The following is a 288358-nucleotide window of genomic DNA, read 5'->3' on the forward strand; positions in this document are numbered from 1 at the left end:
AGACATGTAAGATCATTTTTCTTGCCTATCACGTTCAAAATAGATCATGGAGAAAAATAAATTTGGGTATTCCCTGACATTATTTATATGTTTATGATGTCATAATAGTGACGTCACCTAAGTGCACGCTATTTCAGACAAGGTTTTTCCCTAGGGAAAGACAGGATATCTATTCATGGCGTGTGCTTGGACAAATGTATACTTTCCCTGCTAGGTAGGCAAGAATGATATATCACACTTCCTTTTCGATCAATAACTGGAGAACCATTTGACCTAGAACCTTCAAACTTCATAAGGTGGTAGGGCTGCTAGAGTAGATGACCCCTATTGTTTTGGGGGTCACTCCATCAAAGGTCAAGGTCACAGGGGCCTGAACATTGAAAACCATTTCCGATCTATAACTTGAGAACCACTTGACCCAGAATGTTGAAACTTCATAGGATGATTGGTCATGCAGAGTAGATGATCCCTATTGATTTTTGGGTCACTCCATTGAAGGTCAAGGTCACAGGGGCCTGAACATTGAAAACCATTTCTGATCAATAACTTGAGAACCACTTGACCAAGAATGTTGAAACTTCATAGGATGACTGGTCATGCAAAGTAGAAGACCCCTATTGATTTTGGGTTCACTCTATTAAAGGTCAAAATCACGGGCCTGAACATTGAAAACCGTTTCCAGTCAGTAACTTGAGAACCACTTGACCCAGAATGTTGAAACTTCATAGGGTGACTGGACATGCAGAGTAGATGACTCCTATCAATTTTGGGGTCACTCTGTTAAAGTTCAAGGTCACAGGGGCCTGAATATGGAAAACCATTTCCAATCAATAACTTGAGAACCACTTGACCCAGAATGCTGAAACTTCATAGAATGATTGAACATGCAGAGTAGATGACCCAATGATGCCATTTTTACACAATGCATTTGATCATTGACATATGCATGAAATGAGCACTGTTCAAACAACTTATAACGTCACTTAAAATTTTGCAACATGATGTCAGAATTATTTACACAGAATGATGTACATATGAAGATTTCATGGAAAAGTTCCAATATGCATTGTTACCAGTTTGTTGACAGATCACAAGTTGTTTATTGTTGCGCCATGTATGTGTATCAAACCTCAATAAAAACTCAAAAACATATTTTGTAAATTTTTTTTAAAAAAAGATATTTCTTTTTTGGTGGGGGAGGGGGTGGGGGGGGACTATTGTTTTCGCAAATAATATTAGACTAATCATTATAAAGTTATGGCTGCCTCTACTAGAGGAATTATAAACAAGATATACTACACAATATTATACTCTGTTTATTAAAAACAAACATTGCATTTCATAAAACAAGTAAACTAGAGTAATGTGATCCCTGCACAATCAAAAAGCACCTATTTACCAGTGTAAATTTCCACCCAGTCAGTTTTTTCCCTGGCATATAAACCAAGCAGTCTGTTTTTCCCAGACAAAATGCAATTACATATTCTATTCACATTTAGCAAAAGCAACAGTTTATCACAGTTAAGTACTTAGAATAAAATATAAAATCTATGACTTATAAGCTATAAATACTACATACTTGTAATTTCAAGTACAAGAGCTATCACTGTAAACTGACATATATGCCCCTATATACCTATGATACTAAACAGGCATATATTATATCCTTACTTAATGCAATTGCAAACATATTGTCAGCAAAAAAAAAAGAGCACTGCAATGCAGAGCAATATACAATCGAAGGTATATCCTTTGGCCCCTAAGTGTGACCTTGACCTTGAAGTGAGCAATCCGAAATATGCGCTCTGCATGTCGTCTCAATGTGGTGAACATTTGTGTCTAGTTTCTTTGAAATCTTCCAAGGGGTTCGAGAGCTAAGAGCAGACATGAAATTGCTAAGGGACTGACAGACCGACACCGGTGTCATAACATAATACGTCCCTTTGGGCGTATATAAAAAAGTACTGTTTAGAGGGGAAAAAAAAGATAGTATTATAATTCTTGTGCTCTGCACTTCCTCTCTCTGCCATCTGTCATAGGGTCACATTTCCTTAAATTCTCTTCAGTACTTGCAAAGTTAATACCGGAAAATTATATGAACATTAAGAACAAAAAGGAAGATCACTTCAGAACTATTCAAGACAGAGCTACATTTCTTGAAGTCTTCATTTCTTTTCCTTGTCATCTATTATCATTCCACGTTTCATTTAAATCTCTTGTGCTTCAGACAAAAGTGTGACATAAAAAAAAAGAAAAAAAGGAAAATAACTCAAAAATGCGACACTAGAATTATGTTTTATGTATACTGCAATCTCCTCATTGCCACCTACCTATATTTCAAGTTTGAAGTCAATCCATAGTTTTTAATTTATGGTCCATACAATCCGAGTGGAGATGGATTGAAGGCCAGGCAGAAAGACGGATGATTGGATTACTATTTGCAATCCTGGGTAATAAAAACAAACTCTATTCAGCTGCAACACTCACTGTCAGAGAAGGTTTGAGGAATTGATTTAAGAATCACAGTTTCTATTTGGGATTGTACTGACAAAACTAAATGAACCTACATGTACATAGGATTGTATGAAATGAATCTTAAGACAAAAGTGCCAAAATTCACACCAAAGAAATGCTGCTAAATACAAGGGATGAGCTGACTAGCATTGTTAACTGGTTTCATAAGCCTCAAAACTTAACCAAGGGACAGATACAAAGACGAACAGAATAAGCTTTTCAAATACTTTATATAATAAAGTTCAAAATAGAAAGAACTAATTGGTCTGTCAATAAAAGGCAACAATAAACAATGGAAAGAGTGCTTCTCCAGCTCCCCAGTACCTAAATGCATGTTGGAAGGAGTAGGTCTGCAAATGACTGAATGTCAGAAGACTGTGTCAAATTGAACCAAAGGGTATGGCCCTAGAAAGCTACCATTTGTTATGAGAGAAAGCCTTGGTAGTACCTTTGACCAGGAAGAAGCCTTTCTATTTAGAATGGTAAGTCAAGGAAAGTGCCCACCTGGAATGGACAACTGATTTTCAGTTGGGTCCATGGCAGGTGTCATATTTAAGGATAACATGGTGTAATAGGCCTCAATTTCACCAAAAGAGTACATACAACTTGATAATTTAAGCTTTAAAAATGTCAAACGATAGAAATAAGGTGCATATTGACAAGTTATATATTGACAGAAGTTCTCAAAAATTTCCTTCAGATTACCTCCCCTGATAATATTGGTTTTTGAGTTATCTTCCCTGAAAACTAGAAAAAAAAAAATATTTTCTCCTTTTCCATATGGGGAATTTTAGATTTCTTTTTGATATTTGTATCAGAATCATATAATGCAGCTTTCTACCGCAAAATTTTCTCGAAACTAAAGTTCAGAATCTCATAATCAAAGAAACTATATTTCCCATAGGCATCAATGTTATTTTCAATACCGATTATCTCCTTAAAAAATGGCAAAATTTGAAAAATCTCTCTGTGAAAAGTTTTTAATTTTGAATGTTTTTAAAGTGACCAAATTTCATTTAAATATTACCATCCAGTTACAAGATATGAAATATGGCTATTACATCATGTTATCCTTAACTCCCCATCTTCCTATCTATGATGATACTGATGGAAACTAGGAAACTGCACCAACTAAATCAATCACCAAGCCCTAACACAGGACATTAGCTGTGACCGGGAATCAAAACCAGATCGCTAGCATTGTAGTCCAACCTGCAGAACTACTGCACCATTCACTGCCATTGGAAGAAGAACCTGCAATATTTTTGTTGCATTCAATTACTATCCACCTATGACCATTAGCATATGAAGTAGTACAGACATCAGAAACAGCAGCAACAGCACAACAGTATTCATCTAGTGTTACACATTGGCTCCATTCACTCTAATAGCTTAGACTTTTTTGTCCAGTTTAACTGGTTCACAAAATTCAAAACTTGATCATTTGAAAAAATATTCCTCTACAGTTTAGCCCTAATACTGTCAAACCAAAATAAATGCAAACTAAACCTGCCTAGTCATTACGGTCAAGTCCTCTGAACGAAACCGGTGAGGGAAGATGTCTAACCAACAAGATAGCACGTTCTCCATGGCTAACACCCAGCTAAATCGTACTAGAAGCAACCCCACTAAGGCCTTGGGGACCTGCTCCGCAGCAACTCCAACAATGAATCCCACCTCTGGGAGTAACTCCAGCATCGGCAACTGCTATGCAACCTTACACCTGCCTCTAGCTCCGCCAGCACGGTAGTTACTGCAGGCACTGACATTATAGCACCGCAGAACAGAGACAACTCCAAGATGAGGATAACCTTAGACATATCAAATATACCGATGCTCCTTTACTAAGAAGCAATATAGATCATATTAAGTAAATATGTAGAGTCTCAAGGCATTAAAGACTACACACTAAACATGCAGCAATAGTACAATATCAAAGAAAAAATCAATGAGATCATGCATTGTTACCCAGAGACAGAAAATAACAAACATTTGACATCGTACTTGCGACCACCTCTATTAAGCAATTTTTTTTATTAATCGACCGGTCAAAATCCCTCCCAACGTTTTTCAGTACATAAATTCATTCCATTAAACTGCTTTTTTATTAAACGACTAGCGAATACATCAACATTGTCCAAACAGGTAAAATATTCCACGAAAGTATTTATTAAGCAACTGGGTACCAATTCCCGCCGGGCATTTCTTCACCTGTGTAATTAGCAAGTACATTTTGCACCTGACTGAATGCAATTAACCTTTGTAACAGTCGAACTGACAAACAAACCAGCTACAATTTTTACGGTTTATGGACTTGGAAAATTGTTCACGATCTAAAAACAGATTTTGAAATCATACATGTATGTTCATAATAAAATTATATTAACAGTTAAGAAAATTTTTTCTCTTCACCTGATTGAGATTCATTAAGAGACCACTTTTTAGCAGTCCTTTAGGCAGTCTCTTAATACAATGTTGACTGTATAAGATGTAACAGGAAATACAATGTACTTTTGGATCCGCAAGCTTCGTACTCTCCACCCAGTAGGGATCAATATTTCCAGATAGAATGGGAATACTCAGTCACTTCATTTAACTTTTATGCACTATTTTGCTGGATGTTTCATATAAGTTCATAGCCCTGTTATGAGGAACAAGAGCTGTCTAATGACAGCGCCCTCGACTATTCGAAGAACTGATTGAAGAATGGGGTCAAAATATTTCCACGGATATTCAGACAAAAGAAATAAATAGATTAGACAAACAATGTTCCTGTATTACTATGATTTCGACAAGTCTTGCACTAAATGGCAATATATGAGGCAATTTCAAAGTCCAAAAAGGGTCATAATTCAGTCAAAATAGTTATGTACTCTTGCCTAATGATAAACAAGTGTTCAAAGTTTAAAAGCCATATGTCAAATAGTTTTGACGAAACATGGACTTGTATGAAAACAGAACCAATTTCGAAGTTCAAAAAGGGCCATAATTCAGCCAAAAAGGATGACAGAGTTATTTTCTCTTTCCTACAGATAGAGACTATTATACTAAACAAGTGATAAAAGTTTCAAAGCCATATGTCAAACACTTTACAAAAAATATAAACTGGTACGAAAAACTTAACCAAGATTTCTAAGTCAAAAGGGGCCATAATTCAGTCAAAATCCTTGATGGAGTTATGTACTCTTGCCTATAACTGGATATGGTGATGGTAAACAGGTGTTGAAAGTTTCAAAGCTTTATCTCAAAAGTCTTTGTCAAAATATGAACTGGTACGAAATATTAACCAAGATTTCTAAGTCGAAAGGGGCCATAATTCAGCCAAAATCCTTGATGGAGTTATGTGCTCTTGCCTATAACTGGCCATGATGATGGTAAACAAGTGTTGAAAGTTTCAAAGCTTTATCTCAAAAGACTTTGTCAAAATGTGGACTGGTACGAAAAACTTAACCAAGGTGTGATGCCGACGCCGTGGTGAGTAGGATAGCTCTACTTATTCTTCGAATAGTCGAGCTAAGAAAGGGTTTCCCAATTTTGTCCAATTAGGAAATAATTAGCACATGTTTTCAATCATATTTATTATTTATCATTGGTCTTACAGAGAGAACACATATGTCTCTATCAGGTGAATAAATCTGCTGGAAGCTGGCTCCTTGTTGGATAACTGGTCTGGGTACCAGCATGCTGAACACTTACTGATGCTATCTTTATTGCACGTCTTGCAGATTCTACAAGTCCAAGCTCTGGCCGAGTAGCCAGGTAGAAAGCTAAACTGCCTATAAAAGAGTCACCTGCTCCCTGAAATTACCGGTATACCACACTGTCAAATCTATAAGAAAATTTTAAATAATACATGTACTGTCTACATAAAAACTGCCAGGTCTTAGGATACTTAATTACACTAACAAACCAAATTTAGTAACAACTTAAACATTATTCTACACTCCCAAGTCTATCATTTTTAAATTTTTTATGTACTCAAAACTTTTGACTGCATCATTTACAAATTATGTAGTTTGACAAAAATAAATCTGCTAAACATCATCCAGAATAGTGGTTAAAAGTGATGTATTGGTAACTTTTTACAAATAATGTCAGAAATATTTAAGTCAGTGGGCTCTAAGGTTAGTAGGTTGAACCATAAAGTATGTTCGATAGAGACTTTTGTTTTTGTCTAGAAATTATTGGGGCAGGCTGACAACAGGGAGCCATTGTTCCTATTTCCCCTGTAAATGCAACATAAACTTGTGAGAGCTATAAATTTAGTGCACAACAACCAAGACATACAGATAGCTTTAGCAAAAGTTTTTTCTGTATCCAATATTTTAGTTTTGGTCAATTTCCATTAAGGTTACTTTAAAAGTTGGTCAGAGAAGTAATATTATTCATGTTAAGGAGTAAAGCATTACAGTGGATAAAAGCTGATGGTAGGAAAGAGCCTTATGTCGGTGGGTTCCAGCATATTTCAGTTATATCAAACTCAGTTCCTTAAAGGATACCTTTCTTGATTTTGTGGTAACATCAAAGAGATTAGTTATTTAAGGGTTCAGCTTTGCTTCGTTTTATAAAATGAGTCCTTGTTTCTTTTCTAGGCTCAAGTCTTTTCCATTTCAATTCAGTATAAAGTTTCTTAATGCTAATTAATTTGGTTGCACTGGTCACAATTGTGCCTGCTTCTAACTGCTGCATTGATTCTACTGTAGTTCATTTTCTTTTGAATTACATAGTTATCTCAGATGATGTTACTTTATTCCAAGATTAACCTCATGAAAAAGAAGTGCATTTCAAAAAAAAAAATTCAGCAATTTTTTAAGATATCTATACAATTCCATGCTTACGATGCTTGTCTAATTGTGTGATTGCAACTAACATATTTGAGCCGCACCATGAGAAAACCAACATAATGACTTTGCGACCAGCATGGATCCAGACCAGCCTGCGCATCCGCGCAGTCTGGTCAGGATATATGCTATTCGCTAACGGTTTCTCTAACTGCAACAGAATGGATCCTGACCAGATTGCGCGGATGCGCAGGCTGGTCTGGATCCATGCTGGTCGCAAAGCCACTATGTTGGTTTTCTCATGGCGCGGCTCATATACGCTAAATAATATCCTAATCACAGTAGTTTTCATTGCAATGTCAGGAGGTATAGGTCTGTTCTCTTTTTTCATGGTATGGTAATTGTCTATTTGGGTTAAAGTCTGCAAGAAAAAGCCAGGCCAACTGATAAGATTTTACTGATGTTGTTATTTAGTTTAACAGATGAACTTGTTTATCAGCAATGACATATAAAGTGGTATTATGCATAAAGTCTTATGTTTGATTGTCACTGACTATGTCTTAATATACAATTAGAAGGGGATCCAAGATTGAGTCTTTGGGAACACCAGCACAGACATATTTCTAACTGGAATTACAAACTGTTAAGTACGACTCCTTGGGTTCTTTTCTGAAGAAAAGATAAAATCAAAGTGGAAGATTACTACATATACAAACAGACTGTAGTTTGTGTATCAAACCTCAGTGCCAGAATCCAACAAATTAAAGGTTAAAAAGTCATTCAGGTATTTTTCCACAAATCTTTCCATAAGTTTCCAAATGTTATAAAACAGTTTGTGGACCAGTCTCAGAATGTAACTTTGCCATTGGTTAATATTAAAACTGTACTTAGAATCAACCAATCACATGCTGGTGATTGAGACTGGTCTCAACATTTCATTTCATAATTTTAAACCCTGGTTTGTTGAAAAGTTAAGAGAAAAGTTACTTAGTAATTGTATTATAATCTTTTGTTGTTGTTTTTATTTCAGAAAATATGCAATCTTATTCTGTCTAGCTTATCTATTTTCCATTCTCATACCAGTACCTGTAGAACTCCTGACCTGTCTCATTATGCAAAACTAAAGGTGTCTGAGAGAAAAATAGAGATATACATACTGTAGTATCAAGTGCTTCTACTTTCGGTGCTGGTAAATGTATCACATCAGTGGTTTTACCCTCTAATACAACACAGCCAATCTCTCCGAGGGTAACAATGACATCACAACATCCAAGGTCATGTAATTTCTTTGCAGCACCTTTGGCATCCTCCACTGTTTTCACCGGACTTCCGATTAACAACTCAGCCTGTAAAGGTATTCAAATCTAGTTCAACTTTTATCTTGACAATTGTTTATTTGTGACTGGTCAGAACAAGCAAACACTGATATCTGCTATTTATCCTGTACACACTGAGATGTGAAAAAATCTAGTATTATAGTATGATGTACATGCGTGCATGTGTAAGTTTATTTAAAGTTGCCACCAGTAACCCATACATGGGACTCCTCTAGAAGACTGTTAGTAATTTATACTGGGAGGATATGCAAGATACAGAAACGCTCCAATTCCAGACATTTCCTGGTTCTGTAGCATGCCAGGTGTAAAGCAGCCTTACAAGGGACTCTTATCTGAATGCTAGTTAGTTAAGTTTGGGGAATGGGGGCTCAAACTTGCAACCCCTGCTTTTGTAGTCAGTGTTGCCACTAGACCAATTTTTTTTTCTTTCTGATGTGGGTTCGAGCCTCACTCAGGGTACTGAATTATTCATGCAAGGAAGCCATCCAGCTAGCTTACAGAAGTTGTTACAATTAAAAACAAGTCATCAGAGTGCAATAATTCCATGAAAAAGCTGCCAACTGGCATAATTATGTCATTGACATGAATAAATAGGCTAAATACAAAGCAATCCTATGAAGATTCATTTAAATTCAAACACGGCTTTTTGACATGAAGTATAGAACAAAAAATTATGTAGTCTTTACATGAAAAAATCAAAGGGCCACAACTCAGTGAAACAACCAACCATAAATGAAACAAGGCTTGGTTCTGATCATTCAAATGAAGTTTCAGTCCAATCCAATCAATAGTGAAGGAGCAAATTTTATCAAGAAAAACTTTTAAGGGTCGATATTCCTGAATTAATAGTCACAGCAAAACGTGTCAAAAATATGCACAACCACACTTCATATCAAACAGTGCTGTCCTTGACAAGGTGTCTTGGAGGAGATGCAGATAAAAGATTAAGTGACCCCCACAGACTGAACCTTGATGTAGATTTAATATATAACAAGAGCTGTTTTATGACAGCACTCTGAATTATCTGAAACCCTTCCAAATAAAACTAGCTTTAAAATTTTTTTTATCAGATTTTCTGTATTGAAAAGGGGAATAACTTTGCAAACTGTATGTAGGAGTTATGGAACCTGGCCCTGAGTGTTCAGATTTTAGAAGGTTCCAATAATAACAATTTGCCAGAAGTCTGCTTACAAACAAACTTTACGCCAAAATTTCGAAGTTACAAAGGGGCATAATTTTGCCAAAATCTAAGCCAGTGTAATGAAACCTGTCATGTGAAATCATCACATGATTCAAATGATGTCTGTGCAGTTCAAAAACTTTTGGTGACAATGTCTGGTAGTTTTTGAGAAATCTGCTTACATGTTGAACTTTCATCAAAATTTTTAAGTTAGAAGGCACATAATTTTGGCAAAATAAAAGCTAGAGTTGTGTTACTTACCATGTGAGGCCATCTCATGATGTGAAAGATATGTGTACAGTTTGAAAGTATTTGGTATCGCAAATTTTAAGAAATGTGCTCACATGCAAATCTTTTGCAATGCAGACACCAATGTTGATTCAAACAAAACAGTGATAACAAAGATCTACTATTTGAAATAACTGAAACAAGAGCTCGTCGAACACGAAATGCCCCCCTTGATGCATTCAGTAATTGCACAAGGAACAGAAATTATATGCTCACTGTAAACAAAAGTCTGTACCATTCTGGTTTAATCTGACCTTGACCTTTAACCTAATAAGAGATTACAGAGTGATCTTGGTGCCATCCACTGAGCCATTTTTGAATGGGTCAAAATCAAGGTCAAATTTTATTTTGGAACAAAAAACTATGCATGTGGTCCAAATTTGAAGCCTGTACCTTCAAAAATGTGAAAGTAGGTCACTAGGTCAATAGCAAGGTCAAAGTTTTTTTCGGTACACAAACCTATGCATTGGTCCAAATTTGAAGGCTGTAGCTACAGAAATGTGAAAGTAGGTCATTAGGTCAAGATCAAGGTCAACTCATGTCAAGGTTCATTTTGCCACTCAAAACTTATACATGTGGTCCAAATTTGAATGATGTAAGTTATGGACATGAAGATTCTAAGTTTTTCCCTATATAAGTCTATATAAACCATATGACCCCTGGGGCGGGGCCATATTTGACCCTAGAGGGATAATTTGATCAAACTTGGTAGAGAACCACTAAAGATGCTACATTACAAAATATTAAAGCCATAGTCTTTGTGGTTTGGACAAGAAGATTTTCAAAGTTTTTCCCTATATAAGTCTATGTAAACCATGTGACCTCCAGGGCGGAGCCATATTTGACCCTAGGGGAATAATTTGAACAATCTTAGTAGAGGACCACTAGATGATGTCATATACAAAATATAAAAGCCCTAGGCCCTGTGGTTTTGGATAAAATGTTTTTCAAAGTTTTTTCCTATATAAGTCTATATAACCCATGTGACCCCCGGAGTGGGGCCATATTTGACCCCAGGGAAATAATCTGAACAATCTTGGTAGAGGACCACTAGATTTTGCTTCATACCAAATATCATAGCCCTAGGCCCTTTGGTTTTGGACAAGAAGATCAGAAACCGTTTAACTGTTCCTGGCCAATGTGACCTTGACCTTTGACCTAATGACTTCAAAATCAATAGGAGTCATCTGCCGGTCATGGCCAACCTAACTATCAATTTTCCTGACACTAGGCCCAAGCGTTCTTGAGTTATTGCCTGGAAATCATTTTACTGTTCCTGGTCACTGTGACCTTGACCTTTGACATACTGACCTCAAAATCAATAGGGGTCATCTGCTGGTCATGACCAACCTCCCTATCAACTTTCGTGACCCTTGGCCTAAGCGTTATTGAGTTATAATCCGGAAACTGTTTTACTGTTCAGGGTCACTGTGACCTTGACCTTTAACATACTGACCTCAAAATCAATAGGGGTCATCTGCTGGTCATTACCAATCTCCCTATCAATTTTCATGATCCTAGGCCCAAGTGTTCTTGAGTTATCATCCGGAAACCGTTTTACTATTCAGGGTTACTGTGACCTTGACCTTTGACAAACAGACCTCAAAATCAATAGGGGTCATCTGCTGGTGATGACCAACCTCCCTATCAATTTTCATGATCCTAGGCCCAAGCGTTCTTGAGTTATCATCCGGAAACAGATTGGTCTACATTCCGACCGACCGACAGACGGACCGACCGACCGACCTACCGACCGACATCTGCAAAACAATATACCCCTCCTTCTTGGAAGGGGGGCATAATAATGGAGCTATTATACAACAAGAGGTGTCCGTAAGACAGCATGCTTGACTTTTCTCAGTGCTTGACTCTGAATTAGAGCTTTGCCAGTAAAAGGGGCATAACTCTGTCAAAATTCAAATCAGAGTTATGGAGATTGTTTCTTCTGGTGTAACCTTTGATAATTAATAACTAAATTAAGTTTCAGGCTTTGAAAGTTACAGAGATATTTGACTTTATCAAAAACTTTAACCAAACAATTCTAAGTTAAAAAGGGGCATTTCTGTCAAAATTCAAATTTAATTTAGAGTTATGAAGATTGTTTCTCCTGGTGTAGACTTTAATAGTAAATAACTATTTTAATTTCAAATCAATAGCTTTGATAGTTAACAGAGTATCTGACTTTATCAAAAACTTTCCAACGGCGATGCCACATCAATGAGTCAACAGACTAATTTTTTTCGAAAAGTGGCTATAAATTCAAGACACCGCCGCCTGGATCGAACTCCGACCCGCGATCCGTAGACCGACGCTCTACCTACTGAGCTAAGCGGGCGGGTTAGAGTTATGAAGATTGTTTCTCCTGGTGTAGACTTTAATAGTAAATAACTATTTTAAGTTTCAAATCAATAGCTTTGATAGTAACAGAGATATCTGACTTTATCAAAAACTTTAACCAACGGCGATGCCGACATCAATATGAGTGCAACAGATCTATTTATTTTTTCTTCGAAAAGTTGAGCTATAAATTCAAACAGCCATAACTTGATGTAAATCCATTCAGCCATAAAATCCATAAAACAAGTACAACAGTTACTAAGTTAGGTACATGTACTGGTCATTCCTATGAAATTCCACTAAAATCCTACCAATAGTAGAGCAGGAGTAATTTTGACAATAATTATCAAGAAAAGACCTTAAAGGGCCATACCTCTGAAAAAGAAAAAAAAACGTGGAGAACATGCCAAAAATATCCATAAGTATAGTTCATACCATGAAGTTTAATAGAAATCTGACTTGATTTAACACAACAACCACCTGACTGGATGTCTTAAGCCATCAAGGCAACCTGGCAAGCTTCTCAATTTAATTTTTAAGCAACCAAAAAAATAATGTCAACAGTCTTTTCCATAAATTCAATAAATACAAAAGCTGGTTAATTACCTCTGATTCATTGGGACAAAGAATATCTGTATAGGTGAAAAATTCTTTGTTTAATGGAATTGCTGGTGCTGGATTAAGTACTGTTTGAACTGAAAAAAACAAGAAGAAACAAGAGCAGTCACTAATGGTGACAAATGCCCCCGCAGCGCATTGACCTTTGACCTGGTGACCTTGACCTTTGACCTGGTGACCACAAAGTCAGTAGGGGTCGTGTACTCAATAAGTACTATCAGCATGTGAAGTTTGAAGGTCCTGGGTGCAGTGGTTCACGAGTAAAGTGCCTTCATGCAAAAAGTTAATGCTGTGAAGAACGAACAAACGAATGGACGGACAGTTGAAAACTAATATGCCTCCCTTCGGGAGCATAAAAATAACAAGTGGAAAAAAAAACATCACTTCATAATCAAGCAATAATCAACATTTCTTGTTAGGATATTTACTATTACTAATGGATGTCATCAACCCAGATGTCAAACCAAATTGTTTTGTGATAAAATTTTACTTTATTTCTCATATGACCATAAATATCCATTATAGTTCCTTCTTACTTGTTTTGGAGCCTAGGGACATAAGCAAAGAACTGAACAAAAGTACCTGTTGGAGTTACTTCCAATATCTGCATTGGTAGCAATTTTACAGGAATTACACATGACTGACCTACAGCAATAGTCATGCCACTTTATACATTAACATTCAAATAAGATGCCAGGATACAGTAAAATTAATGAAGAAAGGAATTCATCCATGTTAGAAAAGAGTATTTTCATGTGAGCTTGTACAACAAGCTATTGCAAGTTTTTGCAATGTTCGACTTTTCTTTTTTTGAACTTTTTCTTTGTGGGGTATGTGAGGGGGTGTATGTGCAGTGGTGGTCACAGCATACAAAAGGGCAAGCAACTAAATGAAAAAGAAAAAGAAATAGGGTGAGGGGTGGGGAGGGACGGTTTTTGCAATGAAGATTGTTGCAGTCTGCATCAACACCTGCCTATCTTCAAAGTTTCATGTCAATTCCTTTAATAGTTTTTAAGTTATTCTCTGGACATGAAAAGTGATGGCAGATTTCACGTTGCTGTGACCTTGACTTTTGACCTACCAAATTGGTTTATGCACAGTGCACATTGTCTCATCACCACCAAGGTACAACCCAAGTTTTAAGTCAATACCTTGAATGGTTAAGTTATGCTCATGCACACAAAATAAAATGGACAAATTTGATCTTTGAGCTAAACTTGTGATCTTGACCTTTGACCTACAGACCTGGTTCATGCACTCTGCACATTGTCTCATTGCCATCTACCTATATGCCAAGTTTAAAGTCAATATCTTTAATGTTTAAAGTTATACTCTGGACACGAATTATGATGGACACACGGACCGATGGACGGGCGCATGCACCATCAAATAATATGTCCAATTTTCCAAAATGAGGAAAAGAGGATACAAAAATACTGCAAAATTCAATTAGAGTATTAACACATTTTACATACCGCCATGTCTTCTTCCAATTTTTAGCGCTTCCATTGTTATTTTTGGATTGATTTCCAGTTGACATAACATGACTTTTGACTTTGAAATGATTTTTTCAGCAGTGGCAAGGTCAGCTTCATCAAGCAACAAGTTTGCCCCTGGTATAATCACTATAGAATTCTGACCTGTGATAAAAAATAAATCATTATAGCAGGTTACAATCAGAGTGAATAGAGTGTGTTGTTTATTCTGTGTAATTTACATTACATTTTCTGTTTTCATTTCATTGTCAATTTAACCTTTTTTTTCCAAATAGTAGTATTCAAACCACTCCGGGTCTAGAAATGTTCAAAATTCTGTTTGTTTTTTTAACTAATTTGTTTCTATTAAGTGTCTCAATAAAACCACAGCAGATCCCTTCAGAACAAATTTGTTACAAGATAAGTCTATTTAAACAGGAGCTGTTTGTAAAACATGTATGCCCCCATGATGGGTTGTCCCATTTTCAGTCTTGTGATCACAATGACCTTGACCTTTTAACACCCAAAACATCTACTTCATAATCAAGTTTTAAGATACTGTGCCAAGTGGTTCTCAAGTTATCATGCAGAAATATTTTTTGATGTTCAGGTTCCTGTGACCTTGACCTTTGACCCAAATCAATACAGCTCATCTACTTCATAAGCCCAATCATGCTATCAAGTTTGAAGATACTGAGTCAAGTGGTAACCTTCCAGAGATAGTTTTCAATGTATAGGTCCATGTGACCTTAACCTTTGACCTATTGACCCAAGTCCAATCATGATATCAAGTTTGTCAAATTGAAGGTTCTGGGTCAAGTGTTCTCAAGTTACCATGCTATCAAGTTTGAAGGTTCTGGCTAAAGTTATTAATCGGAATAACTGTTTTCAAGGTTCAGGCTCCTGAGACCTTACCCTTGGAACTATTGACCAAAACAAACCCCAATCGGGGCCAATTACTTCATAAGCCCAATCAAGCTATCAAGTTTTAAGGTTCTGGACCAAGTGGTTCTCAAGTTACTGAGCGGGAACTATTTTAAAGGTTCAGGTCCCTGTGATCTTGACCTTTGCTTTACCGACAGATGAACGGACCAATGCCACTGACTGGTGCAAAGCAATATAATCCTGCTTTTTCAAAGGGGAGCATAACAACAAACAACTTAGTTAAAGTGCCTTCACCTCCGGTTAGCTTATATAAATAGTATGATACAACTTTCAAATTGCAACAGTTGTGTTTTTAAAAGATCCAGAAAATATACTATTCCAAAAGTCTTGGGGTGGCAGTAAGTTTTATTTTAATTTTTAGGGAATATTTCATAATCTTCATTAAATAGCTAAAGACTTGTTTTTCCCTGGGTAAAATTCTGGCCAATAAATTAAAAAAAAAAATTTTTTTTCTTTAAATTATACCATATTTTTGTTGAAATGTTGTTTTTATACATACTTAGCCCTTATCATGCTGGACACAATTGATTCTGCCTTTACGACCAGTGTAGACCATGATCAGCCTGCACATCTGTGCAGTCTGATCAAGATCTGCACTGTTCGCCATTCAGTCAGTGTCCTTTTGGTAAGCACCCCTTTTAATATTTAATGGTACAACTTCTCCAGAGCGGCCCTCTCTTAAGCAAAAACCTCTCTATAACAACATCATCAAAATTTCCCTAAGCTGAAATATACTATTAAATTTACCTCTCCAGAACAACAACCTCTACATAACAGTCACTGCCAAAATTGGAAGATGGACAAGTTCATTATAGAAATTTAGCAGGGTAAGGGTTTAGGTATCATGAACGTTTTATAATAATACATCAGTAAAGGAAGTCAAAACTGAAATGTTAGAGCTTCCAGGCGACCCAAAATGGCTGAGTTTCACTATCGAAAATAACCCCATCTAAACCATTTTTGACAATCTATTATAAAATAGTCAAGACATGAAAATTAAAAAGTTCCTATTATTACCTTTGATGTTATGTTTTATATGATCAGTATTGTTTTGCATTCAGAAAAATCATGCAAGGAAAAACCTTACACCAGAATTAAGATGGAATTAACATAAGAACAGCATTGCCTTTCCCTTTAATAATGTAATAAAACACCTATACCACTTTCATTTACACATATTGGTGCAGCTCCTGTTGATGCTTCCGTTGTGGTATAGACATAGTCTGAAATACAAAAAAATATATCAAATTCTGAATATACCAGTACACACTCAGAAATCTTAACAATAGTACCTAACATAATTTAAATCAGCCATTTTGTTTAACATTGCCCTAGAAACAAAATGGCTGCCATTTTTGACCAGCTACTGAAATATCCATAACTTTCCCATTTCTCAGCTGATTTTGAACATTCATCCATTGCCTTAAATTATTTAAGAATACCGAGCAGACAGATGTAACATTAAAACAACTAAACATTGCATTTCCCTTTAAATGTAAGAATAAAGTCTGATGCCTAATTGATCTCATAAAAAATAATCAGCCTGCATTACCATTACTCAGTTTTTAGGTTCATGAATGTTAAACAGGAGTTTATATAATAACATTTAAAGATACCTGTACAAATTCCAAACTCTTTGAAATTTTTAATGTGGCCATCTCCAAAAGTGTCTTTACCAACCTGAATATGTAAACAATTCATAAACAACATTACTTGTACGTAATTCCATATGACACTTTATAAAAAAGAAAGTACAAAACACAAGAACACCTGTCTGGTTTAAAAAGACATAATTATACTTATTTTAAAATTCAGCTCTTCAATTTTTGAACAATTCTTATATTTTTAAATTTTTTTATCGGCTTGATACATTATCATAATAAATAATCTGTATCGAAACAAACAATAAATTAGTACAAAATGTTATTAAATAACTCACAGTAAAATATATGGAATGAAATGGAATATCTGATTCCATACTGGTCAGAATTTCAGATCATTTTCTAATAGCTGTGCAATTAAAATAATGGTTTGGTAATACATGTATATATATTTTTGAGATTCTTTACAATTTTAATAATTAACAAACAAAAGCTGTCAGAGGACAACAACACTGGACTACTCAACAGCCTTTTCATTTGAATGAATATAAAAATCGAAAAAGGGCATGATTTTATAAACCAGATGTGTGTCCATAGGACACAGATACTCCCTGGGAAACACTCCTGTCACTGTACATGGTTTTATGACTCAAGGTTTAATATTTTTTAAGATGTTTGCAACACAAACTTAAGAACTTTATGTGTATTTTTCACTGAGTGAAGGACCAAAACTCTGGCCGAGCCGAGTAAAATCCCAAAGAGAACACCTGATGCAAAACTTCTTAGGCTATAAAACAATCCTCTAATGTTTTATGGCTCTAGGTCAAGTACATTTTTAATACATGCAGCACAAACTTTTATTTTCTGACTAAGTCAAGGGCCATAACTCTGGTCAAGCAAAGTGAACCCCTATGCAATATACTTTTTTAGATATATGCGACACAACTTTTATGCCTTTTTATGCATACTTTTTTACTGAGTCAAGGGCCATTACTCTGGTCTGACTGAGTGATATATCTAACAAAACCCTAGATGCACAACTTCACATGCTGAAAAATATCCCTGTAATGTTTCATAATACTGGGTCCAATACTTTTTGAGATACGTGCTACACAAACTTAGGCCCTTTTCATGCCTATTTTATAGGGATGGGAACGAATATTCGGATATTCGAAAATCGGCCGAATATTCGAATATGAAAATCAAATTCGAATATTCATAAATTAATGTATATTGAGTATAGTTTATTTGGGGCAATATAAGCATGCTATTTTTTTTTTTTTTCAGAATAAAACCGTTTGTTCTGTCATGTTTTTTATTGTATATCAAATTAATAAAGATGTCCAATTAACAAGAAAAATGCAATGCATAATTGGCAGGGGCTACCGTTACAGATTAACAGTTTGCAATAGGTGTAAATGTGATACATGTCAAAAATTGTCCAATTAACAAGAAAGTTGCAAAGCATAATTGACAGGGGTCATCGTTACGGATTAACAGTTTGCACTAGGCGTAAATGTGATATTTTTTTATCTTTTGTTAATTTTTACTGGCGCCTTTTTTATGTAACAAATTTTAGAATTTTTTTTTTTCGAAAACAATACCAAACTTGTAGATATTGGCGATTTTTTTGCAAAATTTTGTAAGAGATTCCATACCGTCCACAGAATCGGTTTTCATCCACAGCGCCGATACGCTGATCGAAAATTTTCAAAATGGCGGGGTAATACAACAGCGCGACACGTAAATTGGACGACCTGCTATTTTTAGGATAAATTTGCGACGGTCTAAAATATGTTTATGATTATACTGACAGAATCGTAAAATAAAACACTAGGGTCGGCGGGTCTACAAATGTAGGGTCGGCTTACCCGAAACAAACATTTTAGGCCTTATTACGTACGATGATTAACGTTTTAAACAGCAGAATATATTGTGTATATGCCAAACACTTAATAAGAATTTAAAAATTCCATTAAAACATGCCGAATATTCGAATATGGCAAACCGAATATTCGAATATTGATTTCAGTATTCGTTCTCATCCCTACTATTTTAGACTAAGTCAAGGGCCATAACTCTGGTCTGTGTGAGATCCAACTTAAAGCCCCAGGTGCACTGCTTCCCATGCTGAATAACAATCCTGTGAGGTTTGATGACTGGGTCAAATACTTTTTGATGTATAAATGATACAAACTCGGACAGACTGACAGATGGACAGACAAGGGCAACTCTTAGTGCCCCCCCCCCCAAATAACAATTTGGGGTGGGGGGGAGCAAAAAAATCAAACTAGAGTTATGGAACCTGTGCAATGTAAGTCAGTGAAGAAGTGTGTGAAGTTTCAAATGATTCCCACAAGTGATTACTGAGATACCAGCTTATATACAAAAATCAAATCAGGATGCCGATGCTGAAACTGACGCAGACATACAGGTGAGTTCAATAGCCCTACCTATTCTTTGAAAAGTCAAGCTAAAAAAAAGAACTTAGAGCTGAAACATAGCAAACATGCAATTTAGGAAATATTTACAAATTTTATTGTTACCTGATAAGAGTTTCTCACTTTGGATGCAATTGTTCAGTAGTTAACAATTTGTTTGACTATGAAACCAGGGGTCATGAGTTTGATGCCCTGCTCCTATACAACTAAATGACTAACACTGAGATAAAGATATCGAGTCTTATATATTGGTGCTTTATACGTGGCATGCTACCAAACCAAGGAAGCTTCTGGAATCTGAGGTCATCAGTCTGTATCTTGCACTATTCCCCCACTAAAATTACTAACAATCTTCTGGAGGAGTCACCTATATGGATTACTGGTGGTGACTAAAAATAGGTATAAAATTATAAATTCAAACAAACAGTTTGCCCAGTCAATACCAGGATCAGACCTTTGATATCATAGCTGTCTTTGCCCCAAGTTTAGCACTCATCACGCACTGGTTGGCTCCCTTTCCACCAAAACCCATACTGAACTTTGTACCTTGCAGAGTTTCACCAGGTGCTGGAAATCTTGGAACATAGCTGAAAAAGGTTAATCCGAGTATCACTTCTATGACTCTATCATTTTTTGGATCGATTGTGAGGCAATCAATCCAATGTTAACAATTTAGAAATTTCCTTACTGCAAACCGAACAAAAGTAGTGCTGAAGGTACAAACAAGTAGTTCCATGCCGTGCATTTATTTAACCATCAAAATATAATTATTTTGCCAGTATTTTCAGATGTCGAACATCAACATTTTAACGTATTTTCAGTCAGTGTATTATATATTTCTGCTGCTTTTTTTCTGACTGCAGTAACATATCAAAGGGTGGAAACTAGGTCACCGATATAAACAGATTTATTGGCTAATATATTTACGACTATTTTGGATTCTGACTAATACATTTACGATTATAGTGGATATGGGAAAGTTGTAAAATACATACTTTTGATTGGTATCAATATTTGTGAATGAGTAATATACGTTCGATTTTATATATATGTATGTTTTGTTTTGTTTTTTCAAGTCTTAATCATTCATTCCGTCAGTAGCATTTAAATTCAAATGTACATGTATTCCATCAAAATGTTAACGGATACAGTAATGAAATGACGATGCTAGGATTATTACATATTATTATTAAATCAAAGGTTCACTTTGAACAGCATGTTACACTTTTTACTATTCAGTTGGATAGACGGCAGTCGGAATATTGCGGGTAGGCGCTATGTCTGCCCGATATAAAAATATGTTCCACACTATTTTTTTTCCTAACAAGTAGGCCTAGTGTTATGTGTGTAAGATATGATTAAAAATCACCTCAGTAAGTACCTAACCATTCGTATGTATTAAACACATCAAAAACAACAAGTGTCTAGTAAAAGACGGAGTATCAACAGTAACGGATAGATGGTTTGATACCTGATCGATATCGGACCTAGACATGATATCAGTCCAACTCAAAACCAGTGAGCATAACTATAATGGTCTGACATCATTTTACCATATCTTTCCTATATAAAGAGATACTGGTCCAACGATGGACTGGATTAGATATCACTTTTATAAAGTGCTGAAACGTTTTCAAAACAGTACAGAAATTATTTCAGGGACAACATCTTCCGCTGGCTTTATAGACCTTCATTTTGGAAATCTGCATAGAAATGTTGTTTTATTTTTTGAAAAATTTATTACGTTCTAGTAAATTAAACAATAATTTGTTTCTAAATGCTTAAAAGCATTAAGTTCAGTAAAACGGTCAGAAATATTCATGGATGCAATTACTAATACTGATGGCGGGTTATGGTATATTATTGGCCACGTAAAATATTGCAAAGGGCTCTGTCTTAATTACCTTACTTGCAGTATTTTAGTTTATATGTACACTGAGTATAGCTTACGGATAACTGATCAGAGGCTAATAAATTATATGTTTCGAAAAATCATTGACGAGGAATATGTATTAAACAGTCATATTTTTACATGTGGAGAAAGCCATATCTATAGGGAATCTATGGAAGCCCGGTGCGCAATACTAATTGTCAAATGCCAAATGCTGAATAATCAATGTTAAATGCCAATAACTTAATGCAAAATGGCGGTTACTTATTGCTAAATGACAGTTACTTAATGCTTAAGGTACTTCCGCCATCTTGAATTTAGTGTGACCTCCATTTGCGGTGTGAAAATGTAGTGAACTAAAGCTTTCAAATGCAGCTGTTCCATAGCACAAAAACAGCTCAGTTTGCAAGACCTCAACTAAAAGTAGCTATAGCAAAAGTAAAACTGAAATTTGGAAATAAACAAAGCAGATATTTTACCTGCAATTTTCCAAATTTTCGGTTACATTTATAAATCCTTTTCAATTACTTTATTAACAAGAGGGCCAAGATGGCCCTAGGTCGCTCACCTAAACACACCATAACAGTGTTAACATGTTTGAAATAGTGATTTCATGGAAACAAATATATGACCAATTTTCATTAAGATTGAACCAAAAATGTAGTCTCTTGAAGTGTAAACAAGTATTTTCTTCAATTTAACATAATGACTTAGTTTTTAAAGGTCCATTACTAAGGGAAAGTGGGTTGCAATTTTTTTCATAGCCAGTGCATAGACTTCTGCAAGAAACTAAATAATGAAGATTGGCAGGTCAAAATTTACAGAAGGTCTTTGGAACTCAAAGAAATGTATGTGTATTATGTTGAAATTTCAATGAATCGACAGAATGACCCCCCAGGTCTTTTTAACTTTCTTCATACTTCATAGAAAAATAATTGTACATATACTGCGATTTATTTCGAATTTCTACATACCAACTTTCATTTTCCAATAAAATGAAATAGTTTCTGTGCTTTTTAAAAGAAATTAAAATGTTCACTTTCCTTAGTATTGGACCTTTAAGCCAAGGTAACCTACAATCAAACTTGGCCTAGATTTGATCAAGGCAATCATTCTGACTAAATTTCATAAACCTCAATTGAAAAATACAGCCTCTATCGCATACAAAACCTTTTTCTTTGATTTGTCCTAGCGACCTAGTTTTTGATCCCAGATGACCTGTATTCAAAATTGACCTTAATTTCATCAAGGCTATCATTCTGACCAAATTTCATGAAGATCAATTGAAAAATACAGTCTCTATCCCATACACAAGGGTTTTTTTTATTTGACCTAGTGACCTAGTTTTTAACCACAGATGACCCATATTCTAACTTGACCTAGATTTCATTAAGGCAATCATTCTGACTAAATTGTATGTATATCCAGTGTAAAATGCAGCCCCTATCGCGTTTTTCTTTGATTTGACCTAGTGACCTAGTTTTTGACCCAAGATGACCCATTTTCGAACTCAGCCTAGATTTCATCAAGGTTATCATTCTGACAAAATTTCATGAAGATCAATTGAAAAATACAGCCTCTATCGCATACACAAGGTTTTTCTTTGATTTGACCTTGTTTGACGTTGATGGACGACAGACGACAGACAGACGACGGACGCCGGACATCGAGCGATCAGCATTGCTCAGGTGAGGTGAGCTAAAAATTCATGAATGGCAAAAGTTAGTTCAAAGTTTCAATTAATGCATAGGAGAATTGTCTTACTGAATCAAACTTAACTAATTACAAAATCTGTTTTCAAATCTGACCACTGCATGTATTAAAACAACAAGAGGGCCAAGATGGCCCTAGGTAGCTCACCTGATAAACATACCATAACAGTGTAAACATGTTTGAAATAGTGATTTCATGGAAACAAATATTCTGACCAATTTTCATTAAGATTGGATCAAAAATGTGGTCTCTTAAGTGTAAACAAGCATTTTCTTCAATTTGACCTTATGACCTAGTTTTTGAGCTAAGATGACCTATATTCGAATTTGACCTAGATTTGATCAAGGCAATCATTCTGACTAAATTTCATCAACCTCGATTAAAAAATACAGCCTCTATCGCATACAAAACGTTTTTCTTTGATTTGACCTAGTGACCTAGTTTTCTACCCCAGAATTTTCAAAACTGGTCTAGATTTCATCAAGGTTATCATTCTGACAAAATTTCATGAAGATCAGTTGAAAAATACAGCCTCTATCGCATACACAAGGGTTTTCTTTGATTTGACCTAGTGACCTAGTTTTTAACCCTAGATAACCCATTTTCAAACTCGGCCTAGATTTCATCAAGGTAATCATTCTGACCAAAATTCATGAAGATAAAATGAAAAATACAGCCTCTATCGCATACACAAGGTTTTTCCTTGATTTGACCTAGTGACCTAGTTTTTGACCCCGGGTGACCCATTTTCGAGCTTGGCCTAGATTTCATCAAGGTAATCACTCTGACAAAATTTCATGAAGATCAATTGAAAAATACAGCCTCTATTGCATACACAAGGTTTTTCCTTAATTTGACCTAGTGACCTAGTTTTTGACCCCAGATGACCCATTTTCGAAGTCGGCCTAGATTTCATCAAGGTAATTATTCTGACCAAAATTCATGAAGATAAAATGAAAAATACAGCCTCTATCGCATACACAAGGTTTTTCCTTGATTTGACCTAGTGACCTAGTATTTGCCCCGAGATGACCCATTTTCGAATTCGGCCTAGACTTCATCAAGGTAATCATTCTGACCAAAATTCATGAAGATCAGTTGAAAAATACAGCCTCTATCGCATACACAAGCTAAATGTTGACGGACGACAGACGACGGACGCCGGACATCGAGCGATCAGAAAAACTCACTTGAGCATTGCTCAGGTGAGCTAAAAATACATGTTGCTATTTTCAGGTGCAATGTGTGGACAAGATTTTTTCTATGTCTGGTGTACCAAACTGCCTAAAATTGTAAGACAAGTCTCAGACTTAATATGAACAAGATTTAGCAACGATCCAAAATTCGTTTCAAGGATTGTGCAAGTTTAATAATAAAGGTTTAATTTATTATAATGGAATTGATGTACCAAGCACTGCTTATCTCACGGAAAATTCGGCGGAAATAGAATTTTCGGCACTTTCTGCGATAACTACTGAAATTACTAAATGTAACTTTTCCACACATACGTAATTGTATATTTATAAATTATATAAACAATCAAAATATTTGCTTTATCACGATATATGCAAATATTTTTTAGACAATCTTGAAACATCTGGCCACTGTATTTCCGCATACTGGTCCGGAACAAGTTAGACCTTATTGCGCCGGATGTGTATAGTGATTCCTTATCTAAGATGTTTCATGCATTGTAAACTAACCAATTTTGATTTATCCATGTTTTATACAATTTGAGAATTTATGCAGAATGTTTAAACACATTGAGAATAAATCACAGAAAAAATGTACAGCCAAATATGTTAGGAGGTAATACAGTTTGTACACAATTGTAGATAACTACGAAACATTTAGAAGTTTTGAAACAAAATGCAATCACTTGAACTTTTCGCACAAAAACCTGATGATTAAAATCAGAAATATCTCAAAAGTTTTTGTATCTTGGCTCTTCGTTAAAGAATGATATTGTTTTATTTGTTCACACTTTCATAGATTCAAAACTGATAATAAGTGTGTATTGCAATTCCGGCAAAGAAATGGACACTGACTTTACATTACTGCAATGTTAACTGCAGAAGCAGCGGTCAAGTACTTACACTGTCTACAAAGCCAAGGATCACAAGTTCTTCATCTGAAGATTATGAACATTGGGATCAGTGTCCAGTATATAGTTTTGCTATTTGCCGAGTGCACACTTGTTTTCTGTCGTCGTTTATATAGTAAAAATTTAAAATATTCGTACACATGCATAATCTCATAACCACTTCTTTAATGTATATTCTCTAAAATTGACAGATTTATAACTGGCTCAACTGAGACACAATACTTTAAAATAAATTCAGTTTATTCACCACGAGGTTCTAAATGCACGGGAGTCTCGTGATAGTACATGCCTTTAATTTCACATGGTTGAAGTGTAAACAAATAGTTAAAATTGCTTCGTTTTATTTCTCACAGAAAAGATTGGACAGTTTTTGATATTGGAATAATTATAGAACATATATGCATTTAAAGTTGCAAGTTGATTGTTTTCTACAGGATGTAAAATAAAACAAGTAAGCACTTCTACTTTTTCAGCTATTTCCCTCTGGTAAACTTTTGACATTGTTTACAAAGATAAATCAGCTTTGTGTCATCTTGAAATGTGTTGTTCAGCTGAAACATTTAGTTCCCGGAATAGTTCTAAAATGGTTTATTTTTGGGATTTTTGTTTTATTTATATATTCAACACAATGTGCAATATTTCCAGTTTTTGAAAATGATTGAAATTGAACTTTGTTTTAGAAAAAAGTTATCTATCTATAAATACTGCATGACACCCTTGCGAGTATTTTATGCAGGTGCGCGTCAGTGCATAAGAGTTTAAAGCAGGAAATGTACAGGAGAATTTAAGTAATACATAAAGTATTTGTGAGAATTTGAGAAAAAGCTGATAGTGCTAATAAAAAGGCGAAATGTGCAGTAAAAGGATTAAAAACAGCCTGGTCACTCAGAAGTCCTGGCCCAGTTTGGTTACCCCTTGCCTAAACTGGTCCAGGGTAGGTGCTTGAGCAATGTCAGCCGGCAAAGAATTCCAGAGAATGATGGTAGCCGGGTAGAAAGAGAACTTGTAATAATTACAGGGTGTTTGAATTTGCCGGAAAGATTGGGAATGCATGTGTCTAGTGAGCCGGGTAGGAGGTAAAATATAAGATGGCATTGGCACTGCAACCAGTCCATGGACAATCTTGTAAAACATCAGTAGCCTGGCATCATTTCTTCTGTTTGCAAGGGAACGCCACCCCAATTGCTTTAACATGTGTGTGACACTGCTGTAATTTGAATAGTCACTGGTGACCCATCGAGCGGCCCTGCGTTGGACCATCTCGATTTTATGTATGTTGAGCTGTGTATGTGGACTCCACACTGAGCTGCAGTACTCTAGTTGTGGTCTAACAAGGGTTTTGTAGGCAAATTCCCTAATATTTTGCTGTTTGGAGGGAATATTGCGCTTAATGAAGTTAAGTGTTTGACCAGCTGTTGAAGTGACCTGGTTTATGTGTTTGTTCCAGTTTAGATCTGAAGTGATGCTAACACCAAGGTATTTTGCATCACTCACGGTTTCTAGTGTCTGCCCATGTAGTGTGTAAGTGGATTTGTAAGGGTGTTTAGACTTGGAAATATTAATCACTGTACATTTGGATGGATTGAATTCCATGTCCCATGTGTGTTCCCATTTTTGTAACCTGGTTAAGTCTTCTTGCAGAGTATGTTGTTGTGTAACATTGTTGACTGTGATACAAACAGCAGTATCATCAGCAAATAACCGGACCTGTGAAAAAATATTTTCAGGCAGGTCGTTTATGTATAGCAGAAATAGAAGAGGGCCGAGGACAGAGCCCTGTGGGACACCAGATGTGACCGGGACCTCATCCGACTTATCACCATTGACTAAGACGGACTGACGGCGACCGATGAGAAATGATTTGACCCACTGTAGTGTACAGTCCTGGATGCCATGTTGGTGCAGCTTATATAGTAACTTTAGGTGATTAACCTTATCAAACGCCTTTGAGAAGTCGAGGAGTATTAAGTCTGCTTGGTGACCTTGAATTAAATTCCTGGATAGGTCCTCGACAAGTCCTAACAGTTGAGTTTCGCATGACTGTTTTGACCTGAAGCCATGTTGAAGGTGATAAAGTATGTTGTTGACCTGGAAATGTTTAGTGATGTTTGATGCGACAATGTGCTCCATAACTTTGCAAAGAACACATGTCAGGGAAATGGGTCTATAGTTAGCAGGGCTGCTAAGTTCTGATCTTTCATTTATATTTTGCCAGCGGATATTATACATTTCAGTAAGGAAATCTGAGGTTAAAGAACAATCATAATTATATTTAATTCCCTGTAATAAACATGGCGGCAAAATATTTTAGAAAAACTGTGCACGTGTTTTGCACATTAGAATGTTTATTGACATTTTCTTGAAAAAGTAACACTCGTATGCATTATTTTGGCATTTCTTTGATTTGAAAATACATATTTTGTTGCAGTTTGAGTTGCATTCGATAACAAAATTTTGCACCGAAAATTTTCACTCATTTTCTTTCAATGCACTGTGGAGATTGGGTTCAGCGTAGCTTTCGTGTTCGCAAATTTACCTACAGATATATCATTTTAACTTTTATCATTTATTTTTTGTGTCCTTGCATTTCCAAAGCTGTTTCGAGGATTCAGATTTTTCACATGAATTTCTAATTTCAATTTGCAGAATATCCTAAATGCTTAATTCTTACCAAATGCTTTATACCATATAATTTATGCCGAGTTCCTATTGCTAAATGTGAAATAGCTAATGTTAATCGATATATGATAAATGCTAATAGTAAAAATCTTGTACTATCTGTGTTGTTCAGAGACGATCGATCCTCCAGTACTTTCAGTCCTTTGATTTTATATATCTTTGTATGAGATAAAAAAAATCTACCATAAAAAACTGTTTAAATAATTATCTTTAGTTTAGACTTTAGATAAAATAATAAGGAACAACAAACGCTTTTCCTATCTGCATGTCACCTTATAAGATCTGTGTTGCACGAGCCAACAACTGTCACTTCAACTTCAGCTTGCTGCACCCTTTGGACCTCCATTTTAACTGGAGTAGCTTCCCTTTATGGAGGACGAAACCTCGCGAAAATGGGACCAAAACAGAAAACGAAAACGCCAACTAAGCAGACAGCTGATGATTCTTACGATGAAAGTTTTTCTCCTGTTAAATGTAACGTATCAAAGTTGATTTTTTTTTAAATAATTTCATGCATCAGTTTCAACACGATTATTGTGAAGTACATTCACAAATTGTTTCGTACTCAATTTTATTCGCCTTTTTTTTAATGTTCAGCTTGTGTATCCTATGTATTTGTAATTTAATCCGTCAAGGTTTCTAGGTGCTCAGATTCGTGAAACAAAAGTTCAGACATTTCCCAATGACACTCAAGTAAAAGAGCATATCATTATCGGTCATTGGTATACCAAAACTAGAATACAGTTCAGCTGTAAACCCTCACCAGCCTCCAGTCTCTGTTTATATATACGAACATTGCCAGATAATCCCTTTCAGCTATGGAATTACTGACAGTAAGAATACATGCTAAGTTTTAATTCTGTGGTTTATTAGTAGTGTGTGAGTAAGAATCGGAGTGCATACATGTTCGTTGTTCAGACAGTCTCTTGTTTTCATCAGAAATGTCAAGTTTTAAAATTAAAGTTTCTTGTTTAACATGGGTAGTTGACGGAAGTCCCCACTTGGAATAGATTGAACAACTTATTTCAAGCCGAGCCCACGGCAGGCGTCCAGCCCTTTTTTTGTAAATTTGGGGAAGGGTACCAGTCCCTTTTGGAGGGGAAATTTACGTCGTGAAATCATTGTTTGGAGGAATATATTTGCTGAAAGTTGTTAAAATCAGGACTGAAAATCAAAACTAATTTCATTTTTTTTTGCATGGGGAATTTTTGGCCAAGGTGGGGAAAAAAGTATACTTTTTAGATTGGGGAATGGGGCCGAATTTCGGCCCTAAAATCAGCATAAAAAAAGGCCTGGCGTCTTATTTTCCTACCCAGCATTCAGTCTAGGCCGATAGTGCTGGAAACCACCCAGCACTGAACACTAGTTGGGATATCAGCTGCGATCTTGAATCAAACCCGGACCGCAGGCATTGTAGTCCAACCTGCTAACCACTGTGCCACTGACTCTCTATAATAATTAACTTTATATGAAATCTTTATTTATTTATAAACAGTTAAAGACTCACCTATGCAGAATAGGCAGGGAAATCTAACAGGAAGTGCAAGAAAGTTGAAAGATGGTGCAGCTGATTTACACAACTTGACACAGAAATGGCAGGTGCTAAATGTGGATGGGGCAAATATTGTCAACGAGATTGCAAACATTAAACTGGAAAAGATGTGAGACTTTATAAGTACAGATAACTCGCTAATAGCGGGTCACTATCAACACTTATAGCATGTGGTGAAGAATGTTTGGACTTTCATGATATATCTAAACTTACTAACACTTAAAACTATTGTGCACATTCATTTAAATGTTTGATTTATTTGAATCTATCTTTTACGTCTGAAGTTATGATGAAATATTTAAACCTGTCCGATTCACCAATAGGGGGTCACTTTTGCCAATAGAGGGTCACCTAGTTTATTATATTTTCTATCCATTTAAAATACTCTTTTTTTCTGACAAAGCATGACTCTGGTATTGGAAATAAACATTTCAAGGCAGAATATAATGAGAATCAGAATATTTACATTTCAAACGGGAGTTACTAGGTAAAAGGAATATAGCGCTAGTTTTCACAGTTGTATTTCTAAGCATAATTAGCACCAGCTATATCTAATTCTAAAATCAAAATATTGATGCACAGAACCTTATTCATTTATCTAAATTTGCCAGTTCAAACCATTATTTCACCAAATCAACCATCGATTTATATTTTTAAGCAGAATAAACAGCCTTTGGGTAATCCCTTATATGGGTGACCCTCTATTGGCTGAATGGCCGCCTCTGCTTGATGGCACTTTTTTTCATCAAAGTCAATCTAAATTTCATAATCATATTATTCCTGTGAAAGTGCGTGTTCTACTCTTCGAAATGGTACCAAATTTGTGTGGTTTTATCTAAGAAACTGTGAGGTATGCTCAAAATTGTTCTACTTCGAAGAATTCAAGAGTGCTAAAATCCAAGTCAGGAAACATGATTGCAAGAGTTATCTACTCATGGAACTCAAACTCATTAGATTAGATCCATCTTCTTTTGTGTAATAATTGCTAAGTGATAAGTTTATATTACTGGATACTTAAACATTGTATACTCTAATATGTTTAAGAGAGTTTCATGTTTTATTTTCAAGTGACCCGCTATTGGCAGTGATTCTCTATTGGCGAGTTGACTGTAGTTTTCAGACAGATCCTTGCTCTAGACCACCAGTAAAGAGCACATCATAAATAATCAAACATGTGGATTAAAATACGTGGGGTATAGAAAGCAACTGGACAATATGTCATGCAGTTGAAAAGGGAATAGGGTTAAGATAATATTAGAGAAAATGTTTAAAATATGAGTGAGAAATGGCACTTTCTGGTGTATTTTGAACGAGGATAGTTTGCCTCTATCGCTAACACTTTTCAGCATTAATTATTTTAATTATTACCATTCATCCTCACTAGAAGTTGAAATTGTTCATGTAGCACTATAAACATGGTGACATATATTTATCAAGAGATCAAACATAAATTGGATATTTATTTGTGATCTGAAATTATATTGCATTAGAAGATTTTTTGAGTACTTTTATTAAACATATTATTTCTGCTGTAAGTCTCTGACATGATAAAATTAGATTTATTTGCCTCTAGAACTCTTGAAAAGCAAGTGGCAGGAATTCATTTTGAACATTTATAATGTGATTTTCTAGAACATTGTTCAAAATAACCCAAGAAGGGGACAACTTAGAAAAGTACTCTGGTCTAGGATTTTTTACTAATTTGTCCAAAAGTTGACCCAGTGAGGTTATGCCCAATATCTTACTTGGTTACAATGGTTCTTGAATGAACTTATTCATATTTGCAGTCACATGAATATTGATTTCCCACTACAAGCATTTTATTATTTTAAGTATGTACTTAGAATAAAACAGTACAATTAATTTTGCTCAAATAGATTTTGGTTTAATTTAATCATGGATCACTGAGATGCTTTATTAATTTACAGACTGAGTCAAAATGAAAATAGTGAAGAGGTCATAGATATGTTACCAGAGTCTCTTCTTCCTCTTTGTGAGAAAATGGAAAATCTCCTGAAAAAAATGGTAAGAATTAAACGCACAACGTGTGCCAAATATTTGCATCAGTAGACTTGTTAGAAAGTCCCCTCTTGTTAATTACATCCATTGATAAGTGTTTACCAGTGTGTATTTGTTTGTATCTTGTGAGGTACATAGTTAAAAGTTAGCTTTTTTACACTTTTAATTTGGGGCCTCCGTGGCCGAGTGGTTATGGTCGCTGACTTCAAATCACTTGCCCCTCATCGATGTGGGTTCGAGCCTCACTCGGGGCGTTGAATTCCTCATGCGAGGAAGCCATCCAGCTGGCTTACGGAAGGTCGGTGGTTCTACCCAGGTGCCCGCTCGTAATGAAATAATGCATGGAGGGGCACCTGGGGTCTTCCTCCACCATCAAAGCTGGAACGTCGCCATATATGACCTATAATTGTGTCGGTGCGACGTTAAACCCAACAAAATAAATAAATAAATACACTTTTAATTTAATTTTCTGGTTGCATTAATGATTTTATCTTCTTTCACTGTGGTGTTTTTTTTTATTGTTAATGATAATTGTTGATTGCAGCTAATGAATGTTTGAATTAAAAAAACCTCCATAAAAATCAAGGTCTTTTATGTCCATAATTTCCTGTAAAACTTCAGCAGGCAATCCTGGTAATCAGATCATCAGACCATTCACAGTGACTTTTTAATAGTGCTGAAGTAACCACAGCACAGTGTAATAATTTTGAGATGTACAGATCAGTCCAAGCAAAATTTTGTAAATAATTACGTTTACGTCGATTTCTAATCATTTTTATGCTTAAATAGATTGTGTATTGATTATTGCATGTTATATACAAATGAACTTTGTAAGCAATAAAGTAGTTCTTATCTTTGAATAAATTTTATGCTTGAAAGACGTGTACTATTTACTGTTGTAATTTGAAGAAGGCTACAACACATACGATAAATATATACCCAGAAGTCGAGTGCACAGGTACACATTTTGGTGTATTGACCCAAAACTTTGATGGCTAAAACTACCTTTAAACAAATTCGACTTTGAGCAAACATAGATCGACTGTATTCATTTTCTTAGCTTCTTACATGATTTATGCAAGAAAAACATTAATGCCTGTTTGTTTCATGTTAGAAAAGCAGCAAAATCATTGGTATCCTTACCCTACCCGGCTGGGGCACCAAACAATCCTTTAAGATTTTGCAGATGTTATAAGCAAAATCCTTACATTAGGGTTTAACCATGTTTTTGTATTACAGGAGAAAATAAGAGACCGTCTGTGTGGACTTGCTGAGATGTCCAGAGGTGTTGCACAATTGGAACATTACAATAATCCTGAAGATGCTGAATTTATCATTTTCCAAACATGGAATATTGACAGATTTGGTAAAAAATCTTGTCTTTTTTTTGCAGGAAACATTTACTGGTAGCTGTTTACTGATATTTTTAGGTTTTGACAGCTGATGGCTTAGGATGAGCTATTGTAATTGTGCTGTGTTTGTAATTGGCTGTTAGCTTTTTACTTTGAACAACTTCTTCTCATAACTTACTTCACAACACTTGCTCAGAGATATCAGTGCATGGACCTGTTTCAAGTTTGTTCAAATGCTTCAACTAGGTTCCTTTTAGGGGTAGCCAGAGGTAAAAGTACAAAACACCTTTAAACTACTTTTTATTATCAACCACTTGATGGATTTTCACAAACTTGCTTTATAGCATCCTTGTATGGACCTCTATGAATTTTGTTCAGATGGTGCCCCTTGACTTCTTTTAGGGCTCACCAAGGGTAAGAATGAAAAATGTTTACACAACTTCTCATGAACTGCTGGACCTTCATAAAAATTGGTATGGAGCATCCACAGGGTATTTTCAATGGTTCCATTTTACCCTTTTTGAGGGCTTCTAGAGTAAGAAACACCAAATTGGTCCACCTCTCTTGGGCTTTTCAAATGGTTCCAGTTGACTATTTAAGGAGCTGTCAGAGCTAAAAATAGATAAACATTTAAACAACTTCTCATGAACCACTATATGAATCATCACGAGACTTGGTATAAGTATCCTTGTGCTTGTGGACCTCTCTCAAGTTTTTCCAAATTGTTAATTTTGACCCCTAGTAGAGCTAAAAATAGAAAAAAAACTTTAAACAACTCATGCACCACCTGACTGATCTTTACCAAACTTAGTCTTTAGCATCCTTGTATGGACCTTTCTGAGATTTGCTTTTAGGAGCTGCTAAAGCTAAACATAAAAGACCTTGAAACAACTTTTTCTCACGAACCACTTCATGGATCTTCACCAAACTTTTTCTATAGCATTTCTCTTAAGCTTGTTCAAATGGTTCCACTTCACCTACTTAGGGGTCACCAGAACTAAAAGTAGAAAAACCTTGAAACAACCTTTTCTCATGAACCTCTAGATGAATCTTCACCAAACTTGATATGTAGCATCCATGGATGGACCTTTCTCAGTAGTATTTAAGCAGTTAAGGTTGATTGCATTTTATGGCCACCACAGCTGAAAATAGAAAAAACCTTTAAACAACTTCTTACGAACCACTTTATTGATTTCCACCAAACTTGGTTTGTAGCATCCTTGGATGGACCTTTCTTAAGTTTATTAGTCCCCAAATGGTGTTTCACAGGAGGGGACTTGTGGTTTGCCTCATGTCTGTCAGTCAATCAGTCCAACAAGTACAAGATATTTTTTATGAAGTTTGGTACATGGATGGGTGTCACACTTTGGTTAAAGTTTAGCATGCAGGTTCACAATAACCATTGCATATATATGGGAATTATTGAGCTTTTTGGCCTCTGTGGCTGAGTGGTTAAGGTAGCTGTCTTCAAATCACTTGGCCCTAACTGATGTGGGTTTGAACCTCACTTGGAGCATAGAATTCTTCATGTGAGAAAGCCATCCAACTGGCTTACAGAAGGTTGGTTGTTCTACCCAGGTGCCCCTCCATGATGAAGTAATGCCCTGCACCGGTGGTCTTTCTCCATCATCAGATGCTGGAAAGTCGCCATATGACCTACAATTGTGTTGGTGTGATGTTAGACCCAAACAAAAAAAAAAACAACAGAAATCTGTCAGTTCATGTCCAAATAAAGCAGAAGTTTAGGCAGAGACCATGAAATTTTGTGCCAGTGATATATTTATTTTTTATGTTCTGTGCTCACTGATGATATTTTGTGTGTCTTTTGCATTTTACACTTGACCGATATATAGAGGATATTTGTTTGTTTTAGTGTAAGATAAAAATATATTTCACCGAGTTAATACTATAATACAGTATTTTCACGAGTGGCACAGCCACCAGTAATGTAAATTATGGTGTTCACGAGTGAAATATATTTCGATCTTACACTGAAACAAACAAATTTTCTATTTATTTTATGCATTTTTCCAGTTTGTCCGCGCAATGTCACGTGCATCGCATCATGATGTCATATTGTCATGACGTCAGGATATCTTTGTAGAAAAACTGTATTTCTAAATAGTTCTATAACGTTTCCTGGTTTCGTTTACATTTCATTATGATAGAATGTAAATATTTATGATCCTATTATTATTTTTATACATCTATACCTTTACTGAAGAATATTTTTCAAGGAATTTTCTATCATTTATAATTCATATTATTTCACGTTCAAGTGTAGTTTGAAACAGTGAAAATATCAATTTTATTTCACTTCAGTCATGAGTTATATGTGAGACTTTACTTTTATCTTTCAGTGACAGTATTTAAAGAAATTTCTGAGATGTATGAGAAAGAATTGCGGTTAAAACAGTGTATCAGTGAGAATATATGTCATGGGAAAGACAGAGAGATTATCATGTTTTATACAGCTGCTTGGGTACATGAACCTTACATAGAATCTAACATGAAACTGTTGTTAGAAAGTATGTTGTTTGAAACAAGACATAAAACATGATTGTAAACAAATGGAATTTTTGTTGTTTTTTCAGGAATAACTTGTCTCAATGTAGTTATATAAGGAAGGTTTGAGCCTTGAAATGTATGAATAACCTTTTAATGAACAGTCGATACTACAGACGTTTTGGTTACATTGTTAACATGGGTGCTTATTGTTCATTATTTTGCTAACCTGACCTACTTCTGCCAAGATGGAAAATGTCAAAAACTTGCTAACTTCATTTTTACTTTTTAATGTAGGCATAGTACCTAATTTAAAGAACATTTAAAAAATGGAATAAAAATGTATATATTGTTATATATGATCTAATTGCATGATGCAACAACTTTTGTTTTCAATGTTCTGTCATCAGTAATGGAAAAATGTTCAAAAGATGATCAACAACAAATAGTCCTACTTGTGTAAAGGTAAGGTAACTGTGTACCAGAATGTTCATCTTGATGATATCAAGGTCAAATTCGAAACTGGGTCACGTGCCTTCAAAAACTAGGTCAGTAGGTCTAAAAATAAAAAAAACCTTGTGACCTCTCCGGAGGCCATATATTTCACAAGATCTTCATGAAAATTGGTCAGAATGTTCACCTTGACGATATCTAGGTCAAGTTCGAATCTGGGTCACGTGCCATCAAAAACTAGGTCAGTAGGTCTAAAAATAGAAAAACCTTGTGACCTCTCTAGAGGCCATATATTTCAAAAGATCTTCATGAAAATTGGTCAGAACGTTCACCTTGATGATATCTAGGTCAAGATCGAAACTGGGTCACGTGCCTTCAAAAACTAGGTCAGTAGGTCAAATAATAGAAAAACCTTGTGACCTCTCTAAAGGCCATATTTTTCATGGGATCTGTATGAAAGTTGGTCTAAATGTTCATCTTGATGATATCTAGGTCAAGTTTGAAACTGGGTCATGTGCGGTCAAAAACTAGGTCAGTAGGTCTAACAAGAGGACCATGATGGTCCTGAATCGCTCACCTCTTCCCACATGACCCAGTTTTGAGTATCACGTCGTTTTTTCTATTATTTGACATAGTGACCTAGTTTTTCAGCACATCTGACCCAGATTTGAAATTGACCTAGATATTATCAAGATAAACATTCTGACCAATTTTCATGAAGATCCATTGAAAAATATGGTCTCTAGAGAGGTCACAAGGTTTTTCTATTATTTGACCTTTTGACCTAGTTTTCGAAGGTACGTGACCCTGTTTTGACCTTTATCTAGATATCATCAAGGTGAACATTCTCACTTATTTTCATGAAGATCTCATGAAAAATATGGCCTCTAGAGAGGTCACAAGGTTTTTCTATTTTTATACCTACTGGCCTAGTTTTTGACCGCACGTGACCCAGTTTCAAACTTGACCTAGATATCATCAAGGTGAACATTCAGATCAATTTTCATGAAGATCCATTGAAAAATATGGCCTCTAGAGAGGTCAAAAGATTTTAATAATTTTAGACCTACTGACCTAGTTTTTGACCGCAGTTGACCCAGTTTCAAACTTAACCTAGATATCATCAAGATGAACATTCAGACCAACTTTCATACAGATCCCATAAATAGTATGGCCTCTAGAGAGGTCACAAGGTTTTTTTATTATTTGACCTACTGACCTAGTTTTTTATGACACGTGACCCAGTTTCAAACTTGACCTAGATATCATCAAGATGAACATTCTGACCAATTTTTATGTGAGATCCATTCACAAGTTATGGCCTCTAGAGGGTCACAAGGTTTTCTATTTTTAGACCTACTGACCTATTGTTTTTGACTGACATGACCCTGTTCCGAACTTGACCTAGATACCAACAGATGAACCATTCAGCAATTTCATACAGATCCATGAAAAATATGGCCTTTAGTAGGTCACAAGTTTTTCTATTATTTGACCTACTGACCTAGTTTTTGATGACATGACCCACTTTAGAACTGACTAGATATCATAAGACGAACATTCAGACAATTTCATACAGATCCCATGAAAAATATGGCCTCTGAGAAGGTCAAAGGTTCTTCAGTTATTGACCTACATGAACCTAGTTTTTGATGGCACGTGACCACTTCGAATTGACCTAGATATCATCAAGGTGAACATTTGACCAATTTTCATGAAGATCTCTTGAAATATTATGGCCTCTGGAGAGGTCACAAGTTTTTTGTTTTTTAGACCTACTGACCTAGTTTTTGACCTACGTGACCCAGTTTCGAACTTGACCTAGATATCATCATAGATGAACATTCAGACCAACTTTCAATACGATCCCATGAAAAATATGGCCTTTATAGAGGTCACAAGGTTTTTCTATTTTGCTACTGACTTTTTTTGACGGCACATACTTAGTTTCGAACTTGACTAGATATCATCAAGTGAATGTTCTGACCAATTTTCATGAAGATCTTATGAAATAATGGACCTCTAGAGAGGTCACAGGTTTTTTTATTTTGACCATAATGACCTTTTTTTTATGACACGTGACCATTTTCAAACTTGACCTAGATATCATCAAGATGAACATTCTGACCAATTTTTATGGAGATCCATTCACAAGTATGGCCTCTAGAGAGGTCACAAGGTTTTCCTATTTTTAGACCTACTGACCTAGTTTTTGACCGCACATGACCCTGTTTCGAACTTGACCTAGATACCATCAAGATGAACATTCAGACCAATTTTCATACAGATCCCATGAAAAATATGGCCTTTAGAGAGGTCACAAGGTTTTTCTATTATTTGACCTACTGACCTAGTTTTTGATGGCACATGACCCACTTTAGAACTTGACCTAGATATCATAAAGACGAACATTCAGACCAACTTTCATACAGATCCCATGAAAAATATGGCCTCTAGAGAGGTCACAAGGTTCTTCAGTTATTTGACCTACTGACCTAGTTTTTGATGGCACGTGACCCACTTCCGAACTTGACCTAGATATCATCAAGGTGAACATTCTGACCAATTTTCATGAAGATCTCATGAAATATATGGCCTCTGGAGAGGTCACAAAGTTTTTTTATTTTTAGACCTACTGACCTAGTTTTTGACCGCACGTGACCCAGTTTCGAACTTGACCTAGATATCATCAAGATGAACATTCAGACCAACTTTCATACAGATCCCATGAAAAATATGGCCTTTAGAGAGGTCACAAGGTTTTTCTATTATTTGACCTACTGACCTAGTTTTTGACGGCACATGACTTAGTTTCGAACTTGACCTAGATATCATCAAGGTGAATGTTCTGACCAATTTTCATGAAGATCTTATGAAATATATGGCCTCTAGAGAGGTCACAGGGTTTTTCTATTTTTAGACCTACTGACCTAGTTTTTGATGGCACGTGACCCAGTTTCGAACTTGACCTAGATATCATCAAGATAAATGTTCTGACCAATTTTCATGAAGATTTTTTGAAATATATGGCCTCTAGAGAGGTTACAAGGTTTTTCTATTTTTAGCTCACCTGTCACAAAGTGACAAGGTGAGCTGCGTCCGTCGTCCGTGCGTGCGTGCGTCCGTGCGTCCGTAAACTTTTGCTTGTGACCACTCTAGAGGTCACATTTTTTGTGGGATCTTTATGAAAGTTGGTCAGAATGTTCATCTTGATGATATCTAGGTCAAGTTCGAAACTGGGTCACGTGCCTTCAAAAACTAGGTCAGTATGTCTAAAAATAGAAAAACCTTGTGACCTCTCTAGAGGCCATATATTTCAAAAGATCTTCATGAAAATTGGTCAGAATGTTCATCTTGATGATATCTAGGTCAAGTTCGAAACTGGGTCACGTGCCGTCAAAAACTAGGTCAGTAGGTCTAAAAATAGAAAAACCTTGTGACCTCTCTAGAGGCCATATATTTCACGAGATCTTCATGAAATTTGGTCAGAACGTTCAACTTGATGATATCTAGGTCAGATTCGAAACTGGGTCACGTGCCTTCAAAAACTAGGTCAGTAGGTCAAATAATAGAAAAACCTTGTGACCTTTCTAAAGGCCATATTTTTCATGGGATCTGTATGAAAGTTGGTCTGAATGTTCATCTTGATGATATCTAGGTCAGGTTCGAAACTGAGTCACGTGCGGTCAAAAACTAGGTCAGTAGGTCTAAAAATAGAAAAACCTTGTGACCTCTCTAGAGGCCATCTATTTCATGAGATCTTCATGAAAATTGGTCAGAATGTTCACCTTGATGATATCTAGGTCAAGTTTGAAAGTGGGTCACGTGCCTTCAAAAACTAGGTCAGTAGGTCAAATATTAGAAAAACATTGTGACCTCTCTAGAGGCCATATTTTTCAAGGGATCTGTATGAAAGTTGGTCTGAATATTCATCTTGATTATATCTAGGTCAAGTTCGAAACTGGGTCACGTGCCATCTAAAACTAGGTCAGTAGGTCAAATAATAGAAAAACCTTGTGACCCCTCTAAAGGCCATATTTTTCATGGGATCTGTATGAAAGTTGGTCTGAATGTTCATCTTGATGATATCTAGATCAAATTCGAAACAGGGTCATGTGCGGTCAAAAACTAGGTCAGTAGGTCTAAAAATAGGAAAACCTTGTGACCTCTCTAGAGGCCATACTTGTGAATGGATCTCCATAAAAATTGGTCAGAATGTTCACCTTGATGATATCTAGGTCAAGTTCAAAAGTGGGTCACGTGCCTTCAAAAAGTCGGTCAGTAGATCAAACAATGAAAAAACGTTGTGACTGCTCTAGAGGCCATATTTTTCTTGGGATCTGTATGAAAGTTGGTCTGAATGTTTATCTTGATGATATATAGGTCAAGTTTGAAACTGGGTCAACTGGGATCAAAAACTAGGTCAGTAGGTCTTGAAATAGTAAAACCTTGTGACCTCTGTAGAGGCCATACCCTTGAATGGATCTTCATGAAAATTGGTCAGAGTGTTCACCTTGATGATATCTAGGTCAAGTTTGAAACTGGGTCACGTGCCTTAAAAAACTAGGTCAGTAGGTCAAATAATAAAAAAACCTTGTGACCTCTCTAGAGGCCATACTTTTCATGGGATCTGTATGAAAGTTGGTCTAAATGTTCATCTTGATGATATCTAGGGCAAGTTTGAAACTTGGTCAACTGCGGTCAAAAACTAGGTCAGTAGGTCTAAAATTAGAAAAATCTTTTGACCTCTCTAGATGCCATATTTTTCAGTGAATCTTCATGAAAATTGATCTGAATGTTCACCTTGATGATATCTAGGTCAGTTTCGAAACTGGGTCATGTGCGTTCAAAAACTAGGCCAGTAGGTATAAAAATAGAAATCCTTGTGACCTCTCTAGAGGCCATATTTTTCATGACATTTTCATGAAAATTAGTGAGAATGTTCACCTTGATGATATCTAGGCAAAGTATAAAACAGGGTCACGTACCTTCGAAAACTAGGTCAATAGGTCAAATAATAGAAAAACATTGTGACCTCTCTAGAGACCATATTTTTCAATGGATCTTCATGAAAATTGGTCAGAATTTTTATCTTGATAATATCTAGGTCAAGTTCAAAACTGGGTCGCATGAGCTCAAAAACTAGGTCACTATGTCAAATAATAGAAAAAACGACGTCATACTCAAAACTGGGTCATGTGGGAAGAGGTGAGCGATTCAGGACCATCATGGTCCTCTTGTTAGACCTACTGACCTAGTTTTTGAAGGCACGTGACCCAGTTTCGAACTTGACCTAGATATCATCAAGGTGAACATTTTGACCAATTTTCATGAAGATCTTGTGAAATATATGACCTCTAGAGAGGTCACAAGGTTTTTCTATTTTTAGACCTACAGACCTAGTTTTTGATGGCATTGGACCCAGTTTCGAACTTGACCTAGATATCATCAAGATGAACATTCTGACCAACTTTCATAAAGATCCCATGAAAAATGTGACGTCTAGAGTGGTCACAAGCAAAAGTTTACGCACGGACGGACGACGGACACCGCGGGATCACATAAGCTCACCTTGTCACTTTGTGACAGGTGAGCTAAAAATAGAAAAACCTTGTGACCTCTCTAGAGGCCATATTTTTCATGAGATCTTCATGAAAATTGGTCAGAATGTTCACCTTGATGATATCTAGGTCAAGTTCGAAAGTGGGTCACGTGCCTTCAAAAACTAGGTCAGTAGGTCAAATAATAGAAAAATTTGTGACCTCTCTAAAGGCCATATTTTTCATGGGATCTTTATGAAATTTGGTCTGAATGTGCATCTTGATGATATCTAGGTCAGGTTCGAAAGTGGGTCATGTGCCATCAAAAACTAGGTCAGTAGGTCAAATAATAGGAAAACCTTGTGACCTCTCTAAAGGCCATATTTTTCATGGGATCTGTATGAAAATTGGTCTGAATGTTCATCTTGATGATATCTAGGTCAAGTTCGAAACAGGGTCATTTGTGGTCAAAAACTAGGTCAGTAGGTCTAAAAATAGAAAAACCTTGTGACCTCTCTAGAGGCCATACTTGTGAATGGATCTCCATAAAAATATGTCAGAATGTTCACCTTGATGATATCTAGGTCAAGTTTGAAACTGGGTCACATGCCATAAAAATCTAGGTCAGTAGGTCAAATAATAAAAAAACCTTGTGACCTCTCTAGAGGCCATATTTTTCATGAGATCTTCATGAAAATTAGTGAGAATGTTCACCTTGATGATATCTAGATAAAGTTCAAAACATGGTCACGTACCTTCGAAAACTAGGTCAATAGGTCAAATAATAGAAAAACCTTGTGACCTCTCTAGAGACCATATTTTTCAATGGATCTTCATGAAAATTGGTCAGAATTTTTATCTTGATAATATCTAGGTCAAGTTCAAAACTGGGTCACATGAGCTCAGAAACTAGGTCACATGACTTAGTTTTTTACCCTAGATGACCCTTATTTGACCTTTACTTAGATTTCATCAAGACAAACATTCTGATCATGAGCAGTGGGGTACCGGTCCCCTCAACCCCCCCCCCCCCCCCCAGAAGCCACCCGACTGGGGTTCCCGAGGCAACAGCCTTGTGGGACGGACGACGGGACAGGCGATTCCGGTTTAAAGTGATACAGTGTTAACAATCTTTTTCTTTGATTTGAGTGGTGACCTAGTTTTTGGCCTCACATGACCCAGTTTCGAACCTGGCCTATGAATCATCAAGCTCAACCTTATTACCAAGTTTCATGGAAATAGGGTCATAAATATGGCCTCTAGAGTTTTAGCAAGCTTTTCCTTTGATTTGACAGGATGACCTAGTTTTTGACCCCATATGACCCAGTTTTAAACATGGTATAGGAATCATCAAGGTAAACCTTCTGACCAAGTTTCATGAAGATATGGTCATAAATGTGGCCTCTAGTGTGTTAACAAGCTTTTCCTTTGATTTGATCAGATAACCTAGTTTTTTACCCCACCTGACCCATTTTCGAACTTGGCCTATAGATCATCAAGGTATACATTCTTTGCAAGCTAGTGTCAAATCAAAGCATAGATGAAACCTCTATGTGGCTGAAAGGGCCAAAATAGAAAACTTTGCCCTTTCGGGGGCAGTAACTCTAGAACCCATGATGGAATCTAACCGGTTTACTTTAAAGGAACCAAGGTCTTATTGTGACTTAAGTTGTGTGTAAGTGTAGTAAAAATCGAATGTAAAATGTCACTTCTACCGTGCTCACAAGGCAAAAATTAACAAATTTTGGCTCCTTCAAGGGTCAATCGGGGGCCGTAACTCCGGAATGGAATCCAAGATCTATTGTTGTTAAAGATATTTTGCAAGTTAGTTTCAAATCAAACCATAAATGAAGTCTCTATATAGCTACAAAAGCCAAAATAACAAATTGTGGCTTTTGTTATCATAAATGAAGTCTCTATATGGATAGCAAATTGTGGCCTTTTATGGGCGTTAACTCTGGAACCCATTACGGGATCTGACCAGTTTTCAAAAGGAACTGAGGTATTATGCCAATACATGTTGTGTGCAAGTTCGAATAAAATCGATTGCAAAATGTGGTCTCTATCGTGTTCACAAGAAATTGTGGACGGGCGAAGGGCGATCACAAAAGCTCATCTTGTCACTACCAGATTTCATATCTAAAAATGACAAGCGTATTAACAACTGTTTCCTATCATTTCACCTAGTGACATAGTTTCTGATCCCAAATGATCCAGTTTCAAACCTTAAGTAGGTTTGATAAAGACAAACTCTGACATCACGGGTATGAAACGTTGCCTGCGGCACATAATGTGCCGCACTGAAATGAAGGCATCGCGCTTCCGACGGCGCAGGCATTGCGCAGGATGTTTACAAAAATAACGAGCACGGTGAGTAAAATTGAATGTTTTTGGTTATTGTCTTGTTACAGTAAACACTTCTTAGAAATCGGGGAAAGCAGCGGGATGTAGTTACGTCTTGCCGACAAATCCATGCCCAGTTTGTGAAGAAATATGTATTATTGTTATTTTGCGCGTGTTTTTCATCGGATACAGTAACGTGAAAATTACAAAAGCAGTGCATATTCCGAGCCATTTCACATCCTGCAGAAAAAGGAATGATGTATTTCTGTAGTATATTATAAAAAGACATGATATCTGATCGATTGAGATAAAATATATGTCAAGAAAAAGGCATAACCCCTCGTTCTGCCGACTTTTCAGTCCAGTGCCGCAGGCATCTCGATGGTGCCGCAGGCATCGCGAGAGGCGCAGTCATCTTGAATACTATCGTAGTCAGTAGTACGTGTAATTTCGACCAACTAACATGTATTAAAGTACAATAAAAAATCAATAACAATGTTGTTCCTCCAGTTATTGTGTAAGACAAAATTTTCTGAACCCGAACTTTGTAATATTAATAGCTATTTTGAGAAGTTTGCAATATTTTTCCTCGCTGTTTTGTGGGATGGGGTCAGATCCCTTTCAGTTGAGAAAATCACGTCATTTTATATCGAACTGGGATTATTTCTCCTAAAATAACAATATTCAATTACCAAACATTTCCATTTGTAACAATTATTGATACTTAGTTCAAAGCAAGGTATGAAAACCAACATTGGAGCACACAAACTGTCATAAATTTTGTCATTTTTCAACCAATTTTTTTGCTTTTGTTTCAGCATCGAGTGTTTTTTCTTTACAGTCCGGGCGTACTTTTTTTTATAAGCGGTGAGCTGAATCCCTCACCCCTCCCCCCCCCCCCCCCCCCCGAAAAAAAAAAGAAAACAAAAGAAATAAGTAATTGGTGAGAATCGCTGTTCCTGCGTTCCAGCGTTCAAAAAAAAAGGAACGCAAAAACAAGCAAAAAATCGTAAAAGCATGAAACTTCTTTGGCTCATCCCGCGCCATGTTTTTCTGTAACAGTACATCAGCACCAAATTCACTGTTAGGTCAAGATATTTAAATACGAACGAAGAATATTTAAAACTACTGTTCCCAAGTTTTGTGTGGAAAAGAACCAATGAAGTTGAGATCTTTCGAAAAATTTGTCCAAAAAGGGACTTAACTTGTTTTAATTATTTCTGAAATTCTACAAAAATATTAACGTACTTTACTCACTCTTTGTCGTTCAAATATGATTTAGGTCTGTGCACTGATTGTACACATAAAGTTTACGTCTGACCATAAGGAGTTCTAAATCATTTTCTTTTCCCTTTTAATATACACTGAATGCACATCCATCTGAAAATATAAAATTAACAAGATACTTAACATTCGATAACTTCATAATTTGCTTCTTTTCCACATAAAATTTGTGAACAGTGTCGTTTTAAGGGAAGTTTCATGTTTTTACGTTTTTTTTTTTTTTTTTTTTTTTTTTTTGTCTTGTTTCGTTCCTTTTCTTCGGAAAGCCAAAACAATGATTTTTATGCCATTTCTTTTTTTCGTTTTTCTTCTTTTTTGTTAGGTTTTGGGGGTGGGGAACTCAGCTCATCGCTAATCAAAATAGTACGCCAAAACTGTAAAGAAAATAAAAACAACAATACTTGATGCTGAAACAAAAACATCAAAATTGCTGAAAAATTTTAAAATTTTATGACAGTTTTTTGTGCTCAATGCTGGTTTTTCTACCCTTGCTTTGAAGTAACGCAACAATATGTACTAATGGTAATGTTGGTAATGAATATGGTTATTTTGCAGATGCAAATCAATCCAGTTCGATATAAACTGACTATTTTCTGACTGAAAGCGCCTGGCCAATTCCCTCAACAGCAGAAATACTGAACTTCTAAATAGCTATTAATTTACAACATGGTCAGAAATTGTCTAACACAATAACTTAAGGAACCAACTGTTATTGATTTATTTGTTGTTTGTACTTTAAATACATGTTAAGGTGTCGAAATGTACACATACTACTGACAACAAAAGTATTAACAACTTGCGCCCTCGCGATGCTGCGGCACACATCGGAGCCTCGCAACTGGCGAAAAATCGGCAGAACGAGGATATGCTTTTCTGACATGTATTTTCAATTCAGTCGATCAACATAATATGTCTTTTATAATACTACAAGAAATAACAATTTCCTTTATGTTCAGGATTAAATGAATCTCGGATATCACTGCATTTTGTAGTTTTTGGGTTCGTATACCGATGAAAAACGGACGAGCCATCAAAAGAATGATGTACATATTTCTTCAAACGCATGGATTGTCGTGCAAGCATAATACATCCGTGCAAATTCCCGATTTCAAAAAATTGTTGACGGCAAGGCGCATCACAAAAACATCATTTTACTCACCGATCTTCATTTTCTTAAAATCCTGCGCAATGCTGCTCGAACGCTGTGCCTATCATTTCATGCCTGGGCATTTTTGATCCGCAGGCAACGTGTTTCATACCCTGACATGGTTGCATCTAGATAAGGTATATATAGGGTGTAAGTCATAACCAAGGTTCTGACTACCTACATTTCAAAAAGGCATGTTTTAAGTAAAATCAGACTATTTCAAGGGCCTTAACTCTGATGCCGCTCGAGCCGTCTTGTCAGTTGTCCTATTTTACTATTTGCATATTCTGTGTACAGCTAATGATGATTTTTCCAGATATATGGCCTCTAAGAAAACTTGCATTAATACAGATTCTTTCTTAATTTCTATCTTGAAATATCCTGGTTTGTATATAAACTATATTTGACTAAAAACTACTTATATTTTAATAACTTGTACAAAGTTGCGCATCTTCGACGAAATTTCTCATATAATGTGGTGACTTCCCCGCTTTCACGAATGGCGGATGGAGTCCCTAGATGCCCGACTTTCCCGCTTTCACGAATGGCGGATGGGGTCCCCAGATGCCTGACTTTCCCGCTTTCACGAATGGCGGATGGAGTCCCTATATAGATGCCCGACTTTCCCGCTTTCACGAATGGCGGATGGAGTCCCTAGATGCCCGACTTTCCCGCTTTCACGAATGGCGGATGGAGTCCCTAGATGCCCGACTTTCCCGCTTTCACGAATGGCGGATGGAGTCCCCAGATGCCCGTCAGCACGAAATGCACATGCTCGTGTATAAGACCACCGATATTTCGATCTACATGCCTATATTCCAGTGGATAAAACTACCACCAAGTCTGTTTCATGGTACATGTATCAGCGCAATATGGGAGCGAAGAGCTGTCAGATTCGGTGAAAAGGCGGCACATATCGAACAAGTACGAGTGTCTGCCTATGCCACGGGCTTTATGTGACACAGAGTCTGCAGGCTGCTTGTGTCACCGCTACCAGATAAAAAATTCTAAGGCAGATTATGTATGTATTGTTTTCATGTGCATACGTCGTCAAACAGACGCAGTTTTCATTTTTCTCATATGATAACTTGACAATGCCACAATATGTCTGTATGTTTTTGTAGTTCCAAAATCTACTAAAAACGCAAGAGTTTGTGATGCAATGAATTTCTGAGTGACTGTAAGTTCAGCTATATTTCAATGATGTTATAATTCAATATGATGAAGTATTATAACCTTGCTAAAATTAAAAGATTTATGACGAAAGATATTGCGAGACATATATCATACATTAAGCGTAGAATACCAGAGGCGCAAAATGTTTTACTGGATTCCGTCTGTCTGTCAGGCTATCTAGTAAACTCAACTCCTACACTGTTTTCATCCTATACAAATGAAACATTGTATACATCAACATCAGGTGAACATGCGCAAATGATCGGGACGTTCATATCCGTTTTCCCCTTTAGTTTTGCCCCCTTTTCTACTTTGCAGTTTACGTTCTCCTCCGGCTATTCTAAAAGAAATCATCAACATTATGTATAGGTGAACAAATTATCTTCTAGGCACACATAGTCTTCCTCGTTCAAGCTTCTTAAGAGTATAGCTGCGTGAATGGAATGATACTTCCTAAAATAGACTTTAGACGGAATGATTGTTTATGCTTTTTTTTTCAGGTTTTGCTCTGTCAGTGTTAGGTCCAATAATTAGGTAATTTTACTTACCCGAGTAACGTAAGCTTTATGAGCGCTTTTAAGCGGCCCTGTTACAGCTAAAACTAATTATACCAGCAATTTGCTGCTAAGTCGATTGAGACGTGATAAAGTGGCTTGCCGAAGGACATACTAGTATCGGAATGGGAGTGGATGGATTCGAACCCGGGCCATAGATTTCAACTCCGTATGAAAGCGTCTTATCTACCTATTTACCATCCTGTCTATACATACTGCCAATCTCTCTCGCGAGTGTTACAAGGTGTTTGTATGTAAGATGGAAGGCTGACTGCTACGATTTTGTAATGGATTTTGTAAAACACAAAAGTGAATCTGGAGTCTAATCTCCAGTGTTCTATAGGCCGAAGACTAAATCTTTGGAAGAGGGGAATAATCATGCTTCGCACTACGGCACGCCTTTGGACCATTTCAGCTGTGTTAGCTAGTATTTGTCTTGGTGTAAGGGCGCCAGATGGTAACATGCTCCAGCTGCCACCGGACTGAGAACTTGCGTTTTCATGGTTGGTGGTAATGATTTATTTGGCTTAATGAATCCCGGGCACGCCTCAAATTAGCATTTTTGAGATGTGAATGTACATTATGTTCGTCCAAGATATTTGGCGTGGTCATGGAGATAATATTTATTTTAAGGACATGTTTATTTTAGTAACGTGTTAGACTTTGCATTTAAAAGGATTGAATCCATGTCCCACAGCTTCTTCCAGATCTTCATCTCATCAAGGCATTTCTGCACGTACTGATCGAGAATATGGGAGTGAGTAAGGCTAAGACTGCAACTCATCGACAAGAATTTAAGAAAAAAAATAATTCATATAAATGAGGAAGCAGATGGGTACAAGAACAGAGCCTTGGGTGACCCCAAAAGTGACATTTACTAGATGGCATATTCTAGACTCTGCATATCCAGTTTAGGCTTGAGGAGAGACATATTATTCTTGTGAAATGATAGTACTGGTAGTTTTAAATGATTTGCCTTGTCGAATGCTTTACTAAATATGAAAAATGTAACAACTATCCTCAGTCTCCCCTAAAGGAGAATGAGGTCAGTTTGGTTGCCAGAAGCGATGTTGTTAATAAGGCAGACAATCTGACTAAAGTACATCTCCTATTACGCTACGCATAGGATCTGACAACCAGCTATTGATGGCCTCGTTCTGACAAACCTTCCGCTAGCCAATCAAAAGCTACCTTACAGCATTCTGTAAGCTTTATAAAGTCTTGTGTTTTGATATCAACAATTTTTAAGGTGAAAGTTTTTAGATAGCCGGTTAGCTCAGTTGGTAGGGCACTTGCTCTGTAAACGAGAGGTCCCAGGTTCGAGCCCTGGGTTAACTACAAATTTTTCTTTCTCTTTGACATTCGAACAAGTTGTCTTATTGGTTCAAACAAAAATAGATTTGCGAAAATAAAAATAGCAATATTGGAAATCCAAAATAAGTAGAAGACGAATGTGAATGGGTCGTTTTCAGATCTTCGTTTAGAAGATCAAGTACTTTAGTCAGATTGTAAGGCAGATATCTAGCCTTTTAAAGATCAATCAGCCAGGTTTCGTAGGAACGACTCTTTCTAAAACCATGTTGAATACCATAGAGACTATGTATATGAGAGCTGAGGTTTGAGGATACTAGTAGATGGGAATCTTTCGAAGCAACAATCACGGTCAGTCACTCAGACCGAAAGAGCTATAAAAATATTTAGAAAATGGGCCATAGCCTATATGAAAATATTTATATTACTTCTTTGCTCAGACATAGTACCGCGTAAAGTAGGCCTACAATCACTTAAATTTCTTCGGCCTTGGTCGGGCACGGCTATGATATCTGCAATTTCATACCCCAGCTCTTTTAGCACTCTAGGTCTGATCTGATCCGGTCCTGCGACTTTAGGCCTAATTGTTGGTTTTAAAATTACCAAAGTTTTAGACAGAAATGTCATACATTTGAAGATACTAGCAATGTTGCAGATGATTTAGGTAACTTAGTGTTTGAATTTATGTTTGTTTCAAGATAGTGGGATTTATTTAAGAAAACTTAAATCCATCTTACGTAACAAAACTAACTCGGGACATGGAAGTAGCGGACTTTTAAATGTAGGTGCAAGTTATCGCTACACCGTCAAACCGTGCAATTTCAAGTGAAAGCCCCGAATCAAGTTTAATCACATTCAAGATGGCGACGAATACACTAAATTGAGCTCGACCTGGTTTTGGCTCATTTTCACAAATTTAAGGCCCCATTTTACCCTGCAGTAGGTAATTCAAGTGATTCCATATCAAATGTGATCTCTTTATTATTTTGACTCTCATAATCTTCTTTGATTTTCCTGCGATTTTTAATTATACCGAAAATAAATTTTGTCTTTTTCAGTGATCGACGCTTTATCGCCCGGTTTGTTTGTAGGGACGCTCCGATGTTGCGATCGAGACAGTAGTTTAATGAAAATATTATTTTATTAAACTCGATACAGCTATTTTTAAACAAAATCATGGCAGACACGAGCACTAGACGGAGAGTAAAACTGTACATGCTGAACGAGGATAGGCAATGGGATGACAGGGGAACAGGTCATGTATCTTCAGCTTATGTAGAGAGATTGAAAGGGATGTCTCTTCTGGTGCGATCAGAAACAGATGGTAAGGATTGGTATCTAGGAATAGAATAGTGATGTTTTGAATGGGCTGGGAGAATATTTCTCAATTCAGATTCATGAATGAAACTGTCCATAATTTGGGACAACTGTTGCTAAAACGTTTAATTGTACATTTCAGCTTAGACGTGTATATGCTGTCATGGATCTCTTAGCTGAAATGAATCGCGTATTTAAACCTAACCAGAAATCATGCCAGAAGCCTAACACGCTATAACTTCCTCAAATGAAATGCCATGGACTCCCCTTTTACTTTAAAAGTATTTCTTATCCATTTCATTCTGACCTAGCTGACATAAATTAAATTAAACCTTGAAACAAAACCTGAACATTATAGAATCGTTATTTATTGTTCTTTTCTGTGATTTAATACCTTTTAAGGTATGTTTGTCTCGAATTTTGTTGAAAACGTTTATAAGTCAATAAAACTAAAAAATATACGAAATGTTGATCTTGATTTAAAAAAAAAACATGTGCTATTAACTTCGCTTGACGTCATTAGTTTCTCATGAGAGTCAGTGCTAGATGTTGCGGTTCGACACTGGTTAAATGGGATTATGCCAAAACTTAATGGGCGCGACAATCAGAAAATAAAAATAGCATCAGTTTAATGTAATAGGAGCGGAAAAATGTGCAGCCCGATACAGGACTCGAACCTGTAACCTTCTGCTTGCAAGTCAGATGCTCTACCAACTGAGCTAATCGGACAATCAATATCATAGACTAATTATATACATAATATACACACTGCTACATTCCTTCCTCCTTTTTTTTCGAAGACAAACTCAGATTCTTTTGACTGACCAAGTCATTGCTTCACTCTAGCTCTAGGATTCCAAGGCTAGTCACCACACTCATGGCACCAATGTAATAGGAGCGGAAAAATGTGCAGCCCGATACAGGACTCGAACCTGCGACCTTCTGCTTGCAAGTCAGATGCTCTACCAACTGAGCTATTTGGACAATCAATTTCATAGACTAATTATATACATTATATACACACTGCTGCATTAAATAAGAAAGTTATGGTAGCCAGAACTACTGTTGTGCCAATTACTTTTCTTCTTAGCACAGAAGTTGTGTTGATTATTAAAAGGTAAAGGTAAATAAAGTTACATCAAAATGAAACAGCAGTTAAAACATTTTTCTTATGCTACTAAATAATTGTTATCTTATTGTCATACGCCATATGTTAAAGATCTGATAAAAGTACCCAGGAAGCAGTCACACTATGGGTAGTTTGAAGTTTTAAATATGATACTGTTGATTTTGAACTGTACTATGTACATTTTTATGTATTTTCAATAATAAACATGCCCTAAAATTTGATAAAGAAGTTTTTAGTTAAATTTATCTTTGTTTCTACAGAACTTTTTTTTTACCTCGTATAACAATTTAAAGGGTGATATTTAGCCTCTTGGCAGGTTGAAAAACAAGTGAAATTAAAGGATTTATGTGTCCTTCAGTTATGGAAAATATTCCTTATTTCCATGTTTATATGTTTGACATGCTTCAGCTGTGTATGTTAACAAATCACACATACATGACAGGTATGCTAGACCAAAATTTCACATGTTTAGTCAAACAGGGCTTTTTCACCTTTTGTAAAACAGACTGATATTCAGCCTCCTCCCTTTTTGAAAACCAGGTAAAATTTCCCAGTTGGAAGCACTGAATTTCCTAAAAAAAATGTTAAGTTCTTAAAGTCGCTGAAAATTTGAGCTCGGATGAATTGTGTCAACCATATAAGCACAAATCATTTCGAATAACAGTATTGGCTAAAATACGTGTCCAAGTACTGTTACGTACCAAATTCGTATTGACTCTAAATACTTGATACAAAATTCCCTGTAGTTATTCACTGTTAGGTAATTTATTCTCTCTTTAGCTTAAATTGAATTTTTTATCACAAAGTTATGCAGGCCTTTTTTATGCTGATTTTAGGGCCGAAATTCGGCCCCATTCCCCAATCTAAAAAGTATACTTTTTTCCCCACCTTGGCCAAAAATTCCCCATGCAAAAAAAAATGAAATTAGTTTTGATTTTCAGTCCTGATTTTAACAACTTTTTAGCAAATATATTCCTCCAAACAATGAATTCGCGACGTAAATTTCCCCTCCAAAAGGGACCTAGTACCCTTCCCCAAATTTACAAAAAAAGGGCTGTTATGGTTTTACGTTTGAGAAAAGACATCGCTGAAATTTCACTGTTTGGTCTGGAAAACAGGTTTTATGCGTTACCCAAGATGACCTTCACATATTTTAAATAACATTGATATTAAACAATTGAAGGGGTCCGTGCGAAAAAAGGTACCTGTCTCCATTTTTGGCCAAAACAGGGTTTTTTTAGCTCATCTGATTTTTTGAAAAAAAAATGATGAGTTATTGTCATCACTTGAGCGGTTGTCGGCGTCGGCGTCGGCGTCTGCGTCGGCGTTGCCTGGTTAAGTTTTATGTTTAGGTCAGCTTTTCTCCTAAACTATCAAAGCTATTGCTTTGAAACTTGGAATACTTGTTCACCATCATAAGCTGACCCTGTATAGCAAGAAACATAACTCCATCTTGCTTTTTGCAAGATTTATGGCCCCTTTTGTACTTAGAAAATATCAGATTTCTTGGTTAAGTTTTATGTTTAGGTCAACTTTTCTCCCAAACTGTCAAAGCTATTGCTTTGAAACTTGGAATACTTGTTCACCATCATAAGCTGACCCTGTACAGCAAGAAACATAACTCCATCTTGCTTTTTGCAAGATTTATTGCCCCTTTTGGACTTAGAAAATCAGTTTTCTTGGTTAAGTTTTATGTTTAGGTCAGCTTTTATCCTAAACTATCAAAGCTATTGCTTTAAAACTTGCAGCACTTGTTCACCATCATAAGTTGACCCTGTACAGCAAGAAACATAACTCCATCCTGCTTTTTGCAAGATTTATGGCCCCTTTTGGACTTAGAAAATATCAGATTTCTTGGTTAAGTTTTATGTTTAGGTCAACTTTTTCTCTTAAACTATCAAAGCTATTGCTTTGAAACTTGCAACACTTGTTCACCATCATAAGCTGACCCTGTACAGCAAGCAGCGTAACTCCATCCTGATTTTTGCAATAATTATTGCCCCTTTTGGACTTAGAAAATCATTTTCTTGGTTGAGTATTATGTTTAAGTCAACTTTTCTCATAAACTATCAAAGCTATTGCTTTAAAACTTTCAACAGTTTTTCACCATCATAAGTGGACACTGTACATCAAAAAACATAACTCTATCCTGCTTTTTGCAAGAATGATGGCCCTTTTTAGACTTAGAAAATCACGGGTAGGACAATATTTCTATCACACAAAAAAAATCAGATGAGCGTCAGCACCCGCAAGGCGGTGCTCTTGTTTATTCTATAGCAGAGGCCGAATATCGGCCTCGTCCCCCAGCCGAGGATTTCCCCCACAGCCAAGGATTTCCCCTACCGCAGTCGAAATTCCCCTTCGTCCGAAATTCCCCCCCTCCAAAATCGTAAACAAAGCAATGGAGATTACTCCCAGCGATTTTCCCGACCGAATATCGGACCCGTTCACAATTGCAGACGGTCTTTCAAAATTTTCAATGGGTGTGAAAACCTTTAGAAATAGTAGAAAAATGTTACAAGAGCGTTCAGTGGACCCGAGGTTCCGGTTTTGACCAGCGAAAATCGATAAAAACTCTATCTGACTCGCACATAATATGCCGTGGGCGTCTGCTTGTCTCGCGGTAATACTCTTTGATGCGTAACGAGTTCGAAAGCTCTGCCCCTTGTCAATCAAAATCCCAGTGAACTTCATACTGTTTGTCGACACCAGCGTAAGTATGACAGTAGGCGGAGCGTCGTATGTTAATTAGCTACTGACAGATGTCATTCACGCCACGCGCCGAGTGACACGTGGTTATCATCAGTATGTAATATAGATGATTGATAAACAATGCAGCGTCAGATTAGCGTGTTTGTACCTCTTGTTAATTAGCGGTAACAGCTTATGCTGTATTGTGTAATATGTGTTGTTAATTTAAAGTAATTATTTTATTTGCTTGATTCGATTAAATAAGCCGGTCGGCCGTTACGCAAATTTATTATCTTTGCCGAGGTATTTTGCTAGACCAAAATAAAATATAAATGTTTTAAGTAATCAGATATTATAAGTATGGAATAGTTCTGAAAAAAGATGAAATTTTATCAAGAATTTTTAATGTTTGCTTTCGTTTTTTTCATATTTGTCACACGTTTTCGCGATCGTGATTTTCGGACTTTCTTATCCTTTCTTAAAAGATTTTCTAGTACAATTGAAATAAAAAGCCAACAAAAGTATGCATTTAATAATAATATGATGACTCTTGCAAAAGCAACTCTTATTTTAAAGCATATTTTTGTGAATAAAAGCATGTGACCTTTAAATATTCAATGATTTGAGCATTTCAACTCTCCCCACCCACCTTGTTACAATGATAAGTGAACATTAGTGCAAGTCCATCTATTGCTAAGTGACAGTGTGTATAGTTGCTAAAAGTTGCAAGAATATGTAATAAAAACATAGTTTAAAGTGTTTATTATGCATAATTGTAAATTCCCCCCTGAGTGAAAAAATCCCCCAAAACTGCTCGTCGCGGGCTATTTTCTTCCCCCAATGACAGGCTGGGGCCTCTTCCCCCAGTCGTAAAAAAAACCCCTGCAAAATAAAGTTAGGGCATTTGTGGCATAAAAAAGAACATTCCGCACCTGGTTAACTCCCCGAGCAGCGTATTCTTCTGTTTAAAACTGAAAAAATGGTATTTCACGTATGCAACATTGGGTCTAACTCCACAATGAGTTGACATCAAAGTGTGCAGGGCTTTGATGGCTGTTTCGGATAATAAAAAGAACACAAGCCTAATGTGAATAGATTATGTCAGCAATTTTAAAAATCATCAGGTATGTGAAATTAATATATTTCATTGATATATTTAGGCAAAAATGATTCGCAAATCATGGTTTAAATGCAACAATGGTCCTAACTCCACAGACTTAGACCTTTGTTGCGTAACTCCATGGACTTAGAACAATTGTTGCTTAAACATAATCGACAAAAACAAGATTTTTTGTTATAAAAATTATATAAATAGTGCAAAACACACGAAATTTTGTAATTTGACTGTTCAAATAGTATACAATCTATAGCTGCAATTATTTTAGGAAATATCACATTTCACTGAAATTTTACAAAAATGTTTTCCCAACATTTTTACTAAATGGAGATAGGTACCTTTTTGCATGGACCCTTCAGTTCCCAAAGTATCCCCTAGTGACTGACATGAACGATGAGGGATATGAGATTGTTGGATATCCAAATGTTAAAGATGCACTAGATAGGGAAATGTCTTTGTAGAGACTTCTAAAGATGACTGGTTATGGAAGGTGTTTGATGTTTGATTTCTGTTTCATTAAGATTTGTATACCATATTTTTAACCTCATCCTTTGCCAATTTTGGGAAATAGCGCTCTGTTTCTTCCCAATTTTGAAAAAAAAAATGCACTTAATTTTCTCAAAATAGAAAGGCACAGGCACCTGCCCGAAAACATGTCCAAAAAAATCTGCCTTTCATTTAGAATGTCCACCTCATAAGCTATTATTTTCTGTTGAATGAAGTAGTTTAATTAGAGTTTTGTTGTTGACATCCATTGGATCACATTGAATGATAGAAGTTTCAGCTTATTCACTGCACTTTCTGCAATTAATGTCATGAAGTTAAATAATGATTCTTTAGGGATGAGGGTGACCAAAAAATTGCATTTTGTTATCAAGTCTTGAGATCACAGTCATGGGCAGGCACAACTAGAAAACAGTATCTGTTAGTATAAAAAATTCTTATTTTTAAGTTATCCATAGCAGTTAAGGGTACTTGCACACAAATCCACATGCACTTTGGTAGTCTCCAGTATTAGTCTATAACTGCAGTATTCCTTGTGCTGTTTAGTAATTTCTTAAGGTCATGGCTGTGGTGTGATTAACTCACAAAGGCCATGACTGCCATGTATATACCTTCTTATGAAGTTATGATCACTGACACTCAATTTCTGACAGTTTTTCCTAGTGCAGACTGGCTAAAAAATGTTGAAGACCTTTAAAGCACCCATTAAACAAAAAGGTAGCCTAGCTTCAGATTGGTAACAATACTTAAGTCAAATGATGAAAGTTTTAGCAGTTTTTAAGAAATGGTAGGAGAGGACACAATCAGATATTATATCATACCTTGTTGGCCCTGTTGTGGTGGCTTCAGCTATATCTTTAATTAGCAGTTTACATATTACTTGTAAAATCCAAGCAATATGCTACTAAAATCAGTAAATAATAGACACAAATTGAAATCACCAAGCAGTAAGTTAACAGAGTAGGATTTGTATAGGGCCATGCTATGTCAGTAAAGTAAGACGATTTACTGTTCTAGGGAAGGTATTATGAATGTGTGCACTATTTAATTTCAGGTTCAATCCTTCTGGAGTCGAAAATTCAGCCTGATACAGCTTATCAAAAACAACAGGTATGTAAGACTTTAAATTTATAAACCGTAGACAGATAAAATTCTGCAAGTTGTGCAGCTCACAGAATTGGAAAGACGTGTTGCAAGAAAAATTTGAGATGCCAACAGGGGCAAAGGGGAGAGTGTGGGGTTTCCACTCCGGCTCAAGGGGTATGGGGTCTCCCTTAGAACGTTTCTAGTTTTAATAACTCATTTGGTATTTCTGGTGTATTTCAAAATGGAAATTTATACAAAAACACAATCATTTTAAAAATTTTGTTGTCTCTCCATTTTAAGCATTTGCCACACCAGGTCCTCTCATATTCACCAGTCCTAGTTCTACATTTTATATGTAACTGCAGGTGGATAACTGCGCCTGTGCATATGTATTCTCAAAAAATAAGAGCTGTTGCAAGTTCAGACATATATTTGCATTCTGGCGCTATCATTCCAACATAAAAATATATTTGCATAGGTTAATCAGTCTATAAATGACCACAAATTTCCAAAAATCAGGCTCGTGAAAATATGTGACAAACAAAAGAATGGTAATCAAAGATAGAGCTATCTATAAAATAACAATTTCTAACTTTTTTTTTATTAAAGTTAATTTTTATGCCCCCGAAGGGAGGCATATTAGTTTTCAACTGTCCGTCCGTTCGTTCGTTCGTCACAACGTTAACTTTTTGCATGAAGGCACTTTACTGGCAAACCACTGCACTCAGGACCTTCAAACTTCACATGCTGATAGTACTTATTGAGTACACGGCCCCTACTGACTTTGGGGTCACCAGGTCATAGGTCATGGTCACCAGGTCAAAGGTCAAGGCGTTGCGGGGGCACTTGTCACCATTAGTGACAGCTCTTTTTGCCAATGATTTCTGCTTTCATATTGGCATTGTTTCAATTGAAATTTTCAAAATCAATCCACAGCCATTAGTTCAAAATTTTTGTAAATAAATCATTGTGAATGACCCATTAATCTGTCATGATCTGTCAAAAAGACTGTTATTTCCAGGCATGGGTACAATCTATTGGCACCTGTGGATTTTCAACATTGTTTTCATGATTTCGCACATAAAAACATGTATAAATCATTATACATGTTTAAAACATGCTGCGAATAAACTGATATATATCTCAAATTTTATACTTCGCATTGTCTTTTTAGATTCAGTCCATGAAAATTCTTTGACAATAACTATTGAAACTCATCTTCCAATATCTTGTGTGAATATTCCCGTGTACATACATATCATCGTATATAAAGGGGGAGCTAATTAATTGTATTGGCAAATTAAGTCACACATTCTTCATCTAAAGCTGTCATTGGAATGCTATTTTAACTGACTTCAAAGATCCAGTGGCATGTGACAGCAGTTGAATACACTGTCAGACTAATTGGCATGTTTATTTGGTTGCTTTTATGATATGTCGCTTTGGCATTTAAGAGATGTCGGGAATAGTAAGGGATGCCGAATATACAGCTCAAAACTTGAAGGCTTGATGCATCCAACATGCAATTACAGCCTGGCGAGAACCCAGACTAGGGTGATTTTTAGCTCTCATGGCGAGGTTTTAAAATCATCAGCAGTTACTTACAGACACAGTGGTTTGAAATTTAAGTAAATGGCTGAGTCATTTTAGTGTTTGTGACATCATTTTACGACTTGAAAATTCCCAATTTTCTCAGGTACAATGTACTTTTCCCCAAAGTAAGCAGAAAAAGGCACCTGCCCTCCGCTGGAAATTGTTGAAATTAAAATTATGTTTATCTGATAAAAAACACAGTCACACTGAAACATTTATGCTGTGAAATTTAGGTGAGTTAAGCAGGGCTATCATGGCCCTCTTCTTGAAACATTGAAGCCTGTGAATCACCTTTTAATGTTATTCTTGAACAGGAAACTTTGATAGTATGGTCTGAAGGAGAGAATTACGACTTGGCCCTAAGCTTCCAGGAGAAAGCTGGCTGTGACGAAATCTGGGAGAAGATCTGTAATGTAAGTTGTTAAATTAGAATTTGGTTATAATGTCATCACCACAGTATCACAGAATATCATCTATTAAGCTTAATCTTTTCATAGAATATCACCTTCTAAGCTTTTTCAACTTTATCTGTGTTGATATTTTACTCTTTATTTCGAATTTTCGGACACTTGTCCTTTTTCAAGAATATGGAAATCAGCGTTTTTCAACTTTAGACTGTTTCATAAACTATCATATGTATACCATGTGACAGTTTATAGAATAGCACCTTCTTAGCTTTGTAAACTTTGTGACTGTTTCATAAAAGAAAGTATGTCGTAAGCAATGGAAACTCGAAATGCTTCACAGAATGGCAGCTGATAAGCTGTGTCAAGTCTTTTACTGTCTCATAAAAAATCCCCTCCTTGCAGGGTTTGCATAGGCCTTGAAAAGTCCTTGAATTCGATGGTAGTCCTTGAAAATGACAGAAACCCTAAAAACCCTGGAAAAGTACTTGAATTTTGGAAAAAAATTGCTTGAATTTCACCTTAGACTCCTTGAATAGATTCTGTCAGTAACTTTGAAGAAAGAATAAGGTTTAAAATAAATCTGAGAAAATGGTAATAAATTCTTGAAATTGCTGTATTGGGTCACTTATTGATTTCCCCATTTGCTTTGATAGTGGCCTATGGCCGCATTTTATCGAGATTTACACAGTGTGCTGTCTCTACTGTATCACCGTTTGTATATTTCCGTTTGCTTTTTTAACTGAAGCACGGTGATCGTGATAGTGAACGGTAACTTGCAAATTTAAGTAAACTTGCGAGTGATTTAGGTGAATAAAATGAGTAAAGAAATAAATGTGTTTATTCTAATAAGTGGGAGACAAAGGACGAATATAAACAGTGGCTGAAGCCATTTAAAACTGACAGAACAAAATGTATTTGTATGTCTTGTGACAAAATTGTGGACATACCATCAGTGGGAGAGAGTGCACTTAAAAGCCACATGAGAAGTGTTTAACATCAGCAAAATAGTGCATCACATTAATCTTACAATCCGGTATGTCATTCTCAGTATCCAAATTTTCATCAGCAACAGCTTCAGGGTTTTTTTTTTAAATACCAGTATTTAAAAAAAACCTGAAGCTGTTGTTGATGAGAATAACAATGACTCACTTGTAATGTTAATTTACCAGCACCACCAAATATGAAACACAGCAGTGTTACCACTTATATGACCAAAAATAGTGATGAACACAATAAAACTTACTTAAAAGTTGTTCTGATGGTTGTTGTTTTGAAAAAATAGTCCTTGAAAAATTGCAAAAAGTCCTTGAAAGTACTTGAATTTTGTCTTGGATGTTCTGTATGCACCATGTCTTAGCTTTGATGTTATAGGATAGCACCTGTCTTGCAGACTCAGCACTGTACAGTAATGTTAACTTACAGATCAGTTCCTTTTAAGTTTTGTCAACAATATTGTTTCATAAGCTTTGTCAACTGTTTTATTTAATAAAATAACACCTTTTACACTTTGTCAAATTTGTTGTTTAATACTACAGTAAAGACTAAGCTAGTTTTATGTAATAGCTTGTTAGTAACTGGAAAAATGACTTCAAACCAACTTTATTTGCTTCTTATCGTACTTTAGCATTAATTTCTTGTTTTTACTTGTTATTAATGAAAGACAGTTCCTCATTAATGTTTCAGGTACAAGGGAAGGATCCATCTGTCGACATTACACAAGATATTATAGAAGAATCTGAAGATGAGAGGTTTGAAGAGATGCCAGAAGTGGCCCACCCAATAGATTTACCAGTGTGTGAACTTAGTAAGCTGGCTGAGATCTCTGAATTGTTTGGAAGTGTGCTAACATCACCAATTCGTAGAGAAAAACTAGCTCTTGTAATTGAACAGGATGGTTATATTAAAAAGTTACTGGACTTGTTTCACATGTGTGAGGACTTGGAAAATATAGAAGGCCTTCATCATTTATATGACGTCTTCAAAAGCGTGTTCTTGTTAAACAAAAATGCTTTGTTTGAAATTCTTTTTCAAGAGGACACGATATATGACGTTGTGGGGGTGTTGGAATATGACCCGTCACAACCTCAACCAGCCAAACATAGAGAATATCTACAAAAAACTGCCAAATTCAAGGAAGTTATTCCATTTACAAACAAAGAACTTGTATCTAAGATACATCAGACTTACAGAGTTCAATATATACAGGATGTGATACTTCCTACTCCATCTGTGTTTGAAGAAAACATGTTGTCAACCTTGACCTCGTTCATTTTCTTCAACAAGGTGGAAATAGTGAGCATGGTGCAGGTATGTACAATTCTAGTTTTTCCTGTTGTATTAAAAATTTTGTGTTTAATAATATTTTTGAAAGGTTCAGCTATTTGATGAACAGAGACAAATTGTAAATTGAAAACAGTTACATGAAGGGAAGTTATATAATATATATTGTGTTTCATGATATTTATAGGAGGATGAAAAGTTCTTGCTCCAGTTGTTTGCTAGTATCACAAGCGAGAAAAAGGACGATGAGTCTCGTAGAGATCTCGTCTTCTTCCTCAAAGAATTCTGCACATTCTCACAGAATCTTCAACCTCCAAACAGGGATAACTTCTTCAAGGTTTGTTATCAGTTGCTGGTTTAGAAAAAATTGAAATACTGAAGTAAAATCAAATGACAAAACCCCATAGAAATTCATCTTGTGTTTCATCAGAAGCCTGTACTTTAATGCAAATGTAATTTAGGAAAGAAGCATTCTGGATTCCTTTAGATCCTATAGTTCAGTTTCTGTCTTACTATTTTTGAAATACTGCCACTTATATTTCCAGTCTGAAGTGACACACTTTGTGAAAGTTTGTTTTTTCTTTATTTCAGACACTATCAGGGTTAGGCATTTTGCCAGCAATAGAATTCATTCTTGGTTTAGACGACATTAAGATGAAGTCCGCCGCTATTGACATTTTCTCATACATTGTAGAGTTTAGTCCGTCCATGGTCAGAGAGTTCATCCTCAAAGAGGGTCAAAATCAGGAAGATGTAAGAACTCCCATTTCATATACTTTTTGTTGGTCTTTTTGATTGGAAATTGGAATGATAGATAGGATCAGAAAATAAGACAAATAAACTGTACACTTACATGGGGAGTAATGTTTTGATTTTATTTCTAATCGAAAAGAATGGATGGTATAAGTTAGTCTTATAAAACACATACATGTCCTGGTTGTACGAAAAAATAGTGTATCAAAAATTTTGTCTTTCACCACTGATCCATGTTGAGACATTGGCAGTTAGTTGTGAAGAACAGAACAGTACTGATATAGGTTGCAGGAACACTGGTTTGATTTCTGGTAAGGTACTGCCTGTTGTTACATTACTGAATTCAGGGGTCACACTGGGAATTTTTTTCTCTGAGCCACTGCTTTTTCCGGAGATAAAGTTATGAGGCCAACAACGGCGAAGCGCATAGCATTGATGTTCTTGTAGGACTACATTATATGTACCAAAGTACTCATACTACTCAAGAAATTAATGTAGTTATTACATATTACATATTTCTTAGTAACCCTTTACAAAGCTATTTAGAAAATCAATTTGTGTTAATTTCTAAAATTATTATTTTTATAAACATCTCCATTTAATAAAAAAATTCTGAAAATCACATTTAAAAAAAATTGTTTAAAAAAACAGTCTTATTTTGCACATTGCCTATAAGTGGGTGGGGTTCGATGCCTTCGCATGTTTTATTCTCAAAAATTACTTCAAAATAAGAGCTCCTTTTGCAACAGTTGTCATATTTTTCTTAAATGTAGACCTTTTCTTGGCTTTTTATTAAGGCTGCACTAAAAAATCTCGTCAGAAATGACAGAAATATCTGAAAATCAAGGTCGCGAAAACGGGTGACAAATTCGGAAAACGTAAGTTGGAATTAAATATTTGATAAAATACCTATGTTTTATTGCTTTTCTATCATCATAGCTATTCAATACTTACAATTTCTGCTTGTCTAAAGCATTTTTATTGGTTTTTGCCCAAACTAACCCTCGGCAATCATAGAAAATTTGTCTAACGGCCGACTGCTCATAAAATCGTATCAAGTGCACAAATTGATGATTATAATTATCAAAGAAGTATAATCTAATTATCGCCAATTAACTGCCTGATCAAATAAAAATTTTGCAAATTGGCTCCCTCCCTTTCAATAACGGATGTTGTGTCTACACAGATTATCGATTTTTCACACCTTTTGGTTCGTAAAACTGGCAATATTTGTAGTTTTGCAGACAGACATAGCTTCGGGCCATTTTCGCCAATTTGAAAATTTCGGAGCCACATTTAATTTTTTGTCGCAAATGGCTCAAGTGGCGATCGACAGCGTGACCCCTGGAATTACAGTTGGAAAAACTGCTTAACCTGCTTTTCCCAGCACAGTTTTGATGATTGCGGTGTTGCGAATTCAATCAGTGGGTGAAACATAGGTGTTCCATGATGATTTGATAAATGAAAATGTGTCTTAAGTCATTCTTCCTCCACCTCTGATACATCAGGAGAAGTTGGCATTTAATTGCTGAGAACTGGTCAGTACTGCAGTACTGGTACAGAATGCAGGAATATTGGTTAGGTTAACTGCCTGCTGTTATTTATATCTGAAATACTGTTGAAAGTGGCTCTAAACCAAAGAAAACACCCCTCCTCCCTTCTCCCTCCCCACCCCCCCCCCCCCAAAAAAAAAAAAAAAAAAAAAGAAAAAAAAAGGAGTTTAAAAGTTTTGGTTCTTGGGTAGGTTGCTGTTTCAAGAGAATATGTACTTAACTTTAAAAAATTGAAAGTGCTGATTAGAAAACATAAATGTTGTTGTGTGTTTCAGGATGACCTGCTTATCAACCTAGTCATTGAACAAATGATAAATGATCCAGATACAGGTATTACTATATGTTTTCATCTAAACTTATTGCTTTAGTAAGAAAATGGATGTATAGAATATACAACTTGGGTTAGAAATTAATAAAACAATAATCTTCTGTCATCCTGAAATTTGTTCTTGTACAAATTATTTTTTTTACCTTTCATAAAAATGTCAAAAAGTTGATTGGCTGTATTAAGTAGGTATTGCACAGATATTATGTATCAGTAATGACCGTATATGAAAGAGAAATCTGTTGAAGTGTTTATGGCTGTATTATATGATTAGTGTGTTTCTTCTTTGTATGCAGAGTTAGGAGGTGCTGTACAGTTGATGGGTATAATCAGGTTGTTAATAGATCCAGAAAACATGCTGGCAACTACTATGGTAAGAATTAAATTGGACTCGCTCTGAAGGAAAAATATAGCACTTCAGTTAAAATCTGGATGGCCCAGTTAGCTCAAATGGGAAGAGCACAGCGCTTTAAACTGAGAGGTTTTTAGGTTGATGCCCAGTAGAGACTCATGTTATTGATGACTATGTGATATTAGATGATTTGTGTGAAGTCATTCATCATCCACCTTTAATTCATATAGGGTAGTATTTACGTTAGGAGGACAGATCAGTGTGGTTACAGAATCCAAACTGAACAAAGGAAAAGGGTTAAAATGTGCTAAGACAGCGGATGTAATTGAGCCGTGCCATGGGAAAACCAACATAGTGGCTTTGCGACCAGCATGGATCCAGACCAGCCTGCGCATCCGCGCAGTCTGGTCAGGATCCATGCTGTTCGCTTTTAAAGCCTATTGGAATTGGAGAAACTATTAGCGAACAGCATGGATCCTGACCAGACTGGGCGGATGCGCAGGCTGGTCTGGATCCATGCTGGTCGCATACCCACTATATTGGTTTTCTCATGGCACGGCTCAATTATGGTGTTAAAGCATAATCAATTTTAGTTAGATATTTTGCATTTCGATTGACACTTTAACTATTTTGAATTAGGCGCCATATTACCACATCGTAAAAGCCAAATTGCAATGGAAACGGATTAGAACAACTGGTAGGATATGCATACTGCTTCTTCCATTTGCAAAATTTGAAATATGTAATATTGTTTATACTTTTTATTCTGTTTGCAGAAAACTGAGAAGACTGAATTTTTAAGTTTTTTCTACAAACATAGCATGCATGTATTGACGGCTCCACTGTTTGCTGTTACAGCAGAGGAGAAACCCAGCAAAGGTATTTATTGTACAGTTTGAGACTTGTGTTTACATTAGTGTTTGTATTTCACTTTTCTGACCAGTACAAACGAATGCTGGTATATTACATTTCAAGTGAATTAATGTCATGTGAGTTGATATGTTTTTGCTGGTCTGTTTTGACGCTGGTCTGTTTTGACAAATCAGATGTATATGTTCCTGGGGTATGTAAGTTATTATACTGATTGAATTGCGGGTAGCACATCTGGGGGTTGTTTGTTTGTGCCTAGTGGCTAACCTCAACCATATGGGTCTTTATGGGAGGAAATTGGTAGTTTCTTACGGAGGGTAGGGGTCTAGTACTAGTGAGAATCATAGGAGCGATGGTTAGGTAAATTGCCTGCTTGTATATAACTGGATAGATTGTTGAAAAAAATGGGCGTTTAACTCTTAACAAAGCCAAAGTAAATTACATGCGTTGACTACATTTCAGTCGTAAACAGGGTTTGGAGGTTTGTACCCTCTTTGTAGAAGAATTTTTAGAATGATAACAAGGTAACCAGTTAAATTGAAGGTTCTGCTAAAATGATCTAAACACTCCTTGACTTTGCTGAGAGAATAAATAAATGACCCGCTATCATGTTGCTTCTATTTAAATGTGTTGAAAACTGATTTATCGTGGAATATTCAGCAAAATGAAACAGACACAATTTTGATTACCGAAGTAACCTACCTAACTAGGAAAGCTTAAAGTAATAAACACGCTATTTTTCTGAGCATGCTAATATTTTGCTTTGTACTTGGTAAATGTTTTTGTAAGAACATTTTTCATACAGTTTAGCATGATAGAGAAGATTGCTATATACTGAATTTACACAACTGTCTACAGATCCAGTACCTCTCTAATATGCCATGAAATGAATTAAGCACCCTTTAATTAGTACCAGTCTGTTTGTCAAGATTTTACACATCATTTATTTGCTTATATTTTCAGATGATTTTCAGACAGCGCAGTTGTTGAGTTTGATTCTAGAGTTGTTGTCATTCTGTGTTGAACATCACACATATCATATAAAGAACTACATTATCAGTAAAGATCTTCTACGCAGAGTTCTTGTGCTACTCAGGTCAAATCATGCATTTCTTCTGCTTTGTAAGTATATGTTGTTTATGTACTTGTTAAACCAATTTTTCACAGTTGGAATTTAAAAAACTTTTTCATATATTTTCAGTTTGAAATAAATTTATCATTATAAGTAACACTGAGAATTAACTTAGTTAAAAAATGGAGTGAATAGTGTTGTTAAATGTTAAAACACACAAAATTCTTTTCTCATCGTCTGTACATGGTAAGACATTATGTAAATGAAATTGACAAGCGGGTGTAGGGTTTTAGATTACTAGCCAGGAGTTATGTTAAATTAAATTGTTTGACATTTTGTGACTTTACTTGTATTAAAGTGAAACAGCTGCCATTTTGTTAGCTCACCTGAGCACAAAGTGCTTTGGGTGAGCTATTGTGATCGCTCACTGTCTGGTGTTTTACTAACAGTCTTCAATTCTCTCTACAGACTCACTATTTCTCCAAATTTTGCCTGAGGCAAAAATGATTCCCCAAAATGACTTCTCTTAAGTTCTAAGCTGAGCTTGAGCCCAGGAGAGGAAATTGCAAAGAGATCAAGTTTGTTTATGAATTACTGGGACCCAAAACCATTGCGTGTTTTGAAGTTTTGAAACTTGCTGTGAAAGAAAAGAACAAAATGGCAGTCTGCCGTTTCATTGAAACATCCTAATGTAGAAATGTTGTTGTGAATATTTGTACTATTTTACATGCATTGTTTTGTTTCTTCAGGTGCCTTAAGGTTCATGAGAAAGATCATTGGTATGAAAGAAGACTTTTACAACCGTTATATCATCAAAGGCAACTTGTTCAAACCTGTAGTGGAAGCATTTAAAACTAATGGCAATAAATACAATCTTCTCAACTCTGCCATGATCGAACTGTTTGAATTCATTAGATTAGTAAGTATGCTTGTGATAGTTTTCTAATAAAAGACTGCCACTGGTGGGGGGGTGGGGGTGGGTTACAGCCATGTTTCATGTACCGGTAATGACACAAGTACTGGTTTTGATGAGGCAGACTAAATGGTATTCTAGATTAGTGTTGATGCTTTTTCCACAATTGAACCTGATGTAAAATAAAATTGTAATAAAAATATGATAGAAAAATAGAGATATGTGCTTTCAACTGTCAAGATTTTATCAAGTTTCTTTATCTAGGTTAAGTTCAAAATTCATTTTCACAAAGACTGCAAATTTTGGTAAAAAATTGTCTGCGACATGTATTTACCTTGATTAAATCATACGAGAAAAAAGTGATAATTCCTTCTGATTGTGAAAAGTATAGTATTTTAGTACAAATCATTATAATATGAATGTGTACATTCTTTATAATGACTTAACTTCCTTTCTTTAGATCCTTATGAATGGTAGTACAATTTAAAAATTCCTTTCTTTATATCCTTATGAATAGCAAAATTGCTGGAAAAATACAGTTTTAAAGATAACTGAACATAGTTTTCCTTGTTTACCTCAATATACTATGCTTTGAAATGATGTCATTTATGTATTGTTTTTATGTAACAGGGAAGGAAATGTGTAACACATTGTTTATTTTTGTAGGAGGACATTAAAAACTTGTGTAGCCATATAGTAGAAAATCATATAAAAGATCTGGAACACGTTGACTATGTCAACACGTTTGAGTCTCTCAAAACCCATTACGAGCAACTTCAGGACAAATTAAAAGATAAGACGGGCTTTGAGGGGTATGTCATGTATGTAGATCGTTTCTTCATTTTCCATTTTTTTTGTTCATTTCATGAAATCATTACATTTATTACATTTTCTATTTGTATTGACTTTAAGTTTTATTTTGACATTCTGTTGGATAGTAAAATAGTCTTTGCAGTTACTGTTTCTAATGAGACTGATAATTGTGCATCATAAGTCATTGTATTTCACTGTAAGTAGCAGCCATACCTTACATCTTAAAGTTTCTTAAGTAGTAAATATCTCTTGGAAAACTTTTCAGTACTTTTTTTTTTTTTCAATATCGCCAAAAATAAAAATGACCATTGCATTTCCCCTATTTTTAGCAAATAATAAGAACTTTATAATTACCATCTTCATGCTGGGTTATTGGCACCTATATTTTAATGACTTAATAATCAGATAAAAAAAAAAAGTCTTATCTTGCCTATTTTGTAGATTTTAAAAAACATTGAAACTAAAAGTATGAAAGATCCTTAAAGTCATATAAAGTGATAAATTCATCATTAAAAACACTGTATCATTTTTATGCCCCTGAAGGAGGCATATTAGTTTTCAACTGTCTGTCGTTCGTTAGTTTGTTCGTCACAACGTTAACTTTTTGCATGAAGGCACTTTACTCGCGAACCACTGCACCCAGGACCTTCAGACTTCATATGCTGATAGTACTTATTGAGTACAAGACCCCTACTGACTTTGGGGTCACCAGGTCAAAGGTCAAGGTCACCAGGTCAAAGGTCAAGGCACTGCGGGGGCATTTGTCACCATTAGTGACAGCTCTTGTTATTTCTTGGACATTTATAGAACCAATATATATATGTGGTTTAGGAAAGAATACATCCAGATAATTAATTAGTACTGTTCCATTCTCAGTTATTCTTATGTAACATTTGAAATATTTAAGTGATGCCTTTGAAGATGTCAGTTTCGTCATAGTCTTCTTAAATTTTGGAGACATTTATTGTTAGATTAAAGTGCAAATCAAACGTGAACGTCTGTGGTCATCAGTTTCTTGAGGCAAATGGCTTTTTAGCTCACCTGTCACAAAGTGACAAGGTGAGCTTTTGTGATCGCGCAGTGTCCGTCGTCCGTCCGTGCGTGCGTCCGTAAACTTTTTGCTTGTGACCACTCTAGAGGTCACATTTTTCATGGGATCTTTATGAAAATTGGTCAGAATGTTCATCTTGATGATATCTAGGTCAAGTTCGAAACTGGGTCACGTGCGGTCAAAAACTAGGTCAGTAGGTCTAAAAATAGAAAAACCTTGTGACCACTCTAGAGGTCACATTTTTCATGGGATCTTCATGAAAGTTGGTCAGAAAGTTCATCTTGATGATATCTAGGTCAAGTTCGAAACTGGGTCACGTGCGGTCAAAAAGTAGGTCAGTAGGTCTAAAAATAGAAAAACCTTGTGGCCACTCTAGAGGTCACATTTTTCATGGGATCTTTATGAAAGTTGGTCAGAATGTTTATCTTGATGATATCTAGGTCAAGTTCGAAACTGGGTCACGTGCCTTCAAAAACTAGGTCAGTAGGTCTAAAAATAGAAAAACCTTGTGACCTCTCTAGAGGCCATATATTTCATGACATCTTCATGAAAATTGGTCAGAACGTTCACCTTGATGATATCTAGGTCAAGTTCGAAAATGGGTCACGTGCCGTCAAAAACTAGGTCAGTAGGTCAAATAATAGAAAAACCATGTGACCACTCTAGAGGCCATATTTTTCATGGGATCTGTATGAAAGTTAATCTGAATGTTCATCTTGATGATATCTAGATCAAGTTCGAAAGTGGGTCACGTGCCGTCAAAAACTAGGTCAGTAGGTCAGATAATAGAAAAACCTTGTGACCTCTCTAAAGGCCATATTTTTCATTGGATCTGTATGAAAATTGGTCTGAATGTTCATCTTGATAATATCTAGGTCAAGTTCGAAACAGGGTCATGTGCGGCCAAAAACTAGGTCAGTAGGTCTAGAAATAGAAAAACCTTGTGACCTCTCTAGAGGCCATACTTATAAATGGATCTCCATAAAAATTGGTCAGAATGTTCACCTTGATGTTATCTAGTTCAAGTTTGAAACTGGGTCACGTGCCATAAAAAACTAGGTCAGAAGGTCAAATAATAATAAAACCTTGTGACCTCTCTAGAGGCCATACTTTTCATGGGATCTGTATGAAAGTTGGTCTGAATGTTCATCTTGATGATATCTAGCAAGTCAAGTTTGAAACTGAATCAACTGCGGTCAAAATCTAGGTCAGTAGGTCTAAAATTATTAAAATCTTTTGACCTCTCTAGAGGCCATATTTTTCAATGGATCATCATGAAAATTGATCTGAATGTTCACCTTGATGATATCTAGGTCAGTTTCGAAACTGGGTCATGTGCGGTCAAAAACTAGGCCAGTAGGTATAAAAATAGAAAAACCTTGTGACCTCTCTAGAGGCCATATTTTTCATGAGATCTTCATGAAAATTAGTGAGAATGTTCACCTTGATGATATCTAGGTAAAGTTCAAAACAGGGTCACGTACCTTCGAAAACTAGGTCAATAGGTGAAATAATAGAAAAACCTAGAGACCATATTTTTCAATGGATCTTCATGAAAATTGGTCAGAATTATTATCTTGATAATATCTAGGTCAAGCTCAAAACTGGGTCACATGAGCTCAAAAACTAGGTCACTATGTCAAATAATAGAAAAAACGATGTCATACTCAAAACTGGGTCATGTGGGAAGAGGTGAGCGATTCAGGACCATCATGGTCCTCTTGTATAATTTTAATTCCAGTAAAGATTGAAACAGTTGAATAATTAAGAAATGTTAGAATTGTATGGTTTTAACCCATACACACTTTAGATAATGTCTGTTTTACTTGGATGATTACTGACTGCTAGCAAAGATGCCACAAGACTTTAACATTCTGTAAACAGTTTTTAAAGGATGATATAGATGTATAGGACAGAATAAATCCAGATATGGTTATAAGTATGATATATGTTACAGTAACACTGCACTGTCATTACGAAATAATCGTTTTCGACGAGACCAACGAGCGCTAGAGGAAGAGGAAGAAATGTGGTTTGATCAGGAAGATGATGTGGATGATGGGGAGAATATAGTGCCAATGTCAGATATGCTCAAGAGTAAACTCGACGATTTTGATCAAATTGATAAATTCATAGGGAACAGAAGAGGTAAATACAGAAAAGTTTCTTAGTTTTCTAAATAACATGATATTGGATTTTGGGAGGTTTCTTGTATTTCATTTATAAAACTTCAGTTTTAATGGATCACTGACCAGTCACAAGAGGAAGATCCCTATCTTTTGTGGGGGTCGGTGGCTAAAAGGTTGAGGTCGCATGCACCTTTCTTCAGGTAATTGTTTGGTTTCCTGGTATAACAGCCATGGCTTTCAAACTTTACAAACTGGTCAAATAACACTTGAGAAAGATCTGTATTGATTTAGAGATCAATGGTCATGGTCACAGTGGTTGGAGACTGATGATTTTATTACTCTTTATGTCATAAAGCATTACAGCTACTCCTTTGAAGCGTTACACATCAAAGGGTAGGATTTAGCATCGGGTTAAAGGTAGTGGTGTATATTTTTAAGGGCAGCATGGTTGCATTTAAAAAGGGTAATGTGAATCCCCGCATCACTATAGAAATTAATCTGGTGACTTCAGTGTAGATTGTTAAGGGAATTGATACAGTTTCCAGCCATTGCTATGGTCAGGCTTCTTCATGAAAACCTCAAAATTAAGGGTGAGTGGTATGTTGTTTGCACATTGAATGTTGGTCAGTAGATCATTGGTTTCTAGTCAGTAACTAGAAAATGTGGTCAGTAGGTGATTCATGTTGTTTTGGGTCAGTAAGTCAAAGGTTAAGGTCACAGTGACAGTGAGATTGAAAATGGAGTCCACTTAAAAACTAAATGTCTTGACCTACAGTCTTTACACTTTGTAGGATGGTTGCATATGGTCGGTAGATGTCCCCTGTTTTGTTTGCGGTCATTTTGTCAAAAGGTCAAGTTTACAGAAGAGTTGACAACTTCAATGGTAGACCAAAGGTCAAAGTGACTGAACTCATGATTGAAAACAGTTCCTAACCAATGAGATTTAAAACAGTTCCTCAACAATTTTCAGGCCCACAATAGTCAAACTTTGTAGGATGGTTCACTGTGGTCAGTAGATAAACCCTGTTATTGGAGGCTATTTGGTCAAAGGTCAAGGTTGCAGTATACAAAATTGCATATTAATTTGTGTCTGGTAGGCCATCAAAGGGAGTATATGGGTTTTACAAACAGATGTTGTTAAATATATTTTAATGTATAGAAAATGGTATAGAAAATGGATATGTTATTGTTACCTTTCACTTTCAGAAAAGGTCCAAAACGAAATGAAAGATACACCAACTAGGATAATCAACAAGTCCACTTCTCCAATCAACATTACATTAAAATCAAGCCCTCTTACCAGCCCAGTGACGTCTCCAGAGCGGCCAAACAGTCCGAACAGTCCAGGTTCACCAGGTCGTACAGTGACTGCATGTCCTACACCAGCAGGTTCACCTGCTACACCAGTACGGGAAGAAAAAGTTAATAATTCACTGCAGGGGAAACGGGTAAATTACTTTGTTGTGTACTTTATTTAAGAGAAGAATTATGTAGGGCTCGAATTAAGAACTGGCAAAATGCTAGCGGAAAATGAAAAAAGGTCACAGAGGTTAATGATTTACCTTTCTTTTCTTGTTCACTTTGTAACTTTTGTATTGTTGTTTACGTACACAAATAACTTAGCATTAATATTCACCATGATTATACATGGTTATACAATGCATCAGTTGCAAGACTAAGACCTCTAAATTAGTGGTCTGCAAGGATCAGAACTTAGATGTTTGGCTTTTAGCATTGTGTAGTGGTCATCTGCCAAATTTGTTCAAATCATGCACTTAAGGTCAAAATTGGTCCTGCCCTGGGCTTCACTTGTTTTGCATAGACTTTCATAGAAAAAACTTTAAAAGATCTCCTTTCCTAAAACTTTTATTGCTGGAGCTTAGATATTTGGCTTGAAACATTGTGTAGTGGGTCCTCTACCAAGTTTGTTCAAATCATGCCCCCTGGGGACAGGTTGGTCCCACCCATGAGGTAATTTGTATTTTCTAAAACCTTGCGGCCTTAAGCTTGGATATTTCATTATAGCATTGTGTAGAGGTCCCCATTTGAGTCAGTTGAGTGATATAGGCCATCATGGCCCTCTTTTTTTTCCTTGTCAGTTCTATAACTTGCATACATAGAATAATATTCAGAAAACTTAGTACTAGCTTTCACAATAACAATACTAGGAATTCTTGATTATATTTAGGTGAAAATATGTAAGGTCATAGTTCTTTTCCAGTCTATAACGTCAGAATACATGTGCTTTTGTCAAAATTCCATTATTTACAGGATTTGCACTTCAATGTCGTAGCATCGCATAGCTTGGGTATCCTTGTAGTATTGAAGACTTTCTTAGTCTCTTCACTTCCTAATCAGTATTTATTTATTTACAGCCTGGGTTAATAGGTCTTGTAGATTATCCGGAAGATGATTCTGATGAAGAGGAGGAAGATTCTACCGATGCGGCTCTCGGACCCTCGCCAAAACGACAGCGTTTAGCAACTTAATGATACAAAACCTATAGATAAACTAACAGCAGGGACTCCAGTAGATAGCCCACCTACAAAATTGTGCTGGCCAAGACTTTGTTGTATAATTATTTATATTTTTGTTGTGTGGTGCCAGTGAAGTGCTTGATACAGATTTCTCAGCATCAGAAAATTCTCTCTTTTGAGAAACAGACATGTTCAAGCAGGGTGGATGAGAGGGGCTGGCCCAAGTCTCCCACACCATCAGAAATGTTTGTGATAACATTGCAAAGGTGTCTCCAAGGAGACGACTCGTATATCAAAAGGCTGCCCTTGCACAAGGCCAGACATGGGACAGCCAAGAGAATCACGTTTGTGACGTTTTAATTTTAGATGAAGTGAAAAGTCGTATTATGGCAATAGATAATTCCCATTTAGGAATACTTACAGATTTTAGGGATTTATATCTCTGCGTTTGTTATGTTTTTGGAAATTGTCATGAATTGTATTATTATGTACAAAAAAGTAGTTTTTTGGAAAACTCGAAAATTTGTGTAAAAATAAGACCAATAATGTTTTTGTGACTGTGATACAACTTTTTATTTTCTGAACGATAATAACTTACCTCTGTTTATTGATTTGTAAACATTTGTAAAATAAGGATAATGCATAGTTACCCAAATATATTTCGTTTTGATAGGGGTGTTCAGGGTTTTTTCTTTAAATGCAGGATAACAAACCAGATATAAAGTATGATATTGACGTACGAATCTCTAGTTGATCAAATGACTTATCGTTACTTTTTGGGCTTATAAAGATAATTAAGCAGTTTATTGATACAAAGAAACATGGATGTTATAGTTAAAACATGATCAGGTATGGTAACTAAAGACATAAATGTGCCATTCTGTGTTATTTGAATGTGTTTGTAATAAGTACTGGTTTTACTAGGTAAATTGTTTTCTAATTTTTTGTCAGAAAAATGTTTAGTATGATTTATTTATATTGAAGTTACTGATAAGCAAGTTCAGAACAGAAGATCTCAGTGTCTCATTTTTCGTCATGCATCAGACATTTTATAATTTTCTGGTAAAAAAAATTCATTTACCATGTAGAAATATGAAGAATTCGTGAAGTGCATGTCTGTTGTTTGTTTTGTGAGCATTCTAGATTTCACCCATGAGTTAAAAATGAAGTCAGTTCATGATGTATAATCATGTAGTTGTTAACTCGTACATCTTTTAAATTGCCATTGTGTTTACCTTTGTTGAAAAGTTTTACAAGTCAGTAAAACCACATTTTCATGTTTAGTACTCCACCATTAAGTTAATTTTCTCATGAATGCACATGGATTCTATGAAAAGAATATGCACTGTTCATTGTCTTGCTTTACAAGATGAAATATTTTCCAGGCAGGGGTAATAATAACAGATACTGTACATTTAAATATTTGAATTAATATATTCATTTACAACAGAAAAGAATATAAATTTCTGTGTCTTTAAGACTGCTCAGCAGGTTGTATGTTCTTTTTTTTTTCATCTAAGTACAAAATATTGCTTTCCTTTAAGTTAATTTATTGTTAAAATAAGTCTTTTCACTATTATTACAGATGAGCATTTTCATCCTTGAGCATTTCTTAGTTAAGTAATCTTGCTATATATACTTATGTTTTAATAACAGAGTTCATTGCTATGCCGTCTGTGAGGTAGTACTTGTATAGAGTAAAACAGTTAAATAAGGACTAACATACTTTTCAAAATGTTTCAATATTTGTTTTTTTGGCAGTTTAACTTTACATTTTAGATTTGATCACTTAAGAGCACTCTAGATGAATTGAGAGCTCCATTATGCCTAGAAAATTAAACTGCTATGTAGAGTTTCACAAATTACTAATTGACAAACCAGCATATACTGATTGTCGTGCGATATTTAGTTGATGCTTGACTGCCAGGTGAGCTGAGAACAATTATAGGCTAGTATGTTATTGCCAGCATAGTATAATGCAGATCTCGAGATAATTGGTCAGTAAAAGCCATGATAATATGTATTGCCAAATGTAAAGGTACTGTGTAGATCATGTGAAGTGATTGTATAGGACACTAGGGTCATATATTCGTAAACATTCAGTCTGAAATTTTAGATGTTGACTATAAATTGCTGTACTTAACTTTCTATTTTCTCTAGTTTGTTTAAATGCCTTATACAGTCCAAATTTGTTCCCATGGAATAAACGAATACATCTGTGAGTTAACCGATGGTCTGGCCCTGTTGAAACGTAGATATTTTCATTATGTTACATAGTTGTTCTACCTCGATTAGCTTAAAAATATATGTGAAATATATACCAGTGGTTGTAAGTTTGACAGAAAATTGTAATGAGATTAGATATCCAAGATGGATCTAGTTACTGTTTGCGTTTTTTTTTACCCTTTGTGTTTGAACAAAGATGGACTGTATATTATTATTAATGAACCTTTAAATGAGTATATCCAAATATTTGGAAATATTCATTTAAATTTCAAACTTGGGCAAATAGAATACTTAGCATTTTAATGTTGAAATCTAAAATTCAGACTGGGAATATGTGCGAGGTAGGGCTCTGTTTGCCTTATTTATTACGTGGTGTTAAATTGGGTCATAATATGACAGTAGATAAATAAGGAAGTTACTTTATTCTGATCACCAAAGACATTAAGTGCTATTACAGCTTCCAATTCAGTTTTCATTCCATTATATATAATTGCATATGTGTTTTATGTGTTTCCTGTAGTGTGGGAGGGATGGGTATACAATCGTTCAGCTGGAGTTTAGTTTTCTTATTTCTTAACACTGCTTACTGTTGTTTTCTTTGTATCTCTTGAGGCTAAATGAGTTACTGTATTGATAAAAAAAATACCACCTCTAATGATAATTGCAGCCAGTATTTCAGAAGCAATCTATGTTTTGAATCTGTCTCATTAAGCAGCACTTGGAATATAGTATTTCCAGGACAGAGAATTCCTTAAGTCTGAAAATAGATTTTCAAGGATAAAGGTCTATTTTAAGGGTTGCAGGTAGTGTTAGATGGATTATTGATGGACAAGTTTTCATTGTTGAACTCCTAAGTGATTTGTATATTTTATATCCAACACTGTTGCAAACTTATGGTTAAAGTTATAGCATCCTTTTATATTCTATCGAAGTAGAAAACTTGTAATAGTGTAAATGACTCGTGCATAAAGAACGGGTGCTTATTATGTGTCTCGATGCTTAATATTATTTGGTTTTTAGTTGGTTCAACATGAAGCTTGTTTTCAGAATAAGAAAATATGCTAGGAGTTGACTATTGTTATGAATAATGACGGGAAACTGTTTAACAAAGGATGTCCTTTAAACTTGGAAATCTATCTTTAAGTTGCATATGTGTTTGTGTTATTTATTTAATCAGGATATATATTGAAATAATTTATGCCACACAATAGAGAAATAATTAGTGAATTGCACTATAGCAGTATGTTTTGTGTGTGAACTGGAAATGAGTTTTTCATGCATCATCATATCATCTTATCATTGTAAATTTTTCATTCATAAAATTATCATGTAAGAAAATTTTAACTCTTGTATATTTGATGAATTCATTATTTTTGAAAAAAAAAATAAAGATTAAGTGATATTATTTGTATATGGTTGAAACCTACATTGGACGTTACTCATTTCTCTTCCTGTAATAGCTAAGAATGGCTAGTTACTGCACGCAGAATTCCTTCTCTGTTTGTTATTAACTCACCTGAGCCAAAGGCTCATGGTGAGCTTTTGTGACCGCTCAATGTCTGTCCGTGTGTCCGTCAACATTTTCTAAAAAAATCTTCTTGAAAACCATTGGGCAGAAGGCAGAATTACACCAAACTTTAAAGGAATGATCCTTTGGTGGCCCCCTTATTGTTCAAAGAATTGAATTCCATGCAGAACTCTGGTGAAATTTTTTTTAAATCTTTTTGTCCAAAACCGCAAGGCGTAGAGCCTTCATATTTGGCATGTGACATTATCTAATGGTCCTCTATGAAGATTGTTCAAATTGTGCCCCTGGGATGAAAAGAGGCCCCACCCCGGGGGATTACGAGTTTTACATAGACTTAAATAGGAAAAAACTTTAAAAATTTTCTTGTCTAAAACCACTGGACCTAGGCCTTTGATATTTGGTATGTAGCATTGCCTTATGGCCTTCTACCAAAATTTTTGAAATTATAACCCTGGGGTGAAAAGGGGCCCTGCCCCAGGGGGCCTCAAGTTTTACATAGACTTAAATAGGAATTTTTTTTAAAAATCTTCTTGCCTGAAACTGCAAGGCTTAGGCTTTTGATATTTGGTGTGTTGCATTGCCTTGTGGTCCTTTACCAAAATTGTTCAAATTATGCCCCTGGGATGAAAAGAGGCCCTGCCCTGGAGGTCCCAAATTTAACATAGACTTATATAGGGGGGAAAAATTTCTTGTCTGAAAGTTCAAAGCCTAGGCCTTTGATTTTTGGTATGTAGCATTGCCTAGTGGATCTTTAACAAGATTGTTCAAATTATGCCCCTGGGGTGAAAAGAGGCCCTGCCCTGGGGTCACTTGTTATATGAGTTATATAGGAATAAATAGTTCAGAAATTATCAGATAATATTTCCTAGACTGTTTAATTATAATTACCTGATGAACCCAAGTGATTAGGGGTCACTTGACTGTGACCTTGACCTACTGACCTACTTTCTTGTTTTAAGATACAGCCTTGAAATTTGGATTACATGTACAGTTTTGCAAACTGATCTTAATACTGACTTTCAAAGACCATGAATATGACCTACTGACCTACTTTCTAATATTTTAGTATCAGTTTACCATTTTAAACATGTGGCTCATATTACTCAGGTGAGTTATTCAGGGTCATCATGACCCTCTTGTTTTTCAAGCTGACTTTTATCATTATTAGAATGCTGGTAGAATTATCAGCAAGTGCAGTGTCATCTTTAGTGGCTGTCACATTAAAATTAGCTGTTATTTTTCCATATGCGTTAAGATGCCATAAAGATGATTACATCTTCTTCACCAACAGTGTCGTTTTGATGCTTCAACAATTTTCAGATAGTCTAGCTTGCCAGAATTGCTGCTAAGTACAGGAACTGTTTGTGAAATAAGTTAATTTAGAGTGTCCAGAGCTTTGCATCAGCCAGTGACTGTCTGCTATCAGTGGTTTACTTTTCAGGCAGAAGGTATATATTTTTCTGTATCAGTCCACATGCAATGTTAAAACAATACTGTTTGCTCAGAACCTCTATGCCTCAAAGAATAATTCATGCTTTCCGTCATGTTCAGTCATAGTGGAGTACATTTGACTGTTTATTTTGTATGTATAGGGCAAGATAAATGTCTGGAAGTGTTAACACTTGTGTTGTACAATTGATATACTTCGGTCAAAAGTGGGCTGGTCCCACTTTATTTCAGACACACTTTCAACTTGAATGTCTTTTTTGTATCTAGCCAGTTCCAACATAACAGACAGGAACATTTCTGAATTTGTAGTTAAGCCTTGAAGATCTCTGAGAATGCAGCATTTTTGTTTATCAGCATTTTGGCAATTTCCATGTGGTTGAAGCATTTAAGAAAAACAGTGTTGGGTGTTGTAGTCAACATATTCATGTTAGTTTGGAGTAAAAGTCACTTCCATACCTTGTGAGTATTTGTGACAGAAATTTTAGTCTTTCTTCGAAATGATATGAATATTGATGCATGCTGGATATGGAGTTTTGTACCGGGCAGTTTTTATCTTGTTTATAAATTGTAATGTGACAAAATTGGCTTTATTTGAATAAAGTGGAAAATTTTTAACTATATCAGCATGCATTGGACAAAAATATGAACAGAAGTTTTATACCAAATGTGCCACTCTCTTTGCTGGTGGTAAAGATTTGCTATTTTAATACATGTACGTGATTTACCAAAGTTTAACACTGAAGCGTAATGTAGCATCAGAGTTACTTGTGTATTCAGAATGAATGTTTGCCATCCTTTCTACATTTGCATAAGTTTGATGATTCTTTCAGTGCAAAAGATATAAGTGTAGTTGAATGCAGAGATCGGTGTATCATTTTTACTTTACCTGAGTAGTAGGTCCTGTTAATTTGTCAAATCAAATTTTATACTTTCTCTATTGTATATAGAAGTCGGTCAGCTCTATTCTATTTTGTTGTCAAACATAGGGCTGATTGACTATAGGACATACAACTTTATCATGTACAAATAATCATTAACAAATCTAAATTAAAAATATGAAATGTGAAACTTGTTTGTTCTTTTTTGTGTGTGTACCTTGTAGAGCAAATATGGTAAAAATTTTGTATTGTGCTGGTTAAGTTCTGTGCGAGCCTCATTATCACAAAATATTTTCAGGTTTAGTGGAGTTTGATAATGAAACTTTGTCATTTATATCTGTTAAAATTGCATGTTTAAAAAAAGTTTTTAAATGACTATACAGTATTGATGGTCAGTCAAGCTTTGATATCAAAATGTCATTCTCAACTCTGCTGAAACTGAAAAAGATTTTTTGAACTTGGAGTGATAGGACTTGGAATAGATGATTCCTATTGATTTTAGGGTCACTTGAGCAAAGGTCAAGGTCGCATGGCATGAACATGGAAAACTCATTCTGATCAATAACCTGAGAACCACTTGGCTCAGAATGTTGAAACTTAATAGGATGATTGGGCATGCAGAGTAGATGACCCCTATTGATTTTATGGTCACTCAATCAAAGGTCAAGTCACAGGGGCCAGAATATGGAAAACTTGTTTCCAATCCATAACTTGAGAACCACTAGGCCAAACCAAGAAGACAATATGTGCACCTTTTGATACTGAAGATTCCTATGAATTTCAATAAATTCCAACCGTTGGTTGTAGATGTTTGCTTGTTCTGGGTTTAACGCCGTTTTTCAACAGTATTTCAGTCATGTAACGGCGGGCTGTTAACCTAACCAGTGTTCCTGGATTCTGTACCAGTACAAACCTGTTCTCCGCAAGTAACTGCCAACTTCCCCATATGAATCAGAGGTGGAGGACTAATGATTTCAGACAGTGTTGTTTATCAAATAGTCCCAGAGAACATACGCCCCGCCCGAGGATCGAACTCGCGACCCCGCGATCCGTAGACCAACGCTCTTACCTACTGAGTGGTTGTAGAGGAATAGTCTTGACAAGAATTGTACTATAGTATGCTATTGATGAATAAACTAGGTGAAAAATCATCAGACCTGAACACGAAGACAATTTAAACTTCTCCTCTTGATAGTGAAGCTTCCTATGAAGTATGGCTATTTAATAATTCCAATAGGTGGTTGCTGAGAAATACTTTGGACAAGAATTGTACTTAGTATATTTCTGTTGAATAATTAAAGGGTAATAAATTATCCGACTGGAACACAAAGATAATATGCGCATCTCCTCTTGATAGTGAAGCTTCCTATGAAGTTTTGCTGATTTCAAACCACTGAGAATAATTGTACTATAGTATAGTATACTACTACTGTTGAATAATCAAAGGGCAATAACTCTGTGAAAAATCATCTGACTGGAACATAAATAAAATTTGCACATCTTCTTTTAATAGTGAAGCTTCTTGAGAAGAAAGGCTAAATTCCAACCAGTGATTGCCGATAAATACTCGGAAAAGAATTGTATAACGTGTACTACTGTTGGATAATCAAAGGGCAATAACTTGTTTGAAAATCATTCCACTGGAACATTAAGACAATATGCGCATCTCCTCTTGATAGTAAAGCTTCCTATGAAGTTTCGCTAAATTCCAACCAGTGATTGCTGAGAAATACTCCAGACAAGAATAACAATCAGTAATTGGAGTATACCTTGGTGAGTTGACATGAAATTGCATATGGTTTGTAAATGAATTCTGCTATATTAGGGGTCAGTAAGGGTAAGGGTCAGCCATAAGGTCGCTGAAAATATTTGCAGATTATAATATTTAGAACGGTTTAAACAAGAGCTGTACATAAGACAGTGCGCTTGACTTTTCTCAGTGCTTGACTATGATTTAGAGCTTTGCCAGTATAAACTTTATAAAACTTTAACCAAAAAATTCTAAGTTAAAAAGGGGCATAACTTCGTCAAAATTAATCAGAGTTATGGAGATTGTTTCTCCTGGTGTAGACTTTGATAGTAAATAATTATTTTAAGTTTCAAATCAAAAGCTTTAATAGTAACTGAGATATTTGACTTAACCAAAACATTCCAAGTTAAAAAGGGGCCTAACTCTGTTAAAATTCAAACCAGAGTTATGGGGATTGATTCTCCTGGTGTAGACTTTGATAGTAAATAATTATTTTAAGTTTCAAGTCAAAAGCTTCAGTAGTAACAGAGATATTTGACTTTGACCAAAAAATTCCAAGTTAAAAAGGGGCCTAACTATGTTAAAATTCAAATCAGAGTTATGGGGATTGTTCTCCTGGTGTAGACTTTGATAGTTAATAACTGTTTTAAGTTTCAAGTTAAAAGCTTTGATGGTAACAGAGATATTTGACTTTTATCAAAAATTTTAACCAAAAATTCTAAGTTTAAAAGGGGCATAATTCTGTCAAAATTCAATTCAGAGCTATGGTGATTATTTCTCCTGGTGTAGACTGTTAATAAGTATTTTAAGTTTCAAGTCAACAGCTTTGATAGTAATAGAGATATTTGACTTTATCAAAAACTTTAACCAATGGTGATGGTGATGGCAACGCTGACGCTGGGGCGAGTGCAATAGCTCTACTTTTTCTTCGAAAAGTTGAGCTAAAAAGGGGTTCCAGTTGTGCCAAAGGACAGAAGGTCAAAGATCATGGTCCCAATGACTGTAAGCCTTAAACTTGGTTTCATTTTGGTAATTATGCCTAATAGTCTTATTTCATGTGGCAACTACTGTCTGTACAGATTTGAATGGCACTGCATTCAACCATCATTACTTAGCATTATTTGGTAAATTATTTGCAATAATAAACAAAGACAGATATTTTTCCTGGCAGTAGTTTTATTCATAGAGATGGTATCACAGACTTTACTATACATGACTATCTATTGCAAGTAGTACAAAGTAACAGAAAAATATGTCAGTAGTTGAGATTTTAAAATGGTCCAGTTAACAGCTATTCTGTACAATATAATAAAATGTATAACAAATGTATAATGATATTAAAATGTATAATGGACAATATAATAAAAGGAAAATGATATATACAAAAAGGCTTGTGCAAAAATATTTACATTGAAACAGATTTATTTATTAGTGAGCATTAATTATGTTTGATTTTTTTTCCGCTTCCCTAGAAGAAAAATACATAAAAAAATCAACATTTAAAAGTAACCAAGTTATATTATTTCCTCTGAAACGAAAATAATACAATTTTGAACAGTAATTCCATTGTTTTTCTAGATAAAGTTATCCTCAAAGTGGAACTAATATTGTCTAATTTATCAAATAATTTTCCTAAATTTTAAATGGATTAAACTTACTGATGATGAAGAAAACAAACATTTTTCCAAAACAGCTGGATCAAGGTTTAGTCTATCATACATGCAACAGCCTAAAATGCCCTCCCTTTTCAAATTCTGGTTACACAAAGATTCAAAGAAACCACCAATAAGCACACCATATTCCCAAATGCACTAGGAACTACTTACTACATACAAGGTAAACTGTAAGGCGAAGAACAAACATAAAAATCAATTTTTTGAGCACTTTTTGTTGCCAGAGAATATTTTCCACTCTTTCTCTAATTACCAGTGCAACTGAAAGTTCACCCTATGAAAAATCATTTAAGGGGCAAAAATTCCTAGAAAAAAAGTTAGGTTAGTTGGGAGTAGATTTACTTTAGTTTCTACTGACAGAATTGATTTCATTGAAATCTACAGTATTGTAAAGTGTTTAAAGTGTTATTTATTTCAAACAAGTAAAAAGAATAAAAACTGGTCTGATAAAATTAAATTTTGGAAAAATGCAAAAATGTTATGTTTCCCATCTTTTACACAAATGGCCTCTTTTTACCGTTCCAGACAGCACCAAGTTATGAAATTGGCTACAATGGAGAAAATGGATAACAACAAATACGAACATCTGAGCTTAAACAACTTTCAAAATGGTGAGCCAAAATTATAAGGCCTTGTATATTGTATACACATAACATACTGAACTATATTACCCATTGTGCAGATATTTGCAGAAATAATATCAAAATCGGCATTACATTTTATATACTTTTGTCTAGCCTAATTAAATAAAATAACTAGAACTGTATAAAAACAGCGCATTTAATAAATGCAGTAAATTTTCTGCACACAATGTATGTAAATATTTCTAATTCTAACTACCTCTAAGTATAAAAATGTTTGATTAACATGTTCTATATATTTGAAATGTTTGTAAAGAGACATTTAAAAATCTAAATTAGATTTGACATTCACTGGCATTTATCTTCAAGAACTTGTACCAATATTCCTTTTAACAGGAGCAGAAATAACTTACATCACTTCTTGGCCAATCTGTAAATACTAACCTACTTTTACTGAAAAATGTTCACACTTTGTAAACTTTAACTGACACCATAGACTTTGTTCTAATTCTCTTCATTAATTCAATATGAAAATCAAGATTTACAGTTTCATTTTCTAACCATTTAATACAATGCTTTTGCTAAATCAAGAAATTTATAGTTTATTGGCATGCAAAAATGACATATACAGAGATTTTTATGCAATGAAGCATTAATTAACCGCTATATTATGTAAAACATTATTGACACTTTTTACAATGTTACTCAGAATTACTACACACACATCTTTATCAAACTAGTGGCGTCACTTCCTTCTACTTTTCTGTTTCATGTCCCTCTCATAAATGAAACTACAATAAATACAAGCATTCAGACACACTAGACAATGGTTAGTTCATTCAACAAACTTGACTACTCTTTCTTATTTACCCTATATTCACTGGTATTTCCAACAGTTTCCTATTTTGTACTGTTTATTTACTTTTAATAACTACTTTTGAAAGAAACTGCCAAGATGGATAGAGTTGCTACACTGAGATAGGGTACGTATTACTCTACTTCTCCTCTACAAGAAATTGTTCTCAATAAAGTATTTTTCCTAGTCAATATGACTTCAATAAACTTTTGGGGTAACTCTCCTTGTTGGTGAACATGACCTGGCCCTTGCTCTGAGTGCTTTCCTTTTCACTCGTTCACGAGATTTGCGAATATTTTGTGACTCGGTTGCTCCCATGGTATTTCTATAATCATCATAACCACTGAAAAAGCCGTCTTCCATGTCAGCAAGAGCTTCCTCCATGCTCAGGGTGGTGAACGTGTGACTATGGTGAGCCTGAATGAGTTTCTCAAGGCGGCTGATTATCTCGTAGTCTGGGATAGCCAACGTGTTGATGTTCAAACCAAGCATTCTTGCAACCACTTGACGGAAATCTATCAGCTAAAATATATAATAAAGACAATTACTCAATTGGACTTCCGCTAATCTGGGCATTTCTGAATTGTACATTTGATATTTTTCAAACAGTTACTGTATCACTTTGAGGCAAACTTCACTACTTAAGATCTAAAAAAAAATTTAGATTTCTTGATCGAAATTGTAAGAATCATTATTATCAAATCAGTTTCAGTTTCATTTATACGTGGTAAATAAGGTACAAAACTATATTCCTTTATTTCCACTTCTAAGCAACTGACAATTCAGAAACTAGAAAATTTCAAAAGGGAGACAACTTTTGTTAAAACTGTCCTTTTTTTATCTATCTTAAACAGAGAAGATGGCCGAACTGTGATAAAAATAACAAAGTTCTAACAAACTTTTAAATTGGAATCGGGTTTGTTGATTCACTTGACTGTGTTGACAAAGAAAAGTCACATTTCTTGACAATACAGAATTATACTGTTACCTGTTTCTCCCTCTGTTGTATAGTTAGAAGTGCTGTTTTTGTTGTTTTCAATTCACTGGAGAGGGCCTGTACAGCATTGTCGGCGACCACACGGTTTTCTTGAGATGTTGTGGTTGTACTGTCTATCTCGTGCTTCAACTCGCGAATCTTGTGGGCCTGTTTTCTACGTAGTTTCTCGAGTTCTTGAACCTGTAGTGCAAGTTCTTCAGTCTCCTTTCGTTGCTCTAATGTTCGTACCTGATGGCAAAAGTAAGTGGTTAATTACGCATGTCACAAAAAAATTGTATACAATTATAAATTTGAAATGAAATTTCTTTAAATAAGAAATTTTAAACTTCTTCCACATTTTTATTTACTTAAATCACATAAAACCCTATCCTTTTGTTCTAACCTTTTGAATTAAACTGATTAAATTAAATTATTACTGCTACTTGAACAACTTGTGGCAAATCAACAGAATTTTTTTTTTTCATAATTTTAAAATCAAAGTTTCATTGAAAATTTACAAACCCTGAGTTCACTAGATCCTAGAAGTTCTGCCTTAAGGTTGGTTATTTCCTGCCGTGCATCACCTAACTGTATCTTGTATTTCTCCACCAGCTTCTCGACCTTTCTAACTCTCAGCAGCTCTGAATCTCTCTCCCTCTCGATTGTTGACTTGCCAAGTATCTTCTCCTCTAGTGAAGTTATCTTTTTCCTTAATAAGTCTATATGTAAATCTTTGCTTTCTAGCTGTTCTTTTAGGGATTTCACTTTGCGTTGAAGATTATAAATATGTGTGCTGCGGTCGGCCAAAGCATCTTTTTCGAGCTTGACAAGTTGTTCTGCACGTGCAATGAGGGCATCGATGGTCATGTCCATACCAAGATCAATTGAAATACGATCCATTTTCATTGCCTCGCCAAGGCGTTGCAAACATCTCATATACTGTAAAGAGTAAAGTCACTGAGAGATTAAACAGTGTAAGAGTTGCTAACATCAAAGTCACAAACAAAATCCCTTTATCATCAATCCTACAGGCAAATGTAAAATTGGAATGCTGCTGGACAACAGCAAGCTGCCATGATATGGTAGCAAGCATCTACCAAGGCAAATTGTATTAACTGGAAGGTTTCAACCAAGGGTATTAAAGCAATACTGAATATCTTTTCATTCTTTTGAACCTTATCTAGGTACTTAACATTCATGATTAAATGTTAAATCAGATGATAAAAACTTAACATTCATGATTGAATGTGAAATCAGATGATAAAAACTTAACATTCATGATTAAATGATTTGACAAAAACAACATTCATGATTAAATGTTAAATCAGATGATAAAATTAAGAACTGTTAAAAGTGACAGAAAACAGTTTCAACTCTTGTGGATTTCTTTTCAATTGTAAGTACTGTTATTCGCAAACTATGAAAACTTCATGGATAATCCAGTGAAATTATGCATTTCTACCCTAAATATAAAATTCCTATCAACCAATTTGCAAGGTACTTACACATTCCTTATCAGATCTGAAGCCATCCCTCATAACATCACCAGCTGCTAATTCACCCTCGGCTGATTGAAGACGCAACTGAAGTTCTGAAGCATCTGTCTCAGCTTTCCTCGCTCGAGCTGCGGCACTTTTGTGAAGTCCATACTGGGTCTCAAGCTGTTCTGTCAGCTCTTTCAGTCTGATCTCTAAATCTTCATTTTTCTACAGGAAAAAAAAAAGAGGAAAATTGTGATACTCTTTTGTCAGAAGATTGAAGATTTATTTTTCAATATAATATAACATCAAGCTAAGCTATCATCAAGCTAAACTATCTTGTACAAAAGCCCGCCCTCTTCTCTCAATAGGGAGAGCACAGATCTAAGGGTTGCGGGGTCACGAGTTCGATCACCGGGTGAGGCGTATGTTCTCCATGACGATTTGATGAAAGACATTGTGTCTCCAATCATTCGTCCTCCATCTCTGATTCATGTGGGGAAGTTTGCAGTTACTTGCAGAGAACAGGTTTGTACAAGTACAGATTCCAAGAACACTGTTTAGGTTACCTGTCTGCTGTTTTATAAGTGAAACCCAAAACAAAACAAAAAAATCTTATACAAAACTTTTTTTTATATTATTTGATTTTAAGTTTTTAATGTTTAGAATAGTTAGTCTAAAAGAAATTCACTTTCCACATGACTCAATAACCTGTAAAACAGCTAACTTGATAATCATACTAACACTGACACAAATACAGGGAACCTTGGTTATACATTAGGAATATGTTTTAATCAAATTTTGATATAAAAGACCAACTTTCATAAAACAACAAGAGGACCATGATGGTCCTGAATCGCTCACCTATCCCCACATGACCCAGTGTTGAACTGAGTATGACGTCGTTATTTCTATTATTTGACATAGTGACCTAGTTTTTGAGCACATGTGACCTAGATATCATCAAGATAAAAAATTCTGACCAATTTTCATGAAGATCCATTGAAAAATATGACCTCTAGAGAGGTCACAAGGTTTTTCTATTATTTGACCTAATGACCTAGTTTTTGAAGGCACATGACCCACTTTTAAACTTGACCTAGATATCATCAAGGTGAACAATCTCACCAATTTTCAGGAAGATCTCGTGAAAAATATGGCCTCTAGAGAGGTCACAAGGTTTTTCTATTTTTCGACCTACTGACCTAGTTTTTGACCGTACATGACCCAGTTACGAACTTGACCTAGATATCATCAAGCTGAACATTCTCAATAATTTTCATGAAGATCCATTGAGAAATATGGCCTCTAGAGACATCACAAGGTTTTTCTATTTTTAGACCTACTGACCTAGTTTTTGATCGCACGTGACCCAGTTTCGAACTTGACCTAGATATTATCAAGATAAAAATTCTTACCAATTTTCATGAAGATCACTTAAAAAAAATGGCCTCTAAAGAGGTCACAAGGTTTTTTTATTTTTAGATCTACTGACCTAGTTATTGACCGCACGTGACCCAGTTTCGAACCTGACCTAGATATCATCAAGGTGAACATTCTGACCAATTTTCATAAAGATCCCATGAAAAATATGGCCTCTAGAGAGGTCACAAATTTTTTTCTATTTTCAAACCTACTGACCTAGTTTTTGACCGCACGTGACCCAGTTTCAAACTTGATCTAGAGATCATCAAGGTGCACATTCTGACCAATTTTTATGAAGATCCTTTGAGAAATATGGCCTCTAGAGAGGTCATAAGGTTTTTCTATTTTTAGACCTACTGACCTAGCTTTTGGCCGAACGTGACCCAGTTTCGAACTTGAACTAGATATCATCAAGGTGAACATTCTGACCAATATTCATGAAGATCTCTTGAAAAATATGGCCTCTAGAGAGGTCACAAGGTTTTTCTATTTTTAGACCTACTGACCTAGTTTTTGACCGCACATGACCCTGTTTCGAACTTGACCTAGATATCATCAAGATAAACATTCAGACCAACTTTCATACAGATCCCATGAAAAATATTGCCTTTAGAGAGGTCACAAGGTTTTTCTATTAATTGACCTACTGACTTAGTTTTTTATGGCACGTGACCCACATTCGAACTTCACCTAGATATCATCAAGATGAACATTCAGACCAATTTTCATGAAGACCTCATGAAATATATTGCCTCTAGAGAGGTCACAAGGTTTTTCTATTTTTAGACCTACTGACCTAGTTTTTGATGGCACGTGACCCAGTTTCAAACTTGACCTAGATATCATCAAGGTGAACATTCTGACCAATTTTCATGAAGATCTTGTGAAATATATGGCCTCTAGAGAGGTCACAAGGTTTTTCTATTTTTAGACCTACTGACCTAGTTTTTATCGGCATGTAACCCAGTTTCGAACTTGACCTAGACATCATCAAGGTGAACATTCTGACAAACTTTCATAAAGATTCCATGAAAAATGTCACAAGCAAAAGTTTACGGACTGACGCACGCACGCACAGACTGACGGACGGACGACGGACGACGGACACCGCGCCATCACAAAAGCTCACCTTGTCACTTTGTGACAGGTGAGCTAAAAACAACATCTGATGACTAACTTTTCGAACTATTTTTTAACCTTATCTGAGAAAACAAAACATAAAAAGCAAGCTTACATTTCTAAGATCTCTGCTGGAATAAACTAGAGTTTCAATTCTCCGTTTGATGATTTCTTCATCACAATGCATATCTACATCGCCAAGAAGTTTTGCCAGTTGGTCTCTGAAGTAGACAAACTGGCTGCTTGCGTTGTGTACTTTACTGGAATTTGAGCGCAGCTCTAGTTCAAGGGAGTTGAGGCGACTGTCTCTAATGTCAAGTTCATTTCTTTGAGCATCGATTGTTCTTTGTGAGGCTTCTAGACGTTCTTTCAACATTCCTATCTCCATCTCGTAATCTTTTCTTGCTGCCCTTTCCCTATCTCTCTCCTGTAATTGATAAATACAAAAACCATTACTGACAATTAACAACAAAATGTGAATCTATTAAACTAGAAAGTAATTTTACAGGCAAAGCAGATTTACATATTGTTTAAGCACCAAGGATTATATGTATAGAAGCCAAGCACAGTACAAGCCTAATCAGACTAACTTATCACAACATTCTAAACTTTTATACTAAAACAACCAGGTTAACTCGCATATCACTTAAAAGACGGTGTCCCGACCTTGTCCCTAAAATTGATGGTTTCTTGCAAGATATGTTTAGAAGACAGGTATTTTCTTTCCATCGACTGGACATTGTTACCAGTATAAATTGTGTTAATACCACACAATCTGTAAACCAAACCTTAAACATTGCTTTATTATATACAGTTAACTTCTGTATTTCAGTGACTTATGGCTGTTGACACATGGTAAAAAAAAAAATCAATAAATTTATATGCTAAAATCAAAAAGAAAAACAGAACTCATTAAACGTGTAAAATTATGAAAGTAAATCAAAAAATGCAAATCTATCTCTTTTCATTGATTGGATTTCATTAAGTAACATGAATTTCAGTTTTTGAGACAAAGACAAGAAAATTTAAATACACAGTGACTTTTTTCCTGCACATTCATCTGACAGAGAAGTAATCGACAAGTGACAGAAAACTGTTCAAATTCCATGTTTTAAAGGTGGTCAATCACATTTAAACAACATTTAATGACATTTTTTACTTTTTGTATATTCTGGTAGAGAATTATTTCAGGAACAAAAAGACCGATTACATAGAGTTAGATTCCTATTTGAAATGTTTATTTTATTATTTTTATAAAATTTTGTAATTACTCCCCTTTAATATGAAAGTATATAAAAAGCTGGGGTTTTCTTTTTATTTCGATACAATGTCTAGTTTTACATTTGCATTTGATAGACATATCAACTATTGAACAATCTGAACCAAAATGCAAGTTTTAAAGCTGTGTGTAGCTTCTGAATTAATTTATTTCCAATCTATCTTGGTTGCGCAACCAAGATAGGCAAAAGGAGGTAATAATAATTTTTCAAACTTGCGTTTCTAATGAATTCCATCTAAATACATAATTTTTAATGCAAATATTTTACAAATATATTATAATATGTCTAATATTTATACATTTCCTTAAGCAAAGTATGTTTATCAAATTTATACTTATGATAAAATAACTCTATCTTGGTTGGGCAACCAGGATAGGAAAATGAAATTTTAAAAATACCTCCAGTGAAAATCTAATTTGTATTAAGTGAACATAAATGAGTGTAAATGATCAGATGCTAAAGTTTCGAACAAATCCGTTACATGGCCAAAATCTGATTATCCACCTTTAAACATAAGATATATACATGTTTTTACATAATACAGACATTTGTGATGTACAACACAGTAATTATTTGATCTGCATGAAACTACGTAAGAAAAATTGGTAAATAACTTGTATTCACTTTCAAGTGTTCTATTTGTTTTCCCTATAAGCATTTCTTTTCTTCGAAAAAATTGAAAGCCAGAAAAAAATCACTGAAGTATACTATCTCTATGTGACCTAACCTACCCTAGACAAACTACGATCCCTGTGACGTGTTGGGGATTTCATACAAGACCTCAAGGGGCGTGGTTGATTGTCATCGTAACTACGGTAACGCTCCCTGCTCCTCTACAATGCCATATTAAGTATTAACAATTTTACCTGTAGTATTTTTCATGTCATATGTTAACTAATACCAGCTGTAAGTTGATAGACAAAAGATGTTAGCAGGCAATGCAGTTACTCTAAATTAAGTAAAGATAATGCTGAATTTAGGTGATTCTACTTATTGTACTAAACAGAATGGCAGAAAATACTTCATACTTCATATATATATTTTCACAAATGTGTTTATAAAATGACAAATAGCTGTGAATGAAAACTTTATTGATATACTTACAGCCTCTGCCTACATCCCACTATAAGGTTTATGAAGTTACATTTTGAATAAATGAAGTTTATTAAAGAAGGATATGCACTCGAATACATGTACTCTTTTTCTGACAAACAGTTTATTTCACGTTAATACAGCTGATCAAGACAGAGAGAGGAGCAAGGTCATCAGAAAAAAACAAGTACCGTCTAAAACAAAGCAAAAGAACTGGCCAAACTGCAAACAGCTAATATGGTTTCTAAAATCTTCACAGCAAGCAGGAAATAGAGATACAAACATTCTGTACCAAAGTGACTACTATTCTACTCTGTGAAAGCTTCATTAAATATATGACTTAAAAAAGTAAATAGACTATTATGTAAAAGCAAATTTGCAAAGTCTGTTAATCATTCAGTGTCCCAACCCAAATTTTTTATGCAACATAAACTGAAACGCTTACTTTTGAGCAGTTTTCAAAACTATGAGCAAATACAGTCAATAGAAATTAATCGTTTTGTTTGCTTAATGGTGTAATTTTGAGGAGGCATAAACCTCTTTGATTTTTAAGACTGTGAGCTGCCAAATGTCAGAAATTCCCATTTTACATATTTCTTGACTTACTAGTAGTTTAATGTTATGAAATAAAGATACAAGAAATATGTGATAGTGAAAAATAAAAGTTATGAAGTTAGAGAGAAGACAGAGTATACAAGCATGTAGCATCATTCTAAACATGCCGCATATAAAACTTACAGATCTAAGATGGTCCAGCTCAGTGGCGTATTTTGACTGTGTCTGCTGCTCTTTGCCCATCTCTGAAACCAGTCGCATGATTGTTTCCCGGCTTGCCTTGGTTTCCAGCTCAGAGTTGTTCAGTGTTTCACTTAGTGTGAGAAGCTTTCCTTTAAGCATAGCATTTTCTTCTGCTTGCTCAGATATCTGTAACACATTGTTCAAAACACATAAGTATGACACTTACTGCAACATTATAAAGACAGTGATACAAAAATTGGAAGGGATATCTTTTTTGTAAAACATTATTTCAGCACAGGTATCTGTTACAAGCTCAGACATAGTTTCAAAACTGATTTGAAATATCCAAACACAAATATCTGACTGAAAACTACAGAACAATTTCAAAATGATTTTTTTTGTTTCTTTTTTTGTTTTTAATAAACGTGTAAAGCATAACATATAAATTCTGATTTTCCTAAAATCTAGACAGCATTAAAATTTTCTGATCAATATGATGAATGTTTATAAATAATTTACCTTTCTGATAATTTCTTCTGGTGTAGGTACTCCGCCAGAGATACTCTCGAATTTCAATATACTTGCAAACTGTGCGAAATGCTCTCTGAGACGTCTGTCAACAAGCTCTGCCCTAGCCTGGGCTTCTTCTCTCTCCTCTAGTATCTTCCTATTTAAAAAATATAACACTCAAATTACATCACTTTGTATCATTTCATTTTATAAAAAAAAAAAAATCATATAAACAAGACAACTTTTTATCACTACTACTGACAGTAGTTTTTCTTGTTGTATTTCTTGTTTTAAGATTTCTTGTTGTAATCACATCCTTGTCTTTTATCAGATTTAGACAATAGTTAGACCATTTCTTGAAGAATATTTATCTCTTCACAGTTTTTATAACAGGGAATGCTAGACTGTGGCCAGCCGCCTTTAGTAAGACATGCATTTTAATACCATACTTACTACACCCCAAAGTGATGCAGTGGTTACCAAAACTACAGCAATGCTCTTACTTTTTGAAAGTCTTAACCATTAGCAAGGAGACACAATACATACAATACATTGTACTTGTTTTTATATACTCCTGATGACAGTTGCATGGTCACAGTGCTATAATCCCAACAGTATAATACCTCTGTCTTGATTCAAGATCCACAATTCTTTCATTAGCTGCTTTGTTTTCTTTCTGTAATGCTGCTACTGTGACTTCACTGCGACTTGCTACAGACTCTATAGCTCCAGCTCTACCTTCAAGGTCTACTACCTGGCTGCGCAGAGACTCAACCAGGGACTGAAGCCGGCGCTCGTTCTCACGACCTGTCTCCATTTGTAACTGTAACTCTTTAATTTTGACATCTCTAACTTCTAACTCGTTCTCCAGTTCTCTAATCTAATATAGATAGAAATGACGATTCCAACAGTATATTGATATATCTGTACTTATGATCCTTACCACAGATGTATACTGTTAAAAAGCATGGCATATAATTATAGACAACAGTAAGATTTCTTAGTTGAAATGGAGGCTTGATTTCAATATTATTTAAAGAAATTAGATGTGAGATATTACTTATAGCAAGTTAGTGAAAGATAAAAAGCAGATGTTATTTGGTACCTTATTTTCTTGTTTTTCTGTTCTCACTTGTAGAGCAGCAAGTTCACTACGGGCTGCATCCAAGCTCTGTCTATCACCCAGGTAAATATGCTCTAACTGTAAGCAAAATACACATTTTCAGATTATTAAATTTCTACAATTTCAATTTGTATGTTTTTGTTTGTGTAACATATTGCATTTTCTAATGCTAACAGTAAACCAACCTTATAATAACTGTTTCTTGTCTGTTAGGGAACAAGTCTTGTATTGGCATAAGCACCTTTTTCTTTCAAAATCATTTTGTTAAAAGATAATTTTGACTAAACAATTAGTGGAAATATGTATTAAAATACTCTTTACAAACATTCAGACTATGTAAAGATAATTTTTATATATATGCCTACTGCGTTTGCATGTAGCAAAACTGGTAATGAGTTTAAATATTTAAAAACTTGGTTCTTACCCGAATAGAGTCTGCTTGACTTCTTACAGGAACCTTGGTAACTGACTCCATACTAAAAAATAAAAGAAGTCATACTAAATAAAAACTTCAATTATTTAATGTATATTATCTGTTTTGACAAGAGATACTTTCAAGAAACTAAGAACTTTTGTAGCTGACATTAATTATACAGTTACATGCTGTTGTATTTAGACTTAAAGTAGATGTATGTTGTTACCTTGACAACTGTTGTATAAGGGCATCCTTCTTCTGTATTTCATCTCGGAACACTTTCACTTGATCTTGGAGCTGTAAAACAAGTAAAATATATTAATATATATACTGCTATTGATGTAAATAATAAGAGGAATAATGTTCTTTAACTCTTATCATGCTGAATACGACTGATTCTGCCTTGGCGACCAGTGTAGATCATGATCAGCCTGCACATCTGTGCAGTCTGATCATGATCTGCACTGTTCGTCATTCAGTCAGTATCTTTTTGGTAAACACCCCTTTTAACAGTTAATGGTTACTTGTCCAAATTGAAAGATGGACAAGTTCATTATAGAAATTTAGCAGGGTAAGGGGTAACAATAATTGTAACAGCAGTATAGCCAGCAGCAGAGTACTGTAAATATTGATCACTATTGTAACTTGGCCACAGAGTGATAAATCATACAGGTGTAATTACAATTTTTTTGTAACTTTGTCCAAAACCAATAAAAGACAGACTAATTTTAGACCTGAGAGTCATAACATGTAAGGTAACATTTTGATCAGGTCTAAAACAGAGCAAATTTCATTGCTATTATCTTTATTAAATAAGTGATATTCGATTAATATTTAATGCTATTTACAGATGAGAGGCCACAGAATGTTTTTTAATTATTGATTAGCATAGCAACCAGTGTGATAAACTTCTCTAATGTTACATGAAAATCCAATGACAATAAAAAAAAACAAATGAGAACTTGAAATGGATTCCTCTGCTTGCAATGCCTCTCCCTAACACCCTATAACTACAGTCAAACACCGCTCGCTCGAGGTCGCAAGGGGAGGAGCAAAATGCTCGAGTTATCCATGGTTTCGAGCGACCCGGACATTGACCAACATAAGACGAAAATAAGCAGTAATTCATCTCTGATCAATACAACTTTTCTTCAACCATTTATCAATAATTATTCTCATTATCAGATCAAATATACCGACAAACAAACATTTAGGATAGTCGTGGAATAGACTACGCAATTCTCACGGTGTGTGAAACTTTTTAATTAACAAAAATATTCTGACCACCGAAGGTGTGAAAAATTTCGACACCTCTGCTCGAGTTTGCCAGAAGCAAAAAAGAGTAAATTAATACACAGGGACCAGATGTCATGCTCGAGCGATCAAGTTATCGATGCTCGACCCAGCCATGGTAATTTCATAAAGAAAATAGAAGGAAATCGGCCGGGACCACATGAATTGCTCGAGCGAGCCCGGGTACTCGAGTCATCGATGCTCGAGCGAGCGGTGTTTCACTGTAGTTTATTACAACATTATTTCTTTTCTTTTTATATTCATACAAAACTACATAACTTATGGGAAAAACAATCTTTTTAATCTGAATTTTTGCTAAAATATCTATACCACTTTTCTTCTATTAGAAAAAAGGACAAGATCTTATATCTAGTTACTGATGTGAAAATATAATCAGGAAATGTGCTTGATATTACCCTTTGCATTGCTTTTCAGTTGCCATGGATACTACACATTAATCAATATGATTATAAGCTTCTAGTATTTTTTACAATAAAATGGTGTTATAACATATTGATACATATAGTACCGAACTCCAATATAGTGTCTTTCCTTTACAGGTACAGAGAATGTTTTGACAAAATTCCTGCATGGAAGCTGGAACAGTACTAAGAATTTCCTGGTGCAAAGTATATGCTAAATTGATAGAGTTACATTATACAAAGTATGCTTAAATGGGAAGTGATGAAGGCCAAATATCTATGTGACAAAGTATAAAACTATAACCAAGACAAAACTCCTGATTTATAGTATGACTAGAGTATACAGGACAGTGTGAACAGTATTTCAATATACTTGTGTCACTTTAATGTAGAGGAAGACGTTTAGCGCTGAATGATATCACTGCTGTTCTAACGACAGTAAGTAACTAAGTTTACCCCTCACCTCCCAGATCTGCCAGTGCACTGATTATACATCATATTCTGTTTGTCATACATGTTTGTTCAATTTAAATCTACTTTGAAATTATCATGAGAAAGTTCTTCTAAAAATGCATGAATATGGAGTCAGAGGTAACACACTACGATGGGTCAAAGGCTTCTTAGATAATAGGATCCAATCAGTAGTCCTAAATGGCATTACCTCTGATGCCATCCCAGTATCATCAGGTGTCCCACAGGGTCTGTACTTGGTCCCCTGCTCTTCCTAGCTTACATAAATGACCTCCCACAAAATGTCAGTTCCAAAGTCCGTCTGTTTGCAGATGACACGGCAATATATCTAACTTTGTCATCTGCAGACCAATCTGTCACATCCAAAATGACCTAAAACTTCTAGAAAAGTGGGAGTTGGAGTGGGATATGGAGTTCAACCCCTCCAAGTGTCAAGTGATCCACACCACTAGAAGGAAACATCCTATCCCTACCCAGTATTACCTACATGGAGTCCAACTTGAATCGGTCAGCTCAGCTAAATACCTAGGTGTGGATATCTCAAATGACCTATCATGGGACAATCACATAAACAGGTCAACCAAGAAAGCTAACCAAACCCTGGGGTTCTTACGAAGAAACATTAAGGTCAAATCCCAACCCATTAAGACCATTGCTTACCAGACTCTAGTCCGACCCCAGCTCGAATATGCCTCCCACACCCAAACTCAAATTGACCAAATTGAAAGTGTCCAAAGAAGAGCCGCCCATTGGATCAAGACTGACTACAGCCGTACTTCCAGTGTAACAGATATGCTACACTCCCTAAACCTTCGTCAACTGGATTTAAGGCGTATAGATTCTAGGTTATCACTCCTCTATAAGATTCATCATGATCTGGTTGCTATCCCAATCGTAGATTACCTGACCCCAATGACCCGTTGTGTCCCTAAGTTATAGGTTAATTACCGCAACCACTGACTATTACAAGTTTTCTTATTTTCCTAGAACAGTGTACCATTGGAACCAACTTTTCCCCAGTGTCGCCCACCTCCCTACCCTAGAGCAGTTCAGTGATGCAGTTTGCAGCCTTGAACATGTCTAGCCCTAGTTATCCTGCAAACCCAAGTTTTAACCTTTTTATATCACCAAAGTTATTTTTAATTTCTTCCACTCTAAATTTTTATCACTATATTCTCTTTTTAATTTTGACGCTCAAAACGTCTACGTCCCTGCAAGGGGTTTGACGTCAACGGCAGATAGATAGATAGCAACAATTACACAGATGTAGTAATGGCAATAAGCCTGATAGTATTCGTTGAATTATAGTTTAAATAGAGGATAATTGTTGGTTTCGGTGTAATATCACGTTATAATTTCATCGAGTGGGCACCAAAAGTGATATTTTCACGAGTGGCGCAGCCACGAGTGAAAATAACAACTTTTGGTGTTCACGAGTGAAATTACCGTGATATTACATCGATACCAACAATTTTTCTGTTTATTTTATGTCTAAAACTCTACTTTTGTTGTGTTTATTTCAATAAAGTGTCGAAATTTGCGGGAAATTTTATCAGGAAGCATCGCAAAGATGACGTCATTTTAACGACGTCATCGTCATATTGTTTTCGGCTTTCAGTACGCTCGGTAAACTTTTTGACGTTAATCCGGGTATCAGATTTGATAATTTTCACTGAGTGGCCAGTGAGTTTATCAGGATATAATTCACCGTTATATTTCGATAAACCACCGAAAAACATAAAATAAACCTGATTATTTTCCACAGATTGTAGAGATAAGTTTTTATAAACTACATATCTCATAAGCGGGTATGACTGAATAGCGAAATCTAGTAGATTTCGCGAAATCTAATCAAATTAGCGAAATCTAGACATAAAATGTAAACTAATGAATATTTTTAAAAATCCTTTTAAGCTTTTATTAAAAATATAAATCTTCGTGTGTATGTCAATTTTCAAGAAAAAATATTTGTATTTAGGGTGATTTTGAAGCGAAAAACGTATACGGGTCTAGATTTCGCAAGAACTTACACTGAGATCCAAAGAAATCTCAAGTGACAAGCAAAATCAAGACATAAAATCTAAAGTGATGAATACTTTTTCAAAATCCTTTTAAGCTTCTATTAAGAATATATTTCTAAGTGTGCATGTCAATTTTCAAGAAAAAAATACTTATACTTAGTAATAATTAGAAACGAAAAATACGGGTGTTGATTTTGCCAGATAGTCAGTGACATGCAAAATCAAGTCATAAAATTTAAAGTAATGAATAATTTTTAAAATCCTTTTAAATATTTATCAGGAATATAAATCTACGTTTGCATGTCAATTTTCAAGAAAAAAATATTTATATTTAGGGTAGTTTTGAAGCGCAAAACATACGGGTCTTGATTTCGCCCGATTCTACATGCGCGGAAACCTCAAGCGACAGGTAAAATCAAGACATAAAATTTAAATTGATGGATATTTTTTGGAAATTCTTTTAAGCTTTCATCAAGAATATAGTTGTATGCGTGCATATCAATTTTCAGGAACAAATATTAATATTTAATATGATTAATAAACGAAAGACTTATACGGATGTTGATTTCGCCAGATTTTATATCAAATCTTAAAATCTTAAAGAATGAATATTTTTCAAAAGAATCCTTTTGAGCTTTAATTAGGAACATATTTCTAAGTTTCAAGAGAAAAGAATAATATTTAGTATTGTTTTGAAAAGAAAGCGTATGCGGGTCTTGAATTCGCCTGATTCTGTATGCGCAGAAATCTCAGTGTCAGGCAAAATCAAGACATATAATCTAAAGTAATGATTATTTTAAAATATCCTTTTGTGCTTTTATTAGGAATGTATTTCTACGTGTCCATGTCAAGTTTCAAGAAAAAATATTTATATTTAGTAAGGTTTTGAAAAGAAAATCCAATGCGAGTGTTGATTTCGTCCTATTCTGCGCGGAAGCAAAATCAAATCGTAAAATTAAAATCGCGTTGAGCCGTTATTGAGAATATAATTCCACACTTATATGTCGAAAAATAGTATTGTTTTGAAAAAAACGTATACGGGTGTATCTTGATGCATTATTCCGATATTAAATCTAAGTTAGGTTTTAAAGTTATTACTTATTTTCATAAAAAGGGTAATACAATGAATTATGGAAGATGTGAAAATAATTGGACCATGTTGCTGTGGGACTGTGTTACATGCAATGCACGCGTCGGCATTATACAACACAATACACAAATTGTATGCCATGATTTTTTTATAATCAAAGCCATAAATAGATTCTAGTAATTATGCAAAAATCACTCAAAACATAATCAAGCTGATCAGCTTGTATTAATATAATCCCCTACATTATAATTATGTAACGGCTTGTATGCAATTTTAATCAACACCTCGTGTTTATGTTTGCACGAGTCATATTTACCAATCATCATCTAAATTGTTTAATACATGAAAGAAATTGTATTCAACAATAATTAGAGAAAGAATGCATATATCAATGAATATAAGAAAATGGGCAATATCCTAAACATATAACTTCAATTTAATACTTAGAAAGACGTTTTCGTATAGAAAATGTGTTAATGAAAAATAAATTGCAAATCTGAATAATTACCGTTTGTTACATGTAATAATCTAATAATTGTCGGATGATATAAATCTGCACACTTTTGACCGAATGATTACCTGCTGCATTTTGCACCTCTTCAAACGTGTGAGAAAACTACCTTTAATTAAATTATCGTTTATCCCCGCTCAGCTAACTGGATTAAATTTAATTTCATTAACTAATCAACTGTATGTGCCGACCAGTGTGACGACCGTTGTATCTTCTACGAGGTAAGATTAGTTGTTGAGTATATTGTGTTGAAAATATTTAACTTACAGAAATCATTTTTTTTTGTAGAAAATGATAGACTCTGTATATCAACGGATTACAGTTCTTTGAAAATTGTTGGAACGGGCGTAAAACACAATCGCATTATCTAGATACATCTGGGATTATTTTCGTCATGATAAAATATTAATATCAATCATACTAAATATTAATATTTTTTCCTGAAAACTGACATGCACACGTAGAAATATATTCTTGATAAAAGCTTAAAAGGATTTTCAAAAAATATCCATCACTTTAAAATTAATGTCTTGATTTGACCTGTCACTCGAAATTTCCGGGCGTGTAGAATATGGCGAAATCAAGACCCGTATATGTTTTGCGCTTCAAAACCACCCTAAATATAAATATTTTTTCTTGAAAATTGACATGCAAACGTAGATTTATATTCCTGATAAATGCTTAGAAGGATTTTAAAAAATATTCATTAGTTTACATTTTATCAGGGCTCTCGCGACTGGGCGACTTGAGCGAAATAGGCGCTCTAGAACTTCAAACTTCGCTCAGATCTAACCTCAAAGCGAAATGCAAGTCGCCCGATTTTCTTTGATTTCCGCACTCGCTAATTACTGCTACCCAGACTGTTGACAATTTGCACCGTGTCATATAATGAGTGTCGAATACACAAACACACGCCGGCAGCATAATTTAAGCTCCGCCTACCTCAGGTACTTGCGAGATTATCCCGAGAAGTGTGAAAGCGAATCAAATTATCCGATACACCAGAGTCTATTGTGTTAAGCCAATCAGCGCCGCGCTTACGTCTTTGACACTTCGCGTTAATTGTCAACAGGTTCGAGTGCAAAAAAAACAACTAATGTTTTATTTAAGAAACTGCTGATTAACCATGCGATTAATTGGAATATGGTACACAATTATTTGTTATCTATGATAAAAGAACGACATGTAATGTATTAACTACGTTAAATTGACTTCCATCGATGAATTTATTTGAATATGTATTTCTAGATTACTGTACACATTTTACTTTCAGTTTTATATTTCGAGTGAGATACTGACATTTCTCGGTGAATGACTCGGTGCAAAGAGCTATAAAAAATAAATACACTTCTACTTCTTTGCTGGTGTTAATAATAAACACTTCATACATGTACAAGATATAACCAAAATTCGGCGGGTTACATTTATAGCATAGGCTTGAATTTTGAAAACGACTTTTTTCAGAATTTTGTAACAAAAACGATAACCACTGTATTGGAAATGATCTAACTAAGAAAATGAATGGTCACATCAATGTTTTTTATCAAGAAACAAGAAAATTACAGCCACCTTTCGAATCACTCAACATCATTGCGGTAGAAAAAGTCTTCCCACTTCTCCCTAAAGTCTCCCCACTTCTCCCTAAATCAGCTTGAGGGAGAAGTGACTTCTCCCAAAAATTTGGACCTAGCTAGACCCCTGTTTTATGTCTAGATTTCGCTAATTTGATTATATTTTATGACTTGATTTTGCACGTCACTGACTATCTGGCAAAATCAACACCCGTATATATTTTTCGTTTCTAATTATTACTAAGTATAAGTTTTTTCCCCTTGAAAATTGACATGCACACGTAGAAATATATTCTTAATAGAAGCTTAAAAGGATTTTGAAAAGTATTCATCACTTTAGATTTTATGTCTTGATTTTGCCGGTCACTTGAGATTTCTTCGCATATAAAATCTGGCGAAATCAACACCCGTATAAGTTTTTCGTTTTATAACCAAACTATATATAAATATTTTTTCTTGAAAATTGGCATGCACACTAAGACATATGTTCTGAATAAAAGCTAAACAGGATTTTTAAAGAAATCATCATTTTAAATTTGATGTCTTGATTTTACTTGTCACTTGAGATTTCTTTGCATATAGAGTCTAGCGAAATCAACACCCGTATATGTTTTTCGTTTCAAAACCACCTTATATATAAATATTTTCTCTTGAAAATTGACATGCAAACTGAGAAATATATTCTTAGTAAAAGCCTAAAAAGATGTAAAAAGAAAATTCATCACTTTCAATTTTATGTCTTGATTTTACCTGTCACTTGAGATTTCCGCGCATGTAGAATCGGGCGAAATCTAGACCCGTATACGTTTTTCGCTTCAAAATCACCCTAAATACAAATATTTTTTCTTGAAAATTGACATAAACATGTAGATTTATATTTTTAATAAAAGCTTAAAAGGATTTTTAAAAATATTCATTAGTTTACATTTTATGTCTAGATTTCGCTAATTTGATCAGATTTCGCGAAATCTACTAGATTTCGCTATTCAGTCATACCGCTCATAAGCAGCTGTCTGCATTTCTGCCCAGTACTTGCCCTTTGGTAACAATCTTTAGAAACGGCAGGCCAAATTCTGCTGTCATCAAAATCAAAATATAATCATTGATTCAGTAATTTGAATCTCAACCTCAGTACAAATAAGAACTTGAGATAAACGTATCTTCCAAAACGTCTGAATAATATTTTCTACATAAATTATGGCGTTAGGGTAAACTTCTGGCTAAAGGGACATTTCCGTTCTCTGATTTAAACTGCATAACAACTGTTTCATTTGTATTACTATTTGTATTTAAAGTAAACATTGACATAATAGACTAGTCAGTACTTGCACACCGCCAACAGTATTTAATCAAAATGCTTAATTTAAACGAGTATACCTCTTGTGCTGATCTCCTTCCAGATGCTCCTGGTGAAGGTGGTCTTGGCTGAAACAAAGGGCTCTCAGATCGATGTCCGTAAAGACCACTGGAAGGGGAACGCGGACGGCTGTAGCGCTCATCTTCAAAATTGACCCTCCTGCTCGACTCGTATGTTGTACTCACTCCAGATGTGGTTCGGATGGCTGGAAGAGCCCCTTCCCTCTCTATATCCCTGTAATAACTGGCCATTCCACACTTTTCACTTGTTGTTTGTCCGTTTTTCAGGCTCCGATCTCTTTATTTACCGGTAGTTGTGATAAACGAGCCTGACAATTTCTAAATTGTCATCCTAGCAACATCAAAACAGTGGCTCTCTCGCGAAATCTCGTGGCAGGTGCTCCCAATTAACGTCCAAACTTCCGGTAGAGGTCAAGGTCAGGAGGTCGATACTATCAGCGAGTTGAAATTAGTAGGGACAGAAGCATGTCTTTTCAACGAAATTCACTGCTTGGTCGCTCAGTACAAGCTGATCCATTCAAAACATATATTCCAACTGTAAGTGTTCAAATAAACTTCTCTTAGGCGTAGGAATTTTAAAGATCTGTCAAGTGCTATAAAAGGTAGCAAGACATTTCGACCCCAAGACATTTCAACCCCAAGAGACAATTCGACCCCAAGACATTTCAACCCCAACTCCTTGGACATTTCGACCCCATTCAATGATATGCCTGAAAACATCTTTGAATGCCGTCATTATTATAATTAAGCTTTAATCTATAGATAATTGAGCAATTTCAAAATGTAATAATGCTTAATTAGCAATTAAAATGTTAAAATACGGTTATTTTCGCGGAAATAAGATTTTTTTTTACGTAAAGACTTTATTAGTACCTGCCTTCATATGAGAAATGAGTGATTTTTATCTCACAATAACGAAATAATCATCACTTATAATTTTTTATATTAACGAAAATAACGGGATTTATGTATCAGCCGCTTTTATTACGTAAATAATTTAAGAACAAACCGTTCTGATTATCTATCTTAAAATAACCTTTATATAACATATTTTCATACTTGGTTTTTATTTATATTTTCAGATCATCTTAAAACGGCTATATTAAAAAAAACAAGAGTTTTAAATCATGGGCCGATTTCGCTGATTTTAATTATGAAAATAACTTTAATAAAGTCACATCTTTAATACCTCTTTATTTATTTATTTCAACCAAATATTAATAATTATAATGTAACTCAAAGAAGTTTAAGATGTCACTATCTTCATTACATTGATATTTAAAATCATAATCAGAAAAAAGGTGATCTTTTGATTGGATTATCACACCTTGATTAATTGTTTGTTGGTATACAGCATAAAAGCACGTGTATAATTATCTGCAGTGCGCATTGCAATTAACAATCAATTAAGCGATTGTGGTGACATCGGATATTTATAAACATGTGTCAACATTATCTTTAATTTCGGCGAAAATGTAAAGAAAACAATAGGAAATTAAACAACACATTGCTTATTTTCGCATTTAATGTTATTTTCGTAAGCGATTTTGACGCACACATAAAGTATTTGATTTACAAAATACAGAATATGATTTTTGTTATTTACAAACTGCTCTTTTCTTTTCTATAAACGACATTCCTTCCAGTTGTAAAATATCAAACGCGAAATCACCGTTACTGAAAAATATAAGAATATATGAGTACTGTTCTGTTAAAAACGAGGAAAAAATTATTATCATATTTCATATCTGTAAAGAAAATGTGGCAGCCGTATTACTTTTTTCTACATTAAATATTTTAGCAAATACACGTGATTTAAAGTATGATTTTAAAAGTATGATTTTAGCAACTTCAAGCGATTTCGGTCACACATTAAACCGGAATCCACCTAAAAAAACGAGATACACCGGAATACATTTTCCATAACCGGGATACACCTGTATTTTGTAAGTTAAAGGTATTTTTGAATTTTTTTTTGAAATAATTCAATCATATATATCATAAATGAATAAAATGCGAAAGGAAAATAAAATACGTTTGATCACGCAAAATTTCCATTACCGAAATACACCATTATTTTATTAATAAATGGTATTTTTGTAGGGTTTATTGCAGAAATCATTCGTGTATAATATAAATAATACTGGCAGTAAGTTTCGGAAGGATAAATAAAATTCTTTAACGCAAAACGATTTTTATAAGAGACTGAAATTCGGCGACCACGCGGGAAATTACCATAACCGAAATACACCCGTATTTTTTTAACATATTGTATTTTTGAAGTGATTTATGTCTGAATTCAAACATATATATCATAAATTATTATTTTTCAAAAGGAAATTAAATACCTTTGCGCGTTACGTCTTGTACATGATTGAAAATCGGCGTGCGCACTGGAAATTTGTGCATTCGGAATTTCCATGTCCTAGATTCTGTAATGTACACAGGTATTTCTTTAATAAATCGTGTTTTTAGGGTTTATGATAGAGTTCAATCATATCTCAAATAAATAATTGATTTACAATAGGAAAAGAAAATGCACAAAACGTTTTTACACCAAGTTGAAAATTTGTTGAGCGCACGGGAAATTTGCGCACTCGTGGATGAACAACAATCGCCGTAATTTTGTTAGCTTTTAAATTAAATAAAAGCTTATCATATTTAACTGCACTTACCTTAAGCTTGTAAGACATTATTTGTCCCATGTCACTTGTGTGTGCTTACAAATATACTGATTAATTGATATAATCAATAGGTGTGATAATCCAATCAAACTCTATCAGGACTAATCAGAGGCACGTGTTTGTTACGCCGCATATATTCAAAGGACATTAATTGTGCTTTGGCAATAAATGCAGTAAACGTTTTTATATTCATATATAAACATGATATAATTCTTTTAAAAACTGATTTTTCATAATAAATTTTCTTCTTAAATTATCAAATTAAACATGAAGAAATAATTCAATTAGTTCCAATGATAAACTTTCCGGTCAGCGCAGTTTATTCACTGACATGTATTTTGTGTATGATTCATTTAAAAATAGAATGTTTATACATCTATATGTTAATATTTTCTAAAATATGCAAAATGTAAGAAATATAAAATGAAAACATACAACTTTTTCTGAGGGGTCGAAATGTCTTGGGGTCGAAATGTCTTTGGGGTCGAATTGTCCAAGAAAATTAAATTTTGGGGTTGAAATGTCTTGGGGTTGAAATGTCTTGGGGTCGAAACGTCCAAGATTCCTATAAAATCCGGACATCAAAATTTCGGATAATGGTCAAATCGTAGCAGGGCACTAAACTTTTGGGGACAGGTACCCATATCCTGAGGAAGTGGAAGTTTTCGTCGTTTTAAACAAAAAGGGGCAGTTTTTAGCCACATTTTACACTTATTATAAATACTGTTTTCAATCATCAGGTTGGGGAAGGTATTAAATTTAGCAAATTTAGCTATTTATAGCTAATATAGCTACATATGGCTAAAAAGTGAACAAAAGAACTGCACGTTTCCATTAATTGCTCTTAAACTGTAAATAGGTGCATATTAGTTACTTGCATATTAACTGAAGTTGGTATTTGTAACATTTTAGAGAAATAAAATATTTACCGATGCGTTTTTTCAGAAATAATTTCACTTTATCCTTGCATCACACAAAGTAAATTATCTGATAAGTACACAAAACAAACATTATTTTTCACAATTTTGCTAATTTTCAGCTCTTCTTTCTTAAGCACTCTTAACACATCTATGAAAATATGTTCAGAAAGTTGTGATTTGTGAAAGATCTGTGATATCACACAACATGTTTTATAGCTAGCATGTATAATGTGTAACCAATCCAAGGGAGGTGAAAAGAATTGAATGAAGATTTAAACTTGCACATTTTTCATGGAAATTCCATGCAATAATACAGTTACACATGATTTCCTCCTACCAGCTTAATGTCATATATAAACACTGCATGGTCATCACATTGTTGTTAGGCTAAGACAAGTTGTTTTTGTGTTCAGTGTTTGTGTCAACAATAACTAACTGACATTAATTGCAATTAAACAAAATTGTGCATACTTGTAGCATAAGCTAAACGATCAAAATTTTATGTAATATCAAAATACTTTGAAATAGATCTTAGTAATGGGCAGAAAACTAACATTCAGGGGATGTTAAACTTTCATTCAATTTACATTGGCCTTAAAGTCACCCTAGGTGTTTGATACAGGCTATTGCGGTTACTGGCACAACTGGGCTTAATTCTCCAATTAAACAAAGCAATTAACAATAACTGCAACGGTAAATATTGTACTTGATTGATCAATTCTGTGTAGAAAATTGTGTGGAATAGATGGACACAGTGAATTTGGTAAATTTAATACCTTCCCCAACCTGATCATGTAACTATATTGCAGCAGTAACCTTCCTCAGGTTGGGGAAGGTATTAAATTTAGCTATTCATAGCTAATAAAGCTACATATAGCTAAAAAGTGAACAGAAGAAATGTGTATTTTTCTCACCCTTGCTCACATTTTTAGCTCGACTATTCAAAGAATAGTCTACTCACCCTAGCCAGGTTGGGGAAGGTATTAAATTTAGCAAATTTAGCTATTTATAGCTAATATAGCTACATATGGCTAAAAAGTGAACAAAAGAAATGTATATTTTTCTCACCCTTGCTCATATTTTTAACTCGAGCATCCTATCACTGTGTCCATCTATTCCACACAATTTTCTACACAGAATTGATCAATCAAGTACAATATTTACCGTTGCAGTTATTGTTAATTGCTTTGTTTAATTGGAGAATTAAGCCCAGTTGTGCCAGTAACCGCAATAGCCTGTATCAAACACCTAGGGCCATATTCATAGTCGCCACTCAAACTCACACTTGACTCAAACTTGGGTAAGTATCACTCAAGTAGGCCTTGAGTAGACCTTGCGGGAGTGTGAGTGGAAGTCGAATGTCATATTCATAAATCCCACTCAATCTTAACTTTCGGAAGGGTAACTCAAGTATTGGTTTCATTGTACACAATATATTTATAGGATTATAACGGTATATATGACAATAACATCAAAGGTATGCAAAAGTGTTAATCGTTATTTTTGCAGATCAATTTGCCAAGTCGGAAGTTGTCGTTTTATTGCCTGTCTGAATGTTTGTCCGTCCATCTATTTGTTTTATATAACGTATTAATATTAGTATTATTAGTCATGTTAGTAAAATAAAATTTATACTTAAAAATACATGAGTTTTTTTTCCCGCTGTATTGAGATTTTATTACAACTGAATAATACTCGTGCCTTTAACTGTTGGTGTTTCCGAAAGCCAGTCCACGTAAATTCCAATCATTACATATATATCATTTGTGAAAAAAATGTTTTCGAATGAGATTTGGTGAATATTGTTTTTTTAATGACACATTAAGTCGGAGGGAAATATTTATATTTTCCAGTATGAATTTTCAGATATCTAGGCTTCTAAATATTTGTTACTAGGACGTGTGTTTTTGGGATTGACTGATGAATTTGCCACCAGCATGGATCCAGACCAGCCTGCACATCGGCGCAGTCAGGTCATGATCCATACGGTTCGCTAATAGTTTCTCCATTCTCAGCATAGATCCTGACCAGACAGCAAACGTACTATGCTGGTTTTCTCATGGCGCGGCTCATATCTTTTATAAAATAAATGTTTCCGTAATGATGGGTTCTTCATGACATTTAATTGTTATATTTTTTTTCAGTATGAATTATTGAAGAAGAAAAAATAACCGATATCTAGGGTTGTGAAATGTAAATATTAGTTACTAAGACGTGTGTTTCTGAGAGTGACTGATGAGCCCCGTCAGATTAGGTTTAGTAGATGTAAATTTGATTTCCTGTATCTATCTTTAACCGTTTTTATTAATTCAACATTCTTTTTATTTGTTGGGTATTTTTACGTTTTCGTCGTCCTCAGCAACATGTATTTAAAATAAGAACTAAATATATTTTTTTCAAAATACCTTGCACAAATATGAACTTTCGCTTTTAAATGACACTGTTATCTTACCTTCAAATTAATTAAATATTGTAAATTTATCATCTAAACTTACATTATGAGACCTTGAGAAACACTCAAGGGTCCCCAGGACCTCCCTTAACATTCACTCACTCTTGGGAGTTGACTCGACTGTCACTCACCTTTATGAATACAAATGGAATCTTTCCTGAGTGAAGACGTGACCGTTAGGCAATTTATTTGAGTGTACTCAATGAGTGGTGTTGGAGTTTTGTCTATGAATATAGCCCCTAGGGTGACTTTAAGGCCAATGTAAATTGAATGAAAGTTTAACATCCCCTGAATGTTAGTTTTCTGCCCATTACTAAGATCTATTTCAAAGTATTTTGATATTACATAAAATTTTGATCGTTTAGCTTATGCTACAAGTATGCACAATTTTGTTTAATTGCAATTAATGTCAGTTAGTTATTGTTGACACAAACACTGAACACAAAAACAACTTGTCTTAGCCTAACAACAATGTGATGACCATGCAGTGTTTATATATGACATTAAGCTGGTAGGAGGAAATCATGTGTAACTGTATTATTGCATGGAATTTCCATGAAAAATGTGCAAGTTTAAATCTTCATTCAATTCTTTTCACCTCCCTTGGATTGGTTACACATTATACATGCTAGCTATAAAACATGTTGTGTGATATCACAGATCTTTCACAAATCACAACTTTCTGAACATATTTTCATAGATGTGTTAAGAGTGCTTAAGAAAGAAGAGCTGAAAATTAGCAAAATTGTGAAAAATAATGTTTGTTTTGTGTACTTATCAGATAATTTACTTTGTGTGATGCAAGGATAAAGTGAAATTATTTCTGAAAAAACGCATCGGTAAATATTTTATTTTATTTCTCTAAAATGTTACAAATACCAACTTCAGTTAATATGCAAGTAACTAATATGCACCTATTTACAGTTTAAGAGCAATTAATGGAAACGTGCAGTTCTTTTGTTCACTTTTTAGCCATATGTAGCTATATTAGCTATAAATAGCTAAATTTGCTAAATTTAATACCTTCCCCAACCTGCTAGCGTCGGCGTCACACCTTGGTTAAAGTTCTGCATGCAAGTACATACAGCTGTCATAGCTGTGAAACTTATTTTTTCTTTTTCTAGGTCAGTTACCAACCTCACTGGGTCAAGTTCCATAACTCTGACATGTATTTTGAGCAGATTATGCCCCCTTTTGGACTTAGAAAATCCTGGTTAAAGTTTTACATGCAAGTAACTATCTCCAAAACTAATGCAGATAGTAAATTGAAACTAAACGTGTCTTCGGGGGTTATAAAACTAGTTGATAGCATCAAGTCCCATAACTCTGACCTGCATTTTGGCCAAATTATGCCCCCATTTGGACATTGAAAATCCTGGTTGAAGTTTTGTGTGCAAGTACATACAGCTATTACTAAAAGGTATTTGGATTTGAAACTTATTTTTTCTTTTTTTAGATCAATTACCAACCTCACTGGGTCAAGTCCCGTAACTCTGACATGTATTTTGGGCAAATTATGCCCCATTTTGGACTTAGAAAATCCAGGTTAAAGTTCTACATGCAAGTTACTATCTCCAAAACTAATTAATGCAGATATTGAATTGAAACTTCACATGTGTCTTTGGGGTTATAAAAATAGTTGATAGCATCAAGTCCCATAATTCTGACCTGCATTTTGGCCAAATTATGCCCCCTTTTGGACTTAGAAAATCCTGGTTAAGGTTTTACATTCAAATTACTACCTGCAGAACAAATGCAGATATTAAATTGAAACTTCACATGTGCCTTTGGGGTTATAAAACAAATTGATCATCATCAATCAAGTCCCATAACTCTGACATGCATTTTGGTCAAATTATGTTCCCTTTTGAACTTAAAACTTCTGGTTAAAGTTTTGCATTCAAGTTACTATCTCCAAAACTAGCACAAATACTGGGTTGAAACTCTATAGATATTTTAACATTTAGGGTAATATTTTCCTGCTTCTGGGACAATATTTCGAATAGTCGAGCACTGGCTGTCTTGGGACAGCTCTTGTTAACTGTCCATCTAATTCACACAATTTTCTGCACATGAATTGATCAATCAAGTAGAACATTTACTGATGCAGGTATTGTTAATTGCTTTGTTTAATTGGAGAATTAAGCTCAGTTGTGCCAGTAATCACAATAGCCTGTATTAAACACCTAGAGTGACTTTAAGGCCAATGTAAACTGAATCAGTGTTTAACATCCCCTGAATTGTAGTTGTCTGCACATTAATACTAGATCTATTTTAATTTAAAGTATTTTGATATAACATAAAAATTTGATAGTTTAGCTTATGCTACAAGTATGCACCATTTTGTTTTATTGCAATTAATGTCCTTCATTTCTTTCAGTTAGTTATTTTTGACACAAACACTGAACACAAAAACAACTTGTCATAGCCTAACACACCAGTGTGATGACCATGCAGTGTTTATATAATATATGAATATGGCAGTAAGTTGGCAGGAGATCATGTGTAACTGTATTATTGCATGAAATTTCCATGAAAAATGTGCTAGTTTAAATCTTCATTTAATTATTTTCACCTCCCTTGGATTGGTTATACATTGGACATGTTGGACATGCCAGCTATACAACATGTTGGCCAGTTGTGTGATTTCACAGATCTTTCACAAATGACAACTTTGTGTACATATTTTCATAGATGTTTATGAAAGAAGAGCTGAAAATTACCAAAATTGCGAAAAATAATGTTTCTTTTGTGTACTTTATTAGATGATTAACTTGGTGTGATGCAAGGATAAATTGAAATTATTACTGAAAACACGCATCGGTAAATAATTTATATTATTTCTGTAAAATGTTACAAATGCCATCTTTAGTTAATATGCAAGTAACTAATATGCACCTATTTACAGTTTAAGAGTTATTAATGGAAATGTGCAGTTCTTTTGTTAATTTTTTAGCCATATATACTAATATAGCTATGTTAGCTATAAATAGCTAAATTAGCTAAATTTAATACCTTTCCCAACCTGTTCCTAATAGAGGCACTACAAAGTATTTGTAATGATTACATCTCTAATAATGAATTTATGTTGACATTAAAGCATAAACTTGCCTCGCGGACATTTTATGAATGTATATTTTTGTGTTTTGTTTCTGCAATTTAGTGTCATCGGCAGTCTGTTGTTTATTGAAACCGGTGTCAGGGTAGATATCTTCTCGCGCCTGTCACATCACATTTTCAAAGATTTAAGTCTCTTATTTAAAAATATGAATTAAATTCAACCCATTTGAAGTTTCTACATGAATATTAATGTTTAATTTATTAAAGCAAGTAAGTCTGACCAGTATATAATGACTTTTTTGGATTTTTTAATGTCTTCGTTTTTCCTAACAGTAAAATGCAGATACGGGTAAGGCATAGAGGGATGACAACTATAAAATATCAGATTATAAAATAAGTCATCCCGATAAGCCACATGAGTAAGGCTAAGTCTATACCTGTAATATAATTCAGTGATAGTGAGTTATAAACACGATCGTTGATAAAATTTTACACCTTCAGCAGCTGGGACGTATCACATGCGTGACTTTCACAACTGACACAAAATTTGGCAATTAAAAGTATTTGCTGTGAAAGTCATTTATCCTTAATTTCAAACGACACCTAATTTCATTATCAAGATGTTCTTCAAGTTTTTAAAATCCTCAGTCAGTTCAAAGAAGTATAAAATTTATCTGGTCAATTGTGCTGTACTTCCATTACAGTTTACTGAATATAATTGCTCTTTATTTGAAATGCTATTTATTCTCCTAAATTTGTTTAAAATATATGTTGGTGAACAAATATTTATTTAAAACATTTTATACACATAAATAATATGAGAGCTAGCTCTTCATAATTCCGAATAGAAACAACACTTGGCTATAAATACATCCCTGCACCTTGGGCCTAGGATCATGAAAGTTGATAGAGAGGTTGGTCATGACCAGCAGATGACCCCTATTGATTTTGAGGTCAATAGGTCAAGGTCACAGTGACCTGGAACAGTTAAACTGTTTCTGAACGATAACTTAAGAACACTTGTGCCTAAGTAAAGGATCATTAAAGTTGATAGGGTGGTTGGTTATAACCAGCAGATGACCCCTATAGATTTTGAGGTCAGTAGGTCAAAGGTCAAATTCACAGTGACCCTGAACAGTTAAACCGTTTCTGAATGATAACTTGCAGGGTTCCCACTTACCTTGTAAAGTCAGGGAAAAATGATTTTTTTCAAGGTCAGTGAATAGTCAGGGAAATCTTAATAATGGTCAGTGAAAAATGAAATTTTAGAAAAGTCAGGGAAAAATGAAATTCTGGGTTGATGTTTAAAATGTTCAGTGGCTATGGCAGTTTTCAAGCTGTATTTATAAGTATTTCCAAACACATTGTGAGGGATGTATTTATAGCCGAGTCAAGTCGAGTCAATTATTGTCACTGACTAATATTATCATTATAATGTTTACACTTTTTGTTAATGAAAGTTTGTTATATCTGAAACAAAATAAATATAAAAGGGTGGATTGGACGGCTGTAGGGGAGGAGGAGGCCGAAAAAATATGGTGGTATTGGTCAGTGAAAAGTTTGGTTTAGCCAGGGAAAAGTCAGGGAATTTCATTTTCTCAACTAGGTAGCAACCCTGACTTGAGAACACTAGGTCTAGAATCACAAAACTTTATAGGGATGTTGATCATGAGCAACAGATGACCACTATTGATTTGGAGGTCAAAGGTCAAGGTCACAGTGACGCGGAACAGTTAAACCGTTTCCAGATGATAACTTGAGAACGATTGGGCCTAAGATCATGAAACTTTATAGGGAGGTTGATCATGACCAGCAGATGATCCCTATTGATTTTGAGGTCAGTAGGTCAAAGGTCACATTGACCCAGAACAGTAGAACTTTCTTTGCCAAATAACCAGAGAATGGTTTTGTCTAAGATCACATTTGAAACAGAGTTTACTTATGACTGGTAAATGACCCATAATTATTGATTTGAGGTCAGTATGTCAAATGTCCAGTGTACAGTGACCAAATAATTTCTGTTCCTTGTGAAATTACTGAATGCATCAAAGAGGACATTTCGTGTTCTACGAGCTCTTGTTACCAAATGGATTTGATTCAAACTTAGAATAGTTGTACCACATCATCACCCACATCATATGATACACAGGCCATAACTCTTGCACCAATGTTTCATGAATTAGGCCCCCTTTTTAGGTGAGCTTTTGTGATCACCTTGTGTCCGTCATCGTCCGTCCGTCATCAACAGTTTGACTGTTAACACTCTAGAGGTCACAATTTTGGCCCAATCATCATGAAACTTGGTCAGAATGTTACCCTCAATAAAATCTTGGACGAGTTCGATATTGGGTCATCTGGGGTCAAAAACTAGGCTACCAGGCTCTAGAGGCCACATTTACGACTGTATCTTCATGAAACTTAATGTTAATCTTGATGATCCTTAGGTCAAGTTTGAATCTGGGTCATGTGGGGTCAAAAACTAGGTCACTAGGTCAAATTAAAGGAAAAACTAGTTAACACTGACTCTAGAGGCCACATTTATGACCATATCTTAATGAAACTTGGTCAGAATGTTAATCTTGATGATCTTTAGGTCAGTAGGTCAGGTGAGCGATACAGGGCCTTCATGGCCCTCTTGTTACTTAGAATTTCAGGTTAATTATGGTGCGCTTTCACTATATCTTTTTCATTACTTAATGAATTTGATTAAAACTTAAATTAGTTTTTCCAGATCATCATCCCCACCATATGACAGTAACTCTGGTGCAAATATTTTATGAGTTATATCCCCTTTTTACTTAGTATTTCAGTTTAATTTTGATGCTTTTTATTTCTCTGTTGTTACTAAATGGATTTAATCAAAGTTAAAATGGTTGTTTATACATCAGCACTCACATCATATAACACAACTTCGATAATGCTAGCACCAGTACGTTCTGAGTTATGCCCTCTTTTTACTAATAGACTTTTCAGTTCATGTTGCGATGCACTTTTGCTGTATCTTCAGTATTACTAAATAGATTTGATTCAAACTTAAAACAGTTGTTCCCAATTATTAGCTGTATGATATGACACATGGTGCATTACATTTGCAGAAGTTTTGCATGAATCATGTTCCTTTTATACTGATTTAATGTTTTGAGACATAAGCTATTGTCCAATATTTTCATTCACATTTGAGCCATTAAACACTCCACTCACAAGAATTTGGGGTCCTCTGGATCCCAGGACGCTGTTAATGTCAAGGCCAGAGTTATAATAAAAGTGAAGTACTTGACCATTTATGTTTTGGCTGTACGTCCAGAGACATATATCTGAACATTACATTACTCAGAAGAAAAAACATGTCCAAATTCATGCAGATTTCGCAAGAGCAAAAGCCTTGCAGTAAGCTGTTAATGTAAGTTCATACTTGGGTATTCATTGTCAACATGTTTCTGTAAACAACTTCTTTTTAAAACATTTGAAATGTTGAAATCTGTGCATCCTTCTTTATATAGTTCCATTCCATTGCACTTACCTGAGCATAGGGTTCCTATAACTTAAACAGAAAAGCATTGAACAACTTGTTCTACAGAGCCATTTGATTGAAATTCACCATTTGGCTAGTAAATTCCCAGCATGCATCTTTGCTTCAATTTGTTGAAGTCTTTCTAAATATACTGCTAGAATTAAAAGTAGAAAAACGCTTTAAACAACTTCTCACGAATGATTTGATGGATCTTGGCCAAACCTTGTAGAATCCATGTATGGACCTTGTTTGTTCTAACTGTTCCAACACAGTATACAAACTTATAAATCATATGATATATCTCCAAGCTATTGTAGAAAGGTTTTCAAGAAGCCTGACTTTGTATATAGCAGACCTTTTTCACTTCATTGGTGTCTTACTCGGGTACTGTAGGAGTCTATATTAGGTGAAAACAGGAGTCATGTGTGAAGATGGGTGCATTAGTGGGGTGTGGTTCTTAGTGTGACCCTTTGTCTCAGTGAAGAACCTGATTTCTGTATAAATGTTTTAAAAACTTTCCTTTCTGTCAATATTTTGTAGGGGTTTCAGAAAAAAAGTGAACCAGTAACTAATGTGATATATGACACCTTGGATACACAGCTGAAGTCTAGAACAACTTTTAAGCCAGTAAGTTGATATAGTATCTGTTTATTATAAATTATTTTGAGATTTTAATTGTTTGTTGGGATTTAATTTTAGCATTGACTACCCAGAAATCCATTGTTATTAACCCCTCTTGGATATTTAATATTATATTATGATTTTACAGCTGTTAAGTATGTTGTGATATATTACCATGCAAATCTTCTCCTAATACTGTGTAGCATTAGTCATTTACAGTTGTTTTGTTTCTCCAGGTATATGTACCAAGAATACCAATTACAAGCAGTATCAGTCCATATCCGTATGCAGCCCTTAGCTTAGTTGGTTCAGCAATAGCAGTGTATTACATGTTAAAGAAGTGATATCAGATTGAGTTTAAAGGTAATACTAGTAATGCCCCCTCCATTGTTTATAACTGCCTTAGCTAAAGAAATGCTAGTTGTTTTTGGCTCGACTATTCAAAGAATAAGTAGAGCTATTGGACTCACCCATGCGTCGGCGTCCACGTTGGCGTCGGCGTCCCAATTTGGTTAAGTTTTTATATGTAAGCTGGTATCTCAATATTAATGGTAATGGATTGAAAATTCACATACTTGTTCACTGTGATGATCTGAAATGCATTGCACAGGTTCCATAACTCTACTTTGCAGTTTTACAAAATTATGCCTCTTTTACGACTTAGAAGTTTTTGGTTAAGTTTTTGTATGTAAGCTGGTATCTCAGTACCCTCTAATGGCAATGGATTGAAAGTTCACACACTTGTTCAATGTCATGATCTGACATGCAGTGCACAGGTTCCATAACTCTACTTTGCATTTTTACAAAATTATGCCCCTTTTTAGCTCACCTGTCACTTTAAGGTGAGCTTTTGTGATTGTGCGTCGTCCGTGCGTCCGTCCCTGCGTCCGTAAACTTTTGCTTGTGACCTCTCTAGAGGCCATATTTTTCAATGGATCTTCATGAAAATTGGTCAGAATGTTCACCTTGATGGTATCTAGATCAAGATTGAAACTGGGTCACGTGCGGTCAAAAACTAGGTCAGTAGGTCTAAAAATAGAAAAACCTTGTGACCTCTCTAGAGGCCATGCTTTTCAATGGATCTTCATGAAAATTGGTCAGAATGTTCACCTTGATGATATCTAGTTCAAGTTTGAAACTGGGTCACGTGCCTTCAAAAACTAGGTCATTAGGTCAAATAATAGAAAAACCTTGTGACCTCTCTAGAGGCCATATTTTTCAGTGGATCTGTATGAAAGTTGGTCTGAATGTTCATCTTGATGATATCTAGGTCAGGTTTGAAACTGGGTCACATGCCATCAAAAACTAGATCATTAGGTCTAAAAATAGAAAAACCTTTTGACCTCTCTAGAGGCCATATTTTTCAATGGATCTTCATGAAAATTGGTCAGACTGTTCACCTTGATGATATCTAGGTCAAGTTCGAAACTGGGTTACGTGCGGTCAAAAACAAAGCCAGTAGGTCTAAAAATAGAAAAACATTTTGACCTCTCTAGAGGCCATACTTTTCATGAGATCATCATGAAAATTGGTGAGAATGTTCACCTTGATGATATCTAGGTCATGTTCAAAACTGGGTCACGTGCCTTCAAAAACTAGTTCATTAGGTCAAGTAAAAGAAAAACCTTGTGACCTCTCTAGAGGCCATATTTTTCAATGGATCTTCATGAAAATTGGTAAGAATTTTTATCTTGATGATATCTAGGTCAAGTTCAAAACTGGGTCACATGAGCTCAAAAACTAGGTCACTATGTCAAATAATAGAAAAAACGACGTCATACTCAGTTCAAAACTGGGTCATGCGGGGACAGGTGAGCGATTCAGGACCATCATTGTCCTCTTGTTTCGACTAAGCAGTTTTTGGTTAAGTTTTTGTATGTAAGCTGGTATCTCAGTACCCACTAATGGGAATGGATTGAAACTTCACATACTTGTTCACTGTCATGATCTGACAGGCAATGCACAGGTTCCATAACTCTACTTTGCATTTTTACAAAATTATGCCCCTTTTTTGGACTTTGCAGTTTTTGGTTAAGTTTTTGTATGTAAGCTGGTATCTCAGTACCCACTAATGGGAATGGATTGAAACTTCACACACTTGTTCAATGTCATGATCTGACATGCACCAGGTTCCATAACTCTACTTTGCATTTTTACAAAATTGTGCCCCTTTTTTCGACTAAGCCGTTTTTGGTTAAGTTTTTGTATGTAAGCTGGTGTCTCTGTATCCGCTAATGGGAATGGATTGAAATTTCACATACTTGTTCACTGTGATAATCTGAAATGCAGTGCACAGGTTCCATAACTTTACTTTGCATTTTCAGCTCACCTGTCACATAGTGACAGGGTGAGTTTTGTCCATTGTCCGTTCATCCGTTCACAATTTCTTGTGAACACGATAGAGACCACATTTTGTAATCAATTTTAATCAACCTTGCACACAACTTGTATTGGCATAATATCTCGGTTCCTTTCGAAAACTGGCTAGATCCCAATATGGGTTCCAGAGTAATGGCCTCTTAAAGGGCCAGAATTTGCTATTTTTGGCTTGTGAACACGATAGAGACCACATTTTGCAATCAACTTTAATCAAACTAGCACACAACTTGTATTGGCATAATATCTTGGTTCCTTTTGAAAACTGGACAGATCCCGTTATGGGTTCCAGAGTTATGGCCCCTTAAAGGGCCAGAAACTGCTATTTTTGGCTTGTGAACATGATAGAGACCACATTTTGCAATCAACCTTAATCAAACTTGAGCACAACTTGTATTGGCATAATATCTCGATTCCTTTAGAAAACTGGCCAGATCCCATCATGGGTTCCAGAGTTATGGCCCCTTAAAAGGCCAAAATTTGCTATTTTTGGCTTGTGAACAGGATAGAGACCACATTTTGCAATCAACTTTAATCAAACTCACACATAACTTGTATTGACATAATATCTCGGTTCCTTTTGAAAACTGGCCAGATCCCATCATGGATTCCAGAGTTATGGACCCTTAAAGGGCCAAAATTTGCTATTTTGGCTTTTGCAGCCATATAGAGGCTTCATTTATGGTTTGATTTGATACAAACTTGCAAAATATCTTTAACAAGAATAACTCTTGGATTCCATGATGAACCTGTCAGATCCATTCATAGGTTCTGGAGTTACGGCTCCTGATTGACCCCGGAAAGAGCCAAAATTTGTTAATTTTTACCTTGTGAATACAATAGAAGTGCCATTTTTTATTTAATTTTAACCACACTTACATACAATTTAAGTCACAATAAGATCTTGGTTCCTTTCAAAAACAGGCTAGATTTCTTCATGAGTTCTAGAGTTACTGCCCCTGAAAGGAGCAAAATTTCTATTTTGGCCCTTTCAGCGATATAGAGGTTTCATTTATGCTTTGATTTGATACAAACTTGCACATAATGATTATCTTGATGATCTCTAGGCCTGGATTGAAACTGGGTCATGTCGGGTTAAAAACTAGGTCATCGGGTCAAATAAAAGGAAAAGCTCATTAACAACCTAGAGGCCACATTTATGATCTTATCTTCATGAAACTTGGTCAGAATGTTTATCTTGATGATTTCTAGGCCAAGGTCAAAACTGGGTCATGTGGGGTCAAAAACTAGGTCACCAGATCAAATCAAAGAACAAGCTTGTTTACACCCTAAGGGGCACATTTTTGATCTATCTTTATAAAACTTGATCAGAATATTTGTTATCATGAAGTCTTGAATGATTTTTAAATCTGGGTCACGTGGGGTCAAAAACTAGGTCACTAGGTCAGATCAAAGTTAAAGCTTGTATACACTCTAGAGGCCACTTTTTTGCTTCAATCTTCTGGAAACTTTGTCAGAATGTTTGTTTTCATGAAATTTTGGATAAGTTTGAATCTGGGTCATGTGGGTTAAAAAACTAGGTCACTAGGTCAAAACAAAGAAAATGCTTGTTTACACACAAGAGGCCACGTTTTTGGTCCAATCTTTAATGAAAATTGGTCAGAATATTTGTCTCCATGAAATCGCTAGGTAAAACATGCTTACACTGTTATGGTGTCTTACTCAGGTGAGTGACCTAAGGCCATTTTGGCCCTCTTGTTACAAAATTATGCCCCTTTTTTCCACTTAGCAGCTTTTGGTTAAGTTTTTGTATGTACGCTGGTATCTCACTTCAGTACCCACTAATGGTAATGGATTGAAACTTCACACACTTGTTCACTGTCATGAATGATAGGCAGTGCACAGGTTCCATAACTCTACTTTGCATTTTTACAAAATTATGCCCCTTTTTTCGACTTTTAAATTCATTCAATTGACAAGGCTGTTGAATAGTTGAGCGTTGCTGTCCTCTGATCAGTCAGGGGTTAACTGTTTCAAGTTATCACAGTTTATAACCCATTTGAGTTATTGCTTATATTTTCATAACTTGTTTCAGTTGTCATAAAATATTCCAAAGCCCTCCTGTGCCAATTCCTCATTTTGAATGTGACTAATGCAATTATTTCCTGAATCCTTGAACTCTTATCTTTCCAGCTATGCAGTAAAGTTTTTTATGCAAGGCTGATAAAGTTTTACACAAAAGGTTTAAAGCTATAAAACTCTTAGCATCCCATTATGCTGACCAGGTCATGATCAGATTAAAAGAGAATTTGATTAACCACAGATTACTACTTATTTCACTGTATAGGTCACTTTGTGAGAACAGCAAAAAGACTTTTTTGAATAACTTACCTGAGTTAACTTACAGTTTATAACTAATACAGGTTATAAAATGCTTGAAAAAATAACTGAAATAGGTTACATAACTTAAAACAGTTACACCCCTGACTGCTGATAGCTCTTGTTTTCTGCAATGTAGGTAGTTGGTCACTATACCTGATCTGGCTTTCTTACCAAAACTGTTCACAGTATCATAAGACTGCAACACCTGAATCACAGGTGAAGTGCAAATGACCCTTAGAGGTATTGCACAGGATTCAAACAATTTGTAGCCGTACACTATACATGGTGAGCTAACCAGGTAGGTGGAAAAGAATTGGTTATATAATATATACTGGTTTTCTACCAGAGGGGACTTCTGTGTTGCCACTGCAATACTAGGTCACTTGTTAAATTTTTACTTATGCTAAAACAACATTATCCTGGTTGAAAATGAAACTGTAAAAATACCGCTAGAGAAAATCGTACATGTATTAAGAACTCTGACTAGTTGAATGATCAGTTGTGATTAGCTGATCTGACTAAACATCTTTAAAACATGTTATTTAATTTTAGTTATATATTTCAGGTTGTATTTGATAATGAATTTCCTGGTGAAAAAGACATTGATCACAGAACATTGCATTGGAAAAAAGTGTGAAATACATGCTTAGAATTACAATATGACAATTTAATAAATAAATGATTGCGCCATAATAGTTATATTTTCATATTTTGCTGTGCAAAGGTTTATGTGTTTTTTAAGGACCAATTACTAGTAAACAGCATTGTGTAGATATATTGTTATTTTACATATTTTGTTAATACGGCTAATAAATGGATAATCAGGTTTATATATTAGTTTGTTTTTAAAATTGTCAGGGAAGACAACTACAGGCCAGGATTGCTAGACACTACTTTTCCAGTTTTCATGCAATAGTTCTACCTGTCAGCCTATTGAAAAATAGGTTTTTAGCTTGACTATATGAAGTATGGAGAGTTATCCTACTTGACCTGGCGTCGGCATCTTTCCGTGTTCCCACCTTGGTTAAAGTTTTGATGCACTTTCTCTTTATTTTTGTTATTACTTAATAGATTTGCTTCAAACTTATAATAGTTATTCCTCATCATCACCCACATCATATGGCATAAGGGCATAACTCTAGCACCAGTATTTCATGAATTATTCCCCCTTTTTACTTAGAATTTCAGGTTAAAGTTTTGGTGCACTTTCACTTTTTCTCAGTTACTACTGAATGGATTTGATTCAAACTTAAAATAGTTGTTTCACATCATCACCCACTTCATATTGGTCCGAGAGCTCACAGACTTTTATTGCAACAATTGAGGCCAAAAGAAGTTTATACATTTTTGGAAACACTATTTCATATCCTCCATGAAAACCCATTTCTTAAGTGTCAAAGCCGTGCCTATCTATATTTTGTTCACTTATGTTTGTGATATGGGAGGTTAAACTCACTTGTAAAAAATTAGGGGGTAGGGTAAAATTTAAGTTTACCAATTCTTTCACTGTTTAATTACAGTAGCTATTTAATTGTCAGTAAATGTATATATGTCAACCAATGTCAGGAAAAAGAAATTCATCAAAAAGGAATGAAGGGCAAACTTGATATTTAAGGTCAAAGGTCAAATTTATGTACAAATCACAAAAATTGGCATATTTGAAATTTATTTTTTTTCTTAAAAATTAGTTTGTTATCATAAGTCACTCAGTTTTACTTATGTAATGTGTTTATATCAGCCAAAGTCAGAAATGCAAATCTTGTTGCAAAACGTCAAAGTCAACCCTGATAATTGAAGGTCAAAGTTCATTTTCAGGCAAAAATGTGAAAAATGTTACCTTTACTTTTTTAATCTGTTTAATATGTATTCGCATTATTAGTCACCGAAGTTAATTTGATTAAATGTCTGCATGTCAGGCAAAGTCAGCAGTGCAGATGTAACCCCAAAACTGCCAAGGGTAAAGCTTATATCAAAGGTCAAAGGTCAAATTTGAGTGAAACTTTGCATGAATAGCTTCCTGTTTGAAATATAAATGCTATTTCTAATCATTATTAGTAATTGCTCGTGATTTATTTTAATGTATATGTGTCCCACAATGTCAGGTATTAAGATATCATCTGAAATCAGAAAAGTTCATATGTGATATAAAGGGTCAAAGGTCATTTTCATGTAAAAGGAAGAAAAAAATGGCTCTTTAACTTTTCTTCTTGTTGATAATTTTTTGTCGATATTAGTCAACGATATCAGTTCATTTAATGTATAAATGTTAGGCGATGTCTAGTATGCACATACAATTTCAAAACATTCAAGGTCAACCATAATTTCAAAGGTCAAAGGTCAAAAAAGTGAATAAAATGTTGCAATAATATCACCTGTTTGTAATATTTTTTTATGGTTTAAAAGTATTTGTTTTGTCATTTTAGTAACTGATCGATTTTCATTTTACTGTATATATGTCAGACGATGTCATGGAAGAGAAAATAAGTCAAGGTCGAACCTTGTATTAAAGGTCAGGGGTCATTTTTTTGTAAAAAATCAATTTGTAGCATACTTACTCATTACTTTGTTCAAAAATAATAGCTCTTGTTAGAATTTTCTGTTGCAATTTATTTTAATGTATACATGTAAAGCAAGGTCAGGAATGTAGGTCTTATTCAAATAAGGCAAAGCAAAACCTATTCCCAAAGGTCAAAGGTCAAATTTGCGTGAAAATTAGCCAAAAAAATAAAACAGTATTTTTGCAACGATTTTTCATTATTTTTTAGGGTATTTAAAAACTATTAACTAAGTATTATTCATTTTAATGTATTTATAACAGATGATATCATTCTTGAAATAATAATGAAAAATTAGTCAAGGTCAAATCTGACATTTAAGGTCAAAGAAGAGGTCCTTAAAAAACTCGCCACTATGAAAAAAAACTGGCTTGAACAGGTTGGGGAGTGAATGCAAAGTTCCTCTGCAAGTCTACACAGGCAACGTACGATACATAGCATAGTACGCATCAACCTCATTGGTACCTGCTTCCAAAACCAGTAAAGATAAACTGGACAAGGTTAAATTTCAGGTCTGAGGGGCAATGAAAACAACTCAAATAAAATGAATCGAAAAGACAGCCAACCCTAAACAGTTAGAGACAAGACGAGAGTATAAAGCTTTTGACCGTGCATAGAAGGCAAAGAGACTACCATCCCACCCACTCCACTCAAAATCGGGAGCAGAACCAAGAACAAACTGATAAGACAGAGTCTTATCCACATCGTCAAAAACTGCAAAAATAGAAAGCAGCAGCACTGGACACAGTGGCAGAGCCGCTCGAGCCCAATGAATGGTTTCCCAGACAATGTGCTCCCAAGATCACATTTGAGGTGCCAGGAGTAGAAGAAAAGGGAAAGCAAAATCAGGCTTACCAACAATTTCTTACGCTAGAAATAATCAATAACCGCTATCCAGCACACTCTTGCATCCAAGAATATACCAATGGATCAGTGAAAAAAGCAGTTCAGAAAGCTTGGGGTGGTGCCTACATCAAATTTTCAGACAGCTCCTCCTTCATTCTCTCTCATACAGTCGGCAAGAGATGCTCCAACTACAGATCCAGATGCAAGCCCTCACATCAGCGACACTGGAACAGTATGAGCGAGGAGAAAAGGGACAATATATTCCTAACAGACCCCAAGTCAGCTCTTCAGGCTCTCTCAGCAGATCCATCAGACAACTTAATCAGACAGCTGTTGAAAAACATCAGTCTCCTGCCTGAGAACAACAATGTAGCATTTCGATAGATTGCTGCACATATGGGCATAGCTGGAAATGAAGCTGAGCACAATCTTGCAAAGAAAGCAACCAGATAAATTCACCCCAAACCTCAAACTTGATACAGAGAAGCTCAGACTCTGTGGAAGAACAGATTTGCGTCAGACTTGAAGAACATAAATGGAGCTTACCCGCCAAATCATGACTGTCTACACAAGCTAAACAGCCAATTAGAGAAAGCTAAATGTCAGTGCGGAGAAGAGGAACAAACACCGTTTCACATTCTGCAGAGTTGTTCCTATCTGGAAGAAGCACGCCAGAAAGTTTGACCAACAGACATCCCATTTGAGACCAAGCCGTGAAGAGATATCAGCGACCTGCAGAATACGATGCAGTTCATTGCCGCATCTAATCATAAAATATAAAACGGCCATAAGAAGATGGAAGGCAGTAAGGAAGTAAAGGCTAACTTTAAAATGAATTAACATCAAGCTATAACAAGATATGTTTGAACAAAGAAATAAAATAACAATGCTATCTTTTGTATTTATTACCCGAAAATAAATTTTAAACTTTAACTTCAGGACTGATCTAGACCCATGTCTTATGATATCTCCATTGTAGACATTAACCCATATATAGATAATGTATATACATGTATGAGACTTCAAGGAATAACCATAAAATATTAATATTAATAATGACAAAATACTTTTAAACAATGAAAAGTATTGCAAAAATGCTACTTTTTGCGATCTTTCACGCAATTTTCACCTTTTAACTTTGATATAAGCTTTAACAATCACTGTTTTTGAAATTAGATCTGCATTGCTGACATTGATTTACAAATAAACATAAGACAAAATTGCTTTCAATGAACAAAATGACAATATAATTTGTAACGAAGAAGAAATTAAAAATGCTGTATTTTGAACTTTTACATGAAATGACCTTTGACCTTTAATGTCAGGTTTGACCTTGACTTACTTTTCCTTATTATTTCAACAGTGATATTGTCAGTTGTATATATTTGAAAATGAATACTGATCAGTTTCACTAGTAGTGACAGAAATAACCAACACAATAAAGAATCGAAGGCTTGAAATGTCTGATGGCTGCGGGTTTTTGGTAGATTTATTTTCTGTTTAAAATGCCAGTCTATGAATATACATGAATGAGAAACAAATACAAATTTAATGTGCATCATATCTAAGATGAACTCTGCCTGACCCAGCTTGTGATGTAACCATGGGCTGGAATACCTTATCATTGATAGATCTTATATAATCTAAATGGTTAGTGGGAGTGGATACAGGTTGAATAAGAATTGCTTGTTCATTGATAATTCATCCGCACTGTGCATGAATGGGACTATTTTGTGTAGCACATGAAGATCTGTTGGATTTGATTTCTGAATAAAATAAAGATGCTATGATAGTCAGAAATACACTTTAACTTCGGTAGCGGGATAAACCCGCAACCAAAAATCATTGCAAAATTCTTGTTATTTTGCGAATTCTTACACAAATTTGACCTTTGACCTTTGATAATAGGTTTGCCTTTTACTTATAAGGATTAGACCTACATTGCTAACATTGCTTGACATGTATACATTAAAGTAAATTGCTAACAGTGAATTATAACAACAAGCTATTTTTGATTAAGTAATGAGTAAGTATGGTAAAGGTTGTGATTTTTTATACAAAAGTGACCCCTGGCCTCCAATAGCAGGCTTGACTTTGACTTATTTTCTCTTCTATGACATCGTCTGACATATATACAGTAAAATGAACAACGATCAGTTACTAAAATGACGAAACAAATACTTTTAAACAATAAAAATTATTACAAATAGGTGATATCTTTGCAACATTTTACTCACTTCTTTGACCTTTGACCTTTGATATTATGGTTGACCTTGAATGTTTTGAAATTGTATGTGCATACTAGACATCGCCTAACATGTATACATTAAATGAACTGATATCGTTGACCAATATCTACAAAATATTATCAACAAGAAAAAAGTTAAAGAGCCATTTTTTCTTCCTTTTACATGAAAATGACCTTTGACCCTTTATATCACATATGAACTTTTCTGATTTCAAATGATATCTTTATTACTGACATTGTGGGACATATATACATTAAAATAAATCACGAGCAATTACTAATAATGATTAGGAATAGCATTTATATTTCAAACAGGAAGCTATTCATCCAAGTTTTCACTCAAATTTGACCTTTGACCTTTGATATAAGCTTTACCCTTGGCAGTTTTGGGGTTACATCTGCACTGCTGACTTTGCCTGACATGCAGACATTTAATCAAATTAACTTCGGTGACTAATAATGCGAATACATATTAAACAGATTAAAAAAGTAAAGGTAACATTTTTCACATTTTTGCATGAAAATGAACTTTGACCTTCAATTATCAGGGTTGACTTTGACGTTTTGCAACAAGATTTGCATTTCTGACTTTGGCTGATATAAACACATTACATAAGTAAAACTGAGTGACTTATGATAACAAACTAATTTTTAAGAAAAAAAATAAATTTCAAATATGCCAATTTTTGTGATTTGTACATAAATTTGACCTTTGACCTTAAATATCAAGTTTGCCCTTCATTCCTTTTTGATGAATTTCTTTTTGCTGACATTGGTTGACATATATACATTTACTGACAATCAAATAGCTACTGTAATTAAACAGTGAAAAAATTGGTAAACTTAAACTTTATCCTACCCCCTAAATTTTTACAAGTGAGTTTAACCTCCCATATCACAAACATAAGTGAACAAAATATAGATAGGCACGGCTTTGACACTTAAGAAATGGGTTTTCATGGAGGATATGAAATAGTGTTTCCAAAAATGTATAAACTTCTTTTGGCCTCAATTGTTGCAATAAAAGTCCGTGAGCTCTCGGACCATATGACACAAGGTCCATATCTCTGGCACCATTTTTACTTGAATTATGCCCCCATTTTATTTTGAATTTTATGTTAATTTTGATGCATTTTCACTATATCTCTGTTATATTATTTCAGAAGGGATTTGATTCAAACTTAAAATAATTGTTCATCATCATCGCCTACACCAGTATTTTATGAGTTATCCCCTTTTTATAGATTTGGTCTTGTCCGTGCATCTGTCCGTCCGTCCTATTTTTCGTCTAGCTCCGCCCCCTATTTTCAGAGTTATGGCCCCTGAAATAGACAAAAATGCACATTTCACCTTGTGACACGTCTAGCCCAAAAAGTATTTGATAATGATTCATGAAACCTTGCATGAGTCTTAATCATGATATAAACTTGCACACCTCCTATTTTTTATTTGGGTTTGCCCCCTATTTTCAGAGTTATGGCCCCTAAAAAAGTAAAAAATGCACATTTCCACCTTTTGACGCGCCTAGCTCAAAAAGTATTCGATATAAATTGATGAAACCTTGCATGAGTCTTTATCATGATATGAACTTGCGCACCTCCTATTTTTCGTCTGGCCCAGCCCCCTATTTTCAGAGTTATTGCCCCTGAAATAGTCAAAAATGCATATTTTCACCTTGTGGCGCACCTAGCTAAAAAAATATTTAATATAAATGGTTGAAACTTGCATAAGTCTTTATCATGATATAAACTTGCACAGCTCTTATTTTTTGGCTGGCTCCACCTCGTATTTTTAAAGTTATGGCCCCTGAAATAGTAAAAAAAAATGCACATTTTCACCCAATTATGTGCCTAGCTCAAAAAGTATTTGATGTAAATATATTCATGAAACCTTGCTTGAGTCTTTATCATGATGTGACCTTGCACACTTGGCATTCTTCTTGAGAATCTTAGTGCTTATTAAAGAGTTATGGCTCTTGAAATAGCCAAAATAGTGGATTTTTTGTTTGTGATGCTCATTTGATTTTTTGTTTGTGATGCTCATAGCTCAAAAAGTATATGGCCTAGAATAATGAATTTTTTCATAAAATGTTTGTTGAGGCTATACCTCATTAAGACTGCAAACATTTGAATTATTGCCCCTTATTTGTGACAAATGTACCAGTGGGGGGCACACCCTGTGTCCTACAGACACATTCTAGTTACTTAAAATTTCAGGTTATAGTTTTTATGCACTTTCACTCTATCTCTGTTATTACCAAACAGATTTGATTCAAACTTTAAACAGTAGTACCACATCATCATCCACATCATATGACACAAGGGCAATAACTCTTGCACAATATAATTTTTAATTACCCCCCTTTTTTGCTTAAAATTTCAGGTTAACGTTTTGATGCACTTCGACTTTATTTGTTATTACCAAATGGATTTGATTCAAGCTTAAAATAGTTGTACCACATCATCACCTACATCATATGATACAAGGGCCATAACACTTGCATCAATATTTCATGAATTATGTCCCCTTTTTACTTAGAATTTCAGGTAAATTTTGGTGCATTACTTAATGAATTTGATTAAAACTTGAATTAGTTTTTCCACATCATCCTCATCATATGACACCAGGTCAGAAACTCTGATGCAACTATTTTACAATTATATCCCCTTTTTACTTACAATTTCATTTCAATTTTTATGCTTTTTATATCTCTGTTGTTACTAAATGGATTTAATAAAACTTAAAATGGTTGTTCCACATCATCACTCATATTATATGACACAAGTTTGATGGTGTGTTTGTGTGCACGGTGGTGGTGATATGATATTAAAGGGCAAGAAACTAAATGGTTTGTTGTATTTTTGGGGAGGAGGAGGGGGTAGGAGTTATGTAGATTGTTGCAGTGACAGGATAAAAAAGGGCAAGAAACTAAATGAAAAAAAATCCTTTTTTGATGGGGTTGGAATTGGGAATGGGTTTTTGATGGGATCAGGGGAGTGTGGTGTGGGGGAGTGGAAGCAGACAAATTAATCATACAGTAATTATATGGTTTATTGGAAGAAAAATGACAATCGATATGACTGCCTGAGTTTAAGTCCAAGTAATTCAATGTTGAGCTTGTAGGGTCAGTGGGGGCCCCAATATCTGAGGCCGAAGTCAATGTGAATGTCGGTCAATAGATCTAAAAATAGGAAGAGTTTTACTAAAAAACCTGTTTTATAAAATCTAAGAAAAGACCTTTTGGAAGCATAAAACATTGCCCAGCAACATAACAGAAGGCTCGGTTTGATTGAGTCTATTCATGAACAAAAAGAAATAGCTTAAAGGGAACAAAGGACTTAAGTACATGATTGGTTTGCTCGCAAATATGCTACCCGTAAGATGTTTGCTGTAACTGTACAGCATATTCCACACGTGGTATGAATGACTTCTACCCTTTAACGAATTTCTGGATGAAATAACATTCAATGTTAAGGATCGCAGAATACTAGTTTCTAATAGTCACTTTGTGCGTTTGTACGCCGTAAATGTCTGCAAAATCTTCAGCCTTGTTATGAAATTTCTTTCTTAAGGGCTCCGTTAGAATTACTTACAAATCAGATGATAGATCAAGATGAATCACAGAAAGCCAACACTATCTACATTAATGATGAATTATTTAAGTTAGGTCGAGATAATAAAATGGTTTATCACAAAGGGCCAAATTTCAAATTATAAAATCTTTACATCAATTTGTCGTTAGGGAGTTTCAGTATTATACAGATAAAACAAGTGTCTTTTTATTGTGTTTGTGCTTGCACCTGAGGATAGTGTTTGGGTTTAATTGGGGAGCGGGATGTAGGGGCTTCGATCCTGCTGAATGTCATAACCACAGACACAGTATGGTTATATATATTTTACCTTAAAGCGAATTCCACAGTGATGAAAAAGAAGTCATTTGCAGTTTTTATTTTTCATTTCTACTGGCAACGGGAATTGTCTATAACATTTTTTATGAATATGAAGCGTGTTTTTAGCTCACCTGTCACATAGTGACAAGGTGAGCTTTTGTGATCACGCAGCGTCCGTCGTCTGTGCGTCCGTCCGTCCGTAAACTTTTGCTTGTGACCACTCTAGAGGTCACATTTTTTGTGGGATCTTTATGAAAGATGGTCAGAATGTTCATCTTGATGATATCTAGGTCAAGTTCGAAACTGGGTCACGTGCCTTCAAAAACTAGGTCAGTAGGTCTAAAAATAGAAAAACCTTGTGACCTCTCTAGAGGTCATATATTTCATGAAATCTTCATGAAAATTGGTAAGAATGTTCATCTTTATCATATCTAGGTCTAGTTCGAAAGTGGGTCACGTGCCCTCAAAAACTAGGTCAGTAGGTCAAATAATAGAAAAACCTTGTGACCTCTCTAGAGGCCATATTTTTCATGGGATCTATATGAAACTTGGTCTGAATGTTCATCTTGATGGTATCTAGGTCAGGTTTGAAAGTGGGTCACGTGCCGTCAAAAACTAGGTCAGTAGGTCAAATAATAGAAAAACCTTGTGACCTCTCTAGAGGCCATATTTTTCATGGGATCTGTATGAAAATTGGTCTGAATGTTCATCTTGATGATATCTAGGTCAGGTTTGAAAGTGGGTCACGTGCCTTCAAAAACTAGGTCAGTAGGTCAAATAATAGAAAAACCTTGTCACCTCTCTAAAGGCCATATTTTTCATGGGATCTGTATGAAACTTGGTCTGAATGTTCATCTTGATGATATCTAGGTCAAGTTTGAAACAGGGTCATGTGCAGTCAAAAACTAGGTCAGTAGGTCTAAAAATAGAAAAAACCTTATGACCTCTCTAGAGGCCATACTTTTGAATGGATCTCCATAAAAATTGGTCAGAATGTTCATCTTGATGGTATCTAGGTCAAATTCGAAAGTGGGTCACGTGCCCTCAAAAAGTAGGTCAGTAGGTCAAATAATGAAAAAACGTTGTGACCTCTCTAGAGGCCATATTTTTCATAGGATCTGTATGAAAGTTGGTCTGAATGTTTATCTTGTTGATATATAGGTTAAGTTTGAAACTGGGTCAACTGCGATCAAAAACTAGGTCAGTAGGTCTTGAAATAGAAAAACCTTGTGACCTCTCTAGAGGCCATACCCTTAAATGGATCTTCATGAAAATTGGTCAGAATGTTCACCTTGATGATATCCAGGTCAGATTCGAAACTGGATCACGTGCCTTAAAAAATTAGGTCAGTAGGTCAAATAATAAAAAAACCTTGTGACCTCTCTAGAGGCCATACTTTTCATGGGATCTGTATGAAATTTTGTCTGAATGTTCATCTTGATGATATCTAGGCCAAGTTTGAAACTGAGTCAACTGCGGTCAAAAACTAGGTCAGTAGGTCTAAAATTAGACAAATCTTTTGACCTCTCTAGAGGCCATATTTTTCAATGGATCTTCATGAAAATTGGTCAGAATGTTCACCTTAATGATATCTAGGTCAGTTTCGAAACAGGGTCACGTTTGGTCAAAAACTAGGCCATTGGGTATAAAAATAGAAAAACCTTGTGACCTGTCTAGAGGCCATATTTTTCATGAGAATTTCATGAAAATTAGTGAGAATGTTCACCTTGATGATATCTAGGTAAATTTCAAAACAGGGTCACGTACCTTCGAAAACTAGGTCAATAGGTCAAATAATAGAAAAACCTTGTGACCTCTCTAGAGACCATATTTTTCAATGGATCTTCATGAAAACTGGTCAGAATTTTTATCTTGATAATATCTAGGTCAAGTTCAAAACTGGGTCACATGAGCTCAAAAACTAGGTCACTATGTCAAATAATAGAAAAAACGACGTCATACTCAAAACTGGGTCATGTGGGAAGAGGTGAGCGATTCAGGACCATCATGGTCCTCTTGTTTGTATCGCTATACAGTGACAGTAACCACCAAAGCTTACAGATAATAATTTGTCTGATAGAGCTATTTAGTGTCTTTCACTTCCTACAGGTCTTTTATACATTAATGCTTTTATTTCTGAAAAGGTTACATATGTATTTGTTTTGCTGTCTAAAAGTCACCTGTGGATATTATGTGGATATGTGGATGGTAACATTTTTTTCTTTTTGATAATAATGAAGAGCCAGAAAAAAGTGTTGAGTAAGCTAGATGATTGTTAAAAATATTACTATATATCTCGTATATAAAAAGTATACGAACGATTTAATGTTGCTGTGATATTAGAACAGTCTCGAATATTTTAGATTATATTTTATTATTCACTATTCCTCGTGAAGTAAAAACTCCTTTGCTATTGTTCTTTTACGGAGAAATGTCTTTTAATTGTTGTGTAATGAAAGGTTTTTATTTGCTTTCAATCTTGCTTTGCCCCTGTTGTTGTTGAACTTGTTTGTCAAGGTCACAGCATATAAAATTATATCCCACTTGCCTCAAACAGCCAATCGTGGGGCTGGGGGCATGTGCTTTACAAACAGCACTTGTTTAATTGAGCATTATGAAACTTAGAATGTTTCTTTTGTCTTCAGAGACTGGGTCATTTGGGCAGAAAAAGGTCATTCAAATTATAGAATAACATTGTTGACTGGCCTTATTTCATACATAAATACTATAGAGGTAATATTTTCTACTGGATCAAACCTGGTCAGAATGCTTGTCAAATCGTAGCAGACCAGAAACCTTGTCAGCATGTTTTTTTCAAGGAAATTCATATTTAAATTTGGATCATCTAGGCCACATATTTTAATAAAAGAAGTAAGATAAGTAATTTATCTTTCTTTTTTTATTTCTTCACAGCATAAACAAGTAATAGTCAACAAATACAGTAAACAAAACAAATTTAGCACAACCAGCACAGGTCTTACATTTAGCACTTTTCAACACATTAGCACAACGTTTATAAGTCAATATTTAAACAAGCAAGTCTGCTTCTTTGTCGTCTGTTAGTCTTCTGTTTCTCACCAGCGGTCCACGATTTCGACTTGACACGGAAATGACGTAGGTCTGCAGCATGGTCCTCGTGCAACATTGGCTTGTAGCTGATTGGATCACACAAACCCTGAAATCATAAATGAAATAAAATATTAAAGTAAAGATATTGAATGAAATAAATTGCCTTATGGAATGAGAACATACTTCAATTTTGTCAATTTAAGAGAATCTGCTGCGAAAGATGCTATTAATCGAATAAAAACAAACGCTATTCGTATTTTTACTTAGAAAAGCTATATATATGATCCTCATTTTCGTAAAGCTTATGTCCATAAATAATGAAATCGTAAGGAACTGAGAAAAAAAACTTTGAAAAGTAAACTGAAACAGATGCGCTTCCTAAAAGTAGTGACGAGCGTACCAACCTTGTGTCCAGTAAAGAACGCCTTGTAGCCTCCGTCAAGCAAGTAAATCTCTGGGAAGATCAGGTGAGGATATCTGTGTTTGTTCAGCTGACGATCCTGGCTTCTCAAGAAACGGTACCTAGAATATAATAAGCAATAACATGATTTTATTGGCCTTTTTCAAGTTTTTTAGAATAGTTATGGTTACTTAGGGATTATTGTGATGTTTCATAGAATAGGTAACAATAGAAATTATCACAGTGTGTAAGGAGAGGAGCTTCTTAATGCATCAATTTCTTAGTTATTCAGTCTATTCGTTCGAATACTTACATTTTTGGTCCTCTCTCTGAAGAGAATTCACAATGGAAGATCAGTACACGTGAATGCTTTGACGTCGACGCCTCCTGGAGAAGTGTGTTGACGGCGTCCTTGGTGTACAGGTTTACAGCACCCCGTATGTGACCTCCCTCGAACTCGTACGGGTACCGACAGTCAACAATGGTTACTTTCCCAAGTTGTTTTTTATATCGCCCCTCCACAATGTCCGCCATTGTTTCTGGAGAGATGGACTTGAGGTCGCTGTGTTTGCCAGGAATTGTGGGTAAGGTATAGCAACGAGTTCCGTCAGCTACGAGTTCATGTGACTCTAATCGTTCAACAGCTTCGATGATATCGTTGGAATCCTATAATTAGAAAAATAACAAGTTAAACAGACATTCAAAATTGTGATGAATAAACCCAGATATGTAAAAATAAAGAGCACTTTATAAACTTGATTTAATATATTCTGTAGTTAGTGGAAATATGATAGCAAATAAATAATAAAAACATGTTGAACATGATACTTACCGGAAGTATAGAACTGTTCCTAAGTTTCTTCGTGGCGGGAGATTCTACTTCAAGACTGTCGTCTGCTTGACGTTTTCCAGAAAACAAGTTTCTTCTCGCGTCTGATGTTTGGTGTTTCAGTGACTTCCGCGACGGAATCTTTATCTGTAAGGAGAAATAAATACATAATGAAGTTACAAAAATGTTAATGCCGTAATGATGTTACAGAAAAACATAATTATGTAGAATAGTTACAGTGAATAGTGAATGCTGCAAATATATTTTATTTGAAAAATAATGTGTGCGGAAACTATCGTGGAACAATATTTTTTTCAATATAATGAAATTAAAATGAAAAATGTTTGCAAGTAGGAAACTTACTGAAAAATCGGCTCCAGAGCCTGGTGACTTGTAAAGCTTTCCATAGGGAGTGATTACAGCTTCGATCTCGTCCCAGACTTCACCGGAACTTGTCTGCACCGGGGAATCTACAGCGTCTTCAAACAAACGAAGTCTGAAACAGAGAAAATATTGATACATAACAAATAGAAGAAACACATGTGAATTAATTGCAAAACAAATAGATTTTTAAGATGAAATTATAGAAAGGACTCGTATAGCAAATGCATTGAGAATTCGCGAACAATTTTGTTTAAATGATTTTTTTTTGCACAATATTTTATAAATATATTTATGAATGATAAGCATCTAAATTCGACATACCTAAAAGACATGATTTTGTAATTCCAATTTCTCAAGAATATAAAATATAAAGTGATATCTAATCTGTGTATGTGTTCTGTATATATCAATTGTTGAACAAGTTATGACTGTGAAATGAAATATTTTCCCTTATGTACTTTGCTAGTAGAGAAGATTGGCCATTCTCATAATTATGAACTAATAATTAAAGTTTCCGATATAGCTTTGAGCTTGTTTTGCCGAGGCAATGATTTTAAAGAATACATGTGAAAAACACCTTCCGTTTTCCTGTTTTCACAACTTCTTAATTACAATTATAGAACACGTGGTTTGTACTCGGACATTATCCGGCTTGTGTGACAAGGTGAACTAAGTAATACATTTGAATGTGTCAATGCTTTTTTCTTTTTATTAATTGCAATTATATACCAAAATGTTCATACTTTTCATTAATGATATTGTTGAGTAGTTCACAATATCCTGGGAAACACATCTTAAATCATATAAGGCCATTGAATATGTTTTGCGTAAAAATAGGCGTTTAATCAAATAAAACAGTTTCAGTTTCAGTTTCTAGTTGAAGAATACTGTAGATAAAAGGTCATTTTATTTAGACAATGGAAAAAGATCCGCTTCGATGGCTACATACTTTTTTACGTTTTACCAGTCAAATATAGGAAATAAAAACATACCCAAGGAAATTTCTTTTAAAAGACATAACTGCTCTAAAATTTTATATCTTGATAAAAATTCCGTCTTTAGACGTACACGGAAATCTGCATTTTCAACGAAACCATGATTTTCACGTGCTTTCCGTAGGACAGATAAATTTGTACAGAATATCTGCTATTCCTAAATTGTTCCCATGATTTTCATGTGCACACAATATCTGCTATTTCTGCTATTTCACGGTTTCAATGATTTTCACGTAATTTCCATAAACTGATCTTGTGTAGGTTACTAACCGAGTAGGAGGTGTTCATGAATTGAAAATACCCGCGTTCGTGCGAATCGGGGTGTTACCGCACGAGCGCGGGTATTTTCAATTCATGAATACCGATCAAAGAGGTAAGTAACTGACTTACACAACCTTTTTTTTAGTTTGTTAGTTTTTATTAATTAGTTTATTCATGTCTTTCCTTCTCCCAGTCAGAAAAAAATTGATTGTGGGAATTACTCTTACTTCAGCAGGTAAATTGAAATGCGTAAAAAGAAAGTCCTGCTAATTCGCCGATGTAATTGCATTTTTGTTAGCCATTATTTGTTCGAAGCTTTCCTTTGTTTCATTTTACTGAAAAACAAACAACGCACCAGTATGGTCTCTGTAACATCAATATTTCTCTTTCTGAAGTTCATATTCTCTGAAGTGATATGTATCCGAAAAGGGTAACGTCTGTTTTTTTAATTTGTTTTTTTTTTTTAATTTTGTTTTTGTTTTCTTTTTCTTTTTTAATGCACAACTTCACACTTCGGTTGCATGTTTATAAAACATTTTCATGATAAACCTAGTTTTGGGCTCTGCACTTAGGGTTTCGTCGTGGTCGTGGTCGTGGTCATCATCATCATCATCATCATCATCATCATCTAGCAATAATAATTAAAATGCTTATCTTCTTCTTCTCTGTCGTGTTAAGTACTTAGTCATGAATGTATCTTGTAGGTGAAAACATGACGATCGTAATTCAAAGGTCAAAATTTACAAAATTAAAAAAAAGAAAAAAAAAATATATATAAGTATACATTTGTAAATGCTACCTGACGCAGGTATTGTCTATTGTTCGTAAGTATTGATCTGGCACTCATTAATCTTCGCCAGTATTTTCGGTGGTTTCCATTATTTTACGAAATATTATCATACTAAAATTACCAATACAAATAACCAATGGCACGGTGGCATAGTGGTAGCTGTCTGACTGCCACGCACTTTACCACGAGTTGATTTTTTTTAATTCAATGTAATGTTGTTTTCGTAGTCACTTTTACTCTTAAAATATCTGCGTAACATATTTCACGAAATCTGACTGTTTTCTCTTGTAGATTTATAGACCATAAGGTTTGATCAGTAAGTATTGCAATATTTCTACCGATAAAATTTGGGGGAAAATAAGTTGAACCAAAAATACAGTTTAGCAGCTAAACGTTTTGTCCGCAGAGCTATTGCACATGTGACATTATGAAAAATCATAAAGAAATATATACGCATTATTTTAACTTCAAACACCAAAAATTAAGTAACAGAAAATATAAGGAATATTCCCGAGTGTCAGGTCAATACTTACATACAATAACATGACATTTAATAAACATAACAGTTTGGACTCATCTAACATTCTTTTCACGTGCTCAGGTATGGTATGATACCTGTGCACGAGCGCAGGTATGGTATGATACCTGTGCACGTGCGCAGGTATGGTATGATACCTGTGCATGTGCGCAGGTATGGTATGGAGGTATTCATTTTGGTTATTAACCCGCAGAGAACAATAGAACAGTTGTGTAAAGTTACAGAATACCTGCTTTTCGTAGTGACACGTGCTGTCCGTAGACAGATATATAAATCTGCTTTTTCGGAGTTACTGTGATTTTCAAATGTTTCTGTAGACATATGTGACATGCCATGACAAAATGGTCCCAAATGACATTTTTATGGAAACTGAGTTTTTTACATTTTCTGAACTGTAGATGTGTCCTTAACATAAATTCAAAATTTTAGACCTGCATGTTTTAAAATAACAAAGTTACAGCATTTTTTTGTACAATAACTCCCTATCGCAAACTTGCACTTTTTGTTTAATAATAATGACAAATACTAAAATCATGTACTTTTATCACATATTTTAATTTCATATTTTGCCATCAATATCAAAAGTATTTAACATGATTAGTACAGTTGATAATGCCTACTTGCTATAAATATGCTATTTCATATTTAAAAAATTCTAATAATTCAAGTTTCCATAGCAACAAAATACAACAATTGCTTTAAATGTCAATTAAACAGACATTTTAGCCTACATCTGATGCAAAAAAAAAAAGAAAGTAAATTTAAGATATATATAAGTTCTCTAGAAGAATATGAATGTGTGTTTTTTTTCTGATTTACATTCATCTCAAAAATATCTAAAAGCAATTCCATAAATATCTAATATTTGTAATGTGTTATTCAACTTCAAATATAAGATGCATTGCTCAATGACAGTGTCAAATGAAAATCAAAAGTATCAGTGATGAATATATAACATTAAATTGTTTACATAATTATAATTAAAAGTCATATTACTCTGCTATGAAAGCAGCTATACTTAATACTCAAGTTCTGTTTCCATGGCAACAACATTTTTTATAGAATAAAGGATTCATTTTAACATCTTCATTTTTTACATAAATTTTCAAGTAAAAGTATCATTTCAAAATATTCTTCCCGGAGGGTAGCTTTTTTCAACATATATAGTTGCATTAAATATATCTTCACTAAAATATTTAATAATTAGGTACAGTGTAACTTCCGAAAACCGGACCTTCTGAAAACCGGAAACCTTTGAAAACCGCACGAAACTCAAGGTCCCGTTTTTTCTGTTCTTATTTCTATATATTTTTATCTTCTGAAAACCGGAACTTCCAAATCCTGAAAACCGGACGATTTCTGAAGCACCGTTTATATTTAAACACTAAAATTGACTTCTGAAAACCGAACAGCAAAATATTTGCTGGATTAAAAGTGTCACGTGATAATCCAAAAACGCTGCCAACATGTTCTTTTGTTTATCTATTAGCAGTGCGCGTTTATTTTGACACACTATATAATCACAATGATCATATGATGCAAAAGTAAGGAAGTAATCTGTGATAACTTTCATTCGTATTCAGTTTATGAAAACATGATGAATTAAAGATCTTACATGTTAAAAACTTTCTTAATGTTTGAACGAAAGAAAGATAGGTGTTTTCATTGAATTAGTTACGTCGATTAAACTATGCATTATCAACATTAATTAAAATTTAATGTTGAAGAACTCGGGACTCCAAAGATGGTAAAATGTAAATGGAAAATGTTTGCGTAAATGCTATTATTAAAGCTATGTTGTTTCTTTTTATATTTGCTATTTATGTATTTATTATCCTTAATGTTTGTAATTCATTAATTAATCAATTAATTAATTTTTTATATGAAATTGTTAAATTAGTCCTACGTGTAAGAAAACATAACTCTTTTGCACCACGTCCACTTTGCCTACAAACTTTCAAACTTCTGAATTCCGGAAACTTTCAAAAACCGAACTTTTAAGCCGGTCCGGAGGTCGTTCGGTTTTCGGAAGTTACACTGTAATTACTTCTAATGTAGAAAATCATCAATAAATATATTTAACTTTGCTTAATGTATAAATCAACTGCGTATGTAGAGCTAAATTCATGATTTTATGCCATGCAGTACTAAACAGTAGATTGTTGAAAAATCTTCCAGTGTTTTAGAGGATTTTCACATTTATACTGTGTTCAGCCTTACATACAACCAATGCATAGTACTGTTGACACCATAAACTTGTTCATTCAATGTTTACATAAACTATATGTAGCATTTGTTCATATTCAAATATATGGAATTTGGGTCTAGTACATCTTTAAAAAATCAAAAACAATTTCAAATTAATGAAAATTTCAGAAAATACCAAATGAGCTGTGCTCTTTCTCTGTATTATTTTAAATGTTAAACACTTTTTTTCCATTCATTCTTCATTTTAAATGACTGAGTTTTCAATACAATAACTTCGGCACTGCTAGTTTTGAGCATACATTGCTGTTGCTGCACAGGGGCGCTGTTTCATTATGCAGGTACCACTGTCGACTGGCATCCAGCTCAGGAATGGTAATACAGTTGGAGAATTTGCCTGTCATGCCAACCCCCTGCCTAAAATATTAATCTCCGTCTCTGTGTTGAAGTTATAATCCTTCAGGAATACTTTACCAGGTCATGCAGAAGACATTCTGTAATTATAAATGTATCAAATATTTAAGACAAAGAACACTTATAACCTTTTTTTATCAATCCTGAAAAACAGCTGACCATAAGACATGCCACACTTAATTACATTAAATTACATTTTAGAATTTTATTACAGTAATGACAATCACTTTTCATGCAAAATTTCAACTATTGCACATATTCTACATCAAGTAAGGGCCATGATTTTGATCTCATTTTAACAAATAGTTCTTTAACCTGGTTAATAGTTATTGTATTACAATTGTTATTTCTGTTGAACTGGCTTGCAGTGAGCTAGACACTCTTTAACAACACAAAAACGATCAGAAAATATGGTATCTTAATATAAGTGGCCTCTTTACAGACATGACCTCTGCAGCAAGTTTTATCAATACTTGATTATTACTAAAAACATAATTGCTTAAAGAGGCTCACGCCAAAACATGTTCAGGACTGAATTCTGTATGCTCGGCCTCCATCAGGTTGTACTCCAAGTCATCATGTAGATCCATCTGATAACAAGCCACATTCCATAACTAAAATAAGGGTATATTTAAACAATGAATTCTTAGACAAAAACTTTTAAGTAGCAATAGTGTAGTCCTTAGAATATAACATAGAATCACTTTACTGAAACAATTAAATGCCAGCTACTCAGTTGTGCACAGACCCGTTCTTGCACAACAGACATGAGTTTTCCGTGTTTTTTTTTTGGATGCTTGAACAACTCGTCTTACACGCTGCAATTTATGAAGGAATGCGTATATTCATACGCCACTATGATAAAATAGTGCTTTTAAAAAACGAATACGCCATGCAAAAAAAAAAAAAGAATCTATCACTAGTTGTTACCCTCGAACCAGATATGTGTATTTCCATCCGCACCTTCAAACAAAGAAAGATTCTTTTTTTAAGGTAGCCATGATTTCGCCTTATTTTTCATAAAAGTGCACGGAAAAATTGTTTCTTTATATCAACTATGATTTACATGTCTTCTCTGCAATATGCACGGAATATCTAGTTTATTGTATGAGGCCAGGCTGTTTTAACTTTGGGTTAATAATATTTTGTGTTTATACATATCTACATATCAATTAAAATAAAGTTTACAGATTAGAAGGTACATAATTATAGTACCAAATAGCAATTTTAAAGGACTGGACAAGAATTGTTTTGATATATCGCTTCCAGTACATCGAAAGTGCTCAATGATAAAACTATTTTTATGCATTTCTGAGTAACTTGTTTGTTATTATACCTTTAGAAGGTGACATTGTCCGTAAGTATTGACACTCAATAATCTTCGCCAGTATTTTCGGGTGTTTTCGTTAATTTACGCAATATTTGTATCCTGGAAATACTTTATTATATACATATATAAATGCTGTAAAAAATCGGTTTGTATTTCACAATTAAATATGAACAGACAGAAAAAAATTCCGTATTGTACCTTTTAAATTCCGAACCGAATACAGCATCCCAGATAGAGCTCCTATTATATTACAAAAGTAACATATACAGTTAACCGATGACACGATGGCGTAGTGGTAAAGTGTCTGACGTCCACGCACATTACCACGGGTTCGAAATCACTTAGACCGTCTTTTAATGTAATGTAATATTACCGGTAGAGCCTACTTGTTTTATTTTTTACATTATTTTATGCATCAAATTTCACGAATTTTAATTGTTATCACTTGTAGTATTTATTTTCTGTAACGCTGGTGACAGGTAATTTGTCTTTTCATCTAAGATACTTTTAAAACAATTTTACCCCACCCACCTAATATACTATGAAATAGTACTGGATCTCTTTCAGAGATCTACGATCTCTTCAAGGGATCTAACCTGCATATATATTTTATTGATTGAGCTTCAGACACCTGTGCTTTAACAGAGACAAGCATATTAGAATTCATTTTTTACAACGGGTAAATATGATAACTTTTAATAAATTAACCATAAATATCACAATACGTTTGATTAAATAAGTGGTAAGTTTCCATTTAAAATTTTGGGGAAAAATATGGTCAGACGTAGGACTCGAACCCACAACACTGATATTGACAGCAAAACGCTTTGTCCACACAGATACCTCCGACAGTATATCAATTAAGAATTATATATGTAATAGCTATATCGCTATTTATGTTTGGAAACCGAAAATTGACTTTCGGAAATATACGGCATATTCATGAGTGCCAGGTCAAGTTTACGGACAATAGTGAATAATTTACTATTCACTGTACATAACACTTATTGACCGGTCAATAGTCAAAACTTTTCATGCAATGGTTTTGACTGTTTACTGACAAGTCATTCAATACGTGTCTGATTATATCATTAAATGACATCAGAAATAAATATTTTTTTCTTCAAGTTGTGACTTTTCCCAGCAAAATTTAGTAGTGAACTATCTACCGGTGAACAGCACAACTATGGATCGGCGATGTATATGAGGAGCCGTGTAATAACATACAATACAAACTTCCTGGTGCTGTCATAGATAGCCATGCCAATATTCCAAAAGCAGATCATTTACCGTATGTTCAGAAACAGAAATTTTAAAAGATATCATACGGTTTCTTAAAATCTTTTTTTCATGCTTTCTTACAAAAAATATATATGATAAATTTTAATTTGACAGTGCCTTTTTTGTATCCCAGTTCTATTAAATTTAGATTCTTAGAGTCACCAGGCATTAAAATGTTATCTATGTGCGGATCGAATACCGTAAGTCGGGTATTACATTACGCTGTTTTAGTTTCTTCATTGTGGACCTAATAAGTATACTTGACATTTTGGTGGCATTTTCAAGAAGATATTTTAATTTAAGAACATAAGGCTAGTAATCTTTTTTTTTAAAATGGGCCTGGCTATGTGTAATAGCTCTCAGAAAATCGCAAATTTTATATACTAGTAGAACATAAAGCAAATTTATTTACTACTGTATACCCTATAGCGGAGGCCACTCTGACTATGTTGTCCCTACGACGATTTCAAGCGTAGCGTACAACTGAAAACAGCCAAGCACTAAACAAGTCGTATCTGCATCCTTTATGGGTGTTGTAATGTTCACTGTAGTTGCACATGTTGCTAGTAGATCTACAGTCGAGGTGAATGCGTCAGTTCAACTTAAGGATGTAGGAACGATTTTTTTTCTAACGTTAAGAATTTGTTCATACTCTGTGAGCTTGAAGAACATTAGTTTCCAAGACAAACAAGAGAAGAAAAACACAGCTCACCGAACTCGGTTTAATTTTATAGAGAATTTTCTTCACCCACTGTTTATGCATTTCTGAAGTTTTGTAAAATTGAAAAATAGTGGTACTTTATAAAACGTATAATATCCCACTTAATGTTATAGGGATTTCAGGTCTTACAGGTTGATATGAATATAAGGTGATGTCAGTATTATATAAGCATAAATGCCGCTAACAAATCTCTTTTATTTTTACATGTTGACATAACTACTCCACCCACTTTATTTTCAATTTTTGCAGCTTTAATGACACACAAAAATGCTTCAAAATGGAAATAAAAAAGTGGGGGTCACCGTGCTTATAATGATAAGCTATAACTGAAATAAAAGTTTTTAAGATAGCACTTTATATTATCTAGAAAAAGTAAATTAAAACAAAAAGAACAAAAAATACCAAAATTCACCAGTTTTTAACAGTTTTTTCTTAATAATTCTATTATATGTATCAGGCAGGAAAATATTAAAACCAAACCTGATTTACTTCAATAGATATTTGAAATTACCTACCCCTACCCCATTGTAAATCTTACGTAAATTTTAGGCAAATGCCAGCCAAAAATAAGGGTGATTTTTTTTTGTCGCAAAAAGTAGAATATATTCGGTTAAATGGTACATTATTAGCCATATTCTAATTATTTAGCATTAATTTTTGGCAAAACTTTTGTTAGAAAGCAATATTCAATGAAACATTTTTCAAAATGGTGGATATCCTGAAGAAAAAAACGCTCGTACATCCTTAAATGAGTTATGTCCTTAAAAGATATAATTTTAGACCGTGTGTGGTATTTACCCATTGCAGGATTGATTGAGCTCCTGTCTATAACATCAGCTAGATATTTGATTACGGTATTGCATTTATATACCCACGAAATTTGAAATACAAAACGAATACTAAACCTATGACACGGAAAAATATTCAATCAGCAATGACGTATTAAATGATGGTGTCGCGACCTTCCATGCACCAAAAGGTTCACCTTTTCAAACGAGATTTCAATCTCCTTTATTGGAAACAATAGTCAGTTTTGGCTGATACAACACTAGATGTTAAAAGGGTCATTAAAACAGTACATTGATTTCCAGGCCTGACAAAGTCAACTATAGTTGAATACAAACAGTGTAGATCAAGATTCTATTACATTACCAGGGAGAATACAGCATCAATTCTGCTGATATCTTTTATTTAAAGGAGTTAGATCCCTTTGATTAAAGATCCTCTGAAATAACCAATCTGAATAACCTACCTACCTACCGTGTTTGTTTTTTCCTACTCCCCGAATACGAATTTTAAATGGTTTCTTTCTAGAATATTATCTAAATCCAGAGTTGATGTCAATGAATTGAATCTAGACATTACACTATGAAATATGGCATGTCAAACGTTGCTAAATTTTATATGTATGTTATTATTATTGCATGTTTGTTATTGTTATTCAATGTCGTGTCATTCATATTCTAAAATTTGCTATTGTTATTGTATATGTCGTTATTCTTATGGTATGTTCGATATTCTTATGGTAAAAGTCATTATTGTTATTCTATGTTTCGTTATTGATATAATTGTTATTCAATGTCGTGTCATTCATATTCTATTGTTATTGTATATGTCGTTATTCTTATTGTATGTTCGATATTCTTATGGTAAAAGTCATTATTGTTATTTTATATTTCGTTATTCTTATTGTATCTTTGATATTGCTATTCAATGTCCTGTCATTCATATTCTAAGTGTTACCATTGTTATTCTATATGTCGTTTTTCTTATTGTATGTTCGATATTCTTATTGTAGAAGACGTTATTGTTGTTGTATATTCATTATTGTTTTTGTAAGCTTGATATTCTTATTGTATGTGCGATTTCCCGCGATATAAATAGCACAGCGACGCTATACAAATACAATCACATAACATAGAATAAGAATGACACGTTTTGTAAATAGAATCGTCAGATATTGAACAACAATGATGACTTTTACCATAAGAATATCGAACATACAATAAGAATAATGACATATAGAATAACAATGGTAATACTTAGAATATGAATGACACGACATTGAATAACAATATCAAAGATACAATAAGAATAACGAAATATAGAATAACAATAATGACGTTTGCCATAAGAATATCGAACATACAATAAGAATAACGACATATAGAATAACAATGGTAAGACTTAGAATATGAATGACACGACACTGAATAACAATATCAAAGATACAATAAGAAGAACGAAATATAGAATAACAATAATGACTTTTAGAATATGAATGACAAGACATTGAATAACAGTAACAAACATACAATAATAACAACATACATGTATAATTTAGCAACGTTTGACATACCATAATGAAAGGGATACCTGGATCAATTTCAGCGCCATCAATACTTCGATATACGAAAGGGAAATTTATGTAAACCAGATACATCAATGCAGAATTTCCAAGAAGGTTTCAGGGTCTATATGTACACAGTCTGGTAAAGTTGAATCCTTCTAACAGCTATCTGAGGATGATGGAGTAGACAGCGTTATCGTCTGCTCTGCAGACACAGATTATAGGACCAATGTAAGCAAACAGAACAAGATTGATTAACCTTTCATTAACGGCTTAAGTAAGAAATCCGTTCTTAAGCAAACTATTTATATTTCGGACCGGATTTTATCAAATTATTTGTGACGACAAATTAATCATACAGTAATTATATGGTTTATTGGAAGAAAAATGACAATCGATATGACTGCCTGAGTTTCAGTCCAATTAATTTAATGTTGAGCTTGTAGGGTCAGTGGGGGCCCCGATATCTGAGGCCGAAGTCAATGTGAATGTCGGTCAATAGATCTAAAAATAGAAAGATTTTTACTATGAAACCTGTTTTATAAAATCTAAGAAAAGACCCTTTGGAAGCATAAAACATAGCCAAGCAACATAACGGTAGGCTCGGTTTGACTGAGTCTATTCATAGCTTAAAGGGAACAAAGGACTTGGGTACACGATCGGTTTGCTCGCAAATATGCTACCCGTTAGATGTTTGCCCTCGGTCGATATCGCTTTTATCAGGTCTATAAATCCACATATCGACCTCACCAAAAGGCAATAATTGTATAATAACGTACGATAGTGCGATATTTAATCGCGCTTTCGTATAGCGGTTTTGCCTCGCATTTTATTGCGCCATCATGTTTTCGCCCTATATCCTCCATCGTATTTTCGCCTTCGCGGTCAGTGAAACGAGAAAACATGACACAAGATCGCGAAAACTCCATGCGAAAAATATCGCGTTTTCGCGCTATTAATATCTTGTTTTCGCGTTTTCACCCTACTGACCGCGAAGGCGAAAACATGATGGGAAATCGAGGGCGAAAACGCAAAAGCACGATTAATAGCACGAAAACGCGGTATTTTTTTTTTGCGAAACAACGCTGACCCTAACAGATCACTGTAATTGTGAGAACGGGCAAGCTAGATGATATGCAACCATATCTTTATATATCTTTACAAGGGCTGTTCATTTTTGAAAAAATACTAGCCCAATGATGAATTTAGCGAAAAGTAGGTTACATTCTCTCTAAAAACGACTACACAGGTTTAATCCACTCTTTGAATGCTTCAGTGAAGTTATCCCTAACGGAAAATCAAACTGCCAAACTTGAGTGAAATCGGTCGCCCTTAAATTATTACTTTTCTCAAAGTCCTAAGGGTTTTAATTTGTTGAATAAAAGTAATAAAACCAGGTATTATCTGCTAATAAAATAGAAAATATCGTAGAATGGAGTTTTAGCAAGTTACGAGCTGTCAAAACACAATGAATGACCTTTTCGTTTTTCGTGTAAGATATAGATAGTGTATCCGTTTAGTAGAAATTTTCATACATACACACCAAAAACTCTGTCTAGCTGTATATGGTGCATCCTGGATTAGAAATACTTCAGGATGATGGTAATCGTTAGCATTCAAACATAAGGATAATCTTCAACACTCCAGGATGAGGGCTATCGTCAACACTCGAGGATGAGGGCTATCGTGAACACTTAAACATGAGGATAATCGTGAACACTCGAGGATGAGGGCTATCGTGAACACTTAAACATGAAGATAATCGTGAACACTCCAGGATGAGGGCTATCGTGAATACTCCATGATGAAGATAATCGTCAACACTCCAGGATGGGGATAATCGTGAACATTCCAGGATGGGGATAAGCGTCAACACTCCAGGATGAGGGCTATCGTAAACACTCCAGGACGAGGGCTATCGTGAACACGTAAACATGAGGATAATCGTCAACACTCCAGGATGGGGATAATCGTGAACACTCCAGGACGGGGATAATCGTGAACACTCCAGGATGAGGGCTATCGTCAACACTCCAGGATGAGGGCTATCAACACTCCAGGATGAGGGCTATCGTGAACACTCCAGGATGGGGATAATCGTGAACACTCCAGGATGGGGATAATCGTGAACACTCCAGGATGAGGACAGTCGTCAACACTCCAGGAAGAGGGCAATCGTCAACACTTAAACATGAGGATAATCGTCAACACTCCAGGATGTGGATAATCGTCAACACTCCAGGATGAGGGCTATCGTCAGCACTCCAGGGTGAGGGTAATCGTCAACACTTCAGGATGGGGATAATCGTCAACACTCCAGGATGAGGGCAGTCGTCAACACTCCAGGATGGGGATAATCGTCAACACTCCAGGATGAGGGCTATCGTCAACACTCCAGGATGAGAGCAATTGTCAACACTCCAGGATAAGGGCTATTGTCAACACTCCAGGATGGGGATAATCATCAACACTCCAGGATGGGGATAATGGTGAACACTCTAGGATGAGGACTGTCGTCAACACTTCAGGATGGGGATAATCGTAAACACACCAGGATGAGGGCTATCGTCAACACTCCAGGATGGGGATAATCGTGAAATCTCCAGGATGAGGGCAATCGTCAACACTCCAGGTTGGGGATAATCGTCAACACTCCAGGATGAGGGCTATCGTCAACACTCAAGGATAAAGGCAATCGTCAACACTCCAGAATGAGGGCTATCGTCAACACTTCAGGATGGGGATAATCGTCAACACTCCAGGATAGGGATAATCGTCAACACTCCAGCATGAGGGCTATCATCAACACTCCAGGAAGAGAGCAATCGTGAACACTTAAACATGAGGATAATCGTCAAGACTCCAGGATTGGGATAATCGTGAACACTCCAGGATGAGGGCTATTGTGAACACTCCAAGAAGAGGGCAATCGTCAACACTTAAACATGAGAACAATCGTGAACACTCCAGGATGGGGATAATCGTGAACACTCCAGGATGAGCGCAATCGTCAACACTCCAGGATGAGCGCAATTGTTAACACTCCAGGATGAAGGCAATCGTCAACACTCCAGGGTGAGCGCAATCGTCAACACTAAAGAATGAGTGCAATCGTCAACACTCAAGAATGAGGACAGTCGTCAACACTCAAGAATGAGGGCAGTCGGCAACATTCCATGATGAGCGCAATCGTCAATACTCTAGGATGAGGGGGCAATCGTCAACACTCTAGGATGAGGGCAATCGCCAACACTCCAGGAAGAGGGCAGTCGTTAACACTTAAACATGAGGATAATTGTGAACACTCCAGGATGAGCGCAATCGATAACAATCCAGGATGAGGGCAATCGTCAACACTGCAGGATGACGGCAATCTTTAACACTCCAGGATGAGGGCAATCGTCAACACCCCAGGATGAGGGCAATTGTCAACACTTAAACATGAGGATAATCGTGAACACTCTAGGATGAGCGCAGTCGTCAACACTCCTTGATGAGGATAATCGTCAACACTCCAGGATGAGGGCAATCGTCAACACTCCAGAATGAGGGCAAACGTTAACACTCCAGGATGAGGGCATTCTTGAACACTCCGGGATGAGGATAAGGATGAGGGTAATCGTCAACACTCCAGGATGAGGATAAGGATGAGGGTAGTCGTCAACACTCCAGGATGAGGACATTCGTCAACACTCCAGGATGAGGATAAGGATGAGGGCAATCGTCAACACTCCAGGTTGAGGATAAGGATGAGGGTAGTCGTCAACACTCCAGGATGAGGACATTCGTCAACACTCCAGGATGAGGATAAGGATGAGGGCAATCGTCAACACTCCAGGATGAGGATAAGGATGAGGGTAGTCGTCAACACTCCAGGATGAGGACATTCGTCAACACTCCAGGATGAGGTTAAGGATGAGGGTAATCGTCAACAATCTCCATGATGAGGACAATCGTCAACACTCCGGGATGAGGATAAGGATGAGGATAATCGACAACACTCCAGGATGAGGATAAGGATGAGGGTAGTCGTCAATACTCAAGGATGAGGACAATCGTCAAAACTCCAGGATGAGGATAAGGATGAGGGCAATCGTCAACACTCCAGGATGAGGATAAGGACAAGGGTAGTCGTAAACACTCCAGGATGAGGTCACTCGTCAACACCCCAGGATGATGATAAGGATGAGGATAATCGTCAACACTCTAGGATGAGAATAAGGATGAGGGCAATCGTCAACACTCCAGGATGAGGACATTCGTCAACACTCCAGGATAAGGATACTCGTCAACACTCCAGGATGAGGATACTCGTCAACAACTCCAGGATAAGGATACTCGTCAACACTCAAACATGAGGATAATCGTCAACACTCCAGGATGGGGATAATCGTCAACACTCCAAGATGGGATAACCGTCAACACTCCAGAATGAGATAATCGTCAACACTCCAGGATGGGGATAATCGTCAACACTCAAACATGAGGATAACCGTCAACACTCCAGAATGAGGATAATCGTCAACACTCCAGGATGAGGGCAATCGTCAACACTTCAAGATGAGGATCTTCGTCAACACTCAAACATGAAGATAATCGTCAACACTCCAGGATGAGGATAATCGTCAACACTTCAGGATGAGGATAATCGTCAACACTCCAGGATGAGGGCAATCGTCAACACTTCAAGATGAGGATATTCGTCAACACTCAAACATGAAGATAATCGTCAACACTCCAGGATTAGGATAATCGTCAACACTCCAGGATGAGGGAAATCGTCAACACTCCAAGATGGGGATAATCGTCAACACTCAAACATGAGGATAACCGCCAACACTCCAGGATGAGGGCAATCGTCAATACTCAAGGATGAGGGCAATCGTCAGACCTGGATTTTGTTTTTTCCCATATTTAGGATTATCTTTGTTATGAAGTATGCATTTATTAGGCGATTGTTCACGTCTTTCCGGTAAGCGTAATTCATGAAACGTACCATATGAGTATGCCCGTATTGTATTGATGGCGGTAAGAGTGCGGGATGTTGTTAGACAGGTCCGACAAATGCCCGATAATTACCCAATTTAAAATCAGTTCTAGGTGTTATTGTTATAAGTAAACAATGAATGCTATTCACTATTTTTCATTAGACTATAACCATTTACCCTTTTCTTTAACAAATGAAAAATGACTGCCATATTATGTCTGTCACCGACATCGACTGCCATAATTCGATACCTATTCGATATGTAAATGATGTAAGTACAGTCATGAGCTGGCTTGGAATTGCTTTTCGGAAAAAAAGGCGGAAATCTTTGGATCAGATGACGTACTATAGTCTGTCCCACCTAATTTTAGACCTCAACTTTGGACTGATATGAAGAAATGGAATGGGATCAAAGAACATAAAACATGTTTTTGTGAATTAAAAAACTATAGTGTTGTTCTGCATGCAGTTATTCGGTGATGACAGGGAAGGTAATGTTTTCTCCTGTAAAGAGTTTTTTTAAATGCCAGTTGAAACGCAATATACGGTATGATATTAGCGACGTCACGGAAAAATATTCGCAAATATGAGAGTACGATTCCATATAATCATGCATCTTAATTTAGAGAAGCAATGTTTTGTTTATTTCATTTCGTTAACTTGATCATATAAATCTTAGATAATGACTACCGTAAATCTATTTTTGGATATCATTTCTTCAGACGAAAATGCCTCATAACTGCAGAGAGGCTTTTTTTGTTATGTTTGATTTTTAGCTTTAAGAGCTATCCTACTCGCCCCGCGTCCGCGTCAGCGTCGGTGTCCACGACCACCCTTTGCACTTTCACTTTTATCTCTGTTACTACTTGATAGATTTACTTTAAACTTAAGATAGTTATTCCTCATCATCACTCACACTATATATGACACAAGGTCCCTAACTCTGACACAGTTCATTAAACATTATGCACCCCTACCTTTTACATAGAATTTTGGTTAATTTTAATGTATTTTCGCTATGTCTCTGTTATCATTGTTAATAGAATGTATTTGTGTCTAACCAACATCATCGTCACTCACATTATTAGACAAAAGGTCCTTAGCTGTGACACCAATATTTTATTAAATGAGCCGCGCCATGAGAAAACCAACATAGTGCGTTTGTGACCAGCATGGATCCAGACCAGCCTGCGAATCCGCGCTGTCTGGTCAGGATCCATGCTGTTCGCTTTCAAAGCCTATTGCAATTAGAGAAACCATTAGCGAACAGCATGGATCCTGACCAGACTGCGCAGATGCACAGGCTGGTCTGGATTCATGCTGGCCGCAAACGCACTGTGTTTGTTTTCTCATGGCGCGGCTCAAATATCCCTCTTTTTTACTAAGAATTTTAGGTAAATGTTTGGATACCTTTTCGCAATATCTCTGTTATTTCAGAATGGACTTAATTCAAACTTAAAATAATTGAACCACATCATCACCCACATCATATGACACAAGGGCCACACCTCTTTTGCCAATACACTTTTTTACTTTCAATTTCAGATTAATGTTTATGCACTATCATTATATATTTGTTAATGCTAAATCAAATTGATTAGTTGTTCCACATCATCATCTTCATCATATGACACAAGGGCCACACCTCTTTTGCCAATACACTTTTTTACTTTCAATTTCAGATTAATGTTTATGCACTATCATTATATATTTGTTAATGCTAAATCAAATTGATTAGTTGTTCCACATCATCATCTTCATCATATGACACAAGGGCCACACCTCTTTTGCCAATACACTTTTTACTTTCAATTTCCGATTAATGTTTATGCACTATCATTATATATTTGTTAATGCTAAATCAAATTGATTAGTTGTTCCACATCATCATCTTCATCATATGACACAAGGGCCACACCTCTTTTGCCAATACACTTTTTTACTTTCAATTTCCGATTAATGTTTATGCACTATCATTATATATTTGTTAATGCTAAATCAAATTGATTAGTTGTTCCACATCATCATCTTCATCATATGACACAAGGGCCACACCTCTTTTGCCAATACACTTTTTTACTTTCAATTTCCGATTAATGTTTATGCACTATCATTATATATTTGTTAATGCTAAATCAAATTGATTAGTTGTTCCACATCATCATCTTCATCATATGACACAAGGCCACACCTTTTTGCCAATACACTTTTTACTTTCAATTTCCGATTAATGTTTATGCCTATCATTATATATTTGTTAATGCTAAATCAAATTGATTAGTTGTTCCACATCATCATCTTCATCATATGACACAAGGGCCCACTCTTTTGCCAATACACTTTTTTACTTTCAATTTCCGATTAATGTTTATGCACTATCATTATATATTTGTTAATGCTAAATCAAATTGATTAGTTGTTCCACATCATCATCTTCATCATATGACACAAGGGCTATGACTCTGCTACAGTAGTTCATGAATTGTGTCCTCTTTTAACTTAGCAAGAAGGTATAATCATAGAAACTTGATGACATGTAACTGCTAGAATAATTTTAAACATTTCCTTCCAGCATGCAAAGTCCTTCAAGCAACCAAGCCTATAAAAGAAAATATGTTTTTCCATTATTTGAGTTGTCCAGGCCAGCTGCCATGCGAAAACTCAGAAGACCTGGTAATATCAGCACACACGTGGTAATCACGTGACACCGGGCTTCAACATCTGTTTCAGAATGTATTTTATTGTAATGAAATAGCTGCTCATAGGCCTAACAAATATACGCCAAATAAAATGTGATTTATCCATGGAGAAACGTACCCCCACTATTAAAGTATAAATGGTTAATCATTTCTTCACTACAACACACTCTCTGATTGTCTTCATTTTCTCCATCACAATGAAAAAGTTACAAATACCAATTAATACCACTATGTACCATTTACTTTTGGAAATGACATCCATTTTGTTTAAGACAATTACGTGGTGATACACCCTTATTTTATTTGAATAATCTCCTGTTGATGAAGCGCTCTGTCTGTTATTTCTTTCCGTTACATGAAATATCTATTAATGGATTGCTTGATTTTCTGCATGTTGGTCTGGTTGCTATAACAAGCATTGAAATGTTAACTATTTGTTGATTGGATACCTTAAATAATAATTTGTTTAGTTTTCGCTCTTTTATAATCGTCCCATTCTTTGTATGTCGGCATATCTTTGACGAACATCCGTACTTATAGCGTATGGGTCAAATTTCATTTAATCGTCAGAGTAAATATCCTTATGTTACCATTTACCAAAGAAAGCAAAGTGAAGCGGAGGTAGCCATGATGACAGCGGAGGTATTATTGCAAGCTTTTCATTTATCAAGAAATCATGTGCAGTATTTTTTTAATATGTTTCCTAAGCTTCTGGCATTCTTCCATTCCTTGAAAAGACGCCCTTACTATCTGGTACAGAAAAAAAAACGACCATGAATACAGCGATCAACCTATTTTGAAGGAATGGTCAGAAGTTTTTCCAATCAGTTAGAAATCACAATCGAGCACACCCTATATAAACGCATGCGTTTTCTTTATGTTGCAAAATGCAATGTTGTATAACAGTCATTACTAAAAAAACCATGAGACGAATTAAGGAATTCATATCATAATAAATGCCGTAAAACATGCATATATTATTTTCTCTGTTATTTTGTAGTCGTTGTGCAAAATGCTTTTAGAGAATTTAATTAAAAGTAGCATGCTATAAAAGAATCTAAAATATCTTGACGTGATACAAAATGTATAAACTGCGTTTATGTTGCCAAGGTAACGTCATACTGTATGGAGTAGCTATAACGGTGAGTTGCGTAAGATGCATCAAAACATGTGTGCAAAACTTGTCCTCAACAGGAGGAAATTTGACAGTTCCAAACAAGCATTGTATGACTTTACTGGTTGCCGGTGAAAGCAAAGATTGAGTTTAAGATCCTTTCTTTCATGTATAGCCTTCACATTGGCAGAGCACCTATGTATTTAAGAGAACTGTTTACAGAGTATGTTCCTAGTAAACAAGGTTTGAAATCATCAGAAAAGTCTGAATATCGTTATGTTGTTCCACACAACAAGTGCAAAACATTCAATGATAGAAGTTTCTGTACTATTGGTCAAAAACTGTGGAATGAGCTGCCGTTAGCATTACGCAAAAGTGAATTACGTGATACATTCAAACAAAATCTTAAGACACTGTATTTTTGTAATTGTTTTAAATGCGATAGCAGCAGGTGTTACTTTTTAATTTTTTGTTCCTCTTGTGTGCTGATTGCATTCAGAATATGTGACATTAGAGTATCGAGTGTATTTTCACAAGGAATGTACAATGTCATACAGGGTTTGGTTGTTTGGAAGCTTTTTATTTCGTAGGTTTACTGTAAATCCGGTATTATTCGCGGTGTTTTAATTTTTGCTATTTTTCGTGAATCGGGTGCATCGTGAATTCATAAATCCGCGTAGATTTCCTTCCATAACATACAGACATATCCGAAAAAATGTCCGAAATGAATACTAGCCGCCTGTATACGATCGATGTTTATTGAATGAACTTCAATTTATTTCAATATATTATGAATAAGTATAATAAAAATCCTCGAAACTACATTTTATGTAGAATATACTGCTTAAAACGCTAAGGTCTAGAGGTTGGATTTACATGCAGCTTGCAGGGATGTATATAACATGATAAATTTGTTTTTAACAGGTTACGGAGAGCATCACTTTAATGGAGTATATCCTGAAATCCCGAAAATAAGCCGGTTTTGAAAATAAGCCGGTCTCGAAAATAAGCCACCATTTCACTACAGTCAAAAAGGGCCCATTTTCATCAGCTTTATCTTTTTTTCAGTCATTTATACATTTTATGCTTAACTTTGTTGAAAAAATTCACACAAACTGCGGATGAATAGCTGTAACAGTTTTCAAAGAACTAGCTGATATAGAGAATGTGCTATGAAAGTTTTTAATGTGATATTTCATATGGTCTTATGGTCTTGAGGATGTTGCTGCGGAAGATGGCAATGATATTATTTTTTATAACGACTTAGAAATTCACACAGTATTATGAATTTCATGTTGATATTGTTGTATGATCATTCATAGTGTATATACGAGGAATCTTTCAAAATATATGCCATACTTAATTTACCCATCATACAAAACTTTTTTACTATGATAAAACAATTAAGTAAAGTAAGAACTGACTTTTAAGATCGGTCGTAGAAATCTAGCGGTGTGCCGTAACTATGGAAACGGCTACAGAAGCTGGTAATCGCGGAAACTAAAAAAAACTTTCTTGTGTCATATTTCAAAAGGTAGTAGTATTAGAAACTTGATTTTTTTCAAATTTTCATTAAGTTATAAATACCTATTGTTTGCAGTGATTATATTCTAAATATCTTATTTCATTTCTTAATTGTCGTCAGCACATGCAATTTTAGTAATAAGCACGTGCATTCAGTTATAAACCAACAAGGTGCCTCTTTTAATCAGAAAATGTTTTCTGGACTTAATTACAACTATTGCTGCTTTTTGGTTTGAAAATGTTATATAATACGCATGCAATTAAAATTCTAAAAATTTTGATACGTCAGTTTAACATCATTTTATATATTAATGCAGCGGATTGCATGCCATATAGGCTATTAAGTCGCATCCTTTTTCAATACATATGGACAATGAAGTTAATTAATAATGCGTTAAATATCGGCTTGGAATATTTAATAGATATTATATGAAAAACAATAAAGTTTATTTAATTAATGGTTGGGAAACATGTGGATAAATTGTTTTTGTGACATTGCCTTTTGTTAGCTGTCAGTATTGTATAGATACGCTTAACATATTATAATGCAAGCATAAAATTGTTCCCTTTTTCGTTGATATTTTTACTATTACTGTTACGAAATAAAGTATTTTAGATTTGATACTTCTAATTCTTTACTAATTAATCATATTACCGGACTTCTCTCCATAATTCAGCGGAACCATTATGGGAGTAAACTAGGCCTAGAGTAAAGGCTTCCAGTGTGTGTAGAGCGGTTCTACCAAAGTGATGCTAATGTACATGTAGAAAGAATGTACGATGAAATTTGCGAAATAATATGTTTTGCATATTTCTTATTTTCGGGGTGGGTCACTTATTGTTACTCTGTTGAAATCTCGTATTATGCAATACACTTTCCGGAGATATCATCACCATCGGTATGTTATCAAGTACTATATATTTTGTATATAGACCGGATGGAAAAATAAAAGGAAAATACGATGTTTTTGAAAGAGTATGTCTGTATTTCTTTCATGCACATTTGTAGTAACAATATACATCCTCTGCATGCGAATACGAAAATAAAATGCATATGTTAAAGTGACAGTTTGCAATGTTATCTTTATACATTTTCATTCCGGCTCCGTTGCTTCAATAAGTCGCATATTTCTAGTTATTTTATATACAAAACACTTTACAGTTTATTGACAAATTGAAAAACAAAATGAAATCCAAATGATCGTTTTACTATGATGACTTACATTCTAAACATTGAAAAACAGACATATACCATAATCTCGTTTTAAAAAGCAAACAGGACGTAAGTATAGGACTATGTGTAAGGACGAATTTCAAGTGTTATTGAATAAATGCGGATGGCCAAACCCCCCCCCCCCCCCCCCCCCCACCCACACACTACCACTTACTCAAATTGAGCAACTTGAATAAATCCTAGACGTCTCAGTGCTAGGATTTATTCTTTATTGCAACTTTGTACGACTGTTCCGGTACTTATCAATATGCACACTATATTAAAATCAATTTGCTTTGAGTGAAAATACCGAAATGGTACAAGGTTACATTCTTCATTTGTTTCATATAAACAATTAAATCTTGAGACCTCATTTTCAGTGCTTTACAGCATTTCAATGATATAAAAACACATATATAGCCATTAAATATAACATGTCTTCTCACCAAAAAATGAAAAATATATATATTGAGATGTTAGGTTACATATATTAAAGAAACATTATCTGTCTGAAAAACATCACCATCTGAAAATACTCCCATGAAATTTGTCATTTAGCGATAACTCGTATACATGTAGACATGGAAATTCACAGTGAAAGTGATCTAGGTCTTTTCTCAATACAATAAGCAATACAGCTAAGCCAAAGCTATAACTGTCACATCCTTATCTGACTCATATACAAGATCTCATCAACAACATGGAACTACATTTTGAATTGCAAAAACAGATCATCTAACATCATCTTACATGCTTAGCGAACTTCTCTTTTCGTAACACTGGCGCACATTATCCCTTCGTAGTTAGTGGGGACCGATGCGCTATGCTAACTGCCAAATGCTTAATAAGAAGTTGTTAATGCTAAATGTCAATAACTTAATGTTAATGTCACATACTGAATACTAAATGCTACATACAAAATACTATATGCCGTATAAAAAAAATGCTAAATGTCATAAAAACTCTACATGCAGCCACAGGAAAACATTGCAACAGTTACAAGGCAGAGACTGAATCACTCATGAAGGCCGTCTCAATGGTTGAAGACTCGGCAGAAGAAAGCTCCTCAGTCGTCTTTCTCACATATGCACTGTCTGTTATGGAAGTTCAGATCAACAATAAAGCTCCGCACTAGCCAGGAGAATGAAGAGCCTGAGTATAATCTGCAAAGTAGCACTTCAATGGATTACATCCATTGTGGACTTGCAGGCAATGAAGAGGCAGACAAACTGGCTAAGCTAGAAGCTCAGTCAGAACAACCAACAAAACCTATGGGTTACAAGAAGAAAGTCACCATCATCAAGACACTAACGAGACCAAGGATAGAGAAAAATGCTTTTCATCTCCTTGAACAAGTGATGTTGGTCAGGCTTCGCTCGGGGCACAAGCTCAATGCTCACATGTACAAGAAATACAGACTGGCACCATCGCCAACTTGTTCATATGGTTATTTCAATGGAAACTTAGCAATGAGCATTTTGACATTTATTGTTTTAACAAAAAGCATTTATCATTGACAATTACCGTTCGAAAGCCAATATTTGAAGTTAAGCAGTTCGTAAATAGCATTTTTCATTTTGCATTAACATTTTTGCAGTTACCATTGCGCATTGACCTTCCATAGGCATATCGAATTTGGTATGTTGCATTTTATATAAAGCATTTGGCATTTTGCATTAAGTGATTGGCATTTAACATTAAGTATTTGGTGTTTAGCATTACGTTATTGGCATTTTGCATTAAATAATTGTCATTTAACATTTGGCTATTCATGGCGAACCGGCCTTCAATACATATCAAATGACATATGCCATATCCTTTGTGCTAAATGCCTATGATTATTGCCAAATGATAAATACTACTCGTCAAATGCTTTAACTTTGTGAGTTAATAATCTGTATCCCTTACACTAATGACTGTTACTTTTAATCACGTGAAAACATATGAAGTTCTATCAGCCCGATTTGAAGCAATAACATGTTCTGAGGGTTATGAGATGACATGATCGATCGAAACTTTTCACTCTAAAATGTTAAGAAATATTTTTAATAGAGACAAAGTTATGTTACAAAGGCCAATGACTATTTACAGGATGCAATTATACACTGATGTATTCAGCTCTTTATCTGAATAAGTACTTAGCAATACGCATTTGGCATTTATTGTTTCGTATTTGCAATTAACAATTATCATTTATTGTTTGACAATTACAAATGTACCATTTCACAGGCAATATTTGATATTAAGCATATAGCAAATAGCATTTTGCAATAAATGTTTGTCATTTAGCATTTGGCAATGAGCATGGCACACCGGCTTTCCATAGCCTTCAATAGTACTTAATAAATGTCATTTCGTTTTCAAAACATTTTGCATAAGGTGTTTGGCATTTAGCATTGTTATCTGATATTTAGCAATTGACAAATAACATGGTGCACCAGGTTTCCATATAAACATGTACATTAGCATCACCTTGATAGAACCGTTCTACACACACTGGGAGTCTTTACTCTAGGCCTAGTTTACTCCCATTATTGTACCGCTAAATTATGGAGAGAAGTCCAATATGATTAATTATTAAAGTGATAGAAGTATGAAATCTAAAGTACCTGAATTCGTAACAGTAACAGTAAAAATATCAACGAAAAATGAGAACAATTTTATGCATGCATTATATGTTAAGCGTATCTATACAATACTGACAGGTAACAAAAAAAAAAGAAAAAAGAAAAAGCATAATTTATTCACATGTTTTCAAACAATTAATTTGATAATCATTTTTTTTCATATTATCTATGTTAGATATTCCAAGCCGAGATTCAACGAGTTATTCCCTAACTTCATTTGTCCATGTGTATTGAAAAAGGAAGCGAATGAATAACGTTTATGGCATGCAATCCGCTGCATTGATATATGAAATGGTGTTAAACTGACGTATCAAAAATTTTAGAATTTTAATTGAATATGTATTATACAACATTTTCAAGCCAAAAATCAGCCATTGTTGTAATTTAGTCCAGAAAACATTTTCTGATTAAAAGAGGCACCTTGTTGGTTCACAACTGAATGCACGTGCTAATAACTAAAATTGCACGTACTGACGACAATTATGAAATTTAATAAGATATTTAGAATATAATCACTGCAAACAATAGGTATTCATAACTTAATAAAAATATGAAAAAATCAAGTTTCTAATACCATTATTTTTTTAAATATTACCAAAGAAAGATTTTTAGAGTCCGCGATTATCAGCTTCAGTAGCCGTTTCCATGGTTACGGCACACCGCTAAATTTCTACGACCTCATTGAAAACCTCCATTTGTTGCCGAACTGTATTCTTATATAGGTAAAAAAGTTTTGTATGTTGGGTAAGTTAAAATCCTTACGGAGGGCCCGTACACACGAAAGCTTCTTCAGATAGTAGTAGTGTTCATGATCAGGAATACAATTATGTTGTCACTGATTATGATGATGATGATTATGATATTAATAATATGATGATGATGTCGATGATGATGATGATGATGATGATGATGGCAATCCCTTACGAAAATGAAATACGGACAAGTAGTACCTATTCACTATTTGTGTTAGTTTTATCACAGGAACATGGATTGGGTTAAGATATAACCAAACTGCTTCTTAGTGATAAAGTGTATCATTCTTATGATAACATGGATATAATTATGAATAGATTGCTTGTTGACTCAGATGACAAACAGCTGCCGATTTGATCTAAAACAAATGCAATGACCACTGATGCCTATAGGGTATTTTTGGGTACAGAAGGCATATTGGATGATCATCACAATTATTACAAACAATTCTGTCTTATCATCTACAACTGTTCAGGGTATCTGCACGGATAACATCTTTCAATTAAGATCTAGCTATATTCTTGCACAAAATAAATAATGATCTGAAACAAATTGCGTACAAAAATCTACATAATCACTTTTTCATGGAAGATATTAATTTCGATGAAGACATGTAAGCATTTTGGCAGGACGGTTTTCTTCGGTTGATGGGTCAGATAGGCAAGGAGCGTTGCGCGCGCGTAAAGACCTTTTAAAACTTGTCATCGATTCCTCGCAAGGGACTGTATCTGGTAATACGTCCAGGGAACTCTTCGGGCCGCTGATGTGCATGTTGTCGGGTTGTGTTGATACATGATGCATTGGAGTGATTATGGTTTTACTTTCGAATAGTTAAAAAAATATCCAAACTCCTTTTGAACGTTTGGACACGGTGAATTGTGGTTGCATTAAATTTGGAATAACTGAATAGCACTTTGCTGCATGCTAGTTCATTCATTTCATTATGTACAACTTGATGTTGCGTGACTCACGGATACAGTGGCAAAGAGCACTTATGATAAGTGCACTACAACCTGTAGGCCTACACATACAAACAATCGTGCCTGTTTATACGAACATTCACATTGTAAACAAAGATAGCGTACAAAAACATATAAAGATGCTATAAGCGCATTATGATAATCCGCAACCAAACAGTTTCAATGTAAACACATTTAAATATATGTTTTTTCCTTGTCAGTGGGAAGATACCTGCATTGATACCTTCTAAAATGTTATTGTTAGACCTCACGCAGTCACTGTTATTCTGACGTCACTGTCTTACCTCCTGACGTCACTGTCTTACTTACCTCCTGACGTCACTGCCGTACCTACGAAATCACTGTCATACCTTCCGAAGTCAAAGTCAACACCCGAAGTTAATTAGATAATTTAAGCTGTTTACACATTTATGGTATTTATTAGAATGACGACAGTCTTTGGAGAATGCTTGCTGTAATGGATTAAATAATTACCGCATTGTCGTATTCTCTATGTCTGCTTGACAAATGTCATGCAATACTGTAACGATAGTGACGTATTTCTATAAACTTTGTGAACAAGTCACGAACTCACAGCAGATGCTAATTGATATTTACCTACTAAGTATTTAGATAACTGACCATTTAAACAGCTCACATTTATGGTATTTATTATAATGACGATAGTCTTTGGAGAATATTTGCTGTAGATTAAATCACGAAGCAGTTGTATTATTTCTCATGTTGTTGTTTGTTGTTCATGGATATAGAAAAAAGAAAGTTTTTGAAATAAATAAGTTTCAGACACTTGTAATATCACCATAACAATCAGTGGAATAAGACAAGTCCGACCGAAATGTCATCATCATAATCATTAGAATAAGATCCGCCCCAACGCGATTATATTTTTTTCATGTCATTACTATAACCTGCCTGATAAAGCCTGCCTTTAGAACACTTTACACTGTGTAAACCTATGATAAAGTACAATGACATCAGATTGTATGAGCCCCGCCTACATAACTGTGATGTACGAATCCGTATATTCAGTAATTCGCGCTCCTATTTAACAAAAAAAAAATAGAAGTTGTTAAATAATGGCATGATAAATAGAATATCAGGTCCATGCCATTACTATAACAACTGCCTGATAAAGCCTGTCTGAGGAAAGCAGACTTTACACTGTGTAAACTTATGATAAAGTCCAAGGACATCAGATTGTGTTTGCCTTGCATTTAAAAATTAATACGCCCTCATACTGCACTAAAACAGGTTTTTAAAATCCCAAATACTATAAAATAAAAGCGGAAAAATAAAGGCTAACCTTGTGTTTTGTACCCGACATCTCTGTTCTGCTGAACATGATTGAATAATTTTAATTTGCTGCCAAATGAAGTTTTATCCGAAGCTCAGTTGCAAGTCGGATACCGTTCTCACCAAGCAAACGTTAGACGAGGCTTAAATTTACACACGCCATAACGTTTTGAAAACAAACAAACAAAAAAAAAAAAAAAAAAAAAAAAAAAAAACAAAGAAAACAGAAGTCCGGCAAAACAGCAAAATTTATTTTGCCCCTACGTTTTGCCCTTTATTTCGCATGAAGGTAGGATAAAAGTTGTTAATAATGACATGATAAATAGAATAACAGTTAACTGTCTTTTGAGAAAGGGATTTCTCAGAATCGGCTGGATATGGTCCGTAAAGGGCTCGGCAGCCTCGCTCCTTCCAGGACCATATCTAGCCTCGTCTGACAAACCATTTCTCAAAAGACAGTAACCAACCTGTTATTCTCTATATAACAATCAGTTGAATAGGATATGTCCGAAAGCGATGTCGTCTTCACATTCAGTGGAACAGATCCGTTTGGCCGCGATGTCTGTCATCATAACAATCAGTGGAATAAGATCTTTCCGGGCCTCTATGTCGTCATAACAGTAAGTTGAATAGGATCCCTCCGACCGCTATGTCATTGCAATGTCGTTGTAACAGTCGTCGGAATAGGATCTGTCCAGCCGCGATGTCATCATAACACTCAGTGGAATAAGATCCGCCCGACCGCGATGTCGTCATAACCATCACTGGAAAAAATCCGTCCGACCGCAATGTCATCATAACTAAGTGGAATAAGACTCGTCCGACCGCGATGTCGTCATAACATTCACTGGAATAAAATCCGTCCGACCACAATGTCATCATAACTAAGTGGAATAAGATTCGTCCGACTGCGATGTCGTCATAACAGTCACTGGAATAAAATTCGTCGTCCGGCCGCAATGTCATCATAACAATCAGTGGAAAAAGACCCATCCGACCGCGATGTCATCATAACAATCAGTGGAAAAAGACCCGTCCGACCGCGATGTCATCATAACAATCAATGGAAAAAGATTCGTCCGACCGCGATGTCATCAGAACACTCAGTGGAATAAGATCCGTCCGACCGCGATGTCATCATAACAGTCAGTGGAATAAGATCCATCCGACCGCGATGTCATCATAACAATCAGTGGAATAAGATCCGTCCGACCGCGATGTTTTCATAACAATCAGTGGAAAAAGATCCGACCGCGATGTCACCATAACAATCAGAGATCCGTACGACTGCGATATCGTCATAACAGTTTCCGGAAAAAAATCCGTCGTCCGTTCGCGAAGTCACCATAATAATTAGTGGAAAAAGATCCGTCCGACTGCAATTTCATCATAACAATCAGTGGAATAAGATCCGTCCGACCGCGATGTCATCATAGCAATCAGTGGAAAAAGATCCGTCCGACCGCGATGTCATCATAACAATCAGTGGAATAAGATCCGTCCGACCGCGATGTCATCATAACAGTCAGTGGAATAAGATCCGTCCGACCGCGATGTTTTCATAACAATCAGTGGAAAAAGATCCCACCGCGATGTCATCATAACAATCAGTGGAAAAAGATCCATCCGGCCGCAATGTCATCATAACAATCAGTGGGAAAAAATCCGTCCGACCGCGATGTCATCATAACAGTTAATGGAATTAGATCCGTCCGACCGCGATGTCATCATAGCAATCAGTGGAATAAGATCCGTCCGACCGCGATGTTTTCATAACAATCAGTGGAAAAAGATCCGACCGCGATGTCATCATAACAATCAGTGGAAAAAGATCCATCCGGCCGCAATATCACCATAACAATCAGTGGGAAAAGATCCGTCCGATCGCGATGTCATCATAACAGTCAATGGAATAAGATCCGTCCGACCGCGATGTCATCATAACAATCAGTGGAAAAAGATCCTTCCGACCGCGATGTCATCATAGCAATCAGTGGAAAAAGATCCGTCCGGCCGAAATTTCATCATAACAATCAATGGAATAAGACCCGTCCGACCGCGATGTCATCATAACAGTCAGTGGAATAAAATCCGTTCGACCGCGATGTCATCATAACAATCAGTGGAATAAAATCCGTTCGACCGCGATGTCATCATAACAATCAGTGGAATAAGATCAGTCTGATTTCACATGAAAGAAATACTTGAAACAACCACTCCCGAGTAAATGGTAGACCATTTTATTACTATTACGTTTGTTGGTTTATTAGTTTTGGGTTTAACGCCATTTTTCAAATGTACTTCAGTTATGTAACGACGCGCAGTTAACCTAACTAGTGTGCCTGGATTCTGTATCAGTACAAACATGTTCTCCGCAAGTAACTGCCAACTTCCCCACATGAATCAGAAGTGAAGGACGAATGATATCAGACACAATGTCTTTTATCAAACTGAAACTGAAACTGATTAAACGCTTATTTCTACACAATGACATATTCAATGGCGTTGTACATAATAATAATAATAATAATAATAATAATAATAATAATAATAATAATAATAATAGTAATAATAACGACAATAATAATGATGGTAATAATAATAATAATAATAATAATAATAATCAGAACATCCTACTTAAACAAAAAGTCATGACCGCACCCTTCCCCCTGAGGTTAGTTTACCCCTATTGCGAATACCAGTGCTTAAAGCTTTGCATGGTACACCCAGACGGGCTGCATGTAGATGTTCAAACCCCCTGGTTAATGGTGCCATCACAGACTATTTGAAAAAGAGAGGAATACTACACACAACCGTACACACAGAGCCTGTGCCAACAATTACGCTTAATTAAACAAACCTTGAAAATATAAATGTTGAACACAAAATTTTAATAAATATCACCTGCTGCTATCGCATATAAAACATTTATCAAAAAATTTAAAACAATGACACGAAGACTCTGAAATACAGTGTCTTAAGATTTTTTCGGCGACGCCGTCTAAATTTGTTTTCGTTACCTATGCCACGTGACTTCAGTTTGCAAATCAAACTACTTGATAAGGCATTCTAACACGATCCGCAGCAGTTGCTATATAAACATATAGCGAAATCGCCTATACATGAATCTACGATAAAATATAGCTCTTCCATTCCACCCTACGATTGTCACACGACTGCGAGATTCTACTCTGCTTCTGTTATATACCGACTAAATACTCGACTTTTTCAGTGATATGTAGATCTAGTAGACTAGTAATAAAAAGTACATCAACTTTTCTGAAACAAACAATTTGTAACTGATGAATTTATTTGTTTTTAATTTTACCGTAAGTAAATGTTTCAGCCCGGTAAGTTTCAACTTCAACACCAGTGCATCTATGTCTGGTCGTGTCTGTAGTTTACAATTTCTGCGCTGTATGCACCACAAATGTCAACTAGATTCTACTTTGACAGTAAATAAATTGTAATTCATGTTCCAATCTTCCAGACTAAAGTGTTTACGTGTTTATATACCGCCGCAATGTTCTGGCGTGTATGTTTCAGTGCCATCATGTAGGTGACGTGCACTATTTTTAGAAACTCCATATATAAACATTGAACGAAGTATTTACTTCTGATTTCTATATCCGACCTTAGATGTTATTGAAAATAACATTTTAACCGAGGTAACTACTTAATACTTTAATTAAAATTTGTTGAATATCGGAAAATTCCGCTTTATGCAACGCTTTCCATTCGTGGGGAGGTTTTTATAATAGCATATGGCCAGCCGAATGACATATCGAGCTAAAATGTAGTACTGTAAAATGCGAAGAATTTACGTGGTTAGAATCGAAATAATAAATATGTTCCAATAGTTTTATCAGTTAATAAAATATGGGCAGTCGTTCGGATGCGAATATTAAATCACTCGTGCTACGCACTCGTGATTTAATTATTACGCATCCGAACTCCTGCCCATATTTTATTAACTGATAAAATATAGGCACATATTTATTATTTCTTAATTATAGATAATTTATCAAAATGGAAGATTTATGCAACACTCTGCCTGATTGGACGAGAGTGTCAATTTCTTTCACTCTGTTGATTGTGCTACGCCGAGTGAAATGTAGACAAAGCGTTTATCCTAAACGACGCTGTTCACAGTTTTAAAGCTAACTTTGGCTCAGTATATTTAGCAAGAATATTGATATATCACAAAATGATAAGTAAGTTTAATAAATATGATAAAAACCTGTTCAAATACCAACATATATCAAATTAAAGAAAGAGCTGAATACGGTCTGCGTATCACATGAATAAGGGTGTGATAAGAGTCTTTTATGTAGAGAAGTGCTTTTTTAAAGATTTTCTTTGTTACAATTGTCGTCTGTATATGAAAAGGTTTTTTGCTTTTGTGACTTATTCAGATTGCATATCAAAATGAGTACTTGTTTGCTTTGATATATTTGTTATAAATTATTTAACTGATTTATTATATATGAATATTTTTCTTTAGTATGGTATGCAAATATTGAACTCAGTTGAAATCTGTTTCATTATATATATGCTATATAATGACTGAATCTCATTACACTGAAATGAAGGTACGTTGCATACAGTTTATCTATGTGATATGACTACGGTCAAGCTTTGCTTATGAAACAGAAATATTGAAATAATTACAATTGTATGTTTTGCTTGACCTTCACTTTTTTATAGGTGTGATGTCATTGTCCAAAGATTCACGAATAGCGAATATGCATTTGTTAAAGCGGGATCAGTTGGCCTATTTTAGAAATAAATAAAATTCTAACACGATCCGCAGCAGTTGCTATATAAACATATAGCGAAATCGCCTATACATGAATCTACGATAAAATATAGCTCTTCCATTCTGCCCTACGATTGTAACACGACTGAGATTCTACTCTGCTTCCGTTATATACCGACTAAATACTCGACTTTTTCAGTGTTATGTAGTAGTAATAAAAAGTATATCAAATTTTCTGAAACACACAATACCTAACTGATGAATTTATTTGTTTATATTTTACCGTAAGTAAATGTTTCAGCCCGGTAAGTTTCAACTTCAACACCAGTGCATCTATGTCTGGTCGTGTGTGTAGTTTACAATTTCTGCGTTGTAGGCACCACAAATGTCAACTAGATTCTACTTTGACAGTAAATAAATTATAATTAATTTTCCAATCTTCCAGACTCAAGTTTTTACGTGTTTATATGCCGCCGCAATGTTCTGGCGTGTATGTTTCAGTGCCATCATGTAGGTGACGTGTACTATTTTTAGAAACTGCATATATAAACCTTGAATTAAGTATTTACCTCTGATTTCTATATCCGACCTTTGATGTTATTGAAAATAACATTTTCACGGCAATAACTACTTAATACTTTAATTAAAATTTACTGAATATCGGAAAATTCCGTTTGATGCAACGCTTTCCATTCGTGGGGAGGTTTTTATAACAGCATATGGCCAGCCGAATGACAATCGCGCTAAAATGTAGTGCTGTAAAATGCGAAGAATTTACGTGGTTAGAATCGAAATAATAAATATGTTCCAATAATTTTATCAGTTAATAAAATATGGGCAGGAGTTCGGATGCGTAATAATTAAATCACGAGATAAAATATAGGCACATATTTATTATTTCTTAAATAATAAATAAAAAAATCCTTATATAGGAACTTGGGCCCTATTAGGGGCCACTATAGCTAAAAGCAGATATGCCTTTCTTCGCATTAACCACTAAAATGTAATGGATTTTTATCAAACTCGATGTGTAACAATATCGTAAGGTTTCCTGCTATTTTGTTACAAATGGGGATAGGGACCAATTTAGCTAAAAATATAAACACGTTTAATGACCTCTTCTCATGAACCGCTTCGTGAATCTTCAAACCACTGCTGTAATTATTCGTCTAAGGATAAACGAAACAAAATTGCAACCCTACGAAACCTTTGCCAAAAATTAAAAGAGAACCATTTAAATTGTTAAAGTGCGGTGTTCAGTTTTGCAATTTGAAAAATGTTAGATGAAAGATGAATGTTAGATGAAAAATTCATAAACTTCTTTCCTTATTACAATTCGCCGACCATCATTCTTAAAGATATTTCTTGTTTAAATGTGTAAAGTGATTTACTTTTGCATAGTTCTAACGGCAGTTCATTCCACAGTTTTAGACCAATAGTACAGAAACTTCTATCATTTATTGTTTTGCACTTGTTGTATGGAATTTTCTGACGATCTCAAACCTTGTCTGCTAGTAGTAATCCAGATGTGAAATAACTAGAGACAAAACTGAAATTTCAATGGCTGCTTTTGTTAAATATTTACGGATGTTCTTAATTCGTAGGTAATTCAACATGACTGTATGACATTTGCGATTTACATGATCTTTAAAGTTCAAGGTTTCGTCAAGAAATGCACCGATATATCTAATTGTGCTTTCACGTTTGATATAATCACCAGAAATGTTAATCGAATTTGTAAAACATTTGTTCAATTGAGGTCTGCTACCAAACATGATAAATTTAGTTTTTGAAGTGTTCATTTTCAGTTTGTTTTTATTCATCCAGTCATTGATTATAACTGCGCACCGTTCAAGGTCTGCGATCGCTTGTGATTCTACGGAAACAGATGTGGGACGAAAGCTTTTATTTGTTATATGATCATGAGCAAAACCGTAGACTGATATGGATTTTGGAATGACATCAAAAAGAGTTCCAGCATAGGTGAGATACAACCACGGACCAAGGCAACTGCCTTGGGGCACACTGCATTCAAGATGGCGGTCTGATGAATATACATTGTTGATATTAATCTTACAAGTACGAGGCCTTAAGTAGGAGTCTACCCATTGAAGAGCTGTTTTACAGACACCATTATGTGCTTTAAGGACATCTATAAGAATGTCGTGGTCGACAGTGTCAAATGCCGCACTTAAGTCAATTGCAATAAGGGTCGTGACTTCCTTTTACTCCATACCACTTAGAAGATCATTAACCAACAGAAGCAGCGCAGGTTCACAGGAGTGGTATTTCCTATATGCAGACTGGCTCTTATGCAAAAGACTGTGAAATCGTCCCGGTGAAAATACGACCTGCTAGGGGGTTGAACTCACGACCCCGCGATCCGTAGGTCTGCGCTCTCCCTGAGCGGGCGGGTAATACTATTAAGCCCAGTTAGAAAGTCAAAATCGTATATCAAAAGTTTATGTTCACGTCTTTCATTCTTACAGGAACGGTTCCCTTATTGGAAAGATGCGGGCAACGTTTATGTTAACCAGAATATTTATCATTTAAGAAATGTATTAAACACTGGGATGGAATTTAGAAAATGGAGACATGATATGTCTTAAAATATCGCGTTCTCACCAAATTTATAACAATTTACTTCCACCATTGAAATATTCTATTGACTTTATTTTATTTACATTCTGCTCAGTAAACTTTGTCGAAATGAACTGAACACAACTTAAAATTGTTTCTGTCGGTTATTTTCATAACTCTAAAACATATGTGTAAAATCAATACGATTTTCTTCATGCACATCAGATATTGAATCTTTCTCGTCTTCGTCACGTCTTGCCACATAATTAGACAAGCCATTTTGTATTAAGAACGGAATATTGTTTTACGTGGTGCTTCATAACTGAACGTAGCATCACTGTCATATCATAAAAGATATGCAAGACATTGACTGATTCACCACAAAGTGCATTTATAATACTATAATTTTGATGAAATAAAAATATATAGTTTCGTGAGTGAGTTGTCATTAAAGCTGTCGTTTTTGTTTTGGAATAAAGTTACAGTCCTCTTCGAAGCTAATCCAATGATCGGTTACAAGAATGTTCGACATAATGGCAAGTTTCGTGAAGAACGGGTAATTCTATGATCGGTTACATGATTTTTTCCACATAATGACCAACTGTCATGAATAAGGGTTAATTGAGTGGTATCTTGTTCAATGTGACAGGTTCTTTTCTCTGAAATAACTCTTTTTAGGAAACATTCCTCTGCTTGAAAAAGATGCAAATATAAGAGATGAAAATCTCTCTAAGGCATTCTGCTGTATTACAACTGGAGTGACATATATTTTATGCATGTTTAACATTGATTCTGCCATGATGAACAAGTATGGGAATTGAATTTGTAGATGTTTTACTACCGGTCTTCGAAAGTTATGGTTAGCATATTCAGTTAAATCTATTCTTATATTTTAGTGCAGCGATCGAAGGAAGCAAAAAAAAAAAAAAAAAAAAAAAAACAACATCTACGTTACCAAAAACGAAACAAGCAAGCAAAAGCAAGTAATGGTTTAATGATACATGTTAAGCAAACACGTTCACATATTTAGTGGACTCCATGATCCAAAAGCACAGAAAATAAAACAGCACTAAGTCCAGATACGTGGAGATGTTTCGCGATCACCACATGGTACTTAAAGATTTCTTTTGTGATAGTTTATGAACTGTAGAATTGGAAGCACTACCAAGGTTAAGTAGTAGATACAGGGTACTTGTAATATCAGACAAAGTTTTTTGGTTGTCTTTTTGTTCATTTGAAGCAGATAGGTACAAGGCAGTAAAGTATGTTTTTGAATTTGGATTTCTTTTGTGGAAAATGTATAAGCGTTAGAAAAGTATAAATTAGATTGACACTAAATTTTTAATTTTTTGACAAAAACCTATCACAGGTAAGACGTGCAAATATTTACTCTGTTTTTTCTCACATTTCTGAATAAATACTCCTAAAAAGTACATGCTTGATGCTAATATTTTGAAACTACTGTGAAAGTGTATCTTAATATTGGTATATTAAACAATAATTACAACGAGCAAATAATGAATTATTATAAGGGTCACGTGACTGCATTTTTTGATGTAAAATACTTCTTATGTTAGATATAATTTTGAGGTCAATTGAGAACAAATATTTAATATCTATGGTGATATTTCAGTTATTAAGAAGATGTTTCTTATTACGAAAGTCTTTGATAACACGTGTAGACTTGGGTTCCTTTGAAAAATGTTATGTTGAAAGTCAACACAATTCACTGATAATTTATATTAACTAGTATACACACAGTAGAATTAAATAGTTCAACTTCATTTTAAAATAATTAATGGCAATGTGTTCCAGAACTGATTTGTACAGTTATTACACTATCAAACGAATAATTATTCTCTTTATTTCGTGTCTTTTCATCACTGAGATACAGATCATCTTCATTTTAAACTTATGAAACGCCTCTCATTGCAGATATCAACGAGCATTTGTAAGAAACAGCTGCGCATGATTATTTTACGTATCAACTTTTTTGGAATCCATATGTCACATTTTAGTTTTTATAAATGTCACTGGCAAAAAAGTTCTAGTGAAATATTTCTTTTCATTATTGCCATGTGAGTCTTTTATTTGAATGATTTATTAACTTTAATGAAATACAAACGTAACAAATAATTGTAAAAGAGAAAACTACGAATCTCCAGAGAATCACAACTGACGTGGTTGTTAGCATGTAATTACATTAATTAGACATAACAGTTTCCTCAGTTTCGCGAAGCAAGAATTTATTAGAGTGTTTCAGAAATGCGTAGTTGCATGTACGTCTGTTTGTACAATACATTGTATGTGTTTTTTATGAAGTTTCAGATATCCACAGCTACGTCTTTATTCATCAGTTATACAGTCCGCACAAATATTGGCTTTTTATTTGATTGTACATCCTATAGAATAGGACGCGTTTTGAAAACTTGAATAAGAACGTGGGTCTGATATTACCTAGAAAACTATGGTTTTAAGCATTAAACTCACATTACACGTAGATGAGAAGATATAGATAACAGAGTTCACATACTCTTTTTACCATCTTAATAAAAATCAGAAGATCACGATGTTAGATATACATGTAATTTTTCTTAAGCATACGCTTCAAAGTCTTCAAGTATTTATGTAATAGAGTTCCGCTTAAGCCGGTGCTAGGGGTGTGAGGGGCGTTGCACATTTTATTTCCTCCAACGAATAGACTCGTCAAACTGAGTCTGCTATAATTTTGCTATGTTACATTATTTGCATCCAAAGGATATCCTTATAGATTTTATCATTTTAAAGCCACAGTCTGAGAACTTAATGACAGTCCCTCGACGTGTACATTTTTGCGGGATATTTGAGTATAAAGAGCCACGTTAGAGAAAAGTCGCTTTAATTTTTTTTTCTATTATTCTTATATACTTATTACATAATTCATTATATTCATCCGTGTTTTTTTTGTATAACGTTATATCTTCCTAGCTCAGTTTCTAAATTTCTAGGTCGTTTGATGACATTTGTTCAAATCACGTTTTCATACTTGTCAAGGCTAAGTTCAAGTTCAAATTATTCCAGAAATCTGTTGCAAGTCAATAGTCTTTGAAAGTCATTTATGACAGTACATCAGGTATAAGAGTATTTATCAAAATTATTGAATAAAGGTGCAAAATCTTGGGTTCCTTAATTTCGCAAAATATCGGATCTAAGTTTTTTCTTTGTTTAACTGTGGATCGTGTATTTATTAATTTTGGCCGTAACGAACGCCAACATATTTTCCGTCGGATGTGATTGAAAAATGTCTTTAATTAAGTAATTTGTTGATACTAAATAGAGTACATCAAGACACAATGAAATATAATTGAGCCGCACCTTGAGGAAACCAACATAGTGCATTTGCGACCAGCATGGATCCAGACCAGCCTGTGCATCCGCGCAGTCTGGTCAGGATCCATGCTGTTCACTTTCAAACCCTATTGCAATTAGAGAAACTATTAGCGAACAGTACGGATCCTGACCAGACTGCGCGGATGCGCAGGCTGGTCTGGATCCATGCTGGTCGCAAATGCACTATGTTGGTTTTCTCATGGCGCGGCTCATATTTGTTTCCAGTTTCAACATGCATAATAATAACGCATCAACCATGATTATTTCTATAGGACTCTCATGTAGAGGATTGTAACGGCACACTTAGCAGCATTCTAGTAAAAGTAACATAACATACGTATATATTCTCATCCGGAAGGGCTTAGCAAAGGAGTTGCTTGACTGCAAAATATAATACAATTTGTCATATACAAAAATGAAGACGGATTGTGGTTCATCAGACTGGCAGAAAAGTTTGTATATTTCAAAGCAAAGATGATCGCCGTTTTAAGCTGTCCATTAAGGTTGGGAAATATTTACGAGAAATGAACTGCTACGGGATCACAATTCAGTGTTAACTCTTAAGATCGGTATTGGCGTGTGAAAAGTTCACACAATAACTGTGAAAAACGTATGTCATTGTCGATTTACATTCAAGTCAAACACCAGACAAAGGTTCAGTCTTTTCATCGAATGAATAGAGTATTGCTTGAGACTAGCAAAGATGAGCCATCGTACAACAAAACAAACTTAAATAATGAATCTCAGATAAAGCAGTTATTTATAATATAAGATAGCAATATATAGTTTATTCGTATTCATATATATTACAACCATTTATAATATACAATTTACATAACATTTATAATGCTGCAAATCGCCGCACATAAAATGAGTTGCATGAGATTAATTATCACAGATGATTAAAATACTCTGTCGGTACTTAAAACCTTACACATTTATCTACAAACTAAAGACATTAACCAACCACCAAAGACACTCACACACCCACACGCAGCACCGAAGCTACAGCTCCCGAAATACCACAGCCACGGAGTGACATGCACAGAGCAACAGAACCCCACATCGGCGTTGAACACCTACCCACTGAGTCACGCAGCCGTGGCCGCATCCACACCGATGAAAGATCCAATCACCATACACCCACCAGACCGGGTGCCGCCATATCCCGAGGACTGCAGCCCCCAATACTCATCACAGGGGCATAAAGAAGCCTTTGGGAGCCAGTTCAACAAGAGCTATCAGCCCAACTAAAAATACAAACATATGCAACATGACAATAACATTTATTATTGTAGTTCAAATCTATTATAATACTTATCAATAGCGTATTATACATAATTACATTATTTTAACTATGGTACAACCGGTTCCATAAAAAGTAACCTTGTACGAGTAAGAAGATGTATATATAGTGAAATTTAGAATTGCATTATCATGATGTATTGTTATTTACAATGAATAGGTAAAACTATTTACAAGCATATAAACGTTTACGTTCTAGCATCAGGTAGCAGGTTTTGGCACAATGTCGTGTAATTTCATTATTGGTGAAAAGGAATACACATTTCTCAATATATCTGACATAATTGCAAATTATTATCAAGCAATTGTGCCTTTTGTAACAAATCATACCTTATTTCATCATATAACTGACAGTAAAATAAAACAAGAAACTCATCCTCAACAGTATTTTGGCTGTTACATGTGATTCCAAAGAAGACTTGACAATCAGGTGAGATAAATAATAGAATTGATTACACTCAATATTATTTTGATGTGTTTTCACTGTTTTTCTAATGTTTCTACAATTTCCTTTAGCATTACTAGTATCATAACCATATCAAAAAAAAAACTTTCTATTAATCCTATTTCCATCCATTCGACTAAATCTTGACCAAAGATTACATATGGATTGCCATTGATGTGTGGGGTAACCTACCCTAGATCACCATTAATGGCTGCAGTGGGCGTGTATCTACCTACACCCAGATAGAATCGCATGGCGCGTTGTTGCGCCGCATCAATGCATGAGAAGGGTTTTGTTCCCCAAATGGAGGCACCGTATGCAATCACTTGTCACACGATTGAGTCATATAGCTTTGTAAATACATCCAGTGGAGGACCACCGACTTTACTGAACTAAGCAATTATCAATCCCAGTGCTCCTCCGGCCGGCTGTGAAACTATCCACCCAGTGATGTTAAAGTTAAAGAACTCGGTCAGAACAAGACCTTAATAGACATATCTATCAACCGTGTCCAGTTTTACTGGTCCAAATGTGAAGTGGACATTAGTTCTATTTATACATTTAGGTATATAATGAACTACCTGGCTTTTAGTTGGATTAATTATCATCCTATTAGTACCACACCATTCATATAAAACAATATTATCATATTCTGAAGATCACTTTCACAGTCAGCTATAAGACCAATATCGTGAGCGTATAGCAATACACATTTCTCTTTGTTACCAATGTCAACTCCATAGCCATAAGCTTTAATTGTATCAACAAAGTCATTTATGTAGAGATTAAATAAAATAGGCTACATCTTTGCCGAAGACCAATACTGACATACGTACACATGACTTTACATTTGCATAACAATGATTTTCATCAATACCTACATTTCAAGCTTTTCCCACACGATTCTTCTATTAATACGCCTTCTTAAAATCAGTATACGCATAATACTTTGACAATTTTTTTCTTCATGCCAGTTTCAATGAGAGTTGTTATAGTATTCAAATGGTCTGTAGTACTTCTAGATTTACGAAATCCGTTTTGCTCATCAGCAACTACGTCATTTTCCTCAGACCATTTAGCCAGTCTGTTATTTAGAATATAATAATAAAGTTTATACATACTAGGAACTAAAGTAATGCATCTGTAACCAGGTGGGTCTCTTGTATCAGTTGTACTTGACATCTGCGGATGTCTCTAAATTATTTTTGTATTTGTAGCATGTGTAAATGTTGAGTTCTGCTCAACCCGGGACTAGAGGGCGTGGACGGTAGCATGCATTTTCACTACAGTCCATGAAAAGGCTCAATCAAACCGAGCCTGCAACATTTTCGTTTTTGTCATGTTGAGCGACCTGTGGAGTTTCCACTTTTTTCTATTTTAGGTAAAAGATTAACTATTCCTTTACCTCATACAGTGGGTGTAAAAGTAGTTTTTAAATTAAGGTAAACACTAAATAAAATGTGTAACACCGGAACGTTTATAATAACTGGACATTGGTTATTGATATATTAACATGAAATACATTTAAATTACATATGTCTGGCAAAAACATATACAAATATTTATCTAAATAAATGATAAAATAAGTTTGTTTGTTTTGGGTTTAACGCCGTTTTTCAACAGTATTTCAGTCATGTAACGGCGGGCAGTTAACCTAACCAGTGTCCCTGGATTCTGTACCAGTACAAACCTGTTCTCCGCAAGTAACTGCCAACTTCCCCACATGAATCAGAGGTGGAAGAGTAATGATTTCAGACCAATGTCGTTTATCAAATAGTCACGGAGAACATACGCCCCGCCCGAGGATCGAACTCGCGACTTCGCGATCTGTAGACCGACGCTCTACCTACTGAGCAGTAATTGTTTAATAATCCATTATATTTTTGAACACTAGTTCAAATGTTTTGAACATTACTAAATAAACTAATTGTGTACGTAGAGCTGTATATAGTTATATGTCATTTGTCAAATACTTCCAGTGTTTAGTGATAGTAAACATTTATACTGTCTTTACCTAAATATGTTTCAAATGTGTACTGTCTTAAACTAAATGCATATCATTGTTAATACACATTTATTTTTCAATTTTATTTGTACAAAATTATGTGGTAATTGTTGATGTTTTCAAAGATAAAATTTGCGTGCAGTAATCCTACATAACAACTTCTGTTGACTAAAGGAGGTCATCTGTAGCATGCCTTCACTGATTAACACAGAACTAATGGAAACAATACTAGTACACGTAGGAGACCTAGGATGTGTCTGTCTGCCTTAATAAAATGCAAATATGATTGCAAATCACCCTTGGGTTTTCTTTTACATTAAACGTATTGCATTGCAGACTTTTCAATTTGTATTTTTCACATTAGTTTTGTTTTGCTGAATATGGTTGGGAATTGAATTTCTGTAATTGTTTTACGGATATTCGTTTTGTCTTTGTTTTTGTCTGATCAATAGTACTCTCGGTGAAATGGTTTCTGTTACAATTTTGTTTCTGTAACGTTTATGTGTTAGGTTGAGAGTATGTTTTGAACAAATCTGTTATTATCTTCACGTTTTTTTCCGGCGATCTACCCAGCGAAAGACTTATTTGTTGTATTTTAAATTGCAAATTGATATCGTTTTTAAACACCCAACATGTCATATCTTTGCATAGAAATAATCCTCTTTGTAACTTGTGTTGTCTTGGTGTTTCATTTTCATCGCAACAAGGGGAGTTAATGTGTTTTTCATCATTCAGTGACTAGCGAAATTGCTTGGAATTTGGCTTGTGGATGAACATTCGAAGCATTCCGTTTGCTATACTCTTATATACCGCTTTATATACTCGTGTGTGATGCGTGTATGCTTTAGTTGAAATTGAGTTTGTTATGTAAAAAAAATTATCCAGTCGAGGAACACAAATTAAAGACAGCGATATTGTCTCTGAAGTTTATATTCTTTAAATATATATAATGAATAAACCCCCAAATTAATGAGTGGCAATTTCAGTATAACAACAAAATAGTTTCTTCGAATGCTACAAAATGACGCTGGTGATTCCAATATTGTAAACATACTATCTATTATTCGTGTTTGACAAATAGAGTATAAATTCAAAATTATAAAATAAGTTCAAAAACTTAAATTTACGATGGATGAATCAGATCATAAAAAGAAACTATTAAATTTAGTGTTAGACGGTAGATCAAGTCAAGAATTAAGTTCCGAGATAAGATGAGATACATTAGTATATACATGATTTCTGCAATAGCCTTTTATAGGAAAATGCTTACAACATTTACTCAAAGTGACATGAGAAAAGTGTCACCTAAAGAAAAACAATATAATAAAGTTTGATAACCAATCAGCCAACAGAAAAAACAAAACAAAGACAAATATCAAACAGGGAATGCCACGTACCAAAATCGCAGCCGCCCCAAAACGAAACCTACAGCACGCAGACGCGCACACCACACACACACACACACACACACACACACACACACACGCGCGCACACACACAAAGCCAACACACGAGGACAAAACGAACAAACAAAGGAACACAGTGGGGCACTAAAGTGAAGCCTAAAATACTTAAGAAGGTAAAAATATCGCTTACTTTGGTTTCAGACATTTTAAAAGGGAAATAGCAATACATGTACCTGCTTAAAGATTTTCTTGGTTTAAATTAAATGGTGTTTGGAAAACAGATTACAGGTTCATGGTGCCACACACCTTTAAGCTTTGGTAAATGTTTACACTATGTACTAATTTTGATTAAAATCTTCTGGAAAGCGAACTGATGCTTTTTAAGTACTTGAAATTCATGATATTCATTCAAAATAGAAGTGCTGCCTCTGACCATTGTTAAGGTCGGTTACATAATATGAAACATCTACATGTCGCTGTCATACATGGACACACGGCATTATACGCCTATAGCAACAACGTAGTTTGCGTCACGTAACGGGAGTATCCGATAGACATACAAGTTGTTCAGGGTTGGGGGACATAATCTCAGTAGTAAAGGATGTTTTAGTTGTAATTTGATGTAAAACAAATAATTCAAATGATATAGCAAGTTTGGTTGAAGAATAGAACTGGCTTAGTTTCATTTAAAGATAGGATTACTCTGACATAAGTGCATTTGTGGGTAATTTATTATCATGTTTTCATGACACATTGTTTTAATCTATACATTTATTGAAAATTCTGTCTATATCAGAAAACATATTATCATAAATATGTAATGCAATGTATTTAGGGTTTTTTATATTCGGATGCATTCAGTATCTGCCCCTTTTGATATCGTTCTTAAACGTTAAACGCCTGACAAACGTATCATGCATATTTTCATTATGCTGAAGATGTCGTGGAGAGTGACTTGGCTAATGAATAGAATAAAATGAGAAAAAGAACCGTGAAAACATTATTATTTCATACGGCTGCTTTATACTTTATAACAGTAGATTTGTGAAATTTAGTTGTCATCCTTTTGAACTGGCTCTTGGAGTATGGCAAAAGTCCAGTGTAGTTGGAAGCATATCAGTAGTGCACTGTCTGTTACAGAATTTGCGAAACTTGCACTTTAAAAGGGAAAGACGATAATGATTCAACCTGTTTTATAATTGATAGCTGAGTGTTGTGAAAGAATTTTCAAAACTGGCTGAACATCAGACAGGTGAAAAATATTAAAAAAGTACACAAAATGGCAGCCATTCAGAATAAAATTTCCTGGACAACAGAAAGTCTGCTAGTTGAGTTCAATAGGAGTGCACAGATCTATCTACAGATCATCGCTCCCCAGACGAGGCGTATATTCTCCGCGACGACATGATAAAATATATTGTGTCTAAAGTCAATTCGTCACAAGCTTTTGTTTCTGAAGAAGTTGGAAATTACTTAGTACCGTTACAGAATCCAGGAATAGTAGCTGGGTTAACTGATTGCTGTTAAATAACTGAAATACTTAAAAAACCGGTGCTAAACCCAAAACATTCGGACAACTGACATGATCAATTGTTACCGTTCTATTTGACAGTCTTAACTCCCGTCTCTTCCTAGCAATAGCCTAGAATGATCAGACGCAGTGGCTTTCAGAAAGCAATCATACTTGACATATTTTGACAAATACTGCAAATAAGTTAAGACCTAAATGTAACCCATCATATTGTGTACTGTCTTCTGTAGTTTTGCTGACAATGCAGGATTTTATCCATGTTTTGAAAAATAAGGCTGTAACAAAATAAACAATTGAATGTCATCGTATTTATCCATATGATGCAACCATATTCACATGCTACTACTATAAAAGAAATACTAATTTCATTACTAGTATACTAACTTTCTTACTTACATACATAAAATTGAATGTAATGTTACAATTTGAAAATATCCGGCAGTTTATTTAGAAATCTACAGTTTACAGTTTATTAAATACTCTCAGCACAAATACAATTGTGACATGAGGATACACAAAAAACATTTATACACATATATCAATTTGCCGGGCTGTGTGTACAAACAAACAAACTAAAATAAGGGAAAGAGATGCACAAAAAAAAACACATATCTGATTAGTGTAAAATTGACGTAGACTATGTGCGAAAGTGATCCCAATAGCTAAACCTTAGCTACAGGCCAGGATTTGTGTAAATTTAACGACAACTACGTACGAAAGCAATCACAATAGCTCATTCTAATGTTATATTTATATAAGCTAGATTGAGCTATACATAAACCTTTAGACTCCGCATACTTATAATTAATACAGAGTATACATAGAAACAATGTTAGAATTCATTAGAAAAAAGTTACAAGTTTTGATTGCCAGGTGATGTTTTAAAGAGATTCAGGACAACAGAGATAAATTTACAAATATTCGTCAATTTACCCTCATCTTTTTCGTTCATGAAGATACTTTACAAAACCGTATATAAATATGAAGAATATCTTGATACTATATCTCCCTTACATGTTCAAAATTTCATTAATTTTCATATGTGTAATAACTGTTTACCAATTGAACGATTAAGATGTGGTGGTGTATTGAGAGAACAGCGGAAATGTAATTTATGTCATTCTAATGATATTGGTGATGAATTTCATTACCTGTTGAAATGTACATTTTTCACGAATACTAGAAAAAAATCTGCTTCCGTGTATCCATAGTAGGGCTGTATATTGTATTAACTTAAAACTTGTAGTTGTGCCATTTAGCAGATTCATTTATATCACTATCGCTGTAAGTACTGGGATTGTAGAGATTGCTCTACCTTATACAATAACAGTTCCCGAGAGCCATTTGAATATTGATTGAGCCATATAGCTTAAGCCGCATTCATCAAGAATTGCTTTAACACTTTTTAATCAACCATAGTTACCATTGTTTTTAAGATACTCTCTGTATGTGATCTTATATATTGAAGATGATAAATCTTCCTAATTCGCCGTACAACATCACATGAGGTGTACTACGTTTAACATGTAGAATATGTTTCATGAAGTCAGTGTGTACCTTTTCTAAAATAGAAAGATCACCATAACCCCATACTTCGCATCCATAAGTCAATATTGGTAATATAGTATTATCAAACAACTTTTACTGGCAATCAATAGGTAAATCTAAATTTCTTATCTTCCTTTTGAAACTACATAAGCTTTTTCTCGCCTGTTCAACTATATGTTGAGCACTTATTGGTCTGCTTTGGAAAAGAAAATTATATACATTTTATTTAAGGTATGGAATGTCTACGGAAATCTTGTTCTTCGAGAAATTCTATGCATAATGTTTCAAACGTAGGGTAGAAAATATTCTTCAGCGGAGCACTTGACATAATTTCTATATCGCACCAAGACGAGATACAAGGTGTAGCTTTTACCACTCCAAGCTTATATGAGAACGTTCTTCGTCTTGTCAAAACGATTTCCGAAATTCTGTGACTGATTTGATAGCGTGTGAAGAACGAGAGCGGACTGAACAAGAAGAAAGGGTACATGCAGAAACGTATGCTGTATAGCAAAGTTTTAAAACAAGTTCATCGCCCGTTATGCATTTATAGTTTACCTTGATGAATCAAAGGCACTCGCTACAGTTTTTCCGGACGGGTCGATATTTACCCCAACACCGTGCCAATTTGGTTTCGCTGTAGCTCACTGCAGATTTGGTGCGGTCTTCTGCGCAAACCCGGAAGTGATTATCTAATGTCGCGTACGGCAAAAATTCGCAAATTACTGTATGTTCGCATGCATTTAATGTACAAAATGTATAATATACTGACCAAAGGTAAGGGTAAGTATCACCATGGTTACAAAATATATACATTTAAAGTACTTTTAGTTCAAATTGCTTCAATCCTACACATACTGGAGTCTGTTGTTTATACCAGCGCTCTAACTCTGCATTGAGTCACAGCTGTTTCTAATCCCGTACCGTACCCGTACCGTACATTCGTAAACTATAGGTTTTGTTAAAAAAAGGCGGAAACTTTCATCGTCCTATGCCATCAAAATGCTTCAGAAACACCTTAAAATCCGCTTATTAAGAAATCTGCCGTTTGATAACTTTATATATATATTTCTAAGTCATTTGCTCAAACACTGAATGAGTATTTCGTACCAACCTGCGTTGTATAAATGCCCGCCACACCCCACCTCGTTGTAATTTGATTTAAGCGAAATCTAATATGGTGACCTATCAATTTTCTTTTTGTTTTAGATTAAGTAGACATGGGCGGGCACATGTGTAAATGTTTACGTGCACGCGTGCACGCATATGTTAAGTATGTATATAGATGGTAAAGAAAAAATGTAGGTAACACAAATAAAAGCTGGAGAATAAATATGAAAACAGCATATGGCGTGTATAGAAAATTAGGTCTTATAGCTATTGAAAGCCTTGTGATGTTATTTAATTACAATTACCCATTTTGTGTTTCCTTTTGTTTCGTTTTTCGTCAAGGTTACATGTTGCGGGAATCATACAACAGGTGCTAATTCAATTAATATCTATGGCAATGGATTCATTGTTGAAAGGACCCCTGTCCGTTTGTATTTATTTTCCGTACGCATAAATATAACGGATCCAGGGAAAATCATTTAATATATCTAGCACATAGTTAAATATGGCAAATAAAGGTAGAAGACCTATTTAGTGATAAAACCTATTTTTTGCTAGATACGTTTTTGAGATGTGTTATCCTCGAGAAACGACATAACATTATATAGGTATTTTGGGTGGAAGGAGTTTCCTCTATATGAATATACACATAGTGAAATATTTTGATAATGCTGTTGATGTACATACATAAACGCTATCTAGTTCATTTTACAAAGAATTAAAATTATATGACTTTTTCTTCAGATTATACTGAATGCAGCTTTTGTGCACTGTTCTTTTCATATATTATATACCAGAAATATCTGCATATTTATGCTGTTAAATGTTCATACGACTAGAAGATGTCTGATATATTTAATATAGCATTGCATGTTTATCAGATTTCATCAGTTTTAAATGCAGATTTTAATCCAGAATGGAGTTTTTTCATTGCAAATGTCAAGTTAAATAAAGCGCTACTTCCAACCGCGACACACTTAAACAGTCTTATGCAGATGACATCATACAGAAACTATCGTAATTTTTTTCTTCTTCCCGTGAGCATATTTCTTCATTTATTAGATCTGGAAAAAGCTTCTGCGTGTATACATATACAATATGAATATATGACAATAGTAATATTAAAACTTTTTTTGGTAACAAATGAATATCAATGTATGTACATTTAATGTAAAAGGACTGTCATCTAGTGAAAAACGATTAAAAGTTTTTGAATATTTAAAAGCAAAAAAGTATGAAATTTGCTTTTTACAAGAAGCACATTGCATTAAAGATAAAGATATAGATATATGGAAAAAAGAATGGAAACATGACATTTATTTATGTGGAGATAGTACAAAGAGTAAAGGTTTAGGTATTCTTATAAACAACAGCTTAGACTATAAAACTTTGGAATATAAAGAAATTATAACTGGTCGACTACAACTATTAAAACTAGAAATAAACGACGAAACACTTGTCCTGTTAAATGTTTACGGTCCAAATAATGGTGATGGAACATTTTTTGATATTTTTGAAAGTATACTTTTAGAAAACAGCAATGAAACACTGCTAATCGGTGGAGACTTTAAGGTGGAGTGCGACCTTTAAATTTTTTTTACATAGATCTATGAAAAATTAACGGAAGAAAATTAATGATATTTCTGATTTATTCCAGTTTCCCGTTTGGCTCTTATTTAAGCCACATTTGTTTGGTGCGCTGTCAAACTTGGCCACTAACGGCACTTTTTGGGCGTCATTTCTTGGCGTCATTTTCGTTATTTCTGTACGGTTTTCAGCATATTCCTGTTTTAGCTGGAAGCGGACGCGAATAAAATATATATATTTTTAAAAGATTTAAAATTTCCTTTCCTGTGATATAAATTTCGTGAATGATCTAGGACTACCTTAAGATTATGACGCATTAAAGCGTCAGACTTATACAAAGCGTAACGTATAGTTTAGCTGGAAAATTGTCCGTTTTTCGAGAATAACATTTTTTCGGGTCGAGAAATTTTGTTTAAATTTCAATCATAAATGCGCAAATATATTTACTTGCGTTTGATAAACAAGAAATTGTATGTCACCGAATTCGTTTTTTCAGTAACACCGATTTTGTTTCCCCATCCCCGAGCTGAAATGCGACGTTATTTGGTGGTATTTTTAAAATTGCGCTAAAATTTCGGCCGATTTCGGAAAACTTGTACTATGGAAGATGTTGTCGACATTCTATCGTAAAAATATACGTTCAACGAAAGCATATTCTGAAACATAAGAAATAACACATATACAGTAAATAGAATAATAGTAGAAAAAAATAGCCCCGGCTGGTTTTGAGTTGCGAACTTTTGGTTTTTACTTCAATTATAATAATTTTTTTTAGCATTCGATTTTGATACGTAATTTTAATGGAACTACTTCTATAAAAAAAAACATCATTAAAAGTTTGTATTATCTTCATTATTGGTATTTAATGTGAACATGTGTTATAATGGACTCATGCATGTTACCGTTTCAAAATTTTCTAAAGGTCAAAGAGACCGTACATCCATGGACGATATCAATGTAAAATATTATAACTGTGCACCTTAGATGTCGGATTGTTGCTGTATGTAGGAAAGGTAAAGAATTACCCACAAGTTAAAGTTTTATTGTTAACGGAGTTTGTCTACTCATTCTTTTTTAGTTTAAAGAAATACTCTATATTTTTCATCACTGATTTTCTGCTTGTAACTCGAGCTCGATTGCTGACTTGATATAATGTTTCTTCCTTTGCATATTAGAAAGAAAACTTAAAAGAGAAAATTATTAAACAGTACCGACTTTGTTGTATTCAAGATTTTGCAGGAGACATATCATGCTCACTGTGATGTCGAAATGCATATGCACTCTTTAAAGTGTAACAAGCGGCAAGGTTTGATCGAAAAGCAACACTCAACTATTCCGAGTTACAGTAGAAGATGTGTTTCAGTTCACAAATAATGTCGCAGAGAATCGCGATTGACACTCAGTTAGAAATTTGCAACTCAGCTGATATGTAATGGAAAAAACGTCATATCAAACAATCAACCAAACAAAAAATGATGGCGAATTGTGAGAGTGCGATGGTGAAGTGCTGCAGTACTGCTTCGCCATTGTACTGTTGTGCTTCCCCATCTTACAGTAGCGCTTCGGGATCGATGTGTCACCACCGCACTGTCGCGCTTAACCATTTTAGTGTCACTAATGCACTGTCATGCTTCGCCATCGCACTGTCGCGCTTCACTATCGTACTGTCATACTTCGCCATCGTTCTGTCATGCTTCTCCATCGTAGTGTTACCATTGTACTGTCACGCGTTGCCATAGCTCTGTCACGCTTCTCCATCGTAGTGTCAACATCCTACTGGCACGCGTCGCCATCGCTCTGTCACGCTTCTCCATCGCAGTTTCACCATCGAACTGTCGAGCTTTGCAATCGCACTGTCGCACTTCACCCTCTTTTTTCTGTTTATATACCTTATTTGCGTTGTACTGTTCAAGAATAGTCTCCGTCAGTCTATTGTTTTCATGAGGTTTAAAAACTAAATATCAACCTATAGGGTGTAATTCAAACGAATACCACCCGACAGAATGTTATTTCTAAACAATATTATATTCAAAATTAACCTCTCAGCTAGAAAATGAATAATAAAACATGTAATTGTTATTAATTGTTTTGTAAGAAAATATTTTTAATCAGCTCTTATTGCAAGCCATGGAACGTTAAAAATATTTGTTGTCAGGTTAACATCATAAAAAAGACACTTGCGACAGTGCGTTGGCGAAACGCGACAGTATAATATGGTAAACAGCAACACTAGGATGGTGATACTACGATGGTGAATCGCGGACCGCGACACTACGATGGTGAAGCACAACAGTTGATTCCGAAGAGTAGTTCAACAGACTGTCACCTTTGTACTGTCGTTGTTTTCGCCGCCGTACTGTCGTGCTTAGCCATCATACCATCGTACCTTCGGGCTTCCCATTTACAGGGAGTAGCCGCTGGCCCTAACGGAACACCGTAAATCCCACGATTAAATCGAATTCTTATAAAGTTGAAAATCATTTTTTCTTCATATGATGCGCTTTTTGACGGTAGTAATTTAATCATAATCACACATTAAACTCGAATGCTAACTAAGTTAGTTATAATAAATTATAAAAAAAAATTCGAAAGTTCACAACTCATAACTAGCCGGGATTTCGTTTACTTCATTTTTTTTATATATAATTCGATTTACTGTATATGTGATGGTTTTTTTATATATATATATTTCAGTATATGCCTTCATTGAACGTATATTTTTACGATAAAGTTTCGAAAACTGGTTCCAAACTTTCCGAAATCGTCCGAAACTTTAGCGTATTACCACCAAATAACGTCGCATTTCAGCTCGGGGGTGGGGAAACAAAATCGATGGTACTGAAAAAACGAATTCGGTGACATACAACTTTTTGTTAATCAAACGCAAGTAAATATACTTGCGCATTTATAATTGAAATTTGAACAAAATTCCTCGACCCGAAAAAATGTTATTCTCGAAAAACGGACAATTTTCCAGCTAAACTATACGTTACGTTTTGTGTAAGTCCGACGCTTTAATGCGTCATAGTCTTAAGGTACGTCATAAATCATTCGCGAAATTTATATCACAGGAAAGGAAATTTTAAATCTTTTAAAAATATATATATTTCATTCGCGTCCGCTTCCAGCTAAAACAGGGATATGCTGAAAACCGTACAGAAATAATGAAAATGACGCCAAGAAATGACGCCCAAAAAGTGCCGTTAGTGGCCAAGTTTGACAGCGCACCAAACAAATGTGGCTTAAATAAGAGCCAAACGGAAAACTGGAATAAATCAGAAATATCATCAATTTTCTTCCGTTAATTTTTCATAGATCTATCTAAAAAAAAATTTAAAGGTCGCACTCCACCTTAACGTAGTGTTAAATTTTGATATGGATAAATTAAACGGAAGACGTGACACGAATAAACAAAGTTCAGATAGGCTAAACAGGATTATTGAAAACAATGATCTTCATGATATATGGCGAGTTATTAACCCTGAAAGTAAAAGCTATACTTGGCATTCTAATACAAAACCTCCTATATTTTGTAGGTTAGACTATTTTCTTGTTTCTCAAAACTTAATTAATCTTGTTTCAAAATGTACTATTTCGCCAAGCTATCGGTCAGATCATTCAATCGTACACGTTAAAACAGACTTAGTAAAATCAGAAAAAGGTCCGGGATATTTTAAATTAAATAATAGTGTGATACTTAATCCTGAATACCAAGATATTATACGTAAATCAATAAACGAAACGGTTCAAATTAATAGTGAGGCCAACCCAAATACACTTTGGGAAGTAATAAAAAGTACCATTAGAAACGAATCGATACGATTCTCTGTACGAAAAAAGAAAGAAAATGCTAATGAACAAATTAGAATTGAAAACAATATTAACAGGATCGAAGACGAATTAAATAAATCTCCTGGAAGTGATATACTTTTACAAGAATTAAACACTCAAAAAGAAAACCTAAACCTAAACAATGGATCAGTCTTGATAAAAACAAAAGACATTATTAATAAAATACATTCTTTTTATAAAAAATTGTATAGAAAAGATGAATATCTTACGAATGACAAAAACTTTTTTCCGGATATGCATAAACAGTTAAGTAATGAACAAAAACAAATGTGTGAAGGAATATTGACAGAATACGAATGCGGTATAGCTCTCAAAGAAATGAAAAATATGAAGAGCCCCGGTTCCGACGGTCTAACTACTGAGTTTTACAAAACCTTTTGGAATGATATAAATACTTCAACTTTGGTGAAACACTTATTAGTTGGATAAAGCTGTTTTACAGAGACGCAAAAAGCTGCATCACCAACAATGGGCATTTTTCTGATTTTTTTAAAATAGAAAAAGGTGTAAGACAAGGCTGTCCACTTTCACCTTATCTATTCATAATAGGCATTGAAATACTATCACAATATATAAATAATAATAAAAATATAAAAGGACTTAAAATTCTAAATACTGAAATGAAACAAACACTTTTTGCTGATGATGCAAGTTTTTTCTTAGATGGCACAGAAAGGTCCTTTCAAAATCTCATCACATCATTTGAAAAGTTTAGTCAGATATCGGGTTTAAGATTAAACATATCAAAATGTACTGTACTGAGGATAGGGTCTTTGCGGCATACAAATATAACCTTTTGCAAAACAAAGAAATTTATTTGGTCGTCAAATGAGGCCTCAACTCTAGGTATACACTTTACAAATGACCCAACTAAAGTACTAGAAATTAATTTAGACTCTTAGATAGATGCATTTCAACATACACTGTACAAATGGAGAAGATGGACACTCTCTTTAATAGGTAAAATCACAGTAATTAAATCATTCGCATTTCCAAAACTGGTATACCCACTTACAGTATTAAACAATCCTACAGAAAATAGAATTAAAAGAATTAAAAATCTCATGTTTGACTTCTTGTGGGATTCCAACCTGATAAAATATCTACAAATACAATTATACAAACATATGAAAATGGAGGATTGAAAATGTTAGATATAGACTGCTTCATAAATTCAATTAAGGCTAGCTGGGTAAAAAGAATCACTTATGAAGTGATAAGTGATGCAAAATGGAATAAAATTTATAACAAAGACCTAGAAAAATATGGAGAACATATATTTAGATATAACACTTGCAAAGCAGATGCAGCTAAATTAAATTTCAAGTTCACCTTTCTCAAGGAGATAGTAATATCCTGGTGCACAATTAATTTTAAACCATGTATACAAAACTACTCGAAAGAAATAATATGGAATAACTCAAATATAAAACAGACAAATGGAAACTTGTTTCTTTACAAACCTTGGTTGGAAAGAGGCATATTATACATGGAACATATTTTTGACTTCCGAACTAAACATCTCTTAACATTTGAACAAATGCAATATATATATGGTATTGAAAATGGTGAATTTCTTAACTATTTGACATTGAGAAGAGCAATTGACAACAAATGGGAAAAACACTTAGCTGAAGAGCAAATTAACTTAACACTTGGAACTGGATATTTAATAGATAAAATTAATCAAACTATAAAAATGAATAAAATGTTGTATGAATTACAAATTAAACAAATACACAGTAGCAACAAAAATCTAAAGAAATGGGATTCAGAATTATTAGGAGAACAAATTAGATGGAAACATGTTTTTACAATACCAACAAAGTGTGCTATCGATTCAAAGTTAAGAGAATATCAATATAAATATCTAATGAGAAAAATACCAAATAACAATTATCTGTACAAATGCAAACTCACAAATTCTAGGTTGTGTGATTTCTGTTCAATGGTCCCAGAAACCCAGAGGCACCTTTTTTGGGAATATCAAATTATACAACAATTCTGGGTTAATCTACAAAGACTTCTCAGAACTAAAAATATTCAATTAGATATCCCTAGTTATAGAACAGTGTCATTAGGGTTAGAAGAAGAAACGGATACTATAAAACGAAATATTGTTAACTTCATTTTGACATTAGCCAAATATTTTATACGTAAATGCAAGTATAACAAAAATATACCCGAAATTGAATCTTTCAAACTTTATCTAACACGGCGTATTGGCATTGAACGAATAATAGCAACTTTGAAAGACAAAATAGATATATTTAACACAAAATGGAATGATTTTATAACTTGAACTCTTATATTTATATACAAATGTATATGTATATGCAGAAGCGCAGAATATAATATCGAAAAACATGTTCTCTCTAAACATTCTTGCTCACAAATGTTTGGGTAATTTTTCCAAATTTTCTACCCCCACTTCATCAAACAAAAACCTTTAAGTATATCAAATGACGCATTATATTAATATTGGTTATATTAAGGTTATATTAAGGTATTGTTATACAGTATGTTTATATTTTCATTTTTTCTAACATATATTGTTAATATACAATATCTGTAAGTGTTTAAAATGTATAACATGTGCAATCTGTGTATACTTAAATGAATAAAAATGTAAAAACAAAAAAGATTAAGTAGACATAACCAAAGGTATGTGCAGAGTTTGATTAAATTCTATTATGTGAAACTCGATAAAATAGCAGAAGTACCAACTTAAAATTGACAAAAATATGCAAAAATAGCCCTTGGGTCTGCTGAACAAGTATTCCTTTCTTTACAAAATCATGTTCTTTTGATTTCTCTGAGCATGTTTCAAATAGATATATTGTTTTCCGTTATAAAAATGCTTAGATAATCAACTTTATGCTAATTATTGTACTTTATTGAAATATATTTTAGGATTACAGAAATTTTGAAAAATGTTTAAAATAGCACCATATCTAGGGGCAAATTAAATTGAAACAAAGTTGGTGACCTAGTATTTTTATTTCATTTTTCAATACATCATAACATAATCTTTTAATACAAAACATTTCATCAAAATCTATTATTGAGAAAAAAAAAACGAAACTGTAGCGAGCGTCCTTAATTAAGAAATAATATATTTCATTTTGTGATTTGTCGTTGAATAAAATCATTGTTTAGAGTTCAGATGCGAAGAAATTATATCACGAGGGCGCGTGATATAATAATACGCATCTGAACAACAAACAATGGTATTATTTAAGAGCAAATCACTAAATGAGATATATCATTTCGATTCTAACATGTTACCAAGGATTTTTAAGTACATCCTTGATGACATCTATCAAATATTTGCCTGTTTTCTGTTGATTTCTTTTCCAACGCGCCGCCATGCCGTTTTACGATAGACGTAATAATTGTTACTTCAGAAAAATGAATTGTATAATAACAAACAATTTTCAGCCGTCTTTGCTTAATTGAAAAATGAATCGGGCCGTGTTAGAATTAGAGTTAAAAGTCATTTGATACTGATTCATTCCCTGCTTTATTTCACACAAAATAAAAAACCTTCACTTGCATCACTTCATTTTATTTTCACTTAGAAATTAGTCCCCGTAGTCCGATCTGACCGAATACCTTTGAATGATTGATGTTAATTGCTTTTAATATAAAAGCCTTTGACAAAATACATGACGTAATTTTATGTAAAACACAACTCTCTTGAGAATCTACATATCATTTGTATTGCTTATTGATATTTATAACAACCATCATATTTCATTTCGTATTTCATAATCAAGAAACATTGTACAGAATGAAATTTCTTGGAAGAAAGTGAGGAGAAGTAAATACTTGTTAAAAGTAGAATCTTGCATGAACTTTGATTATTGAGCAAGTTCAATATATGAAAGTTACCAAATATTGAAAAATACTTTTTTCCGATAACAAAAGTTGCAAATTATCTCCATTAAAATACACACTGGTTATTCGGGTACCTACTCGTGTGAGCGATACCGCCCTCGTGTGATTTATGTACATGTAGATTGTTTAGGGTATATAAAAACAATGCCAACGTATGACACATATTTAAGAATGTTGAACATTTTAAAGACAGATTCGTCCGAGGCAATGCATTAATTCGCACTGGTGAAAATATCAGTCCTCAATAATATTGATATGACTATAAAATTTGAAGAAATGTAGCGAAATGCGTGTATTTTGACGTTTTGAGACGTATTTTTCTTTGTTCAAAGTTGAGATAACTGAAATTGCCACTCACCTTGGTAGAACTATACATACTCAACTAAAAAACGTTTGGATCATGTACCTGCAAGTTCTTTTTGTTGATAAAATTTCAATCATATGCATCCTGTTGCTGTTTTGGATGGTACCTCTGACGATGGGTGAAAAAAAACAAAGATACCTACCCGTTTGCACATGGGTACCGTCCTCGTTATGTTAATGAACATTTATAAAACTCCCCGCAGCGATTGCTTCCGCATACGGTACACTAAATAAACGCAATTGAAGGTTATTGCTTTGAGGATCTTGAAATAAGAGCTGAAAATGTGAAACCTGACCTTTAGTAGATCTATTTGATTAGAATTTTAACTTTTTAAGATGTAAAGAATGGGAGTGGACCGTGTTAGCAGTATTTCACCAATATTAAATCTTCACTCACACTCACCCTCTATTCTACGCATTCTATCATCTTGCCTTCTTGAAGTTCTTCTTTTTTTTATTCAGTCTCATTATGAAAACGACCAAATTTGTCGCAATCCGAGCAAAAGTGCTTATATTAAGACCTTCTTTTTCTTCCTGAAAGGGAAAGTGGACCCTCTCTCTGGGGATGTATTCGTTTAGAAAGATGCTCCGGCTTCATAAATCTGCCTTTTATCGTATCTTGTAATATTCGCCTCTGTTCATAGGCGCACCCTCCATTAAGGTAGTGCTAATTACGCGACTTGTTTACATGTGCATACAATATACACTACTTCATAAGTGTCGTACAGGTGACTAACTGAAGAAACAGAAGCAGATATGGAAGTCTGGGTATCAGATTCTATCTCTTTTTAGTGTTTGTTCAAACACTCCTCACATCGTTTGTAAACGTTAAATGTGCGTCTAGGCAGGAAATCTGTGAGATTCAAGATTTCAAAATTTTATTTATAACTAGGCCCATACGGCATCAGCATTATAATAACAACAAATTTAACAAAACAAACACTAATACATAAAATAAAACAGTAGTTTTCCGGTTATCATAGATCTGATACAAATATTTTGTAAGCTAAAAAATAGAAGATGGTGTACATTTAGAATTAACGGTTAACCAGGTTGAAAACATTGTTTTAACTGGCCAGCAAATAACTGCCAGTGACAAAGGCCTATCCCTACCTAAAAATTTGAAGTATTTTCTGTACAAACAATGCTAGGAAAGTACAATCATTACTTTGAAATAAACGTTGGAATGACATTACATTTGACAGTTGGAAGTCTTTTGGTATATATTTTACTCTGTCCAAATCAGTGTAGGGACATTCTAAAATAAGAATATTGCGGAAATACACTGGTGAAAGTACTGACTGATTCAACCAGAATTCAGCAGATCCAAGTTGTTCTAAAGATTCTTTTACATATGAAATCCAAGAACAATAATTTACATTTTGCTGATGGAGTCTATACATGAACCTGTAAAGTATACAGTTTATCTTTTCTTGTTTACCATTTAATAAGAAAAATTCGAGAGTCTTTGAAAGATTTTGAAAACTTCAGTCCGGTTGTGAAAAATGTGCCAACTTTTGAAAACTTTGAAGAACTCACAAATGAGGAAGTTAGAAAACTTATCAATCAATTACAAACAAAATCATCAGAACTTGACATTCTCCCTACGAATGTTTTAAAGTCATTCCATAATGAGCTGTTGCCTTCAATCACTAGGCTTGTGAATCTTTCCTTGACACAAGGAGTGTTTCCGATAAAATGGAAACAGGCGACTGTCAGACCACTTTTGAAAAAGTCTTGCCTTGAACTGAAATTTGCCAATTATCGCCCTGTCAGCAACATGTCGTTCTTATCAAAATTAATTGAAAAAGCAGCACTTTCTAGACTAAATCATCATGTCAATAAGCATAACCTCCCCCCCAAAGAACCAGTCTGCTTATAGACAGTTTCACTCGTGTGAGTCTGCTTTGCTCCGACTTGTGAACGATTTGCTCGATGGGATGGAACATCAGGAGGTAACAGCTTTAATAGCTATAGACCTTAGTGCGGCATTTGATATCGTTGATCATGACATCCTAGTCGACTTACTGAAAAATCAATATGGTGTTTGTGGTTCAGCACTGGAATGGGTGGATTCGTACCTACGACCTCGTAGCTGTAGTGTGAGGGTTGATAAAACATCATCATCTCAGCGTGATCTAACATGTAGTGTTCCGCAAGGAAGTTGTTTGGGTCCCTGGCTCTATTTGACTTATGCCGGGACGCTCTTTGACATTGTACCCCCATCTATTTCCGTGTTTGGATTTGCAGATGACCATACTGCGAACGTTCGTTTTCAGCCAACAATCATCGCAGAAAAGACTGCAATTCAAGACCTTCAAAATTGTGCTACTGTTATTAATGATTGGATGAACAGTAACAAACTAAAAATGAACACATCTAAAACAGAATTTATAATGTTTGGTAGTCGCCAACAGTTGAATAAGTGTTCCACCACAGACATTGAAATATGCAGTGATAAAATCAAAGTGCAAACGTTGTATTAGATACTTAGGCGCTTTTCTAGATGACACACTTAATTTCAAGGAGCATATAAAAAGGAAATGTAAAACTGCAATGTTGAATTATTTCAAGATCAAAAGTATCCGTAAATACCTAACCAAATAAGCCACTGAAATATTGGTTTTGTCATTAGTAATTTCTCACTTGGATTACTGTAATGTTGTTCTTTATGGTGTTGCTTATTGTGAAGTAGGTAAATTACAACGTATTCAGAATATGTGCGCCAAACTTGTTCTCAACCGTAAATAAAATCTGGAAAGTAGATCCCTCGGAAGCACCGAGAACAAAGCAAACAGCGAAAATTGCAGACTCGGTTTTATTGAGTCTGTTCATGAGCAGTAATGGAATATGCAACACTGCTCACGCCCCCTAGCACCGGCTTAAGCAGTATTCAATCTTCAAATCTAAATGAGTTGAAATCGTAAGATGCGTGATAGTTCAAAACAGGCATTATATGACTTGCTGTGAAGGCAAGAATCAATTTTAAGATCCTTACTTATATGTACAACTGCTTTGTTGGTAATGCTCCTCAATATCTAATAGAACTTTTGTCTAGTAAAATTTCAAAACGTACACTACGTTCGTCATAATCATCAGTAGGATGCTACTTTGTCCCTTATAACAAGAAAAAACATTCAGTGACAGAAGCTTCAGTAAGGTTGGACCAAAACTTTGGAACGAACTGCCTTTAAATCTCAGACAAAGTGAATCAGTTAAAATCTTCAAAAAGCAGTTGAAAACTCACTTCTTCAAAGACTACTATTCATTGTTCTAAAATTCATACTACAGCAATTACATTGAAGCAAATCAAGACTGTGTTAATACTGATGAATTGTTTTTACTGTTTTTAATGCATGAGTGTACAACGCCATTGAAGATGCTTTGTGTGTTGAAATAGGCGTTTAAGAAAATTCTCAAGCTTCAAGTTTTAATAAATTGTACACCAATAGTTCAATATTCGATTTCTAGTTATAATATCTATTGGTAATACCCCAAGCTCACAAAAAGAATCATGACATAAGGTGTTGACTTTTCAACCTTCAGTAATGTATGCAAAACTTTAAGCTGAAAACTTAACAATGCTAACATCACCACATCCCCATACCTCTGATCCATACAATAATATTGGTTGAACCACAGACTCAGATGAATGTAATTGTGAATCAATACTAAGCTGCAACTTCCTACATGTTGGGTTTTTTTTTCTCAACAGAGCATACATAGCCTTTCTAGCTTGGTCAACCAAATATATCTTAGTTTTATTGAAGTTACCATTGTAGTTAAATTTAATTCCTAGATAACTGAAGTCATCTACTACTTCAAGTGCCGCATTATCATAATAAAAGGTAGACTTATTTTGTACTTTTCCACGTGAGAAAAAATAAATCTTAGTTTTATTTGAATTAACTGTGAGTTTCCAAATATCATAATATTCTGACATACATTTAATGCAGATTGTAAATCATTATAAGATTCTGCAAATAACACTGTATCATCTGCATAACAAAAATAGCTTGAATAACATTTCTGAAATATCCTCACTTAGCAGGTCCTAACATTGTTTGATAATTCTACTAGTCCTGAACAATAATTAGACATATATGAGACTAAATCATTCTAGAAAACAGAAAATTATATTGGTGATAATTTTCACATTGTCGTACACCAGTTGAGCTAATAAAAAAATTGATAGACTCAAAATTGATACTCTTTATAAAGATTTGGCTTTATCATATATTGCATAATATACAGCCTTAAAGACTTTCCTATCAATGCTATGCTGTAGTAATTTATTCCATAAACACATACGATCGACAGAATCAAAAACGCTTTCTTGTTATCACAATGGCACAATACAAGAGCAGATTGTTTTTTTTTACTTTAAATTACTGCCTTTAGATTCATAATCACCATTTGCAATACAGAATTAGCAACAGACTATAAGACAGGTAAGATGATATTTTGTTAAAGTTTAAGTATCAGACGAGCTGTAATTACTTTGAAAAAATGTACAAATGGTTACCAAAAACAAGCAAAATTTCTCGTCGCTTTCTTTTTTTCTTTTCATTTCCCACCATTTAAGCTCTGCTTTCAACAGTTGGATGATAAGCAAATTGCTCGAGGCTTGAATTGTTCGACAAACCTGCAGACCTACTAAACTTCATGCCCTTTTTACCTACCTTAATAGAACATCACTTTTTCCAACACCTATTTTTCATGAAAGTTCTATCATAAGTTAAAGTATAACGATAAAAATAAAGAGGGAGCTGAATAGTTCCTAGTAAAATGCCGGTCAGTTGTGGTCTGCTACCCTAAAATGGCGCGTATATGCTTCTGTTCGCACAATAAACCCCCTACTTTCGGTTTCGATGATTTGCAAAACTTGTATGTGAAGTGTATAAACATATCTCATCTCATTTACATATCTGAATCTTATGTATTCCTGCAGTAAAAAGGTGTGATTTATGCACTTGTTCTACACGAATTTTCGCACAAAAAATGGGGAAATAAGGATCTGTTTACTACCAACTTCTTTCGACTACTCAAACGAAGCACATTTTCGACCGAATTACTGGCTTTATTCCTTAAAACGAAGCTAAACATGGGTCGATCGCAATAAAATATTTGACAAAATCACTGAATTTCTGAACAAATTTAATTTTGTTTTTGTTGCAAACATTTTGTACCCCATAGCAACTTAAATAACAAGACAAAACGTAAGGAAGTCGCAATATTCAATTGAAAATGCACCTAATAATGTGTCTATGTAGGTTGATCTTGAAAGCGAACTTGAAGAAATTATGTGAGAAGTTTTTCTTCGGATAGCCAGCTTCCAGTAGCCCAGGAGAGTATAAAAGACCAAAGTTTTATCTTTATCCTGGCTGGTCATTGCATATTATCGCTAAATTTTAGAAAAGGGGTCTGTATCGATGTAATGTTCATTTCAATAACGAGGACGGTATCCGCTGGATTGACAGAAACAACGAGGATGGTACCATGGTACATCGTCAGAGGTATCTTATTTTCTACACACTGTCTTCGAAAAAATCTATCTAATTTTACTGTACTTCAAGTTTTTGTGAAATGAAAGCAATGGCTAATACACAGAATGACTGCTTTTCATTTTCCTAACAAAAATTCCTAATATAATCCGAAATAATACCGTTAATGGTGAAAATATATACCATCGCCTTAAAATATCTTCATTTTCGCGACAAAAAATGTATTTTTTTCACAGTTATTCAGATTACATGAGATAAATATTTGACACGGATATAGTTATGGTATGATCTTACACATTTAATTCTAAAACTTTTCAAATCTTCAATCAAATACGGAATAATTACGTGTTATCGGTGTGAATTTCCTGTTCACCAGCATGTACATTAATCACACGAGGGCGGTATCGCTCACACGAGTAGGTACCCGAATAACCAGTGTGAAATAATCCTTATTACAGTCGTATTACTTTTTGATGAAATAACAGTTTTATTTTGCTTTGATTGAGCCATTTTTGATTTTGATTTATACATTTAAGAGTTATTACTATAATTTATCACGAATTAAAAGTTTGTTTCAGTTATCTCTGGGTAACTTTATAATACATATTTGGGTTTAAAACACCCTATGAATATATCCTATCGTTAAAGTGACAAAAATGAGTTTATTTTATGTTAGAAATAAAGAAAGCAGATGTCCAAATTTATAGTTTACAAAAGTGTACGGTAAGAAAAGTGCTTTTGTCTGTATGGCACGCACATGAACTTACAAAATTAGAGATGAAAAGATAGGTAATGAATTCAGCAAACCTTGTACTATGTTAATCAAATATTCACGCCTAAAAAAGATAAAAGGTAAGGGTAGATTTTCCGGAAGCACAGGGCACCCCAAAACACAGCCATAGAGCTGTGCATCGCAAAGTAGGCCCACAACAAAAAGATGCTTTAACGAAAATATATTGTAGACGGGTTGCTTTAAAAATCTAACAGGTACAATTCTTATTACATGCAAAATACAGAATAAAGCTGGGTGTGTGTGGGGCGGGGGCGGGGGGGGGGGGGGATTAGAGCAGGGATGAATATTCAAAAGGGAAAGACACATTCCTTAAACGCAGTAACCCTACATCGTAAACCACAGCAGCGCAGACATCCACGTACAAAAGACAAACACACACACACACACACACACACACACACACACACACACACACACACACACACACACAAGTAAGAAAACACAACACTATGGGGCATCGCCAAAGACACACACACACACACACACGCACACACAAACCAGCAGGAAAAATCAACAGCCGGGCACCGCTTACGGACGGCCGGCGGCCGAAATTATGGTTGGCACGATAACTTACTCCTAGTAGAAGGAAATGGGGTGCAAATGCAAGGGAGCGCAAATGCAAGGGCAAGGGATGGGAGGGGGCGATTGGCATAGTGAGGAGAAAGAGAAAAGCTATAAGACAAAACTCCACTCCCTCCGTCCGTTCTTTTTAGAATTTAGGAGAAAAGCATCAAGGAGTCTTACACTTTATTAGTCATCGCAACATCAAATAGGAAAGCGTAGCGATTAACTGTAGATGGCTCAATCACCAGACATGCACTGTGCTTAAGGTATTAGGTCACTAATAGTAATGTTTACAAAATGGCCTTTGCTTGGTATATTCTGAAAGGTAACCGTGTTTTGCACTATTTTGCAAATTTTAAACAACTTTTACCGTGCCGTTTTTTTTATAAATTTTGAATAACTTATGGTATCTCCTCAAGCTCAAGTAGAGACAAATTTCAAAGTGATAGCCACTATCCAAAACGTTTGCAGAGAACTCATTTTACCATTAATTTCAATAAAAGAAACATCAAACTGTTGGTAAACAATTATAAAACACAAAATAAAAATGTCAATATCATTTTTTCTATGGTGCCTCAGGTAAACGGATTTAATGAGACAGAATTCATACTTCAACATTGAAATAATTAGGTCGAATGATGTGTTTCTGTTTTCAATTTTGCTTACTCCATTCAAAAATAACCTTAGGGAAGACGTAAAACCTACCTAAATTTCTTCCACAATATATAATCTAGGAGTGAAAGCAAAAAAAGAGAACTTTCACCGTGCGTAACTCAATATTTTTAAAGATGTGTAACTCTACCCCTTCTGTTTAAGTAGTAAATTCTCTTTGAACACCAAAAAATAGCTTATAAGATTCATCTTTTTCCATTTTTGTACAAAACATCAATAATAAGTCTTGAAAGAAGTAAAAACTTACAAGTAAAAAAGGAAAATAAAGAAAAAAAATTTTGGTCCCAGTAGGGCTTGAACCTACGCCCCCCTAAGAATTGCAGTAAAAATAGGTTTATAGTAGAAATTAAATACTCTTCAAAAAGGAGGTTCTCTATTAATGACCTAATACCTTAACGATTTTCGCATTTTACCCTCTTTTGATAATTTTTTAAACACATTTTACAAATATTTGATTAAAATAAACATTATGTTTAACTTTCAGAATTTTATAAACTACATCTCTATAGTATACCGGGTGTGTTAGACCAGGTTTTATAAGTGTTTTAAGGTTAGTATTATACTTCTTTAAAAGAATAAAATTTAGTGAAAGCCTTCCGTAGTTTATGATAGTTGTAACCCTGGTGTAATAAATTTTGGTGATATGAAGATTTCTGTCATTAAAATCCTCTAACTTTGAGCAAGCTTTCGGAAGACATATACTGTGAAATCATTAATATTCGTGGGGAACTAATTTCGTGGATTTCGTGGTTTAGTCAATCCACGAATTTTAATCCCAGCGAACAAGTAAAATTCAAATTCATTTTATGTTCAAAAGTTGAAATCCAAGAATTCTTATCCCCACGAAATTGCCGTCTTGACAAATACCAGGAAATTTCATGCCCACGAAATTAAATGATTTTACAGTAGACACCGTATGATGTCGCTCGAGGGACATCTCCAACAAGGTGGGGAAAGTTGACAATTTCAAAGATGAAATCATCTATTTTATCATATATATTCGTTTCTAGATTACTGTTCACAATTATTAGATTTAAGTAAAAAATGACGCTTCTAAATCTGAGGCATTTGCCATGTTAAGCTGTAACTCTTTTGAAAAATATAGGTTGTCTATATTCAAAATATCATCAAGGTACATTGAGGTTCCATTAAAAGCTTCAGTAATTTCAAATTGTGTCTCAGTGGATAATTCGTTCATAACAGTATAAAACCCTATTGCTATAATTCACTCGATTGTTAATATCCATATGTTGCTGTAATGATATAAATACATGTATTATAAGCAATAAAATATATTTAAACTAAACTAACAGTATAAAATAAATACGCATTGAGTGGGGCACAGTTCCATCGGGATACCAATTACTTTTCTATAAATTGCTTTTTGTACTTTTAGCATGTGTAAATGTTGAGTTCTGCTCAACCCGGGGCTAGAGGGCGTGCATTTCCACTACCGTCCATTAACAGGCTCAATCAAACCGAGCCTGCAACATTTTCGTTTTTGTCGTGTTGAGCGGCCTGTGAAGTTTCCGCTTTTTCTATTTTATTTGCCAAATTTGAGAAATATGTTATCTAATAGAAACCTTAGAGCTTCACAAACCTGATCACAACTCCATAAGGTGTATCTCTTAAATTTATTGTTAGAAAAAATGCTCTAATTTCATTACATGCCAGATAATTAAGACAAATATCTGTGATGACAATAACCGAAAATGGGAAGAAAAGCAAAACATGTAAATGTGGAAGTCATTGTTCGTGTTTTACATCAGAACTTTAAAATACTCATTTTGATAAACTGAACTTATAATATTATTAGAGTTTACCTATTTTGCCAGGTTTCGATTAGGTATTCAGGTCGTATAGATGAAATTCAAGAAATTTCAAGAAGGAAAATGTTTGAATTTCAGTTAACATACTGGCAGTTTCAGGTTCCTGGTAACCCTTTTCAGGTTATGAATTCATTATAGTCGAGTGCGGATTTACCACGTTTGTTTGTTTACTTACCAGGAGGCTTGATCTCAGACGTGAGTTGTCTATATTTATAAAATATTTTTGCCGCTGTTATGAATATAATTTTATAGTTCAATAAAAAGACTTTGAATAACTATTCCAGAGAACAATACAGAATATTGATACTGAGCAAAATACATTGTGATTACAACGTTTTCCTGAATGGAAAGTATGTAGAGTATAAATACAAATTGTCAAGAATTTTATTATATATATTTTAGTTTTATACATTTTAGTAAACTAATAACAGAAATTCCAATCTCATAAAATTATTTTTCAATTTAACTGTGGGAAATAAAGAAGTCTTAATCTCCTGTCATTGACTTTAGCTGGTATTGTCGGTCTTGATTATTGAACACATGTAATTTAAAGGAAAATTTAATTTGCATTTTCACGAAAAGTACGAAAATCGTTTGAAACAGCATAGGTCACTTGCTGACTAAAGAACACAAATGGGACGCAGTGAATATAAAAGTGAGTTCTTTGTGTTGAGTTTTTTACACTGTGGGGAATCACATGATCAAAATAATCTCTAAACCAAAATAAAATATGAATACTAGTAATATGGGATAAAAATGAAGCAACTTTTGCTGTAAATCTAAAATATAGCCTATCATATGGCAACATAGATGTATCATAAAACTACATATAATTCAATCACAATCGTCTTCTGATTATCTGGAACACTTCAAGAAACTGAGTGAGACTTCTTATTTTCCTTAGTGTTTGTAATTAAAGGAAATTTATCATTGTTATCAACTACATAATAATTTAACAATTTTTATTAGTCATATGTTAGGCTATGTTTAAATTTCATATCTTATCGTGATAGGAAATTAATTCACGTTCTTCAAAATATAACCTTGGTTTAGAGATTATTTCGAACATGTGATTCCCCACAGTGTTTTAAGTACACATATATTTATTAAGAAGTAGTGCTATGTTCAATGACAGACCGATGTTCGTTACTTTCAAACGTTAATCTGTCTCTTTAGTCAGCAATATATGAATGCAGCCTCTTTCAGGAGTGACCAAAAAGTACTTAAAAGTGACACATTAAGACAATGCAAAGCAAACAGTTAAAATGAACACAGTCAGGCAGCGATCCGGAACAGTCAGCGACGAAATATCAATAGGGAATATCAAGTGGTAACTTCAGTCACTTGCTGCATATCATTAAAATCTTAGCTTTAACCCGATATTTTATAATACTGGTAACATCGTCATTTGTTGATATTTAATTTTGACGCTGCATTTTGTTTACTTTTATAAATTTCAATTAATATTATTTGGGTTATCAGTATTAATTGACGGAAAGTACTCTTAAATATATAGGAGAAGTATTCCTGTTTATTAATAATATACTGCAAAACTTCTTATCCTAAAATTAAAATAAATGGCAACATCAGAAACATTTCATTTGCTCTGTCAAATTGGAATACTCATTATATAAATTGATACTTCCCTAGTTAAAAGATATCATGATATGATACTAATTCATTTATTTATTTCTTTATTGTGTCTTTACATGTTTCAGTTCTGCTTAATTTCCCTGTTGACATTTCCTTCAGTGATTGGTCCCAGGTGTCCGATCTGACCGAATATTATTGTATGATGAATGCTTATTGCTTTAAATATCAAACGCCTTTGATGAAGTACATGACGTGATTTTCTGTAAGAAGTCACTAGAGATTTAACATTTTAATTCATTTCAATAATCCCATCAATTCTCTCTTTGTTGATTAATTTTGTGTCAATGAATTGAAAAAATGAAAGTATCTCAAGTTGGAATGATTCAATATTTCCTAATACTAAGAATTAAAAATTTCTTAGTTGTTGAAATAAACCCTCACTGTTTCTTTTATATATTATAATCAAAGAACATTAATTAACACTTGCATTTTTTTGGAAAGCGTATAAAAGTAAATACTGGAGGAAAACATTTGTCTATGCAGAATGTTGTCTATGCAGAATATAATATTGCAATACTGTTCGAGAAAACTAGATCTACATGTCATATAATAATTTTGCATTGAGTCACTTTGGATACAAGATTTTTATTTTATGTATCAAAAAGTTCCTTTACACAAACTATCAAGTTCGTCATTTACAATGTCAAATGGTACGAACGAAAACTCTTCAACTGAATGTGATTGACCATTGAAATGCGCTGCAATTTGAGAAGAGTAATTTTGATCTGAGATGTTTCTAATATCAAAGCGATGGCTATTCATACCTTAGATCCATTATGATTTGTCTTTTGGTTCTTAAACCATTCATTTTATTAATATCGTTTGCTCCTTTTCTTCTTCCTTTCTAAAGTTTTGTAGGAACTTTTGCATCAGTTTAACCCGATGCTTCTTTATAAAAAACGTCACATTTATATGCTTTAAAATTTAATGTTTCCTATTCAAATGTAGTAATGCATATATCAGCTATGAATTTGCGTTCATTATACTGTAGTCTGTTTCCCGCCTTTTTAACGTAACGTACTATGATGTTATATCCGTTGTTTATTGTTATTATTTCTTGAAGAAGGCATGTAATTGAAACGTTGGAATATTAGTAACTTGTAAATTGACTGTGTGTTTGGTTTTTATCCACTACATTAATGATTTTCTATCAAATTAAGAATGGGATAACAAATACAGTTTGTTCGGATTGTAAATAATTGCAAATGATCTCTAGTTGCAAATCTGCTATACCTTTGTATTCATTGCTGTATTTCAATCATCAGTGGAATTTCAGTTTTTACGGTAATCATTTAAATCAGCTGATTAAAAAATTGTCTGCAGTTTCGCTCAGTCAAACGTGCTGCCAATGATTGCTTTCAAGTGATTTAATCATCAATACTTGCTAGTTTCAGCTGAAGAAAGTGCACAAGGGAGGTTTCACATTTTAACGTCTCTTAAACTTGTAAACGGTTTTATTTCTTACCTTTGAATTATGCATCTTTGACTTTTATACTAAGGTTCAGTCATTGTATCAACTTCTCAAATGTATTTTCTCAGTCACATTAATGTATATCCAACATACAACGGTAAACTGCCGCGAGCCAAAACATGTACCAGATAAATAATATCTTAGTCTGGGAAAAAGAAATAGTCGCATGGGACCAGGTGTGGTGAAAAAAGTGCATGTTGACAAAAGTAGTAACAGCAGGTGGCTTGCGGAAAGGTGTGTTGTCATGCAACAGACACATGTACTTAATGCCTTGAACTTGATGGCGCTTAGCATAACATTTTAAGTGTACTTAGCACGTGACTGCTACATAATGTTTCGCTTGCAGGTTTTCCAATTCGTACCGGTATTTGAAGAATTGGACCAATATCGCAGATAAAACTGTCTTCACTCTGATGGTCCTTTCTGCAATGTTTTGTCTTCGAAAAACTATCGTTTTCCAGATTTTATTGTTAATTTCTTAGCTGGCCTAAAAAGTGAATTCATGTTGAATCCACGTTTCATACCCAGTAACAAGATTCGAAAATCATTTTATTGAAATCTAGGAACAAATTCTAACTTTTCTGGCTGTCCGGATCCGAGTGCACTTTTGCTTGTTTGTTAATAATTGAAGAACAATAAATGAGGGATTCGTTTAACTTTTGTTTCACATCCCAAAATGCGAAAACAACAACAACAAAAAACCTGTGGGAGATTTATCGAAGATCCGAGCTATTTGTCAATCAGAAAGCCGTGCTAACTTTCTTGGTAGTTTCAGGTATTGCACTAGAGGGGCGCCCGGTTTTAGTGCACCATTTACTAATCATTATTTGAATTTCTTCGACCACCTTGTTACTGTCATAAATGACAGTTCATTACACAATTCCTGATATATGTCTTTCGCAAATGCTTCAAGCAGAAAATGGGTCTTTATATAAACCCAATTTTCAATCTTTACGTTAAATATTCAGGGCTACTAGACAGCACGGGTTGAACCACTGCTTTCTAATTATTAATTAAAGGTTTTTCTTTATGATGCATAGCTAACACTCAACAACATATTATACATATTTTAAAATAATTTCTCCCCAATTTAATACATCTTTAATTCATCTGTAGTTAATATGTACGTGCATATGTCGAAAGTAAACATATATACCTTTGAACATGTGAATATTTTCTACTTAAGCACCACTTGGTTGTTGTTTTCTTCCAATGTTTCCCGGAACTGCTGCTTGGCGGTAAATAATTTTCAAGACAACATTCTATAAATGAAATTGCTCATACAAGACTTGTTTCCCATTACTTCAATGTCTTTATTTTCCAAGGAGATATGTCTTAAAAGGAATTTTAAGTCTGCTACTTTACATGAATACTAGAATGTAACTTTATGCTTCTAACTGCATTTTTAGAGTAAGAGTCTCAGGATTACATCTTTAAGTCGTGGATACCATTATGGATCAGTATTCTAGTCCTGCAATGACACAGTTGAAAAAAAAAGATTACCTGCATTTAAATCAGATACATTTTGAAAGAACTGCCTTTATTCCTAACTTTCATAAAAGGAGCAAGTAGATCACGCTTACGTAAGATATCGAGAACAGTTTATGCAGAAAGAACCAGTAGCCCCCGTACATGATTGGGTTTTCCTGTCGAATAGGCAGCTCCTAATTTCATATTTAATCCTTCCGTTTAAAGTCCAACACTTGTAATAATATATGTTCTAATAAAATTAATGTTTTCTTCACAAAATAGATGCTATTGAACCGCTGTCAAAATTGTGTATAACTCTTACATATTATTATATAAACTACAACCTTGCTTTGGCATTTCAATCTGACAAGGACAAAATCCAACAAATGACTTAGAAGAAATAAAAACGAAATATGCAGAGACGCCTGAACTTTGCCATTTACCAAAATGTGCTAGGTTTCATGTATCTGTATATTTACGATAGTATACTTCAATTGTCGGGGAATAAGTAGTTATTTACTATATCAACGCCCTTGATATTTATTGACTTCCATAAATCTCATAAAGTTCTCATAATCTATAGTTACTAGTGCAGAATGTTAATGGATGAAGTAATTTCCGTACCGCTAGAGCTATGTTTTAATGAACTAGAGTCCCGGGCAACATGTCGATCCCTAACTGTGACCTTGACCTTTGAAATAGAGTCCGTCGCATTGAGTTAAACATTCATGCCAAATATAAACAAGATTCCTCAATGCATGTCGAAATTATGGGCCGGACAACATGTGACATGACCTTTGACCTCCGACTATATCCTCGACATTTGAGATAGGAACCTGGGGTTTACGCATGGCACTCCATCTTACTGAGGTTAACATTCTTGCCAATTATAAACAATATTGCTCAATGCATGTCAAAGTTATGGTCCGGACAAACAAATCCGGACGGACGGACGCACGGACGGACGCACGCATGCACGCACATACACCGAACCGCCATTTGGACAACTATGTCTTCGCTTCCGCAAGCGGGCTCGACAATAAAAGTAACTATATCAAAATCATCTCAGATTTCACAAGAACATTTTTGTCATAAATTAAGGCATGTGAAACTTTTTATCTACTGCAAAATACTCAACAGCACGCACCTGTTTTGTTTTGTTGTTACATATAATCACGAATAGTACAAATGCTGCTGTTTATTCCATAAAAAGGTTCTGTAGGCCTTAGTTAAAGAAAATTCTTCTTAAATAATAAAGCTGCGTATATCATAGTTAGTTTTAGTTTTTCATCTTTAGAAACGTGCGACTATTTTTACAGTTGTTACGTAACTTGTGTGCAATTGCTTGAAATGTTTTGTTATAAGTTGACACAATCAATTTTGCCGGAGAAACAAATAACGATTAACATAAAAAGAAACTAGATGTGTGTCCATAGGACACAGGTGCCCACGCCTGCACAACTTTACATGCTTATTTTAAATTTGCCGATGATATTAAAAAAAAGGCAAGATAGCTCTCACGCATTTTTTTTCAACCAACGGAAGTGGAATGAATCCGGCTTTGAAATGAAAACAAATAGACAATCAAAGGCCTGAAGGGCCTGAGAGTCGGCTAATGATTGATGTACTGGTATTATAGTCTACCACTTTCAGTTTGGTTTTAGTTTTCCCCCCAACTAAACGGAGATTTTGTTACAATAAATGAAATGAACATTCAGTCGATGCCTAGTACAGCTTTGATTGACATTATACAAGTATTTAAACCCAATATATTTCTCTAAAATTGAAGAGTGGTTCGCAGAAATAAAAATGTTGAAAGTACAAACTACAATTTGACAGCTGACACTAAGATACTGCCCATGACTTTATATATTTTTCCAGTAAACATTTGCCTCCGACATTGCCAAAAGAGGCAATTATCGGCTGGTATATATTCGCACATGATAAAATTTGAATATGACAATTTATATATTAAACTTTTACAGCGCGGATTGCCACATACAATTTGTAACGAATGGACTGTTCAGATATTTTACAGATAATGGGCCTGGCGATAACCGTGTCATATATTAGGTATTGATCAATCATATTATAAGTGATGTCAATTTAAAGTATACTTACTTTTGCGTTTAGAGATACATGTATGTAAATGTTGTTGAGTGTCAATATATAGCGTAACCGATATTAATAAATGCAGTTCTTTTTTAGTTAAAACCATCATTTATTCTATTTCAGACCTGTTAACCCCTTCAAAATCATGTCTGTAATCCCGAAGTCCATGTACTTTCAATTACATGTAGACAGACAGGCCCAGACTGGGCTGAAAAATGTTTGAGCCATTTTTTACGTGGTTGGTAGCAGGGTGGGTGTGGGGAGGGGTGTTTCTTCCCGCTTTAAATTGCAGTCAGATTTTGAAATGGGCATTGTGGCAGGTGGTAAAAGGGCAAATGTATCAAACTGTAAAGTGGCAATATGGGGGAAGGGTGAGGGAGGATACCCCCTCCTGCAAGTACGGTTTGGGGTATCACTACAAGAAATATTTGAATATGTAGACCCTTGATACAGCCTTTGGTGCGATTTCTAACTGAAAAGTTTATGCTTCAATTTCTAAATATCACCTAGATTCTTTTTAGTATTACAATATCCAAAGTATGAATGACTGTCACTTCATCTTTTTACTTTCAGATGATGCCTCAGGACTAGAATACGAGTCTGATATAGATTCTATATAGGTGTTATAAAAATGAAATATAGAATCATTTCTGTTACAATAATATCTATCATGTCTGTTACTTGAATGTTAAAATTCTATAACACAGCTCGATATTTGCCCAAACTATTATATCCGGATACGATTACACTTTTCTAAATCTCCAGTTTCAACATTGTGATGATACGAAGACATTTAGCAGCAATTGGCAGTATCTGACATTGAAGTTTTCGATTAAATTACCTCTTATTTAATTTTTTTCATAAAAAAGTTGGTTCGTTTCGCCAACGCAGCCAAACATAGACGATCTACTTTCGATTTCAAAAACTACAAGAAAATACAATTTAATGTTTTGCCGATTTGTTTATTTCTTGAAAAATAAGAAATAAAATCATTTTTAATATAAGTAGTAATTAAATAAACCAGTAAGAGCTTCTTTTCCTGATAATTTATCCGCTTACTGACTGCAAAATTCAACCCACGCAAAGTCGTAGAAGCGTTGTTATAAACAGGTCACGCGTGTTCGCCGACCTCGCAGAAGTCTCGCGGAAGAATTAACGTACTGCACATATCTTATTCGGGTCATTTAAACTCTTTGATAAGAGACATTCCAATGCTTTCAGAGGCATGCGACTCAATAGAATACTAGCAGTATGTTCTGGAACTATATTTTGTCTTTCGCTGGATGTTACGCAAGCTTGGTAAGCCTGCGCAATTAATAAAATGCACAGCGCAATAAATTTGTTATTTGCGCAATGATTTTAAAGATTATTGTTTGAAACGGACAGGGTAACAAATGGATAATTTTGCTAATAAGTTAATATGCAGTTTTTATTTGAATTTGTGAACATCATATTTGCTATTTTGTGACAAAAGGGCATAAAATTCGTCACCATAATCACATGCGCAAATGTTTTACCAAATCCCGCAGAATCGTTATGCGTGTTTATGCTTTATGAGTTACCGCGGAAGAAAATACTCGGTTTTATCCGAGTATTGCACAATTACAAGTCATAAATTTGACAGATTACATCGTGTATTGGTCATAGCAAATAGGATTGACATAACTGTACTTTATTCGACCAATGAACTCTTTGAAATTAGAGATAATCTGTTGGAACTACATCACTTCGCTGTGTTGTGAGGCCATTTAATAAGAATGAGAAATCGGGCGATAGCAAGGACTCGTCAAACGCTTGAAAGCGTTTAGCCGAATCAAAAAAAAAAAAAGGGAAAAAAACCAAAACGCGAGGACATGTAAAAAGAACGAGATACTCGGCCTGCGCGGGCTCAATCCACTTCCGTTGGTTGAAAGAATGGCGTGAGAGCTGCCTTGTCCGGCAAATTCTAGATAGTTTAAGAAAGAAAATGGCCTGACTAGAGGAAAGATAAACTTTGTTAATGGAGTATGGTAACAAATGAACTGCAACACAAAGGGTAAAACATTTCTTTGTGTTGAACCATTTTTTTCAAAGCTCTAAGGGGAAGTGTAGAAAGTGGTGTATGATGGGATATGATGTCCTTGTTAAATTTTTAACGATTCGTTGGACTTAACGCTTCTTTAGCTAACGAAAATCTTAACAGTGTTTTTAACAAATTCGTTAGCTAACGTAATAATAAAAAAATTAATAACCGTTAAATTAACAATTCGTTAAATTTAAAGAAAGTTTTGAACAACTAGGTCAGTATAGATATTTATGTCTTAGAACATCATGCTTGTTAAATGGGGATCGAGATAAGAGGTAAGTTATCTTTCTAATCTATCAGAGACGCTAATTTGTAATAACATCTTTCATTTCAAGTGTTTCTGCAATGTTCTGCTTTTTGCTATAAAATTGTTTAAATTAGTTGTCTCGTCTAATTACAAGAAAAGTTTTTTAAATATTAAAATGCCTTTGCCCGAAATTTTACTTATTGTTGGTTGTATTACTAGATTACTGAGAGCTTTTCACATCATAATGGATTTTATATTCATTCTAGTTATTTTTAAAACTAAATTAACTTATCCAGAGGAAGTAAAATACTACACAAAAGTATTCATTATGCAAATTTTAGATGACAAAAGTCTGCTGCATATAACAACATAAAAATGGCCCTCCACACACTTCTCTCTCAATAAATTTATTTCTTTACAGAGTCACCACACAAATTGTACGCATAATTTTCTACTCCAAGTTTAAACCGTTTGACATTACAATTCTTGAAGAATCAAGATTTCCGTAGACATTCCATCTCTTATGTTATATACCAGATGCGTAGAATAGCCTTCTCCACATGGTTCTCCCTGCATTCTTTTGTGAAGAAAACAGAGATGGTCAAGACAATGCATTGGGTAGTGAATTTCTGTTATCAGATCAGTGTAAACTTTATAGAAATACAAGATTGTGTGTTATGAAATGCTTATGTATTATGACAATATAGGATATGAAAACTGGGTAACTGATGTTAAGCGTAACTGATACAGCAATGGGTTTGGATATGTATGGTAAACAGAAAATGTTGCAAAGTCAAGGTTATTATTAAGTCAATATGTTCAAACTTTAAAGGAACTGACCTCCAGATTTGGCTAAAAATAATCTTTCTTTCAAACTGAAGTTTGGAGTTTTTGTTTCTAAAATATTTTTAAACTTCCAAATCAAGAAAAAAAAGATGACCACGTCGGGAATCGAACCCCGGACCGTCGCGGCAATAAAGACATTTTCACGTCGTCGTAACCAATTGAGATATAGCGGAAGTAGTGAATTATGACTTCAAAATATAGAGATTTATAATCGAGACAGTTTACCTAGAGTATAGCGTTAAAAACACTTTTCGAGTTTCATCGTAAAAAGTAGTAAAACAGCAAATTCTCATGTGTTTCCGTAACATATAGTATGTCAATAATTAAGTTTTAAAGCCTTCTTAAGAAATATAGCATTTATTTCCAGATATCTAAAAAAATATTTTTTGTTGTTGCCGAACGATCTGGAGGCCAGTCCCTTTAAAAGTCCAGTTCATACAAAACTGGCAGTCAAGGAGTAGAGTTTTTTTGTTCTTGGATTTAACATCGCACCGACACATGATAGGTCATATGGCGACTTTCCAGCTTTAATGGTGGAGGAAGACCCCAGGTGCCCCTCCGTGCATTATTTCATCTCGAGCGGGCACCTGGGTAGAACCACCGACCTTCCATAAGCCAGCTGGATGGCTTCCTCACATGAAGAATTCAACGCCCCGAGTGAGGCTCGAACCCACATCGATGAGGGGCAAGTCAATGAGTAGAGACAACATTAAACTGCAATACTATTGTAACTATAAATATTGTTTTGAAGTTGAACAATTTATTACTACTACAGATGTTGAGAAATTTAGAAATTGTATGGCAAGATTCCGTAGCGTCTCACATTGTTTAATGATAGAGAAAGGTAGACATTATAACATCTGTAGAGAATATCGTGTATGTACGTATTGTGAAACTGCACTGGAAGATGAATATCACTTCATGTTATCATGCCCTTTATATGCTGATATTCGTACGAGATATCTACCTATGTATTATCCAACTTTAGAAAAGTTTTATGCTTTGATGTCAGAAGAAAATTAGAAAAGTTGCTATGTAACTTTACTAATCTTTTAAAGAGAGGGACAAATATCTAGAAATGTTCATTTAAATATGACTTTTGATATGTATTGTTAACCATAATACGTCAACATTGTTTAAAACTCACTAGGTTGTTTAACTGTTTTAAATGTCATAACCTCATGCATTTTGTTTATCTCATGTTGTATATATTGTATTTGGCCCGGAGGCAATATAATGTAAATGAATTGAATTGAATTGATACTTCATACTGGTTTGAAACAAGTTGTTCTAAAACTGGTTGAAACTGTGTCTTACTGTTCACTATAAACTGCCAAGATCTATCATTTGCAGAACATAAATACGGAAGAATTTTGAATGTTTGACAACTATAAACACTTCAGATTTCTCTATATACTCTTTATGGAATTGAAAATAAATATTATCTTCATTACCATTCCCTGATATTAAACATTCCCTCTGCCTGGAAAGAAAAAAATAAAGCCAGAAAAGGTAAATGAAAACGTGGGAGAAGAATACTATCTTATTGATAAAATCATACAATTGAAAAAACCTAACAAAATCTTGTACAACAAATATTTAGAAAACAATAAAAACAATAAAATCGTAACAGCTGAACAAAAATGGAACGAATGTTTTGTAAATTTAAATTGAAAGAGTATCTATTAGTCTAGTTCGATTTTGCAGATATATGCTTATTTAAGAAGTTACGAGCATTTTGTTAGTATTTGGTCCAACATACTTTTTTAACATATTTTGGGTATGCTGAATCCAAAAATATATGTTGGCCATCTGGCAAATGCCTCTGAAAGGGTTAAAAATAGGGGCAAAAATGACCACTGTTTTTACAATTTTTATTTCCATTGATATTATTTCATGATACAAATGTTTATCTTTAGATATGTTTGAAAATATTGTTTCATATTTTAGTATAATTGAGTTAATATTTATCAGTAAACTATTTTACAAGTTAAAAATTTGTACTTCAGGGGCTCAAAAGGGGGAATTTGAAGACATTTTATTTTTTTTAGAAATATTCAACGTCATTCATAGAATAGAAAAAAAAATGAGAATAAGTATAAGATTAAAAGATTAAAAGCTTCTGCTGGAATTTTGTCAAAGAGAAAATAATACTTTTGATGAAATGCATTTTTTAGAAAAATCATTTAAGACAAAAATAATGGAGAAATTAAAACTTTTAAAAATTAACATAACATTGTCTTTAATAGAGAAAAGAATAACATGTATAACATTATGTAATCATTGTAAGATTTTATTGAACAATAAACTTTTTAATACCTAAGCATCATAATAATTAGTGAAAATTAAGTGTGACAGGGATTAAGATTATGGCTAATAAGAACTTAATTAATATAAACAATCCAGGTCTCTGTTACAATAATAATCTGAGTCTGATCATGTTATTGTAAAGTCTTTATCTAAACACTCTGGAATGCTTTACCTGTTAATTAATCTACATTAATTCTGACAAGGACACACTCTTTTGTGGTCATTACGGTTTTAGAGGTGTCAAGAATACCTCATGGAATCACTGCGTTTTGCAGGTAGGAAAAATTTATACGTATTTTTCCTATAACATTTTAGAAATGCTTTGTTTCATATACATCGTTAAATTTTAATATTTGGTGAAATTGCATTTATTTTAACTTTTAATATTTGTGATACGTTTAGTAAAAAGTATCTGTTAAAGCTAGCTTTATATACAAGCAAGAGCCCTTGATATGGCATTCCATCTATTTCGGAATAATGCAGATACTCGTCCAACCTGGTCATCTTTCAACCAGTCTATCTGTAGAACTGACTCAAATATGACAAAAGTTGGATACATGCCGATTATACAAGCACCAGCCCATGATATCGACACATTAAACACTGTTTTTCAGAAGTGTATGCATATATCAGAAAGACTGGGGCAGTCACATACAGTTATAACTGTAGACCAGGCTCTTTACTTTAAGCTTATGGATTTGAAATGGGCAGTGCCTGCATACAGGGACAAGCTTATACCTAGAATGGGTGGTTTGCATATATCAATGAACTATCTGAAAGTAATAGGTGAGCATATGAAAGGGTCAGGTTTACATGAAATATGGGTTGAATCCAATATTCTGGGTCCTATAGCCGCATATCAGGTCTTGGCAGAAAAGCACTACAACAGAGGAATGAGGGCTCACAAGATAACAACACAGGCTCTCTGGACATTGTTTCTTCCACAATTACTGACTTACATTGAAGAAAGAGACATTAACTTGCATGGGAAATTAATGGAAGTGAAGTATTCTGGGAGCGTAGAAAATCTTGTAGCTGAATTGCAAAATGACAACTTCAGAAGCCACCTTGACGATTTTGTTAAGAATGATCAAAATCCTAACTACCAGTTTTGGTGGGCATACCTGGAAATGGTTTCAGTGCTTCTCATGTTCACGCGAGCTGTAAGGGATGGTCTTTGGGATCTATACCTATATGCGTTTCGGTGCATGTTCCCTTTATTTCATAGGTATGATCATACGAATTATGCACGTTGGGGAACTGTCTATCTGGCAGATGCACATCAGCTTCCTCAAGAAGTGTTGCAAGAGTTCAGAAATGGCAACTTTGTTGTTAAGAGGTCAAACTCAAAATTCAATCAGGTGGATCCTGATCAAAGTCAAGAATGGCTGAATTCAACTGGGACGAAAGGTGGAGGAATAATTGGTATATCAAGAACCCCTACAGCTTTGACTAGATGGTCTTTATCGTACAACCTGAGGTCTCATATAAGCCTTCCTACCAAGTGTATGTAAAAAGTCAATGACGAAGACATACTTGTGCATAAGGAAAAATCAAAGAGCAGGCAAGCTGTGGACCAGCAAGCTGAAGAAGCAGTTCTAAATGTATTACAAAGATATAATGTGGCTGATCCACATATGCAAGGTGGAAGTTTGCTGCATGTAGCAACTAAAGACATAGTAACTGATACCATAGAAAAGTCTCTACTGTCTGCCCTGCAATTTGGCCAGGAAAAACTTGATTGTTTTGTAAGAGAGAGACTACAGTTTGAAAACAGTGATAATGTATCAAAAGTTCAGCTACGTGATACAATCAAAAAGAATAATCCATCTACATTTGCTTCTTTGTACATCAGTGATAAAGCATCGAAGTCAACAGTTGAAAAGGGCAAAATATTAAGAGCAGATCGAAATACACTACATCGTTTAGTGACAGCATATAAGGCAGGCAAAGATGTTAATATGGAGGAAATACTAAAAACATGAACTGTTGCCAGTTCCAGTTTCCATTTCCGAAACCAATGGAACTCTCAAAACGGGCAAACAATCCATATTGCTGGATGAGCTTGTCAAGGATATTGAGTTGAGTGACCGAATAAACATACAAGGAAAGTCTGCATATATTGTCGATGGCCAAGCTTTAGTACAAAGTCTGAAAATAGAAGGAGAAACAACATTTGGTCAGTATGCTGATTTATTTGTTGCTGCAGTTTTAAAACAAAGGAAAAAAGTATGAAAGAATAGATGTAGTGTTTGACCGATATAGGCATCACTCAATAAAATCAAACACCAGGAAACAACGCACAAGGACATATCAACCAGTGAGGAGAGTAATTGAAAGTAGGGATGTACCGTTACCAAAAGTCTGGAGTTACTTTTTAGCACTTCCTGCAAATAAAGTTGACCTGGCTAGATTTTTATCAGAGGAGCTGATCATGCAAGCCCCTACTGAAAAGACATTGGTTTGTTGGTGGTGGCTTTCAGGAAGAAGACATTGTTGAAAGCAATGTCAGTGACCTAAATTTGGATGAATTAAAGGCTAAACATGAGGAAGCTGACACAAGAATTATTCTTCATGCTGTTCACTGCAGTAAACGATCAAGTTTCAACACTGTTGTTGTTTCTGCCAGAGACACTGATGTATTTTTGCTCTTACTGTGCCATCTGCAGGAAATAAATACAACAGTATGGATGATGGATGGAACAGCAAAAAAACGAAAATACATTCAAGTCAACACAGTGTTAGATAAATTATCAATAACTGAAGAGTTACGTAGAAATTTACTTTCCTTCCATGCACTCACTGGCTGTGGACACAACATCGTATTTCTGTGGAATCTCTAAAAGATCTGCATTTAAGGTCATTATAGGCAATGCAAAACTGATAGAAGGTCTCGGATATGGACAACTGTCTGATGAAGTAATGAAAAACTGTGAATACTTTATTTGCAAGATGTATGGCCAAGATACTGTTAGTACTGACAGTGCTCGAAATGTTATGTTTGGCAGGTCTACAAGTCCTGAACACATGCCCCCAACCAGTGATGCTTGCTCATTTCACATTAAAAGAGCTCATTATCAAGCTCTGGTATGAAACCAAGCAACTGTTCCTAATCCAGATCTGCCTGCACCTACTGAAACGGGATGGTAGGTGGCAGATGACACGCTTAAGCCAGTTCTTCTTACCTGTGATCCGATTCCTCAAGCTTGTATGGAGTTCATTGCTTGCAACTGTACATCTGGATGTAGGACTCTCAGATGTAGATGTAAAAAGACTGGGCTTTTATGCACAGATATATGTTAATGCGATAAAAGCATTACCAGCTGTATGAACTCGAGGCAGTAAATTAACATATGAAATGGGACTGTGAACGCATACCTTAAGGTTCAAATATTTCAATCTATATGATTTTGAAATAATTATATGATAAACAGTTAAACTGTAAACTGATTCAAAACATAAAAAAAATTAGTGTACTGTATCAAAAATAGCTTTGCAAATATAACCAATCTGAGTTGAATAATATAAAAATAATCAAGTTAAAAGTTTTTTTTAAGCTTTTTTTTCTCTGAACAGAGCACACATTTGGATTAAAAAGTATTTATTTTTGAACAAGAGTGTTGTTTCTTTCATTTGTTACTATGTTACACATCACTTTGATAAAGAAACCCACATATTTCTGGATAATTGTAATAATATTACCCATTTCTATTAGAAATATCATAATTTGGCGGCCATTTTGTTTTCCGCCATTTTAACCTATAAAAAATCATTTGTCAGCCAGCCAATATAAATTTTTGAATTCAGCATACCCAAATTATACTAAAAAAGTATATGGGACCAAATACTAACAAAGAAACCCACATATTTCTGGATAATTGTAATAATATTACCCATTTCTATTAGAAATATCATAATTTGGCGGCCATTTTGTTTTCCGCCATTTTGACCTATAAAAAATCATTTGTCAGATGGCCAACATATATTTTTGAATTCAGCATACCCAAATTATACTAAAAATGTATATTGGACCAAATACTAACAAAATGCCTGTACCTCTCACATTTATTGAAATTTGGACTAGACTATATATGATACCCTTTAAGACGACTGTCGGGGCTAAGTTGAGAGTATTTCAATATAAATATGTTTTGCGGATTATTCCTACCAACAAATTTCACCATAAATGTAATATTTCTCAGTCCAGTCTTTTGTAACATGCATGTAGAAACATTCCAACATTTATTCTGGGATTGTAGATATATTCACACTGTTGGTCAAACTTATTAAACTTTCTTTCACAACATAATTTGTAAATCGATTTAAACTTCCGTAGTATCAGTTTTGGCCTTTTAAACAGCCCTAAAGCTCAAAAACGTTGTTTGGTTAATTATATGATAATTTTATCAAAATACTTCATTTTCAAAAATAAATTAATGTATACTGTCCCTAGATTTGAGAATTTTTTAATATTCCTTCAAGAAAGAAAAGAGTTAAGAAACTTTTTAAGCATAACCTCCATTCATTTCAATCACTATGTAATTTTTTTGACATATTAATATCTGAACACTTCAGAGGTCAAAATGATCCGGTACATCCCTAACTGTGTTTAGATAACAAAGTTTCAGCCATGTTCTCAATTTTTTCATATCTTAAAGGAGTGAAAGCCTAGCTGCATATTTTGCATTCTATTCAACTGACTAGACCATTAGAAAACAAAAGGTCGTACTAATAACGGCGAACCATCAGAATATTTTCAGCACACGTCTTACCAAGTGATCGTTATCAATAAATAACACTGCGTAAAAGTAGCATAAGTCATTTTGGAAGGACCACTCAGTCGAATATGAAGTTCGCTATTGTGCTAGTTCTTCTTTGTTTTTATCCATTTTCCGGAGCTGACAAGAAGAAAACAATGACGCAATCATAAATGAGCCGCACCATGAAAAAACCAACATAGTGCGTTTGCGACCAGCGTGGATCCAGACCAGCCTGAGCATCCGCGCAATCTGGTCAGGATCATGCTGCTCGCTAGCGGTTTCTCTGATTGCAATAGGCTTTGAAAGCGAACAGCATGGATCCTGACCAGACTGCGCGCAGGCTGGTCTGGATCCATGCTGGTCGCAAACGCACTATGTTGGTTTTCTCATGGCGCGGCTCAAATAAACTAAACGAGCTTGAGAAGAAAGTGTCGATACTGGAAGCACATTATGGTAAGAAAGAGTAGTATAGGGGTCGGTTTGGCGCCACGACTGCGCATGCGCGGCGGCCATCTTGGATCTATGACGTCATGCGCAGCGGCCATTTTGGATTCTAATTTTAGAATGACATCATCTTCCTATTTTAAGAATGACCTCACTCTGCTATTTATATCTCCCAGAAGTATATAGAGCTGACTTATATACCTATCTAGGGCGTGTTCGCACACATTGAGGGTCAGGTGCTCAGCCCTAGACGGGGAGATATCATGAAAACAAAATATTTCAAGAAAATCAAATAAATATTAATTATATTTGAACATATAGATTTATCTATAACCTAAATGAATAAATACATTGTATGGTAAACAAATAAATTATTAATGATAATTTAAAGCAAAATATTTATTATATTTTTAATTAAAACCATTAAGCGTTATTTAAGATATTAAAAACATTAAGCTTTATTTAAGATAGCTACGTTAGAAATAGCGTTAACTGAAAATTAAAGACTACATTTTGCTTACGATGTTTCCTCCTTGGCGTCGACTGACAAAATGACTCCAATCATAAGCGTATTATCCCTAAATGCGCATGCTCGGACCTATTTTTCATAATGACTTCATCAGCTATATTTAGATAAGGTCATGAGTGCATCAAACGTGATCATGGTCAGAATGTCTAGCGTGTGTTGATTTAAGGCCGGATGGACAGACAATAAAAAGTAAACATGTCAAAGTTAATCCCTTTAAAGTCGCCACAATGTCTGACGTGTATTTATTTAAGAGCGGATGCGTGAACAATAGCCTATTCAACTGTCAAATTTAATCCCTTTAAAGTCGCCACAATGTCTGGCTTATGTTGATTTATGGACGGATGCGTTAACAAAAGCGTATTCAACTGTCAAATTTAATCCCTTCAAAGTCGTCGTAGTGTCTGGCGTGTATTTATTTAAGAGCGGATGCTTAACAATAGCCTATTCAACTATCAAATTTAATCCCTTTAAAGTCGCCGTAGTGTCTGGCTTGTATTGATTTAAGGCCGGACGCAGTATAATGGATATTGATTTTATCAATAGAAGTATTGACATAAAGATTTAATCCTCTAACAAAGGTACTTTTTGCAACTTGTCCATTCTTTGATGGTTAAAGTTTGACTAGTTTAAACCAGTATTACTATTTTTAATTGACCAATCAGAATCAATAGAAATGACCACTGTTACTAAAAATACCTCGAATGAAAAGTATATAATAGCGCATTCATCAGACAAAATCATTCTGACCTCAGAACTGAAATCATGGAAAATAGTTCGGGAGTATTCGAGAATATGATGAATTCCTTCGCTGCTGACCTAAAGGAAGTGTGTCCAGTACATCACAAAGTATGGATTTATGAAGCGCATTTCAGTAAAGTGCATCTTGGGATTTCCACAGACACTTTTGTAGAATTATTAACAGCCTATATAAGAAACAGGACGAATTTAAATGTAGACTTCTTCATCATTCACACTGATGATCCATATAGGGAGATGTGGGACAGTTTGCCTGGCGGTCATTATTTGATAGACATTGAGTGTGCTTTACGCGACTTTCTGGAAGCGAAAGGGTGTCTCTATGTTAAGTACAAGGACATAACAAAAATGAGAATCGAATTCGATATGAATAACTCCACATGGATGTACATGCTCCGAAACTACATGAGCAAATATCATCCGAAAATAGAACTCAAGTGGTGCGAACATAGCTTGCAGCCAAATTCCTATTGCCCCTGTAACATCAGTACGGAACCTGAAGGACCCGAAAATATCCACATAGATGTACTTACTATGCTCTGTGATCATCTGACATGCAAACAGAAATTGGTAGATTTAAAAGCGTGTCAGACTTGAATTCGTTGCTGATTTGTGTTGATCAAAATGTGTATGAAGGACAGACTAAAGAGACAGTTTTATAAAGAATAAATGATGGATGTGTTAACATCGGATCTCTGTAGAAAAATATTTTTCGACTGTGTAGAAAGACCCTACATACCGTTATATTACATGTTGGACTATGAGCCGTACAGAATGGTTCTTAGTAAAATAACAGCACAAAATTTTCCCCAAGAAGACACAAAACAGTGGTTAAAGCAAAAGAGCACTTTTATATCTTTTAAAGACACTTTGATCGACATGATTCGTTTTCATAAGATGAATTTGAGTATTGAGGCGATCAGTGAAAGTATCTGGATGACTTATATTCCTGAGAACGAGGAAATAGCGCTTTATGTCAACGATGCGATACGAGGTGGTGGCCAAGAATTTCAATACGATTGGTTTCCAGTCCAAGAAAAGAATAATAAACATAATCTTATTTTACTTACGAAATCTGTAGATATTATTGATGCAATTCTTCATTTAGAACTGCTAGAGACGCTTATTGCGAAGCATGATATCAATTTGTGAAACGATGTTGAAGAAATAAAATAAATAAAAGAATATGTTGTTTTATTTGTGTACACCATCACACCTACTAACGCTTCATCTTTTCTTTCACATCAAATTCAAACGTATAGGTTATAAATAACAAATGCATATTGTTCTTTCAATCTTTTATTGCCAAAGCTTGTATCACTAATACAGGTAATATGTATCAACTAAAATAAGACAAAATAAAGTCATCATTCAACTTCTTGCAATACACATCAAACGGTTTTAAAATGTCCTTCATTTTTCGTCCAGAACATCGGTTCATAATGTAATATACCCAATACAGCCCGCATATGTTTGAATCTGTATCCTGTATTTGACTGAAATTCATCCAATAACGCTTCTTTAACACTTGCTCAAAATGAACTTTGTAGTGCTCTGGTCTATTACCTAGTGAATCGAAAAATTCGTCGGGTCCCCTTTTTGGAAAATAAAAGGCCACCCAATGTTTTCCTGATCCCTGGCTCGTGTCTGTATTTGAAATGACGTATTGTCCCCTACGTATCTGAAGTTGGTCCGCCGCACATATTGTCACAGGGTACTCTTTTAACATTTCCTCGAGCTCGTAGTTATTCATTTTAAAATGTATAGGTGTTCCAATCCATAGTATCTTGGGTCATATTTTGGCGATATTTCTTACGTCGTTGGGTGTCTAAATCACGACTCAAAGGTGTGTCCATTTTATCCCTATGTCGCTTCAGATCACTATGCTTTTGTGACCGTCTTATTTCCGACCTAGCAATATCAACCGCTTGGGCTACGGGTGTCACAAATTTTACTACGGGGAGATCTTCACCTTTTTGTTCTTGTGCTTCTCTTTTTTGTTTCTCTTTTAGTTCAGCCATTTTTCTTCGATGTGCACCGCTTCCTACAAAGTAACGGCCCATATGATCAGGATACACATATCCGTCCCTCAAGTCTTTGAAGTGTTGTATCCATTTTTCCGGGTCCGGTTTATCCGGTACCCATTTTTCTTGTTTATAATCGTATACCTCTATGGAACCCATTTTGCATGATGAAAGGTAAAACACGCCAATCCTTCTTACAACGTTCATTCATCATCATCCGATTCTTCATCGTCATCATTTTCTTTATTATCATCCATTGAATATTCTTCTTTGCTTTTATGATCGGGCCACAACTCATCAAATAGGTCTTTTCTAAGGGCAATGGCTTGCCGAACAGATTCTTTGACAGTCATGTCGTGCTGACTTCTTAGTTTCTTAGCCGACTGTAGAATCTGCTGCTGAGTAGGGTCGTTTTGTAGCTCATAAAAGTCAATTAGAAATCGGGCATAATTTTGTCTCAGTCTCTTTCTTAATTGGGGCAATTCATCATTAGCAGTGCGACTGTACGCTTCTTTAAAAGAGAGCCCTTGTTCTGTATAGTTGTTAACTTTAGCTTTAAATTGTTCTTTAATAGATTGTCTGAGAGGATCCTGAAAACGCTTATCCCATATCTCACGGCGTGATCGCTCTTCTATAATCTCAACTTTTCTGCGTTTACCTGGAGGTTCCTTGATCAAAGATCGTTTCTTTACAAAAGTATCATTATTTCTGTTTTCTGTTTCATTATCACTATCATCATCATCATAGTCATCATAATTCTCCTCCTTATCTTCAAACTTGTCATCATTTTTATCAGATCCTTCACCATTGAAATAGTCTTCTTATTTATATTCATCATCTGTTCGTTTTCTCTTTTCTGGAGTGTTTGCCTCGAAAATGTTTTCACGTAAACGGTGTTGTTCTGGGGTGCTTGATTTTAAGTCTATTACCAAATAACCGTGAGGTCTTGATGTCGCTCGTTCAAACCGTTTCATAAAGATGTTACTAGACGAAGGATATATTCTTCTTGCCAATGTAGCCACTTGCTGTCTATCAATAGGATTATTAAATAGCACCAGATACTGCGTATTCAAAGCGATATCTCTGCAGGCTTTACCTTGAGGAAACAAATTTTGGGTGAGATATACGACAGATATGTTCCTGTGGTGACTGCCCTTGGTGAAGAGATCAGCAAATCTTTGATCGCATTTAGCTTCAGTCATCAAGTCGTCAAAGACCAGCAGGTTCCTTTGACTAACATTTATATACTGGGAATCATTCAAGTAGTCTGGAATACCGTGTACAAATTCGACCCCGGGTATTTCACGCTGAAGTTCATCATACAATGGTTGCCATTGTCCAAAACACCATATGATACGCTGAGGCTGAGGTCTTACAAGATTTGATGATAGCAGTTTCCTTGTCCATTCAGTTTTTCCACTACCACTTGGTCCAGAAACGACCATAGAAAATGGATGTTGAAACGTCGTCTCTCTTGAAGTGTTCAATATTTGTAATGATGGTGAATAGTTCCCAGTGTGGTCGTCACTCCAGTGCTTATTACGTTGATGTCTCAGCATGGCGTCGCGCCTAGAGAATGACTGGTGACATAGAGGGCACTTATTCATTTGTGAAGTAGATGTAAAATTATTCTCATACAACAAGACACTGCTTTGTATTCTTACAAATTTTAAATGCCATTCTTACGCTTTTAAAACATATTTTGCTGTCAGAATTATTGTCAGTAATGGTGGAGGAGGAGGTGGTGGTGGTGGAGGTTGTGGTGGTGGTGGAGAAGGTGGTGGTGGTGGAGGTGGTGGTGGAGGAGGTGGTGGTGGTGGTGGTGGTGGTGGTGGAGGTGGTGGTGGTGGTGGTGGAGGTGGTGGTGGTGGCGCAATGATTGTTGTTATAGTATTTCTAGCCTTTGTGTCGATATGTAATATTCTGAATGCTTTGTGCTTCAATGATGGCTGCGTCGATTTTAGGAAGAAGTTGTATGATTGATTTCCACTGCATAAGGTAAAGTTGTATTCCAATGATACTTGCGGTGTGATTTATGAAACGTCTCAAATCCACTAGGATTTCACTATCTCTGTTGCAGACAGTAATATATACGTTTTGCTGTATATCGAACTGTTTCATATAGTGGCAGGCAGTCTGGTTTTCATTCACTTTAATTTCATAATCTACGTGTGTAGTTGAATTCTTAGTCGCAAACGCTAAAGCGAAAGGCAAGGTAAATATGACAATAAGTATAATCGTGCATAAGATGATTGCTTTTTGTCGTTTGATGATGACATTTGAATGGCGAGAGTTTTCCATACTGTAAGCGTTGACGTCTAAAGTCAGACTGATTTGACTAACTAAAAGCGTGCTCTAATATACACGTTTCGAAGGGACTCATTTTCAAAGCAAGGCTTATGTAGAAAGGGGAGTGATTTCATTGGCTGGTTAAAAATAGAAATTCTAGTTAGGAACAGCTTTGAACCAAGCTATCGCATAAATGACAAGTTTAAACATGTAAGCTAGCCTTCCTTTGAGAAATAAACCAATCAGAATGCGTCATATCACTAGCCAATCAGAGCATTGCTATAACCTTTACTGACTAATCAGAACGCTGCTCAGACTCCATTTAGTTTACTTTACCCTGTGAATTCGTTCATTGTCATTTTTGATCTCAAAGTGTATGGATCAGGTAAGCTTACTTTGACGCATTTTACGCGTGAGTGACCTCATATTCTTTAAGTGCAAACAATGAAATAGTACTAGTCAAAACCTTTCGTAGGATACCAAACACGGGTATAGTCGGTTGAGTAATAAAGGCGAAAATCGATATTTTACGCATGAGTGATTTCATTTCCGGTTGTATGCTACCAACACTTAGTTCTCGTCAAGCGTTTTGGTCTGACATCAAGATCATTAAAATCAGTCCACAAATAGAGGAGAAATTACATTTTAAAAATTTTGGTTGCAAAATTTGAATTTACCGCTCAAAAACGTTTGCAATGACGTCACTTCAATCTTTAAAAGCCAATATCTTGAGAACGGATCTAGATAGAGGTAAATATCTATACATTTTCTGAACCTATGCGACGAGATCTTTCCAATGCTATCTGTTTCAAGAGTTTATTGCAAAGTTTAAGAAAGAAGGTTTAAAAATCGCTGTTACGTCATAACTCGATAACGGTTGAAAATCGAATCGAGAATGGGGGATGTAAATGAAAGATTTTTATGAATTCTATCACATGAAATTAACATCTCAGAATTGATGAATAGAAAGTGTGTCACGAAATGGGAAAAACTGATTGTTCAATGTTGACTGTATTTATGTTTTGTTGAAAATCTTGACGATTTCCTAGAATGGTCGAAATAGGCTTTCTAGAACCTATCTGTACTTAACACAGTATCCTAAAGGACTATAAAAGTTTTATAACACAAAATACTCTTTTCTATAAGTTTCTCCTAAAAGTCATAAAATTGACCGAAATTTAATCCGCTTTTACAGTTTTCAAAGTATTAGTGTCAACATTGGCCAGTTCTCTTTCATACATTATCTTAAGCCGATCTCAAGTCAAAAAATATTAATACTTAATATCCGCTGAAGGTTGAATTTCATGCATAGACTTGTACGATTATATTGAAGTGTATACTCTGTTAATTCAAAATTCTGGAAAAATGTTCCAAATTATATATATGAAATATTGTGTGATGTGTTGGAGTATCTACACCGTAGTGGAACTGGCATGTTCAATTTCGGAGACTATGATGTTGTTGTAATAACTATAGATGACAAATGTAAAGTTACAAAGGAAGATATTATTGTGATACCTGTTAATGAAGTTGCAGACACAATCTTGATGATGTAACATATATTGTTTAATGGCGCGTACGTGTGTGCGTGCGTGCATGTATGTGTGTGTGTGTGTGTGTGTGTGCGTGCGCGCGTGTGCGCGTGTGCGTGTGCGTGTGTGTGTGTACGTGTGCGTGTGTGTGTGTGTGTTTGTGCGTGTGTGTGTGTGTGTGTGTGTGTGTCGAATCGTCTTGTAAAGACCTTTCCAATGGTACCTTACTTGACCAGGTTCGAGTCTAGGAACGCGCAGAATATATGAATTTTACGCGTGATTGATTTCACTTCCGGTTTGAGTGTACCAACTTATAGTACTAGTCGAGACCTTCGGTTAGATACCCAACATGTCTAGGTTATCTTTAATAATAAAGGCATGAAGCCGGGTGTTTCCGGATGAATGATTCTGGCTTAAACCTCAATATCTGGAAAACGGATAGAGATAGACACGTAATTGTACATATTTTCTGAACCTACTCGAAAAGTTCTTTCTAACGGTACAGGTCCCGAGTCTGTACGATGACTTTGAAATTTTAATGACTTTATTTCCGGTTGGCACCTAGTTTATAGTAAAGTACACCCTTTGGGCTTTTCAAAAATGTCAGATACCCAAAATGTAAAAATGGACCCTAAAACGTCTTATTTTGATGATTTTAGCAACCTTCAAAAAAGCCCTTTACTGGTTCTAAAACTCTGGATGGTCATTAAAAATGTTAGCAATTGTTTAAGAAAAATGTTCTTTAACATCATATCATTGATGGTATGAAAGAGGCACTTCGGTCCATATGCGACCCAGACCTGATGTCACCTCCCTTCCCGTACTCAATACACGGATTCTCTTGGACAGATCAATAGGCCTTTGTTAATGCATCCGTCCATAAATCAACATAAGCCAGACATTGTGGCGAGTTTAAAGGGATTAACTTTGACAGTTGAATAGGCTATTGTTAACGCATCCGCTCTTAAATAAATACACGCCAGACATTGTGGCGACTTTAAAGGGATTAACTTTGACATGTTTACTTTTTATTGTCCGTCCATCCGGCCTTAAATCAACACACGCTAGACATTCTGACCATGATCACGTTTGATGCACTCATGACCTTATCTAAATATAGCTGATGAAGTCATTATGAAAAATAGGTCCGAGCATGCGCATTTAGGGATAATACGCTTATGATTGGAGTCATTTTGTCAGTAGACGCCAAGGAGGAAACATCGTAAGCAAAATGTAGTCTTTAATTTTCAGTTAACGCTATTTCTAACGTAGCTATCTTAAATAAAGCTTAATGTTTTTAATATCTTAAATAACGCTTAATGGTTTTAATTAAAAATATAATAAATATTTTGCTTTAAATTATCATTAATAAGTTATTTGTTTACCATACAATGTATTTATTCATTTAGGTTATAGATAAATCTATATGTTCAAATATAATTAATATTTATTTGATTTTCTTGAAATATTTTGTTTTCATGATATCTCCCCGTCTAGGGCTGAGCACCTGACCCTCAATGTGTGCGAACACGCCCTAGATAGGTATATAAGTCAGCTCTATATACTTCTGGGAGATATAAATAGCAGAGTGAGGTCATTCTTAAAATAGGAAGATGATGTCATTCTAAAATTAGAATCCAAAATGGCCGCTGCGCATGACGTCATAGATCCAAGATGGCCGCCGCGCATGCGCAGTCGTGGCGCCAAACCGACCCCTATACTACTAGAAAGCTCGCGGAGTCTGATCTTTCCTTACTTGTTCTTCTCTGAAAATAACTTATAACTTCCTAACATAAATTAGAGGTGAAACACATAATTTCAGTCACGAATCATGACATGGAACATTCGACTCGCACAAGGGCCGTGATTTCTAGATTCGTAGTCTTGACCTATAAATATTGACAATTGAAATATTTTAACCAAAGTGATAATGCAGAGATTATTTTGTTTTTCGTTGAAAAACTTTAAGCGTGATTTGCTTAAAACATTCTTACATAACTTGTAAAAGTCAATGCAAGATTGTGGTGCGAAATTCAGATTGTTTTCTTAATTACTTCAACAGCATAAAAATTTGCACACTTGACTAGGATTTTATACAAGAATTTACAGGTAGCTAAGTTCATTGCATGCTTTTTACATCAATTATGTACAAGGAGGTTTTTGGCGTTTTGAAGTTCTGTTTTGTATTTTTAAAATTATGTGGTCTATAAAGCAATAATCTATATAACAAGACTGATGATGTCTCGCAAACCACAAAGTATAAGACGAGTACTAGCCCCATGTGCCTTAGTTAAGTCATGCTGAAGACTTCTCTTGCTTACAAACGCTTAGAACCTTGTTCCAGATTGTTTAATTTAATGCTCATGAATAAACTCGATTATGTGATATACAGTTAGTTTAATGCTTGTTTGAATAAAATAGCATTGTATATGAAGTATTTGTTAACACGTAGTTTTTATAAGCTATAACAAAATATTTCATATTTACAATATTAATATGTTTATATATAATATGAAACGGAAGTCATTTTAATATTGAAAGCGATATTGTTATTTACTTTGGTTCACAATATTAAAGAAAGTAGAAAAAGTGATAACTCCAAAGGTCATCTTACACGACAAAATTGAAAGTGTTGCAGGTTCGGTTCGACTGAGCCTTTTAATGGACAGTAGTAGTGGAAATGCAAGCTACCTCCACGCCCTCTAAACCCGGGTAGTGCAGAACATTTACACCTATAACAAGTACCAAAAATAATTTAGAGACACCCGGAGATGTGTTCATACGACGGTGTACATGGAATCTTCAACAAAACACAAGGAACAATTTCATGAAAAGCGGCGTATGGTCCCACTTATATAATAGACATGCCCTAGAAAACAATAAGGTATTAGAGGTTACTGAGCTTGCATATGACCATAAAGTGCAAACATCGCATATTTTTTCTAGAACCATGTTTCATCTTATCAAATTTCTGTCCGGCGCTATATTGAAGAAAATTTATATATAACACTCTTTAAATGCATGAACACATTCAAAGACATTCTCAAGAATACAGACGACTACAAATCTACACATAAAAGGCGTAGGTGTAAAGCATTTGAAGACAGTATTTACTTTGAATGAAATAAAATGTTTTCGAAATTTTCATGTATTTCATTGCTTGAAATATTCAATAATTATAAGGAAAATGATGATGTCGTAAAAAGTCAAATGACAAAATAATTTTGTTGCAAGCTAGCCCCATTGCATTGTTTGTTTGCATATATGCCATTGGTCATTCCTTCATGGGAAAACAATACATTGATGTTTGTCGTAATCTGCCACTTAGAAAATTAATATACAACAACAATAAATATAGTTATCTTGTTTTAAAAGATAAAAGGTATTGTCGTGCCACGCGCGGTTACTATGTTCTTTGTTCATGAACATAATGTGTGCCGTGTAAGAATCGTATAATGATGTAACCTAAAAATAATCGTTTAACATTGGTGCAAGTATGATAAAAGTTAACGATTCATTATTAACAATACAAAGGTTTAGGGACATTTTGTTCTTAGCATCTCAAGTTTGTGAATTACATGTAGTACTGAAGTGTTTCTGGTAATTTCATACGGAAAGTAACTGGTATCTAAGTTATGGCCATTAATTGTTCACTTGTCACAGCTGACTGCATTATAACAGTTATTGATCGCGGCCGGGGAGGCCGCAATCATATTGAATAGGTGAAGTATATGCGCGCTGGGGAAACTATTTCATGATGGACCTGTGAATTCTTTACTTATGGGTGAAACAGGTCTAATAAGCGTAAATACGACTAGCTTCTACTGATTATAAAACATACCGTACGATTTGTTGTGAATTAACTGTTGTTGTACTTTTAGTAGTTCAACCGCCACCCTTGTTTAAGAGCAACATTTAGAAAACACGTTTTTTTAATCCTCAAGTAATAAGTAAGTAGACTCGCCCAGTTTAATCAATAACCCACAATTGACCGACCCCTCTGGTACAGTATCTAGACGCATAATCTAACTCTATACATAGAGCGCCTACTTAACCCGATTTACATTCGGAACATTTTCACGCGTTTCGGGCTTTATCGTATGTTTAACATGGGATTTTTGAACCGTCCAAAGATGTTGGAAATGTTTGTCTCATTGTTTATTTTTTTTTTAATAAAAATGTTACTGCTTTCATTGTCTACCACTTTATTTCCACCCTTGCCTGAAAAAACAGTAATGAGTTTGTACACTGTTCAGACAATTGTGCTGTGTTGAAATTTAACCGAACACAAGTTTACCTGCATAAACAGAAAGCATGATATGTCACCATGCGCGGATCCAGAGTGGGGTGGGGGGTGTGGGGGGGGGGGACTGGGGGTCCGGACCCCCTCTGGAAAATCTTAAAAAAAGGAAAGAAGACAAGAAGGAAAGAAATGTTTTTCGAAAAAGGCAATATTAGGACTGCATGTAAAGTATATGCGGCTGCTGCTACATACGACCCAGACATAATTCATATTATTTATCTAAAAGAAACTAAGAATTTTACCTTCAAGAAAGCTTGATTTTATCATTTTCCCAAATTTAATAGGTTAGTCCATAAAACTGTCCCAGAATGCAAATAATGAAGTGCTAAATTTCAAAATTTCCAGGGTAGGGGAGGGGGGCATGAGATCGGACCCCCTCTGAGAAAATTGGCTGTGTCCGTGCATGATCACTATACCTGTCCAGTACTGGACATTATGGTAAACGCTTCTTTCCTGCACAAATGACAATTTCGCAACTTCTGTCCGGTTTGTACAAATTTCTGGCCGCGATAAACCATTTGACTTGTTGAAATTTACATACGGACAAAAAGATCTTCCTTGTTGTTCTTTAAGGTTATATATAAATATTCGTAAAAGCAGATAATGTAGAACGTGTACATAGAAAGTTTTGTAAATGGCTGTTAAATGTTAAAAGATCAACTAAAAGTCTGTCTCTATATTCAGAGTTTGGCAGATTTCCTTTGTATATTAACAGATATGCACGTATTGTAAAATACTGGTTGAAATTGTATGGTTGTAAATCGGATAATTGTATTATAAGTACTATTGTAAAGGCACAAAGATTAGAGATAGATTATAATAATAGAACAGTTAATTGGTCGTCAAAAGTACGAGGTATATTGCAGAATGCAGGTTTTGCTGATGTGTGGGAATTTCCCGAATCTGTAAATATTGACTTGTTCATACCATTGTTTAATACTCGTTTAAGGGATATATATATGGCAGAATGGCGCACTAGTATGGTATCTTGTACATCTTTGTACCTATACAGACAAATAAAAACTTGCTTTAATCGTGCAGAATACCTTACCATTTGTGATATTCCGAAATATAGAAATGTTATTGCTAAATTAAGGTTAAACTCGCACAACTTAAACATTGAAACTGGTAGACATAGACACATTGAAAGGAATCGTCGTTTTTGTACCTTATGTAACACAAATGATATAGAAGACGAATTTCATTTTGTTTTAGTTTGTCCATTTTACAATCAATATAGAAATATGTATATTCCAAGATATTTTAGAATTCGTCCAAGTATTATCAATTCTGTGCATTGCTTAATTCAGATAAAAAGTTTGTTCTGCATAAAGGACTTCGGACACTTTCTGTATGAATTTGCCTACTCCAAGAGTGAAAAATAAACCACTAAGAAATAAGTATTTAATTACATATACCATCAAAATACATATTTGAGATTATTTCTTAAAGTCAAATTTTTCGATATTTTTTCATAAAATGGTAATTTTTGCTCTAAATAGAATTACGTACCCTGTTATATACATATAAAAGCTATTTTGATTTAAAGAACATTGTCCCCCCCCGTGCATCAAAACCATATTTGACCAGCATATGTAGATATTAATTATACACATTTTCTGTGACTATTGTGTTGATGCAAGGGGTGGAACAGTACTTTTAAACAAAAAATATAACTACAGGGTGTTCCCAAATGTAAAGTAACCAATACTTTTTATATTCATTTTGAATAAGTTGATAGTCACATATTTTTACATCTGTTTGTAACTAAAATACTATACAAATGTTTGAATGGGCACATATAGGCATGTTATACATGTCGAGTAGTGAGAGAAGCAAATACTAATAATTCATTATTATTCATTGGGTTAAATTTTCATCCGCATATCCTGTTTGTTTGTTGTAGTAGATTGGCAAATGTGTGCTGTAAAATACTAGCAACACACCAGGTAATCTTCTGCATGCCCTCCTCGCGACGCGCACACCAGGATGTAATTTGTTTCCCATTTTGTTTTTATTATTTTTTTTTTTTTTTGTATTTTTTATATATTTTTCATTTCTTTATTTCTTCATCTTTTTCTGTGCATTTTTATTTATTTCTTTTAGACACATACTACATGTGACACGCATTCATCACTTCATGTTCTTCTTTCAGTAAAAACTATATTGAAGATTTTCTTTGCGGCGTGGACTAGGCCTAAACACAACAAAAAAGGGGCAATATGTGCACAGCATTTTATCTGATCCTGACTATAGTCTATCCAACAGAAATAAAGCTTGGCATTGATATGCCTGTGATGCATAGGTCAAGAACAGAAGCTTCTTGGCAGGTCATATCAGTGACGGTTTCACATTCAGTGTGATGCCACGAAAGTGATGTGTCAAGTCGCTTTCCATGCAGATGGCATTATACAAATATGGCTAGACGCGAACACGAACTAAACGGTCCAGCCGAGTTTCAGGTGGAACTTTTAAGCAGCGACCTGCTTCAACTTTTCGAATATGTTTTGCCCACAACTTCAGCCCTGAATAGACAACATTATCTATAGATGGGTTGTTGTCAGACTTATCCGGATTTAACTTTTTCCGATCCAGCTTCCTTAGGCAAGCCTCAGATAGAACTGTCATTTCGGATACATTTTTATTACATGTTTAAGCGAAATGAGCCGTGCTATGTGAAAACCAACATAGTGGCTTTGCGACCAGCATGGATCCAGACCAGCCTGATCATCTGCGTAGTCTGGTCAGGATCCATGCTGTTTGCTTTCAAAGTCTATTGGAATAAGACAAACCGTTAGCGAACAGCATTGATCCTGACTAGACTGCGCAGATGTGCAGGCTGGTCAGGATCGATCAATGCTGGAGGCAATTGCACTATGTTGGTTTTCTCATGGCGCGGCTCAAATATTATGTGTGCCACTGGTACTTTATCCTAAACAAAATCCCACCCTACGGCCTTGATAAGATTACTGACTTTTCTTATTATTAATGTTATACACCACACAAATAGCTGCCATCACTTATAACAGAGCTATACAGACATGTACATGTACTTAAATAACTACCTGAACCACTGTAATAAAACTGACCGGTCACTTATACATGTATACCTATTCACACAATGTAATGCGTCAATAACTTTACATTATGAACAGTGTATAGATAAATCAAGTACAGTTTGTTTGGAAAAATATCGTTCCCTTTTTTATTTATTTATAGGATTTTAATCTTAAAATGTTATTTTTTCCTTAAATAAACAGATTTTGTCACTTTTTTCGACTGGAATTAAAACATTTAAAACTTCCGTAAAGTGATGACATTATATTTTCACGGAAATTTAACCATTTCATTTTTTCAAGAAAATATACCCTGGCCCAGATAAAATAAGAAAAACATCTTGATAGGAACAGATACAAATCAGTTTCTGCTGTAATAAATTAACTAATACATTGGTTTATCACTGACTCGAAACGCTTTGGGTATTGTTTAAATACTCAAGGAGAAATTTGCATTTGAAATGTAGGCTAGAAGCATATGATAGTGTCCGAAGTCCTTAGCCGTTTTTTGCCTAAAGTGTTTCAGAATAAGAAAAGAATATTTAAATAACTAATCATTATATTGTACATTATATTTTATTTTATGTTCATGTTTTTCTAAATATGTAACGACTGTAAAAGGTGATCACTCTCAAATCTTTAAATTACCAAATGTATGTGAATGCTATATGTATATATGATGTGACACAGATGTATTGTAAAATTGTGACTGCCATGTAATGTTATGCTATATGACGATGAGCTGTATGCTTAAGTTAAAATAAAACTTCTGTTCTGTTCTGTTCTGTATATACATGGCACATTTCCATTTGCATTCAGGACCTTTAATACAGTGACCGATAAACTAAATAAACTAAATTAACTGCACTCTCTTTAATTACCTCTCTTTTGTGTTGCAATTGTTGCAAGTGCGCCAGCATGTGTAGTATACCTTGTGTGGTATATACTCTTTATACATGGAAGGGTAACCAGAGGTCCTATCGCCATATTAAAAGAAAGCCGGTGGTCGACGAAAGGACAGAAAACTTTTCTTTCCTGTTACGTTCGCAGTTCCATGAACTAGGGTGATTTCCTGTAAATGAAAAGATAAAACTACAAGAAACATCATTTAAAAGTGAGATATACTGTTATCGTCTTTTCATGGAATCAAGTGTGACGTTTTAAAGCTTGTGTAGTGCTGTTTTTGCTGGCACTATTTGTTTGTGAAATTAATCACTGGCAGTTCCTTAGATTTCCGTTTTCGACAGACTCGAAGTTCAATGCTGACTCGAATTTAACGCTGAAAACTTCGAGCAAGATTCAGATTCGATGCGAGGTGGAAATTCTTCTTTTTGAGAATTTGAATTTTGAAGATTGGCTATTGACTGTAAACAAAATTAGATTATGGAGCGTCCATTAATTTTTAAGCAGTTTAGCGGGTGAGAAGAAATCAGTCTTTACAGTTAGGGAACTTAAATTCCGTAAGAATTTACGAAATATACGAGAACGTTCGAGTCTTGCCGATTACGAAAAAATATCTATACTCATCTACAAAACGCTTAAAAAAGACCATTTTCCTTTTCACCTAGAAAACTGACGTTAATATGAAACGATAGCTAAATGAATATAGATTACTAAGTCGTTTGCAATGGTCTTAAAGAGCAAATAATAAACTATTTATTCTTTGTCAAACGGAAGTAACATCAGCAAATTATCCATATTTTACTACATATCTAATTGTAGATAGACAGACATGAAGTATACGCAAAAAGACCATTTTTATATTCATTTGAAAGATTAAATATTCATAAGTAAGACAATGTATTGAATATTATCACATAGTTTGCAAAGCTAAAATATCGAGACTCCTTCTATGCGCTATATAACATATTTCCACTCGTGCGAAAAATTGATGGGCCTAATTCTCCCATATGGTTTTCTTTTAAAACTTTCGCTAAATGATATTTGGGTAACCAGTATGTATTGACGGAAAATACTTATACGAGGCATGTTCATGTTCATGTTTAGTAATAATATACTGCAGAACTTCTTATCCTAAAATAAATGGAAACATCAGAAACATTTCATATGCTCTGTCGGCACACCACAAAACATTGGAATACTCATTATATAAATTGATACTTCCCTAGTTAAAAAATAGCATGATCTGATAACAATTCATTTATTTCTTTATTATATTTACATGTTTCAGTTCCATTTACTTTCCCTGTTGACAGTTCTTTTAACGATTGGTCCCAGGCGAATTCAATTCTATACTGAACGTTAACTGCTTTGAATAATTATAAAACGCTTTTGATGAAGAACATGACGTTATTTTCTGTGCAAAACAAAAGTCTCCAGAGGTTTAACATTTTATTTTATTGCTTTTGCATTTCATTAATTTCTATCGATTTCTTCTGTGTTGATTTTCTATCTATAAATCTATAACGCAAGTGGGAATGACCCAGTATTTCCCAATACTAAGTATTAAGTTTCTCCTATGATTGATGTTCAAATTAAACCCCTTCTAGTTTTTCATATTTCATAATCAAAGAAAATTTTAACATTTGCTATTTGTTGAAAGCGCATAACAATACTGGAGGAAAACATTTGTTTAAGCAGAACACTATATTGCAATGATTTTCAAGCAAATTTAAAATGGGATGACAAATACATTTTGTTCGGATTGCAAATATTTGCAAATGATCTCTATTTGCAAACCGGCAAAACCTATGTATTCATTGTTGTTTTCCCATCATCAATGGAACTGCAGTTTACTTTTAAGTACGTATTGCAGCAAGAGTGAAAAAATTTATTGTTTTTTAAATCAGCTGTTTCAAAAATTGGTCCACAGTTTCTCTTAGTCAAAATATAAGACCCCCATGATGACAATGATTGCTTACATGTGATTACATCATCAATTCTGAAGAAAGCGCACAAGGGATGTTTCATATGTTAACGTCTCATACTGTAGTCAATGGTTTTATTCATACCTTTGAAATATGCATCCTTGACTTTTATACAAAGTTTCGGTCATTTTGTCCACTTTTTGAATACATGTTCAGTCAGACTTCCGTATACCAAACATACACTGATAAACCGCTTGCAACAAGCAAAAATGAAAAATATACCAGATATATGATATTTTAGTTTTGGAAAATGAAACGGTCGCATGGCAGCAGGATTGGTGAACCCTTTTCCTCTTTTAAAAATCAACAACACCAGGCTTGTGGGAAGGGTGTTGTCATGCAACAGAGACATGTACTTAATGCCTCGACCCAGACGGCGCTTATCATAGCATTTTTAAGTCTCCTTAGTACGTGATTACTGCATGATGATCCCAGTTCGTACCGCTATATGAAACACTAGACCACGAGTGTTGAAACATATCGTAGACAATGCTTTCTTCACACTGCTGGTCCTTTCTGCAATGCTTTGTCTTCAACAAACGTTCGCTGTTCAGAGTTTGTTGATTAAAGACACTGATTCTGGTATGCCTGGTATGTGGCCTATAGAGATGATAAGGTCTGCGTACTGGTGATAAGGGCCAATACACAAGTCAGGATCATTGGTAGACTTGCTTCTGTTTATCATAATAAGCTACTGTATAGCTACTGTGCAGTAAATAAATTGCAGGTGATTTTTCTCACCTTTATAGCAAATCAGTTCTCACCTTTATAACGAGTTTAGAAAGCTTGATTGAATTAGGGCTAAATAAACGAAGTGATAAGATACAACAGTGTTTTATCATATTTTCAATAAAGTAAGTTTTTTAACAATTACATCTCATTATTGCTGTTTTTTATTATCAAAAATATAAAAGATGCATTCAGGCACATAGCTTTTAGAAGTAATAAATTATTGTGTATTTTGGACAATGATATATCTTTATTGCTGTATTTTATTATACATAAAAGAAAGTTAACATTATTTAGACAACACAAGAGGAATTAAGCATTTTAATATATAACATCCTTCTGTCTATATACCTTCTTTATCTATTAAAAATGCAACTGAACGCTTCTTTAATTTCTAATAAAATCCAGCAATTATCTTTCTTTTTTGTTTCGTTTTTATTTTGTTACTTTTGATAAAAAGATCATAATCATTGAATAAACAAACTTGTAATTTCTCTTATTAAGTTTTGAATAATTATTTTATAGTGAGAAATGCTTTGCTATAAGAGTTATAATTTAATTGGCCAGGACATTACTCAACATGACTGAGCAATCAAAATTAGTATCTTATCAATTAAAATAATTATGTGTACATGCTGAAAAAAGACTAAAAAAAAAAAAAAAAAAAAAAACAGCATTTCAATTAATAAAATGCAAAACACAGGAAATAACCAATTTACCTGTAGGCAATAAAATTTATGATCCTCTGACAATAATTAGGCTACATGTCAAGTCTACAGGGGTTTTATGGACCCTTATCAGAATGGACCAGACAGGATCTTGTATATTGAGGATTAAAAAGTCTGGTATTTGTGGGGGGGGGGGGGGGGGGGTCACTTATATAGGAGATTTTCTTTGCCTTTAACTGAATCAAGATCTACGTTTAATCTCCAGTAACAAGATTCGAAAATTATTTTTTGTCAAATTTAGGACTAACTTTCTTTATCTTTTTGGCCATTTGGACCCTAGTGCGCTTTTGCTCATCTGTCAATTAATGAGGAATTCGTTTCATTTTTATCCTGTAAGCCGTGCTAAATTTCTTGATGATATTACACTCTTGAGGCGCCTGAATTAAGTATATCTTTTGTGTATCATTTACTGAATCATATTAAAATTTCTTCGTTCATCTGTTACTGTGATACTGTCAAAAACAGTTAATCCTTCTCATATGCATTACACAATTTCTGATATATTTTTTTTGGCATAAATATCAAGCAGAAAAAGGTCTTTACATAGCACCTTTCTTCAATCTATACATAGAATATTTAGGACGACTGGACAGTACCGTGCGGATTGCATCACTGCATTCTAGTTATTAAATATAGGTTTATCTTAATTATCTATAGCTAATGGACCATAACACACATTAATTTTAACACATCTGTAGTTAATGTGTACGTGTATATGCCAAAGTAAATATGTGTAGACCCTTCCTGTTGTTGTTAGGGTTTGGCAAAATACTACTTCTCGTACAGTTTCTACGTTAACGAGAAACAGGTCTATTATACTTTCTGAGCGTTTGTATGTAGGTTGGGGGTCATTGAGGCATACCATGTTGCATTTATCTATGACTTTTTCTAATTGTTGATCACTGTTATTTAATTCAATATTTCCCCATGACTGACTTTTGGTATTCATGTCTCCCGTGAGTATGACGTTTTTATATTTTACACTGATTTTTTTAAATAATGTTTTTCAATTTTTCTAGTTGGTCTGTTTTGTTTGGTGGAATATATGCTGTAACTAGAATGAATTCTTCCTTCTTCTGTTTAACTTTAATAGCTACTGCGTCTAGATCATCTTCATTAAAGTCTGCAATTTCTTCAGTAATAAACTTGCCAGAGAAGGCACTAAGTATAGCAACACCCCTCTACCATCTGTTCTCTCCTTATTTACACATGTATAGTTGTTTATCGTTACTCGACTTGTTTCACTCTCCCAGGTTTGTGTTAAACATAGTATGGCAATTAAGTGTGAGTATTTTCATGTCTATCTCTCTATAGAATGTTTTATGTAAGATTTTGAGTTTCTCTTGGAAGGCTTTACATTTTGATGAAGAGGCTGGATGGCTTTCTGAGCAACTGGAGAAGTAAGGTGTATTTGTACACTCTTTAGCAGTGTGTTCCAGCAGACCACAGTTTTCACAAGATGTAAGTAGATTACAGTGAGCAGCAATATGACCAAAACGGTTACTGTTGTAGCAGCTTATGACCCGGCTCTTCCTCTCTCTCTCTCTCTCTCTCTCTCTCTCTCTCTCTCTCTCTCTCTCTCTCTCTCTCTCGACATACGCTTCTTTGCCGTGGAATGTGAATGGTAGTTTAGTCTTGATTGTTCTTGCAACTCTGATTCCTTTTCATGAATTAGTTTCACTACAGGCATTAATTTGCCAGTACATCTATTGAAAAGTCTTTGCACTTTTTTAACTTTGAAACCTAAACTTGAGAGGGTAGTTAGTATTTGCTCTTCTCTATTGTTGGGATGAATGTTTTTACAAAAACCAACTGTCCCGCTGTGCTGTGTGTGTCTTGTTGGTCCGTGCACTTGTTCTTCTTCACTGGATACTCTCGATTCTGACCAAGATTATTCAGCGGATTCAACTGCCTTTTGATCTTTGAATTTTACAGCAATACCACCTTGAGGGAGTTGGAAAGCACTATCTACTTCTTCTATATCCCTTTCTTTCAACTTGTTTCAATATATTAGACTTTAAAAGTGATTTTTATTGAACAGCTTTATCAATAATGAGAATGTTATTGTCTTGATCCTTCTTGGGCATCACTTTTATACTTGAATTTTCAGAAATTAATTCTGCACACTGCCTCTTATTTTCAAGTTGGGTTGTGTTTCTTGTTTCAACGGGGAATTTCTTAGGACAAAATGTACACACGGGTATTGTATTTTGCTCTTTTCAATGATTTAAGCTTGTCAATACTAGCACATTCAAGGCACCACCAGTTTTCACAGCAATCACACTGTATCCAGTATGTTTTCTTATGTTGTTTTCTACCAATGATTCCCGTAACTACTGCTTTGCAGGATGCTTTGGCCTACTGTTAAGAAGTCAATTCTCATATTTTCTTGAAAAAGATATTTTTGTAAGGCATTTAAAGTCTGTACATTTACATGACACTGTTGCAATTTGATGTTGCGCCGTTGTCATCAAAATGCGTTGACGTCATGAGGTTAATCGTGACGTTACGCGGGCTTAAAATACTTAAATTGTTAAAGCCACAGAAAAGATGTGAAATGAAAAGAATCAAGCAGGCCCGGATCTAGAAATGTTTATTAGGGATACAAGTTGACGGCAAAGTCGTGATCACAGAGGTGTGTAGCGCTGAGTAGAGGTATGTAAGGAAAGGGGTATCTCTTATTTTAATTGAGCTCCTGCATAATTTTTGATAAAATATATGCAAGCTGTTGCTTCTGGTGCATTTTTGGGAGTCTAGATTTTCAGCACCCAAATATCAGTTATATCTTTAAGTCGTGAACACCATTTTGCATCATTATTCTAGTCCTGCAATGACACAGTTGAAAAAGCAAACAAACAAGATTAAGTGCATTTATTTCAGATACATTTTGAAAGAAATGTTTCATAACAGGGACAAAACTGAAGATATCGGGAAGAACAATTTATGCGGAAAGAACTAGTGTTCCCGTACATGATTGTGTTGACAGTGCCTAATTTCATATTAAATCCTTACGTTTTAAGTCCGAACACTTGTAATAATATTTATTATATACAAACTAATGAAATGTCGAGAAATATTGATGAAATAAAATGCATATTTTAATCGTATTTATATTTCACTGCAGTGAAACATATTTTGTATATTTTTTTACTGCTTTTCCGGAACTATTTTACTATCCTTTGGCAGTGATTTCGGGATCATTTGAAGAAAAAATGCATATGAATAATGAAATAAACTATTTCTCTGTCTTGCAAAAGTCAAGATGATCGTACATTTTACCGCTATGTATCACAGCATTTAAACCTCCTCAAAGGGACACTATTCGGTTAACCGTTTCACTACTTTCAGAAAATAGACTCGCAACAATCGGGAACTGCGTGTACAGCTACTGATGCATGTTTTATATCTTCGTTGATGTTGTAGTGGTAATTTAGATTCTATTTCATTTATTTGTAAAACAAGATTGATTTCGGCTGCACGAAAAAGATATTGTTGTTGTTGCTTAAGTATCGTCCACATAATCTAGTAAAACCAATGGCTTTTCCGCATCATAGTTGCTTTTAAAACCGATATCAAAATTTTTTATAACTCTTACATATTATTATATAAACTACAACCTTGCTTGGCATTACAATCTGACTAACAACTCAACCATTACAAGATTAGCAGAGACGTCTGCACTTTGCCATTTACCAAAAAGTTTCATATATCTGTATATTTACGATGGTATACATCATTTGTCAGGGCTTCATCCTCCTGTTATTGAATTTGTAGTTATTTACTATATCAACGCCCTTGATATTTATTAACTTCCATAAATCTCATAAAGTTCTCATAATAAATATTTACTAGTGCAACATCTTAATGGAAAGAGTACTTTCCTTACCGCCAGTAACTGCGTTAACTATTCAATAAATCCCGGTAATATTTCGAAATGAATTGCCTCTATTTAGATCCCTTTCAGGAATATTCAAGGTAAAATTGTAAATCAAAAAATATATCAATACATTTTTCTTCGGATTATAAATAGCTGCAAATTAGAAACAATTCAGTGGTTAAGCCTCCAACGCTCTTGAATGCCTTTGTTAAAGAACATTCTTCTTAATAATAAAGCTGCGTTTATTAAGTACAATATGACTATATTTTCACTGATAAATTGATAGCACGCTGAAAAACTAACTGTTTCATCTTCAAGTGAATTAATTATTGATATTTCCTCCTATAAATAACGCTTTATAATAACTTTTGAATACAATATTACATTTTCTAAAAAGTTTTGGGTTCTCTTATCTTAATATAGAAGATTAATGGCTTAATAGAAATAACTGATAACTGATAAGTCATTATTTGTAGCTGAGAGTTTGATATTTTTTTTAAAAATATAATTGCATGTTTATATCATTTCTTTAACTATGTTTGTATTGGATATGTTAAAAGTACAAATATTAAAAAATGTTAAGTCTTACATACAAATCTTGCATTTGAAGTTTTTAGAATATACAATGTCTAAATTATATCCAATTGAAAATACATTTACCCTATCATTACTGAGTACTGGATCATTTATTGTTTTTGCAAGTAAAAGTCACGTTGTACAGTTCTTACGAATCATATGTGCAATAACTTGAATTATTTTGTTATAAGTGGACACAGTTATGTTTTGCCTGTGAAAAAATAACGATTAACATAAAAAGAAACTAGATGTGTGTCCATAGACCACAGGTACACCTCTACACTCATGCACAACTTTACATGCTATATGACAACCCTCTAATGTTTTATGACTCTAGGTCAAGTACATTTTGAGATACATGGGACACAAACTATTATTTTTTTACCAAGTCAAGGACCATAACCCTGGTCTTGCAAGGTGAAAGAAAACAAGACACCCGTTGCACAAATTCACATGCAGGATAATATTCCTACATGGTTTCATGACTCTAGGTGAAATAATTTTAAGATATATGCAACACAAACCTTTAAGCACTTTATGTGTATTTTTCACTAAGTCAAGGGCCATAACTCTGGTATAGTTGGTGAGATCCCAATTAAAACCCCTGGTGAACAAGTTCTTTTGCTGTATGATAATCCTGCGAGGTTTGATGCTTAAATAATATTTGAGATATGCACGGCACAAATTTGGATAGACGGACAGACATACGGACGGAAAAGGGCAACTTTTTAGTGCCCCTTCCCCACTGAAAAAAATTTTGGCAACACAAAAATGACGTAGCAAAAGTCAGAAACTGTCTTGTCATAATACAGAGACATCTGAGCCTTGTTTTTCACAACAGTATGCCAATTTATATCTGTTTCTTTTCTGTTTTGTACATCAACTGTCGTGATGTTATCATCTCATATTATTGAATTTGTAATTTACTGCCATTGTTCCCTTTTATGTAATTATATTGACTTTCCTCCTTCATAATCTATAGCCATGAGTGCAGTATATTGATGGATGAGGCATATTTCTTTTAGCTAGTGTGATGCTTTAATGTCAACAAAATAGCATCATTTCACAAACTACCACAAGAGCCTTGCCGTAAATAGTTACCCTATTTTTCACAAACTTCGTTCAAATAAAATTATGGAACGACATGACTGTCTTCTGATGTTGATATAACACTTCATGCTATACTTATATCAGTATAAGAAGTGCCTCTACTTATATGTGCAGTGCTTATACATGTATATGATGCGCTTTATACTGTTTATAAGGTGTTTTCATCAATACGTGCGGCGGTTTTAATTTTATATGCGGTCCTTTCAGATGTATGCTGTGCTTTCATATGAATGAATGAAATAATTGAAACGACCGCACATAAAATTAAAATCAATTGAAATAAAGTCACACACACCAAATATACTAATGAAAACACCCCATATACAGTGTATAGCGTATCTCACACATGTATATGAACTGCAAGTATAAATAGAGACACTTCATAATTATAAATTTACAAGTACAACATAAAATGCTATATCAACACCATGGCTATGGCTTTCCATATAAAATACTGCGTTAGTAGTTATTCGATGTTTCAATGCGCTCCATGCCAAAATATGCCACAGTCGTGCACTATATCAATGAATGACAGGTGTCAGAAAAACTATTAGCTAGCTCATCAATTTATTTGTAGTTGCTTATCATCACGAACACAAGTCATCGGGGGACATTGATACAGGGTTTATTCAAATACCCTGAATATCGTGCGGGTTATAAAATTTTCCTCAGATAATATATGACATAGCATTTCTCTATGAATTCCACCGTAGCATGTATTCATTTATTCATTTAGGTAAAATTTATATAGAGAGATGTAAAATAACTTCATTCTCGCAATCAGGAGAGATGGGGCATTCCGCAATGGAAGAAGTTAGCGTGACAAGACATAAGACACAAAAATAGAAATTACCTAAACAATAGAGCATGTTCTCATGCTCATCTTAAATAGGTACACCTACCTGAACCCACCACTTTCAACAACATGGACTAAGACCACAGTTATTTTTACTATCTGCTCTATATGGAGACTGTACACTATTGCAATTTTGCCTGCATTTCAACACCTCTCCACAACCCCCCTAAAAAACAACAATAAGAATAATGATAAAAAAAAACAAACAAAAAAAAAAAAAAAACAAAAAAAAAAAAAAAAACAACAAAAAAAAAACAAACAAAAAACACCTGCACTCAACACTCAACAGAATTATTCAAGGGAAAAGGATCGAGCCACAAATATGGTGTTGACCGGCACTTTTTGCACCATCTTAAAGCAAATTACATGCGTTTGAAAAATACTCTCTAAATGGCCGTAAAACAGGCAATACTGGCCCTATCAAAAAGACATGTTATGCTTATTCTGACTTTCACATTCTGTACCAACTATTTTATATCCCTTCTAATAAATTATGCCATTAATTGCAGGTATTTCTCTCAAAACTTCAACAATATTCACCATCAAACACAGGAATTAGTTTTTCCGCGTAACGACTACCTTTTTGAACCAAGGGCAAGTATCTATACTCTTATGCCTATTTGCATGCTCAAAAACAAATGCTGTTCGCAATGTCACACAACATTTATTGTGCAAATTGTCTATCGGAGATGCGTCACTCACGTATTTCAAACTTTGACATATTTGATAATTGTATCAATTGATCATATATTGTTGCCATTTGTACATTGTTTTGCGTACAAAAACATTCCAAAGAATCAAGAATCTTTCTTAAAAATCTATGGTAGTCCCTTCTGGCTTTTTAAATTAGAAGAATGTAACTTACACAGTTTTGCAAGTAGAAACATTCCGTGTAACTTTCATATTTAGCAGAATGAAACCGTAACCAAAACATAAGCTCAAATGTTTAAATATTAAAGAACGAACTATTTACACGTCCTTTAAAAATTGTTTTTCATGTTAATTCATGTACATATGTACTCTTAAGATACTCTCTTTAGGATTATTGGAATAAATTCTAGTACAACATAATAAGAAAACTATCCTTAGTCAGTAGACAAAATTTGTCACTATGAGCTTTTGACAGGTATATACATCAGGGTATATCGCAAACGGTCAAATACAAACGGGACAGCGCATTATTGAAATTCATTCCATCAAGTGTATGCATTATGAGTTATAAATGTCAATTAGAATATTACATTTACTGAGATACTCATGTCTTGTTGAACTACATTTGAGTATTTCTAGTATTAATCTTTAAACAATCTTGAAGGTTACTTCTACTTTAGTAAATGAAACTCTTTATCAACTTTAGTCATTAATAGTAATTAAACACGAAACACTGCATTGAAATGACATTTTTCTTTGTCTTGTGTCATTATATTTCATGCACGTAAACGAGTACAGATGTTTTCTAATATTCGATACATATCCAGCAACATTTTATGTACCATGTATGTATGTCGCAAATAGCGTTTTTGTTTTATGAAACTGACATCATTATGCTCTGCAACAGGAAAAACGACAAAGACCTAGGCGGGACAAGATTTTTCCACACATTCGCACGCACACGTACATGTACGAACTCATGTACATTCGTACACATGTCCGCAAGTACACAAAGGTGCACGATCACACAAACGCGAGCGCACAAACATAGAGATTGGAGTAAGACTATACGCCCTTTCGCCATAGTCGTGTCTGGGGTATAAAACTTTCTTTCAAAACTGTCTCGTCGTTAACATCGTACTTATTACAGCAGCTAACTTCATTTCTGTATAATACATCAACTGTCGTGAAGTTATCTTCTCGTATTATATAGTTTTAACTATATCATTTCCCTTCATATGTGTTGACATTTCCCAAAACTTACACCACTGTCACGGTCCTATGTCTTGAGTGCAACACATTGATGGACGAGATATTTTCCTTTCCGCTAGTGTTTTGTCTTCTAACGGAGTTAAAAAGGAACTGTGGGATTAACAGAAGATAGAGCTTAACTAAGAATGAAACATGTACCAAACGTTTACCGTCTGTATCACTACTGACCGAGCTCGTACAACGCAAGCAGTGGAATACTCTTTTCTTTTATATAGACACACATGCATAAATCACATTTATACAAGCATTAAAAAAATACATATAAATTGGTTTAGTCAAAAGTTATTCCAATATTGTCTAAGGCCCTCCTCAGTTTTTTTTTATTTAGTAAGTCATGTAGTCCCCCTGCACTGATAAGTCTTAATACCATAATTCACAGGCTTAGATTGTATTCACAGTAGCTCCCTTGCTTGACCCTCAGCTTTAAAATGGAAACTGACTTCTCTTCTTCATACCTTTGCGGTTATTGATACCTCAGGAATGAGGTACCGTGAGTAGTTAATATAAGTCGTTAAACTTGTTTCACAATCGACCTATATTAGATTAGTATAAAGTCATTATTTTCAAACTTGAAAAAAGCCAGTGTGTTTAAATGAAACGGAAAGTTTAGAGTTTGTAAAATGAACTACAATATTGACTACGATCAATTTGCAAACTTTTAAATCGATTAAAGATATTTTCGATTGAAACGAAGCCAGAATATGAGATCATGATAATACCTTTTTGTAATGGAAGCTGATTATGAATTTGTCAGTAATGTAAATTGAAGGTTCTATGATATCCTTGCTGGAATTTAGATTTAGATTTATTTCTTTATAAAACGTTTATTTACATGAAAACATATTATAATATACAAAACACTATAATAAGTTATATCACAAGAGGATGAAAACCATGGCAACTACATTATACACAAAAAAGGAATAAAATAATCCCTTATTTCCATTGTGGTCCTTTTGTAACAAAATGGTCTGACAAACGAAGATATGAATAATCATTATCACAAACAAATGGCATAAAATAAGAATAATAGTATTATCCATAATAATCACAGACATTTAAATGGATTGACATAAAAATACTACTTATTATATTTTAGTATTTTAAGAACTAGAAATTAAAAACAAATCAGAATTCATAATAACTATAAAATGTAAATGGCATCGTCCTGAGTTTCATAAATTATCTGTTACTAACAAATAACAATTTAATTGCCACACTGTATAAAATGAAAACAAAATATAAAATACAGCAAAATATGCAGAAATGCCCTACTTTAAGAAATCTTCCTTGACTTCGGATTAAAAAAGTTTTAAAAACCTTAATGGGCCAGACTATTTAAGTATTGATAAAAAAAGATCTACATTGAAAAATACGGGTAAGCATGAATTTTTTAAAAAAGTTTTTTTTATAGATTCTATTACAGATAAAATTACCGTACATGAAGGCGTGAGATAATTAGTAATGTATTTATTAGGTTCGTCGTCATTTTATATGCGAAATAAGTTATGTATGCCTTATATTTCTCGTCAATTTACTTGTGAGATAATTTGTGTTGTATGCCTTACTTTCGTGTTCAGTCTGTCTGTGAGATAATAAGTGATGTGTACCTGATATTCCATTACTTTTGAAATCAGTTCATGGTGGAATGAATAGTTCTTATTAATGTATTCATAAGGTTCACCGTCAATCAACCTATGAGATAATTAGTGATGTACGTCTTAGTTTCGTCGTTAGCTTATCTGTGAGGGATTCATGTTGTGAACCTTAATTTCGTTGTCAGGTCAGGGCGTAACAGTTACAAAACATTATTACCTTTACAAATTACTGTCATGTCCTAAATAGAGACAAAACACACTTGTAATCTTCAACAAACTGCTTCTTTGAATGCTTTACGTATGCATATACGAAATAATTTCGTGGTATTGCATTCGTAGTTCTTCAGTGTACCAATCCATTTCATTCCTGTATATGTCACAGTCGTGCAATATATCAATGCATGATACAATTATCTGAAATAAAAACAGTTCACTCAAGAAAGTTTTGTAATTTGTTTTCGTCCTGTTGGCATTCCCTCGGGAGACGACGGTGCAAAGTTTATCAAATCATCATTTCCGAAAGGATTCCACATTTATCAAGTTAAAAGTGACAAGACTTCTCTTGTGGCATATCATACATTCAACTAAACTGCAAGCCGTTAAGATAAGAAGTGTATAGAAATGTAAGAAAGCTTGCTTTTTACTGGCGGCTGTATCGTTTAAGTATGTTTTTTCCTGTTCGACTTTTGTCCTTGTTTTTGTACATCTTGAATGGAGATTTGACACTAAACATAAAATACTTTACAAAAGAAAGCATGTAAGAAAACATGTAGACACAAAATGTACTAACAGTTAATGCCATAGAGAAAAGTCTTAATGTAAAACGAATCTCCTGAAACTTTCCATTTGCAAAAAAATAAAATATGACGTTTGTTGGTCTGCATCATCTGCTATTTCCTTGGTTTTATGGTGTCATGGTATTGAACTGGTACTTAATTCTATTAGTCAGCTCAAATTATTCTAGCTTTCATTTTCCCATACCAGTTACTGTCATGGTTCTAGGACTTTAAGGTGCAGCATATATGGTGAATGCATATCCCTTTTGGTCAATGTCAAAGATATATGTGATGTGTAAGGCAGTTCTGAACATATTTCAAACTTTTTTTGGACTAAATACCCGTATTTATCTGGATGTAATGATTCCAATGATGAATTCATTTTGCAGAGACGACCTTTCTACGTTCATCGGTATGTATCACTTGTAACATCTGTCAGAAAACCGACATTTTCGTTTTCATAACGATAATGGTGTTGATATCCGATTCTTTTGTAAAGACTTGTTCCAACTTTTTGTTTCGTTAAATTACGCCGATAAAAGTTACTTTTGATAGAGGTATGTTTTCTTTTTAACAGATACATTAGTTACAGTACCTAATATGTATATTTTTTTCACTTATTTTTAAAGTACCTTTATTTTTTAACATTAATTTCGTACTATTCAAATGTACTTTTATCACAGACTTACAAGAATATATAAACAATCTAACTTGTAACAATAATGAGAAACAAAATCGAAAAAAAAAATGCAAATTACTTTAGCGTTATAATTAGCAGGAATTTAACAGATAGGTGCGTCGTGTATTTCGCAGATACTCGAAGTCACGCGAGAGTTCCAGTCTTTTTGTCACGCAATATTGAAAATCCTGGTATGTCCTCTTGTAATTGTATATTTAATCGTAAACAGACTGACATATAATTGGCATTTATAAGACTCAACAAGCCCCTTTTATTGGAAATAATGATAGTATTAATTATGATATTCTCTTGCTTACTCAGTTACGTACTGGTACACCACGAAAGGTACACGCCTGCATATAATTTGGAATTGATTGAATAAATAAAACAAGAAGTTAATCAGCGTCACATATTGTATTCTCTAAATATTTCCACACTAAATTGATATAATTATTAAATCTTCTTAAATGGTGCATCCCACATGATACACAGGCCTGAAAATTACGAGTATTTCATGTGACGACAGGTGCAGATATAACTGGTAGCAAACTGAGTACAAATTCACACACTTATCCCTTAAATGTTTCAAAACGAACATATTGATATAACGAAATCTGCAAAAGTCAATCTAAAGAAAGTCGAAATAAACATATGAGCCATGCCATGGGAAAACCAACATAGTGGGTATGCGACCAGCATGGATCCAGACCAGCCTGCGCATCCGCGCAGTCTGGTCAGGATCCATGCTGTTCGCTAACAGTTTCTCCAATTCCAATAGGCTTTAAAAGCGAACAGCATGGAGCCTGACCAGACTGCGCGGATGCGCAGGCTGGTCTGGATCCATGCTGGTCGCACACCCACTATGTTGGTTTTCTCATGGCACGGCTCAAATGTATATTAAATGATATAGTATATATATAAATAGACGAAATTCAAATCCTGCTTCGTAGATTTGCAAAACAAATCCACAAAAATTTCCACTTGTGCTCAGCCATCCGACTAAATTTGGTACATCTACGGATAGTTACCAGAACCATGCAGTCATCTATCAAAATTATTTATGAAGATACCAACCACAACCGTATCTAAATAATTTTTCGGCTTTGTTAAGTTTTTGTAAAGCGAGAAAAGAACAAAGAAAGCGGTGCAACATACAGTTCTCTACCTATCAATTTTATTTATCGTTACCGGACCTCTATATGTTTACGGTAACAGACTCTCAAATTCTCAAGAGCTGAACACGAGGAAAGCTTTAAGACTACCCGCCTCTTAATAAAAGCAGCTATCTTAAAGATATAGCTGTCGATGTAAACGCGGTAGACCGTTGTGAGGATGGGCGGTGGACTAGTGAAAAAAGTGTTTCTTCCAAAGTATTTTCGGGCCATTTGATTCAAGTTAAACATTTGGTTACCTTTATCTATTTGCTTATATCTTTCTGTTGTTGCTTAAGCACACATGGTATTGCCATGTGTCCGTCGTCCGTTTAGATGCCACAATGTTAATTGATCTACATGAAACCTGGTCACAACTTTTGGCTTCATGATAATTTTAGGTTCAGTTCAAAACGATGGAATATGGAGTCAAACATAGATAAATAGATAAAAGCGTATGAAGCTTTTCAGGCGACATTTTCTACTTGATTTACATGGGAACTGGCTTTTCTATTTATGAAATATAGGTAAAGTTCTAAACTTGATAATCGGGACTGAGTTAATAAAAGCGTTATCCTCTGCTTAAGCTGTCCAGTAATTACCTTTGAACATTTCGGACTGTAACAGGTTTAAAGTCATATGAACCAGTTTTATTGAAGTATTTCAAGTAGAAAAAGTTTGACAGTGTAACTAGTAAATATTGTTTTGATCAACTTGGGATGTAGTTTAATACAATACTAGATCACTGTCTTGAAGCTAAGTCTTTATAAAATATATTCAGTAGTAGGCGTTTGGTGGTAAAAAATAAATGCCACTAGGTCAAATTATATAAAAAGGCCTTGTCATCTGTATTTAAGAATAAGATTGATAAGTAAAATCATAAAGCTGAAAAGTGAAAACATTCGCCAAGTTCCATATATATCGGGTAGGAAGAGCTCCTACGAGGTTTTCCATGGTATGAAGTAGTTTATGATTGCAGATAACCCAATAACAAACTTGAGCTAGCTTTGATTAAGACAATTATCGCCTTCAGGACTCAAGCAAATATAGTATTTAGAGTTTCTTTAGAGATTATGCCTTGGAAATATTTCGTATCAGAAAGAGTTTAACGTAACATTAAAACTCGTAATTTTAAAATAGTTTTTTTCAGCTTTAATAAGGTTATTATGTACCTTGGTCTAGGTACGTTTCATTGACCCCAGTTACCAACTATAGACAATTTGACCTTCATTTCATAAATGCTGACATTTTTACCAGGTTTCATGTAAAGCAAGTAGAAAATGTGACTTCATAAGAAACCTACAATTAAAATATTTTATGATTTGCTTTAACGACTTAGAACTTGAACCCAGATGATACAGTCCAAAAGTCATCGTAAATTTCTTAATACAAACATTTTGACCAGGATTCATGTGAATCATCTGAAAATATGGCATTTATAGTGTTTCTACGATTTCGATTTGACATACTGACGTAGTTTTAGGACACAAATGACCACTCAAACATGAATTAGAATTAACAAAAACAAACTGTTTAGCCATTTTGCGTTTAAATCTGTTTCTTGACCTTGTGGCCTAGCCTTTTAACAAACTGAGAAAGCCTAGTTAAGTGACTGGTCTATGTTGTTCCAACTTGCCTTCACGTAGTACGTGTAAATCAAGTAGAAAGTAGAAAGTGTAATCTCTAGACGTTTTACAATGCTTTTTCTATTATTTGACTTAATGACATTTATACGTATTTAATACATATTTATTACCCCCAGATGCAACAAATTTCATTAAGACTCGGCCAGACTTGTTTTAATTTCTTGAGAGAAAATAAGTCACTTATTGACAACGGTCGACCACCGACTGCGACGCAAGATACAGGGTGGTCACAATATCTCAAAGAACGACAAAATCAACAAATATCTAAATTCAATTTAAGAAACACCCCACGTCCCCCCGTTTTATTGCTTAACAATTGTCTATCTTAATGTCGATTTGTTCATCCTCACATCGGTCTACCGCGTGAGCGGTTAAGATAGAAATGCACATGGAATTGATAATTGTCTGTAATAAATCAATTTAGTTCCAGAAAATCAGTAAATGAATATTGATCACTCAATGTACATACTATGTGATATCGAACAGTTTTCACCCTGACCATAAAATTATGATATTGCACAGTTGCTAAAGTATCAGTTCCAGGTGAATAGTCGGTTAAGTATATCACTGTTCTTATAAACTGAAACGTCATTTTCAACTTAAAACTGAAAGGATGAAATTATTGACTTCTAACTTATAGTCACTGACGAAAACTAATATAACGCCTACTCACAATCAGACGTTCTACGATGAAGCACAGTGCCATTATTTTCAGCCACACAGTGTCATTATTGTCCGCCATACATTGCTATTATTATCAGCCAAAAGTGCCTTATTTATCAGCCAGGAAGTAGACATTACAGCACTTATGATCTGTTTGGAAATTTATTGACTTGTTGGACTTTTGTAGGTGCTATATCATCACAGACGTTTAGTCCGAGGCGTTAAGATCACTTCTTTGTATAACAAAACAATTTTCGATTTTATAGATATAAATACCATAGGACACCATAGTTGTTCCCTATGCACGAAGATAAATGCAAACGTGAAAAATCGGTCACGTTATTTTTTTGCATTCAAATGTTTTATATGATAGGTTTCGGCAATGTTCTAAAATTGACGCCTGGGAGTTAATATTATGTGTCTGAAGTTTTTATTTTGTCAAAGATACAAAAACGGGTGGGTAAAACAGCAAACATTGGTCGTTTTTCACATCAGTATCATATCACAGAGATCTTTTAAAACACGTATCCTTTTCTTAAATTAATTCACATAACTTGGGACGTTCATTTCATAATTCCATTTAATTAATAACTTCAGGAATAAAAACTTTGCCTCTAAATGCTATGTATGCAGAAGTGTCGTATAAAATAAAACAATGACGTACTGCATTGTATTTGCACTGATATACCGTGAGCTTATATATTTTGTATAATTTCCGTTGCTCCATATATTATCTATTTCTTATTGTTTACTTTTTTATGTATACTACTTTTGTATATGTTCCACTTCACAAAAACTTGGCACCATTTCTGCATTTAATCGGAACAGTATTTGTTTTCTTTTCAAAACTTTATTTAACCAAATTTTTAAAGACTCTCCTTGAATCTCAAAACCTAGATACTGCCACTGTAAGAGTTTACTCACCTTAAACCTGCTAAATTTTAAGATGGACTGGTCTATAATTCGATTTGGGCAGTATCACTTATTATTCAAAGGGGTATTCATTGAAAATTTATTGTCTGAATAGCGAACAGTGCAGACGTGCAGGCTGATCTTGGTCTGTACTTGTCGCAAGGCAAAATCATTTGCTGGTTAACAGAATTTGAGTAGCTTAAAGTGAAATTGTATTTTTATAAGCCCTTTCTGAAAATGAAGAAAGCGTATCATAAATACACACTGTTTTAGAAATTCAAGAAGTTGAAAGAATGAAAAGCTTAGTTAAATTGTACTGGAAAGTTGACAAGAGTTTCTGATTATCAAGCTAAATTGTAAAGTCTTCGTTATTAAATATTGAATGTTAGTCACGTATGGACTGACCAGGAAGCTTGATCTAGAAAATATGTTTAGACGTAACTAATCAATACTATTTTCGGAGTTGTGCAATACGAATATTAACAAAACCTTTTGTAAATCAAAGTTATGTTATAAGGATCCATAACAATATGTCTTGGTCAAACGTAGTTTATGATATAAAAAAAAATTGCATAGTATTTATTAAAACATACGTGGAAGAAACTGTAAGAAGATACTATGCAAATATTGTAAAGCAAAGTTCATGTGTGGTGACTGGCCCCTCCAGGTAAGTCACTACGCTTTTCTATTCGATGCTGCGATGACTACTCAAGTCTGAGACTCCGTTTCCAAAATTGGAGGCAGTCTATTTTGCCAGTTGCCAAGTCGTGCACAAAATGTATGCTTAGCTGTTGGTGCTCTGACTTCAGATATTAAGCATAGCGCTGCCTTGATTTAAGCGGAGGCCTCCGTGGCCGACTTGTTAAGGTCGCTGACTCCAAATCACTTGCCTCTCATCGATGTGGGTTCGAGCCTCACCCGTGGCTTTGAATTCTTCCAGTGTGGAACGCATCCAGCTGGCTTACGGAAGGCCGGTGGTTCTACCCAGGTGCCCGCTTGTGATGAAATAATACACGGAGGGGCACATTGGGTCTTCCTCCACCATCAAAGCTGGAAAGTCGCCATATGACCTACGATTGTGTCGGTGCGACGTTAAACCCAATGATTTAAGCGTATGTATATTTTTATACAATCAGGTATTTTGTTGTTTATAATAGAGCTTGTCTTCACTGTGTGTCGCCTAACATAAAGGTTTGCCGAAGGTAAACTGAATGATGGCGTTATCAAAAGGTTATTTGGAATTTTAGCCTATTGAATTATACAATATTCAGAAAAAAAAAGCGACTGCCCGAGTCGTTTTATAGTAAATCAGAAATCATTAGGAATCTTTTAGGTCAGCATCGTGCATGCATCCATTAATTAAGTAATTATGGTATTTATGAATTTCTACCAGACATATTATTTCAGTCTTACAACTACAAGGACGAACTATGTTTTATATTTTGTTTTGTATTTACCAGACTTTTCGTTTTTACTAGGATTGAAATAGTACCAGGAGCGGTCGGGGAGTTCCAGTACAAGGCCTCTAGAGTGTTTATTTTATAACCAAGAAGGATAAAGTGTGCGCAATAAATTTGGGGTTATTAATATAAATTACAATAAAGTTATAGACGAGAATCTTTCGCATTGTCAAAATTTTGCCAGCAAAAGTACATATATCACAGCTTTGTGTTCATAAACAATGAATATTCCATTGTAGTCATACGAATTTTAATGTTGTATTCTTTTACATTTTAAAATTTTCTTTTTACTGATAAATTTCTGCAATCGCTAATCTTAGTTCATAAATGAAAAACACATGTGGCGTTCAATTAAGTGACGTTACGTGTTCCCAATAACTTTTCCATTAAGGAAATATCGGTACACGTTCTGTTTTCCGTGCCTCGATGGAAAATAAATTTTAACGTAAAGTCATAATTGCGAAGGACAGATACAGGATAATGTTTTCCAGTGATGGTTTAAATATTGATTCTTACTGATTATTTTTATGCGAGTATATATTGATATATCAGATCTGAAAACATTAAATTTAATTCCATATAATATCCTTAAGAGGAATTTCGGGAAACTTTCGTAAGTAAAAGGCGGATTGTTTACTGTCCATTTTGTATCAGTTAGGACTGTTTTTGTCACGTCTGTTGATATATATTAGTCTTTAACGCAATATTACACGACTTAAGATGTATTTTCTTCGGATGTTTATTTTTTCCTTTTTTTTTGAAAGCAAACTTTACGAAATGCTATAAAGTATGATGTGCTCTTTTGTCGCATACAATTCATTGAATGAAAACGTAAGACACATGTATAAATCCATGTCCTTACAATATCATGTCTGATAGATGTTGCATTTATATTTCCTTAAATACCAGATAATTTTGAGACAGAACTTCAGTATCACCCTTGCACTCAGATCGGTTGTTTAGGAACGTATGCTTGATGCTCGTATACATTATTAAAGTTAGTTTAGGACATGGGCAATTAACGGATTTATGTTAAGGATAGTGATTATGTTAAAGAACATATATTATGTTAGAGAACTATAGACATTGATGCTTTTATATAAGCGTAGAACTTAGTAAATATTAAATAGTAGTTTGATGAAAAGAACAATTGTTATTGTTGTTACTGTAGTAAAGTAAGTGATAACTTTGTTCTTACACAACACCGTTAACTGAAACATTGTTGATAAACGGTGCTAAACCCAAAGAAAAATCCAACAAGGAAAGAAAAAAGTAACATTTAACACATGTAATCAAACAGTGTAATACCGAAAGCTCGGAGAGATGAATGTCATAAAAGTACAGATTTAGATGGTTAACTTACACACAACACAGAACTCCAATTCACAAGCATGTCCAGTAGAGCAAAATAAATGATTGCCATATGTTCGAATTTTGGAAATCATTTTTATTATCAGCTATTGTAAATAGAAATGGCAAAATGTTGTGATTTATAAAGCTGTTATGTAATATACAGAAATGCGTTTTTCATGTATACATTAATGATGAAATTAAGAGCAGTTCAGCTGTACTTTGCAGTTTACACGTTAATCTCAAAAGGCGAGTCTCTTAAATATGCAGAACCTTATCGGTAAAACTTTCTTCTAATATTCAATAATTTTAGGTTATTAACTTCGTATGTGGATATATGCACGAGTTCTTTCGCGGATAATATTGCGCTCCTAAAGTCGCGCAATATTACCGCTGCAGAGCTCATGCATATATCCACATACAAAGTTGATAACCTTTTTATTACATACCCACTATCAAATAATTAATTTATGTCTAAATTATCGGCCTGTAACGAAAGACAGGAAAAATACGAAAAGAATTTCTCCGAAAAATGTAATAAACAAATCAAACTTACGCGCATTAATATTTTCCGCGAAAATGACGTCAACTTGTTGTCGTAACATGCGCGTGGACGCCATGGACGTCACGCGATTTTTTTCCATTACAACGTTAAGAAAACATTCCACGTCCGATATGAAAGCGATCCACGTCAGTATAGAAAATTATTACATACTCGTTTCTATTTCCCGTTAAATTATACTGGTACCGGAAACGTCAATATTTTTCCATACACTGACGCCTGAATTTCGTATCGGGTGCGTGACGTAATTCAATGTGTGTTGTTGCACTATTTTTCTATTTTGTTCAGTATTGTCAATCCTATTCAGGCCATTGAACAAATTTATGATATTTATATTGTATTTATACGTGTAGATGCGTATATAATAAAAAGGTTATTATCTCTGCATCAAAAAATATGCACTCGTTCTTCAGCGGAAGAATATTGCGCTCCTAAAGTCGCGCAATATTTCCCCCAATCTGACTAAAGTACATATCCTATTATGCTACGCATAGGATCTGACAACGAGCTATTGATAGCCTCGTTCCGACGACCCTTCCGCTAGCCAGTCAAAAGCTAACTTACAACATTCTGCAAGCTTTAAAAAGCCTTGGTTTTTTTATATCTACAATTTTTATGTCGAAAGATGTCAGACAGCCGGTTAGCTCAGTCGGTAGTGCACTTGCGCTGTAAGCGAGAGGTCCCGGGTTCAATCCCTGGATTAACTGCAAAATTTTCTTACTCTTTGACATTCGAACAAGTTGTCTGATTGGTTCAAATAAAAATAGATTTGCGAAAATAAAAATAGCAATATTGGAAATCCAAAATATACAGAAGACGAATGTGAATGGGTCGTTCTCAGATTTTCGTTTAGAAGATCAAGTACGTTAGTCAGATTGTATTTTCCCTGAAGAACTCGTGCATATTTCCCGATATAAAGCTAATAACCTATAAATATTGCACGATCGCGGTCCATTGAAACTCAATGGAAAATAATTATAGGTATGCAATAATGTTTAATATGATTGTCTTTTTTCAATTTTTATTTTATAACAATTGATAAATTAATACCTCTTATATTGACCGAACTGTATTAAGTCGCAGTTTTTGCACACGTTTCTTTTTATTTCAACCCATTTTATGTTGCGCCGACACTTTATCTTATTTTCCATGTTTATAGCATGTGCAAACAATATTTGCTTCAGTCCTGTTAAAAAAGGTGATTGTTATTAGCGCCGACTTGACTGAACAACCCATCCAGCAATTTCTATGATGCGTTCTAGATATTTGATATATTTTAATAAATTCAGCTTTTATTGGAATAATATACTTCGTCAAAGCCGATGCTAATACTTATTGCCTTAAATATTTTTATTGAATTCCTTGGAAAATAACATAGACATTAAATAACAAATAATACTGTCCTTGTTAAGACATGATATACGTAAAATTACAAGTGGATTTATGTATAATTGTTTCCATTGTTCAGTGGCTAACGGGATATGGCAATTACCCTGATCTGTAATGACGTTACTGGTTGATATGAAACATGGTTCTGGGTATAATTTGCACGTATCCAATAGCAGTATACATTGTATTTAAAGAAAATGTTATGATAATAAATTATTTACAATTATCAAAGAAGAACGATGTTATTTTTTTTTTATTAAAAATCAAATTTCATTTTTGTCTGAAATAGTATTGGATTATTCAGACATGGAAAAATGACGTGCTGACATTCGAAGATTGCAGAACAGGTAAGCACGCGAACATTGCGTGAGCACCGGTTATAAAACTGTCTTCGTGATCCCATGTCGATTAAGATTATGGTCTTAACTATCATTTATGTGCTTGTTTTACATTGTGCTGCAAATTTGGATGAAACTGAATATTCCCCAGTGCCTAATTTCGGATAATTTGTTACAGACAGTTTTTTTTCTACGGAGGCGTACTAAAAGCAACGTTGCATAAAGTGCGCGTTATAAATATTTTCGTTCAATCTTTATCAAAAATGTTTTGTAGGTTCTGATTGAATTGATCAATCTCTAAAACCTGTATTTGACAAATTACAAAAGCATGTGTCCGAATGGGTATACACTTTAGAATTTAACAACAAATACTACGAAGACTATTATATATCATACATATTCAATTTTAAATGGTGGTAAATAACCTATTTTCGTTGATAATTACGGCTAATAAGCAGACAACGAATGTCTTCAAACGAAACAAGACTTAAGAAATTAAAACAATTAAAACTTTTAATCATATGTTTGACACTTTAAATATAGCATATAAGTTATGGAATCTTCTTGTTTGTGTTCCGTGATGTTTGCTCTGTTTGTTAGGGTAGACAAAGTAATGATTCCTAACAGATTTGACGTACCAGTTTTGCAGTAAAATAAATTTCTAGCAGCTTAATTGCCAATTTTATGTACGTATTCATCGATGTTCAGCACATTATATCCGCCACTTGTGATTGTCTATTTCACACAAAAGACATAAAACCTCAGAAAACCTTAGCTACTTTTGCTGTCAAATTTATCAGTTTTGTTTAGGCACAAATCAGGAATGGCAAATTGTGCGTTTCTTTTGCGTATCATAACAGTATATAAATGAAATATAGGAGCATTACAATCTGTCAAGTTTCTCATGGACATATACAAGTTTACTATTTTTATGTAAGCTAATTGTCATGACGTTGGTGTTTGAAACGTTGCATATATTTTTACTTCTTTTGAACAGTTTCATCCCGTAAACGAAGTTTAAGAGAGAGTATACTGGATTCATGCTTTTGGTATCCATGTGAAAACTCTTGAAAAAATGGGTAGACTGAGCTCATTTGGATGCAAATGTATACAATCTATAAGGTAAAGCTCTACTATCAACAAACGTCAATCTCCATTTGATGCCTTTTGAAAGGTTAAATGGGTTGAACTTATGTTTCAAAGATATTCCGAAGTTACAGTTCCTTGCAAATAGGTTATCCCAGCTAAATGAATCTCTTACACGTAAAGTTACCAGAATACATGGTTTGTTAAGTACAAACATGACTATGCAATATAACAAACATGACTATGCAATATAACAAGCGTAACGAACAATACGTCCACAATGTCTGCATTGTAAGAAACTCAGTCGTGGTGAACGTTAAGAGCTACCTATCATGCAGACTTCTCGGTAACATAATACGGTTGGCTAGGCCATAATAAACTGAAAACCTTTTGAAGCTCTTGAACTAGCCCTACTGAAAAGGATATTGGATTCCAAAAGTGGACGTTATTAAAAGTGTGAAACATCCCCCCCAAAAAAATAAAAAAGTAAAAATGATTACAATTAAGTACAAGTCCGCAACCAAAACTGCTTAAAATTCAAGTTTGTAATAAAGAATTCGAACAAGATTTATTCAGGTATAGAATGGTTTTGTAACAGGCAAAGCCAAAATTCATGTAGTTCCTCACAATTACTTCTTTTGTGTTGTTTTAGGCCATTTGAACAGACCAGTTTGCCAAAAAGAGTGAACATGATCTGTTAAACCTTCGAAACATAGTCATGACTTTAATATCTCCAATAATCGAGAGTATCAAGTATCATATACACAGAACTGATGGATGCACACCTTCACGCAAATCAAAAATGGTATTGAAACCAACTCACTTATTGGAAAAAAACAACAACCGAATTTGTCTGCCATATTGTCAAAGGTGACAGTTTTCTCTCTCTCTCTCTCTCTCTCTCTCTCTCTCCCGCCCCCTGGATTTGCAAGCACTTCACGGGATCGCCATTGTATTGATAACGTAGAAGCAACATCGGACATATTCCTGAGGCCACGGATTTGATTTATCCTTTTTAAGATATGAATATCTTATATTCAAACCTACTTCAAACTTTTTTGTTTCCTAAGACGGACAGTTAATTTAATTATTTGATTCCAAATCGATATTAGGACTTTGTATGTTTTAATGTGCAATATGAACGGGAAACATCTGAGAATAATTATAAAAGGAGGCATCTGAAACTTGCCTCTTTAATGTTGTTTATTGTCTCTTTGATAACATCAACGGATGTACATCGATTTTATATATATTTCATACCATCGCTATTATATAGTTACTTTAGTGCAACATTCAATGTATGAACTACAATAAAAGACACTGCGAACACCTATACCAGATGTGAGAGGATATTGCTGACAAACACATTTTGCGTATCAGGATTTTGAATATTGAATGATCTTGCCATGTTCCTTGATACTCGTATTTGCAAAATGTCTCCAATTATACAGCATTACGAGATTTAAGAGAACTTTCTCTTTCTCTAAGCGAAACCGTACCACTTAAATATATTGCTGCTTGAATGTTAGATAAATAGTTTAAACAGAGCAGTTTTGGTCTAACTTTCTAAGTTGGATCGTAGAATTATTTTTAGATATAAGCCAATTGACACTTACTAATATTGAAAGCAGATTAATGTAAAAGCATTAATTTTCGTTGGGGACTAATTTCGTAGATTGACTCAACCACGTAATCCACGAAATTAGCACGAACGAAATTCCAAAGAACATGAAAAAGTTCTCATATATTTTGAAATCCATGAATCACTAATCAGCCGTTTTGGTCGAATGGAAGAATATTTTTGCCAATGAAATAATTTTAACATAATAATGTTTTCACAATTGTAAAATGTAAAGACAATTTCAAATAAATGCTTTTACGACTTGTTGAAATTACACACTTCAAAAATCAATTCATCGTAACATTTTCTGAAGCTTGCAGTTCTGCTTTCAAATATTCATTGAACAATATTAAACTTTGGTTGAAATGTAATCCGTAGGGACAGTCTAAAGTTCAACACAGCTTAGAAAATAATATCTCATTTCTGAACATTTCCATTTCTTTTACATTTGAGTGATACACATTCATTAGATTCATTCGCCATGTTTCTCAGAAATGGCGAGGCACATGAGAATTTCATTTTCGATTTCTTTCACACCGATAGAAATTATATAAATGATGTATTCGGACTTCATGATGAAAAAAAAGTTAATAAGTTAATTTGTTCTACTTTGTCGATATAAAGTGTTTGTTTGTTATACGGTTATTCCTTTAACAGAAACGGCCAATTTGACACATTAGATTCATTTGCCCTATCCACATCTACCTCCAGAATCCTTTCCTTTAATGCCAGACAGAAAGGCAATCGATAATCATTCTTCTATAAACAGGCGGTTCACCAATTTGACGAATCCCGGTGATGCCCGAACCTTCGAACTTCCGTTTCCAAGGCGGACGACTAAGACTACTAGGCCACGGTTTCTTCTGTAATAGATTTATGGTAAAGTAAGATTTGGAAGGGCACACAATTTTAAATAGGGTTTTCAATGCAAATCTATAACTAGCATTTTCCAACTGCATTTTATGCTTATTTATTTCTCTTCTGCATTAAAACACACGTTTTGCAATAATGGTTCTACTTATTTAGAGTTATATGAGCACATAGTTATATAAATAGTTATTTAAAAGCTATTTAACATTTTAAAGATATCGCATGCTGGTTCCTGTTTACTCTTAGGCTTTACAAACTTCCTCCTTATTAAGTCATAAGAACAATAGATTCTTGCTTATGACATATCTTTACAATTTCCTCTGATTTCATCATCACATACACTCATTTTTCCTACTACAGACGTAACTTCCTGTAATTATATCAAGTTACTTACATTGACGGTTCTCGTCTATTTTAGAAATGTTATTTTATAAAAATTAGCTTATAAGAAGATGCAAAAAGATGCCAAATATCCCAGTTTATCGTATAATACGAGGTGCTTTAATACCTTTATTTCTGGTCATATTTGGATTAAATTTAGTTAAGTATTTACATTCAGTATGTTCTTATATATCATATTTTAGTCGTCAGCGATATTCTTCTGTCCGATTTTGAGCCTCCTCTAGAGCTTGTAAAACTTGTTTTCTTCAGAACATTTGGCACTTTCCTCGATTTTGTAAAATTCAAACACAAATTATAATCGCATATTTCCATTCCAACACTGATTTTCAGGCGATGACTAAATCAATACATCTACAAGACATTTTATTTACGTCACATTTTAATTTGGTTAAGAAGGTAACGCTAACATTCAATCGATTTAAGAAAACGTAGCTTGAATAATAAGTAAGTGGCAATTAATGTTTTAGCGAATGCAAAATAGAACAAACACAAAGCTGGGCCAGATAACGTCACATGACGTTTCCATGTTTACAGTTTTTTTTCTCGCAAGATTTTTTCGCTTGACTGATATGCAAAAATGAACACAAAGGTGACGCCTATTTCGAAATCTTTCTCAGGAAAAATGGACATTAGAATGGTAAATGAATGTTAGAATAAGCAAACTTACGATTTTTCACGATATTTCACTATTTCACAATATTTTGCCTTTCATAGCCTTCCATTTCAGACAGGAAATTTATTGGAAGTCAAACATATTAAACAATATCATGCTGAACTGGTAATGGATTTTTGACATTCTGAAGCTGGTTATTAACAGTTATTGATACAATACAATGAGAAGATGGAAGTTTGACATTATAAAGTACAGATAATCAGCTTCTGGTTTAAAATGTGTTGTACATCTAATGTAAAGAAATAACAATGAATAATATCTATTATTGAAAATTAACACAAAATAGGGAAGTGTGTTGCAGGAATCACAAAGTAGCATTATATGTAATTATGAGATTGTCATTTACAAGAAAACCATTTGTCGACATCTAAGCACTATGAATAATATCAAAAACTTTTTTAAGTTAGATACATTTCTATTTGATCATAAGGCGCAATGTTCCTTTCCCACAACGTTCATTATTCCATCTGAATCTTTTGACAAAACTGTATTGAAGATTGCACAAACTGCAGTTTTATTTTGCTTCCTGGTGATTTTCGCGATTTAATGACAAGCACTACATGTTAAATGTGCAATCGAGAGCTTCAATCTTTTCAACTTATTAACATTCAAATTCTTGAACGTACATAGTTCGTGTTTGTTTATTTAAAGCATGTATACCATTTGATATAATTGTACGCGAACGTATTTAAGAGCTATAACTTGATTTTTAAATAATAATTCCAAACTCAGGGTAAAAGATTTTCTCGATTTTTGGACTTCTTCAGCTGACTGGTATCATTGCTAGGGATCACGTGACAACAGGAGAAAATTTTGCAATTTAGGTATTCTTTATTCTTTTTAAAATTAACAAGCCTTCAATGGCCGCAACAAACACCATGACTCATTTTAAACTTCTGTATTTTACATTTTCTTGTCAGTGCTGAAAAATCAAAGGAAAGTGAGAATCCTGCTTGATTCAAGAAATTTTTATTCAGTCGAACACACTGTAAAATCAAATAAAATGAAAAAAATAGTGGTAGTGTATTAAACAAGTTTCCATGACAAATTCTGTAATGAATTTTTTTCATGATGAAAATGCTACGTAAATGTCAAGCATGGATCTGTCATGTGACTCAATCAGCAAAATAATGCACTAAAATTAAGTAAAAATGGTCTATAGAGCAAAATATAAAGGAAACTTGTTCTACAGAGCAGAGAAAACAACACCAACAGAATTTTTTCATAAACTCGGATATATTTATTACATCCATTGTTAAGTTTACCTATTTAGTGTCTGTATTCCTACAGGTTTTTGTCGCTGATTAGTGATGTGTGGCGTTCATTGATTTCGAAATCCTACTTGTCCCTCCGTTTGATTTGTAAAATTTGTTGAAATTAGGACTTTGGTCAATGAAATGTCAAAGTCTTGTGGGATACTTACTTGAGTCCTTGCAGATGCTTGTTATATAGCCTTAAGTAAATAAAATTTAAAAGATCATTTGGAAGCACACAACACAACAAAGAAAATAAAGTCAGATATTGTTTGACTGAGTCTGTTCATTAGAGGTAATGAAATGTGCAACACCCCTCACACCCCCTAGCATCACATTGAATGGATTCCATGATCCCAAAGGAACAATGGCTATAACAACACTGAGTACAAGTTCGGGGAGATTTTGTTGCAGCCGCCACACAGCACTTAAAGACGCCGTTGTGGCAGTTAATAAAATCTATAAGAATGTTCTTATTTGCTGAACTACTTGATAACAATATCATTTTCATAGAGTTAACAAACATATATTTGCTATTTCTGCATAGACTTTAAGAACCAAATCAACATGAAAGAATTAAAGCATTGCATCAATCTTGTGATATTCTAAAAATTTCTAATGCTCCCAATTGGGAACAATCGATCAAATATATCTATATCATGATCCTTCATATGTAAGTAAAAAGAAAATAGCTTTCAAACGTATCCCCTACGCTGCCATCTAAGAAATAAGGCACTAATACGATACATTATCTACCAGATACTTACATTAGGAAGCAAAGCACTTGGGAATATTGTATTACCATAAGCACGCTGTTACACGACAGTGCTATACTGGGGGATCTTGGAATACATCACCATTGTCTGACGCTTTCACAGAAAACTGTATTATATCAAACTGAAAACAAAGTCTTGTAGACATTTTAAAATTGTTTTCGTTCTGATACATACTTCAAAGGAAGTACGTTATAAAATTCTGGTGTTACTTTGATAACCGCAATACTCTCAGATTCTACTGGATTCATGGCTCTTTGACAAAGCTATACGCAAAAGATATTTAAATGTAAGGCCTTTATTCGCAATAATGTATGTCATCAATTCCTATTGAAATGACAGTAGTCCAAAAGTATATTACAATGTAAAACAATAAAGTTCATATGTTTTTAATCAATATAATTTAGGCTTCTTTGCACCTTAACAAGAAATATTAAAACAGTATTTGTTTCCAGTTTCTTATCTGATTTTCTGGATAATTCATATCAAAAGTACCGCCTCGGTAGCCTATTATTAGAGCGACCGCTTCGGATGTGGGAGGCCGAGTGTTCGAACCCCTGCCGCGTCATTTTAAAGACGTAAACATGGTACTAGTGGCTTCCTCACTTGGGACTCAGCATTCAGAGTATAGTGCTAAGAGTCAGTATACTGTGCCTGGGTGGTGTATCATTGCACGTGTCTACGGCGTGGTATTCCAGTGTGGTAGCCATATAACGTTGGGCATTGTGCTCACTGCTACAAGTAGACACCGTCGTTTATACGACTGAAAAATTGTTGAAATCGTTAAACCCCAGCACACATATCAAAAGTAAACATTCAGATAAGCAAGCTGTTTCTGTAACGGTAATATTGTTATTGACTTAAAACTTACTGCAATGTGTTTGTTACATATATGCAATATAAAATAATAATTTTGTTTCTTTTTAATACTGTTCTCTTAAACTAAGACGGATAAACATAGAGAGCATATCTTCAAGTTACAATTTTATCGCGCGATTTTATTTGTCTCGTCATAACAATAGAAATATGTAAGTATTTCTATTTGATCAAATGATATTACACGTGTAAAAGTTATTTTAGATACTCTGCTTCTGACTTCAATTGACGCACTTCACCGGGAAAGCGAACATTTATGTCTTTGAATCATAATTAACATTTACCATATTTGATATGCAAGCTTTATTCCCATTAGCTTATGAATGCCCCAGGTGTTCATTTAATGGATAATCTGCTGAGACGACTAGAAATGAGACTTGGTAATGATTCCTTTACGTGTCTTGTGCTCTTCGGGGTATACGTAATATTGTATGTATACTGTAAAATATTTCCTGAATGAAGTTTTGCGCTATTTCAATCGGAAGTGTAGGTGCAATTTAGGAAAGGGTCATTGTGATTCGTTCTCACATATTGTTTTGTTTTACTGCAATGCAAATTGTAGGACTGAAGATAATACTTGCGAACTATCAAGAAATTAAGATGCCACTTCACCTAGATTGCAAAGCACTGACATACTACTATTAAATACGTACCAGATATAAATGATGTAAATTCAAATAGATATTATACGTTCAAAATAAATCTATTCGCTACTATTGCTTGATAATGCATTTACCATTTAGAGTGTTAAACATACGCTAATTGCTTTAACTTATGTGATAGAGAAATCAGTGTAAAAAGCAAAACTTGTTACGTGCGGCGCGACTTAACACAAACCTTATCAACGACAGCTTTAATTTTGAAATGTAAAATTGCATTTTAATTTTTCAGTATTTGTGAGTCATTGTTGTCTACATGCTTTACTTTATCCAGATTCATCTGAATTATATTTGCATCTGTTCATGGATTGCTGTACGAATTCTTTGCTATAGGCCCTTACTGACGAACCTTTGCGAACCTTGCTGTACTGTCTACGTAAAAGTAAAGCATTAAAATTATGAAACTGCAAATTAATTGCATGTGAGGAGCCTCCATTAGGACTTTAATTTGACTGTAATACCAATTCATGTTAATACCCTTTAATATTTTTTATCTTGTTTCAAAAATTGAAATCTTTACACTTTATATAAGCACTTTCATGTATAATATTTATTTTATTTATTCTGTGAATGTTTTTTCTCACATAACTTAACAAAAATGAAGAACAGAAATACCGAAAAGAAGGTTATATTAATTGCAAAATTACTTATTGCAAAATAATTATATTTGTATAATTCAATATCCAACATTCAGTTATGTGTGAGTAAAGAGAAGCGAGCTTCCATACATATCAAGTATTTGCCAAGAAAATGATAAATAGGTTGCATTTGTCAGAACAATGGTCTGCAATATACTTCAGTTAAGATTATGTCAGAACAGTTTGTGTTAAATTGATTCCTCAAGTACAACTGGCATTAACACATTGTTTTACTCCAATGCTACTTTTCTTGAAATAAATCGTTTCTGTCTGTATATCGAGCTAACCTTCTTTATTTAGATAGAAGATATTATCATAAAACCTCTGGAAAACTATCCAGAACTAATTTTGATAGTGTTGAAACAAAAAACCAAATAAAAACTTAAGGTGTTAAGGAAGTAGTATACCTTAACATTTGTAAGTGCGCATACCCAACTAGAAGCTAACGTGACGATTTACGAAAACGTTTCCGACAAACTAAATGTTTGTATATTTATTCTTGTGAAAAAATATCATAAACATGTCTCTGATCTGATGCCTAAAAGTTTGATAATGTGGAAACAATGAATAAATTACAGCAGAAGTGCTACAAAACATTGTTGCCTTAAAATGACGTCATCAACGTCATGACGTTACGTGTCCGTTACCGCGCAAAATTAATAGCTTTTACCTTGAAAGTACGTAATTCCGAGCATTGTTTTAATTTTTTTATTTGAACTGTTTTTAAAAAGCCATTTTTTGCCGAAATATTTTTATGAGTCTTTCGCCCTGAATAATGATCAGTATTTTGCGGCTTTTATATAGTTATATTTAAGTGTTACGCGGAATGTAAGAAAATGGATGATGGTAGCTGATGTTGCTGGGAATACAATTGGGTAAAAGGTTACTTATTATCACCATTTTCAAATAAAAACTGGGCAGTTTGATTTGTTAAAAGCAAATACCTTAATAGATGCTCTTCGTTCTTTGTAGTATATTTCACAATTAAAAATGACTTACTTTACGGGGGACAAACATAAAATTACGAACTAAATCTGACCTTTGTTGTTGTGCGTCATTGGAACGTCATGACTTCACTACTGTTTACGGACGTTACTTTCCCGCGCTTTGTTTAAATGCACTACGGTAAGAAAAGAATACTACTATGGAATCCCGGTGCGACATGCTTTTTGCGTTTTGCTATTTGCTTTCAAAGTTGCGCTTTGCCTTTTGCACCGGGATTCCATATTATGCAGTTACGTACATGTAAGAAAAATACTACACCCAAAACGCAAAAAGCAAAAACTATGAAGCAAAAAAAAAAAAAAGCAAGAATCAAGACGCAAAAATACCAAAAATCAAAACACTAAAAGAATAAAACATTTTATAGGGATTTCGTAAAATGCACCCGATTCCTCTGCTATAGAAATTCAAGGTACTACTAATTTTATATCTTTAAAGATGCTTTACGATGATGTCTTTATAGTTATATGTATATATTTATAAAAAGCAAAATAGCAAAAGACAAATAGCAAAACGCAAGAGGTCAAAAAATAAATGCAAAAGCAAAACGCAGAGAGCAAATAGCAAGCAAAAACCATTGTTACTAGTACAGTTACGTACTCCTATCTATTTGATTTTTAAATAGCAAAAAGTTATATAGCAAAAGGCAATCAGCAAATAGCAAGAAGCAAAAGGCAAAACGCAGGAAGCAAATAGCAAAAAGCATGTCGCATCGGGATTCCATAGTATGTACTACAGAGAAAGTATTTCGTTTTGCTTGCTTTATTTATTCTATAATTGTAAGGTTCCGTTAGCAAGAAAAAATATCTACCACTTGTTGTGTATGCAGATAGGAATATCCAGCTCTCCGCTGACTGTTTTGGTAGTAACTCGGCAGAGCCTTGTTACCGCCAAAACAGTTACACTTGAATCGGATATTTCCTACAACTGGTGCCAAATTATTATATTCCTTCTCTACCACTTGAAGTACGAAATCTGCAAACGCAGTTTGAACAACACAGTTGGTAGGAATACGCTTTTATGGCCTTTCTATTCGATATGCTTTGTCAAACTTTCTGAGATGACCGGAGTCACTCAGAACCATATTCAATGTCATGCAAAATAAGCAAACAGAAATTTATTTAAAGTAATTCGAAGTTCAAGATTCTCCTAATAAAAGAAATCTAAATTTGTATTAATAGGCTAACTATATATGCAGATATAGCATCACGGCCAATAGCTAACTTATAGACATAATACCGTTACATTAATTACTTTTCTGACACGCTTTTTGGGTCCTTATTTATTTGTACACATTCATTTTCAGACTGAAGTTGTTCGTGTCATTTTATCTCTGTGTGTACCTTACACCTTACAAAATAGTACCTCTTCGAAAATCATACTCTCGAATATTTTTTGCTTTATACTTGAGAAACTGTTTACAGAAATAGAAGCTAGAAAAAAATCAAATTTCTAAACATGTCCGCTTTTTCAATATTGAGGATAAGTATTAATTAGATATTTGTCAGGACTTTCTCAGAAATGAGAGATTTATTTTCTCTTGCTCTTGTATTTATAGTACCTATCAAGTTGCGTGTGTGCTTTGTGATGAAATTTTAATTCCTGGAAAACTGCCTTTGCTGTTAGAAAATTAATATAACAGGGATTTCAAGGACATTTTGGAAGAATCATTGAAGATATATTAGGGAAATAATCGAAAGACAAAAACACAATTAATATTCATAAGACAGAAAAGACATTTACATTACCTTGACAAAACATCTTTCCACTGATTTTATAAAATATCTTTAAATTTTATAACAACTGCCTTGTAGACAAATTGCATTCATCTTTCGAAAGTTTTAGCTATGAATTACGCAGGGTCATATTATGAAAAGCGACTAATATCGTTTGATGATTAACACTTGTCACTTTCCTTCGTGGGTTCGTGTTCTTCTCGGGCTGTCGCGTGGGGAATGCTACCAAACTGGTTTGCAGAAGGTCGACGGTTCAACTCGGGTAAGATCGGTGCCTGAGAGTATGTCCAGAAGGTCACTTGAGGTATTTTGAAATCCCAACGAAAATAAAAGAAACAAGAAACAAAGTACTATCACATGATCCTAACTATGAGTATATTTTGCATTTTGATATATAAGTCTATATGTTACAAACTAGTTGGCCAAAACATGTAAAGAGGCACAACCGACTCAGTATTATCAAAACTGTGATATTATGCCAGTTCACAAAAAGGGAGTAGAGTAAAATAAAGCTAATTAATTCATTTTACTTTATACGATATGGGTATTTGTCAGTTAAATCTTGTCTTCCTTCGTCTACGACATCCTGGTACCTTGTATACCTCTCTGATAGGAAGAACTAGCTTAAATCTACAGTATCAGACATAGACAATTATTGTTCTATTGGAAATTTATTCTTGATATGGCTGCCATACTAGACGCCATTCCGAATATATCAAGTCTGCCACACTGGACGCCATTCCGAGTATATCAAGTCTGCCACACTGGACGCCATTCCGAATATATCAAATATGCCATACTGGACGTCATTCCGAATATATCAAATCAAACTCTCGTCAATCAGACTGAGAAATTATGTCTTACGTAGATAAACATCACATCGAGAAACAATTGATATTTACCGTAAAAATAAAGATCCGGCTTGAATTGATCACAAATATTTACAATAGAAAAAGTGGAAACTCTACAGGTCGCTCAGCACGACAAAAACGAAAATGTTGCAGGCTCAGTTTGATTGAGCCTGTTCATGGACGGTAATGAAAATGCATGCTACCGTCCACGCTCTCTAGCCCCTTTGTTACATCGGCACTTTCAAAGACAGTAATCTAGAAAGAAGTAGCTTTTTATAATGGGTTTGCATTGGCAATTAAACTGTAATAAATTAAAAAATATTGTAAACATATGGCAGGTACATAATAATCGTCAAATAAGAAGATTGTGATATTATTTCATTGTAATAAAACAAAAAGAATTGCGTAATCCTTGCGTTAAAATTGTTTAATTGTATCACAGCTATATTAGAACAAGACCTCAGCTAAACCACAGCAATGATTAAAAAATATCTATAAAACAATATATAAAACGCAATTATTTTTCTAATGCTAGCGCTATAATAATGGCATTTTTTTCCAGATAGAAATAATAAAGTTTATTACATAAAAAATTGCATTTGATTTAGTTGTATGTTTACTATTTCAATGATAAGTCAGTATCGTTTAAAAACTGATTTATAAGTATTCTTAAGTTGTGTACTAAACTGATATACGTTAAATAAAACACAACAGTGTTTTCCTCTTACATGTTTTACTTACAATACCTTCAACGGATGTAAATAGGCAGGCGTTTGCAGCTTTTTGTAATACATTGTTAATATAAAGGCTTCAAAATGGATAATTTAAACAAGATTATAATTTAGAATATTTAAGGTTTATTACAAAATACTAGTTAGGAGGTACATTTGCATCCGTATAACAAAAGTGGACATGAATGGTCGAATTGCAATCGGGGATGCAAATCCTTTTGATTTACCAATGTTATAGAATTGCGTAAACATTTTCTTTGTGCTGGCTTACAACTGATAATTACTGGTATCGTCATTGTCCAAGAAAAACACATGCTGCTTAAATCGCTCATGAAAATTAGACACTGATTTATATTCAGCACGTTGGTGATATTTCCCCAGGTTGTTAAAAAGACCAGCAGTGCGTCTAATTTTAACGTAGAATCATACGTTTTCTGTTTATTTTTGGTATAAGGTGTTTTAATCACTGTATGTGAACTGTATTACCCCTCATGTAAAGGCTTGATTAAACCAAGCCAACTTTTATCCAGCTCGGTTACATTGAAGGTTAAAAAAGGGGAACAAATCTAGATTTACACCGGTATAGCCAAAAGTACTGGTACAAGGACATGCTAGTCATTATTGCTAGTTGATTATGACCGGCAGTATTTGTCAATACTGCCATTTTATATAATGTATATAAAACAACATAACATTAATCAAGCAATCAAAATCAATAATCAGTTCCTTTTGTGACTTCCTTTTGTCATCGTTTCTTGTGAATTTGGAAAGAAACATGATACCCTTTGATATAAATGACAGTAAAGCAGGTGTAACTCACGTGTTTAACAATGGTGTATTACACACGCGCTCGCTCGTCTGTTTAAGAATAGGCTATAACTGTAATTAGATATTCACATGAGAATACATTTAATACATAAAGCAGGACAACCAAACATTCAAAAATAAATTAATATCTTTACTTTTTTTTGTATTAAGATATATTGCATCACTCTTCAAAGACACTAGCACCTTTATTTATAGCTTCATGAACTTACATATTTAGCATAACAATGACAGTTAACACTGCTGTAGAAATTGCGTAGCTGAAGTTACCAAGATAAATCATAATAGAGGAGTTACGAAAGCATTGGTTTTTGTAGTTATAAAACAATATAAAATAGCTGAGGAAATTGTTTTCATCTGAGATACTGGCACGAACATGAAGCGTCATGTCAGAACCATTTTGGTACGATAGCAGGTTAGTAAGGTAATGCGTAATAATCTTGTCCATTAACGGTTATATAGACTGAGTTTTATTTAAGTGGAAATCGCACCCGCCTCGAAAACGTGACCAGTATGTTCACAAATAAAGTTTGAAGTTTATTTATTCAATTTCTGCAGGCTAAAAAGTCCACGAGTACATAAAATGCACAATTTATGACGAAATGTGACAGAAGTATTCAGACATTATGTACATACCATTTACATTTTGGGAAAATCACATACAATAATACTAATTATGATATATATTTATATTGCAATACTGCATGTGCCAGTTATTGTGAACATTGTCCTATTGATTACGATATATTTCATTCAATAGGTTTAAAAGAAATTTGTCATATTATTTGTCTTCGTAATGCCAACAATTTAATACTTATCTAAAAATCGAACGAGCGGGTTCATACTTAATAGAATGCCTGTTTTTGTCATTATTAATCATTATAGGTAGAGATGATTTATACGAACCAACAACCATCGCAATATACCAGGCCGCCTAGCAGTACAAACGAGCGTGAATATTTCGCCATAAATTCACTAACCCAATAATATTATTATAATACAATCTTATTTGGTTAGTACATGCATATTCGTTTGTGAATAAGAGGAGTGGTAAAATCTTGCTCTTAAATACTTCCTAGGCATTCTTACTAAAGGTCAATCTTAATATAAATTACGAATATACTTTATCTCGATTCATCATGAAATATGCTACGGGTGCGGTCTGTTATAATTTATAGGTTTTTGTACATTTGAGAATTGGGTCACACAAAGTCATGGCTGTTGTGAAATCGCAACAGATAAGAATCTTACTCAAGTTTTAGGAATTTCTCAAGAACACTTATCTGCTCTAGTTAACGGTTATCAAAAATTTTGATCGCTATAATTATATACATTATATTTTTAAAATATGATAGCATTTTTGTTGTTAAAATGTTCCTCTATAATATTATGCATTGATTTAATATTTGCATTTTACTTTACATACTACTAAATGCAACGAAGTAAAGTAATAGCAGTCTCGGTTAGATAGTGTATGTACATGAGAGGTAATGAAAACATAACACTCTCACACCCAAAGCAGTGGCTCTAGTGGAACTGCTACTAGTATACAGATAGGTTGCGGATACTCCATGATTACAAAGAAGACAATATAACTTCATAGAGGTCACTGAAGCCGTCTAAGACTGGTATTATCAAAACTGCTGGTACTAACATTTTATAACACATTTTTCATATACTGTAACATATGTGACAAAATAATCGGCAGGATTACACATGAAGGTTAATGTAAAAGCTAAATGACATTGCTATAAAGGGAAGAACTGAATCTGGTTGCCTTTGTTAATTACTGAAATCTATATTTGTTCAGTAAATATGTCAAACTATGACACTTACGTAGGTCAATAATCCCCAACACTTTAATTTGTAGAGAATGGCAACCGTATAACAACGAAGCAGAATATAACATATGATTTATGTTGCTAATTGCGTCTGGAGCAGTTCTCTTGGCAAATATGTTCATAAGCTAGAACGTCTTGTGATGACGTTTTAAAGAACAATATGCAGCACAATAAGGTGATATTATTTTCTGGTTACGGCATACTTCGACATAAGACAAAAAAAAAACAGCTTATGCTTAAATTGCATATTTCTCACTCGAAGGACAAGGTAAGTGTTTTATGGAAGACACATACTGAAGCGATTTAACAAATGCATGGACGCATAGCATAACAAATGAAAATTGAAGGTTATTTCTACTACACTTGTTTAGTCTGTTTTTCATACATGATGTTTTTCTTTACATAACCATTTTATATTGGAATCATAGTGTAATAAATTGTTACGTGCAGTATGTTTGTACAAATAGGCTACAATGATGCACAAATGACGGTCATTACAACTTTTCAAGTAATTTTTATCTTCAAAGTCTTTAACATTGTATTAGAACATTACAGAGATGTTGCGTGAGGCAATTTTGATTCTCGCACTTAATGTTAATGTTATCTGATGAAAGATTATTGAAATACTTAAATTTCCATAGAGAACATGCAATCTGATCTTCATTTAAAATGGCGAAGTATGGTTCCACGGAGCAGCATAATGGAATTAAATTCTGTGAAACGTTGGGTAAAACTCGTTCGGAAACTATTCAGGCTCCAAAAATACAGATCATTAACCTGATTATATAGATGACCTAAATTTAGACCGATTCGTTGATATTCCCGAAACCGTGTCTGCGTATGATTTACCCGACCGTGAAAATCTTGATAATGGTTTTAATAATTACGGGTCAAAACTTTTGACTCTTTGTAAAGAGAATAATCTTATCATATTAAATGGTCGTAAAGAGGAGGGCAGGTGTACTTACAATACTATATACCGGAATAAACCGGTATCTAGCTTAGTGGATTATGTACTTTCAAGTCCTGACTGTTATAAAAATGTAAATAATATGTGTGTATTTGATATAAATGAATTTTCTGATTATTGTCCTTTGACGTTTTCTTTGTGTTGTTGTATGAATGTCATTTATAATGAATACGTTGAATTTGATAGAATTATATGGGACACGTCCCGAACAGATGAGTTTATTAATAGCGTACAAAATAAATGTGATACTTTTCAAGAAATCAACGATAAATTGTTGAGTGGAGAATATAATATCGATCAATGTATGAAATGTTTTTCAGATGCTGTATTTGATATTTCTTATTCGTGCTATGGTAAAACTTTCAGTAATAGTCCAAAACCAAAGAAGCGGAAGTCGCTATGGTTTAACTATAATTGTAAAATTGCTAAGAATAAATTTTATGATGCTAAACGTCGACTGTCTACTGTAAAATCTGATGAAAACAGATTATATATGCTTGAGTGTAGAAATGAATATTCAAAGGTTAAACGAGATGCTAAATATAAATTCTATAATAAAGAAAAAGCAAATATGGCTAATTTGAGTAAAAAAGCACCACGTAAATTCTGGAAGTATGTTAAAAAGTATAAATCAACTAATAGTCTTGATTCCAGTGTTAGTCTAGAGGAGTTTAAAAATCATTTCGAAAATATATCCAATAAAAATCAGGACCATGTGAATGATGATGTGATAAACAATGTACGTGATGAGCCTGTTAATATTGAATGTCTTGATAGAACTATTTCTATCGAAGAAGTAGAAAAAACTATACGTCTTCTGAATCGTTATAAAAGCTGTGACTTGGATAAAAATGTTTCTGATTTCTTTATAGATGCAAATAGTGTAATATCGCCATTTTTATGTACAATGTTCAACTACATTTATGATAATTGTATATATCCTGAGGCATGGTCTAAGGGTGTCATCTGTCCAATCTATAAAAAGGGTGATAAAAATATCCCCTCAAATTACAGAGGAATTACCTTAGTAAATGTTATTGGAAAAATTTTCTCGTTGATATTAAGAAACCGTACCAATAAATGGTGCGAAAGTGAACATATATTTAATGATAGCCAATATGGCTTTCGTGATGGTCGGTCTACGGCAGATGCTATTTTCATATTACATGCTGTTATACAAAAAGTGTTATCAAAAAAGTCTAAACTGTGGTGCATCTTTATTGACTATCAAAGAGCTTTTGATACCGTTAATAGAGATGCACTGTGGACAAAACTTATACAAACAGGAATTAGTTGTAAAATGACCAATATGATAAAATGCATATATAAAAATGTACAAGCATGTGTTAAAATGTCTAGTTCTATGAATATGTCTAACTTTTTTGACGTAACAATTGGATTAAAACAAGGCGAACCATTGTCACCCTTACTTTTCATATTGTTCATCAATGACATTGTTGAAAATATTGATTTTAATACCTTAACTGACAAAGATTATGATTTGTTATCCATGTATATGATTTTATTTGCCGACGATATAGTTCTGTTTACCACTGATCCTGGTAGTTTACAAGCTCAGATAGATGCTGTGCATCATTATTCTGAAAAATGGGGACTTAAAATCAATGTGAATAAAACTAAGATTTGTGTTTTTGAAAAACGAAAAGAAAATGTTTATCCAGAATTTTACATAAATAATGAAAAAGTTGATATTGTTGATAATTTTGTATATCTTGGTGTTAAATTTACGTACACTGGAAATATGGCAAATGTGGTTAGAGCATTACACGATCAAGCCCTTAGGGCGTACAATAATCTGTTGTGTGTATTTGATAAATTATAACTTGATATTAAAACTAAGCTATCACTTTTTGATTCAATGATCGTTCCTATTTTAACATATGGCTGTGAAGTATGGGGTATTTATTATTACAAAGATGTTGATAATTTACATATACGTTTTTGTAAATACATTCTTGGTGTAAAATACCAAACTCCAAACTATGATGTGTTAGGCGAACTTGGTAGATTTCCTTTGTCTGTTATTTGTAAGGAAAGGGCTATTAAATTTTGGATAAAGATGATGAAAAATAATAACACACCTGTGTATTCAATGTATAATGATTTATGTAATAATGTTACTACTGTTTGCTGGGCAAGTAGATTAAATTCAATTGTTGATCACCTTGGTTTTGCAAATGTTAGACTCAATTTTGATAGAAGTATGAACTATGACAACTTGTTTAAATTAACGATAAGAGATCAATTTGTCCAAGACTGGAGGGACTGTATTAATTCTATGCCAAAATTAGATTATTATTGTAAATATAAGAATGATTTTTGTTTCGAAAAATATCTCGATGTTATAGCAAACGATAAATTAAGAAAACAATTAACATGTATACGATTATCTTCACACTCTTTAGAAATTGAAATAGGTAGATACAATAATGTTGACAGACAAAACAGATTATGCAAATTATGTTCACAAAATATGATAGAATCTGAATACCACTTTATCTTATGCTGCCCTCTGTATCATTGTGTCAGATTAAAGTATCTAGGTCGATGTTCCTGGCCTAGCATACAAAAATTCAATGCATTAATGTCAACACAAAATAGAACACGGTTGCTAAATATTGCAAGATTTGTGAAAGAAGCGCTATGCTTACGTAAAATACTCTTGAAAACTGATTTTGATATGTCTACTGATCGTTAATTGCATTTGTGCGTTTATGTGCTTTTGCTTTTTGTAATTTGTCTTGTGTATATATTTGTTGTCTTTGCCATAAGTTATCACTATTGTAAATGGCCAAAGGCAAATGTTTTGCCGATTGCTAATAAACTTGAAACTTGAATTAAAATATATGTATACACGCAGAGTTCCGGTGCATGATAATTTCAGCAGCCCTGGTGAAGTATTAGATATCATCTGACTCCTAATTCCAACCTTAAAAAAGAATTGGGCAGGCGCAAGTTTGAAAATCTTTACCTACTGTGGTTTGGCACATAAACTACTTTGATATACAAAAAAAATTGACTGAAAACAATATTTATATGATTGATGGGTAGTGTATCGATAACACAGGGGATTATTTCCAATAATAGTAAGGACTGACGTCAGTGGCGACATATTTGATGACATTTAACATTAACATTTGAAAATATATAAATGCAATTTTCCATATCAAATGTTTACAATATTACTAGTCATGTTATTTATTGAGACTGCATTCTCATCATTTGTAGAATGAAATAATTTTCTAGCAAGAGTTACAGTTTATTGCAATTAAACTGTAAATAGTAAAATCACATGGATGGTGGATGTTTAATGTTTCCACTTTAATATGAAGTGAATTACTATCCCAACTATGCAATTAAACAATAGTAACATTTAACTACACCATACATTCTTTTTAAAATGCTAAATTTTGAAATTATCACCCTTTTATCAAAAGATATATGTTTGAAATTTCAGTTCATATAGGCAAAAACTTTATGTAAAATGAATGTTTTCCTATCAACACCTAATCTATGCTAGAACGTCTTTGTTAAATTGTTAGAAACAATATTGTTTAATGTTTCATTTTGAGCATTATGGCTGTAGATGTTTTCATAGAAACGTAATACATTAGACATTTTACCATATGAAAACTACTGCGAACACTTGATATAGTTCGGTTTAAGAATACTTAAGTTCTTAAAGATAATTAATTAGTTTTTTGTCAAGCATCTGATTTGTTGGAAACTTTTACACCTGACCATTTACACTTATTTCTGTTCGATTAGGGCTTAATAGAAGTAAGAGCTTCACTCAAGGTATTTTTGAACTCCTAGTTCCTTAACCAAAATGGAGATATTTTATTTATTAATTTGATAAACTAACTGTGCATAAAAAATGATATCAATATAAAACCTGTTGTAATATATTTGTTAAAGACTTATATTAACAACTGTAACAATTACATTAACAACTTTATATATCATATTAATTACTCACAAGAAATGTATATTTGAAAAATTATTATTATCTCTCTCTGCCTTTCGAAACCAAGATAGATTGAAAGATAAAGCTGAATTCCGAAGTTACACGTATCTGTACCATTCGTTACTTCGCATGAACAGGCGCATTCAAACTGAGTCTGCTATGAGTCGCCAGAAATAGGCGAGTAATGGAAAGTGTCTTTGCGTAAATACTGCAATTTATATATATTTTAAATAAAGAAAAATGTACTTTGATTATGTATAATGTACATCCCACCAGTCATACTATTACATAACAAACGTTCCACAGCAGACTCGTCATTTCTGCGTATTAAACATCGATTTTGCCCTGGAGAGGAAGTTTGGGAATATGATGTCTACAGATGTTTTATGTCAGTGCTCCCTTCCGGATATTTCCAATGCATTTAGTCAAACAAGGTTAAGCAATTAAACTATTCCTCTTAGGGCATGTCCAAATTGAACTGAAGTGTATTTTTTCCATATCGGTGGAAAGAATAATATAAAATGAGGTACTACTTATCCAAATCATGTGAGGATATTGCAGTCCTTTCCGCGTAAATTAACCTTTCAGTTCTTTCCATGGAATACTAGTATGCACATTATGGTACTTTTTGTGGGAAAGAATCCTTATTGGTATTTTAAGAAAGACCGAATGCGCAAAATGTACAATACGGTAGTGCTTTTTACACAACCAGACGAAAGTAGTATCGGTATTTGAATAAACGTAACAGTCAGTCGTAGCTCTCCACTCCGTTCTATGTTGAATACAATAATTTAATTTGCAATGAATATTCATTATATAATACTGACATTGGCGTGGTTTCTCAGATTTCTTTGCACTTCTCCCTCCTTCGTTAGGTTCATTCAGCTGCGCTTGTTTGTATTCCTTCTCAAGAGAAAGTATAATGAAGTTAGCTTCTGTTGAAATCTTATTACCTCTTCTTCGAATTCGGCTAATCAGGTTTATTAAAGGAGGTTTCTGAGCTGATCGAATACGGACCGTCGACTGAGGATACAGCCGACATTAAAAGATTTAATAATGTTTAAGAATTTTAAAAGTGTTGATATTGATAATCAAGGTAGTTATTGAGTGAGACTGATTTACTTGCAATATCAAATACTAGTATGTTGCCGTGGCAAAATCTATTTTCTTGTTATCCTTATTTTTTCGAAAGGCTTGGCTATGTTTTTAAAGAGTTGTTTTGTGTACTCTGTACAGTGGTATGTTAAGGACATGCATTTAGTTTTTTAATATTAAATTATCTCGTGCGTACGACATCTTATCTCGTGCGCACGACATCTTATCTCGTGCGTTCGACATCTTATCACGTGCGCACGACATCTTACTTCGAGCGCTCGACATCTTATCTCGTGCACACGACATCTTTTCTCGAGTTCGCGACATCTTATCTCGAGCGATCGACATCCTATCTCGTGCGCACGACATCATATCTCGAACGATCGACATCTTATCTTGTGCGAACGACATCTTATCTCGAGTGCACGACATTTTATCTCGAGCGATCAACATCTTATCATGTGCGCACGACATCTTATCTCGAGCACTCGAAATATTTTCTCGTGCGCTTGACATCTTATGTCGAGCGATCGACATCTTATCTCGTGCGCACGACATCTTATCTCGAGCGATCGACATCTTATCTCGTGCGCACGGCATCTTATCTCGAGCGATCGACATCTTATCTTGTGTGCACGACATCTTATCTCGAGCGCTCGACATATTATCTCGTGCGCACGACATCTAATCTCGTGAGTACGACATCTTTTCTCGAGCGCACGACATCTTATCTATATATATTAAGGCCCTTTGAGTGAATTCAGATCATCAGTAAAAACATACGACTGCTACCATTTTTGCTTTTGTTTCGATTAAACTAATAAGCGTTGGGTTGTAATTTAAATACACAAACTGATAAAAAAGGCAGCAAAAATTCAGTGACGACGCAAAGGAATAAATTTAAGTCCTTGACAAAAATAGATTTAGTATGTAGGCTTCGCCCATATATCAAAGAATTTCCTCGTTTCCCCTTAATTCATGCATGTAATTTTATAACTTTTCTGACAATGCGCGAATTTATACTATCAGTCGAACTGCGATTTGTTGCTATTCTAACATGCAGTAAACATCATTGATTATGTTCGTTTAATTTCGAAGATAGGAGCACTGCTCTCCCAAATGGTGTGATGAACTTGTACTTGTGGGAAGTTTAAATAACCTCTGAATAGGCGGGACCTTAATTATCTACTTGTCCATATGTTTTACTGATGACTAAATACACATAAAGGGCCTTAATATATATAGATATAATGTCGAGCGCTCGAGATAAGATGTCGTGCGCACGAGATACGATGTCGAGCGATCGGGATAAGATGTCGTGCGCACGAGATAATATGTCGATCGCTCAAGATAAGATATCGTGCGCTCGAGATAAGATGTCGTGCGCACAAGATAAGATGTCGAGCGCTCGAGATAAGATGTCGTGCGCACGAGATAATTTAATCTGAAAAAATAAATGCATGTCCTAAACATACCACCGTAACTCTGTACATTTCAGTTAATGTTTTATATTATCCGTCAAGGAATACATAAAGTCAAAGAAAAACAAAACAATTTACTTTTTCTCGGAAACCTCTCGAAGTTTATATCATGTATTGTTTGTAAATGCCATTTATGATATAAAAAGCTGAATCACAGAGAGTGTAGATTTTGAAAATCTATGTATAACTTTGTGACTTCTAAGGAATAGTACTTGGTAATTTTCAGAGAAAAAATCTTTAAACTTCATGGTGCCAAACTCACTATTTGAACTGAAAAAAATAAGTGTAAGGAATTTTTACAACCTCCGGCGTGTATTATTTCAAGAATTTCTTGATTTCTTGACGGATTTTTTTTATTTCTTTGTTTGAGGCATACTAGTAATTAGTTTATTTCACTTTTCCTAACTGCCCAGACGTCGAATATAACCTCAAGTATGTTAATTTGTATGTTTAGTTTACTACTCCATCACTGCTTCTTCCAACTTGATGGATTTATGGTTAGTGTGAAGTTGACTAGCTAACCAAATACTTACGTTTTAATCCGGTATCTCCTGTAATCACTGGTTTGATTATTCAAGTACGGTCTCCCATTTTTAATTTTATTTCTGGTCTATGCCCTTTGATCTGTAAAAACAGTTGTTCTTTGTTTTGACTTTATCGTATGTTAATATTGTGAAATGTATCTTGCTTGTTGGTATATAAAGCACTCCCTGTTACGTGTTAATGTTTGTTCGTCTTTTGTTACATTGATGAGTTAACTGAGAAGTCTACATTTGAAATTGTGTGATTTTGGTCTTAAATGACGGAAAGTGGATATGTTCTAGATATGCCAGCTCCAAAATTTCGGATCTCTTTCTCTATTATAGTTTGTTTAGTTCTGCTCATTGTATCCTCGTTTAGGGCTAGTCCATTATTTTAACTGGGGACCATACACCGCTTTTCAAGGCACTCCAGGGTATCATTGAAAGTTTCATGTACACCGCCGAAAGCATACATCTTGGGTGGTCTTTAGAAGTATTTTGATACGTGGACGGTTGCATACATTTTCGCTACTGTCCACGAACCGAGACTGTTACATTTTTCATTTTTGACGTGTTGAGTGACATGTGTGTTTCTATTCCTTTCATTTAACCATCACAGCAGGGTTGTTTGTTGGTTTTAAAAGTTTCCCCGTTCATTCAATCAGAGTTTTGCGATCCCTTCAGATCTTTCAACACGAACATTTATGTTGTGTTATTGATACTTTTCATATGTTTAGCTTGAACATTTCTGCTTGCGTGGTTCCAGAATCTCCCGCTTTTTGTAGTTTTGGTATTGTTAGCTCATCTGAGTGCTGAAGGGTGAGCTTTTGTGGTTAGTGATTGTCCGGCGTCCGTCGTCCGTCAACACCTCTCAGCCTAAACCACCAGTCCAATTTTGATGAAACTTCACAGGGATATCCCTTGCATGATCCTCATTAAATGTTTTTCAAAGAATTGAATTCCATACAGAACTCTGGTTGCCATGGCAACCGAAAGAAAAGTCTTTAAAAATCGTCTTGTCCAAAACCACAGTAGCTAGGGCTTTGATATTTGGTATGTGGCATCATCTAATAGTCATCTACCAAGTTTGTTAAAAAAATAATCCCCCTAGGGTCAAATTTGGCCCGACCGGAGGAGGGCGAAGTTGGGGGTTGTGGGGTGGGGGGTGGGGGGGGGGTTGTGTGTGTGTGTGTGTGTGTGTGTGTGTGGTGGGGGGTACATAGTTTACATAAATTTATACAGGGAAATTCTTTGAAAATCTTCTTGTCCAAACCACAAGGCCTAGGGCTTTGATAATTTGTATGTAGCATCATTTAGTGGTCCTCTACTAAGAATATTCAAATTATTCCCCTAGGGTAAAATATGGCCCTGCCCCGGGGGTCACATGGTTATATAGACTTACATAGGGAAAAACTTTGAAAATCTTCTTGTCCAAAACCACAGGGTCTAGGGCTTTGATATTTGTAATGTAGCATCATCTAGTAATTCTCTATCAAGCTTGTTCAAATTATTCCCCTAGGGTCAAATATGGCCCCGCCCCGGGGGTCACATGGTTTATATAGACTTTTAAAATCTTCTTGTCTGAAACCACAAGACCTAGGCCTTTGATATTTGGTATGCAGCATTTCCTTGTGGTCCTTTACCAAGATTGTTCAAATTAATACCCTAGGGTGAAAAGAGGCCCTGCCCTTGGGGTCCCTAGTTTTACATAGACTTATATAGGAAAATACTTTAAAAATCTTTTTGTCTGAAACTGCAAGACCTAGGCTTTTGATATTTTGTATGTTGCATTGCCTAGTGGTTTGCTACCAAAAGTTTTCAAATTATGCCCCTGGAGTGAAAAGAGGCCATGCCCTGGGGGTTCCAAGTTTTACATAGACTTATATTGGAAAATACTTTAAAAATTTTCTTGTCTGAAAATTCAAGGTCTAGGACTTTGATATTTTGTATGTATCATTGCCTAGTTGATCTCTAACAAGATTGTTCGAATTATGCCCCTCGGGTGGAAAGACACCCCGCCCCGGTGGTCACTTGTTATGTCAATTATATATGAAAAAAAATACTTCAAAAATATCTGATCATATTTCCTAGACCCTTTATTATAATTACCTGATGACCTTCAGTAATTAGGTGTCACTTGACTGTGACCTTAACTTACTGATTGACTTTCTGTTTTACCGTCTTGAAATTTGGATGACATATACAGTTTTGCATGCCAATCTTAAAACTGACTTTCAGTGACCATGAATGTGACCTGCTGACCTACTTTCTTAATATTTAAGCATCAGTTTGACGTTTGAAACATATTCACACAACTGGGAAAAGATTTCAATGCTTACTTATATTTGACTTTCTTACCTGATCTCTTACACTTGTCTATGTAGCTCATATAACTCAGGAGAGCGATCCAGGGTCATCATGACCCTCTTGTTTAAATATCCTTTGAATATGGCGCCTGCATTCTAGGTATTCAAACACAAAATAGAAAGATGGCGCGAAAAAATGGTAGAGCTATTTTCTTATTTTCTTTACAATTTTTTGCTGAAACCACATGACAGATCTATGCTTGACATGTAGGAAGCATTTATTTACATAATGAAATAATAACATGACAAAATTTATCAAGGATAGTTAGATCATACACCACCACTACATTTTAGGGTCTCAATGTTCAGCAGATTTTGCAAATTGTGTGTTTGACTGAAAATACTTTTCTTGCATTAAACACGACCACCACTTTTCTTTTGTTTTTTATTCAGCACTGACAATATTCTTCAATAAAATGTAAGTTACAGACATTTAAAATGGGTCCTGCTATGTGCTGCAGGCATTGGAAATATGTTAATTATATATAAAAAAAGTGAGCCGTGCCATGAGAGAACCAACATAGTGGGTATGCGACCAGCAAGGATCCAGACCAGCCTGCGCATCCGCGCAGTCTGGTCAGGATCCATGCTGTTCACTTTCAAAGCCTATTACAATTAGAGAAACCGTTAGCGAAAAGCATGGATCCTGACCAGACTGCGCGGATGCGCAGGCTGGTCTGGATCCTTGCTGGTCGCATACCCACTATGTTGATTTTCTCATGGCACGGCTCAAATAGCTATTTAGTGTATTATAACATTCATTTTGTCCTTGGACAGTTTCTGTGATATGGAGTCTCCTACCCCTGATTCCCTCTCTAAGTCTGTTTGAGTTCGGCCAAATGTTATTACGTTTACGGCTCGTACATAGTTTTAAATATGCCGCTTTTCATAGCAACGCATTCTGGTGTATCACTGAAGTTTCAATGTACAACGCCATATGCACACATCCGCTGTGGAATTGTAACATGTGCAAATGTTGAATTCTGCTCATTCCGGGGCTTTAGATACAGGACGGTTGCATGCATTTTCATTTTCATCGTGTCGGACGAGATGCGGGTTTGCCTATTTTCTATATCATAAATGAATCTGTAAATCTACTTGCAATAGTTTTTAAAACATCTAACTTGGATAGTTTCAGATGACACTAAATACATTTAACATAAGAGAATAAAAGCCACAATAATAACAATCATCAATAGCTATAAAAAGAACTTTATTGGCACAAAACAAAGCATTTGATTATATAAAACTGTTTGACATTTGAGATATACACAAACAACCGGTGGAAACGAATGACATTTCAAACATTGTTGTTATTTTCGTGACTTTAAGTTGTTAACCTGAAATTATATAAAGTCGCCAGACAGAAAAGAAAATGTTTTACTATCCTATTTTTGATAGAGATGATAATAATTCATGTAGGCTTGACGTCAGTCTGCTTTTTTCAAGCGAGCGCAGACGTTGTCATGTTTCTGCTAGATTTAAACAATCATTGTTGCATGCAATTTACGGGCTTTACCGTTGGATAACGTATTGATCCTTAAGTTTTATACCTAATGTATTTTCATTGATTTCATCGCTAAATTATGTATACCGTCGGTATGTGCACGATAGATGCCTTTCCATTGAATTATTGCCCTTTGATTTTCTCTTTCTAATTATATAGCTATCAAAATGCTAATAAAATCGACCTTGCTATACATAATCAAAGGCCTGAATGGCCTGAGTCGGCTAATGATTGATGTACTGACAGTATAGTCTACCAGTTTCAGTTTGTTTTTAGTTTTTTTCTTAAAATTTCATAACACAGCTCGATATTTACCCAAAATATTATATCCGGATACGATTACACTTTTCTCCAGTTTGAACAATATATTTTACAAATTGTGATGATACGAAGACATTTAGCAGCAATTGGCAGTATCTGACATTGAAGTTTACGGTTAAATTACCTCTTATTTAAATCTTTTCATAAAAAGTTGTTTCGTTTCGCCAAACATAGACGATCTACTTTCGATTTCAAAAACTACAAGAAAATACAATTTAATGTTTCGCCGATTTGTTTATTTCTCGAAAAATAAGAATTAAAATCATTTTTAATATCAGTAGTAACTAAACAAACCAGTAAGAGCTTCTTCTTCCGATAATTTATCCGTTTACTGACTGCAAAATTCAACCCACGCAAAGTTTATAGAAATCATACGATGCGTGT

The 288358-nt window shown here is 34.6% G+C and overlaps 5 protein-coding genes across 8 annotated transcripts; 2 read left to right on the forward strand and 3 right to left on the reverse strand.

The window, feature by feature from the left end:
* Positions 1–4805: 4805 nt before the first annotated feature.
* Positions 4806–28315, reverse strand: LOC123527832 (ribokinase-like). Its single transcript, XM_045307525.2, has 8 exons — positions 28177–28315; positions 19972–20104; positions 17092–17155; positions 16636–16698; positions 14531–14695; positions 13044–13132; positions 8453–8641; positions 4806–6312 (listed from the first exon to the last, which is right to left on the reverse strand). Exons 1-8 carry the CDS (start codon positions 28248–28250, stop codon positions 6136–6138), a joined length of 954 nt encoding a protein of 317 aa, XP_045163460.2. The 5' UTR covers positions 28251–28315; the 3' UTR covers positions 4806–6135.
* On the forward strand, positions 28245–35707 carry LOC123527840 (cyclin-dependent kinase 2-interacting protein-like). Its single transcript, XM_045307537.2, has 5 exons — positions 28245–28378; positions 29400–29565; positions 31385–31481; positions 32715–32841; positions 35188–35707. Exons 1-5 carry the CDS (start codon positions 28297–28299, stop codon positions 35385–35387), a joined length of 672 nt encoding a protein of 223 aa, XP_045163472.2. The 5' UTR covers positions 28245–28296; the 3' UTR covers positions 35388–35707.
* A 14258-nt stretch (positions 35708–49965) lies between these two features.
* Positions 49966–79843, forward strand: LOC123527803 (serine/threonine-protein phosphatase 4 regulatory subunit 3A-like). 3 transcript variants are annotated; one of them, XM_045307493.2, is made up of 16 exons: positions 49966–50083; positions 50199–50464; positions 56953–57008; positions 58892–58990; positions 60668–61291; positions 61452–61601; positions 61856–62017; positions 63846–63900; positions 64192–64268; positions 65024–65126; positions 66081–66239; positions 66939–67108; positions 67769–67923; positions 70924–71114; positions 72302–72543; positions 73471–79843. In XM_045307493.2, exons 2-16 carry the CDS (start codon positions 50317–50319, stop codon positions 73582–73584), a joined length of 2505 nt encoding a protein of 834 aa, XP_045163428.1. In that variant the 5' UTR covers positions 49966–50083; positions 50199–50316; the 3' UTR covers positions 73585–79843. The 3 variants fall into 3 exon arrangements, with proteins under 3 accessions (XP_045163428.1, XP_045163421.1, XP_045163436.1); XM_045307486.2 differs by having other exon boundaries at positions 49968–50079; XM_045307501.2 differs by having other exon boundaries at positions 49968–50079; positions 67769–67914.
* A 2716-nt stretch (positions 79844–82559) lies between these two features.
* LOC123527785 (coiled-coil domain-containing protein 170-like) lies at positions 82560–103789 on the reverse strand. 2 transcript variants are annotated; one of them, XM_045307453.2, is made up of 13 exons: positions 103426–103789; positions 94896–94966; positions 94679–94730; positions 94237–94332; positions 93755–94011; positions 93141–93288; positions 92622–92807; positions 91523–91624; positions 89627–89938; positions 86995–87195; positions 86012–86428; positions 85502–85738; positions 82560–85035 (listed from the first exon to the last, which is right to left on the reverse strand). In XM_045307453.2, the coding sequence occupies exons 1-13, from the start codon at positions 103654–103656 to the stop codon at positions 84712–84714; spliced, it is 2634 nt and encodes an 877-aa protein (XP_045163388.2). In that variant the 5' UTR covers positions 103657–103789; the 3' UTR covers positions 82560–84711. The 2 variants fall into 2 exon arrangements, with proteins under 2 accessions (XP_045163388.2, XP_045163398.2); XM_045307463.2 differs by lacking the exon at positions 91523–91624 and having other exon boundaries at positions 103426–103787.
* A 30041-nt stretch (positions 103790–133830) lies between these two features.
* Positions 133831–215543, reverse strand: LOC123563881 (M-phase inducer phosphatase-like). The gene is made up of 7 exons (XM_053527110.1): positions 215420–215543; positions 207091–207211; positions 135593–135725; positions 135233–135376; positions 134714–135066; positions 134405–134522; positions 133831–134106 (listed from the first exon to the last, which is right to left on the reverse strand). Exons 1-7 carry the CDS (start codon positions 215541–215543, stop codon positions 133945–133947), a joined length of 1155 nt encoding a protein of 384 aa, XP_053383085.1. The 3' UTR covers positions 133831–133944.
* Between the last annotated feature and the right edge of the window lie 72815 nt (positions 215544–288358).

This window comes from Mercenaria mercenaria, chromosome 1, assembly GCF_021730395.1.
Source record: "Mercenaria mercenaria strain notata chromosome 1, MADL_Memer_1, whole genome shotgun sequence".
Lineage (NCBI taxonomy): Eukaryota > Metazoa > Mollusca > Bivalvia > Venerida > Veneridae > Mercenaria > Mercenaria mercenaria.

Bases quoted from the DNA above. Each gene is read 5' to 3' on its own strand.
- LOC123527832 (XM_045307525.2), bottom strand. From the start codon at position 28,250: ATGGAGGTCCAAAGGGTGCAGCAAGCTGAAGTTGAAGTGACAGTTGTT. The intron at 14,696-16,635 runs GTATAGGTGTTT...TTTTTATCACAG, and splicing joins AATATGTGTAAATGAAAGTG to GTCAGAATTCTATAGTGATT. The intron at 6,313-8,452 runs GTATGTATATCT...CGGTAATTTCAG, and splicing joins TAGAAGCACTTGATACTACA to GGAGCAGGTGACTCTTTTAT.
- LOC123527840 (XM_045307537.2), top strand. From the start codon at position 28,297: ATGGGACCAAAACAGAAAACGAAAACGCCAACTAAGCAGACAGCTGAT. The intron at 29,566-31,384 runs GTGAGACTTTAT...ATTAATTTACAG, and splicing joins AACATTAAACTGGAAAAGAT to ACTGAGTCAAAATGAAAATA. The intron at 31,482-32,714 runs GTAAGAATTAAA...TTTGTATTACAG, and splicing joins AAAATCTCCTGAAAAAAATG to GAGAAAATAAGAGACCGTCT.
- LOC123527803 (XM_045307493.2), top strand. From the start codon at position 50,317: ATGGCAGACACGAGCACTAGACGGAGAGTAAAACTGTACATGCTGAAC. The intron at 61,292-61,451 runs GTATGTACAATT...TGATATTTATAG, and splicing joins AAATAGTGAGCATGGTGCAG to GAGGATGAAAAGTTCTTGCT. The intron at 61,602-61,855 runs GTTTGTTATCAG...TCTTTATTTCAG, and splicing joins ACAGGGATAACTTCTTCAAG to ACACTATCAGGGTTAGGCAT.
- LOC123527785 (XM_045307453.2), bottom strand. From the start codon at position 103,656: ATGGCCAGTTATTACAGGGATATAGAGAGGGAAGGGGCTCTTCCAGCC. The intron at 86,429-86,994 runs GTAAGTACCTTG...TACTCTTTACAG, and splicing joins TCAGATCTGATAAGGAATGT to TATATGAGATGTTTGCAACG. The intron at 85,036-85,501 runs GTAACAGTATAA...TATATATTTTAG, and splicing joins TACAACAGAGGGAGAAACAG to CTGATAGATTTCCGTCAAGT.
- LOC123563881 (XM_053527110.1), bottom strand. From the start codon at position 215,543: ATGTATCCAACTTTTGTCATATTTGAGTCAGTTCTACAGATAGACTGG. The intron at 207,212-215,419 runs GTATATAAAGCT...GTCTTGTATGAG, and splicing joins CATATCAAGGGCTCTTGCTT to CAATTTCATTTATAGAATGT. The intron at 135,067-135,232 runs GTAAGTATCATG...TTCTAATTATAG, and splicing joins GGAACAGTTCTATACTTCCG to GATTCCAACGATATCATCGA.